The following is a 288,358-nucleotide window of genomic DNA, read 5'->3' as shown; positions in this document are numbered from 1 at the left end:
ATTGCTACCCACACACATACGCACCACTGCTCTGCTTTACACACACATACACACCTCTGATATGCAATACACACATATACGCATAATTTTGCTGCAGGCATGTTTTAGATTTTAAAAGGGACGTCTGAGTTAGGGTGCCTTCACACTTGGGATCGTGATATTGCTGTGTTGTTTAACACGAATGTCAATAGGACTTTCTAATCTTAAGAACACATCGTACAAAAACGAAAAGCACAAATTAGTGATCTTTGCGTGATGCATTTTTAACATTAGAAAGTCCTATTGACATTTGCGTTAAAAAATGCAGCGATATCACGATCACAAGTGTGAAGGCGCCCTCAAGGAAACCCCTTATCCCCCATGGCTTAAAATAATAAATCAGTGGTTACTCCCTCCATCCACTCCCCTACTCGTCCGCCGGCTCCGGCCTCTGCCGTAATGCCACTTTAGATTACTGAGGCCATCTCCAAACAAGCTGCAGCGGCCAACGACAGTCAGGCACTTGGGAATCTTCAGCGCTCTCATTGAAATGAATGGCCCTCAGAGTGCCTGCCGACCTGCGCTGCCATCATTTGGGAACTGACTGGGCTCCTGTTCGCAGGAAGTCGGACCCCCGCCGATCAGCTAGTTATCTCCTATCCTGTGGATAGCTTGTTGGAACCAGAATAACTCTGTAACCCCTTCCAGTCCAACTTCCCCGCCACTCACATCCTCCGCAGCTCCTATTTATTTTGGGAGGGAAAGCGATTACTGGTTTCCTTGGAATTACTGAACAGAAACACACAAAAGTGACCCATCATGATGATTGTAGTCACGTGAGTTAATATGTATATTACACATATATGTACAGTTATTCTATGCGTGATTACACTATGCAGGAGAAAGGTCCAACATCCTGCATACCGCAATATACATCTGCAGACGACAGGTCAGATGCTTAGGGCCCTTTTACACGTTCAGTGAAGATGCACGCACCGACTAAAGGACGAACAAAAATTCGTTATGAACGACTGTGGGTTTATTATGAACTAGGAGATACACTCATGCGTTGCATGGCAATTTTATGACCAGCAGTCCTAGAATATACAAAGTGCGCCACAAAAATTAGCCCAGCACCGCACTGTTATGAAAGCTGGTCAAAAGAAAATATGCGTTGCCCGTAGCAACCAATCACAGCGCAGCTTTCATTTTACCTCAGCAGTATAGAAAAGAGCAACCAATCACAGTGCGGCTTTTATTTTACCTCAGCTGAATAGGAAATAGCAACCAATCACATCACAGTTTTTATTTTACCTCAGCAATATAGGAAACAGCAACCAATCACAGCGCAGCTTTTATTTTACCTCCGCTGTATAGGAAATAGCAACCAATCACAGCGCAGCCTTCATTTTACCAGAGCTGTATAGGAAATAGCAACCAATCACAGTGCAACTTTCATTTTACCTCAGCTGTATAGGAAACAGCAACCAATCACAGCGCAGCTTTTACCTCAGCCATATTGGAAATAGCAGCCAATCACAGCGCAGCTTTTATTTTACCTCAGCCGTATAGGAAATAGCAACCAATCACAGTGCGGCTTTTATTTTAGCTCAGCAATATTGGAAATAGCAACCAATCACAGCACAGCTTTTATTTTTCCCTTAGCAGAGTAGGAAATAGCAACCAATCACAGCGCAGCTTTTATTTTACCTCAGCAATATAGGAAATAGCAACCAATCACAGCACAGCTTTCATTTTACCTCAGCAGTATAAGAAATAGCAACCAATCACAGCGCAGCTTTTATTTTACTTCAGCAGTAGAACAAAGAGCAACCAATCACAGCGCAGCTTTTATTTTACCTCAGCTGTATAAGAAATAGCAACCAATCACAGCGCAGCTTTCATTTTGCCTCAGCAGTATAGGAAATAGCAACCAATCACAGCTCAGCTTTCATTTTACCTCAGCAGTTAGGAAATAGCAACCAATCACAGCACAGCTTTCATTTTACCTCAGTAGAATTGGAAATAGCAACCAATCACAGCGCAGCCTTCATTTTACCTCAGCTGTATAGGAAATAGCAACCAATTACAGTGCGACTTTTATTGTACCTCAGCAGTTAGGAAATAGCAACCAATCACAGCACAGATTTTGTTTTACCTCAGCAGAGTAAGAAATAGCAACCAATCACAGCGCAACATTCATTTTACCTCAGCTGTATAGGAAATAGCAACCAATCACAGCGCAGCTTTTATTTTACCTCAGCAATATAGGAAATAGCAACCAATCACAGTGCAGCTTTTATTTTACCTAAGCAGAGTAAGAAATAGCAACCAATCACAGCACAGCTTTTATTTTACCTCAGCTGTATAGGAAAAAGCAACCAATCACAGCGCAGCTTTTATTTTACCTCAGCTGTATAGGAAAAAGCAACCAATCACATCACAGCTTTCATTTTACCTCAGCAGTTAGGAAATAGCAGCCAATCCCAGCGCAGCTTTTACCTCAGCAATATAGGAAATAGCAACCAATCACAGCACAGCTTTTATTTTACCTCAGCAGTATAGGAAATAGCAACCAATTACAGCGCAGCTTTTGTTTTACTTCAGCTGTATAAAAAAAAGCAACCAATCACAGCACAGCTTTTATTTTACCTCAGCAGAATAGGAAATAGCAACCAATCACAGCGTAGCCTTCATTTTACCTCAGCTGCATAAGAAATAGTAACCAATCACATCGCAGCTTTTGTTTTACCTCAGCAATATAGGAAATAGCAACCAATCACTGCACAGCTTTCATTTTACCTCAGCAGTAGAACAAAGAGCAACCAATCACAGTGCAGCTTTTATTTTACCTCAGCAGAGTAAGAAATAGCAACCAATCACAGCGCAGATTTTATTTTACCTCAGCAGTTAGGAAATAGCAACCAATCACAGCGCAGCTTTCATTTTACCTCAGCAGTAGAACAAAGAGCAACCAATCACAGCAGAGCTTTCATTTTACCTCAGCAGTTAGGAAATAGCAACCAATCACAGCACAGCTTTCATTTTACCTCAGCAGCAGAACAAAGAGCAACCAATCACAGCGCAGCTTTTATTTTACCTCAGCTGTATAAGAAATAGCAACCAATCACAGCACAGCTTTCATTTTACCTCAGCTGTATAAGAAATAGCAACCAATCACAGCACAGCTTTCATTTTACCTCAGCAATATAGGATATAGCAACCAATCACATCACAGCTTTTATTTTACCTCAGCTGTATAGGAAATAGCAACCAATCACAGTGCAACTTTCATTTTACCTCAACTGTATAGGAAATAGCAACCAATCACAGCGCAGCTTTCATTTTACCTCAGCTGTATAAGAAATAGCAACCAATCACAGCACAGCTGTCATTTTACCTCAGCAGTATAGGAAAGAGCAACCAATCACAGTGCGGCTTTTATTTTACCTCAGCTGTATAGGAAATAGCAACCAATCACAGCGCAGCTTTTATTTTACCTCAGCAATATAGGAAATAGCAACCAATCACAGCGCAGCTTTTATTTTACCTCAGCAATATAGGAAATAGCAGCCAATCACAGCACAGCTTTTATTTTACCTCAGCAGTTAGGAAATAGCAACCAATCACAGCACAGCTTTCATTTTACCTCAGTAGAATAGGAAATAGCAACCAATCACAGCGCAGCTTTTGTTTTACCTCAGCAGAGTAAGAAATAGCAACCAATCACAGTGCAGCTTTTATTTTACCTCAGCAGTTAGGAAACAGCAAGCAATCATAGCGCAGCTTTCATTTTACCTCAGTTGTATAAGAAATAGCAACCAATCACAGTGCAGCTTTCATTTTGCCTCAGCAGTATGGGAAATAGCAACTAATCACAGCCCAGCTTTCATTTTACCTCAGCTGTGTAGGAAATAGCAGCCAATCACAGCGCAGCTTTCATTTTACCTCAGCAGTAGAAGAAATGAAAGCTGAGCTGTGATTGGGTTCTATGGTCAACAAAAATTACAGGGGAAGTCTGTCAGTTTTCAATTTTTAATTCTGCCTGTATTCGTTGCCTGGTGAAGAACGCTCATGGAACATGTCACTGAGAGCAGACCAGAACTGTGGATGTGTGTACGGCACAAGCAGATTTAGTGTTTTACATATAAGATGGAGACGGCTGGATGGAACGATCTCCGCTCCGACTCCATTCACTGAGTGATAGTCGTTCGTGTGGAAACGCACAGGAGTGATTATCTCTGGGACTTCCCGTCTGATGCCTGCGCCCCACAGGTCATCCTGTGTAAAAGGGCCCTTAGATTTCTCTGACTCGCCCCTGCAGGCATATTAACACATTCTGACGCAGTTCTCCAGCGCGGCCGATTCACCCAATCAGCTGGCTGGAATCGGCACATGTGACTACACAGCGTGCACGCGGATTGCCTGCAGCAGCCGTGTGCACTACACAGTACAGTTAAGCAGCCGTGTACTACACACTCCACTTAAGCAGCACGGGGTTAGGTTTAGGGTTAGGTTTAGGGTTAGGGTTAACTAAACCTAACCCTAACCCCAACCCTAAACCTAACCCTAAACACTAACCCTAAACCTTAACCCTAAAGCTTAACCCTAACCCTAAACACTAACCCTAAACCTAACCGTAAACCTAACCCTAAACCTAACCCTAAACCCTAACCCCGTGCTGCTTAAGTGTAGTGTGTAGTACACGGCTGCTTAACTGTACTGTGTAGTGCACACGGCTGCTGCAGGCAATCCGCGTGCACGCTGTGTAGTCACATGTGCCGATTCCAGCCAGCTGATTGGGTGAATCGGCCGCGCTGGAGAACTGCGGCAGAATGTATTAATATGCCCCCTGCAGTGACCCAAAGCCGTCACCTCATGAACTACTTAATATAGAAAACTACTAAAATGGAGTGGGTGGTTGGAGAACCATCAAGTCTGAACCAGAGGGCTAGAGTGTAGCCTATGACTGCATTCTGAGGTTCCAGTCTAGCCCCTGAGCTTTATGATCATGGGAGGACCTAGAGTCCATATATGTTTAGACCCAGCTCTAGAGAGCGCAGTAGGAAGAGAGTCTCCAATGTTAAAAAAAGAGCACAGTAGACAGTTCAGTATGGTGAGTGCAGTGATAGTTGGTGCTGTGGTGAAGAAGAGGTGTAGCTAGAAGAGCGTATTTGCCCGTCTTATATGAAATACACAGAGAATAAAATGCATATGCACACCATAGCTCCCCGGGGAAGTCTATGGGGGGTGAGGCAGATACATACGCAATGCTCAGCTGGATGCACAATACGCTGCGCAATTCCGCAGGGAAAAGAACCCATCTGGAACTCAATAGGCTAAATAGCCATTTAAATCGGGACGTCGTTATAATAATGCCCAATCTTAGTGGCCCCAATAGTAATAGGGCCCCCTCAAATGGTCCCCTTTGACTCTCAGATGCTTATGTGACCAGCAGCGGACCTGTGTAACGCCACCCATAGGCAGGCTAGCATGGGCGGATTTGGATTGCGGATTTTGTGATTACCATCTGCGCGGGGGTGATCCATGGTAAAACACGGCATTGAAAGCCATACATTTTCACTTTTTCATTCACACTCGCATATATGTATTGTGTATTCTGTGAGTAGAAAGAAAATCACAGCAAGCTCTATTCTGCTGCTGATCTGTGTGGATGGCCTCCATTGATGTCAGTGGAGGCCACCCAACCAGCAGCCCATACGTAATTAACAGTGTGTATTGGCTGCGGGTACCCATGTCATTGCTAAACAACGGCGCGGTAAGTACAAACATACAAAAAAGCCCTGTACTGCGCATGACCGTCAGTGAGTCTCCGCTGTCATTCGCAATACATTGGAAACAGGTACACAGGTTCACCACCCGGGCTCACAGCCGCAATCCGCTGCGGGCCTCCCACATACAGAATCTGGTCCCCCCCATGTGAGCACGGCCTTAGATATGCTGAAGGATGGTCAACAAACATGGAAAAAAATTGTATTCGTTCGATGGATGCCATCCATCACCCATAGGCTTCCATGTTAAAAACTCTTTATAATTAACGTATGCCTTTTTTACTGGATGGCAGGAAATTGGATTGGATTGAAAATTTGACAAATTGTATAGCATAATGAAGTCCAACTGTATCTATGCAAAAAAAATCTGCTTCCAAAACACTGCCAGCACTTTTAGTATATTGCAGCATCAGGTAAATGCCTATTAGGGTCCTTGTATACAGAGTTCTATAGGGTACATATTACCAACTCGTAATTGGTTGTACCTATAGAAATGAATGCAAGAGAAGATATCCCAATGTAGCACCACTACCAGTACTATCAATGCCATTGTGCTAGGGCTCTACTTGGTATTTGTGATAAGTGGCTTTTGGAGATATCTTTACACCCTGAAGGACCACCGTGGTAAATATACCGTGCTTGGTCCTGGGCTGTAATCTCCGCTGACAGCAGATGTAAGGCACAGGATTAAAACCTCTGTTCCTGCAATCAAGCAGGAACAGGACGGGTGCTCAGCTGTCAGACACAGCAGAGAACCCGGAGGAGAAGGGAGAAGCAGTTTTTAACAGCTTCTGCTTTCTCCTTTTCCAGGTACATAGCGCTCAATAAGTGCTATGTACTAAAAAGTGAAAGTAGAAATATTACTTCCACTATGTGACCCGGGATCCTAGCAGACCCTCAGCAGCTCTGTTGTCACTACAGGGGGATGTTTTTCCCTTTAACTGGAACTCCTATGGATGAAATTAAAATAAAAGACAATGTGAATGACCCCCAAAATAAAAATATATACATAAAAAGGAAAATGCCCACCACTGACGCCAGGCGGAACCATCGCCGTATGCATCCTGTAATCTAAAACTATACATATTATATATTAAAACGTCCAAAACAACATTAGTAGCCCATTTAAATACTTTATTTTAGCATAAATATACTAAGTATATTTTTTAGCTTTTTACCCCCCAATAAAACAAGAAAACTGAAAAGAGTCTGTGAAAAAAGATATTAAAAAAACCCCACATGTCACAGAAAAAAATGCAGCAAAGATAATTTTGGTAGCCAAAGGAAAAACAATAGGGCAGCAAAACCAACACATGAGTAAAATCCCTAAATAGCGTTGGGTCCATTAGGATGTAAACAGCCTGGTCCTTAAGGGGTTAAAGAAAAAGAAAAGAAGGTTCTATTTTTTATTTACTCAGAACCTTACATAAAGTTTTTGCACATATATGGTGGATGGCAACAAAAGCGTTATGTCTGTTATTGAAGTCTGCTGTCTACCATATTTAACCCCTTCATGACATGGCCTATTTTGGGCTTAAGGACACAAGAATTATTGGCGGATTTTCTTCTCCATTTATCAAAAGCCATAATTTTTTTATTTTTCCATCGACGCGTCCGTATAAGGGCTTGTTTTTTGCGTGGCGAACTGTAGTTTTTATCGGCGTCATTTTTGGGTACATTTGACTATATTGTAAAACTTTTTTTTTTTATGATAGCAGGGAGAGAAAACGCATCAATTCTGCCATAGATTTTTTTTTTTTACAACGTTAATCATGCAGCATAAACAAGACAATCCATTTTTTTCTGCGTTTTTCTACATTTGTTTTAGGTTTTTCCATATTTTTAAGCCCATCCTAAAAATTCATCCCGCGCTCGCCGGCAGCCCATTGCTTTCAATGAAGCCGGCTGTATTGCCGGCTCCATTGAATTCAATGGGCAAACATCGTTCTTCTCTGCCACAGCTGTTACAGCTGTGGCAGAGAAGAATGATTTGTCTTCTATATGTTCTCAATGGGGTCGGCGCTGCTTAGAGCGCATATAGAGAAGAGAACAGGAATCGCAGATTGCAGATAGGTGCGATCTGCGATTTCTGTTCTATAATTAATCGGACGAGCGCATAAAAAGCGCTCATGTGTCCGATACCATTGCAAAGCAATGGTTTTATAAAATCGCCGGACGCATGCGCATGTGCAAATCGCGTGAAAAAACGCCCGTCTGACCGAGGCCTTAGGCGTTCAGCGTGCAGAATAAATAGTGTGATAACATTATTCTCTGATTCCGGTGATACCAAGTTTATACAGTTGTTTTATGTTTTGCTATTTTTGTACATTTAAAACCTTTTTTTTTTTTTTAAAGGCTTGCTTCTGTGTCGCCGCATTCCAAGAGCCGTACTAAGTTTATTTTTCCATTGCCAGAGCTCTAGAAGGGCTTGTTTTTTGTGGGATGAACTCTAGTCTTCATTTATCTAATTTTTGGGAACATGTAAAATTTTGATCCCTTTTTATTCCATTTTTTCTAGGGGCAAGATTAACAAAATGTGTAATTCTGGCATGTTTTTTATTTTTCACTGCATTCTTTGAGCAGAATAAATAATATATTAAAGTAATTCTACGGGCCAGCACGATTATGCCAAAACCAAATTGTAATAGTTTTTTTCTTTTTCGCTACTTTTTCATACTTAAAAATAAAAAGATTATTTTTTTTATCGCTGCATTCAAAGACCCCTAGCATTTTTTTTTTATTAACAGAGCCGTGTAAGGGTTTTTATTTTGCGGGATGAGTTGTACTTTCTATTAGTACCATTTGTTGATCTGCGCAGCATATTGATCACTTCCTATTCCGTCTTTTGTATGGTGAGGTTGGCTAAATTAGCTATTTTTGCCACGTTTTAGTTTTTTCCCCCATGCCTTGCACCCTGCAGATTAAATAATGTACTAACTTCCTTCTCTGGGTCATTATTAACGCAGGGATACCACATGTGTAATTTTGTTTTAAATTTTTTAGGGTGCATTCACACGAGCGTGTGCGTACATAGGTGTGCGCAAAACCACGCACCCATGTACGTGCACAAACACATGTGAATGCAGGTCCGTGCAACAATGCCACAGAGACCCAACAGGACCCCCCTGATCACATTGCGGGGGGTCCGATGGTGACAGAGGGAGCCCCCTTGCTCTGTCAGCCCTTTACATGCTGCAGTTGCACATTTTTGCAGTAAGCAGACAGCTCTGTACCCCCTGTTGTGGCCAGACTTGGTATTGCAGGCACTGAAATAAATTAGGAACTTTGCTGCACTTCTTTATCCTTACAGGTTCTTGTTGGGGTAGAGGGGCTATTTTGAACCCCTTTTCCCATAGAGCTCCTAAAAGTCATGAACTTGCATTTGGTCCTATGGTGAAGGAATTGGCCTCAAAATATCCTTTCTAAGGAGTTTTCCAGGACTGTAATATTGAAGTCTATCAATAGCTTATCAGTGGGGGTCTTACATATACCGCCTCTGTGGATCATATAAATAAAGAAGGCATGGCACTCTAGCAACCGCCATGTCTATATAGGCATAGCGTCCTACATTTGGTTGTGGCTGCACATGGTATTGCAAGCCATTCATTGCTTCATTCTCGTGATCAAAATCACAAAATATTTGTGCATTTAAAAAAAAAAAAAGCAAGCATTTTACATGTGGTTTTCAAACACTATATGTCAGTAGTGGTGAACCTATGGTACACGTGCCAAAGGTAGCACACAGGGCCCTCCCTGCTGGCACGCGCCACCGTTGGCCGCTCACCACGTTAGTGAATACAGGCAGGGGCCGTGGCTCCCCTGCCCATATTCACTCAGCTGCGCTGCTAGCGGCGCTGATCCTGGCGCACACTGTGATGTCAGTGTGCAGCCAGGATCCTCCTCCCCTGACGTCTCCTCTTAGGTTCCGCAATAGCAGGGGGAGGTAGCGTTCAGCAGCACACTGACGTCACAGTGTGCATCTGGAATCAGCACCAGCAGCAGCACCAAGCAGAGGAGCAGCACCTTCCATGAAGAGGAGGGGGTAAGTATATTGCTCTCAGGTGGCCAGTATGACTACTGGGGCCGCTGTGGGATGTCACTAATACTACTGTGGGGCCACTGTGGGATGTCACTATTACTACTGGGGGCCGCTGTGGGGTGTCACTATTACCGCTGTAGCCACTGTGGGGCATCACTGTTACTGCTGGGGCCACTGTGGGGTGTCACTATTACCACTAGGGCCGCTGTGGGATGTCACTATTACCGCTGGGGCCGCTGTGGGGTTCACTATTACTGCTTGGGCCGCTGTGGGGGTAGGGGGTGTCACTATTACCCTGCTGGGGCCACTGTGGGGGGGTCACTATTGCTGCTGGGGCAACTGTGGTGTGTCACTGTTACCGCTGGGGTATGTTTACGTGTGGCGAAAATGCTGCAGAATGTCTTCAGTGGAAATTTCCGTGGCAAATTCTGAAGCATTTCCACATCCAAAAACCAGTAAAAATCTGCACCCGGTCTATTTTGAAGAGGCCTTGTCCTTTTTATAATGACGGAGGTAAAAATCATATGTCGTGATAAGCCCCGCCCCCTGACATGTTGGCACCTTGCGATAAATAAGTGGGTTTTGGGTTGCAATTTGGGCACTAGGTCTCTAAAAGGTTCGCTATCACTGCTATATGTAATAGCTCTGTGTTGCTGACAGCTGTAACTCTCCTCTATTTATCTCGACCCTGATGTGATGCGCTACCATCCCATGTTACTCTTATCTACTGCCTCAATAATCAAACTCTTATTTTGATCTTAGTTGAAAATAATGTTTTCTTTCTTCAAGAAATAAAAAGAAATGACACAGACACAGAAAAGGCAATTAAATAATGGGAAGTTTATTATATGTATGTGTATATTTTCTATGTGCTTGTTACCTCCCATCACTCACAAAGAGCGAACAGCGACACGCAGGGCAGGAAAAACCCCCAGTGGAGGAAACCTGCAGGGAAACCATGGCCGCTGCATTCTCTTCCTCTGGGCATACTAAAGGAGGATAACGCTAGAATACCAATTGCAGTGTGCGTGCGTGTATGTGTATGTATGTGTGACTGTGTATAGTGATTAAAGGGGTATTCCAGTCATTTACTACTGATGACCTATTGTCAGGTTAGATCTTGAATAGTTCACCAGCAAGGGTCCAACACTTTTTTTTTTTGGATCCTCACCGATCAGCTGATCCTCTGACTCAATGTCTGTGCTTGACGTTCACATTAGTGGTCAATGTCAAAGTGTAATAGAAAGGCTTCAATCCCATTGAAATCAATAGGATTGAAGCCGTCTATTACACATTCTTACTTGACCACGGATGTGGACGTCCACCCCTCTTAACTGACAGTGAGCTGGAGGATGAGCTCATCTGTGGGCATCCTGATTGGCACACCCCTGCCGATCAACTATTGATGACCTATTCTGGAGGATAGATCATCAATAGTAAATGCCTAGAATACTCGTTTAAGTGGGTGCATTTGTATGTGTGATTATAAAAGATACATTTCAATTTTTTTCAGGTCTTCATGTATCTGTCCTCTGTTTCTTCTCCATATGATGGTTGGGTCTTCATCCATCAGGTCTTCTTGGTTGTTCTGGTCGGGCAGTGATGTTCCCCATACTGGCAGCAATACATCTAAGAATAGAAAAGATTGAAGGAAATGTTTATTGTCATCTTTACTATAGAATAGAAACATCAATGTTATCGATCTATTTTATACAGACTTTTCATTAGGCCTCCCGCAGACAGCTAGGTCGGATCCCGCTGTGAGAATTCTCGCAGCAGGATGCGAGCCGTGCCCCTGCAGAGACCACTGCGGCTCACCTGCTCCCAGCGTCTCCCCGCTCTGCTATGTGCTGGCTGCCGGTGCGTCACCAGTGACATTTCTGTGCGGGCCTCGCACAGGACATAGGATATAGGACATGCCGCGATTTGTTTACCGCGTGAGATTTCACGCGGTCAAATCGCGGCTCTCTGCATAGTATTGCATTATCTAATGCAATCCTATGGCAGCGGGCATGGGCGGAAATTCTGCGGGAAATCCCGCCGCGGAATTTCCGCCCATGTGCATTTGGCCTTAAACAGATCTTTCCATCTTGAAATGATAAAATTTGTTACTAGTATCCACCACAATAGTCTCACCCTTTTGCCACCCCAACATTACACTTATCAGAGATGTTTATGGCTCTGCTGTTCTGGGTTCTTCCTCTGTGTCTGTCTGGCTTTGGATGTTTTCGGACCCTTTCTCCTCAGCTGGTTGGAGACTGATTGTGCAGATGGGGCAGAATGAAGCGCTGCATTCTGGGCCGCTCCGGCGTAATGCCCAGCTGAGATGGAATTTGCGCTCTCTCTTCCATGCCCAATGGTCGGGGTCTTGTGCCATGATCTAGAGTTAAACAAAGAAATTATCATCATCACCACAATTACCACAGTTTATAGTGTTCGTGGTTGATGTTACTAACCAGATCACAGGTCTCCCGGTCTACCCAAGCTCTGTATCCAGTCTGGACGAACAGTTTGTTCCTCAACTTCAGTAGTCGCTTTCTTTTCATCGATGGCGTCCGACCGAAGGCCCAGGCATAGATCCCATCGCGGAAGTGGATCTCTTCTTCAAACTGGTTGGCTAGAAACCTGGAATATAGGAACATTAAACCAAATAAATGACAGAATGTGTCAGAAGAGAAGCGAGTGCAGATATCACTGATGTTACTAGTAATACAAATACTTACAGTCCTGGGAAGAAATATGTTCAGTATTCCTCAGTACGGAGTCTTCCTCTTCTGAAATATGTGAGGACCATGGCCAGGAGATACTGTAGGGATGAGAAGGAGCGTTAGAAGCTGCTAATAGATTTCTTCCATGATATTATACAGGACATATTGTACATAGTAATATCCCTCCATAGTCCCACACAATCTACTAATGACTATTAGAGGAGTCTGGAAGACTTTCTGTTCTTTCCCTCGGTATAATACTACCTTGTCGGAGATCTTATAGCAGCTGTCCCTGGCTAGACAACTCTTGCTGTATTCATCTACAAAGTAACACAAATCTGATTATTTGACTTTCATCATCACCTTCCAAATATCCAAAACTTTTACATTTACATGGTTTTATAGTTGTCTATACTATTACTGACACATTATATACTGTACTGCTGCTCAATTGTTTCTGACAAATATGACAGAATTTGCTACGGAGCGATCAATGCAGATATAAACAATTTATTTTACATATATTGGGACAAGGCGGATGGCCACACCCTTTCCCAACAAGCCATGCCCATTTTGCAGGAAAGTGGCGTGACTCGACATACCTATTAAAGAGTCACAAAACTTTTGCACAAGTAGGATTCGCACAAAACTTTGCAACTTTTTACACAAGTAAGTGGCATAAAATGTTCCAACCCCTTTGGAGCCTGGATGGGGTCTTTGAAAGGTGTATTGAGTCTTACCCAAGAGCGTGATGAATGCAGTCCACTCTTCTAGAAGCAAGACGTTGATGTCAGTCTTGATCCTCTTGGACTCTCCCTTGGTGGCAGACTGTGCACTGTGATAGCAGATATAGTTACTATGGTATGAGACATCCCACATGTGGCCATATTATGGTTCATCCAAGTTCTACAGAACCATAACATGTCATTCACAGGGCTGGTTTTAGGCACAGTGTATCCCTGGGCAAAATTAGATATAGAGACCCAAATACTGAAATATTGTACTAGCAACACACATGTGGGGAGTAGAGAATCCCCTGTCACAGCTATGGCAGAGGATAGCGATTTTTTCCTACTGCTTTCAATGGGACTGGCGTTTCTGCAGCACCATTGAAAGCAATTGGATGCCGGCAAACCCTGCAGGGATTTTCGGGGAAGGGCTTTAAATATAAGCCCTTCCCTGAAAATCATCCCTAGAATGTGTTAAAAAATAAAAAAAAATACATACTTAGCTCTCCTGAGCTGCCGGGGGTTAGGCGCGGCCAGCCTGTCTTCTCCCTGCACTGCTCTGAATCTGTTTCAGCAGCCGGAAATTTAAAATCCCTGTCTGCTGAAGGGGCTATATCTGATTGGCTGAGCACTAAGCCAATCACAGGCAGCACTCAGCCATTCATTGAACTGGCAGTAATTGGTCACAGCACTCAACCAATCACAAGCAGTGCTTGGCCATTCATTGAATTCAATTGGCTGAAAGAGATTCAGAGCAGTTCAGAGAGAATACGCGGCTGGATGCGCCTGAGCCCCGGCAGCGGCAAACAGGTGAGTATTTACATTTTTTATTTTTTACACATTCTAGGGATGATTTTTCAGGGCAGGGCTTATATTTAAAGCCCTTTCCCGAAAATCACCGCAGGGGCTGCCAGCATCTCACTGCTTTCAATTGAGCCAACTGTAGTGCTGGCTCAAATGAATTCAATGGGATAGCATTGCAGTCCTCTGCCACAGCTGTGATAGCTGTGGCAGAGGATTTCTTAATCTCCACAGGGAGTGCCATTGTCACTGAACAGTGTGACAGTGCTGTCAGAATGTTCAGTGATGAGGGGACTCCCCGCGGAGATGAAAAAATCCTTGGCCACTGTGGCAGAGGATCGCTTTTTTCCCCTGTATGTTAATAGGGCTGCCGCCCCCATTGACCACAAGATGAAACCCCTGGATGTGACAGCATCCAGGGGTTTCACATCCCAGGAATCCCCTGCTGTAGCTGTCAGTGTGCAAAATGTGCATTTTTTTCAGCGTGACTCCCACTTTGGTCATGTGAACTTTGGTGCGCATGCGTTTTGCACAAAAACATGTGCAGCAAAAAAAACGCCTGTCTGACTGAGCTCTTAGAGAGGGTTTTTAAGAGGTTTTCTTAAAAAAATTGTGCAGTGAGCAGATAAGTATGTAAAAGTAAGAAAAAGACCAATTCACCTTTTAAGTGTTCCTCCACTCTCATGCTCCTCCCGCTTTGGTCCCTTAAACTCCTCAGCAGTCTGTGTACCCCCCTGATGCGAGTTGCACCCGAGATTCTTTTGGCTGTGTGAATATGACCTAAGGCATAGTCACTGCTTTAATACCCCGCCGGTCCAATGCCATCAAAATCCAACAAACAATTCTTCCATTGCATTAATGTTTTTAATACATTCTTTATTTTGGTTTTAAGAAAACATTTTGAACATCAGAAAAATGAAAGATTAAAAAAAAATGATACACAAATCATGAGGTATTGCAAATAGTTGCTGCTTCGATATGTATCCCTTGGTTCCCCTACTTGTGGCTATGTGAACATGCAAATGGGGCCCTGATTGTGTACCTCTGGTTCAATTTAGTGTATTTTTTCCCATTGCACTCACTTCTAACTTTGTAAAAATTTTCTCAGTACATTGGTAGTTAATAGGGACGGGGGTGCAATTCACCTCTTCTGCTTAGGGCACCAAAATCCCTTGTCCCGCCCCCTGCATTTACCACTCCTCCTCATACAGAGCAGTCAGCTCTCTCTTCCTCTTCCTTGCGGCATTTCCTCCTGATGTCATCCTGGAAACTTCCTGGGAACAAAAAATGTATATAAATGACAACGTAGTCTGTAACCCCAAACCTCACCTCCACCTCTATGTGGCCATCTTCAACTTCTGGGAAGAGATGAACAGCAACGGAAACAGACGGAGGGGTACATTGCTTGGGTGGGCACTGCAGCCCCCTTGTTCGAGCAATCAGCAGGGGTCTCAGCAGCGGGACCCCCACCAATCAAACCTGTTGTCAGGTCTCTCATGTCAAAAGTTCCACAAAACTGAAGTTATTCTTTAAATTAAAATCTTGATTTTTCCAAACTTAATGACAATTATCAATTTTAATCTTAATTTTTTTTGCTTTTTTGCCTGACCACCTAGTACATATCAGTACAGTCTGTGACATCAGGGAACCGCATGCACAGCAATTCTTTATTATATCAATTATCGGAATTGTCCTTTAGGTGCAGCGTCACTCTCACTTGTAAAGATCAGGGCCCTTTTACATGGGATGAGAAATCATTTAGAGTCCTGCAATCAGGATAGGTCACATATAGTTAAAGTCCCGGAATATGCCTTTAAGGTCGGGTTTACACAAGCTTATTACGGATGCATCATGGATGGGTGTCCCAGCCCCAGGGAGTCCATGATGTTCTGAGTTTGGGTCAGTAGACTCACGGTTGGGCCGGGACACTCATCTGTACTACGGATACATAAATGTGACGGCAATACGCTCGTGTGAACACGGCATAAGAGGCTACACAGTTAGCTCCCATCCTGACCCCTTCCCTCACTATGGAATATGTCCTGGTCCTATACTGTATATACTGATCTTATACTGTAGTGTCCAGGGGCGGCTCTGCTGAAGTTCAGTATGAGGAGTTATATGACTTCTAGCAGCAGCTTGAACCTCCATGAGATCGGGCCGTCAGCGTGAATATTTTATTCGTTAATTTTAAAATATTAGATAAAATTACAGCAAGTGGAAGATCTAAACAAAAGGCACCGCGATCCAGCAGGAAATATGAAGACTTATGTTTACAAAGGACCTAAGCTGCAGATAATTCAGAATATAGTGGACACGGTCCCAACACTGTATAATGGACCATATATCAAAAGTGCTCTAAAGTCACAACATGTCCCTCCATTACTGGGTTGACAAGTACCCACAGAAAAGCAGCGAGGTTGTAAATTAATCCCAACTAATCTACCGCTGGGCAGTGGTGCCACCCTGGCACGCTTCACATCTTCCTCAGGGCTGTCTCATGCAGGTTTTACACCATCTTTAAATACACCCCAAAAGCGTCCACTCGATACCTCATAATGGTGCCACAAACACAGCGGCACGGTCCGCATCAAAGACTGAGGCCGCGCAATGATCATCCCTGCCCCCGGAGTCCGCAGCATGCGCTCACTGCTTGCCATATATCCCACCAGAATATAACACTCTGTGACCATATCCCATAACCCGCCCCCTTTATGCCGCCATCATTTATTATAGGTCAACGGGAGCAATCAGTTACAACCCAATATACAAGACATCAAAACAGGATTGTGTTACTATGGGGGACAGTAGACTGATATAATGTATAATATTTGCAGCCCGTGTGAATAGCGGTCCGGTCATTGTTTGTTAGTACAGAACCCCGCAGGAAACAGCGCCACCCTTCACTCCAGACGGACGGCAGCAGACACAAGATAATGACCTGCGCCGGTCTGTGCACTGCCGCCTGTCTTCTTCTACTCCTCCTTGTCCTGCCCTTCTGCGGTTCTTGGGCCCCCATATTAGTTCCGCCTACAGCGGTGAAGCTAGTATCAATTTTACGGTTCTTTAGGAAATCTGCATTGTACCTAATTGAAATAGCGAGTTAATCAAATTAGTTGGATTATTCCTCCAGTCCTCTTCATTAGGCTTTATTCACACGAGCGCAGATACACAGCTATTTACCCGTATTAATACGCCAGGCCAGCTGCATAAATGCATTAAATCCAATGCGTTCTTTCTGATGGTCGGCGTATTTCCGCAGGTAAATAGCTGCGTATATACGCTTGTGTGAAGGCAGCCTTAGGGAGGTAAAGGCCATCTAGTCCAGCAGACAGGCTCCCTGGGAAGTAAATTGGAGTATTCAGATGAGCTGCCCTGTCTTGTCCGTATCAAAGACCTGTCTCCTGGTAACATGCGTAAAAACGCTGTGATATCTGTGCAACAGCCGTTTTCACTCCTATAGACTTTCATGGACAATTTTGTCAATGGAAGTCTATGGGAGTGAAAACGGCTGTTTCATAGGTATCACAACGTTTTTACGCATGTTACCAAAAGACAATGACAAACAAAAGTGCCATCAGTTGGGCCTTCTTGTGTTTTTTATTCTTTTTTGTGCATATAAAAACGCAGCGAATAGAGATGCAACACGGATGTAAAAAAAGCACATACACGCCCGTATAGAAGACCATCCTAGAGGGGCAATAGCTGGGAGATGATTGTACAGAAAAAAAATTACTTTGTCTAATTTCCTCCGTATTTTTCCAGATTGCAGGTGCTTTCACACGAGGGCAATTGTAAATTTGGGATCTTTTTCCTGAGTGCGAGACATTTTGCAAAAAAAAGATGCTACACGTGTTTTTTCACTTGTGTCATATGAAAGTCGCATATTGCTCCAATAGTAAAAATGTTAAAATTGCATTGCACTTGTATGAAACACATTTATGTGTGAGTGCAACACCATTTTTATTTATCCCATGGGGAATGATGGGCAATTCTTAAACACAGTCACCCAAAAATAATACATGTAAGTGCAACGCATTTTTTTTATCACATAGCGAATAATGGGTGATTTTTTTTTTAAACAGAATCACCTAAAAGTAATATATGCAGGAAATTTTCAATCACTATTAGGGCGCCCACCCACTGGCGCGGCGTTTTTCGCGGCGTTTTTGCGGCGTTTTCGCGGCTTTTCCGTTAATTTCCATTGACATTCATGGGTGCATTAGGAGAAAAATAAGGACACATATGCAACTGACAGTTCCTATGTTAAAAACGCAAACGCAACGCAAAAAAAACGCCAGTGGACAGGAACACATGTTATCTCTATGCCTGTGCAGGAAAAACGCAAAACGCAAAACGCAGGTAAAAAAACGCCAGTGGGTGGGCGCCCTAAGGCCGCCTGCAGACGAGCGGAAATCCCGCCGCGGGATTTTCTCGCGGGATTTCCGCCGCTGAAAGTCTGCATAGGAGTGCATTACAATACGCACTCCTATGCAGACGGCCGCGGTTTGGCCGCGCGAAATCTCGCGCGGCAAACAAACTGCAGCATGTTCTAATTTTCTGCGGGGCACGCACTCACCTGGCCGCCGGCTCCGGTCTGCGCATGCGCCGGCTGCGCGGCAGCCGGCACATCAAAGAGCCGGGGCCGCCAGGCGCGGGTGAGTACGCGCTCGTCCCTGCAGGCTCTGGGGTCGGATCGCGCGGCGAGATTTCTCGCTGCCGGATCCGACCCGCTTGTCTGCAGGCGGCCTAAGTGTAAGGAAAAATCGCTCATATAAATTAACTCATTGGAATTAATGGTTTATTTTCCCACGCAAGTTTCATCCATATCGCAATCGGACAGAACGCTCACAGGATACTCGCCCACATGAAAGCACCCTTATCTGTAAAACACCCAATATTGTCATTTTTTTACCCAAATCACAGTCTGCTGAGTTTCTATGTTTCTATCCAGTCGCCCAACTAACTAAGGCCAATAACTGTCTGCTTTCTAACTCTCTGGATTCCCCAACTGAATCTCCGGCCCTGAAGGTCAGATGTTGGTATCTTACCACTAAGGGCTCGCAGTTAGCGCTCTTCCCTCAATCCGGGGGGTCGCACTCAAAAAGCTGTTGGTTTCTCTCTTCTGTGGCAGAGGATTTCTTCATCTCCACTGGGAGTCCCCTCATCACTGAACACTGTGACAATACTGTCACAGTGTTCAGTGACAGGGGAACTCCCCATGGGGATGAAGAATTCCCCTGCCACAGCTGTGGCACAGGAGCACGATGTTCTCTTATTGCTTTCAATGGGGCCGGAGCTTCTGCAGCACCAATGAAAGCAATGGGATGTTGGCAAGCCCTGCATGGATTTTCAGAGAAGGGCTTTAAATATAAGCCCTTCCCTGAAAATCATCCTTAGCTGTAGAAAAAGAAAAAAAGTTTTCTGACAATGTTCACCTTGCAGGATAAATATTGTGTTACTTTGCTAGTCGGACTTGTAAATCGTAAATGCAGCGATACCAAATAGCCCTATATTTATTTTTTTTATTATTAATATGGGAAAAGGGAGGGGGAGTAAAATTTTACTTCATTTTTGTCAGTAATTGAAAAAAATTTTTTTTTACACATTTTTTTTTAGTCCCATAGGGCACTTGAACTTGCAATCATTTGATCGCTCATACAGTATAGTAATACCACAGCATTACAGTATATGCCACATTTTGTAAGAGTCTATGAAGGATTTCCACAGGCTAGATGCTGATGGCATTTTTTAAGTTACTTGTAAAGAAATATGAAATTTTTCCACTGAATATCTTAGGATTTCTGGAACAAGCACCATGCAAGAGCACATTTTCCTTTCCTACGTATTATCCATCTAGGCCAACACATTGGCTACCAGATTAGGTCATCTTGCCAGCAAAATTCAACCTGGAGCAATTTAGCACTTATGAGTGCTGTGCCTCTTTACCCTCCCTTACCTTTATTAAAGTGATACTGCACATGCGGTGCCATCTTTTTTGCCTAATTCCATTGTCAAACTGATAGCAGGGGCACTCTCTAGCTGGCACTCTTATATGATACATTCTCTGACTGGCACTATTTAAGGAGGCACTCTCAGGCTGGCACTGTTTATAGGGGCATTCCCCAGCTTTCAATACTGAACATACAAGGGCAGCTGTAGCAATCCTAGACGTTGCATGGAGTTAATGAAAGCCTCGCCACAACTCTGGCATCTGACATATCAGAGTTACATATTAAAAGATTTGATTGGAGAGTGTGAGATGCTGATATTCTCTCTAAATGCTGAAATGACAGAGCAGAGGCACTTAGCTGAGCCCCTGTATCTGCCCATTTTCGTCAATTCTCCTAGCAAAGTCCAGCAAGGCCTTGTATGGCGCCACACATATCTATAGCTTATACACCGGATAGATAGATAGATAGGTAGATAGATAGATAGATAGATAGATAGATAGATAGATAGAGAAGTATTATAGTATTTACACTCTGTATAAAAAACAATCCCGCCCCTAGAAGAGGTTGCCGTTTTGCTGTATATCTCGGCCTGCAGTTACATCTCAGGCAGTTATACAATTGATTAGAGTTGTGGTGTGATTACATGAACGATCTTGCTCCCTGAGGCCCTAAAAGTGGTTACCCCCTTGGCCTATAAAAGGCTCTTAGAGGTTACCTCTTCTTCCGCTTGTGTAGAGCTTGTTGACCACTAGACACTTCTAAGATGTGATTGAAGAGATTTCACCCCGTTACCAAAGTCTGAGAGGGGCGAATTATTGGAATGAGAGAAGCTGGATGGTTGCATCGACGGATTGCCGCCACATGGGCCGTTCTGACCAGACTGTTAGGAGGTGTTGGGACCAGTGGATGCGTGAAGGCACGCACACAAGGTGACCAGGCTCAGGACACACTTGACAGACCACGAGTAGACATTTGATTGTCCAATTAGCACGAGCAGCTCCAACTGTTTTGCTGTCTACCATCCACAGACAGGTGTGACCATCGTTACAGGTCTCTCTGTCTGTCAGAACCATTTCCAGTCGCTTGGATAAAGGTCATTTTTTCTCATAGCACCCATTACGTGTACTGCCTTAGGCACCCACCAACCATTGCCTCCGTTTGCAGTGGTGTAATGAACAACGAAACTAGACTATAACGGAGTGGAACTTGTTTGTCTTCAGCTACGAATCCAGGTTTAGTTTGGGCACTAGTGACGACTGAGTTCTTGTCTGGAGACCTCGAAGTGAGTGCCTCAATCCTGCCTTTACTGTGGAGTGGCATACTGCTTCCCCTGCTGGTTTGATGGTCTGGGGGGCCATCACATACAGCAGTTGGTCATCCCAACCGTGTTTCCCTGAAAATTAGACACTGTCTTATATTAATTCTTGCCCCAAAAGAGGCAGTGTCTTATTTTCGTGGGGTGTCTTAATATTCACCTCGCAGACGGTGTCCCGGTCCCTTTCGGTGCTCTCCAGACGCGCCGACATTCTTCCTTGTCATCCTCATGGCTGAAACAGCATTCTCTTCCTGGTAACAAGGGTTGAATACCCCGCCTCCAGCAAGAGTTTGCTGTGATTGGCTTAGGACCGGGACACCGCCTGCAAGGGGAGAATTTTATTAATTTATTTTTTCTGTGATGTAGCTGGGGCTTATTTGCAGGGGAGGGCCTTATATTTCAAGCCCTCTGCCCCCTCCCCCCGAAAATCAGGGTAAGGCTGATTATCGGGGTAGGTCTTATTGTCAGGGAAACATGGTAGTAGTGGCCGCACACACAAGGGGCATCACAGGAATGCTTACACAATATTGTCACTCTTCCGTGGCTGCCCTGTCACCAGATTTATGGCCAATAGAACACGTAAGGGACTATCTGGGATGCCAACTTTGACAGCCTACAAGTTTGCACGATCTAGAAGCTCAGTTACAGCAAATGTGGACCGATCTGCCGCAGGATACCATATGGAACCTGCATGCCTCCATGCCTGCCCGTATCACATCTTGTATCTAAGATAGAGGCAGCCCAACAGGGTACTATAGCCTCCATGCCTGCCCATATAACATCTTGTATCAAAGCTAGAGGCGGTACAACAGGGTCCTTGAGCCTCCATGCCCACCATATCACATCTTGTATCCAAGCTAGAGGCAGTACAACAGTGTTCTCGAGCCTCCATGCCTGCCCATATCACATCTTGTGTCCAAGCTAGAGGTGATACAACAGGGTACTAGAGCTTCCCTTTAGGTTTTCAGTTTTCTGCAATAGATGATCCTTTTGCTCTGATATTGTAATCACTCACTTATATCAACGTTACAATTCCACAGAGAAAGTTTCATTTGATTCTGAAAACTCCTTCTAGGCGCTTGATGTTTTTTGACAATGAGTGTATTTTTGGATGGTCAGTGCTTTACTAGAACTTTAAAACTGATGTCTCAAGTTGCCCAGGTGTACATAAGAGCTGCCATGTCGCATTGTGAAGATGGTAGGTGATGAATGTAACATAACACGTACGAGAGATATTGGTGAAATTCTTAGATTAAATGATATGAGTGATTTAACCCTCATATCAAGCCGCAACTAGAAATAATTGCCTGGGAACTAAGTCACAGAGATTCCTACTACACGTTTGCAGTGGTCCGGGCCCGTCAGCAGCAGCAAGGCTGAGATAAACAAGTTTAATATTACAAACGTGGAGGAAGTGGACCGTCTGATGCACCATATTTCCTTCCTTTGTGCATACACAATACCCTGTGCTAATAAGATAGCTATTCTTACTTCTTATGCCCACTGCAAGAGGAATTACTTCACTGAACTATAGTTTCTAAAATAAGATGTGTGCATCCTGTATAAAGGTCTCTGAACTGAAGTCGCCTGGCTGGAATAGCATGACATTTATAGGACGTTCTTTATGTAAGTTCTCTAAGTCTGATTTAAAAGTGCGGAAAATCTTAAAGGAAATCTTTCAGAGGGTATAATTTCTCCTTAAGGAGAGCACTTAGTAGGTGTGAGGAGACCTATAAGGCTCCTCTGGGAAATATGCAAATAGGGAAGATGGAACAATACCTCTGCAGTGCCACCTATTGGAAGGCAGCATTCCTACCAGTCAATGTTAGACTTTTTAAGCAAGCCTTATAACACAGAAGGTGTGTGAGAGATGGCACTGCATAGGTATTGTTCTAACTTCCCACACATGCTTGCACCCCAAAAATTTTTTAGCAATAACTGAAAATCTTACCTTATATTTACTACACCCCATATGCAAATGTGCCACGTCTAGTTAAAGAGGCGGCGCCATCAGCCCACCTAATCAGCATATCATAGATGAAACCTGTCCTCGTCTCCTTCTCGCCGCCACTACCTATGTGAAGACATTAGCGCTCTTAGCACTGAAGCCTCACACACACTCCTTGCACCTCTCCTGCTGTCTCTTTCTTGCATATGTGACCTTAAGCGCATGCATACACTTCAACTTCACTGTGGCACATACTAGAGGCGACACATTTGCATAGGTGCAAAAAAGTAAGATTTTTAGTTATTGTAAAATTTTTCGCGCAAGCATGTGTGTGGATTGCTTTTGTGCTGGTGGCTTTAAAACGGGTTTGTGGTGACAAGTTCCCTTTAATGTTTAACCCCTTCAGTGGCACGCCCGGAAATTTTCCGGGACTAGCTCCACTGTCCATAGTGATATAGTCCGGAAGATTTCCGGGCTATGTTTCACTATGGGACAGTGCAGAACACAATGCCATAAGCTGTGGAATTGTGTTCTGCACACACACACACTGCACAGTCCCACAGAGAACCAGTGCAGGACTTAAAAAAAAGAAGCTGGAAGATATAATTGATCTGCCGGCAACTTCTCCCTTCTTTTTTTGAACTCCTGTACTGTTTACACGTTGCCACGGAGACCATCAGCTTGTCAGAAGCCAACCAATGGTCCCCGAAGCAGGGAGAGCTGGTAATCAGCCGTCAGATGATAGCCGGGCACCAGCTCTTACAGCGGAGAACAGAGAAAATCTCTGATCTCTGCTATTTAACCCTTTACATGCCACGGCCTGTAAAGGGCTGACAGAGGGAGGTATAAACTTGGTATCGCCGGAATCGTGTTGACTCAGAGAATAATGTTATCACGTTATTTATTCTGCACGCTGAACGCCTAAAAATTTAATCCAAAAACAAATTGCAGAATTTCTTTTTTTCCCCCAATCTACCTACAAATTTTTTTACAAAACTTATGCAATACATTATATATACCTGAAAATGATGCTATTAAAAGAATACAACTTGTCCTGCAAAAAACAAACCCTAATATGGCTGTGTCAATGGAAAAATGAAAAAGTTATGGAATGTGACTGGAAAATTAGTTGAAATCAAATGATTAGACCATTTAAAAAACCTGCCCTGGTAGGTCTGACAGCATGGTAAGAATCCTGCTACTGAAGGGGTTAATGCTAGTAGCTGAAATTGTAGGTCCCATAGTATAAATAGGTACTGTCTCTTGTACTATTTACGATCCTACCTTGAAGGAGACTGGTTCTCATTAAAGAGACCTACTGGGTATAAAATGTTATTGACATTGCCCCATGGGAAAAGAGTATGCAAATTAGCTCTTAAAGAACCAGGAAAACTAATTTGCTAGTGTTACCTATTGAGAACCATTAGATACTCAAAGCTACATCAAGCTAAAATGCTTCTTTGTACTGACAATAATACCCTAAAACAACTTTCTATAGATTGATGTCTGGTTTGGCTAATACCCCTAGATGTCAGAGTTTCCAACTATCCAGGAATTCTTACAGGTCCGTAAAAATACGGCACTTTTTTTTCCAGTGGCCGTGAGAAAAAATAGATGTCTGTTTTTGTTTTTTTTGAGTCTGTTGGTACAGGAGCGGGTTATTATGACTGTGATTATCATCATGTTACAGCTCACAGTAAATGCTAATGAGTTCATATCAATATCTGACCTGTAGACACATATCACCTACAATCTTTAGGATATATTAAGGTTTTCTGAGGTGTCCATAAAAATTTTTAAATAAGTTGTCCAGATAAAATGGAAAACTCTGTTTGACAACCCTGCTAGCCATGTCTTTAAAAGGCCGAATATTAACTTACTGGGTAGCTAAGTGGCACCAGTGAAACAGTTTTCTTCCTTCTAGGGGAGCTAATTTGCATACAAGTCTAGTGTAAGGACTCATGTACACAAGTATACAACATGGATTCCATGGACCCAGTCCATAATAGTTTTGGGTATCTACTAGAGATGAGCGAGCGTACTCGTCCGAGCTTGATACTCGTTCGAGTATTAGGGTGTTCGAGATGCTCGTTACTCGAGACGAGCACCACGCAGTGCTCGACTCCATTAAATTTCGTTCCCTGAGAAATTTGCGCGCTTTTCTGGCCAATAGAAACACAGGGAAGGCATTACAACTTCCTCCTGTGACATTCCAGCCCTATCCCAACCCCCTGCAGTGAGTGGCTGGGGAGATTAGATGACATCGGAGTATTTAAATCTGCCCCGCCCTTGGCTCGCCACAGATGCATGCTGAGAGAGATCAGGGAAAGTGCTGTCTTGCTGTAGCTGCTATAGGGAGAGTGTTAGGTGTTATATTCGTCTTCAACAACCCCAACGGTCTTTCTTAGGGCCACATCTGACCGTGTGCAGTGCTGTTGAGGCTGCTTTTAGCAGTGTTGCACAATTTATTTTTTTTTGTATATCGGGCGTGCAGACCATAGCGTCCTCAGTCTGCAGTCATTTTACAGAATATAGGGGCAGTACTGGTGAGGCAGGGAAAGAGGTATACTGGCTATATAGGCAGTGGGCTTTTTCCCAAAAAGTGGAAAAATATACTATATTTGGCCTGCCTGTGACTGTCTTCAGTTTACTGCGTGTCTGCTGGGGGTAGTAGTCGGTGATTAATACCCAGCCTTGCGCATAATTGTTTCCTGGTTGCACTGGGCTTTCAGTAACCACAGTCATCCTCCAACAGGGAAATCGAAATACAGTGTATATCAGAGGCAGTGAGCTTTTTCCCAAAAAGTTTAAAAATATACTATATTTGGCCTGGCAGTGACCGTCTTCAGTTTACGCCGTGTCTGCTGGGGGAGTAGTCGCTGATTAATACCCAGCCTTGCGCATAATTGTTTCCTGGCTCTGCTGTGCGTTCCGTAAGCGAAGTCAGCCTCCAACCACAGGCCAATAAGCGGCACATTTAATTACAGCGTTCTGTTACTGCTCTACTCGTAATACACCATGCTGAGGGGTAGGGGTAGGCCTAGAGGACGTGGATGGGGGCGAGGACGCGGAGGCCCAAGTCAGGGTGTGGGCACAAGCCGAGCTCCTGGTCCAGGTGTATCGCAGCCGACTGCTGTGGGATTAGGAGAGAGGCAAGTTTCTGGGGTCCCCAGATTCATCTCACAATTAATGGGTCCACGCGGTAGACCTTTATTAGAAACTGAGCAGTGTGAGCAGGTCCTGTCGTGGATGGCAGAAAGTGCATCCAGCAATCTATCGTCCACCCACAGTTCTGCGCCGTCCACTGCTGCAACTCAGAATCCTCTGGCTGCTGCTCCTCCTTCCTCCCAGCCTCCTCATTCCATTACAATGACACATTCTGAGGAGCAGGCAGACTCCCAGGAACTGTTCTCGGGCCCATGCTTTGGGTCCGCACGAACTTCACATTAGGGATTTGTACCTGCCTCTGTCTATGTATTAAAAACCCTGGTCAGACTGGGGCATGCAGTGTGGGCCGAAGCCCACCTGCATTTAATCTGACGTTACCTCAGCCGTGCTGGGCAATGCAATGGGATTTATTTATGTAACGCCGGTGGCTTCCTGGGACCCACCCATGCTGTCGGTCCACACGGAGTTGTACCTGCCTGTGTCTACTTATAAAGAACCCCGGTCTGACTGGGGCATGCAGTGTGGGCCGAAGCCCACCTGTATTTAATCTGACGTTAGCTCTACTATCCGGGGCACTGCATTGGGACAAACTACAGGATCAATACAGCGCTAATGAGACGTGCACAGCTACGCTAGCATTGGAGTCCGCTGTAAGCACGCGATTGCTGAGGGTTTGTGCAGAGGCCTATGTCCTGGGTGCAGTGAAAGTCCGCTTCCAGCCGAGGATTGCTGAATCTGTGGGCCGAGGCCTATGCCATGGGCGCGGTGCAAGTCTGCCATGTTTGGCCGCTCAGATCAATTCTTTGTTCATGTCTTGGGTTTCCTAGGACCCACCTATGCTGTTGGTGCAAACTTAGTTCCCATTGCGGTGTTTGACCTGTCTGGGACAAAGGCACTGACTGACTTGGGTAGGGGGCAGAGCGCTGACGGCTTTCCCCTTGCAATGTGGATTGAGCTATGCGACACCTTGACAGAATGAATACTGTGTGGGCACATGGATTCCCCATTGCTATGCCCACGTTTGCAGCTCCTGACGGAGGTGGCACAGGATTGGATGTCTCATTGCTTCTGTACAGCATTGTGGGCTATCGCCCCCCCTCTTTTAAAGAGGGTCGCTGCCTAGCCGTGCCAACCCTCTGCAGTGTGTGCCTGCGGTTCCTCCTCATGGCAGACGCACTTATAAATAGACATGAGGGTGGTGTGGCATGAGTGCAGCTGAAGGCTGCGCAGGGACACTTTGGTGTGCGCTGTGGACACTGGGTCGTGGGGGGGGGGGGGGGGTTGGGCAGCATGTAACCCAGGAGAAGTGGCAGCGGAGTGTCATGCAGGCAGTGATTGTGCTTTGTTGGAGGTAGTGTGGTGCTTAGCTAAGGTATGCCTTGCTAATGAGGGTTTTTCAGAAGTAAAAATTGTTGGGAGGGGGGGGCACTCTTGCCGCTATTGTGGCTTAATAGTGGGACCTGGGAACTTGAGATGCAGCCCAACATGTAGCCCCTCGCCTGCCCTATCCGTTTCTGTGTCGTTCCCATCACTTTCTTGAATTTCCCAGATTTTCACAAATGAAAACCTTAGCGAGCATCGGCGATATACAAAAATGCTCGGGTCGCCCATTGACGTCAATGGGGTTCATTACTCGAAACGAACCCTCGAGCATCGCGGAAAGTTCGACTCGAGTAACGAGCACCCGACCATTTTAGTGCTCGCTCATCTCTAGTATCTACTCTTTTTATATTCTCTTTCCGGCAGTACAAGAGCAGTAGGAATCTTACACATATAATTGCTTTTGATGCCTCTGCAGGAGTTGCAGTTTATTTCCTCGCCATTTTGGAGTACACATCAATTAGTGTTAACTTTTATTAGGGAGAAAATGCATAACAAAGTCGATTATTACAATTATTTTATCATATGGCTTGTTATTCTGTATTTTATTTGCTGTTGCTAATATAGCACCAACATATTCACAGTGCTGTAGAGACTGTCACCATTCACATCGCTTTTGTTTCCAGTGGGCCAAACAATTTAATATCTCAGACACACACAGACGTAAACTCCATAGAAAGCCAATTAATCTATTTGCATGTTTTTACAGAGTGTATGGAAACATGGCTGACCTTAGCCATGTGGGACCCGTTTGGTTGCACAGGGTGCCAGCCATCAGCTTGTATCACCAGGAAGATGTAGGCTAGGGACAATTGCTCTCTTAGGTCCAACTGGCCAGATCTTCTTCTTCTTTATAGCAGCATCTTGTGGAGCTAAGTGAATAATCATCCTTCTGGCTCAGTCCTCCCATCTGATATTCCAAGGCATTGTAATGTCCATCAGCACCCTGCAACATAATCACTTAATTCTGCTATTGTATTTATGCTATGAGCTTGGTTCTGAAGAGACATTTCTGTACTAACCTGGTTCTGGTGCTGTATTTATGTTATGGGCTTGGTTTTGGTTCCATATTTATTTTAGGAGTTTGGTTCTGGTACAGTATTCATTCACTGAGCTGTTCTGATGTGAGTAAGCTGCTATTTTGCTTATTTCTGCACAAGCAGGATACAGGCAGACTGCTTATAAATGAAATATATAGCATTTTTTTCCTCATGGGGCACGTTACAAACAAATCTGCCATCACAATGCCATCTAATCTAAGGCCGACATTTTACAGAAACTGATGTACCCTGAAGAAACCCACATAGGCATAAAGAATACATACAAACTCCGTGCCTGTGTTTCTCTTTGTCATGACCCTAGTCCTACAAGATCACTGTATTGCCCATATAGTTACACAATACCAAATGCATTTTTTCTGTTCTCTGATGTTTACTCTCTAAATTTTGTTTTTGTACGTTTATTCATACCACATACGCTCTTGACCTTGCTATGACCATAGTTTTTACTTGTGTCTTAAATAAAGCCATTGGATTTGATTTTCTGACTGTAATATTTTCTTCTACTATATCCAATAGACATTTAGTAGCTATAACTTTGTCAAGCACTTGGGCTTCATAGAAATACAACAGCCGCGCTCTATCCTCCATGTGGCTCTGTTAGGCTTTCTCTTCCTACTCCCATATACATGCATGCTCGGCTTGGTTGAGTGTCCATAGGTTCTGAATGGGGAGAAAGCTGCTGCCAGGCACCTGTAGTGGCGGCTTATCTCTCTGATAATAAAAGATTCGCGGATGTTGAAATCTAATTTTCCACTGCATTACTTCTGTCATTTTTAGCCATTTTCTAGATTGGTTGTGATGGCTTGGACAGTTTAGATAACGACTTATTAAGCAGAGTTTTCAACTCATTAAAAGCTTCCTAAATGTATAAACTTGGGAACTGTTCTATAACAAGCTCTGATGAGATAAAATAAATATTTAGCATTACTGGAATAGATGCTGTGTGATACATGAGAGCACTGTTGGGCAGTAAGTGAAGTCATTTTTTTCCCTGTTCTTTGCAAACCACAGTTACCTCATTGTCTATAGCACCTTCTGAAAGTCATAAATAACAGCAGTCAGGAGTCTGGTATGCTACAAGCCACAGTGAAGGGCGACAGGATGCATCTTATTACTCATGGGCAAACCATGCACACTATCCCTTCTTCTAGAGCAGCTTAAACCCTTAAAAGGGTTGTCCAAGTTCTAACATCGGTACTGGTGTACCTTGTCGCCACCGGAAGTGATGGGTGGGAACAGGTCGACAGCGTGTTGACAGCCAGTTCACGCCCCCGGTTACCGATTGGCTGCAGGCTGCTGGATCTTTGCACTGTAGAATCTTTCCACAGTAGCTGAATCAGTGCTGAGGAGTTAGGTGCACAGGTGCTGGGAGTCGTTATTGGTGCTCCGCTGCTGTCCGACACAGGGAGGTCTTAGGCCAGAGGTGAGCTGCTACCTGCGGGGAGACACTGCTGTCACTGTTATGTGCAGGCGGCTCACTCCCCACACCGCTGTCCTGCAGTAACAGTCCCCACACCGCTGACCTGCACTAAGGAGTCAAGAGCACCACACAGGGAAGAGCGACACTGGTAGCCACTGTCACTGTCATGTGCAGGCGACTCACTCCCCACACTGCTGACTGCTGTTCTGCAGTAACAGTCCCCACACCACTGTCCTCCACTAAGGTGTCAAGGGCCCCACACAGGGAGGGGCGACACAGGTAACTTGGAGGGCAGCGGAGAGACACCGACTGCTACAAGACGCCGCTTTCAGTGTCCTGTGCAGGTGGCTGTGTGTGTGTGGGAAGGGGGTGTCGGGGCACCAGGTGGAACACAGCGGAGAGCCATCTGCCGGCATGGAGCACACAGCCACTGGCCGGGAAGAACCACAGAGCCGGCGGGTGGGCAAGACACAGCGAACACTCCATCATAGCAGCAGCGTATGGATTGATTTGTGCCTTCCCTGCATAGTTAGGGTGAGGGGTAGTTTACCTATTAGCCTTACATTATTGCAGCCATTAATGTAAGCCTAACAGGTCAACTACCCCTCACCCTAACCTTGCAGGAAAGACAGAAATCAATCCACACGCTCTTAGGACCTTACAGCATTGAGCCAATGGGCAGCTAGGGGTGTGACAGGGGCGTTCCTACATCCCTGCCCTGTCAAACCCCTAGCTTCCTGGTGGCGTCAAGGTACATCAGTACCTCTAACATCTTGGTACAACCTCTTACCCATTAAGTTACTTAACAAGTAATAATATACTCACCTTTCTCGACTCTCGCTATGTCCCATGCCGGTGCTCAGTCCCGTCCAGTTTACCGGACGTTACAGGGGCTGCAGCCAATAACAGAGCTCAAAGATCACCATGGGGCACAGTAGGAGTGGGGAGACGTGGGTATATGACTATTTGTTGTGTTACTCAATGGGGAAGGGGTTGTAATGAGATGTTACTACCAGGACACACCTTTAATGATACAAACATAATGTGTACTGAAAAACTTTATGGAAAAAAATGCAGTACATTTTTGGGGGGGGTCTTGAATTTACGGCGCATACACTGCAGCAAAAATAAAATGATAACTATATTCTGTGGGTCAGTCTGATTGCGACAATACCAAATTTGTATAATTTTCTTGGAAAAAATGTAATAATTTTCTGCCACCATCTTTTGAGAGCGAAGTTTTTTATTTTTCCATTGATATAGTTGTGTGAGGGCTCTTTTTTGCAGGGTGTCCCATAATTTGTATTAGTACCATTTTGGAGTTCATATGACTATTTGATTTCTTTTTATTAGATTTTTTTTTAAATACAGGATGACAAAAAAAAGTTGCAATTCCGCATTTTTTTCTGCGAAATAAATATTGTGTTTCTTAAAGGGCTCGTTCACACGAGCGCTGTCCGCGCACAGTATAGCCGAAAGCAAAGCTTGCGGCTATACTGCTCTAAAGATGGCATGAACGAGCTAATTCCAGCTACTTGAAAGTAGCCCGTTCACATGATCCGAGGTGCATGCTGCGTGCTTTCCAGCTCCCATAGGAGTGTATGGAAAGCATGCAGCAAAGATAGAACAGGTCCTATCTTTGCACGCACCTCGGAGCTGACATGCAAATTTGCACTCGCATGTCCTGTCTTTGTTAGATGCGCGAATTCACGTCTAACAATCGTTCATGTGAGCGTTTCTATAGAAACCCATTAGTTCTTATTAGAGATGAGCGAACCTACTTGTTTCGAGTAATTACACGATCGAGCACCGCGATTTTCGAGTACTTCCGTACTCGGGTGAAAAGATTCGGGAGGCGCTTGGGGCAGGGGGAGGCGTGGCAGAGCGGGGGGTAGCAGCGGGGAACAGGGGGGAGCTCTCTCCCTCTACCCTCCACTCCCCGCTGCAACCCCCCACTCACCCACGCGCCCCCCGAATCTTTTCACCCAAGTACGGAAGTACTCGAAACTCGCTGCGCTCGGGCGAAAAAGGGGCATGTCCGAGTAGGTTCGCTCATCTCTAGTTCTTATAGAAGCGCATCCTGTGGGCACCTCTAATGCGGGCGGACAGCATTCGTCTGAACGAGCCCTGATAGATCAGACTTTTACAGATGCATTTGTGGTGGGAAGGGTCAGTTCTCTGACCAGGGAAAACGGTGGAGTAAAACCTGATGATTTTTCACGTTTGGCTCTACCATCTACTCCCGAAATAGCAGCCGTGCTGAATAACTTTTTTACCTGTTTGTGCCCCTTTACAGCAAGCAAACCGAATAATAAAGTCCACAGTCAAAGAACTAGTTTCAAACCGGAGGCACACGGTTTACTTTTACTTATACAATCACTTTAGATTCTTCCATGACAAAGTGTTACAACAGTCTTATGCATGACATTTTCATGCATTTTCATTCACATTAGTATTGCTCTTGACCTCAACAAGTTTGTATCCTGTAGTTACTCTTCTCATACCCAGATTTTGAACATCCGCAGTCTAAGTTATCTGACAGACAATCCCTGGGGGTGCTTGAAGGGAACACATCACATACTCCTCCATTTTCCTGATCGACCCTCATCTTCAATGTCTTGGTCTCCTCCTCTGGTTGTTTGGACTGCCCAGTTGACATCTCTGACACTGAATGATCAAACAGCTCATTAGACTGATCCATGTAGACGGCTTTAGGATACTGTTATATCTTCTTATCACCGGAAGCTAGGGGCTAACTGCCCTTTGCTGCAGTGTACGCCCCCTGTCAAACCCCTGGCTTCTGATTGAGTGATGGTGTTTATGTCCCACAGCTGTTCCGTCCCCACACATACAGCTATCGGCAGCAGAAGACAGCACTATGGGTAGTTGACATTGCTCCCCACACAGCCGAATACAGCGCGATGGGTATGTGAGCTTGCACTAGCGGCATTCTCAGTTATGTTAGTTCATTGCTCCTCAAGGCGGCATGGGTGCTCCCCTACCCCGCTGTCAGTGTTTATGCAGGACTGGCTGAAATTCCCCCCACCCCTCCCCCCAGTCACTGTCAGCGCCGCTCTCTGTGCGTTCCTGTCAGGAGGCCGTCATAGGTGACACTGACAGCGTGGGAACCACAGCGTAGCTGCTAGACCGACTTTGTTGCTGCCGTTCCTAACAGCGTAAGCCCCAACAGTGCCTTAGCCGCTGCTGCCAGCAGCAGGCTCATCTGGGCCCTGTCGGCCTCTGAGCTGTGCTGGGTCACACAGCACTGTTGCCAGGCAGGCGGTAACTTTCCCCGGTTGCCCTCCACAGTGTGCTGCCAGTTGTAAGTATGTTCCCCGGCCGAAGTATCTTCCCAGCTGGCCAGACAACAATGCAGCCAATCCGGAACTATGGGCATGATAGGGGCATTCCTCTATCTAAGGACTGTCATACCCCTAGCTTATGGTGGTGACAAGATACAACAGTACCTGGCTTCAGAGGGTGCAGGGGATTTGTCATGGGATGAAGTAGAGAGGGGATGCTCATGGCTGACTGGTGCAGACTAACTGCTGTATCCCGGCGACTGAGAGAAAGAGGAGTTGGTGGTACTTGCGGCATGGTGTGTCATCCACTCTATGACCTGTTCTATGTGCTGCATATATATCACATCTTCTATAGACTGGCAGTGGGCTTGCCTCGCCTCCTGCAGAACATGGAGCTGTTGCTTCAGTAACAACCACTTCAATTGCCTACTTGGCCCATCCTCTACCACGTTCACCACCACCACTGACATGTTCCCTACCCCTTGCCCTCTTCATGTTTCGTTTTTATTTATTTATTTTTTACATAGCCCTTTTTTGGTTACTTTTTAGTGTAGTTTTATGTAACTTATCAGCTAACTTTGTAGTTTGCAGAAAACCACTGCTAGCTGTGATGGGATGGTTTATATCTTCGTTGGGGATTCGGGGATCAGGAAAGGGGACTCTCCATAGCTGGACAGTTCTGTCCAGAGACGGTACCGAACAGCAGCGGAGAAACTCCACTGACTGTAATGAGGTCCACCCACTTTCCACCCAGCTGACCAGCTTTTGGCCCGACCTGTGACTGAACGATGTATGAGGCAGCTGGCACACACTGTGTGTATTTCCTTTTTCTTTGGCTTTCTTTTTGTTTTATTTTAACACAAAGTACCACCGCCAACTAAATAAGTTGCAATCACAAGGCAGCACGATATGTAAGGACAGAAGGCCACACAGTACAGCTTGTATATTTACGTTCTCTGCTGATATACAAGCTTTCATACCCAGCAGCAATATATCCTCTGTAGAATATCTGTCCATAACGGCAGACCATGTTTTATATGTGCTCAACTGTAAAATGCTTGCTGATTACACTGTGCCTATATTATATATGACTAAGTCATGTGATGTAGGTGTCCAATGAAACTGCTGCCCATATGCCAGATAGAGGATATATTCTGTGATGTCATCAATGCACCCTGGCTGTGGCTACAGGCTGATCTCTGTAGCAGGCATTATGGAAAATTTGAAATTGGTTCGGACATACCCGTTCCAATTTGGTGAAAATCTGGATGATTTTATTGCCCAGCTAATCAAGATGAGCCACTAGTGATGGCCACTTCCAACTTGCACTTCTTAGATGGTTCAAACGGTCACAGCAATTGCTGAAAACCATAAAATGCTTGGCAATATCACTAAGGGCTCCAGCACACTTGCGTTTTTCTTGCTCACTTTTTTCACGCGATATTGTTGCGCTTTTTTAACGCGATAGTCATAGATTTCTAATGTTAAATTTGTGATGCGTTTTTAACATTAGAAAGTCCCATTGACAATCGCGTGAAAAAATGCGCAAGAAAAATGCATGTGTGCAGGAGCCCTAACAGTTGAAGAAGTAAACAAGCCATAATATAAATAGCTTGTAAGACATTTCTTAGAGCATCCAATGAATATTTACTGGCGACATAACAGCTCATGAAATTACAACCGAGCAACGGCCACCAGTAAGCAACAATTCGGAAAATCAGAAATTATGAGATGTGCAGAGATAAGAGAATAAGGGGGACTTCACAAACAGCAGTTTTTGGAAAACGCTCTTGCAGCTTTGATACGCTTTTTTGAATCAAAGCCAGAAGTGGATTACAAAACAAAAATTAAAATACAATGGAAGGACTTCTACTTCTCCTCCCTGCTGGATCCACTTCTGGTTTTGGCTCACAAAACTGTAAATGCATTTTTCCAAAAAATATTGTCTGTGAACCCAGACTAAAGTAGGTGGCAAAAAAGTGCAAACTATAATTTTTACACACAAACTGCATAATATTGTGTCAGCTCATCACACACATCTATTGTAATTAAGACAAAAGATAAATTCACATTTCCCGCAGTACATGGGATCTTATGCATTATTGTCATATAACCATATTAACCTTAATTGAAATAAGACCTCAGACAACAATTTTGGTGATTAGAAGTCCTGCTAATTTATTAAAGGGTTCCCCGAGGGGAGTTTGCTCTTTTATGCCTAATTGTCATTCAGGCTTACAGATTCTCTTCCACTACAGTTTGGTCTTTTACACCGATGTCTCCCATATAATGATGGTCCTCCGTTCAGCGCCAGTGTTTTTTGGCTCAGGCCTTGGTGCTTTAAAAAGAGAACCTTCTTTTAGGCCTCATGTCCACGGGGAAAATCAGGCCCGCTACGGATTCTACATGGAGAATCCATAGCGGGTCCCTCCTGCCCCGCGGACATGAGCGCTGAAAATAAGAATTAATAAGAATAACTTACCCACAGCGGGCCGGGCACGTCTTCTCTTCCTCACGGCCGGATCTTCTTTCTTCGGCCGGCGGATGTACTCGGCACGCCAGCGGCGTGCTGCGCCCATGCGCCGGGCACATCCGCAGAGCCGAAGCAAGAAGATCCGGCCGTGAGGAAGAGAAGACGTGCCCGGCCCGCTGCAGGTAAGTTATTCTTATTTCAGGTCTCCTGCGGATCCGGACGGCTTCCATAGGCTTCAATAGAATGCTCTTAATCACCATCTTCACAAGAAGGGCAGGTTCTTTTTGCCCAACTTGCTCATATATTTTATGGATGCCTTTTCCATCAGCACTTAAGAGCTGCTTTACATTCTTGCACCCGATGTGGGGTAGGCAGTGTACCAGGGCAGCAACTGCAGATGCTTTAACTTGCAGGTCTTTGCAGTGTATCCTTACTAACAAGTCAGGCAGGCAGTTCTTCACATGTCTGCTGAAATAGTTGCACATGTTTGTGTCACAGCTCCGGGCAAGATCAGTAAACAGCCCAATACAGTATGCCTGGACTACCATACTTGGGCTATGGAGGTAGTCTATGCACAGACTGGCGATCTTATCAAATATGCTGCCAAGTTTGGATCTTTTCAGCAGTTGGACATACTTTGACATTGCTTTCAGGATTTGAATGGACACCTTTAGTTGCTGCTGACCGTAAAATCTCATGCAAAGGTTGTCGAATATGATGTCTTTAAGTCTTTCCACCTTCCTAGGTGCTCCCTTTGCAGCATTACCTAATGCCTCGATAGCAAGACAGGCTTCTATTTCATCTTTGTTGTGAATCTTGTCAAGCAGTATCAGGAGTAAATCCATTGTTGTGCTTTTCTCCAGGAGCTCCGGATGACATAAGAGCTTCGAGAAGAACATCATACTGATGATTCTGGTGTTCCTGGAAGGAGATTTTGTCGCTTTCAGCAGGTGACAGATGACGTCTCTCCTTGTTTCACCAGTGATTACATCATTAATATAAGCAGATATAGCGGTCTGCCATTCTTCTGTGTCCCGAAGGTCAAAAGAATCAACTAAGGAGGCATTGCCTGGATTATTGCTGTCAATTGGTGGAACTGTGAGCAAGTCCAGCAATGTCACCAAGTCTTTTAAGACTTGATCTTCCTTGTTGGAACCCATCTTCACGGAAATAACGATTGAGGAAATCTGCCAAAGATGGGATATTAGAGGAAATATAATGTAATTTCTCAATAGGAATAATAACGTTTAGTTAGCTGCTGCTCTGTTCATTATGATGGGGTGCCTAAAAATATATACACCCTACATACAGTATACAGAAAAAACAAACTGCATCTTGTACCTAGAGACAAGTCGTTCGGCCCCATACACTCTGTACCGCTAGTAGTTACTGGATTACATTACTTCATTTTTAGTGTATCCAAGTTACAGTTAAGCACAATGATTTCCTTATTGTATAGGCCGGAGTCAAACTCCTAATTATACTATGGTGGCTCCTGCGGCTTGAAATAATCATACAATAGGATGTAAAATGTCTGGTTCTAATACAGAATGGGCATATGTACTTAGACCAGCGTTTCCCAGACTGGTCTAAGTGAACCCTGCATCCATCTAAAAGTGACAAATGCATTAGGAGTAGAGTTGAGCGTACTCTGCCGAGCATGATGCTCGTTCGGATATTAGCATACTCGATGGTACACGCTACTCGAGCGAACATCACGGCGCGTTCGACCCCACCCCAGTTTTCGCCCCTCCCCACTGCTGACGTGTCAGATTTAACCACTCCCCGCTGCGACACTGCGCAAATCAACGCTAGTTCATGGCTAGCTTGGGGAGATAGAGAGAGAGAGAGAAGAAAAAAGAAAAAATAAAGCTCAGCAACCGGCGGGTCACATACAAAAATGCTCAAGCCTTCCATTAAAGTCAATGGGGTTCGAATTATACGAAAAGCTCTTGAATTTTACGAAAAGCTCGACTTGAATAACGAATAACGAGGACCCGAGCATTTTGGTGCTCGCTCATCTCTAATAAACAACACACCACAAAACTGATGCAATTTGTACCAAAAATGCACATTTGTACAGCAAAGTAAATGACCACAAGGCGCAAAAGGACGGTGCCTGTGAAATTACCCTTATTACTTTGATTTACCAGAAGTGAATCGGTTTATTGATGTGTAGTATGGCAGGTCGGCTGCCGAATGGGCAGATTTGTGATTGGTTCATCTGTAATTATGTAATGCGTTCTGCTTCGGTAATGTTGTGTACATCTTGGGGCCCCTACAATAATGAACAGAACAGTATACTGTCCGGCTGCTGCATTAGTACCCCTGTGTGTCCATCTGACAGCAGCCATTAATGTACCATCACTTATACTATACTAGTAATACTCTCAGCATTCTATATACAATTATTCCTGTGCACTGCTCCCATTTATATGACATCACGGCTTTATCTGACTGATTTCCTGCATCATCTTATTCTATCTATGAAGATTCATCCAACCACAGAATCCAGGACTCAGATCCTCGACCACTTGGTGGGGTCATTGGGTCTTCTCATAGCTGATGGAGGGCAGCGTATTCATGTGATGAATGACATCACTGAATGGCTGTGATTGGCTCATCGAGTGCCAGCTGTGATTGACTGCTGCACTCAATGAGCCAATCACAGCGCTCGCTTTGCTAGAGCAGGGTATTCAAAGCCCTGTCACCAGCAGAAGCTCTGCTGTGAGACGAGGAGGATGCAGCTCACCGCAGCGCCGCCGCCACTGCCCTTTTTCAGGAGGCATCGGGACGCCGTGGACCAGATGAGTTTAAGGACCCCCGAGAATAAGACAATGTGCCCTTTTTAGGGAAAAAAATAATCTATGACAGCGTCTTATTTTCGGGGAAACACGGTAGTATTTGGACACCTAGTGGTGAGCACCTCAATCCTGCCTATGCTGTGGAGCGGCAGCATGCCCAGTACATCCATTCCTGGTCCCCTCCATTATGTCATACATGTAATGTCTTATATTGGTGCACTGTGCAAAATTGTCTTGTCATTCTGTTATGTGTATTGCACAGCTGCAGCAAGTGAGGAGTTAAAAGTGTTTGCATGAGCCTGAGTGATGCTTGCAATGTATCAATTTGTCTTGTCACGTGGTATGAGCAAGAATATAAATAGGAGTGTCTGAGAGCCAGAAAGAGAGATTCTTCTGGGTTCCTGAGAGAGACTGCTGGCTGCATGAGGGTACCTTCAACCACCATGTAGTGAAGAATGGAGGAAGAAGAGCGGTTCCTGACTACCTGTATGACAGCAACCATGGCTGAGTGAGTTCCCACCAAAGAGAGAGAATATGAGCAAGGGAGAGGGTGAATGCGACTGGGCCTAGTGCAGAGGTATGCTGTGATTGTCTTTCCTATGTGGCCATCCTACGGTCTAGGATCACCGCGTAGAGGTATACCCATTTATTTTTCACATCCAGTCGTCTTGAAGTCTGGAATCACCAGCTGGAGCTACTCTCAAGTCCATTTCTTTTTCCTGCACTGCCCATGTTATATAAGTTGTGCTTGTATCCAGAACTTTTGCCTTAGAAAAGTTTTTGCCAGGCCCTGACCATTTCCAGGGAACTGAGGTACGTTACGTCTGTCTGTGGCTCCATTTATTTACTGCCGAGGGTCATACCAGTGGGTAATAGAATGGTGGCGTCACCTGTGACATCTGATATCCCTGTTCTGCAGTTTATTGGGCATCCATATCCTAGGGGTGTTCAGAAGAGGCCCAGCGCTGCCCTTGTTCAGGCTACAAGCGTCGCTCTGGGAGGGAGCGTGGTAAGTGCTGCCATGACAAGCCAGCATCTTGCCCTCCAGCTCCTCAACATATGCCCTGTGTCCAGGGTCACCTTATGGGATGCAGCACCCCCACTGCTGGTGTCATGATCTGGGGGGCCATCGCATATGACAGTCGGTCACCCCTAGTAGTGGTACAAGGGACAATGACAGTTTAGCGATATGTTTTGGACATCCTGCAGCCACACACAGCTTAGACACACACAGCAAGGGTGTCACAGGAATGTCTCCACAACATTGCCATACTTCTGTGGTCTTACGGATTGCCAGATTTATCACCAATAGAACATATGGGACCATCTGTGATGCCAACTTCGACAGCCTAAGAGTTTGCACAATCTAGAGGCTCATTTACAACAAATGCAGACCGATATGCCACAGGATGCCATACGGAACCTGCATGCCTCCATGCCTGCCCGTATCTTATCTTGTATCCAAGCTAGAGGAGGCCCAACAGGGTACTAGAGCATCTATGCCCGAGCGTATCACATCTTGTATTGAAGCTAGAAGAGGCCCATTAGGGTACTAGAGCCTCTTGCATCCGTGAATATGGTTACTGGACAGCATTTTGGAATTATTAGAGAATACACATAGACTAGTAGTGTGTATTTAAATCAAATTAAATTTGGGACTCTGGAATTTGCGGTCTTACCTAGTGGTTTGGGCACAGCAAACCAAGATAACATCCCAGTAGTCAAAAGTACCACTTATTTCTAAAGCCTTATGTACAATGTACATCCACCATCAATGGAGAGCAACCAGGCCAGCACCAGATGCCAAAGTGGCAATCCAGGGAATATATCAAATACAAGATAAGAAAAAAAATTATCCTGTGCTCATAAGGAATTTGTACAATGAGTATAGCTTTGGAACAATGGGTGAAGTTTGGTGGACTTACTATTGTGGGAAGTCTCTGTCATTTCATCCAGGGTCTTCAATCAAATAATTTCTTGGTCCAAAACGTCAGTACATACATATAAGATTTGTTGTTGCAACATGTTTCACAGCTGTAAAATGCCCCTTTTTTCAAGCATACTTACTGGTAGAGATAGACTCTCTTTTATAGTGGGTGATAGACTAAATAATGTATGGGAGGCGTCTCGGCATCCATCCGGGATCACCCACCTGGATGATGTTATATTGGTCGGTGCTTTTTCTTATCCCGTCTCTATGTGTTTTTCCGAGACGGCATTGATGGGTGGTGCATTTAAGAGTTTCATATGATGAGCTCCACGGGACAGGGGTGGGGACCGTCTCCCAGGGCGCATTATCTCGAAGGTTTCCATGTGTGTAATGACGTCACTCAGTATCACAGCTTGTATCTAAGCTAGAGGAGGCCCAACAGGGTACTAGAACCTCCATGACCGCCTGTATCACATCTTGCATCCAAGCTAGAGAGTGCCCAACAGGGAGCAAGAGCCCCATGTCCACCTATATCACATATTGCATCCAAGCTAAAGGTGGTTTTCTTTTCTGGAACACAGCAAAACTAAATGAAGACAGAGCTAAAACACAATATCCATTACCCTGAATATGAAGTTTTTAGAAAGTATCACCATATGTGGCCCTAATTTACAATGTGACTCAAACACAGACCTCAGAAATGAAGAAGCACCTTGTGGATTTTGGGGCCTCCATCTTATTGGGACATATGCCAGTCACCATTTCAGGGTTGCAGAGTTGCTAAGGTGACAAGAAATAAGAAACACCCTCAAAAGACACCATTTTGGAAACTACACGCATCAATGAATCATATTGGGATATAGTGAGTGTTTTAACCCCACCAATATTTTATTGGGCTTTGAAAATGAATAATTACAATTTTTAAAAACCGTAGGTTTGATCCCAAATTTTACTTTTTCCCAATGGGCAGAAGGAGAACATTTTTTCCAAAATTTGTTACCCATTATCTCCTGAGTACGGTGTAGAGGATGTTAGTAGCCATTGCCTGACAACTTTCCATTAGATCCATGCAGACTGTTTATCCCCTGTAAATGCCTCCCATCAATGGGAAACCAGAGAATTCCAATTCTGGTTCAAAGATTAGTTGTCCTCAGTTTTAAAAATACAGATCTTCAAAAAATTCTGCACTATTCTGCATCAACAGATACATGCCTTATATCTATGGTACAATCAGACAGATATGTTTCACATAAACCTAATCAGGAAAGATGATCTTCTTTCCAAATACCTGAAAGAAAAGCCATAGTTCCATCTAAGGAGTCCTCTCTTTTGAGGGATACTATGGACCATGAAGCAGAATCCAGTATGAAGAAAGCCTATGCATCTAATTCAGCTACAGCAAAGGTAGCATCAGTCCCAGTGGCCAGCACCCCCCAAGTCTGGTTGTGCCATCCAACAAGGGATTTAGACGATGGAGTACAGAGGGATGAAATCCGGCAAAAGATGTGTTTTGTGTGCTGCTGGAATCTGTAGTTCTAAGCTTCCTAGCAGCACAGCCCTCAGAGGGTTGATTGATTGAGCTGGCTGGGTGTGGTACTTCCTGCTAGCCAATCTCCGGGGTCTGTGCTCACAAATAAATCCAGCTCCTGGTCAGTCTCTATCTGGTGTTCAGGGTAAGCAGTCATGAATCCTTGTCTGTTGAAGTTTGCTGTGTGATTTGTGCCCTGTGCTGGTTCATGTCTGTTTGTTAGTTTATATTCTGTCAGTTTTGTTGCAGCTTGCTGTGTGAACTGTGTCTGGTGCTGCTGGACTCCTGGTTAGTGTAGGGACTAGCAGTATAACCAGGAGCCGTGAAGTGGCCTGCTAGCTTTCATGTTTTGTACAAAATGTCATCTAATACCTGGTATTTATATTCAGCTTATCATCTGTTACTAGTGGTTGCATTGTGGCTGCTGTATGCTGTGTATTCTGGCTGTGTCCTGTTGTTCAGTCCCTGTCATCTGGCATGTGAATGCGTCCTGTTCTGGTGCGTGGCTCCTAGGATCAGCTAGGGCCCAGATCCGAAGACCGCTGGGCTGCCCTTATTGGGGCAATGTCCCTGCTTAGGTAGGGCCTTGCCATCCTCCCGTGTAGAACAGGGTCAGTTGTCTGAAACCCGTGTGAATACAGTGTGCAACCTGTGTGCGTACCCAGTCCTCCAGTTAGTCACGATCATGTGGGCCCCGTGCTTAATTTGCCCACACGATCATAACAAGATGCCTTTATTAAAAGCAGCATCGAAATTTTTCATCTAAATGGCATCAAATTCCCTTCCAGGTTCATGGCCCTAACCAACAATGGCTAGGAGATATTCCCTACATAAACCGCTTTTGTATTCTTCTATTTCACCCAATTCTTAGTTTGGCCACCAGTTGGAGAAGATCTTATTGTCTATGAGCACAGTCTCCATAGAGAATAAAGTCTATACTTTAATCAGTGAAAGCCCTTATTTCCTACAACAGGACTCAGGTCTGAGTTGCCATGAGAGTATTGGGTCTTCTGACTTATGAGCAATCTTCTTTTTTCCTGGAAGAGATACCACAAGTACCTAGACAGTTTCACATTAATCCACCATTCTATTTGTGATGGTTACACCGTGAACATCTCCTGAGTGCGAGGTGTTTGGGTCCCGAGCCCCGGAGACTCCACACTATGGATACTTCCTCCTTGGGCTAAGGTGCCCATGTGGACTACCTTGGGGTCCAAAGAATGTGGAAGAAGAACAAGGCCTTATTCCCTAACATGAAACAATTGAGAGTGGTCAGACTAGCCCTGGCCCACTTTTAGGCTTATCTCCACAATCACCATGTTCTGGTACAGTCAGACAACTCATCCACTGTTTTTCTATCAAAAAGCAGAGATGCGCCAAAAGCCGGCAGGTGGCTAGTGAATGCAGGACACTGATTTAGAAAGATATGTATTGGGGATCTTGGCAAATCATTTCAGGAGAATCCAAAATATCAAAATGGACTATCTCAGCCATAATAGCCTGCATCCTGGAGAATGGAGCCTGAATTCATAAGTGTTTACACAAATAGCAAGGAGGATGCAGAGGCCAGTGCTGGATGCCAAAGTGGCAGAGGAGAGCACCATAGTCAAACTTCTACTCCCAGTTCCACTCTCAGTTAGCTCAGATACTAGATAGTCTGAGATGGGAGAGTTTCATCCAGATGTTGCCTCAAAGAATTAGGGTCAAACCTAAAAATTGCTTCTCTTGCACAAGTTGGTTTCAGGAACAAATATGGTTGGGGGAACCTCCGCTTTATGGTGTTCTTGATGCTTGGTGGAGCCGCAGGGGTTCTTCCACATCTATCCAACACATCTCCAGGATGAAGTCTACAGCTTGGTTCTCTTCTCTCCTTTTCACATAAACATGTTGTAATGGACTTCTGGACAGATAATTTATGATAATGTTATTATATTCGGCCTTCCCCCACGCCGCGAAGGATGAATATAATAACATTACTGTAAAAGCAGGTCTGACTTTTTTTTCTTTTAAATATTTTAATATTGGTTTTGTTTGAAATTAGATACATTATTGAAGCAACTGCATATATATGTGCTAAGTAATATCTGATGAAACAAGAAATATAAACCGAGCAGCAGAAATGGACACGAAGACTCTGTTTATCACCAATATCGTATGGGAAAGGGAGGAGAGCAAAAAACAAACTGAAATGCAGTTGTGTAAATCTTCTGGGTTGTGTTTTCTTGTACCTAATAAAAATTAAATAAAAACATCTTAAAAAATGAATAAAACTGGGATTACCAAGGACTATAACTACTGGAATGCTTTCCTCACGAGCCCCGGCCACAGAAGCGGCACCCCTGGAGTCAAAGCTCCCTGTCTTGGCAGAGAGGGCAGCAGCACATTGGGCACAGAGCGAGGAGAGCCGAAGAGGATGAAGGTTGGATTGTTGGACATTAGAAGATAATGATGGGGTTGTATTGTGGGACTTGGGATAAAGATAAAGTTACCATTATTCCATCTTCTGCCGGTTTTTGTACAATCATCTCTCCGCTGTTTCCCCTCTCAGGCCCAGTTACACAGGGATGAATGTCTGCTGGACGAGATGGACTTTCCCTCCTAAGATAATACAAGACACTGAATGCTCTTATGGTCATGTTATATATATTTTGCACTAGCTAATTTGGTACAGGTGTTTACCTGTTGTTCGCACAGGAACTTTTATGAAGTCTTGGTTACTTCACAGGAACTGAGGAACAAAATATGTATACACATAGAGAAATGTTAGATTCTCCTCAGACTGCATGTACCGATGTCTCTCTGCAGAATGTGCCCCCCACCCAGTCTCCCCACTTTTGACCTTTAAAAGTAATGACCCTTTTTATTCAAATTAACCTTCAGACTGAGGTTGCAGCCCCTTCTTAGCCTTAAAGGCATGTTTAATCCCTGCAGTCCATGGCCGATTCCTTATGTACTTTACAGCCTTTCAGCATATGCACACAGAGGCCAAGGAGATTTTCCTTAGTATAAACACACAAGGTGTTATATTCTCCTCAGTATATACACACAGAGGTCAGTAAGATTGTCCTCAGTATATACACAGAGAAAGTAGGTAGATTCTCCTCAATCTGCAAATAATTTACCTAAGCTTTATGATTTCTGAAAACAGAACTATCTTATGTATCATAGATTTTCATACAGTTTTTCATACTTAAAATTGAATATTGAAGTTGCTAAAAATTTACTTTTCCTACTTAGCACATAAGAATGGTCGTGCCAAATTTGAAATGTGTATGGCATGGGGAAGGTAGAGAATTAGACTAGGTACATTACATAGGAGGTCACTTACTCCTGCACTTAGCATTGAATAATCAAGTTGCAACCCCTTTACTTTCCCGATTTACGACCCAGGAAGGGTGATGCCAAATTTCACATTTGTGCGGTACAGATGTGTGCTATTAGTTACATTACATTGGGGGGGGAGGGGGGTCACTTACTTTTGAACTTAGAAATAAATAATCAAGTTGAGATCTCTTTACTTTTCCTATTTAGCGACTAGAGAACGGTCTTGCCAAATTTTAGGTTTGTATGACACCAGAAAGTTAGAGAATTAGATTTGGTACATTACATAGGGGGTCATTTACTTTTGCGCTTAAAATTAACTAATGAACTTGCGTCACCTTTTTGCTTTTCCTATTTCGAAATTAAAGAATAGTCGTGCCAAATTATAAGTTTATACGACACCAGGAAGTAAAAGAATTAGATTTGGTACATTTCATAGGGAGTCACAAACTTTTGCACTTAGAATTGAATAATTAAGTTGTGACCCCAATACTTTACAGATTTATGACCCAGGAATGGTCAAGCCAAATTTCACGTTTGTGCAGTACAGATTTGTGTTATTAGTTAAATAGGTTCATAGGGGGTCACTTACTTTTGCACTTAGCATTGAATAATTAAGCTGTGACTCCTTTACTTTTCCTATTTAGGACCTAAAGAATGGTCGTACCAAGTTTCAAGTTTGTACGACTCCGGGAAGTTGAAGAATTAGACTAGGTTCATTGCATAGAAGGTCACTTACTTTTTCACTTAGAATTGAATAATCATGTTGTTACCCCCTTACCTTTCCTCTTTAGGATGTAAGGAATAATTGTACCAAATTTCATGTTTGGACGACAGTGGGAAGATAGAGAATTAGATTTGGTACATTAGAAAAGGGGTTTCACTTACTTTTGCACTTAGAATTGAATAAACAAGCCGTGGCCACATAACTTTTTTTAATTTAGGACCTAAAAAATGGTTCTGCCAAATTTCCCATTTGCCCGACACCAGGAAGTTGGAGAATTAGATTAGGTACATTACATAGGGGGTCACTTACTTTTGCATTTAGCATTGAATAATCAAGCTGCAACCCCTTTACTTTTCCTATTTAGCACCTAAAGAATAGTTGCACCAAATTTCACGTTTGCACGACTCCGGGAAGTTAGAGAATTAGATTATGTACATTGCATAGGGGATCACTTACTTTTACACTTAAAATCGAAAAATCAAGTTGTGACCCCTTTACTTTTCCTATTTAGCACATAAAGAATGATCATGCCAAATTTCACGTTTGTACGACTCCGGGAAGTTGGAGAATTAAATTAGGTACATTACATAGGGGGTCACTTTACACCTGGGCCTTCGGTCGGACGCCATCGATCAAAAGAAAGCGACTACTAAAGTTGAGGAACAAACTGTTCGTCCGTACTGGATACAAAGCTTGGGTAGACTGGGAGACCTGTGATCTGGTTAGCAACATCACCCAGGGACACTACTATAAACTGTGGTAATTGTGGTGATGATGATAATTTCTATGTTTAATTCTAGATCATGGCACAAGACCCCGACCATTGGGCATGGATGAGAGAGTGCAAATTCCATCTCAGCTGGGCATTACGCCGGAGTAGCCCAGAATGCAGCGCTTCATCCTGTCCCATCTGCACCATCAGTATCCAACCAGCTGAGGAGAAAGGGGCCGAAAACATCCAAAGCCGGACAGAAACAGAGGAAGAACCCGGAACAGCAGAGCCATAAACATCTCTGGTAAGTTTAATGTTGGGGTGGCAAAAGGGTGAGACTGTTATGGCGGATACTAATAACAAATTCTATCATTTCAAGATGGGAAGATCTCTTTAACGAAAAGTCTGTATAAAATAGATCGATAACTTTGATGTTTCTATTCTATAGTAAAGATGCCAATAAACTTTTCCTTCTAACTTTTCTATTCTTACCCTAGATGTATTGCTGCCAAGATGGGGGACATCACTGCCCGACCAGAACAACCAAGACGACCTGATGGATGAAGACCCAACCATCATACGGAGAAGAAACAGAGGACAGATACATGAAGACCTGAGAAAAAAAAAAGAAAATGTATCCATTCTAATCACACATTCAAATGCACCCACTTAAAAGGGTATTCTAGGCATTTACTATTGATTAGCTATCAGAACAAGTCATCAATAGTTGATTGGTGGGGCCTCTGCTATTCAGGATCCCCACAGATCAGCTGACCCTCCAGCTCATTGTCAGTTCAGAGGGGTGGATATTCACATCAGTGGTCAGGAAATGTAATAGACAGATTTACTCCTATTGATATCAAAGGGAGTAAATCTTTTCTATTAGCCTTTGACTCTGACCACCATTGTGGACGTCCAGCCCTGCAGCACAGACAGGGAGTCAGAGTATCAGCTGATGGGTGGGGATCCAGAGTGTTGGACCCTTGCTGGTGAACTATTGAGGATCTATCCTGACAAAAGGTCATCAATAGTAAATGACTGGAATACCCCTTTAATCACTATAAACCACATACATATACGCAAACGCACGCACACACTGCAATTGGTATTCTAGCGTAATCCTCCTTTAGTATGCCCAGAGGAAGGGAATGCAGCGGCCATGGTTTCCCTGCAGGTTTCCTCCCCTGGGGTTTTTTCCTGCCCTGCGTGTCACTGTTCGCTCTTCGTGAGTGATGGGAGGTAACAAGCACATAGAAAATATACACATACATATAATAAACTTCCCATTATTTAATTGTCTTTTCTGTGTCTGTGTTATTTCTTGGAGAAAGAGAGCATTATTTCCAACTAAGGTTAAAATTGCAGCAACTTGAGGCAGTAGATAAGAGTAACATGGGAGGCTAGCGCATCACATCAGAGTCTTGTGTCACAGGAGAAGTGCCGCACTACCCTAGATAGGCTAGAGATCTATGGGAAGGGCTCTGAGACTGTAAGAGAATAAGGTACATGGAAGTGGAGGAGCGGCCAGAGACCGTGACTGGTGAGAGACCAGGACCTGAAGGGGGAGAGCCATACCTCGAGGGAAACATGCCGGTGGCTGCGGACCGCTGCCCAGAGAATCCTGGGGAAATCTAGAAAGGACATTTGTAAGTGTGATCCGAGCTCTGATGATCAACCAGCCTTCCTAAGAACGCCGATGGGGCAAACATGTGCAAGAATGTGTACTGGAACATCAGCTGACACCCCTGTGATAGAGAGACTATGAACCAAGTGGGAGCAAGAGACTGTAATAGAGGCTAGTAGTTATTGCTACGGGAGGCGGTGTCATTGTATCGATGCCCTTCACAACGGTGTTATTCTCCTGTGTAAGGTTAATAAAGTTGTAAGGTAAACTTATGTTAAATAAAGCTGTGGCCGCTCCAACGGTATCCATCTAACGGTCTTGGCTCGTTCTTTAAGGTGGTTTATAGCGACGGTAAGATTTGAGGTGAAGGTCGGCCCTCCATGCAGTCGCACTATAAGTAATCCAGCAGAGTGAAGATAATTTTTCAGCCAAGAAAAAGGATATGATTTGATGTAAATTAAATGAATAAAACACTGAGATAAGTGATGAAGTCAAAACAAAAGTAATTTAAACAATTGCAGTGGAAATCTGTAAGTGGCATTGTACAGCGCCACCCGTGCTCTCTTAGAAAAATTACATTTAGTCCAAAATGCAGTAAAGACTCTGTAATGGATAAAGGTAGCTTTACACGGGATGACTATCACGCTGGTGCTTTTACACAGGAGTGATAGTCTGTCAAAAAATAGTGGCAGAGCGTACTAGCGATCTCTTCCAGCCGCCCGCCTCTATTGACAGTAAACAGGAGTCGCCCAAAGATTGAGTGACTCCTGTTGGCACCGCGCCAGAAGCCGCTCAGTTTCAGTGAGCTGAGATGGAACAACTACTGGCTACTGAGTGACTTCTCGCTGGTGGTGGCCGTGTGTACATGGGCCGACAGTCATGTGTAATCGCTCAGGGACTATTTGCGCTTGGATTGTTGGACATTAGATGATGATGATGATGATGATGATAGGGGCTGGATTGTGGGGATATTGGATCAAGATGATGGGTGTCAGATTGTGGGACAATGGAGGGTGGATTGTGGGACACTGGAAGATGATGATGGGGGTGATGGTGTGAAGGTTAGAATATCTTTTGGTGTAAGGAAAAAGATGGGGTGTCCAGGGGGAGGGATGGGCCAGTCGACCACTAGTGGGAATATTTCATACTTTTGGCATCGTGTATACAAAGTATAGCTGTGAAATATTCAGCATTTCATACTTTGTTGTATTTTTAGCATTCTATGGCTTGTCTAAGTGTTCTGTGTAATGACCCATTTACACATTGCCTGTAACAAATATTAAAGGGGTTGTCTCGCGAAAGCAAGTGGGGTTATACACTTCTGTATGGCCATATTAATGCACTTTGTAATATACATCGTGCATTAAATATGAGCCATACAGAAGTTATTCACTTACCTGCTCCGTTGCTAGCGTCCCCGTCGCCATGGCTCCGTCTAATTTCGGTGTCTTCTTGCTTTTTTAGACGCGCTTGCGCAGATGGGTCTTCTCCCTTCGTCTCAGCTCGGAAGCAGCGGTGTTTTGGCTCTGCCCCCTTGTACGCGTCATCGCGTAGCTCCGCCCTCGTCACATGTGCCGGTTCCAGCCTCCTGATTGGCTGGAATCGGCACGTGACGGGGCGGAGCTACGCGATGACACGTACAAGGGGGCAGAGCCAAAACACCGCTGCTTCCGAGCTGAGACGAAGGGAGAAGACCCATCTGCGCAAGCGCGTCTAAAAAAGCAAGAAGATACCGAAATTAGACGGAGCCATGGCGACGGGGACGCTAGCAACGGAGCAGGTAAGTGAATAACTTCTGTATGGCTCATATTTAATGCACGATGTATATTACAAAGTGCATTAATATGGCCATACAGAAGTACTTAACCCCACTTGCTTTCGTGAGACAACCCCTTTAAGTTATTAGAAATAAAGCACAAAGTTAGTGTTTCCAATAGCATTATAATAACTTATAAAACATAAGAGTTATAGTAAGTGATAAGTAGAATTATCATGCAGGCCAATAAGGGCGCATTCACATCTGTGTATGTTCCACTCTTAGTGGATCAATTTACATTAACAGAACAGAATACACCAACACAATTTGTATGAATGGTAAATCTTCCATGTTTTTTGCATGTGGTCTTAAAACTGAAGTCATTCTTTTTCGAGAATTGACTAAACATTTGAGAACTCACAACAAGCTGGTATCCGCATGCCACCTACCAACTGGCATACTGGTGAGGTCCTGTTAATATTAGGCATAACTCACAAACCTTCACACAGACGACCAATCCAAATTTGCAAAATAAACTCCCCATATCCAAACTCCAGAGTAAAGTTATTTATTAAATCATGCACATCACAATTGTTAGTGCAAATAGTTTAATCTGTAATCTGTGCTCCAGAGATTCTATGGAACCTTTTATATCTTTACAAAATAGATTTAAAACAATTATTTACTTAAAAAAATGGAATTCTGAATTTTAGCATTTCAGAACAATATTTGCAATAACCTATATACAAGAGGTACCGAGTACCACCGGCATACGAGTGTTGTGGTGGCTTGCAGTGGTGGACAGTTAACGAGAAAGGCATGTTTTATGTGTGCGCCAGTCAATCACCCACGAGAAGGAACTGACGTCACGCAACCCCCTGGCCGTCGCTAGCCATATTATCCCATATATTCCTATGCTTTTGCTTATGAACATCCAGTAATGCAGAACACGATAGATCCAAAAGGCAACATACTATCATAGATCTAGCAAACACACGTGAACATATAAAGGCTCATCTGATACCACAACGCATATGGAAACCAGAAGCCGAAACCTCCGGCCACAAATAAGCTTTCAATAAAGTGAAAATGGCACTCCTGAAAGCCAACTGGTTGCTCTGGTTATAGCGCTACTCATTAGGTAGTACTGACTGGCAATGTCTGCCTTAATGTAGCAGGAAATAGTGACCAACCACCAATGAATGCAAGTTTCAATATACTTGAGTTTCCAAGAATGCCAAAAAAATAAGTTCATGTTTTTCATATTTCTTCAAAAAATATCCACCAATGAAGCTCTCACACCATCGGAAACCCACCTACCAGGGCATGGTAGACCAACTCATTAAAATAAAGGCCAGAACACCTTTCATCCTCATATGACGCTGATGCTATATACATAATGCACACTAGATATGCAACCATCCCAGGCATTTACACGAAACGTTGTAGTGATGTGGTATGAAAATATGTAAGAACACGTCAGGGAATTCTGTGTCACTACAAAAAGGTTGATGAAAAATAAAGACGGCAGAACATTCAAAGGTTTTCCAGAATCACTGTGAGATTACTTTACAGAAATCCTCTACAATCTGGATTTCTTGCCCTACATCCGGCGACGAGGAGGGGCTCCGAGTCTGAAGTCGTCCATCAGAAGAGTTGTAGAAACACAAAACATAGGAACACTTTGACAAAGTATTTTACATGATTGAGACACATTTAGTGACATAATAGTGGAGAACACAGCCTGTAAATATGGATACTATGTGCAGACGTGTCAAGAAGTTTTGGCCCCTGATGAATCCAGTCCGCAGCTTGGAGCAAATGATGAAATGGATTTCTATTTTTCCATAAATTGCAGAAACAATCCAGAAGATTGAAGCATTTAAGTCATCTGCTTGGCTTGTCTGGTGCGTCCAACGGATCCAATGGTCAGGAGATGTTCCCATTGCGGCCACAGAACAGGATGGCCACCAACCTAACTGTATTACAGTCAAGAACTCCGCTGGGGTCAGGGATGAGCACATTGCTGAAGTAGGACAACATTCTGTCTAGTATAGCCACTGGAGAGACGGCCTGAATTTCAGTGGTTGCCCGCATACTTTTTGAAAATTATCATCAGGTGGAGGTGCTAAAATAGCAAATCAAGCAAAATGTACCTGTCCTCAGCCTGATAATCCAGCACTGCTGCCACAACTGGTTGCTGTTGACATCAAAAAGTCAGGTGATCACTGCCTGCCACTCAGAGGCCACAGCGTCATATACCATCCTCCTCAGCATTCCGATTGGCAGGCAGTCCTCAGCTGACTGTCTACAGTCACCAAGAGAACAGCAGGGCGGCAGCTTTGGATTGCCAGGGACAAGGATTGGTAAGTAATGCTCAATTTGTTATTTTAGCACATCTGCACCGGACACTAAATTATCAAAAAGTAACCAGACAACTGCTAATTGTCCATATCGGAGGCAGTAATACAATTCAATATAATTGAGAAAAATCACCTAAAAGTTTTAAAGTGTAAGTTTACCTTAAAACAACCAATTTTATTATAAGTGCAATGCAATAAAATTATTGGAGCAACTTTGCAAAAAGACTGGAGTCAAATTATCCTACTGTTTTGTAAACAACTTCTATGCAGACCTTGTGTCTCTATGGCGACAGACTACACATAGTGTAGTCTGAGCCTTGCAGTCCTGCTTAAGGGCCCACTCACATGGGTGCTGGCCGTATTACGTCCGAATTTGTTACAGACGCAATACGGACAGCATACAACACCACTGGTTTGCACTGGTGCACTCAGACGCTTTTTTTTACATGCGTAAAAAAAAAAAAAAAAAAACAGGTAGGAATGCCTAATTTATTTTCTAATTTTTTTAAATTTTTTTAACATGCATGAAAAATGCAGTGAATACAGATGCAACCCAGACATAAAACACACGCATGCATCAGAACTGCACACACAGTGAAAGCTCTGAGCTTTTCGTGTACCTAAATTGCATATGTCTGTGTGATGAGGCCTAATGGTGTGTTCACACATCTCAGCAAGATTTCACAGCAATGTACAATATCAATCAATTAAAGCGTGGTGGTTGTGGGACATGGAAAATAGGGCATGCTGTGGATTTTAAAATCTGTAGAGTGCTTATGTGTTGGGGAAGTGTTGTGGATTTTAACTGCAGATTGTATTCTTCGAAAACCCACGACGAGGATTTTGGTGCCGATTTTCTCCATTAAGCGCAATTATACCCTTATGCAAGTTAGCAAGAAGTAGGATCAGACTACGGCCTCTTTCCCACGAGCTACAAGATCATCGCTACAAAACACATGTATGTGAAGCCCATGGTTTCCAATGGGATCTTACAGGCTACAAAGCATCTCATGTGAAAGAACCCACTGGAAGCCATGGGCTTCACATACAGGCGTTTTGTAGTGATGATCTTGTAGCCCGTGTGAAAGAGGCCTAATTAAGGGTTATGACTGCAAGATCAGACTACACAGGGTTTGTAGACGCATAGCTCTGCATAGAAGCTGAAGACAAAAACATGACTTTTTGCAAAGTTTCCATGTATATATTTTTATTTATTTATTGTATTTTAGGATGCATAGAACCATAAAAGAGTGAAGTTGCAGAAGGTGGACATGTCGCTTAATTATTACTGATCCATTTCAACCAGCAAGAACATTCTACAAAACCTAAATTTAACTGGTTTGCAATGTTATCTATGAAAAGTAGTGTATGGCAAATAATGTAAAAAAACCTGATATAGTAAATTCATAGCCAACCTTTAATAACTGTGTGAATCTTATTTTTGAAACATCAGGAATCAAACTACAGAATAAAGTACTTCTTCCAGGGCAGCGCCATTGTCCAACAGCTTTGGGACTGTAGCTTGGAATCGGTCTGCATTTCCCTTCGGCATCAGTAGACATGGATAGCCAATTGTGACTAGTAGACTCCATTTCTTCTTCTGGGACTTGCTCCCACCATCGGCACTAGACTTCTCTACCAGCAACAGACTGTGCATACCCTGGAGCCAAACAATTGATTACTTATCCCCTGGCTTTGGGACATCCACAATCTGGATAATTACAGTGTCCAGGTTATACGCTTTATAGTTATGACATCAGTGCTGCCCAACTATAAAGAATAGACCTGGGGATCAAGGGGACTATGAAATAGAATGGTTGTGCCCATTAATAACAAGTCTCATGATTGGCTCTCATTCTCCACTTCAAATATGAATTTTAAGACGTTTCTGTTCCTCTTCCTCATTTACCACACTGGAGTATAATTGCAGACATCTCCGCTTTCTGTGGCCCCTTTATAAAGCTTTGGACCCCGGGATCTCTCTGTAGATAACAGCATTAGCAAAATACATCTTTCTTAGCTATACACTAAAAATCTTTGCTGTATAAAACCAGTTAATAAATAGTCGACTTCTATCCCAAATCGGTTCCAGTGAACATTTTTTTTCCGAGACCGTCCGTCCATCCAGTTCTGATTGATTACATAGGGAAGCATCCAAGGAGAAAGAACACAATCAGGTCAGGATTTACACATCAGGGGCGACTACAATTTCCACTACTGGTGACTGGGATTTTGTTTTGTTTTCTATTGGTCTTTTTGAAAAAGTTTTTATTTTAGAAGGGGGTAAGAGAAAAAAAAGTCAGCAACGCTCCCATAGTGGTTCACATTATTCTGTTCCTCTCTAGAATATGTACGGCCCTCGGAAACTGATCATCGCAGGGTGAGAAGGTGTGCAGTGACTGATATATACGGCTAGAGAAAGGTTGATGCGTAAAAGGAGCGTGTGCCGGACAGCTCTGTGACGTGGGGGAGAAAGCAGGCAAGTTGGATGAGCTTTACCCACCGCTATACTGGATGTGTGAGTGTTTCTTATGGCAAAAAATACAGTCTTTCATTCTTTACAATAAGATTCTACAGTAAAACAGCCACAAACCCAAAAACATCATAAATAATTTGGTACCAAGAAGCCTTCTGGAGGCCATAACAGTATTTCCAATACCACCAAACTAGACTTAAAAATCACATGAACGTCGCAAGCAAAAAGTTTTGCCTACTGTAGGATAAAGTCATGTGTTTATTCCCCTGTTGGACAAATACATATATTACAGTTTAAAGCAATTGCCCTACTGCGGCTCTCTTTCAGAGATTTGTGAGTTTTTAAGAGGTAAAAAGGAAGAGTAAGGATCCATTTTTGTTCTCCAAACGTCAGCAGTGTCGGCTTCAATGGAGGACGGTACATGGCTTGAAAAGCGGTCTCATGGTGTGCCTCTGCTGAGGCCAGGGTACAGCATCACTGCGGTGACGGCAACCAACACCGCTATCCCGGTCATCCAAGGCCACTGGCTCTGTGGGAAGAGGATAGCGTTAATAAATCTTTAAGGGGAAATTAATCTTAATCATCTTTTTTATTAGGTCTGGCAGAGCAATGAATAACACTATCCACAAAACTACTTTGATAGATTGTCCCGCTCTAAAGCTTGATGACGTATCCCAGAATGGGTCAATAGCTGATTAGTAGCGGATCTGTGCTTGCAATACCACGCTGGGCCACAATGAGGTATACAGCGCCTTGTGCCTCTGGCTCCACATACTGTCACTGCAACCCAACATACAGCAGGAATTCTGGGCAGCAGATTCCCACCGGTCAGCTACTGATGAACTATCCGAAAATGGTTCAGTCTTCACAGGACATTAACTTGAACCTTTTCTGAAAAAGATTCAAAGCTTATTCTCCCCTTCTCTTTTCTTATAGAGAGTCCTTAAAAGGGTTTTCCAGAGAAATACTATTGATGACCCATCATCAGGATAGCTCATCAATAGCTAATCCTGGGTCTGCCGCTGGGGACCCCGACCGATCAGCTGAACAGGTGCATGCTGCCAGCGCCGGAACAACACAGAGGTTGGTGTAGAGGCTTGCACTCCTAGCTCTATTTAGTGACTCGTGTTTTTAACTGTAGGCATGGCTCTCATTGAAATCAATGAGAGCCGTGCCTGCAGTTACAAGCATCGGCCACTACACAGAGGTTGGCGCGAAAGCTTCCGCCCTGACCTCTTATTGTGGCATTGACAACATGCCCCTGCTCAGCTGATCAATCAGTGTCCCGAGCGGCGGCCCCCAGTCGATCAATTACTGAAGACCTATGCTACTGATAGGTCATCAATAGTGTTTCACTGGAAATCCCCTTTAAACATATCAATTTTTCATACTTGAACATATCACAGAATAGTAACTAAAAGGGGTTGCCTGGTTTCAGCCTAAAACTGACCAATGGTAGCAAACTGCATAAAGTACAAGCAATATTTACCTGTTAAACCCGACCCAGTTGTGTCATTTCTCCTTGTCAAATTTTGTTTACCCGGCTATAGCGGTAACATTAAGTTGATAACGCCAAGTTGTTCTTGGTTTCAGCAGTCACATGTTAACAGCTGCAGCCAATCCCTATCCTCGGACGTCATGTGTTGTCCACGTGACCGCTGCAGCCAATCCCTAGCCTCAGAAGTCACATTATTGACTTTAGGTCACTGCTGTAGCCAGGTAAACAAAGCCCAACAGATAGAATGGGAGATTTGGTACTGGAACAGCTAAGTATTGCGTCTTTTATACAATCGACCATCACTGTGATTTTGGGTTGAAAACCAGACAACTCGCTTTATGCTTAAACTAACATAGGGAATAATTTCTGCAGTACTGTCCAATGGCTTCTGGGCCACAGCAATGATACCGCTAATGATGGAAATGCAACAGGATGCTATGGTCATCCAATGTCTCATCACTATGGAGGAAACCTCAGCATATAAAGAAGGACATCAGGAGTGACAGATATTGAAACAGTCACAGTTTGATAGAGAAGAGAGTAAAGATATGCCGGTATACTTATACCATCAGCCATGCCCGGTATTCTTGTTGAAACTATCGGAAGCAAGAGATGGGATGGTGGTCAGCATTATCGAGTGTCTGCACCCATGTGTGCATGTGTAGTCTCCTCCGACCCATTATGGGTATTGGCTGATGGAATAAGTATATCTGCATATCATTACTCCATCCTCTATCAAAATGGTATTATTTTAATATAGCTGCCATGGGATAACGATTATTAAATCAATATGTTCAAGATTTGCTGATTTATTGAGATTTGTAAATTAGGCCTTAACATACACTGGTTATCCATCAGAGTGAGTTGAGCAAAGGAGAAACGTTGATTCATTATCTTGTCATTAAGAATTTATGTATAGGTTTTCTGGCATGTGTGACTACACTGGATCATACCGTTTATTTGGTCATATATTATCCTACAACAGTATTTTGACTAGAATTTAGATTGTTGATACCAGTTGAAAAACCTTCCCTGATGAACCTGTATCATCAACAACGGAAATGCGTTGGTTGGTTAAAGATAAGGGCTATATTATCATCATGGATTACATGCATGATTTGGATTAGACTTCTTGTTGCCATTTTGGAAAGGTGACTCTATAGCATCCTATATTATGATAATGCTTGGCTACCCCAGCGACAGGTTCGGAATCAAGGTCACCCTTATCAGGGCAAGTGCTCTGATTAGATATGAAACACTGGGGTAATTGTAGGGTTCCACTAAAATGTTCCGTTTTCAAATATATTTTTATTAAAAGTTTTATTGTATCCTATGACAAGGGTTTCTTCTGTCTTCATGCAGTCTTTATCTATGGCCCTTAAAAAAATCATCTATGTACTAGTTGGTTTTTGGGATAGATTTTCTCTGCCATGTAAGCACCATTTATAAAGTCACTTTCATATTTAGACACAAAAAATAAAATTTCTAAATTATCCAGTTTTAGGACTAAGGATGCAAAGATGAAATATAACAGAGGCAGGTTATATATCCAGGGCTGTGGAGGTTATAAGCCAAACTTCTGTCTATGTTCACCCTCTATCATTGTTTCATATACGGCTCATATAGAATTACCAATAAATTAGCCAAATGCTATCATTAGGCTTAATGTGTGTTTTTTTTGTTTTTTTTAAAGCCAGAACTGAAACATTTGTACCGCCTCCACAGCCCAAAGTTACATCCATACATTTATGAGCAAAGACTTATATAGCAACAAGTTATCCAACTCCCTCCTCCAATGTAATATATTATCTGTAAAAGAAGGATTATTGTTTCATATCAGATACATAACATGGAGTTATTCTGCAGATTCATTAGAGCCAAAGAATGAAACATAGGAATAAATTCAGAAAAAACATTGCGATTTCAAGTAAAAGAAATTCTCACGTTCAGAAAGCAGCCAAAAGTTATGAAAATAATTTCTGACCTTTTATTGTATTCAGTTGTAAGAAGAAAGTGAACCCTTTGGAATTACCTGGATTTGTGCAAGGATTACTAAGAAAATTGGGTCTGATTGTTATCCAAGTCGTAATTATAAACAATGGGGCAGATTTACTATTGAAAAGACAGGTTTCACCAAAAAACTGTCTTCCATGCTTCGCATCATATTTACTGTGGGTTTCTGGACACTTTCTGACTCTTCTGAAACAGGGCCGTGGCATAAATTGTGCTAAAAAATGTGCCAAAACTTGGGTGCGACTTTTGGCATAAATTAAGGCAACTAATATAAGCTTAGACTAGACAGCTTTACCATCCAGCATGAGTTGCTGGGATAAATTTGGCACATTAAGGCAGCCTGTCCACGGGCGTTGCGATATCCCGCGGTGCATCTCGGCCACGGGAGAACAGGATCCAGCTGACGGATCTCCGCGGTGAGCCTTACCTGACAGATAGGCTCACTGCAGCAATTCGCAGCATGCTGCCATTTGCCGGCCGCGAACTGGGAATCGCTATGATTCTCCGCTCGTGGACAGGGGGTTGTGCATTGCTATGGAAAACGTTCACTGCGTTCTCCGCGGCCGGATTATCGCTGCGGGGAACACAATGCAAAAACGCCCGTGGACAGGCAGCCTAAAAGACTATTTTAATTTGCACTGTAACTTTTAGACAATTTAGGACATGGGCCCCAGTATAACTACACAAACTATTATTTTGTTGAGCACATTGAGTAACATTCACAGTGCAGGGAGAAAAAGTAAACACCTGTGTTAATGACTTCTCCAAGAGCCAAAGGCTGTTTTAATTAAAGGGGTATTCTACCACCTCAGCTTTTTGTAACCTAGATGGAAAACCGCTGCTATAGTTACCGGCCATCTGATCAGCAACTACGAAAACAGTCGGGTGCTTCAGCCCAGTACTGTTTCTGTAGTTCCCATCTAAGTAAAAGGTAGCTTTCGTTACATCTTGCCATGAAAAGCTGAGATGAGATTGCATGTGTGGTTTCACTGCTGCTGTCTCCATTAAATAAAAGCACACAAAGCCTGGCTACTGACAAATCTGTTCTATATAAAAAAAAAAAAAAAAAAGCCTTAGGGCTCATGTCCACGGGCAAAATGACATTTAAAATCCGCAGCGGATCTCCCGCGCGCGGATCCGCACCCCATAGGGATGCATTGACCACCCGCGGGTACATAAATACCCGCGGATCGTCAATAAAAGTGATTTAAAAAAAAATGGAGCATGAAAAAATCTGGACCATGCTCCATTTTCATGCGGGTCTCCCGCGGGGACGGCTCCCGCGGGCTTCTATTGAAGCCTATGGAAGCCGTCCGGATCCGCGGGAGACCTAAAATAGGAATTTAAAGTATTTACCTATCCGGCGCGGGCGCGGAATGTCAGCTGTTCCTCACGGCCGCATCTTCCTTGCTTCGGCTCGGCGGATGTGCCCGGCGCATGCGCGCGGCACGTCGACGACGTGCCGGCGGCGTCAGGAATTCATCCGCCGGCCGAAAATGAAGATCCGGCCGTGAGGAACAGCTGACATTCCCCGCCCGCGCCGGATAGGTAAATACTTTTAAATTGCTATTTTCGGCGCTCATGTCCGCGGGGCAGGAGGGACCCGCTGCAGATTCTACATGTAGAATCTGCAGCGGATCTGATTTTCCCCGTGGACATGAGGCCTTACACCTTCAAATGTCATTGCTTAACTGAATCATGTTTTGCAAATTAAAGGGTTTTCCAGGGAACTACTACTGATGACCTATCCTTAGGATAGGTCATCAATAGTTGATTGGCTAGGATCTGCTGCTCAGGATCCGGCCGATCAGCTGATCAGGCATCTGTCCGTGCCACAACATACAAGGTACAAAGCTGAAGCTGTCACTCAGACTCGTGTAGTGAGAGCTGTGACTGCAATTACAAGCGGCGGAGAAGCAGCTTCCACTCCGTACCAGTGTGCTGTGTCGCTATCAGTGGACGCCTGATCAGCTGACTGTCCAGGGTCCCCGGTAGCCGACCCCAGCTGATCAATTACTGGATGATCCCTCCTGAGAATACAAGTCAAGAATATTTACTTGGAAAACCCATCTAACTTTTGGGAAAGTACTTAATGCAAAGGTTCATTTAGGCCGCTATTACACAGAAGTATTTTTTATCTGCCTTTACAATTGCACCAAAAACAAACTTTTAAAACCGCATATAAACATGGATCAGACCGGCAATTGTTGGGGAAACGTGAGTCCTAGCACAGCTGCTCGCAGTCACGTAAAAGCATCCTCGAGTTTCCTCTCTGCACTGCGGATGATTATTCAATGTGCTCAATAAAAGCCATGAACCATACAATTATTTGTTTGTTTTTAGATTGGGACTTCAATAACAATCAGCCCACCTTTTGTTACTAGTTAATGCAAAAATCCAGGTAATTCCAAAGGGTTCACTTACTTTTTCTTGTAACTTTAAATGTCAGTGATGCTATATTCTAGCAGCAACAACCCATCTGATGAAGATGTACCCTATATAGATGTACAAAACGACATTCTACATCTTCACTGAGTGGGATGTCAATGACTGTAGGATCCATTTTCGGTCCTTGCTGGGGAGCTCTGCAGAATGGGTGTTCTAGTCCGTGCTCCATAGACACGGAGAACTAGAATTTGCTAGCCGACTAGTCACTGGCACCTTTCTGAACGCTTCATTTCCAGGATTTGGAGACCATGATTAAGTTACTAGAGGAGAAATCAGTGTTTAGCAGACACAGGAAGAGACAAACAGATGTTAAATGATTAGTGGATCCTGGTTAGTCTGGCTGGGGACAGCGTGTCCTGCTCCCTGACCATGCACTAATGTTACACAGATGGGTCATGTAGGTGGATAGTGGAAGACAGACAAGAGCAGCGTGTACCTTTCTCTACCACAACAGGCCGTAACACCAATACAGGATAGCCACGATTACGCCGAAGAATACGGCTGGGACGGGAAGTAACGCAGAAGGCTGAAGAAGGGAAGGGATATTAAAAATCACTTAGGTGCTTCAATCAAAATAACACTAAAGAACGTGATTTCACTGGTAATAGGAAACAGATCAATCAGCTGCCACATCTATATAGATTAGTAATGCAAATTGTGAATGTTAAAATCAGTTATTTAATCAAATAATTCCAAAAAATTCAGCCTTTGTTTCCCGAACGGATCAATAATCCAGCATCTCACCAGACCGGAGGTTGGAGACCAGAGATAATCTATCCTAGTAGTATATTTTACGGCAGGATAACTGACACTGGGTGGTGTGTGTACCTGGACAATCCCCGACCTCAACAGCCAAGCTCACCAAATAGAAAGATCTTCAATTTCATTATACTAATGTGGAGGAAATCTTTGCCGCCGTCTGAGATGCTAAGTTACACAATTGGCCCAAAGAGGCTTCTAGGGACTTAATGGGACGTTGAGGGTATTGGAAACTGGCAGATTCATACTTGCAGTCCCATCATCAGCCCGACTAGGCATTTTCTACAAGACCCTTCACCTTTGACCTGCCCCGATAACTCCCTCAGCTTTACCCGGTGCAGCTAGAACAAACATGGTGGACAGATTTAGTCACATACAAGCATCAGTTATTCAGGGAGAGAAGCAATGTGTCATTCACTACTCACATCACAAACTGGTGGCGTACATGTGACAACGATTACAGAACTGCTCCGTGGGGTTTGTGGTGGATAAAATCAACAGCCGAGATCTGTCATTGTCACATTGCAAGAGCCATAACTTGTTACATGGAGAGCTTGGTCTTTGGGGAAAAGTTGAATTTTTTTCTTGGCACCACTGTGGGGTACATATATTGTACTGTATGACTTTTCCCAAATCTTTTTTGGGGGGTGAGATTGAAACCCCCCCCAGCATTTCCTCCATTGAGTCTCAACTTTCTTACCTGCATGAGTATGATTACTGCAATACCATGTTTATGTAGATTTCTTTTGTTTTTCTTTAAAGATGTGTTTTTATTGTGCAAAAGTTGTAAAAATAAAAACTGGAATTTTTTAAGGCCGGCTGCACACGGCCGTGATGGGCTCCGCCGCGGAATATTTTGCGACGAAGCCCGTCACGGCGTCCCCCAGAGACCCCATACTTACCAGTGGATCCGGCGTTCTGGGTCCTCATGACGCTTCGGCATGACGCGCCCGGCCGTGTCATATGACGCGGCGGCGGTGGGCGGAGCGATGGAACTCCGCACCGTGAGCGTTGAGCTATTAGGTTCAATAGAACCTAATAGCTGCAGGCAACGCGGCGGAAATCCGTCCGTGGGAAGGAGGCCCAAAAGCTTTAAAAAAAAAAAAAAGCAAACTTCAGTCAACTTTTTTTTTTTACACAATTTTTTTAGTCCCTTGGTGAGACTTGATAGTTCGATCGCTAGGATAATACATTGCCGTACTTCTGTAGTGTATTCTACTAAGCCTATTAGACTCTGCCGGAGGCCGTGCCTAATAGGCAGGGCTACATGACAGACAAAGGCTTTAAGCTGCCATGGGAACTTCTTGTTACCCTACAATCACACTGTGGGATGTCGAGGGGTGACAGAAAGAACCCCTTCTACCTGTCATCTGCTTAAATGCTGTAGTTGCTATTGACTGGCATGTAAAGGGTTAAATGGCCAGGATTTGAGGTTTCTATGCATCTAGCAGTTAGAGCAGGAGCCTGGCAGTCACTAGTTGGCTAAGCCATCACCTTAAAACGATGTATGTGCAGGTTAAAAGCCCATTAGTGAGGTCATTAAAAAGGTGAATGGGTCGTCACTAAGGGGATAAGACCCCATTAGTGTTCAGAGAAACATTTTTAGTTCTGAATGGCAAGTTCAGGCGCCAAACCTATGGTGCATGTCTGGTCACCTCCCACCTATAGAAATGTCATAAGGCAGCATGGGCAATAAGTGGGAGCAGATATCTTAAAATAACAACCTATGGAGGAAATGGGTTTAAAGGCGTGTTTACACGAAATCAGGAGAAATTCTGTGTCATTATGTAGCGCTACCATTATTGACACTGTTGTATGGTGTATACTATCACCAAGCACTACAGAACAAGGGGCTCCAAACACATGTCAGCCCAAGTCATACACATCTAACAGGGTACCATCTGCACAGAAGGGGACTTCTAGCTCGCCCTGCATAGCTTCTCCGTGTATACAGCACAATACATAAAGGGGAGATATTCTGATGTTCTCAATGACCCGGATCCTTTATGTAAGGAATATGAGACAATGCAAAAAAATACCTCTAGAATGACTCCGGGCCATCTTTAGACACTGCAGTAAAGTGTCAGCTGGAGTAGCTATGTTATTCATGATCTACAAACCAGACCTGACCTCATGACTTAAAAATATCCTAAATGTGATCTAGGATCTGTCCTATAACCGGAACGGATGAGATAAAGCAACAAATAAGTCCATCACTGAAAATGATGCCGCATGATATGTAAGCCGGCATTAATTGGAGCACGATGGGCAGAAGTGAAGTCATTTTCTTCCTGTGCTATGTAAACCAGTTACCTCAAGGTCTAGAGCACATAAAGCAGTCAGATGTCTGGTATGTAAACACCATAGTGTAGGGTGACCAGCGGCGTCCCATTAGTCATGGAGGAGACCACTTACATTATTCCCCTTCTCCTGCAGCAGCTTAAGGTTCTCTTTACATTGCTTCAGCTCCTCAGCAATCATTTGCTTTTCTTGTTCGGTTTTTTCGAATTTCACTTTCAGCTCTGATAATTTAGCTTGAGTGTTTTCATACTTAAAAAGGGAAAAAAAATATCAGAATTGGGTCATTAGTACAGCAAGCCAATAAAAGGTAAAACACTAAACAGACTTATTAGAATGTTTGTTGTACAGTAATTGTGTCTCCCCACATGACTTTTCTACCATCTGGTGTAATTAGCGCAAGTGACCATACATACTCCGTTAAGTAAAGCCACATTACCACGCTGTTAGATCACTGTGAGGTTGTGCCACTACATCACTATTATAGTCACACCATCACTGGGCCTAGTCAACACAATTGGTGGAGGGAGACCTGTGGCGGGGCCAGAAATATAATTGAGATGGTGTCCCTTATCTCCCTAAAAAATGTCCAGATTAGAACAACCCCTTACATTTTTAAACCAAGTTTCTGCTTAACATCTACATGTGGTGACGAGTTCTCCTTCAATGGAAGTGTTCAAACAAAGGCTGGACAATTGTCTGGGATGATTTAGTAAATCCTGCACTGAGCAGGGGACCCTGGAAGTCCCTTCTAACTCTACTGTTCTATACTCTTTAGGATGTTCTAATACTCATTACCTGGTATTTAGAGCTATACTACAAGGGTGACTTTTCTACTGCACCCTTTACCATCATTGTAGAACTTGTACTATTAGTGTGCTCATCAGCATTGTGAAGGAAGCTGCTCATTACACTTACTTCTTGCTGAACGTTGAGCACACGCTTCTCTGCCTCTTTAAGCTGAACTTTCAAGTTATCTGCCTCTCGCTGACTGTGTTCTTTTATACATCCCACCTGACTTTCAAGTTCCTTCCGGGTACTTTTCAAGACATTGAGATCACTTGACAGGTCCAGAGACTGCTTTTGAGAGCTGAAGGGGATAACAAAGAATGGAAAAAAATTTTAAAATTAAAACAGATTTTAAAATTTGTCAATAGTAAAAATCTCTTTACTTCACTGGTGATAATCCACGAGAGAGAGGAAGAGGCATGACATGACTACTGCGAGCAGAATATACACCAACACCATGAATCTCATCCTTCTCAATACACATCCTCAATTTCTATTAACACTTCTCTGTTCACAACAAAGACCTTCTACCGAACTCTATAGTCCTTGATAAATGGGCAGGATCTTGGAAAATTTATCAAGTAGCTCACCTCTATTCCTCAAGTGGTAGCCCATTATCACGATACAACTTTACACCAAGATATCTTATTTCTATAGTGGTGCCATGTTGTATCAGTATAGCGGCTGTACTGCTGACACTAATGTGCTCGCTAGAGGTAGATCAATTTAGAAGATCTAGGGCATAATTAGGATGTATTCACACTGCATTTTCAGTGTTCTTGCAAGTTCAAGTCGGGAGTATTTTCTGACAGATGTCCCCAACCTGTGTCACTGTGCAAGCGGATTTTGTCTATAGGCTCCCATGTAAAATATGTATACTGCATGCTATAAGGTTTCTGGAGAGTGGGTTGCAGTATAGTGGCTCAGTGGTTAGCATTGTTGCCTTACAGTGCTTGAGTCCTAGGTTCAAAGTTGACCAAGGATAAAATCTACATTGTGTTTGATGTAAGGTATAAGAAAGCATTGAGATGCAAGTCAGTTGCCTTAGTGCACCGTGTCCTCCTTCCTTGATTTGAAGCATGAAATAAAAAATTGCTTCAGACAAGTTTGGCGAGTGCAGCTTTTTCACAACTTTAATTGGATTAATTTGTATTTCTTTGCTATAATTGCTGAGCACTACATATTAATCCACTTGGCCGCAGTTTGAGGTAAATGGCGCCCAGAGAGCAGTGCTGCTTGCCTTCTGCAATTTTGCAGTTTTTTGCAGTATGTGTCTGTATGGGCTACTGCAGTAGACTGCAGTATGTTAAACTATTGGAAAGGACACTACTTTGAACGCCAAGTGACTGGAAATGGATACACTTTGCATATATTCTAGGAGATTTCCCAATGCATGTGTAAAGCACAGTATGAATTCAGCCTTAGAGAAGTTGCCCTATAAGATAAACTTAGATACCATCAACAGTATAGGGATTAAATGCCTTATCATTGGGGGTTCGACTGCTGGGACCCCTAAAGATCACAAGAATTTGGGTCCTGTATGTACATAGCAAGAGCCAAGTGATCATGCATGCTGCAGCTCCATTCATCTCTATGGGACTGACCAAGACTGCCAAGTGCTGTACTCTATTTCTTTCCAGCAGAGCGATGCATGGGGCAGCAGTACACATGCTTGGCCAACACTATTCATATTGATCATGATCAGTGGGGGTGCCAACAGTCGAGCACCAACAATACACTGCTCTCCTATCCCAGGTATATAGAGAAGGTGGTCAAATCTTGGGATTACACCTCAACACCAAGCTTCTACAAAGTTTACAAAGCCCTCCTCACCTTCGAAGCTCACTCCCAATTCTCTGGCACTCTCCAGTCAAAGCAGCATTCTCTTTCTGCAGAGAGGAGCATTCTGCCTCCAGAGAAGTGACATGTTTTCGGAGTTCTTCCATTTCACCTGTGAAGAGAGAGAATATGGTAAGTGGCAAAACAAATTATTAGGATTGGAGTATGAAACACTATGCTTTTATTTTAAACAAACAAATTAAAAAGGGTTGTACCAGGATCATAAGCTGTTCCCTATCCAAAGGATAGGAGATAACTCGCTGATCGCATTCCCCATGCTCCTCACTGCAGGCTTACTGCACCCTCGGCAGTGAGGAGGAGACTGAATGGAGCACTTGTCATGCAAGCACGCTGATGACGCTCCATTCACTTTCAAGGGGGACTGTGAATATTGGCAAGTGGCAAGTGCTTGGGCACTTCATTTCAGTCCGCCCCACTAAAATGAATGGAATACAAACAGTGCATGTGCAGCCAGTGCTCCATTCATTCTGACATCATTGTGGTGGGAGAAGCGACCCCGAAGTGACAGTCAACACCAGACCACTGTTCTTGAGATTGTGGGGGGTAGGGTCTCAGCAGTGAGACCCCCAAAAGATCACCAAGTGATCCCCTTATTCTGTGAATAGGGGATAACTTGTGACCCTTTTAAGTAATAAAAATTCCAGCATACTTACTGCAACTGTTCCTCACAGTCTTCAAGATCTCTGCTGGTCGTCATTTAATAAGAATCTTGGTTGTTAACTTCCAGGGATAAAACCTGTCCTGGTCATGTGATGGACACAACTTGCAATACATCTCTAATAACTCAAAGAAGTTCTGCATTTGTGTGTCCATCACAAGACCAGGACAGATTTCGTACTGGAAGAAAACAACAAGGGTGTATGATCACACTTAGCAGACGTTTTGTTGAAAATCCAAAGTATTTTGCACAAGTATAAGCATTGTGGATGAGATTTCAAGAAATCTCATCCACACACTGTGCTACAAAAAATATCTAACGTAAATTGACCTCCGATGCAGATTTTAAATTCTGCCAATTAATGTTGCGGTTTTTCACCCTTGATCTCATCTCTTCAAGTACGGGGTGAATTCTGCCATGTGTGGACATAACCTAAAGGCTCCCATTGACAGCCAACAAAGACGCTGAAACCGGTGAGGAAAAGTTACAGAAAGCATACTGGAAACTACTATAAATTAATTTTACAATAAATGCCTCTTCTTTGCTGGAATTAGAAGATATTAAGGGCACGGTTGGCAGCACACTACTGACCTTGCAGCCTTGCTGACTCGGACATCTGCAGGTCCTCACGATCCTTGCACTGTGCCTGGAAACTGGCCTGTAGATTGACAATTTCTGCCTCATACTGGCTGGCTGTTTTACGCCAATGCTCAAGCTCAAACCGCACCTCCTGCAACTCTCCCTGAAGTTCCACTATATCCCCTTCTCTTTCAGTAGCAACTTGTTCAGAGACGTGTTTGAGGATGGCGATCTCTTCCTGAGCCGTCAGCAGCTCCTCCCGAGTACTAGCAATCTCATTTTCCTTCTCTTCACGCAAGATCTCAATCTCTTCCTGTAACCTGTGCAATTGGGCTGGGGAGAAATCAAGGCAAAACAGTTTATACCAGGGCTTCAGTCTGCATGAAGTCCATGTATATAATACACTGATGTGAAGTCAGCATAGATATCTACTACTTAATCACTTATCCCACATGATATCATCTCAGAAAGGAAAAAAGTCCTTCACGTTGGTTGGGTACGAATGTATAATTCCAGGTTTCAAGAATTAATTAATCTTTATTAGAGCAACGCGTTTTGGCGTAAACACACACCTTTGTCAAGTTCATTACATGCATACAATGATCTTATTTATAGTGAGAGGGAACTTGTTGGATTCTAATCACGGTGGAAGCCAATCAATGTAATAATGACGTGGCTTCTGGGGGTGTGTAAAGAAAAACGTGTTCACGTTTGTTTTGGAAGGTGGGTTGAAGCACAATGATGCACTCCAAACGTGAACACGTTTTTCTTTACACACACCCCCAGAAGCCACGTCATCATTAGATTGATTGGCGTCCACCGTGATTAGAATCCAACAAGTGCCTTCTCACTATAAATAAGATCATTGTATGCATGTAATGAACTTGACAAAGGCGTGTGTTTACGCCGAAACGCGTTGGAGGACTTTTTTCCTTTCTGAGAAGATTTCCATAGCACGGAGTCTCCACTACAGCAGACCTTGGCGACCCCTCCAGACGTCTCTCCGGTTCACATCGGATAGCGGGAGCCCTTTTACTATGAGCTACCTCGGACTTTGGGTGCAGGCGGATCTCCTGTATAGGAGTACCCACCTAGCACCAGGTGCGTGTCCCTTCATACTAACTATACATTGTAAAGCATTTCATAGAATATCCACTCCTCTGGAGGCGCTAAGCTTACTATATAATTTATCCCACATGATAGATTCCCCAGCAAGAACAAAAATGGTTTCAAAAACTTTAACTAAAATTATTTCTAGGAATGGTCTCCCAGTAAATGTAATTCGACCCATTGTGGTCAATGTGCCATTTGCTCCCTCTAGTGGCAGCTGTGAGTCATCAAAGTTGCATAACCTTTAATCATCATAAACCACTAGTAGGTTGTATGCAATAATGTACAATGCGGGTCTGCGGCTAACACTAAGCCTGCATAGTTGGGGGTGAGTACCTTGGAGGTGCTGAATCTGTTTAGTTGACTCTTCGGCTTGTTTCCTACTGGATTTCCGCTCCTCTTCTAGAAGTGCTGGACGGAAAGTGAAATATAAAGTTCGTATCAATGCATACAGAAGAATATCTGAAAACAGACCATGTGTCGTGTAGACCGTGCAGCTCCTGACTACTAAGATACGGACTTTACTGTGGACAGAGACCAACTCTAGCATTGATCAACGCAAGCAAAATGTTCCTACAGATATCTGCAGTAACTAAATGATATTTTGAAAAGGAGGGGCACAATGACTAACGCGATTTCTAAACCCTGCCTTTTCCATTAGCCCCACAGACTTTGGACCCCATTCTAGTGATCAGCAGGGGTCTCAACTCCCGATATTTCCTTTCTGGATAAACAAAACCTTTAAGAGGGTCATCTAGTATCCTGATGAAGACTAATTGTAATAATCTGAAAAGAACAGGAACATGTAAGCAGCCATCCTGTACAAATCAGATATCTAGTCGGCTCATGATAGCCACAAATAGGATCTGCTATTGCTTTAGAGATGAAGTCCTGAAGCCATTAGCTTCTATACACTGCAGCAGTCTTTAGGCTGGATGTGCACTTACCGTGTGTGCGAGATGTGCCCGAGAGGCTCAGGTGCAACTCACATTGCTCACACATGTACACCTATCGATTTACATGGACGGATCGATAGGACTTGCCTTAGTATGTCCCCATTTCTCGTCAATGATACGGACAGAAATAAGACATGCAATGAGTTTTATCCTGTGGACCATCGGTCTGCATAGCCCCTCGGGATATAAGGGAGCCGCGTGCTGTCTGTGACACGGACACCTCACAGCCCCAAGTAAGCTAGAATGCTGCAGACCTTACTTGGAGAGTTTAATTCAGCTTAAGCCAACTTTCCTAAATAGTTCACCCAGAATATCACACCCATCGGCCTCCAGAATGCCAACTTTACCTTGTAGTTCTGTGCATTTCTGTCTACTGGATTTTGCAAGATCCTGGGCCTCTGACAATTCTTTCCGTAGCTGCTGCAGGTCCTGCTTTGAGTCATTAGAGCCGGTCTGTACATTATGTAGCTCATCTAGGAGACACCACAGGGTAGTAGGGTATTGGGTCATGTACACCATAACAGATGAGGCAGGCCAATGAGCTAAAGCTGTGTGCGGCTTTAAGCCAATGCAGTATAAACCTTATAGGTTAGTTTCATACATCCTTACAGTGGGGGAAAATAACCTAAATGCGTAATCAGCGTTTAAATAAAGTAATTCATACTCAACCTTGCATATGTCATGGGCGCTACAGTCTATTAAGGCCTCCTCCTGCAGATATGGAGGTGGTTCTGTAGCAGATTTCGCCCTTTTTGGCATAAATTAATGCTTCTTTTTCACTTTTGATGCGGATTTTGGATATTTATTTTTTGAAATGTCTTTCTGCCCAATAGCGGTTGCTGAAACAAAGCTCACCTTTTAATATAACTTTATTCAGTGGTTCATTCAGCTCTTGTTCATCCATTTGGCCGTCTGCAATCGAAAAAACAGAAGAAAAACCTTACATGATTTTTTTTTTGTAGAACAGCACAATTTTCAGTCTTACTCTACTATTCTAGATCACATGGATTTGCTGCTGACCTGTAAGCACCTTGTTTATATCTTATTCATGTTTTTAGTTTTATGAGGGGTAAAGAATTAAAAAGTTTAGTTTAGCTTATACTTTTAATTTTAAAAATAAAGGATAGGAAGGAGTTTCTCATATTGTTTTAACGTTTTGATATAACATTTATACAGTTTTGGATTACAGGGTGCATACAGCAATGATTTTGGTTGGAGTCGCGCCATATAATTGAAACATATATATTTTTTTCTTTCTGTAAATTTTTTTTTGTAACTTATTTTTGTAGCCATTTTGTTACCATCTATGTCCCCAAGATGTCATATAGGACCTCTGGGGGTCATTTACATTGTATATTTTTTTCCCTTCTTAATGTCACACTTTTCCACTGCAGCTAGGGCATTCATAGGAGCCCAAGATACAGGGCAAAACATCCCCCTGTAGTGACAATCACTAACAGAGCTGATCAGGGTCTCCTGGACCCTGAAGCTCTGCTGTGCCAGGTGGCAACTGGCGACCACGTGATTGCTGGGTCAAATAACGAAAGTACTACTTCCGCTTTCTCTCTTTTAGTACATAGGGCTCATTTAGCCTGGACAGGAAAGGGCAGAAGCGGTTAATAACCAGTTCTACCTTCTCCTCCAGGTCCTTGGCTGTGTTTAACAGCCGAGGACCCGACTTGCTCCTGCTTGTTTGCAGGAGCTTTAATCCCACATAGTCCTTCTGCTATCAGCCTGCAGAGAGACCACGTACCGTAAATTTAGTGCTCTTAGTCTTTAAATGGTTCAAGTGCATGCACTGCATGTAAGTTGAGAGAAGAAACTTGTGTTTTATGGCCCAGTGATGGAAACAGCAATACATCAGATATGTGATTATTACCTGTAGTGTCGTCACTGCTTTTCTCCTTGCTAGGACTGAGTGTGTCCGATAAATCTGAATCCTTCACTTCTGGAGGACTCCCTTGAATAGCGGGGAAAAAATATTAGAAGAATAAGCCAGATGTAACCACTGAAATTAGTGTGAAAGTATCAGAAGCATTCGGCATACATGAATAATGGCTATGAAAACACAGGAATTTTGGATAAAACGTCACCATTAATGATCCAGACCACGCAAAGTAATCCACTAGCTACAATGATGATAGCAGAAAAAGCCAGATGAGCGTCATAACCCATCAGCTGCCATGTTACACTGTCCACAAGTTTGGCACATATGGGTCTTACTTCTGCAACCAGCGTCTGCGCCCCTCAGACGTAGAAATTAATCACAATGCTCCACAGAAATCCCATTCAAGAACTATGGTCAGGGCTCGACGTGCCACCCCTTTCCCCAAACCAGGGTCCAACACGCTGCCCCGTCCCCATACACTGTACAGAGTGCAGCCTGTCACGTGGCCGCTAACGGGGGTGGGGCAGGAAAAATATAGTAAGCCATTTCTTTTTAATCACAACCAATTAGAAAGTAAATGAATTTCTAATATGATTTGTCCCTTAAAAGGGATGCCGGCTGTCCTGACATGTCTGTTTTAGTAAATATTCATACTCCATGAAAAAAAACAACAACTTTGGACCAACTTTTCATAGAACTGTATGGTGCCGTTCCTTTATGACTCCTAGAAATGTATGAATAAATTGACTGCTGGGTGTTACTACATAATCTGACACTGGCCAATCAGTGCTGACTGTAGGGACACACCCCTTTGACAAGAGGTAACACCCAGCTAATTTATTCTTAAATTTCCAGGAGAAACTGCAGAATGCAGGGTTATAAGAGAAGATGCTCCAGAACGGTTATTTTCTGGAGAATAGAAGTATTTATTAAAGCAGACATAACAGGAGTGAGCAGAGCCCCTCTAAAAGGCAATAGGCCCCCCAGCCTGCCTCATGAATTACTGCCAATCAGTTGCTTCAGGGAAAAATAGTCACATTGTAACAACCACCTCCTACTTTCGAGATCGGCAGCACGTAATCCATGAAAGAAGTGAGGTGTGGTGGGCTGCTTGGTGGGTATACAAGGTGATTGATATGTGAGCAGATAGTCTCTCATCATGGGCCAAAGGGGCAATTTATCAGAATTGCATAATGGGGATGATTATTGACTTTTAGACCAAGCGTGGTGGTATTTCTCAAACAGCGCAATTTGTCAACAGTTCACAAGCTGCTGTAGTGAACGACTATCATGAGCGGACAAATGGCCCCATTGGGAACAACTGAAGTAGAAACTGCAGAGCACCACATGCCATTGATGTGAGAGGTGAACATCTGCTGTGAAGGTGCATGAGGGCCCACCAATACCCTACAGTGGAGCAGCTCATCACAAGAATGAACTAGGGGCTACCAAACATGTGTCTACAACAGTTCAGCAAACCCTACTGTGAATGGGGCTCTGGAATAGACGGATGGTCACTGCACCTGTGCTAGCAAAAGCGCATCAGAACTGCGGAATCTGTGGCTGTACCCATCTTTCTAGGGGATTGCAAAAGTATTGGACAGATCACCTTTATCTAAAGTCTGCTGTGTTTAGTCTAATACCCCATTTACACTGGACGGCTGTCATCTAAACAATCTGCACCGGTGACGTCACCACTAGGTGTTAGCACTCATGCAAGCATTTAGACAGGCAGGTCCCCGCTCACTCGACGCAGCGAGAGGGGAGCGAACCAGTGAATATTATGCTGGTTACAAATGAGCGACCAACGCTAAGTAAATGAATAGTGCACGATGGCTTTGCATTTAGACGGAACAATGATCCCACATTTTCGTTTGTTCCAGAAAGACGGGAAAGCAAAGTTGTTGACTATACAAGATAAGAACTGAAGGTTCAGAAACAGAACTACTAACGCCAACCAGCAACAAGCCACAAACAATGCTCCTTATCAGTTCTGTGAGCAGGCCCATCCTGCCAAACCATTTATGGACAAAACAAGTGGTGCCCTAAACACTTAGGAATGAGGTGCGGAAGGAGGGGTGAGATCCAGCAAGGGGCGCCGCCATCAATGCCAACACTCACACCCCTGCACGTTTACCCTGTGAGTGCTGGCAGCATTAACAAAGTAGAGGCAATCCATCCAACACATGGAGCCTGCTTAAAATAGAGGACAGAAGTAGTAACTGGATCTGGATGTGCGGCAGCTGTAGCGTTTAGTGTCCCCGGAGCGTGAAAATGTGATAATGGTGACACTTCCACAATGATGTGTAACTGTCATTGCTTCACGCTAATTCTGCAATATACATAGCACTTATATACAAGTTTAAAAAAAAAACAACTACATCTGAAGGCACAAAATACATAGTTCTTTTTAAAGGTACCCAATATCACCGCAATACGAGGTCTGTAACTAGAACCTGTAAAGAGATCGAGCCTCAACATACAGCAATCCTTGTCGGCCGTTGCAAACCAGAGGGCTGTAAAAGCAGTAGTCCAGCTGTGGTGAAACTACAAATCCCAGCAGGCCCTTCCTGAAACTGTAGCTCCAGTACAGCTGAAGAGCTGCAAGTGCTGAGACAATGCAGCTTAAAGAATCAATAGACTAGCTACTAAAAGCCAAGTACATGTATGGGTGTATATTACACAAGCATATTACATGTAGGATATGTGGTATCTCTCCATGTTAATCCATAACTATGAAACTACCATTCCTATAGCAGAGTCATTCCATACAGTCTATTCTTACCGTACCTTTCAGATGCGGAGATTCTTGATCGGCTTTAGTCAGATGCTCCACTTCTATGAGCTTGTCTGTGGAAGAGGAGAGAAGCTGGTGAGTGGAGATGAGGGAAGCGATCTACATACACATGAAGTGGAGCACATTCCATGCCCTTATTTAAAGCCGGGACAGAGCCCACCCATTCACATGGGCTGGGGAGTAACCTGGCCAGCACTGCAACAAGCTGTCCACATTATAAATGTTCCTAAATCTTACTTAATGGCGCAAATGTCTAACTGCGGAGGTTTGTAAAGGAGACGAATACACAATGATGATGAAATAACTGTCAGGGAAGTAGATCGTGCTTTATACAGATATAGCTGCGCTTTCTTAAAAAGGAGTTAAAGTAAGATTATCTTCCAGACATGTTCCCTAACATACGCCGGCTGCTTCTTCCAACTTTGTACTGAAAAAAAGAAAAATTGGCTTCCAGTAACTTTTGGATGAAATACAGTTCCATTAATGGTCAAAAAAGGAATGGCTGCTGCAGTAATAAGAGCTATAAGGAAAAGTCTATACGACTACTAGAAAGCAGCGCCAATGATATCCAAGGCTAGACCGCAGTGCTGACTATTGTCTGTTACCCATTTGGCCTCGTTCACACTGCTGGCCACCATCATCATTGTGCTTTTCTGAAAATTAAGGTGGCGTAGGACCCATCATATGCTGGAAGCCACTCAGCACCTTAAGAGGAGACTATAATGGGGCCCGTTGGGTTTCAGTCATGGAGGCCGGCATTAAGCTATATGAAATGGCGTTGCATGCAGCACTATTGTGTCTGGGATTTATGAAGGAATCTGCAATGGAAGCTCTTAAAAAGACAGACAAAAGCCACAGCACAGATGTGAACAGAAGCTTTGGCCACGTTCATCACGGAAATAACTCTCTGCCAGATCCATCGCAACCAACAGCATCCTGCGGACCCCACTGACTCACAATGTGATCTACCAGGCAATCTTGGCTCCGAATGCCACTTTGCCACCTCTACTTGGTGTCTCCGAGCCATAAGGAAGGGAGATGGACTATTTGGGTAGACACTGGCACTACCAACTACGGCCAAATGCTACCAGATTATCCAAGTCTGACAAAAGTGTGGGAGTCTGTAACAAGTAAGGCACATAGACAAGTCTTGTATTTCTCCACCGCCATGGATGTATTTCCAGACCCATCGCAGGAACAGCAGCAGCTGTCAAACACCTACTCTGGTGTTGTGCCTGTCAAAGCAGAACCTCGCCAGGTGAACGCGTTGTGAGAGGACTTACCCATACTTGTTACCAAGCGCTCCTGCAATACGAAGAGCTGTTTTGTGACTTTTGTTATATGGCTGCCATACTAAGGACAACCCAACCCAAGTTTGGGTAAGTAGAACTACAGAAGGCTCAGACATGTCTGTGTCATGGTTGTTTTCCCATGACGGTTGCATAAAAATATACGATCCCTGAAGTAGTATAAACCCCAGTGAATAGGGATAGCACGATCAGGTTTCCAATCTAATCTTTTGCGCCTTCCCCTTGTACAAACACTGAGGTCAGTTACACAGTAATCAATACTCTTATATTACTGAAGAGGGAAGAGGAAGCCAAGCCAGTGCGGGGCCGGAGATCACCTGCTGTCTAGGGATTCCCTGACATACAATCCCCTCACCCTTCCCGGGTTCATCCCTTCTCTTTCCTATACAGCAGTTTCCAAAAGTTCGACCTTTCGTACCTTTTAAAACCCCCACTTGCGAGCTCACACCTGCTATAATTACGGCGCCATGAAGTGACATGATGGGCGTTGTGATTGCTGCGCACACAGGATAAATCTTGATGAATCATAGCACACGCATATGGAGGCCAAGAGACTTAGCTGGGACGCAAATAGACTCAAAGCTGTCACTGCTGAAGGCACGCAAGGAATGGCCAGGCCGGTACAAGACAGCGGCCCTGTACAAGTGTCTACCGGCGGCAGATAAGCATCTACAAAGCTTCATTTAAAAGGGGAAATATGGTAACAATGAAAAGTTACACTAGTCTTTGATGCATCTACTCTAAGGCCATCTGCACACGGACGGATTTGGATTGCGGAATCCACAAGTTACCCGTGTAGATGATCTGCAGCATTCCTCAACCTTAAGGCCTCATGTCCACGGGCAAATTCGGATTTTAAATCCGCAGCGTTTTCCCTGCACGCGGATCCGCGTCCCATAGGGGATGCATTAGACACCCGCAGGTAGTTAAATACCTGCGGATGTCATTTTTTCCTGCAGGCGCGGGTCCCGCGTGCAGGAAAAAATCCGGACATGCTCCATTCAGGCGCGGGTCTCCCGCAGGCTTCTACTGAAGCCTATGGAAGCCATCCGGATACACAGGAGACCCGCGCCTGAATTAAACTCACCTGCTCTGGGCGATGCAGGTCTTCCTTCCTTCGCGCCCGGAAACTTCTTTCTTCGGCCCGACGGATGTGACCGGCGCACGGACCGCAGCAGGTGAGTTTATTCTTATTTTTCAGCATCATGTCCGTGGGGCAGGAGGGACCCGCTACGGATTCTCCATGGAGAATCCGTAGCGGGCCTGATTTTCCCCGTGGACATGAGGCCTAAGAAGATTAGAACAGTCACATTTCCGCTCACATGGGCAGACAGCGATTGCAATTTCCGCTCGTGGAGAACAAAAAAATTGCGGCATGTTCTATTTTTGCACGGACGGCTTTCATTGAAGTCAATGGTAGCCGTCCGACCCATGACCCTTCCACAATTGGCAATGTGAAAAGGTCACAGGTTCTGCGCCATTGCTTGGCGAAGGCACGTGAAAAGCAGGGATTCAAAAAAAAAAAAAACGCACACAAAATGAAAAAACTTTACTGCGCTTTTCAGATGGTGAGCTGTCCGGTACATCCCCAATGAAGATTAAATAAAGGTAAGCGCGGACACAGGGTCAGATTCCACTGTAAAATCCGATCCGTTCATATGCAGTGGGCGTAACTCATTTCATGATCTTCAAGAGCTCTGTTGGCAGTCACTGAATGGGATTCATCATTATTGACTTAAAATTTGTCCTGGTCATGTGATCATGGTCATTAAAGGGATTGGAGAAATGTGAATCCAGTCCAGGTGTAATGGTGCTAAAACCCTCCATTTCCAGCCAGGTTGAGACACCAGGTCACATGGTATAGTGCTTTCACCATCCCTCAGTGACCCAACAACAGGTGACTGACTGGCGCAAATCAAAAACGAAGACAGCATGGATGATGCAGAAACAAGGGCTGAGTTGGTTACTGAAATGTGCCAGTCAGTCCCCTGCTATGACAACACCGCAAGGGGGAGGTAATCTATACTCTATGTCATGGTGTTAATGTATAGACTGCCAAGTTCAGGTCATGATGGGATATTTATTGCCTATACAATGGAGGGGCTATGCCTGTTTAACCTAGCTGGTACCTTTTCACCATTAATGGGCACTTCACATATTCTCATGTATATGTTAAGCGTACATGAAAAGACACATACAGATATGCTTAATATGCCATATGTTTGTAAGTTTTTTAAAATGTAGGCATTAACCCCTTCCCCCGGCAGTTCGTTTTGGCCTTCCTGGCAAAGCCCCATTTTTCTAAAGTAATGTAATTATAGGGGCAAGATTTCTAATTTTAATGAAATCACCAAAATCTATTTTTTAAAGTGACCAATTTAGGTCTGAAATGACATTGAGAGGCCTTTATATATTAGTAAACGCCATAAATAACCCTATTTAAAAAAAAAACAAAAAAAAACCTCAGTTTTCAAAACAGCATTGACAAATTCTGTTAACTGTTTATGCTTTTACTAAAAACTAAAGCAAAGTGGAGGATACTTTTGAAAATGTCATTGCTGCCGTATTGTGTGTTTTGGGAGCGGAGGTGTACAGAAATCCACAGCGGACTTTTTTCACATGCAGTTTGCAATGAGCTATAGGCGATATGTTATCCTTATTCTGTGTGTCATTCCGACGATACCCAAATTTATTGTCTTTTTTTAGCTCTTACTACCTTGTGGCAGTAAGAATTTTTCATGTTATTTTTTTTTCCCTTGCATTGCAGTATTCAGAGAAACCCAAGGTTATTTTTCAGTCTACGGAGCTTTATGAGGCCTCAAATTTGGCTGGACAAGTAGATCTTTTCATTGATACCATTTTGGTGCGCATACACCTTTTTATTTCATTTTTTGTGTTGCAGAATGATGAACAGCGATTTGGACATTTTTTTTTATAATGGTATTTATCGTATAGGGTGAATGACAATTTTATAGCGCCAATCGTTACAAATGCGTCAATACCAAATTTGTGGGGCTTTTTTAAATTTGCACTTTTCCAATAATGAATAGTTCTGGTAACAGACACAGATAAGGAACACTAGAAGTGGAGGGGAGGGGGGGGGGGGGGGATGACGCATGCTGCCCATTCAACTCTAGGGAGAGGAGATGGGAGGGTGGAGGAGGAGAGAGAGATTTTCAGATGCTGTGGCAGCTAACTGGTATGTACTGCTTCTGACAGCTATTAGAATTAGTCTACACTGCCCAGTACTGCTATATAATATTATTCAATGATATGTATATGTTTTGTACACAGAGATTGAGAAGAATATATTCTGCTCTTCTCTGCGCAGTGTCTGGAGATAACATTACAGCTAATCTACACCATCCGGCTTAGGGACAACTGAAAATTGGAAACAATCTGTGAAGGGAAAAACTACCAATAAACGCAGACAAGCCGTACTGTATAATGGCCAGAAATTTGTTAAGTGCGCTTCAAAAGGGGTACCTGTGAATAGAAAAACAGGTCTGCCTTTTGCTACTCCTGTCCATAAGCTTTGTTGGCATTGTTGCTCCTGCACATTCGAGTGAATGGGGCTTTACGATAACACCAGCCACAGTCCATGGACCAATCTCAGTCTTTTCCAAACCAGACCAACTTTTCAAGCTCTACAATATGGAGAAGAGCTGAAATAGTCTTTATATCTGAGAGATATGCACATGTGGACTCTTCCCATCAGCCAGGCTCATTGGAGGTTAGCTACCAATTATATCAAACTGCAGGCCTTAATTCAATTCCTTCTGTCCTCACATTTGTACACTAATATCCAATTAGGAATTCAGTATTTCATGATCATCTCATACATATCAATATATGCCCTTGATTCACAGCATTAAATGAACGAAACTGAGAAATGTCACTTTAACCGATACTAATCATTTTCATTGCACAAACCAAAATGTATCTAAGGTCTGACCTAGAGAACTGCGATAACGCCACCTGTGTGGCACTCCAGCAGGAAATGCAGTCAGCGGAGCCAAGTAATGCCAGCAGCTGCCCCATTATTGTTTCTATATTAAGCCGTGTGGTTACGGAGCCGGTGCCAGCGAGTCCTGACCTTTGCAGAAGGCACATTCTACAGGATACAGCAAGTGACACATTATTACAGCCCAGATCTGGCAGTATGGAGCGCCAAGGACAGCAAGAAGAATAAGTGCATTGTCAACTGGCAACAAGTGAAACAACAAAAAGGGTTTAACTGGAATTATTCTGCCCCTTTATATAACTAGGTAGATCTGTCAGACTTGGAGATTGCTTACCGGCTCAGCTGAAAGGTTGCAAATCTGAATGAAATCAACAGCAAAAGTAAGAAAATTATCTTTTTCATGACAAAATAGGACGTTTCCGTTCTATTAACACAATTTTTTGTGGGTGCTATACACGGGTGGCATGGATACCATAGGATTAGTGCTGCCAATGCAGGTTGAACAATGCAAAAGTGTGAAGGAGGGCAGGACCGCTTGGCCCCTCTTCACCACTGGACTCCAGGGCAGCCGCATGGTCATGGTCTGCCTTAAATTAAAAGTACCCCGCTGTCACATAACTAACTTTATTATTTTTTCCATCATCCTCCTATCTTGCAATTAAGGTATAAAAGCTACAAAACACATTCAATTGTGACTGTTAGTTTTCCCAGTAGTACAAACCATGTGCGGGGCTGAAAGAAGCAACTGTCTGGACCACAACTTATGGCTTCACGCATCCTCTACAAACTTAAAGGGATAATGCGATCCTATAAAGTGATAAAGTTATCCCTTTATAACCAGTCGGGCTTTAAAGGGGTTTTCTTGTGGCAATGACAGCATGTGCCCGCTCAGCTGCTCAGTCGAGGTCCCGAGCAACGGACCCCAGCCGATCAACTATTGATGACCTATCCTAAGGATAGGTTATCAGTAGTATTCTGCCTAGTAAGTCCCTTTAATCTCTGAGGCCCCCACTGATCCTGGAAATGAAGCTGAAGTACTGTGGCCCCCCTCACTGGTGCCACAGCAACTGTAACACTGCCCTATTTAAGTGAATGGAGTTGTGCTGCTGGTTGCCACAGAGTTGCTACAAAAGAGGAACTTTAAAAGCGAAGCATCACTACTGTAGAGCTGTGTCACCTCCTTTCTACAGATAAGTGGGGGGTTCCATAGGTCGGACACCCACCGATCATGAAGTGTTCTTGTACCTCAGGGATACGCTAGGACTTTATAAGATGAGAATATTGCAGAATGGCAAATTGTGACCGCCTTCCTCCAGCCAGTTACTTAGAAGCTGCGGTCAGCACCTACCGCAGCATTTAAGACGTTAAATGGCCATGACCACAGTTTGCTCCAACCATGGCTGTTGCCAGCAGCTGACCGCAATAGATGGCAGCCTTCAGGTATGAAGCAAGCTCAGCTCCCAAGACCGTTGCATACCTCCACTTACAACCCGTGGGATATATTTACTTTCTTCTGTGAAGTTTTCTGATTGGGAGCAAGCAGCCATAACTAATTTGGGGCATTTTTGCACAAGTCTAGAAGTCAGTATGCATTAGTTGCATCCAATTCCACTTTTGTACTACAACAACCCATGAAAATGTAGGGTTTTCTATGTTGTTATGAAATGTACATATGAAGCTTACCAAGTGGTGCGCTTCACTTTAACCCCACCTTCACCACAGTATGTGTAATGGGTAACAGTGGGTGTACAGTATTCATCTTTGTCTCTTAGTGACAGATTCTCTTGAAGTAAGAGATCCCTTGGGAGCGCACACCTCCGTGTTCTACTATTCAGCTTCTACTACAGATTAACTGCAGTGAATAAGCAGCAAGAGATCAAAATCCACCAAGCTGCAGACTGTCTGATAGCCTCTAAACCTCTGCATTAACATTCTCAGACAACCTATGGGCACATTGTATATCTTATTATAAATCTAGTGCAATCAATAATCCAAAAATATTCTTTACACAGTCATCCTCTGCAATCTGTTCTCTAATACGTGGCTTATAAATCTCCAGCACGTATGGATTTACAGCAGCAGCTGAGGGGAGGAGATGGTTTGTGCTGAGCTTCAAGTATCTCGCTCTTTATCTTTTCAGCTAAGAAGTGGGAAATCAGTATTTACCGGAATAAGGGAAAAAAAACACAAAACAATCTTCTATTCTTCAATACCTCTCGGTATATAGAAAGTAGTAATCTGGAACAATTTATGTAAGGGAACATAAGATGTGCTGGTCATACATCCTGGATATAGTACAGACCATAAATATACTTTGTCAAAAAATAAAATCGCGCCCCTAGAAGGAGCTGTCAGTTTCCTGAAAAACTCTGCATGATTGGCTGAACAGTAACAGTCCAGCCACATGAGGCCCTAAGTGAAGTGACCTCTTCCTCCGCTTGTGTAGAGCTTGATGACCACTAGACGCATCTACGACGCAGAGAAGAGATGTCACCCCGTAACCAGAGTCTGAGAGGGGCACATTATTGGAACGCGAGGAGCTGGATGGTCTTATCAACAAATTGCTGCCACCGGGGCCGAACTAACCAGACTGTTAGGAGGTGTTGGGACCAGTGGATGCGTGAGGGCATACATGCAAGGCATGCGGGCTCAGGACACCCTCGACAGACCACCAGTCGAGAGGATCGTCCGACAAGCACAAGCAGCTGTAACTGTTCCGTTGTCGGACATCCAGAGACAGGTGGCACCAAGTCAGAACCATTTTCAGGCACTTGGCTGAAGGACATTTGGTCTCACTGCCTCATTATGTGTACGGCCTCCGACACCCACTGTCGCCTCTATTTGTAGTGCTGTCGTGAACAATGAAACTGAACTGCTATGGGGTGGAACCGGGTTGTCTTCAGTGACGAGTCCAGGTTTAGTTTGGGCGTGGACAATGGCAGTGTTTATGTTTGGTGATCTAGGGGTGAGCGCCTCAATACTGCCTTTGCTGTGGGATGGCATACTGCCCCCACTGCTAGTGTGATAGTTCAGGTAGCTGGCTCAAGGTTGAGTCAGCCTTCCATCCTTCTGAGGTCAGTAAAAGGAGTACCCAGCTTGAGGTGGGGTGGGGATGTAATAAATAAGTTACCTGAAAGCCCTGCAGAATAAGTTGGCACTATACAAATAACAAGTCCCTTTCCCTTTTTACAATGAGTGTATATTCTGAAACATGGCTTCCTGGTGTAATACGCACCTACGGAGCACATTCTGATCATTTATGCAAACGCATTATAACTTGAGGCAATCTAACCGGAGGATGGAAAGGGAACTAGGGCAACGGAGCGCACAACAGGATTATATTTCTCGCAGGTTAACACCACAAGCTTGGGTTGGGATCAGTGCAGCTCTGCCAAAAATCTATACAAGGTTTAAACCATCTGCTTCTGCTGACAAATACCTGGGCCCCTAAACTTACCCACTGTGCAAGATGCCAGTGTGTGCGTGTGCCCATCTCTTCTTTACCACTTTCATGAAGGATTTGTTAATGGAATAATTCTCCCATGCACCCTATAGTCTCAAATTTACATAGGCTATTTTTGTATGTGAAGGCACTGACAATCAGCATTTTACATGGAAACATTAACCCCCTGATGTATCAAGTATGAGATGATCAACAAGACAAATAAACTACTTATTTAGGGGGCATAATGACAAAAAAAACTTTACTTCATCTGCACTGTAACATGTACACAATACATTATTAATAAAGGGGTTGGCGCGGATATAAACGTATCACCTGTCTACAGGATGCGTGTCTGATTGATGGGCTCCAACCGACCACAGAAGAGAAGCCAAGTAAAAGCGCTTGTCCTCTCCATTCGTCCCATGGCAGCATGCATACTCCGCTGCTGCTCCATTCATACCAGCACTCCCATCCTCCTTGCAGGTCTCCACTGATCAGACACTTATCTGGTGGATACGTTTATGTCGTGAGACAACCCCTTTAACTTTTAGAGTTTACAATCTGCCTATTTAGACAGAATGATTGTAGTTCAAAAAGTAAACGATAATCGTTCAGTCTAAATGCAGCCAACGACCGGAGGAATGAATCGGTCACTTTTGGTTCTTTGTACATTTTATGCAGGCATTAAAATGGTTTGATCACTTATCGTACGATTTAAAATGGCGCTTGCTTAGTAATCTTCATTTACGTACACAGCGAATATGAAAGACTAAATGATTTTTCGTTTGAACGAGCCAGCGATGTATCTGCCTGTCTAAGCTGACTGCACAAGCCAACCAGCTAATTCGGACGTCATTCACGCGTTCAAACGGTAATCGTTTGGTGTAAAAAGAGAAAAAAAACAATAAACTAAACAAGCAATTTGATAGACAATTACTTTTAAACACAATGCCGCAAATCTCCAGACCCGGCTCTATGAATGATCAGTTGACTTTAGTAATGTGACAGAAGTGAAATGATTTTGTGTTTTAACTATAATAGCAGTAAAGGTGCTAAATGTAACATTAAAAAAAGGTTAAAAACTAGAGATGAGCGAACGTACTCGTTTCGAGTACTTACGCACCCGAGTACCGCCATTTTCGAGTACTTCAGTACTTGGGTGAAAAGATTCGGGGGGCGCCGGGGGGCGGGGAGAGGCGTGGCGGTGCGGGGGGTAGCAGCGGGGAACAGGGGGGAGCCCTCTCTCTCTCCCTCTCCCCCCCACTCCCCACTGCTACCCCCCGTGCCGCCACGGCGCCCCCCGAATTTTTTCGCCCGAGTACGGAAGTACTCGGAAATCGCGGTATTCGGGTGAAAAAGGGGTGTGGCCGAGCACATTCGCTCATCTCTATTAAAAACTTTTTTTTCTATAAAAAGAAATCAAAAGTGATGAAAATAATAAAATCCCCAAAGCCGCTCTATTTCCAGTGCAGGCACACATTCATCATGCTTTCTGGATAACACATGCCCTATCAGAATGGAGGCTTCTGAAAACCACAAAAAAAAAATCCTCCCCACTCTCCAATTATGCAGTTGCAGCCTTGTTCCCATGCACTGTTATTCCTAAACAAAAGATTTTTATGTGTGTATGAAATCATGTTTGTTTTTTTAATACCTATGTCCCCAATCATGTAAGACCTCTGGGGAACATTCATCTTTTTTTTAGTTGACACTTTCCCCTGTAACTGGGGCTCCTATGGATGCACCCGCTACAGTGGGAAAGCAACCCCTGTAGTGACATTAGTCACTGGCAGAGGAGGCCAGGGTCTAGTATGACCCTCCAGCTCTGTTGTAGCGGAAAAACAGGCGGTCCCATGACCCTCCTCCCCCCCCCGTAGTGAAAGTTACACTGTACTTTCACTTTCTAGTACACAGTGCTCATTGAGTGCTGTGTACTTGGGGAAGGAAAAGGCAGGAAGGGTTAAAAATCACTAACATCTGATAACCCATCCTGCCTCTAATTGATTGCAGAGCAGGAAGCTTAAAGCGCCGCCGTAATTTTACTGTCAGCGGTGCTTTAAGCCCAGGACCAGGCGCCGTATATTTAAGGCGTCTGGTCCTTAATGGGTTAAAGAAGAACAGAAAAAGCATGAACATCCTCCGATTGATAAGAACCAGCTTTACTAGAATGGAATAAAACCAATGAGCCTAACAATTTAGAGAGGCAATGAAGTCCCAGCAGCATTCAGCTCTCAATGTATTGTATTAGAGAGGACAGTAGAACATCTGTCCATGCATTGTGCAATTGTTATCAAGTTGGTCACTTTTTCTGCTTTCCTAAATGTAGTGAACTTGAAGAACTTGGCGAAATCACAGCCAATCACAGCCTGAGCTCGATCATTCACAGTCAGTCAGTGAATGACATTACTGAATGGCTGTGACTGGTTCACTGAGCGCCGGCTGTAATTGGCTTGCCGCAGCCCATCACGAGGCATCGGGACGCCGCGGGGACCAGGTAAGTATAAATCCTCCCCTTCCCCCACCCTGAAAATAAGACACTGTGCCTCTTTTGGGGCAAAAATATAAGACAGAGCCTTATTTTTGGGGAAACACTAATAATACACTCCTTTAATTGCACATTATAACATATGAAGAAATAAAAACGTTCTTCATTCCATGGGAAGGTGTTTAAGGTCGTAATTAAGGCTAAAGGTTTCCCAAGTACGTACTGTGTGATTGTTCTCAATGAGAGAAACAAAGTAATGTTGTACATATGATACCTTTTAATGGCTAACAAAAATACATGAAGATACAAGAAGTCTGATTGGAACACCCCCTACTGGCCGCAATCCCAGTTTGATGTATTTTTGCTAGCCATTAAAGGGGTTGTCCCGCGCCGAAACGGTGTTTTTGTTTTTTTTTGCATAGGCCCCCCGTTCAGCGCAGGACAAACCCAAGGGATGTGTTGAAAGCCTGATTGGCTGGAATCGGCATACGTGACGGGGCGGAGCTACGCGATGATGCGTAGAAGGGGGCGGAGCCAGAACGCCGCTCGTGCCCAGACCGACCAGAAGGGAGAAGACCCTTCTGCGCAAGCGCGTCTAATCGGGCGATTAGACGCTGAAATTAGACGGAGCCATGGAGACGGGGACGCCAGCAACGGAGCGGGTAAGTGAATAACTTCTGTATGGCTCATATTTAATGCACGATGTATATTACAAAGTGCATTAATATGGCCATACAGAAGTGCTGAACCCCACTTGCTTTCGTTAGACAACCCCTTTAAAAAAAAGTATCATATCTACAAGATGACTTGGTTTCTCTCACTGATAACAATCACACTTTACTCTACTGGCTAACACCATACCAAACCTTTAGGCTGGGTTCACACGGGGCGGATTTGTCACGGAAATTCAGTGCGGAATTTCGCCGCGGCAAATCCGCATGCGGCCGCTAGTCCCGGGATTAGCCAGCCATGTGGACGAGATTTCTCAGAAATCTCGTCCACACGGGATGGCAAATCGGCTGCGGCTAAGCCGCTGCTGCGGCGCGGATTTGCTGAACGCAGCAGGTCTATTTTTTACTTTCCCGCTGCGGCCGCGCTCTCCTCTATGGGAGCGCCAGCCGCAGCGGAAGAGCGAGCGGCCGGGCCGCTTCAAAGCAGCCGCGGCTTTTTCTGCGGCGGTTCTCTCGGCGGAAATGTTTTGCTGCGGCCAAACCGCGACATTTCTGTCGGGAATCCGCCCTGTGTGACCGTGGCCTTGGACCTCCTTCACATGGGCGACAAAGCCGCGCAATGTTGTAGCGTTGCTACAATGCTACAAGTCACATGTATGTGAAGCCAATACTTTCCTTTGAGTTTATTCCCATATGCGATGTTTTGTAGCACACAACAACCCGACACAAAAACCTTGCGGGTCCGGCGATAGGCCCTAACACACGAGGTTTTGCAGCCCATGTTTCCCTATGGAGCCTTCCTCTTTTGCATCGCATGAAAACGCGATTTTCGTGCAGTCCGATGCAACTTTGACAGTAGGAAATCCTACTGTCAAAGCCCTATTCTAAGCCCTGGTTGCAAAAAAACCCCCCCAAAAACACATACATCACCTGTCTGGCGCGGTCAGCCCGGCCGCATCTTCTTCCCGAGTCCCCGGCAGTATTCTCGTTCATCTCTTCTGGCTGGGAATTGAAAAATCCCCGCCTCCTGCAAGCACTGGCTGTGATTGGCTGATGCTTAGCCTTAGCCAATCACAGCCAGCACTTGATGAACCAATCACAGCCATTTATCGAGAGCTGGCTGTGATTGTTTAAGTGTCAGCCAATCACAGCCAGCGCTTCCAGGAGGCGGGGATTTTTCAATTACCGGACAGTAGAGAAGACGACAAGTGCCGGCGACAGAGGTAGAAGGTGCAGCAGAGCCATAGACAGTGTTGCTAGGTGATGATGTATGCTTTTAATTTATTTTTTCTTCCTGCAGTTAGGGGATATTTTCAGGGTAGCGCTTATATTTCAACCCCCGCTTGCAAGCAGGGCTACAAAATCATGGTATTGCCTCGAGAAGATGCAGCGATATCGCTGCGATTTTCTCGCAGTGATGCCGTGTCGCCCGTGTGAAGGTAGCCTTACTGACATGCTGAAAAGTTTAGAATTATTTTTGTTTTCTGTGTTTTATTTTTCTTGTCTATAACTTCTGTTCTACTACGAGTTCTTTCATTAAACACCTTTCTTACATTCTTACATTAAACACCGTTCCACTGATTTTCTATTTTATGGCATCACTGCAAAAACGAAAAACTCGAGTTATGAACCAAACATTTTTTTTTTTTTTTTTTTTTACAAAGTTCCCACAATTGTGGCCACTAAAATAGATGTCTGAAAAGGGGAACCTGGCCTAAAACCTTAAAAGGATTGTCTGGTTAAAAATTCACTTTTTAAAATGAGATCCAAATGATTTTTAACAGTAATTACCCTCCTCAGCGCTGCATCCCCACGATTCTCCCGATCTGGGCTGACAGTAGAAGTCAGGTGACTGCTTCCTGCCAGAAGTTGTGGCGCTAAAGTAGTAAGCACTAAAGTCTGTAGAACAGACGGTGATGCTGAGGCCTCTGACTGGCAGCACAGATTGGAAGAATCGCAGGGCTGCCACGCTGGATCGTCAGGGCGAGTACGGTGTGATGTCACTAGGTTCAGGCTGCCAGAACCAGGTTAGCATGAATCCGATACAGATATGCCTATTCTGCCCATGTAGCGTTTATTTTTTAAATGCTGCTGTGTTTCAGAACAAACATACTTAGAGGTTTAACTCGGAGCTCAGCTATCAGAACTCTCAAGTTGAACGGGCTGAATGGGCATCATCTCTGCCTATATGACGTACACTTATTGCAAAGATGATGGTTCCTTTTTGATGCCATATGAAAGGCCGGAATATCCCACAAACAAAAAAATATATATATTAGTAGACTATAAAAGTAAAACTTTAGATGCATTTGCCCAAAATTCTTTAAATGACCCTTGGTCCTGGGAAGGTTAAATGGAAATTATCTCAAAGTGATGGCATATTGCTAGGGCTATGATCAATGGAGGTTCAACATCTAGAACCTTCTAGGATCCAGAAAATCAAGGGACTAAAATGCTGATTCAGTGCTGCCTCCTGCGGAGGTAAAACCAATGAATCCCATGCTGAATAGGTCTGGCTGCAGTTCACTGCACGGTTGGTGATAAAGACTGAGTGTCCTGCAGCGCTGAATAAGCACTTCTGGCGCCCATATTCTCAGGACTGGTGAAGGTGCCAGAAGTTGATCATAAAGTGATGGCACATCCAATCCAATAACTGCATAAGAATACCACTTTAATATTTACATTAAGTATATTTACAGCACAGGCGAAAGCAATCTGCTGTTGTCTCTTGTCCTCAACCCTGAAAAGATTTTCATGCACTGGCAAAAGTGAAGATCTACATTTCTTAATGACCGCAGCCAATGAGAAGACCCATGCAAATCCCATTTATCAAATGCACCAAGTGGAGGTAAGCGAGAGATGAAGTGATGGCACTATGAATACAGCCCTTATCATATAATGCAGGAATAAGGGGCTCATGAAGACTGACGCACATACCTTTATCTGCATTGCCGTTGATTTTAGGTTTGAAGTCGTCGACTTGTATGCCTGTGATCACAAAACACGGTTAATGCTATAATCAAAAGAGAAAGAAATACAAACTGCTCAGCTGATGCAAGTAGAACAAGTTCAAAGCATGTAGTACACAACAGCCCCCTCTGCTGGAATAAAGCAGTACTACATACACCACCAAACTACAGTTCCCATTATTGAATGCATTCTATAGTACATGTATAATTCCCACATATTATACAAATACTGTATATATTATAGAAACCGGTCACTTCCAAACTTCACAAGTGGCAGTACAGCAAGTTTCAGAAACTGCGTATTTCTAGGAGAAGGTAAAATGTACAGAAAGCCCTTAGAGGTCCCGGGTTTGGGTGGAGCAGCACCAGCTATTGTGAAGGCAAAATGATGTAATCAAATAAAAAAACGTCTTCCTGCTATCCTAAGCAGACAGATGCCCATATACACTGGTAATGGCAGCAGTTCAGGCGCGGTCAGGAGGGCAGCCCATTTTTTCGTGGTAAATCTACTGTTTTAGCTTCACCGTGCAGATCTAAGAGGACATTCCAAGACTGCAGACGTGTGCGGTAAAACTGCACCCCGGCGCACTTATCGTCACTGTGCCCCGAAACAGACAAGGCCCGTCTAATGGAAGTGAAGGAGCGGGCATCACCTATTTCCATCTACATGTGGGACGATAGATAGGAATAGGATTACCGGGAGGCTACATTTTCAAAGCTTTCATAGTTTATGGTTTGCTTTCATGAGTAAAAGCATGTTTTATGGGGTGTTTATCGCCAGATTCTAAGCCCACAATGTTATTTACTTTTAAATTGACCAGCAAAGCAGCTGCACGAGGATTGTGAGTTTTTTGGCAAGCAATACATTTTTTATTTATTTTAACCATTTCAGGGTGCAAATAATTTTCTTCTATTTTGTATTCTAATACCTCAACGGGTTTTTTTTTAGTTTAAAAGATTAATACAAATGGCGTGGTACCAATATATGTTTGCTTTTAACTATGCTTAGGCCTCATGTCCACAGGGAAAATCAGGCTGTGGATGCATATAATTGTCTTCTTTTCCATGCAGGAGATCAATTGGGATATGAGCTCTGAACTCCCGCACACATGATCCGCACTAAAATGGAGCATGTCGCGTTTTTTTCACGCGTGTGAAAACTGCAAATCACTTAGAATACCATCCGCAGCTACTTAATTACCTGCAGAGGGTCAATGCTTTCCTATGGGATGCAGATTTGCGTTTTTTTTCACGTGCGGATTTGCTAAATATAATTACCAGGTGGACATGTAAAATAATTTTTTTTCCTGAGGGGGTATAATGGCTCATTTTATTAGACTAAATAAAAAAAATACACAAGTGAAATTGATATTTTATTAGAAGATTAGAAGACTAGCAGCTACGATCCTCTGATCCCACACACAATGCTTTGGAATACATAGTAATCATCTTAGTGTCGTCTATACCAGTATTCCCCAACTCCAGTCCTCAGGGACCGCCAACAGGTCATGTTTTCAGGATTTCCTCAGTATTAGACGGGTGATGTATCTATTGTCGGTGCCTCAGACATTGCCACAGGTGTTCTTAGCATAGGGTATCCTGAAAACATGACCTGTTGGTGGTCCCTGAGGACTGGAGTTGGGGACCCCTGGTCTATACCTCCTGACTATAATCTAGTGTCTTATTTTTGAACTTTTAAGACAAAGTTATGTTTTTGCGTACATTGCTAGATAGGGAATAGGAAGTCCTTTTCTTGTTGGTGTCTATTTGGATCTATTAGAGAAGCCCCCCCCCCCCCCATTAAACTGAGCAGTAGGCCGGGCTCACATAACCGCAGGCTGCTAGAGATATACGCACGACATACAGCCAGTACCCAATGACACTGTGTACTGGCGGCGTGCCACCCATTGCCATGTATTATCTTGGCGTGTACATGTGATTTTTCTTGGGTGCGTTTTTCAAAATGGACATCTATGGCATATTGGTACAGCATATTACGCGCGTGGAATACGCTGTATCACCACGGTTATGTGATCCCAGCCTAATGTAGTTATTAATTCCAAATATCTGGTTTTAGTATGTATGTATAGTACTCAAAAGCATTAAATCCAGCAAAAATGGTTGCGTCCTTTGGGCCAAAATCATCCATGTCATTAAGGGGTTAAATAAAAGTGTGTCAGGAGGTGAAGACCTGTATAAGAGAAATCAAGCTATGCAAGATAACACAAAAATATCTGAGGTGGAAGAATGAAATCAGGGATGGTAAAGAGCACATTGCTGCACCAACCTAGTACACAAGTCTCCTCCCCAACTGCTGCCCCTAGCTGTACGGCACTTACCCAGCGTGCTGTCCTCCTTGCTGTTCTCCTGTAGATTCTCTAATCGTACTGCAAGCAGAATTCCAAAAATAAAAAAAAATGGCCAACCAAAAAAAAAGACGAAAGTGGCAAGCACAGCGGGAGGGCTCACCTTGTAAGGCAGTAAGACGCTCATTGGTGAAGTCGTTGTCCGCTTGCAAGGCCTCAATTTTAGCTTGTAATTCCTGTTCCTTCTCCTCCATCTCATCGATCTTCTGCTGTAACTCCTTCTTCTCGACTAGGCCCTTCTGCTGAATTTCCTCTTGCCGACTTTCAGCTGCCTGTGAAGACGGAGTAAGTAATGTGAGTAACTACATGTCCTGTGCGGGACGTTCCAGGGAAGCGGACAAGTTTTTGTTGGTGTGGCAGCCATGGATAGACCGAGTCTTCTGTGGAGTTAAAGAGCTTGTTCTCCTAGGCCTCAGGTCTACAGGCATTGAATTGGGTCTTCCGCAGTTCAGTATGCCCATAGACTATCCTTGGGCATTTGCAGGTACTTAAATGCCTGCGGATGTCATTTTTTTCCCCGTGTGTGGATCACACGTAGGGGGAAAAAACGCAGCATGCTACATCTTTCTGTGGATCCAGCAAGCACAGCTCCATTGAAGTCAATGGAAGCCATCCGGTCCATGGCATGCCTGTAGCTGACACTGTGGACGTGCCGTGGGAAAGCAGAATATTTTAAAAAAAGAAAAAAAGGCACGGCACGCTGTGATGGAGGAGACACGCGCCCCGTCTGGAGAGGAGTAAAATGTATTTTTTGCCTTATGTCCGCTGCGGGATTCTGCACTCTGACTTTGGACACTGCCCCTAGGTGGTTGGCACTTTTACTTCCACATTAACCTTCCTATTTTTCTCCCCCTCCCCATTTCTTTCCCTTCCCTACCTCTTTACTCATTTTTAATTCTAGAGAGGTGCCAATCACTTTATTTTTTTGTAAACTTTCCTTACCCCTCTCTTTAGGTCTCTTCTAGATTTTCCTCTTTTTTTCCTGCAAATGGAGGACTATATCCTCCCACTCATTGTATCCACTAGGATTGGTACTCATCCCATTCTTCAACAGGCGGATCATCGCCCGTGACACACATTCTGCCTTCATTTGTTCCTTAAACGGGGAAAGTGTCTACAGATGCTGGTCCGCAGTTACCTAATACACAAGTTATACTTTTACTTCTACTAGTAATTATTAGGAAATTATAGCACCAGTGTATCTGGTGGCACAATGTGCAACACAGCACTGCTACATGCAGATCTCACACACACAGCACTGCTACATACAGTGTTCATCCCATACAACTGGGATCAGAAGTAGCACAGCAGTGGAGATGAAGGACCTGTGATGACGTCAGTGTCATGCTCCACCCCTGATCACATGGCGGTGACGCTCATCCCGAGTGATGACTTACATGCTCCGCCCCAGATCACATGCATGTGATGTCATCTCAGGTTCTGCATCCTTGTGCAGATTATGAGTGGACTACAAACCCCCTAAGGTCTGTGATCCCTGTCATGTGATCAGGGGCGGAGCATGCAACTCCCTTACTGGGAATGAAGGCCCTTTGATGAAGTCACATCACGTAATCAGGGGGCGGAGCATATAAGTCACTAACAAACCCACTCATGCACGGAAAGACAGGTCGTCGTTAGCAGTTTGATTCCTTGATCTGGTCGTGCGAGACCTTATTAATCATGCATATTTCACATGAAAACCTCAATAGAACTGATTAACCATAGATACATATCTGCGTGTGTGTATGCGCGCATGCGGGGGGGTGGTGGTAGGATTGCTAGACCCTGCTAATATCCTGATATGTGAACACATATGCCATGGAAAGCTCCCACCATACACCTAATGTACCCAGCCAATGCTTAAAGAGGACCCTTTTGACAAATGTTGGACCAAGATACATTAGCATGTATTAAACTGTACAGTGAAGTGCAGTCTTTTTTTCGCTATATAGAAGGTTTCAAGAGGAAAAACGAATTATACCGCGCTATATGCAATTTTTTATTTTTTACAATGGAAATTAATGGCGTGAAATAACCATCTGGCAATACTCCAGGCTTATACCGCCAACAGAAGAGGGAAACCCTGAACAGAAGGGAGACCCTCCCCATAACAGACTGTAAAACATTACATTTTATACCTACTGCCATAAACATCTTACAACGAAGAGGAAGTAAATGACTTGACCCTTACGAAGGAGGCCGGGTACATGGCCTGCGGCCAATATCTCAAGATTATGTGGCTCTTCAGGTTTCAATAAGTGATCTACACTGATCGTATGACGTAAATATCTTATAACTTTCCTCCCAGGTGATTACAACTATGAACACTTGTTACATTAAGAAGCCCTGCAGAAGACTCCGGTAGGGTGCTACTTAATAAATCACGATGAAATAGCAATTTTAAAATGCATAAAAAGGCTAAAGAGCAAGACGTTATATACTCAGACAGTGAAATGTGACCCATCGACATCCCATATGGTGCCTGAGTAATACTAAACCCTTACTACACGCTCCCCCATCGTCTGTACAGCTGCTACCCACCACTTATAGACGTGATCGCACTCATGCACACAGCACCAGAGTTATGGAAACCGTAGAGCTCACTGACCACGTTCACCGTGCAGCGTAAATAATGCCTTACTATATAGATTGGACTTTTATGGACACAGCGATACAAAACTTTTTTTTTATTAATTTTTTTTCTTTTTTTAATTATGAATATGGCAAAAGGGTTTTGTTTTTTCGGTAACTTTGGTAATCGGCTTGATTTAAAAAAAAAAAAAAAGCACTATTGTTTTGTGTACACCGCTCTTATGTCTCCCTAGTTGCATACTTCAAATAAACCTAGAGTGCAATCTGCAGTCTCATGTTACTCCCCTCCATCTGCCCTGCTTCTTACTAAGAGTATATCTGCAGATGCCTCACGAGTAGAGATGAGCGAGCATACGCGGTAAGGCGATATACTCGAGAGAGAGCATCGCCTTTTTTGAGTACCTGCTGGCTCGTCCCTGAAGATTCGTGGGGACCGTTGGGACGGGGGCGGCAGCGAGGGGGAGCAGAGTGAGAGAGATCCCTCTCTCTCTCCCTCCCGATCCCCTCTGCAACCCCCCGCTCACCCTGCGGCCCCCCGCATCTCGAAAAAGGCGATGCTCTCTCGAGTATATAGCCTTACCGAGTATGCTCGCTCATCTCTACTCACGATGCTACATATACAGCCGAGCTATGGTCCTTCCACACAGATCCAATATGATGGCCGTGCGTTTCTACAGAGCTTCATACGCTGTAGAGACCAGCAGATCACCCTGGGGGTTGGGTGCTGTGAAGTATTTCATGGATATTTCTGTGACCCATAAAGCCGAACACATTTAATAACTGATTATGTTGATAGCTTAAGGAAAAGCTTTGTTAATTAAAGTCCAAATTCCCCAACAACCAGGACTGCAGTTAATTACCTTCAGCTTGTCAGTTAGATCTTTAATTTCATTCACTGCCCCATTGTACTTGTTGGCTAGCTCTCGTAATTCTTCCTGCGTCCTCTCATTCATCTCCTTCAGATGGGTACATTCATCTTCTGTGTTACTTAGACTCCTCTGTAATAGTAAAATAATAATGTGCATAACGCCTGAATCCCATTAGAAGCAATACATACAGTAAGGAGTCTGATGGCCGACATTCCTGCAACTAGAGATCTGTTCCACGTACGTGAATGCGATTGTTCCCGCAATAATGCATGCTAGGTAAATGGAACTGCTGCAGAAACGGCGGCAAAACAGAAATCTAATACCCAAATCACTGCATCCTATATGCAGAAAATATTGTGATGAAGCTGATGAAGTGCCTCTCTAGGCTACATCCACACAGGCGAGAATCTTGCTTGAGTTGTGTGCTGCGAGTCGCATGAATATGAATGTCATTCTTTTGACTGGACTTGCTGACAGGAACAATTTTTTTCCTTGCAGCGATGCTCCGAGTGGGGTAGGGGGTGGGGGGGGGGGCAATCCTCTACAGTACAGTGCGGCACTCCATGTTCTGTACTGCCAATTACCTGCGCCAGAAGGAGCCACTCCTTTGAACGTCTGTTGGCGGCTCCGTGTTAGATTTCTGGTATCCTATGTGTTCTGTACAGAACCCTGGAGAAGCTGCTGTACTCCCCATAGGAAGTAATTTACAGCTTCCAGCAACTCGCCCTGACTGTTATATACAAGGCCTTGATTTAGCAGTATTCAGCTACAATTACACGAGCAAGAATGATATCAGACCAAGAAAGCCGGCCCGATATTGTGCTTGTGAATGTGTTTTACCTGTGGGTGCGAGGAGTTTTTCATGCAAAAATGTGTTGCATCACTTCTGTGAGGCTCCGATTCTCCGACATAGATTTCGTGCGCGTCAGAGGATCGGCAAGTGTTTCCCATTGATTTCAATGGGGGACATAACATGGCACAGCGTGCAAGTGCCATGCGATGAGCTTGAAGGTCCTATTGAAAACAGTGGGAGATGTTCCACGGTAACAAAAAAAAAATTTAAATAAAAAAAAAAAAAGAAGGACCTGCAGTGATTTTTTTACACTGCAGCATCGCTGTAATGAAAGAAAAAAATTGTTCCGAGTGTAGGACTCCATTCAAAAGAACGGAGTTCATATTCGCACAAATTTTGTGCGCTTCACAACGCACAAAAGTCGCATAATATTCACATGTATGTACCGTTCGTTATCAGTTTAACTTTCTCTAATGTACTTTTTATATTACATTTGGATGGCATTTTGAAAACTTGAGAACAAATCACTGGTTTTCCATAGAGTTAGGTCTACAACATACAAGGGAACCAAACAATATAGTATGTTGAGGCAGCTCTGTATACACAAGCAGACATGATGGCCTGACCTTGCATTGCAGGGCTGCAAGTAAATTTGCTGGGAGGAAAAAAATAAAACAAATTTTCAGGCAATTTGAGAACCCAGAAACAGCAGGAGTTTGATGAATTGTATTGATGAGCTGATAACACATCGCTACAAGGTGACCATCTAGATGGATGAATTGTGATCTAGTGGCAATCGTTATTAATATGGCTTCTGCAAATACTAAGGCTGAGGTTTTAGTGGTGTTTTACTTTTTATCTCCAACTTCAAGCAAGTAACTGTAATAGCCGTGTTTATTGTATACTATGAAGAACATGCCAAACTAATCATTTCCCACACCCAGAGAAAAAAACAAAACAAGTTCCTTATTTCTTCCTGTTACCGAGTGAATATAACCGCTCAGATAGCTAGCCCAGAATGAACGCCCTCATATCTCCTGCCTCGTGTCTACCACCCTACCAGTGTTCTCCATTTTAACGATCTTAGACTAAAAGGGCCATTTACACGTAATGATTATCGCTCAAAATTAGTTCAAACGAACAATAATGCCCCCTAATCATTACATCTAAATGCATGAGCTATTAGTTTACTTTTCGCTTGCCGCTCATTTTCAGCCAGCATTGTTCGCTGCCTTCTCGCTGCGTTTAAATGCTCTCCGCTCAGCGCTCGACAGAGAGCGAGAATCTGCCTGTCTAAGCATTCTGCACGAGGGTGAACTAGTGGGGACGTCACTCGCTCATGCAGATAGTTTATCCGACAGTCGTCCCAAGTAATCAGGGTATAAGTTCTTCCATAATCCACACATCCCACTTCTCTTTCCAAGTCTTTTCCCAAGCTGCACTACCCCATTCAGGTCATTCACCAAGATGTACAGGTTTTAAAGCAACCCGTCAGGCCTATCAAGCTCCCCAGGCCCAGCAAGATTTAGTGGCGGACACACCGTTTTCAGCAGTCAGCCATTTTTACCAACCGGTTTGGTGGTTTTGCATATCATTTTTGAAACTGGCCTAGAGTCCAATGAAAGCTCATGCGGATTCATATAGGCAGATTCCCACCCACTCGCTCTCTTCCTCCTCCAGATACGGATTGGTCGGGCCCTCTGAGGTACTGTGCGACGGAGGGACCTCCCTCCCACGGCCACCAGCATTTGGATATAGCTGACACCCGTTGAGTAAGGAGCAAACTCTTCTTCCGAGCCTGCTCCATACACCCTCCACAAGCGCATGATGTATATTTAGGTTATGAAGTTGAGATGGGAATAACGCAGTGAGCCCCGACTCTTACATGCTACCTAGACCGGCCAAGGGGTATCCCTGCTACCTTCAATTTTCATTAGTCGTCTGTATTTTGTCATCAAATTTCACTTATCTATGTGCCTTAAGAATACGTATTTTCCACAACCGAAAATCCATGACAAATCAGCAGCAAAATCCACACGTCTTCAATGTTACATTAAACACCGCAGATTTTCTGCACACATCTGCAGTGTGAACAGGCCATTACTGATCCTATATAACATGTATTGTCTGTAAGATATATCCGTATTGTAATGCACTGAAATTAGGGCTCATGTCGCCATCAGCTCTTACCTCAACTTCAGACAGCTTCCGCACTACCTCGATTTTCTCTTGAAGAACTCGCCTCAGAGACTCTTTGGCCGTTGTCTCATAGTTGTGTTTGTCCTCCTGTAATGCTATTAACTCTTTACGAATCCCGTCATCTGTCTGACTCTGAACAAAGATCCAATCCAATTACTTGAGATCATATTTTCATAGCGTTTACAGTGTACAGAATGACTAACAACATCAGTATGTGACAACAGGTTTATGCGCTCACTGACCAATATGGACAATATTAAATGGGCACTTTATCTGTCAAGTAGAAGCCGATCTGCTTCAATCATCAATAACAGTCATTTATTGTAATTGTTCTCTAAGGGAAAGAAGTTCACAGTGGCCAGAAATGGTACCATAATGAATCTAAGTAGTTTATATCAGCCATAGATTAGATTAATAGACAGATTAGATGGATAGTTTAGGGGCTCATGTCCACGAGCACGATCTCACTGCATATTACGCACGCCCACGTAGTACACAGTGAATTCAGTCAATAAAAGGACATTGATTTTCGTTGATCCAGTCACATTAGTATGCATACACACTGCTAGTAACTACATGCGTGAAAAAGATTGCAGCCATGTTCTTTTTCATCACATATTACACTCATACAGCCCTATTCTTCTCTATGGGTAGCGTATGCAACGCTGTCCATAGGACGGCATTACATACGCAACGCCGCTATGAGACAGAGCAGGGAATTTGAAAAAAATCTAAACAATGCACATGACAGCATGTGTGACATATATGCTGTCATAAGCACCAATGGACGGTTCACCACCAGCTCCCACGGCAGTAAAACGCTGCGTTATCCATGTAGGGATTCACACATACCGATGGACATGAGCCCTAATAGTTTAATAGGTATAGATGAGATATGTATATTAGCAGTTTTGCACATGTGGTGGTCTAACAGCTCGTGTCTAATTTTTGGGACAAGAGACCCATAGGACAGAGCTTTCTCTTATTCCTTTAATTTTTTTTTAGTTTCTTTAGTTAAATTTGTGGTAAGGTGCCAATCATCATTCAAATTCCTTTAAAAGCGCTGGAATGTAGACGATTATCGTCCAGTGTAAAAGGGCCATAATACTACAGAATAATCCAATGGCAGTATTGGTTTTCTTGAGTGGAAATTGACAGCAGAGTCCTTATATTACAGACATCCAAACTTACTTTTGAGTAAGCCTGCAACTGGTTCCCCATGACTTCTAGTCGTGATAGAAGCCGGTCTTCATCTATTAGGGCCTGAAGTAAAGATAGGAAAAATATGTCCAATTTCATAACAAAGCAAAGTTTCATATAACGCTTTCCTTAAGTCTGAAGTGGTAAGACTGAAAATAAAAAAGTGACATGCTTAAAAAGGATATTGCCCCCCTTCCCTTCCCACCCATGCATGTATTTTGGGCTGACAATCATTTTGGCAACAGCGGATAACTAAAACTTTTGCACCATTTATCTTCTATCACTTTGCGTAGAAACGGCAGTCTAAGCCTCAATAAGAGATCCATCAGTGAGGCTGGACTGATGGCTTAGCTTCCCTCTGCTGCACTTTTTATCAGCTAATTTATGACCACAAGTTTATATTGTCGTTGTCGTAAGACATTATCTGATAAGAAGGCATAAGAGATTAAGGGCTGAAAACTAAGGGGTCTTTTATACGGAACGACTATCGGGGGGCTTTAGTGTCCAACAGTCATTCCAACGATCACTGCTCTCGTGCTTTCACACAGGAATGAATAGAGGTGAAGCGCACAGCAGAACTCTTTGGGCTGATTGACTATTGACTGTTTTTTACGCCTGCACAAACTGAATGACAAACGATAACCAAATGAATTAATTGTCCCGTCGCTGGCAATGTTTACACTGAAGTTATTGTTCAGTTTCGTACAACAATGATTAACTGAACGATAATTATTTCGTGTAAAAGGGCCCTAAGCGATCAGTCCAGCCTCTCTGATGGATTTCCTATTGAGACTCAGACTGCAGTGTCTATATAGAGTGATATGTAGACACCGCAGAGGACAAACAGTGCAAAATTGGTAATTAAACCCTATTGCCAAATGACTGACAGGTCAAAATATGGTAATGCACTTAAAGGGGTTGTCACTGTTAATTTCTATCTAGTATTCAAATGTGTAAAAATATCAGATTGCATACTCTCCTTCCAAGGATCACGATTGAACCATTGCCACAGCCGTTGGTCTACAGGACATCACAAAGCGCAGCCTATAAGAAGTACGTCACAGACTGCTGTGGTCCAGAAACACAGCGGGGAGCCGGGAGAGGATCAAGTATAGGACCTGTTATTTTTACACACAGTCTTTCTAGCTCTCACAACACCTTTAAGTAAAAAAATTACCCCAAAAATGCATCCAGAGCCTTTAAAGTTTGGCTAAGGTTAAAAAAAAAAAAAAAAAAAGAGACAGTTGAATGTACAGTATAATGGGGTTATGGAAGAATAGAAGTTCATGGCATTCAAGTTTACAGAAGAGATGGAGACAGATAATAGGAGTATGTTTTAATGGAGAGTTACTGCCCATATGTGACCACTTATATGCTTGGAAGAGAAAATAGCTGCCCCAATTCTTCTTGGAGGTGATGTAAGTGATTATCCCAGAGATTGGTTTATTAATGTGTAAAAGACAACTCTCTTAATAAATGCTTTAAGGTAACAGTAAAGTAGAAATTGGACATGACCGAGTGCTTGAAAAATATATATATTCCCATCAGGGCGTATCGGATCTATTATGATGGATAAAAGGACAAAACAGCAGAAATCCAATAGATTTATGTCCGTAACAAAACTCATGAGATGCAGAACAATGTGGAGGAGGCCGCGACACTATAGTCAAGTGTATAAGACAGAGGAGGTGAAGAGAGAAGCCTTGTGGGGTCTGATACCTGCCAACTAGTATCTGACGCTTCTTGTGTATTAGCTAGTAGCCTCTGAAGAGTGGCCAGCTTCTGTTCCAACATCTGTTCCCGATGTAAGGCCTCCTGTAGAAAGTAAGGCAGCAGTCAACATGTCAATCATCTTCTAAGGAGATGACAAGAAATTCCACTGAAAGTAGGAGCACTGCACTAAGCATTGTCAAGAACCTGCCACACTTAGGAGAGATCAACCTTCTCCATCTGCTATAACATCCATGAACTAATGACGTTCTGGTGTACTCCTGTGCGAGTTTGTTAGGGTGGCTTTACACGGGCCGGTTACTGACGAGTGTCGCCCCATGTAAAAATGTGATCCGGCAGGGCAAGAGAGCAAGAATCTCTCAACTATGGGATGGGAGTCACCTGGTTCCTAGCCCAAGCGACCATCAGCCAATGTAAACAGGCAGTCGTACATCTATGAAGGACTGCCTGTTCACAGTAAATGGAAGCAGGTGCTCAGAAGAGATCTCGGGCACCCTCCACCGCCATGAGCATTAATAGTTGGGATGGTATCGAGCGCTTAAGCATCCGACAGTCATCCCACGTAAAGCCAATCTCATGACATTTGTATCACCTTCATTCATGTAAATCTCAAGGAAACAAGTGGCTTTACCTGTAGATACTGAGAGAGTTGGAACAGTTCCTGAGAGTACATACTGGGAGTGTGAGCAGCAACCTGGAATACAAGAAAATATAAAGATGGAATAAGCCAAGTTGACACATTTTGTTTTCTTGACAATTACTTTTGTGGAAAGTGGTTGTCTAATAAAAAGGAGTCACAAATATTCTGCAGCCAGTCAGTGGCCTTGGTGGTCATGCGCTAAAATCACTAGCATCACTGTAACGACCGATTGGCAAGTCACTGCTGAGGCAGAGGACAACTGAAGCATCTGTTCCGAACCAGCAGGGGATTAAAGAGCCGAGTACTACCTTATTCTGGTTCTATCAGAACGTTGTGGTGCCTCAGTTTGTAGACAAAACAAAGGAGTGTTTTGGATGTGTTTCGGTAGCGAATGGCAAAAAAATAGTACAAAATAAAAATCTAGCCACAACAGATATTTGATAATATTCGTTCATGGATGGTACAATAGGAAATGAGGAGTAGAGACACAAAGATGAAACACTATTGACAGCGGTATCTAAGGGTTTAAACAGTCAGGTGTAATCTACTGAATCCATACCACCAAAATGCCGTGGGTTTTGAAGCTGTTCTTTTCCCGCGTTTTTTCGGTGTGGCCAAACCGCAAGATTTTTGCAGGATTTACATCGCGTGGGAACCCAGACTAAGGGACATTTAGAGTTGTTTGAGAGATCGGACTTTTACGGACGCAGCAATACAAATGACGTTTTGGGATTTTATTATACATATGGTAAAAGTTTGTTTTTTTTTAACTTTTATTACCTTTTCTAATAATAAAACTTTTAAACTAATTTTTACATTTTTTTTTAAACTGCCCATAGAGAACAAAAACTTACGATTGTTTGATGCCGTAGCATTACATCATACAGCAATCTGACAGGCAATCTATCAAGCCACGCCACAGGCATGACTTGATAGGTAATCTGCAATGACAGCCCTGGAGCTTTTCACAACGCTCCCGGCTGCCATGGCAACCCACGATTTTATCGCGGAGAGCAGTGTGGGCTCCCCGAACATCGATCAGGGCATTTAAATGCCAATGTCGGAATTGACAGCAGCATTTAAAAGATTAACAGCTCCGATCAGCGGTGCTGCTAATCGGAGCTGTTGTGGGCGAGTATCAGCTGTAACAGCCAGCACTCACATTGTATGGAGCAGGATCCGACCCCCGATCCAACTCCATACATACCCTGAACCTGCAGAACATAAATGTACATGCTGTAGCGTTAAGGGATTAAAGGAGCAGAAGGAATTTAAGGCTTTAGTCAGGGTGGAGGGAATTATGAACAGTTCCAAATATCAGTCCATTTTGGCACAAAACCTCCAGGCTTCTGCTAAAAGGCTGAAGATGAGGAAGAATTTCACCTTTCAGCATGACAACGACCCAAAGCAGACCTCTAAATCAGCAAAAGAATGGTCAAAAGAAGATCAAGGTTTTGGAATGGCCCCGCCAGAGACCAGACCTCAATCCCATAAAAATTTCTGGGTAGACCAAAAGAGGGCGCTACACAAGATGTCCTCGCAATAAGACAGATTTGCAGCACTTTTGCAAGGAGGAGTGGGCAAAGATTGCAAAGTCAAGATATGCCATGCTGATAGACACCGACCCAAAGAGCCTGAATGCTGTCAGAGTACATCAACAAAATTATTAGTTTTAGGGTGTACATATTTATGCAACCAGATTTTGAAGGTTCCACCCTTAAAAGATTTCAGTTTGTCTATCAATGGAATTGTACAGATAATGGGTCACACACTGAATGTGAATATAAATCTGAAGTTATTCATCTGTGTCTAATTTAACAACAAAAACATGGCATTTTAAGGGTGGGTCCACAGCAAAAACCGCGAGATTTCCGCCAGGAGAACCGCCGCGGCGGCTTTGAAGCGGCCCGGCCGCATGCTTTTCCGTTGCGGCCGGCGCTCCCATAGAGGAGAGCACGGCCGCGACGTACATAAACAAAAAAAAGTAAACAGACATGCTCAATCTTTTGAAACCGCGGTTTCAACCGGATTTACCGCAGCGGATTAGCCGTCCCGTGTGGACGAGATTTCTGAGAAATCTCATCCACATGGCTGGCTAATCCCGAGATAAGCGGCCGCGGGCGGATCTGCTGCGGCAAAACCGCGGCAAATCCACCCTGTGTGAACCCAGCCTTATAACAGGGGTGTGTAGATTTTATATCACTGTACACACACGCAAACAAAAAAGAAAAAAGAAAAAAATCCCTTCCCTACAACAAGTTGTCAGAATTGAATGAAACTGTGTGTAATTGTAATGTTGATATAATTAAGGCTCTGGTATCCTGTTGTATTGCCTTTAGCTTGGCTACAAGTTGTAATACAGGTGGGCATGGAGGCTCTAGTACCCTGTTGTATCGCCTCTAGCTTGGATACAAGATGTGATACAGGGGGGCATTGAGGCTTTAGTACCCTGTTGTACCCCCTTCTAGCTTGGATACAAAATGTGATAGAGGTGGGCATGGAGGCTCTAGTACCCTGTTGAACCACCTCTAGTTTGGATACAAAATTGATACGGGCAGCTATGAAGGCTCTAGTACCGTGGTGGAGTGGCACCAGCTTGGATAAAAGATGTATTACAGCGGGCATGGAGGCATTTGCTGTAACTGAGCCTCGAGATCGTACAAAGTCGTAGGCTGTTGTAGTTGCTGCCCCATACATTTTTTTAAATTGGTGATAAGTCTTGCGACCAGGCAGGACACTGTAGTGGGACAATGTTGCAGGGACATTCCTGTGACCCCCCTTGTGTGTGCGGCCGAGCATCATCCTGCTGGAAAAGGTCGCTTGGAAGCCACCATGGGAGTAACACATGTGGTTGCAGGAGGTCCGAAAATATTGAGTCATATGTGATGGCCCCCCAAACCATCACACCAGCAGGGGGCAGTGTGCCACCCCACAGCAAAGGCAGGATTGAGGCGCTCACCACTAGGTCTCCAGACATAAAACAGACATCAATGACCAAACTAAACCTGGATTCGTAGCTGAAGACAGCATGATTGCACTCCGTAGCAGTCCAGTTGCGTCGCTCATGACATCGCTTCAGATCAAGGCGATGGTGGGTGTCAAAAAGCAGTAAACATAATGGGTGCTATGAGAGCTATTGTAATTCAGCCAAGCGCCTAGAAATGGTTCCGACAAACACAGGAGCGGCAACGAAGGTCCCTGGATGGCGGACAACAAAACAGTTGGAGCTGCTTGTGCGACGTTCAGGTGATCTTGTCTACTGGTGATCTGTGGAGGGTGTCCATAGCCTCATGCATCCATTGCTCTGAACCACTCTTAACAGTCTGGTCAGAATGACCCAGGTGGTGCACAATTCGTTCTTACAACTATCCAGCTTCTCACATCCCAATAATGCGCCCCTCTCAAACTCTGGTACCGGGGTGAAATCTCTTCTCTGCGTCGTAGAGGCGTCTAGTGGTCAACAAGCTCTACACAAGCAGAAGATCCACTACACACAAGGAGCCTCTAAGAGCCTTTTATAAGACAGGGGTGGCAAGATCAGTCATCTAATCGCGCCACAACTCTAATCATTACCATATCTGCCTGAGATGTAACTGCATGTTGAGTTTTGCAGCTAAACAACAACTTCTTCTAGGGGCTGGATTTTTTTTCACAAAGTGTAAATATATGGTGCATTTACGGGTTAAAGACCATAATGTTCCACCTTTGCAACGACTTTTTTAAAACTATGTCAATGTATCTAAAACAAAAATAAAGTAACTCTGCAATAGGTTTAAAAAAATTATTAGTTTAGTTCCAGCACTCCTGCATCATATATTTTCCCAAATTTAGGCTAACATACATTCAGTAGGTTATGAAGGGGGGAATGTTGGAAATAAGACAGCAAATAACTGTCTGCAGGCTCAGAATACACTGGTTTACCTTGGAAATACATAGGTCTGGACGGGAGCTTTCGAAACAAAACAGTAGGAAAGGTTTAACCCCTTGAGCGGCACACCCGGAAATTTTCCGGTACAAGCTCCACTGCTGATAGCGATATAGCCCGGAAGATTTCCGGGCTATGTATCACTATGGGAGCTGCAGAGCACAATGCCACAAGCTGTGTCATTGTGCTCGGCCTGCACAGACCCACAGAGCAGTTCAGGATTTTGAATAAAGAAGCAGGGAGATACTGCCGGCAGTCTCCGGCTTTTAATTTCAAACTCCTGCACTAGTTTGTTTACAGGTTGCCATAGAAACCATCGGCTTGTCAGAAGCAAGGCGATTGTCTCTGTGGCAGGGAGAGCTGGTGCTTGGCTGTCAGAGGACAGCCAGGCACCAGTTCTTACAGCAGAGACCAGAGAAAACCTCCAATCTTTGCTGTGTTAACCCTTTAAATGCTGCAGTCTATGTGACTGCAGCATGTAAAAGGCTGTCAGCATTGGACCCCTGGAATGCGATCAGGGGGTCCTGATGGGTTTCTGTGAAAGTCCCCTAAAGAGACAAAAAAAACAAAAATTAAAAATAAAAGTAAAAAAAACAAAAACAAACACTTGTCTCCCTTTACTTTGTAAAAAATTAAAAATAACACGTATCCACAGAAGGAGGTTAGTATATTATTTAACCCCTTAATGACATAAGCCCTGTTTAAAAAATCATAACTCCTTTATTTATCCATCAACGTCGCTGTATGAGGGCTTGTTTTTTGCGGGATAAGTAGTGTTTTCAATGGTGCTATTTAAAGTACCATATAATGTACTGAAAAACTTTTACAAAATTTTAAGTGGAGTAAAATGAAAAAGAAAATGACATTCCGCCATCTTTCAGTGCGTTTTGTTTCTACGGCACACAAAATGCAACAAAAATGACATGATAACTTTATTCTATGGGTCAGTACGATTATTACGATACCAAAACTTGTATAGTTTTATTTTTGCAGTAGCACTTGTATTTTTTTTTCAAAGACATTTAATTTCTCTAAATCATTTTCTGCTGCATTTTCTGCGCGCAATAACTTTATTTTTCCATCGACGTACTTGAACAAGGGCTCATTTTTTGCGGGATGTCCTGTAGTTTACGTTAGTACCAATTTAGAATACATACAACTTTTTGATCGCTTTTTATTGCATTTTTTCTGGGAGACAGGGTGACCGGAAAAAAAAAAAAAAAATACCACAAATGCACTTTTTCAGACTACGTTCACCGTGCGGGGTAAATAATGCACTACGTTGATAGATCGGACACTTACGGATGCAGCGATACCAAATATGTATTTTTCTTTTATGATTTCGTTTTTATTATAGATATGGCAAAAGGATGGTGAGTTCAAATTCCCTTATTTTTTTTTTTTTTTTTTAAAGTGTGAAAAAGTCGTGAAAAAGAAAAAATATTATTGGTATAAGCATAACCGTACTGGCCTGTAGAATGACTTTAATACATTTATACTGTTCAGAGAATGCAGTGAAAAATAAAAATAAAAAAAACATGCCAGAATTACAGATTTTGTTAATCTTGCCACTAGAAAAAAATGGAATAAAAAGCGATCAAAATTTTACATGTTCCAAAAAATTAGATAAATGAAGACTGGAGTTCATCCCGCCAAAAACAAGGCCTTCTAAGGCTCTGGCAATGGGGAAAAAAAAACTTAATACGGCTCTTGAAATGTGGCGACACAAAAGCAAACCTTTAAAGGAAAAAAAATGTTTTAAATGTACAAAAATAGCAAAACATAAAAGAACTGTATAAACTTGGTATCACCGGAATCAGAGAATAATGTTATCACACTATTTATTCTGCACGCTGAACGCCGTAAAAATGAAATCCAAAAAACAAGTGGCAGAATTTCTTTTTTCCCCATTTTCCCTACTAATTTTTTTACAAAAGTAATGCAATACATTATATATACCCAAAAATCATGCCATCAAAAAGTACAACTTGTCCCTCAAAAAACAAGCCCTCACATGGCCGTGTCAATGGAAAATTCAAAACGTTATGGCGCTTGGAACGCAACTGGAAAATTAGTTGAAATTAAATGATTAGACCATTTAAAAAACCTGCCCTGGTGGGTCTGACAGGGTGGTAAGAAACCCGCCACTCAAGGGGTTAAAGGGTTTTTCTCGGACTAAAACACTAATGACCTATTCTACGTTCTCTTCTCTGGTCAGTGATGTCCATCAGTCACGTGGTCCGAGAGCAGCTCAGTTCCATTCAAGTGAATGACACTGAACAATGTTTGGGGCTGTGCCTGGTTTGCACTAAAGAAACTGCAAAACTGCAGCTCTTCAAACATCTGATTGGCAAGAGTCCCGAGTGATGCGCTCCCACCAATCAGATGTCGATCAACTATACTAAAGCATAGGTCATCATTAATAGGCTGGGTTCACACAGGGTAGATTCCCGTTGGAAATCTTGCGGTTTGGCCGCAGCAAAAAACGCGAGATTTCCGCCGGGAGAACCGCCGCGGCGGCTTTGAAGCGGCCCGGCCGCTTGCTTTTCCGTTGCGGCCGGCGCTCCCATAGAGGAGAGCGCGGCCGCAGCGGAATGGAAAAAGAATAGACATGCTGCATATTCTAAAACCGCGGCTGCGGCGGCCGCAGCCGCGGTTTCAGCCAGATTTACCGCAGCGGATTAGCCGTCCCGTGTGCACGAGGTTTCTGAGAAATCTCGTCCACATGGCTGGCTAATTCCGAGATTAGCGGCCGCGGATGGATCTGCTGCGGCAAAACCGCCTTGTGTGAACCCAGCCTTAGTGTCTTGGAAAACCCCAATGCAAAAGTGCTTAATTTTTCATTTAAAGTGAATTAGCGCAAAAAAAAATAAATTCTGAAGACGCGTACAGAGCAATAGTTATTTTAAAAAAACTTTTTGATACGTTTGAAGTTTTCATTGGTGGCAGTCGAGGTGCCGGAACCATCACTGATGGCAGAAAACTTTCTTTGAGCCCCTCTTCAGCTGCTGAGCAAACAGCCCTCTGGCAGCTTTGGTCAGCCATTGTGGGCATCTCAGCAAGTGGTACCCCACCGATCAAAACGTCCGATAAGTCTCTGACGTTTCCAACATGAGCATCGAATCAACAGCTCCCCTTTAAAAAGGTAATCCAAAAATATTAACTATCCTGCCTATATCTCCAGAACCTCAAGTTTATGCTACTTCCTAAAGCTCTGGCTGGTGTTGTCCTGTTCACCTGGGACACAAGCCATACTATATTATGTAGGAAACTTTAGAGATGGAAATGTTGAGGAATGCGATAACACGAGGACTAGCTCTGCAGAATGACCTGGGCAGGCTGTAATGGCCAGCTGTTGCCAAAGCGAGCCAATCCTCCACAGAGTCTTGGAGCAGAAACACTGGGAGGAGCTTTGGGTACCGCTTAGTTTTTTTTTTTGGGGGGGGGGGGGGTTGGGGAGAGTTTACGCAGGTTGCATGACATTTGGCAGTGCAGTTCATGACATATTGGAAAAGTTTAAGACATCTTATCCACTGCACAAAAACCCCAAAGGAAATAAACTGGAAACTTTTAAAGTCTGTATAAGTACCTGAAGCGTAGCAAGTCCAAAGTCCTTGTTATTACATACTGGTGTATGCACCATAAACGGTGTCAATCAGCTGCAGTAAGCCCTAATAAAAAGCTGCTGGCTCGTCTACAGGTACAGCTTTCATAACGCAGTGAAGTAGAATCGACCAAGAGACGAGTAGGGAATGCGCGAGATCCCCGGCAGGATAGACAGATTATATAAAAGCGGACCCATCAAGGAAAACATGAATGCCTTACCTTGTCGACAGGACTGGGTAATGGAGCTTGGATGACACTAGAAAGGAAGGAACAAGTCAGAATGTAAACAGAAAAAAGCAAAGGAGCAATAGTTCAAAAATCCTTCTGGTGAGCTCTGTAAATATTTAACTGGATTTGGTGGAAACACACGTTGGGAGCGGCAGCATGAGAAAGGAATTAACTCTGCCCTGGACTTCTCTAGATGAGCGCAGAGTCCTGGCTGCAGAGCGGGCTCCAAGCACTACTGTGCAGCCGGGAGAGAGGACGGTTAACCACTTCACACCCCGCTCTCATAAGACCCCTGGGTGTCAGCGATCCTGTGCGGGCCAGCAATGGTTAAAGGTGTGGATCTTATTTAGAGGCACTCAAATCTTTCAACAAGTCCTTTCATGCAGATCGCTAACGTTATGTAACATTTTTGGATATTCTGTGATTAAAGGAAGGCTTTACCCACACACTGAAGTGACTGACGCCTGTATACAGGCAGCAACAGAACAAGACGTCTGCGTTACGGGTGAGAAAGTGTCAAATAGACAGCTCGGTCCGCCATGGCAGTCTGTTTAAAAGGCCTCAGTCAAACTATCTTGAATGGCTCAAAGGAGAGAGAACAGGGAGCTGTGTTTCCAACTTAGTGGGTTCCCCGTTCCTGCGCTGTGTCCCCAAAATGTTGGTGCGCACACAGAAAGTGACTTCTGACTGAGCATGCTCTCCCATTCATCTATATGGAAGGTGCACAGGAAAATCATAAATACACCCTAATAGTGCCCTTACACACAGACATTATCCCATCAGGGTCAGAACATTTAGGGCAAGTCTATTTGACAAGGGGTATGGTGACACCCAGTTGTCAATTCATATATTTGCAGTAGGTGTAATAGAGGCACTGCACAACACAGAAGAAAAGGTAATTCAGAATTTTCTATGGCATACAAGTACTTATTTGAACAGACCTGTCAGGAGCAGCGATTGGTTCATTTTAGTTGCACTTATGCGTCTAGGTTTTTTTCCCCCCCTCCATAATTTAGCAACCTTGCTATGTCCATGAAGAGCAGTAATGCAGTGTGGCCCATAGGAAAGGAGAATGCAGGTTAAGTCTTATTTTTGGGAAACACTGTAGGTTTGTGTATTGTTTTTTGCACCTTCATACTTAAGGCCGCCTGCAGACGGCCGGGTTGGATCCTGCTGCGAGAATTCTCGCAGCGGGATGCGGACCAGTGCCCCTGCACTGCCCTGCGTCTTACCTGCTCCTGGCGTCTCCTCTTCTCTGTGATGTGCCGGCTGCCGCCCAGCCGGCGCATGCGCAGAGCGCACCCAACAGGTATCTACTGACATTTGTGCGGGCCTTTGTGAGACCCGCACAGAAATAGAACATGCCACGATTTGTTTTCCGCGAATGATTTCACACGGACAAATTGCGTGCATGCATGCAATCCTATGGCAGCGGGCGGAAGTTCTGTGGGAAATCCAGTCGCAGAATTTCCGCCCGTGTGCAGGGGGCCTAAGTTTTTTATTTTGGTTTATGGCTGCATTCAAAGATCCCTAACATTTTTTTTGTCAATAGTGTTGTGTGAGTAGTTTTATTTCCCGCGGGATGAACTGTACTTTTTAATGGTAGTATTTTTTGATCCATGCAACGTTTTGATCACTTTAAAATTATCTTTTTTTAAAAGGTGAGAGGCTATGTTCGCCTTTTTTTACATTGACTGTGGGTTAAATAATGAACTAACTTTTTTCTGGGTCATTACGAACGGAGCAATACCAAATGTGATTTATATAAAAAAAAAAAAAAAAGGGTGAACTGTGGGATTGTGATTTTTTAATTATTTTTTTGACCACTAGTGGACTTTATTATCAATATATTTTATCACTCTTCTAGTACACTACTATACTTCATTACAGTAGTACCTTAGAAAGCTTATGGAGGTCAGTCAGAGGCTGAACCTTGTAGGCCACCGTAGCTAACATCCAAGTTAGCCATAGCAACCTATCGAGACCCTGACCACATTAATGAGGGGGGGGGGGGGGGGGGGGGGAAGACCCTGACCACATTTATGAGGGGGGGGGGGGGGGCAATGTGAGATAGAGGGAGCCCGTTCCCCTTGGTCAGCCTTTTAGATGCCGCGGTCGCACTGACCACAGTGTGTAAGGGTTAAACACTGGAGTTCCACAGTTTTTTCAGTCTCGGATGTTAGGGCAAGTGCCTGGCTGTCAATCGGGCTTGTAACGGTGCTGCAGAATAAAGTCCCTTAACAACCGCCGTCCGAAGACGTATGGGTGGGCACTGAGGAGTTAAAATGTATTCTATAGTGGACTGGCACAGCGCCAACATTTCACTAGTCAGATGTCTGGGTTTATGTTCTATATGACGCCACCACATTTGTTTCTGACAGATGGTGAAGAACACTAGTGAATGCACAACTGCAAATGAAGCACAAGGCATGAGAAACGGGAAATGAAGATAAACTTATTGTACTAGTAAGAGAATCAGCAAAGAATTAGGGACAGAAAACAAATCTCAGTTGAAAAATCAACTTAAAAAGTTGACTAAAAACTTAAACTTCTGACATCTCATAAGGACATGTCTCGGCACCCAGACCCCACAGATTAAAGCTTCTGACATGTCAATATAATGTCAGCTTAAGTGCCCTTTAAATCCAGTTCATTTTTAATCAGCGTTCTTTGTGGCAACACTGGCAAATCTAATCTTCCATTTCTTTATTACACATACAAGGTACAACTATCAGACTAGGATTAGCTAAAGTGACCTACAGTAGAATACCAGACTAATGCCAGAAAACTCCAACATTGCTACATACAATCCACTGTTCATGTCACAGATAAAGCAGATCTCCATACAACATATAGAAAAGTACCACTCATTAAATGTTCCTTTTGCCTACTTTGTGTGTATGTGTATATACATATGTGTGTGTCAGTCTTTACTGCAGTCCCTGACTTTTTATACAATAATCCATAAGGGGAAGCATGGATTTCTTACAAGAGACAGCTCTACGTCCCTCGTGCGCGGAGTATCAGGTCATTAGACACCTAGGGCACAATCCTCAGCCTTGTTCAGTGCAACTAAGATCAGGCTAAGAGGATTTCAAATTCATTTCACTTTGGGGATCTTGGCCAGCAGTGAACTGTAGAGGATCCCGCTGCTTATCGCAGCAGTAACCACATGACAGAAATTGCTTCTTGCATCTATGGGGGGAAAAAAATTCCAAAAACCCTGCACTCACGTACAGCTGCGTAGATAAACCAGCCCTAAATATCAAAAACCTGGAAATGTGTTATCACAGAAGATGGTTTGTGGGAAACCATGTAGTTAACGCCTATTGGGGAGGGTAGTGCGGTGCGCTCCAGTGCAGGTGATCTGGTTATTAACTTCCAATTTACCAAGTAGAAAAAAGTTGCTGAAAACTTTCAATCTGTTGCAAGAGAAATCCACAAAATAAATGATAAACGTAAAGAGCGCTGGCGTGTCTCGTAAATATGGCCCTGAATGGGCAGCATATAATACTTCTCTGACATACATGCCCTTCCGCTGCCTTAGGGATAAGCCCTTTAACTCTTTCCAGTCCAATTTGTATCCTGTTTTCCTAGGGGGCTTACGCTTTTTCAGCCATTATACAACAGTGCTACATGCTGGCTAAAGCCAGTACTGCATGAGGTGAAACATTGGATAGGCTCCGACAGCAGAGAGGCTGGCAATATACAGTAAGAGAACCCCAACGGACGTCTTCCAACTTCGGAGCTATACAGCCCTATATCACAATGTCTTCAGACGTCAGACAGTGGATTGGAAAGGGTTAATAAAGGTCACCTAATAAACTGATTTCTAGAGAGTGATAGCATTCCGTTATCCCGACAGTAAGCTTTGTGCACATTACATTAATGCTATGTTCAGGGTTCCCAGCAGAACATTAACCCAAGTACTTGCTGGATTTTTAATCTGTAGATAATGCAGGTGAATGAAGTCTTGTTACCCCGGTGTAATATCCCCTTTAGATGGGGGCTGCCCAGAAAAGGGAGTATTTGGGTACGTTCACACACAGTAGAATTGCTGCGGATTTTCCATGGCAAAATTCACAGCATTCCTGTAAAAGAAAGTCAAATTCCATACCGGATTTTGACTAACGCAGATGCAAATACACGGCTGATTTTTGCAGATGCAGCGCTCCACCCTTCACCTCCCAATTCTTTGCGTTATGCATGCAGCGAACTTCTAGTCAAATTCCGCACAGATGGATTTAGCCACAGAATTTTCCGCTACGTATAAATGTAGCCTTAGGGCGCGTTCACACTGGCGATAAAAGCATGCAAGATTTGTGCGCTGCGAGACACACAAATACGAAACCCATTCTTTCGAATGGGTTCATGCATATTTGCGATGTTTTCCAGCATAGCTCCACATTGTGATGCGAAAAAGAAATCACAGCACGTTCTTTTTGGCGATATTGCCTATTGCTTTCAATGGGGCCGGTGGCAGCAGCGACGTCCCCATTGAAACCAATGGGAGCACATCACAATCCCTTTCAGCAATCTTCTCCCATTGATTTCAATGGGGCCGGCACTGCCACCGGACCCACTGAAAGCAATGGGAGAAGATCGCTATCTACTGCTGCGGCTGTAACAGCTGCAGGAGGAGATCCCTTCATCCATGCTGTGAGGCAGTTTCCCTGTGAAAACGCCTCGCATCCAGGGCTTTTAAGAAGCATTGTGAGGGCGATATCAGGTCGTGAAATCTGTTGCTGACACGCAATGGTGCAGATTTTGACTTTGTTTTGGATGCAGAAATTGCAGCGGAGTTTTCCTCTGCGGACATTCCATGAGAACATACCCTTAAAGTGTACGTAAAGTTTCACATAACTTTTCAGAATAAGCTGCCGTGTATACACAGGAACAACAGCAATATTTCTGACCCTTGCATCACTTATATCTCTTCTTCAGAGTGTACATCAGATTTTCAATCCTCCCAGGACTTGTGGGAGGAGCCTAGTTGTGCTGTGTTCTATAGACTGTACACAAATAACTGCAGATCTTGCTCTCAACGTCTCACACACACTGAGTCAAGTTGTAGGACGGTGTACAGCAAGAGTGACCATTGCAGATGTGATTTCTGTGGTTAGAACACTGAACACCATGACGTACTATTAATTTACCAGCAGCATCTGTGCGAGGCTCTCCTTCCGTCATCGCCCTCTGCTATCTATATATTTCAATAAGCACATTTAAGCCTGGTTTAGACTATTATCGCTAAAAAGATGTCTTTTGAGGGATAATTCTTGTGTGCATTTAGCAAGGTGATCGCTCAAGTTTTGAGCGATCACTTTGCGATCTCCGAACGGGGTATGCAGAAGACAAGCGGAGCCTCTTGTCTTCTATATCCAGCTGTTCTCTTCTCCAGGCGCTCAGCTGTTGTACAGCTGAGTGCTCCGAGCAGGGTTAGGAGAACACAGCTGGAGCACTGTGTTCTTCATACCACAGCTGTTTACAGAGCGCTCAGCTGGTATACAGCTGTGCGCTCCGTGTGGAGTATGAATAACACAGCTGAACTGCTGTGTTCTTCATCCCTCGCTTGTGTTCACTGAGCGGGATACAGCTGAAACAATAGTATCAGCTGTATCCCACTGAACTCCTGATAAGGCTGATCATTCGCTTTCAGAATGCTGAAAAAGAACGATCAATGATTTGTTAACAAAAACAGGACAATGTCAGTGCAGTTACATCCAACGATTCTCACTCAAAAGACAGAGCGATTTTTGAGCGAGAAGCGTCGGGTCTAAATGGGCCTTTAATCACCCCCTCTCCCTGCCCTGTTGCAACATTCTCCTGTCAATCAAGAGCAGGTAGTGAACAGCAAGCTAGGAAGATGGGAAATCCCTAGAGGCCAGAACTTTAGAGGGATTTTTCAGCACGAAAAGGTCCTTTCAGACGATGTAAATAGCAGTTACCACACTGGCTATAATAAAAGCACAGGATGTGTGAACATTTAGCGTCATTTTAAACTTGGAAAATTTACCAGCGCTAGCAATGAGACTAGAAATCAGGACAACTTTTGGGAGAACGCATGCTATGTTACTATATGCCCCTTTATTTAGAGACCTCTAGTATCGCACTGAAACTCCTTGGGCCTTCAAAAAAGCAGCAATTCATTACGGTATCGATTCCACCAGGTGCGGAAATAGTTCTGTAGGAATATTGGCCCATGCGGAAAGAAGTGCTTCGTGCAGTTGCTGCATACCAGATGAATGAACCGAGATGCTCCGAACAGCTGACAGGAAGGGTTCATCGATTCATGCGGCTTAAAACAAATTCTGACCTCCCATCAGCATGGTGCAACAGAAATCTCGATTCATCTGACCAGGCGATGTTTTTCCACTGCTCTGTAATCCAATTTTTGCCCTTTTTTGCCTGCTGGAATCTTGCCTTTGCGTTTCTCTCAGACAGCGATGCCGCTGGAAATAGGCGTCTTTTACAGCCCATCTTTGCCAAGACACGAGTTTTGTGTTCAGACACATTAGTTGGAATACCAACATTCTGACTACAATGTGCATTACTGTGCACTGCCTGTTCCTTAGAAAGATTCTTGACATTCTCCTCTGACCCCTTTCGTTGAAAAGTTGTTTGCATGCACAGTCTCCTTGCACTGGATGTTTACACCATTCTCTGTGTATAATCCATACCACAGCACAAGAAAACCTCACAAGGTCGGCAGTGTATGAACTCTTGGCCCCAGCTGGTCTAGTACTGATCAGGCTTCACAGGAAGTTCTTCGGATTGCTAGATTTTCCCATCTAATGTGGATTTACACTGAAACTGATACATGGAAAACCTGCTGCACTCCAGGGTCAAGGGTCTCATTTCCATGCAGGAAAGGGCTGATGTCTCTAAAAAAGTGGTCATTCGGTGTAGGTGAACACGCATCAGAGCTTATAAAAATATGTACTACAAGGAGAACCAAGTGCTAAACTGAAATGATAGACTTGATTGTTGGTAGATTATACTCGTGTTTTACTAAACAGAAAGGAATCTTTCATTGCTGCACTGTAATACCTTACGATGCAATACTGTATATTGCGGCACGTGGCTTCAGCTGGAATCTTCTTTATTCAGGACGCATAATGAATACTGAAAAATGAGCAACTTCTTTTGTTAGCAAACAGGAAGAGAAAGAAGTTACAGTCCACTAAGGGGCGCTAGAGAAGAGAGACAAAAGTTTATGAATGGAATTCATTACGTAAGCCATCGGGCCGCACCTACCGAGTGCTGATCTTACAGGGTCATTGCAAACTGCAGGAAGTTACCAGATGCAAGTTTACTGGAAGACAATAGACTTGTAGACACACTATAGATCTTAGGCAGCTTCACACGGGCGCATTTACATGTGCAAAATTTACGTGCGCAATACGCATAGAACAGATTTGTTAAATACTGCGTAATTCCGCTGGAAAAAAGAAACAGCTGGAACTAATTAGCCATTTCAATCGGTGAGTCTTTGTTTGCCGTGCGCAAATGAACATGCCTTGCAGGCGCAAAAAGTACAGTAAAATATGCCGACGTGCACGAAAGAAAAAAGTTCTCTTCGGCAAATTTGCAGCGCTCACGAGGGTGCAAATACACTTACTCTCATGTGAAGGGGCATTGGAGTTGAATTACTTTATTCTGGTGGTAAGCGGACATCTGGCAAGCAGTGGATCATCAAATATCCCAAATCAGATAATAGAAGAATATATAGAGTATACTTGTAAGGCCACGTTTGGAGCCTCTGGTGCAGATCTGACATGAAGTACCAAATGAATGAGCAGCATGATGCGCCAATTCACCTTTGAAAATGCCAGGCAAAGTGCTGGAAGCCGGCTCAACTGCAGTATAGTGAATGGGGGCTGCTTGGGGCAGTTTGTCAAATGTTGTGTTAGGCAGTTTCTACTTCAACTCCTAGGAGGGGGCACAAACAAGGGAACGCAGAAGCGCAGAAGTGAACGTGGAGTAAACTGTAGAATTTCTCTAGGAAGAGCAGCAAAAACTAAGATCTTGGACAGAATATTCCACTATTCCCTTGGCTCTCTCCAAGTTTGAGCCTTGTGAAGAACGTACACATTGACATACGCAGTGCTGGAATGCTCCCACTAAGGGCTTATTCACAAGACTGCGATTTTGACGCAGAATGCACATGCTATGCACGGAGTCAGTGAAAGTACATGGACTTTCATTGATCCATTCACATTAGTGTGTAGATACGTGCGTGAAAAAACGCAACATGCTCTATTTCACCGCACACCACTTTTGTATGGGTGGCGTATGCAACGCTGTCCGTACACCATACATTGCTTTTCCAAGAAAAGATATTCAAATAAATTACCAAACAATTTATATAAAGAATACCATGGTGTGTTTTGGTTCCTACGTTCCCTATGTAGGCATAGACGACTATGTACTGGTCTACAGGCTGCTAATACTGCACACTAAGGCTGGGTTCACAAAGGGCGGATTTGCCGTGGAAATTCCAAGCGGAATTCTGCTGCGGCAAATCCGTCTGTGGCTGCTAATCCCGGGGTTAGCCAGCCGTGTGTACGAGATTTGTCAAAAATCTTGTCCACACAGGACGGTAAATCCGTTGCGGCAAAGTCGGCACGGATTCCCCGGCTGCAGCATGTCCCTTCCTCTTTTTTTTTTTCCCCCCGTCGCAGCTGCGCTCTTCTCTATAGGAGCGCCGGCCGCAATGAAAAAGCTGTGGGTTTTGAAGCTGCGCTTTCCCAGTGGAAATCTTGCGGTTTTTCGCTGCGGCAAAGTAGCAAGATTTCCGCCGGGAATACGTTCCATGTAACCCCAGCCTAAAGCTGCAGCAACCTAATAGCAGATTACAGGCTAAGGCCATATTGACACCACCATATTTGCGTATGAAATTTTGAAAGTAGAGTGTAGAACCGTTGATTTCAAGCACATATTTCACCTGCACACTTCGATGGTGCACAAAAAATTAAAAATACACAGTACGCTTCATTTTCCTGCACAGAGGAGACCGTCAGTAGATTAGTGGGATCCATTTTCCAGGACACCAGTGTTCAGCTGTTTGGTGGGCCGATGCAATTGTGCAGGAAGCAGACAGCTCCATTCTCTCTGCAGTTGCCAGGATTGGAATCACAGAAGACGCTCCCATTGAAGTAAATGGCCTGTAATACCAAGCTTGGCCACTGTAGCGGGAACGGTAGTGTCTGCTTCCTGCAAAAATAAGCTCAGTGCACAAGCGTACCTGCCCAGGAAACTGTTGATCAGCAGGTGTCCCAGTTGATGGACCCCATTGATCTATTATTGATAGACTATACCAAGGATAGGCCACCAACAGCTTACAATTTGACGATATCTTAAAAGGGCCTCTCCGGTGAAACCACTTTTTTTTCCATCCCTGCCCCGCACCTGACTGCTTGGGTGTTCTAGTCACTTCCATGAAGTGTAGCACCTTGTCTGATGCTTATCAGCCACCATCTTGAGAGTGAGACTTTTTAGTTTGTTTCACATCCAATCCAAAGCATTAGCTGAGGCCATATCATTCTTCCTGCTGGGGGACAGTTTAATCATCATTACCTTCTGAATTCAACTAAATAAGTTACAGACCATAAGTATACAGTCAGGAGGATGAGCTGTGATCTCCTCTATTACATCTGTGTGACAGGAGCTGTGTGATAGAAGTGTCTGTGTCCTCTATGTAGGCAGATCCATACAAAAGCATCATGCAAAAATGAATACACAACTCCGGGTAAATCTGAGCTGGTAGGAACGAAGATCACATGACCACATCAGGATAAAGAGGCTGGGAGTTTCAGACAGAAACTGTATATATACTGGAGTGATATAATTAATGAATTTATGAATAAAAAAACCCGCACACCCCGGAATAGCCCTTTAAGTATAGGTATGTTTGTGACACCCAAAGTTTTTTTCTTACATTTCTGGAAGGTTCCCAGCAGTTTCTTCTCCCTTCTCTAGGTGTGCACCATTACAACACTACTGTACTCACAGTAAATTATAGGTCTTGCCTCTAAATAAAAACGGATAATAAAAGTACAGGTCTTGCCATGTTTTATTGCTGCTTCTGAAGCTCTGAGATCAGGAGCTTACACCGCTAGCACCCAAGGTCTCTATGGCACTTTATGTTGGTACCATGCTTACTAATGCAAGTAAAACCAGGGGTGTAACTGTAGGAGAAACTAAGGGCGAGCAAAGTGGCCCAAAGGCCTTCAAAATTAGTGGTAGCGACTACAATTAAAATGAGTTTTCTCTGGAAAAAAACTATTGTTGATGCAAATAGTTGATCCGCTGGGGTCCACCCTCTGGGACCTTATCTGATCAGCTGATTGTGCGCCCCGCTGACAGCGCTGTAAATACACAGGGGTGGGAGCGGAAGCAGACACTCCCAGCCTGTGCGGTGGCCGGCACTTGCAATTACAAGTGCCGGTCACTACACAGGGGTCAGAGCATCTGCTTCCACTTCGACCCCTGTGTATTTGCAGCGCTGTCAGTAGGCGCACAATCAGCTGATCGGTCGAGGTCCCAAGTGGCAGACCCCAGCGGATCAACTATTTGGGTCATCAATAGTATTTTCCCTCTAACTGGAAGAGCAGCTCCAGAGCTCACACTGCTGCTGTAACAAGGGAAATCCTGAGCAGTCTAAGAACAGGAACGTTGAGGAGTAAATGTTTGGTGTGTTATTAGGTGGGGATGCTATTTAAAGAGATCTGACAACGTAACAGGAAAGAGAAAACCCACAACACATTAGCAACCCAATGCAGAGCAATATACAGCTTTCAGCGATGCCCAGAAATCCAACTATACAACTAATCTGCTCTCTTCCTCAAAACAGTCATGAGGCCGACCATGTTCGATTCTTTCAATGTGCATCTGACAGATGAGTCCGCGGTAGAACTGCCAGGCTAAGCTCAGAGTTCTGCCGTGAATCCGCGTGCAGATTTATACCATCCATGCTGCAAATCCGCGTGCAGCAGCTCAACATGGTTTCAGCACAAAGAACGGAAATGTCAATTTTTTTCTAATGGAAGGTGGATTTTGACCATTGGTCCTTGTGAAGAACTGTGCATCAGAAAATCGCCTCATACATTGTAATACAGACGTGCGCAAAAAGTACAAAGTCCGAAAACACAGGCGAGTAAATAAGGCCTTATTATGAAGTGTACTGAACACACGTTCCAATTATAGGAATCATAGGGTATCTTCCAGATGCAGAAGTATTTGCCCCCTTCATGCACTCTACAGCAGCTGATAGGATTGAAGGTCACTTTCCTATAAACACAGCTATGATTGAGAGCGGAGATAAGGAAGGATCAGCTGACATAATGCCTCTGATACGGGTTTTATAGTATTCAAAGACTCTACAACTAGTAAAAGTACTTCTGCCCTGTACGTCGTGCTCTCTCGACAATTGCCGGGCTGAGCCTGCAAGCAGCAGCGCACCCGACAATTAGTGTTATTACATGACCATTGAATGAGCTTGTGTAATAGCAGCCTTAAACATCGCAGGATAACCCCAAGTCTTAGGGTGCTATTACACGAGCAGCAGATGCTAGCGTTTCCCCGACAATTGTTGGGCTGCACCAGCAAGCACATGTACAGTGTGGACATGGTCGGAAAAATGCGAGCTAGTGCTAGTGTAATAGCAGCCTTAAACGTTAGTGTTACCAACCAATACAGGAAGCAGAAGTAATTGTGAATCGATTGCACCTGCTTTCATGCAAATAAAAGTGACAACTGGTGCAATGGAGAGGCAACAGCAAGACATCCCCAAATATGGAACCGAGACAGGTCCTTTCTCCCTTGTCATTCTTGATTCTTCTCTAGTTTTGCTAGTGTCATTGTCATTACTGGTAGGATGAGGCGCTACCTGCAGCCCAATCAGGTTGCTCCTCCAGGATGGCACACCCATATGCGCCATTGCAAGAAGTATGTTGTGGTACCTGGTAAAGACTCAATAGCATGAAGCAGATACCAGGACATGGGCTGTTACACGAGGAGAGCTGGACAGGGCCAGAGAAGGGAATCAAACCAGCATTAAGACTGGAGGAAAAGGAGGAGCACTTCCAAAGCCTTACAAAATGACCTCCGATGGGCTACTGAGCAAACTGTCATACAGCGACTCCACGAGGGCCAGATATCCTGTAGTAAGACCTGTGCAGCATTCGGCAGAAAACACTGGAATTTGCAGCTCTGTCATTGGCGTACCATACTCTCAGATGGGAGGAGGTTCACACCGAGCAAGTAACAGAGGTGAAAGAGTCTGCAGACTCTGCAGTGAACATTATGCGATGTGGGGCTTAGGTGTTCCCTTAATTTTTTTGAACAGTGTATAAACTTGGCAGAGAAGAAAGTGCGTAATAGACGAGTAGAATATCCTCTCTGAAATAGAGGAGACTACAAATAACTCCTGCTAAATGATGATTTGGCACATCCTGGATCCACAGTTGAATAAGCTTGACAATTTATATGTGAATCTCTTCTATATCTATTTTACAAATACATTATTTATATTGGTCTGATGCAAAGTTACAGCCTGTGCTATATAGTCCAGAAGTGCATTCACAATTCTGATGTTTGTCAATAGACAAGCTTGTTGTCATATCCACACAAGCTGAGCTTATAGGCTCAAAGTAGCTGACACGCCAAGCCTGGGATGTAAGTTTAATAGTCCCCGTCGTTCGCCCCCTTTCCCTGGCTGACTGTTTGGATGCACGGTCAACTTTGACCACAGCATCTAAACAGTTAACTGCTGTGATCAGAACTGGATCAGAGGCAGTTGCCGACAACTGTCAGCTGTGACAAACAGCTGAGGACTCCATATGCCCGGCATGACTGCACAATGTAAATTTATGTTATACGGGCTTGAAGTGGTTAAGGTGGTTATTTGGGAATTCTCACCCCCTTCAGTCGTTGACCCCACCAATCTGTAGATAGGTACTTAGCAATGAAAGCAAGCAGGAAACTATGGGAATTCTCAACATAAGCTTGGTCCCAGTAAATGATACTAACGTGAGCCCACCCAAATGTCCCTTCCTATAAAAGGGAGAGGAAGACGCAGAAGACACAGTAACTGGAGAAAACTCATTAGTGACTGACACGCAGAAACCGCTCAATTCCTGATATATCCCAGGATGGAGTAAACGCTGAGGACTGTTCTAGAGTCCTTGAGCCTTCAGATTGCGACCTGCGGGCGACACCGCCAATGTAGAAATTCCTACCAGTAGTGTAAATCACAAGGAGGACATAAGAGGAAGCTGGGATCATTCTGAATGTAGGTGTCGAGTACCATGTGCTGTTATCTCGCTTCCAATCTGTCAAGGCTGTTGGATTTACAGTAGGACGTTTGCTATTAAACACCGAGATACGACTACCGAAAATGTGATAAGACAAACATATCAATATTCAGTTCCTGGAAAGGCTTTACACAAATTATTCCGCAGAGACATAGAAGCAAATTTATACAAGAATTTAGCATCTTGAAGGATCTTAACATTTTCTTCAAGCAACAAACCTAGCAGCACCAAACTCTTCAATTCATGGTACGCGTAGCTCAGAAGGAAGCTCATAAATCAGGTGATTTTGTATCCTAACCATCTTGCAGGACTCCTTCCGATACCAAGGAAGTGAACCGTGAGCAGCATCCAAGTCAACTTTGGCCATTTTTAAGTGAGGGTCTGCGATTGCAAATTTAATGGAGGCCACTGAAGGTGGGACTGGTCCACTGAATACAGTGCTGCCCGCAAAGTCTGCCTCTTTCAGAAATTATTAGGCACACCTCCCCACTTTCAACATGGTCAAGGTACTGGTACTAGCAAGGATGCATTTACTCAGCATTTGCAGTGTATGTTGGAGGCATATGTCCTATGGATTCCTCTGCACAAAATATTGGAGTTACACAACTCTATACTGCCAAAGACAAACAAAAAGAAATCCCAAAAATACAAAAGGGAAAATGCCAAAGAAAAAAAAAAAAAGCAGACAAAAAAGGCCAATGAATGACACAAAACCAAAGATAGACAAAAAGAAAAGTTTAAACAAAAAAAAAAAAAAAAAAAGAACAAACAAAAAGAAAAAATACAATGTATGCCAGCCTGCCGGAGCCCCATGGGAAACTGTCCTGGTCACTTTTGGGTGAATGGCTGGCCTATGCATGACATAAATGCCAGGAACTTTTCTGGCCCATAAGCCAGGCGTAGACTGTAAACGCAGTGTGAATGCACCCCTATTAGGAGAGACACGGCAGTAAATGAGACACTAAGGCAGAATTTATTGTTAGCGGAGCCATTTTATTCACAGTGGTCAGTATTCGTAGCTTTGGAACTACTTCATTAAAAATTCTTTGAGAAATGGGCTCTTGGCACAAAAAACGCTACTCTAACCAATATTCGTGATTTACCTTTTCTGTTGCAGTAACTCAGCTTTATTTTTCCTACCACCCATGTAAATTAGACTTGGAGGCATCTCAGACAGGGAGAAACCTCATTCTACTAGACAAGTGAATGGTTAAAACACTATTTATGTCAAGTTAACCCTTTTCAATCCAATTTGTATCCTGGTTTTCCTAGGAGGCTTACTCTTTTTCTGCTGTTATACAACAGCGCTATCTGCTGGCTAAAGCCAGTACTGCATGAGGTGACACGTTGGATAGGCTCCGACAGCAGAGAGGTTGGCAATACACAGTAAGAGAACCCCGAAGGACGTCTTCCAACATCGAAGCTATGCAGCCTTAAATCATAATGTCTTCAGAGGTCAGACAGTGGATTGGAAAGGGTTAAGCTAAAATTCTTTCTGCCTGGAACTTCCGAAAGAAAGAAAAAAATCTTTTGTTGCACTGTTGGCCCCTACTGACCAATATAGTTAGGAAATGTCACCATTACTATTAGAGGATCAGCACACTGCACTCTGTTCAAGGCGAAATGGTGACACACTTACTTTAAAGGAGTTATCGGGAACTTAAAAAGGATATTCCCAACCCAAAGCCAAAATGGGGAACCGCTGCTATAGTTACCTGCCATCTAGCCGGTAACAAGACATTAGCAGAGCGCTTCAACCCAGCGCCAACTCTGTAGCTCTCATTGTGAATGGGAGCTACAGAAGCAGCGTAGTATGGCGTGCTGCACCGTTTCCCTAAGTCCCACGTTAAGGAAACAGTGTAGTGTGCTGTGCTACACTCTTCTATAGCTCCCATTCACTTCAATAAAGCTACGTAAAGAGTGCTGCACTGAGGAGCTCCGTTGCTTCTAACAGGTGGCCGGAAACAGAGACACTGGGTTTCTCATCTATGCCATGAAAAGCCAAGGTGGGAATATCCCTTTAAATATTGAATACCCAACTGTTTAATAGCTCATCAACACCAATTGTTGGGGGCACCACTACTGGTACTCCATTAATTAGTTGTTTGAAGAGGCCATAGCACTCAGATTGCTACCTGTAATGTAACGTTCATTGGTCAGTCTTTCGGCAGCTCAGTCCTAGTCAAGTGAATGAGACTGAGCTGTAATACCAGACACGGCCACTCCGCAATATACAACGCTGTACCTGGTATACAATGAAATAGCCGTAGCGCTGGCCCAAGCTCCAACATCTCCAAGTCGCACCAAAACGATTTGATATTGATGAACTACCCTAAGAAAATGTCATCAATATAAAAAAAAGTCCCAGAAAACCACTTTAAAGGACCACTCCAAAGGACCACTCCAGTGAAAATACATTTTTCCATGCCTGCACCCCCTTCACCTAATAACCTATAAAACTCTGGAGGTCTGTATGTATATTGCAGCCACTTCCATGCAGTGCAGCCTCCTGTCTGATAGTTATCAGGCACCATCTCAATGCCGAGATTTCTCCCTGCTTTCACTATTCTGTGTCATTAATCCCCTGATGCATCACCACATGAGCAGCTACAGCCTTACCATCTCTGCCTGCAGGGAAGACACTCATTACCATCTATATTCTACATTCACCTAAATAAGCCACATACCATAATTATACAGTCAAGAGGATGAGCAGTTATCTCCTTTATTTTAACTGTGTTTCAGGAGCCACTAACCATAAGCAGTAACTGTGATAGGAGTGTCTGTCCCCCACTGAAGAGCTTGTGTGGTAAGGTTCACCAAGAGTTTCAGATAGAACGGAATAACTAACTAAAAGTAATACTATCCAACTTATATATACTGAATGAAGAATGAAAACTAATTCACCAAAGCTGCTCTGTAATCTAGCTACATGCCTTGCAAAGCTAATTGGCCAAGAGCCACTCAGTTTTTCTTTTCTTGTTATGGGCTGGCCCTTGTGCAAACAAGTTATTGCATATATTACAGTACTTCCAAGATACTTACTCTGATCGTCGTCGTGCCTCTAATCCATCTGGCAAAAACAGCTTTACCGTGGAGACTATACAACCATGGGTCACTATGGGAAGGAAAACACAGAAACACTTCTAAGTAACATCACTCCAACAATCTCGTATTCTACTAACGACCAGCAGGTAGACAATTATAATCTAGAAGGCTGGAATAATTATTTGAGGATCACCAATCAGCATTGTATAGCGTGCAAGTCAGCCCCTAAACAATCCATGAGAAGACATGGGGAACGTTATATACGGAGCAGGTGCAGGCAGGTCTCCGCTGATACGCTGCCAGATGCTGACCGGTGTCCATTACATCCACCGTAGTAAGGGCTCATGTTCTCCTGGAGGGGACATATGACAAGCTATCATCTCCAAGTGCAGAACACAAACCTCCAGGGACAGCGACTTAAGAAACATTGCACAAAAAGTTATACCCCCCTCAATCCGAGGAATATCCAAGCGTCACCATAGGGGATTGTAAAAGATGATGCGGGGTTAAACCGCTGCACCTCTACATTTACTGTGGACTCTCCAACCAGACCACAAGGATACAGTTTGGAAATTTTCGTTTCGTTAACCGTATCGGTGCGTTTACGAGCGGTAGATTTTGGTGCGGATCTGCATAAAAATCTGCAGCACATTTTTCACTGAGGATTTTGCAGCAGATCCACTTTTTAAATTGACCCGCAGCAAACATCTAGATTCTGCTGCGAATATTTCCACTGCAGATAATCCACCCCGCGTGAAAAACCCTTAAAGGATCATGAATATACTACACATCCAACTCTATGAGGGGCGTCACATACCTTTCCTGGTGTTTTCTGTTACATCAACCCCAAACTGAATGATGTCCCCCGATAGGATTTCACATGGTGGGCTCTCCTCGGACCCCCGACTCAACCTCTGGCTGTTTATGAAGGTACCATTACTACTCTTAGTGTCTTGAAGGTAGAACTGTAAGAAAATAAAGACATTGATAAGGAAAATGGCAAGAGCGATATATGATGTGCAAAAAAAAAAAAATGCTGCAAGAGATCCGTAACCCATCCTCCAAGTGTGAGCATACCCTCATTGTTCATCATCCGCAATCATTTGCAGGGATAGTTTATGTTACAGATTAGAATAATATAAGGCTCTTCTATACTAGCGCCCCCTCCGGAGGGAAACTGAAAGCAAACATTTATGTAGTGTATAAAAAAAATTCATTTTCATTGTGATGTTGGCAATTTGTGCAAACCACCATGTCATTCCTGCAAAAATAAAGGGCGCTTTCACACCGACACTGGGGATTCTGCATACCTGCTACGATCAGGGAGCAGGAAAGGGGAACCCCAGCAGCTGAACAGTTCCGTCTCTGGGACAGAACGGAACAGCAGTGGGCAGACCCCATTGATTATAATGGGTCCGCCCAACTGACCGGCTTCTTGACAGAAAACAAGACATCGCACGCAGCGCTTCTCCTTCCGGTATTTTCAGTCATATCTGTGATGGAACCTCTGGCCGGTTCAGACTCAAATGTGAAACCATTCTAACTGGCGCAAGAACACGATATATAATATATTGATGGCTTTGTCAGAGGAAATAGAGCGAAGCTTTACCTATAACATTGAGAAAATATATCAACAGACCAAATGACATTTGCTTACAGATCCCACGGCTCAGTACATGGTCGGATATTTCCGCGTTTGGGATGTTTAGATCTGGTTCTGTGAAGGCTACTGATTTATGTCCCCGCGATTCGGTTAACTATCTGAACTACCAAAAAAAAACTTACCGCGCCGTCCTTCACTTGTACATCCTGCCAGCAGGCGTAGGACGAAAGCTCTACAGAAACAAAGGGCTAACCAACCCTTCATTAGTCTGGGTTGCATCAGGCGGGATTACTAATTGCATGTAATTTAACGTCTCAGCGCTCTCCTCAGCCGGCCTTCCTCTTGTGCTTGATGAGCAATTCTATAGGCTCTAAAAGAAGCTACTTAAATATAGACTGAAGAGCTCAGAACTTGGAATAAAGAGGTACAACGCTAATATTAGTCAGTCTGCCAGAACACCCCCTAGGAGGAGGACAAGACGGAGCGTTACGTGCTCAAAAAGGAAATTTATCAGTCTCTTCAGTCTTGAGACTAAACAAGTTATTAAATGACCAGAAAGAGACCTGTTCTAGAAAGCAATCAATTTGTAAGAATTTAAGAAAATTTTTTTTTTATTTTTAAGCTACAATCTTTACGTAATTTTTTTTTTTTTTTTAGCAACTATTGTTCTCACGCCGACCACTAAGGGCTCGTGCCCACAGCTGGGTCGGATTCTGCCTGCGAAATATCGCAGCAGAATCAGGCCCGGCACCCTGCAGAGACCCCATACTCACCTCTCCGGATCCACAGTGTCCTGTCCGGCGTGCATGCGCTGGGCAGTGATGCAGATTCTCGCGATAATTCCGCTGTGCTCACACGCAAGTATCGTTGGACGGACGGCTTCTATTGACTGCAATGGAAGCTGCCGGTCCGTTTTTCCGCACAGAATAGAACATGCTGCGATTCTACCTGCAAGCGGAAAATTGCTGTTGATTTTCGCTCATGGGCAAGGGTAGAATCATTTAACATAGCATGCTATGGACGGACATTGATGCGGAAATTCCGCAGTGATAATCCATCCGTGGACATTAGCCTTAAAACTAAAAACAGTCTGACATTACCTGTTCTGGAGAGCAGTCATATCATCACAGGCAGGATTACAGTGAAAGTTAACAACTATATAGCGCTAACATGGGATCTGCCATTCACAATAGGCGATGGTCATAGCTCACCTCCTCCCCTCCCCTGCACAATTACCTCTGCACAGGACATAGAGCATGCCGCCAACATCCAATATGTGCATGAGCTGTAAAGTAGCTCTGTAAATTCTGTTAACTGTAGCTCAAGACGGCCACCTGCATAGTCATGTACAATGGGAAGAAAAGAAAAAAACTTTCACCATTTGGTTTTAATTAATAAAAAGGAAAATATGGGTGATACCTAAAAAAAGGAAAAAAAATTCTCCTGGACTAAGCATTGTGGAATTAAAGGGGTTATCTGAAATTGGTGGTAAATGCCACCTAAGCAGTGGTCTGGACCATGGGGATTATATTGATTTTATGTAGTTTAAGGCACAGGGAGCCCAAAACTATATAAAAATCAATAATTTGGAAAACGGCTTTAAGATTCATGTTTCGTGCGCCAGTCGTTATATGAACCTAGCTGATATTACACCAAATGTATTAAGAGGGACATGCCTCCTAAAACATCTGGCACATGCTGTGCCAAAAATGTAAATAAAAAAAATGAATGTACGCCAGCTCTGAGCTGGCATAGATTACGGTCCTAATTTAAAACAGTTTCTGGTACAAATTGTTAAATCTTTTGGGCTGGTATATTCACACCCCATCCCGCTAAGCCACAGGCACGATTCAAAAAGTTTGCAGATGTGGAGTAAAACCGCAAGAAATCTCAATTCTTTCTGTACAAAAAAAAGCAGCAGAAAATTATGACATTTGGCACAACGGAGTTAATAATTTCGCCCTACATTATTTTACCAGAATAGTAGGGTTGGCAGAGGTAGCGTTTCACCTTGTGGAGGGTGCCAAGTAGGCACAGGGAGACTTATAAGCCTTGCAATGCTTCCCTGGAAAACTTAACATGCAAATGGGAGATGGTACAATGCCCCTGCAGCACCCCCTATTGGAAGGTGGTTTCCCTAAAGGTCAATGATGAAGACAGTGACTTGTAACGAAGCTACACCTTCCAATAGGTGGCGCTGCAGAAGCATTGCTCCATCTCCAATTTGCATTGCAGAACTAGATATGCATCAACATCTATATACTGCTTTGCATAGTTTGTATTATAGTCTGTATCCACTTGTAACTCCATTTATTTTTGCAGCACTCTTTATCATACCTAATGTATTTAAGTCCATTTTGCGTTTACAGCGCTCTAGAATGGATATTTAAAATGAATTCTCAACACCACTTCAAGGCTGTACATGCCCCAGACATGGCTGCCTGAGATGGGACTTGGAAACCCTATGACTATAAAACTTAAATGTATGCCCTGTTATAAATTACTGCAAGCCTATGCAGAGGCTAGGCCATAAGTAGATCAGCGAGGTTCTGCTGCCTTGTACCAGCTGTTTGCCAGGACTTATGCACCAAGCCAATTTGTGCAGGAAGCAGACAGCTCTGTTGCAGCTGCAGTGGCCAGCCTTGGTATTACAGTTCCCATTTAAAAGGAACTTTACCTGTATTATCAAGTCTGGCCACTGCAGTGAGAATGGAGCCGTCTCCTCCCTGCAGAAAACAGCTCAGTTCAAGAATACATCGCCACAGCAAACAGTTGAGAAGTGGGGATCCCAGGCGGCAAACCGTCCAAAAAATAAGCCGTCGATAGTTTACAACTGGAAAAATCTTTTAGCCGCACCCACGTTCTGGAAAAAAAAAAAAAAGTCATGAGATTAGTGGAAAAAAAAAAAGCAGCTTTTTATCCCCCTCCCCACTCTTGTTCATCGGTTGTGACTAGTATTTCAGCTTATGGTGCAGTATCCACTTTTTGAATTTCGAAAAGCCCTTTTAACACACAGCGGGAATTCGTACGGATTTTGACATGGACCCACAGCAGATATTCCCTCTTCAATGGAAAGGATTAAATCAGCTCAAATGTTGCAAATTTGGACACAGATATTGCTCTTAAACAAAATCTGCTGCAGATTTTTGTGAGAATCAGGAGCAAAACCGGCGACATGTGAGCGCAGCAGTTCACTGCAGAGCTAAATGCCATTAATGTAGCACAGGACTATCCTTAGGCTGTTTGTCTTTTTTTTTGCTACGTTTTTGAACCATAACCAAAAACTGCATGTAGTTTTTAAAAACTACATGCAAAACAAACGAATATGAGGTTTTTGAAAAATTGCATTTTTTCTTCTCCCATAAATGTTTTTCCTTCAGTCAGTAATGAGACCATGACATTAAATTGTGGTAATGTTTTGCTCTTTGTAATCACAAAGCCAGATCCCCCCTAGATAATATGGGCATTGCATCGGTACAAAGGTTAGACAGGAGAGCGGGCACAGCAGGCTGCTGGCACCGCGCACAACATTACACCAGAACGCTGATGTAGGTCAGATGTCACTTGAGGACTTTCTACCAGGATACAAAGACAAAGCCAAAGGAGCGCAGAGCGGGGAGAACAGCAGTTACCGAGCCGACAAGCCTTCCTTCAGGAAGCAGCTGAGAGAAACTTCTAAACTTTCCCCGAACTTTATCAGTACTAACGCAGCTAAATATATTCGTAGTATCACATGTAGTATAATGCATAGTATCATGTGTAGTATAATACTACACGTGATACTACTATGTATTATACTACACATGATACTACTAATATATTATACTACACGTGATACTACTATGTATAATATATAGTAGTATAATACCAGGCCGCAGATAACAGCATTTTAGGATTGGGACAACCTCATTCAGATTGTGTGGCCCCCCCCAAGAACACCAGTGTAAACACCCGTATGTCCCAAAGAGAATCTACCGCCGCACATCATCCTGCTTACCAAATATACAATGAAGAACAGCAGCTAGAATTTGTATTGCCCCGAGGTGAATCTGTGGTTTTATTCACAAGTTGCAGTCATATGACATGTCAGAACTGCAGCAAAAACATAGCATTTTTGCCTAAATTAAAAAAAAAAAAAAAAAAAAAAAAAAAAAAACATAAAAAACCCTGTACTAAAAACTTGGTATCACCACTACACTCCTTAAAGGGCTGAAAATTGATTTGCAAGTCCATAACTACAGAGGGGGATTATAACTGCTCTTTTTGCTCCTTACCTGCTTTTAAGCTGCTCTCTATCAGGACAGTGTCTAATTCTAAAGTAGTCTAGGGTACCCACAGTCTCATCATTGGTTCAGGGAGAAACACCACCTGCCCCTGCTGCAGCCTAAACCTATGATGAGATAGGAGGTGTGTCCTAGACTACTTCAGCATAGGCACTTTACCTAAACTCTAGTCACAGCTCTGTCCAGATGGAAATGAGCGAAAGAGCAGCAAAAAGAGCAGGAACAGAGGGGGGGGGGGGGGGGGGGGGGGGAAGGTCATCCTCACCTGTAGGCACTGACCTGCATATCAATTTTGAGATCCTGACTGGATGGTCGTTTTAAAGGGGTGTTCCCATCTCGGGTATCTCTTTCCTGTGTGCTATAAACATGAAAATAAACCACGCACCGCTTACATGCCCCTTTCACAAATGTCCCATTCCCTTGGAATCCTTTATTCTTTTTAATTGTTTGCTGCATGTTGTCCGGAGAGCTAACTATATTCGTTGCAGAAGGGAGACAGCCAGCGCTTGCTCCAGTCTAAGTCCTAATGCGCTGATGCTGATGTTTTTGGATGGCCGGGTTTTCTAGGAGCGTGAAAAGTGTGTATAAGGGCAAATTTACACGTCAATATTTTTCATCACATTGTGTAAGCCAAAACCAGGAGCGGGTCCAAAATACAGAGGAAATGCAGATCTTTTCATTATACTTTCTCTCTGTACGTTCCACTCCTGGTTCTAACTTAGAAAATGCTAATGAAGAATACTGAGGTGTAAATAAGCCCTAATACACAGCCCCCATACACCCGAGTGTGCCCTTAGGCCCAATGCACACTGGCATATTTGCATTGTGGAATCCGGAGCGGGAACGGAGGAAATACTGCCCATAAACATGCTATACAAAAACCGCTGTTCCCTGTCCGCTTGCGGAAACCACTTGCGATTTTCCGCTTGCGGAGGGAAAATCGTAGCATGTTCTATTTCGGCGCAGATTCCACGCAGACAATTTCCATTGAAGTCAATGGAAGCCGTCCAATCTGCGGTCTGTCAGCAGCTATCACTGAAGGGGCTACGGAATCCGCGTCATCACCTAGCGACAGCGCAGTGTCATCTGTACTGTGCATGTGCGCCGGCACATCCGCAACACAGACCAGAAATTACCAGACAGGTCAGCAGGGGTCACTATCCTGGCACCGAGTCGGATCTTGCATGTGGAATCCGACCGGGCCGCGTGCATTCGGCCTTACACTGAGATGCACACAAAACCATTAAAAAACAAACCAAAAAGGAAAAAAAAATAAATATACAAATAAACCACCTGAGAACTTTGGATAAATAAAAGATAATCTGAACTTACACAGACCAAGAACGCCCCCCCCCCCCCCCCCGCTAATCATCAATTAGTTGCGTTATGACTCTGCTGAAAAGGCTAGATACGTGAAATAAAAATGGCTTCATACAGCCTGTGTCTCGTTCCACTATATGTACGAAAGCGCAGCCACGATGTCCGTACCATCACCTGATAAGGGCTCCAACATATTGGAACAATCTTTTGGGGTTTTTTTTCCCTTTTTCTTGGATGACTGCAAAATTGATGTGATGGAAATCCTGAACTTCTAGAAATGATAGAATTAATTAGCTGATTCAATTTCAGTTTAACAATAAGTCAAGTCAGAGTAACCATGAAAGGTCAGCTTGCTATTTATTTAGCTTTTGTGCATCAGGTAACATTTCCTCATACAACTTGCCAACAATCCGGATTAAAAGGAAATCCAGTAAGTAATAAATAAAAAAATGACACCTAGAGGAAAACCCGACACCTACAACTGTAAGCTTTAGCGAGGAAGACTCGGACACAAAACCTTTGATTTGAGGAGCCATCAGGGAGATGAAGGAAGAGTCATTTTTCATTAAAACTCCCTAAAGTAAATACATAGGCAGTGTATTCCCCTTTTAGTCCGACCCAAAAAACATTTCTAATAGTACACGGAATACATAAGGAAGAGCCATACCTGTATGTTCATAGACACAGACTTACCTTCTTGCCCCATCCATTAAAGGGAACAGGTCAGGTACTTTATGGTGGCCTCACTAACACTCAGCATGAAGTAGTGACACACACAGATTTCACGTAATGTGCAGCTTTTAATGTGCTTTTAAGAACTTACAGCTCGTTCCTGCAGCTGCCAGCAGGAGGTAAGTCCAGTTTATTCATAAAGCACTACTGACCCCGCCCACCTGCCCTGATTGGCAGTTTTCTACACTGCATACTAAGAAAACTGTCAATCACAGAGGTTGGATGGGGCTAGCAGGGCGCTGCAGGAATAAGCCGTAAGTTCTTAAAAAACACTGCACATTATCCCATAAAGTGACAGCTGAAATCTCAGTGAAAGCAGTTAAGTACTTGATGAGTTCCTTTAACGATGGCAAGCTAAACTGTTCTCTTTAGCTCAACACAAGCCCTTCTTTGGCCGAAAATGTTGTTGACCAACGCGAGTTGTTTTCGGAGTTTGTAGCAAGTGGAACGGATTGTCAAGTAGCTAAATGCGAGCTACCTCCCCACACACAGCTTTCTTGGTTTACTGCCCACTTAATTTGCATGGCAACTATATAACGTCAGGATTAAATCAGGAAAGGAAGACGTACAGATTTCAACTTTCTAAGTTCGTCCTGTCTCTTGACAACTGCCCAGACAGGCGAGGAAGGATGAGGCTTCCAGTTAAAACAAATATGTAAATATAAGGATTTAACTATTTTTACCTTATAATAAATGGAGAGAGGGGTATAAAATCACTGACCAGACACCTCTGGCAGCAGCTTATTTCCTGCCCTAACAAAAGTATTGGGCATATTAAAAACCAACATGGCCAATGCTTTTGATCCAGACATCTGCCTTTGGAGGAGTCAAGAGACGACCATAAATAGCCAGCTGATCCTGAAATCTGCAGGTATGGATGGTGAGTAAAGTCCCCCGGTGCAAGCATCGAGTCGTAACAGACTCCTAGGGCGACGTCACATCGTGACATTTTCTTGGCAGACTGTTTTTGTGGGGTGGTTTGCCATTGCCTTCCCCAAGGTATGGATGACCTCTCTCTAAATGCTATCGCCATCTTAAGACTAGCTATAATGTAAATCAGGAGTAAGGCTTCATGTCCACGGGCAAAATAAGAATTAAAATCCGCAGCGGATTTTAACTCTTCTCCCGCGCGCGGATCCGCACCCCATAGGGATGCATTGAGCACCCGCGGGGTAGATAAATACCCGCGGATGGTCAATAAAAGTGATTTTAAAAAAAAAATGGAGCATGGAAAAATCTGGACCATGCTCCATTTTCATGCGGGTCTCCCGCGGGGACGGCTCCCGCGGGCTTCTATTGAAGCCTATGGAAGCCGTCCGGATCCGCGGGAGACAAAAATCATATTTTACTCACACGCTCCGGTTCTTCTCTTCGGCGCGGCGCCATCTTCTCTCAGTCGCGGCCGGATCATTTTGCTTCGGCCCGGCGCATGCGCGGGGCACGTCACCGACGTCATCATGCACATCCGCCGAGCCGAAGAAAGAAGATCCGGCCGCGACGAGAGAAGATGACGCCGCAGCGAAGAGAAGAAACGGAGCGGATGGGAGGTGAGTTTATTCTTATTTATTGCTATTTTCAGCGCTCATGTCCGCGGGGCAGGAGGGACCCGCTGCAGATTCTCCATGGAGAATCTGCAGCGGGCCCGATTTTCCCCGTGGACATGAGGCCTTAAACTAGCCCTGGCCAACAATGAGCCCCTGGTTTGGCCCTAACTGCACAGGGCGTAGATTTTGAAAAAATTCTAGTATGCAACGTTGGTAAGCCTTTGTTCACGAGACAAAAACAAGGAGGGATTACATGATTGTGCACGAAAGTGGTGTCCAAAAAGAAGAAGTGTAACACCTGCTAAATGTGGAGGCTATTTATAGGTGTGTGTATAGAGAACGCAGAGGTCTAGGAGATAACGGTTATAGTCCATAGAGACGTCGCTTCACAACTCACATGTAAAAGATCAGCGGTATTAGATAGTGGGGGTCCCCCCATTAGCAGTTTGAATAGGACGAGCTGTAGTGAGCTAAGGTGAAACAGTCCTTTAAAAAAAAAAAAGAAGCAGGGCAACACTGATGAAAGTTGGACCCCAATCAAATACTTATGGCCTACCCCAAGGCCAAGTTATCAATCTTGAAGCTCCTACTAACGCCTTTAAAAGAATGTACGGAAAACACTAAAAAGGCGTTCACTCAGCAGAAGGCCATGTCCAACCAATCCTAAGAAAAAAATAGAGATTTTTTCAGGTAATGTAAACCAAGTCAGAGTATTTTTAAGTTCATGCTTGTCCACGAGGAAGCATCACTCAGTCCCTTACTTTATTCTGATCAAAACATGGTGGCCCATCTGCAATGTCCAGGCAAATCTTACTGGATGGGTTCCTAAGCTCTAAAGACACCTCACTTTGGGCTAAGAGCCTCCAAATGAATCAAAGTTGAATACCTGGCTATATACTTTCATCAAAACAACTGGGGGAGATGGGAGAATGAAGTGCACAATAAAGGTGAAGACAACCACTCCACCAATGCACAAGCAGAAACAAAAAAAAACAGTTTGCACGAACGCCAAACTAAATGTGCTATGGTTACAACAAATGCACTAAGGCTGGGTTCCCACAGGACAGAAATCCAGAAGCTTGGCCACACCGAAAAGCCATGTGATTTCCGTGGGAGAGCCACAGCTTTAAAATCCGTGGCACTTTGCCGTGGATTTTGGAGTGGTTCGGCCTCCAGCATTGCAGCTTTCACTCACCATAGAGAGGAGTCTGGCCGCAACAGGGGAAAAAAAAAGAAATAAGAATTAAACATGCTGCAGCTGTCAATTCCGCGCCGCATCGCCAGTTCTGCCCAGCTTGGCCGCCTTGTGTGCACGAGGTTTTTGCAAAATCTGGTCCACATGGCTGTCTAATCCCGGGCTTAGGAGCGGCAGGCGGATTTGCCGCATAAATTCCGCACAGAATTTCCGCAGCAAATCCATCATGTGTGAACCCAGCCTTACAAATCACGTCCTGGCACTTGAAGTGCTGGAGGCTTTTTGTCCTTTAGAACTGGGAATCCATCAAATAAGGTTCAACGGGACATAGTGCATGGGCCCACATGTCTTGATCCAAATAAATGCCAACTACCTTGCATTTTAATGCAGTTAGTATATACAATTGCGCAAGTTTATTCAGATACAGAATCTATACAAGTGCTAGAGCATGCATTTCTGTAATTGTCACAGCCATGTCTGATGTGCACCTTCATATTTGTTTTTTGTTGCACATGAATTTATATTGTTCCAGAAAACAAGGATCAAATCAAAATTAATCCAAAAGTATGAAATGCATAGTAAACACAACCAAATATCATGATAAACCAGGGCCAAATAAATCCTGGAAGCTAATGTGCCTTGAAATTTGCTACACGCACTGACATTTTAGGTTGTTTTCAATTGGTGTCTATGAATGATCTCATTATCAGGCCATCAAAATCGGTTCCTGGAGCGGTTAAACCTTTGAGTCAAGAAGCTTTGAACACAAGTATGACAATGGCATAAAACATGTTGTACTGCAACAAGTACAAACATAAAAAGCGAGGTCTAGCTAGTGCCGCTCCTCACAGCTCCAACATGACCTGGGAACTCATCTCCGCTGGTTATTACTGGCAGCGTGACAATGACTGAGCACATTCCTGTCCCCGACTCCATGTAGATTATAATGCACTGCGCTGGTGAATGTGTAACACGCAGGTTCTGCTCAACAAATTATAACCGGTTATACACTGAAACTGCTGGGTGTTGACATCGACCTCCCACGACTGTGAAACCGTGACTGCCAAACATTTACACGGAAGAAACCCTACAAAATCTCTTCTACTTTTGGGGAGCTCTTACTCTTGGCGTGGGCAACATACCCTGAATGCCCACTTTATTGGAGTCACCGGCCCGCTCACAGTTTGAGCTTCCCCATGGGTGATTTTATAGTGATGCGACAGTGCTACATATATGCAGAGCCTATGATTTCCTGTGGGTTCTTCCACACGAGTAATGTTTTGTAGCCTGCGGCATTAGAAAGACTACAAACTCACAGCATGCTCTTTACAGCCACAATCTGCGATATTTTGTAGCCCAAGTTTCCCTATGGAGCCTTCCTTTCTGTTGCAATATATGAAAATGCAGTTTTCACGTGATGCAACTTTTATAAAAGGAAATCCTACTGTAAAAAGGCCTAAAAAATATATCACCTAAGTGGCGCTGTCATCTGAGGCGCGCATCTGCTCTTCACCTCTGGCACTTGTCTTTAGCCTACTAGCCCTTCCTGGATTGGAGAATAAAAATCTCGGCCTCCAGGAAAGGCTGGCTGTGATTGGTTCTTGAGCGCCGTAGCTCAGCCAATCAGAGCCAGCGCTCAATTAAACAATCACAGCCATTCAATGAGTGAATTAATGGACTGGCTGTGATTGGTTCATCAAGCGCAGGTTTTGATTGGAGGAGCCAGACAGTGCCTCTTAGAAAAAATAGCAAAAAAAAAAACCACTACCTTTTTTTAGGCAGCTAGGGCTTATTTTCAGGGTAGGGCTTCTATTTCAAGCCCACTCCCACCCATCCCCACAACCCCCCCAAAAAATCCTCGCACATGGTGCTACAAAGTTGTGCGACTTTGTAGCAACACAAAATCCAGATATTGCCTTGAGAAAACACAGCGATATTGCACAGAACAGATACAATATGGCTGTGATTTTCTCACGGCAATATCGTGTCACCCTTGTGGAAGCAGCCTAATGGAAATCAATCACATGATCCCAGAATATACATAAAAACAAGAGTCTACGTTTTCCATGGATCACTTTCATTGTAAATCCACATTAGAATAGAGGATGGAGCCATCTGAGGACCTCCTAATGAGGCCTGGTCAACCTTACCGCAATCTATTGTAGCGAAGAAGAGTTAAAAACGGCAAATCTTCTGTCGTTTCCTCGTACAAAGGTGTTGAGCATACCAAAAATGGTGAGACTGAGGAAAAACATCCAATGAAAGGGGTTTCTGTTGGCGTAAACAGAATAAGCGCTGCGGAATAAGTTGGCGCTATACAAATAAAGATTATTATATTATGATTAAAGGGATCTGGGAAGGATGTCAAGCATGTTCTGATTAAGAGGTGCTGCACAGTCAAGCAACTTGCAGACAGACAACACTGGTGCTCAACTAACATGTCCAAATACACAACTCCTCGTTCGTTAGCCCAGATGAGCTATAGCAGCAGATGGCCAGTTGTGCCACTGCCTTCTAAGAAATTGAAAGCGAAGACTCTGGGAGGCAGAAGCACAAAAATTGGATGACCGAGCAGTGGAAGGCATCACCTGGTCAGATAAATCCAGATCTCTGTTGCACTGGGCCAATAGTACCTCCATCTAATTTGCAGCAACTACAGGAAGCTTCCCCTTGGCATATACCAATATTCCTGCAGGATGATTTTAGGGCCTAGAGGAATTAATCTCATGATGACCTGCTGCGGTTCTACAAGCCCAATGAAGTCTAGAGTGCTAGTAGACGGGGGTATCTAATAAAGTGTGTATTCCACAGTATCGGTTCTACCACATTATTTACCACTAGGTTGCTCGCCTCCGTGTCGCCACAGAAGTGTCACGGTTCGGGCAGAAATTACGGTAGATTGCCATCCTTTCTGAAAAGCTCGTCCTTGTCCTCCTCTGAGGGGAACCCATGATAAGGTTACAAGAACGCCAAGGTTCCAGGGAAACAGGTTTGGGAAATACACGCACACAGAACAGTTCCTAGTATTGAATTACTCGAACGCTGTCAGGTTAAAAGGAATCCCATTAACCCTGAAGCGGCTTTGGCGCCTGGTATATACTGTAGTGCCTAGCTGGCTCGGGTCGGGCTACATTAGGTCGTCACCTGGCTCCTCTGATCACTCCACGGTGTCCTGAAAAGGCTGACAAGTGAACACTTTCCACTAAATGACCTTCAGAGACTAAAAGCTCATTATTACTTTCTGTGGAATAAAAGCCATTCCTGCAACAAACAAGACTGAAATATTAGCAAAACCCCACAACAGTTTGTGGTAGAAACGGGGAGGGAATCAAGAGGACACCTAGCACATATTTGATCATTATTAATTCATGTCCCATTGTATCTGGACTGAAAGTATTCAATAACCCATCAGGAGATCATCACACAGATGACTGATGGGAACCCTCAGATAAGGCAATAAGACTCAAGTAGGATTTAAAAAAAAACAAAAAACAAAAACCTCAAAACAGGGGGTCTGCTACTGGGACAACCCCTTCCCATGTGTCCTATTAAACCCTAAGGATAGAGAGGGGTCTTCCTCCATGAGCAAGAACATACGGCCCTTAGCACTGGTGGACTTGGCTCATCCATATATTATCCATTTGCCTAAATGACCGCCATTCTAATCATTTCTTCTGCAGCGTGGGAAGTGTCCGCCTCACCGGTGGTCTCAGGAGTCACACCCATGACTCCCATATGGAAGCGGTTGTCTATGATGAGACAAGGTCTTAAAATGATAAATTATGGCTAAATTGGTTTTATTGCTACACGAAGAGCAAAATTGTGGCAAACAAACTGCGACATGACTACATAGTGGCCAACAATCCAGCATATAATGTATTGGAAGAAAGGCCTCTAGGTGGAACGAATGAAGAACCACCTGCATGCAGTATTTTATGGACAGGACTTGTTTTTACGCTGTTTATGATGCATTGAAAAGGATATCTTTATTCTGCGGGTCAGTAGGGTTACGTCAATACCGAATTTGTATACATTGTTTTATATAGTACTACTTAAAGGGGTATTCTTGGCTTTTACAACTGATGAGGTATCCTCGGCTGATCGTCAAGAGTCAACCATTCGAGATCTTCGCCGATTAGCTGATTATACAGCCTGCGGGAACAGTCATCTGCATGGATGGTCAGGGTGGAAATTAATAGACTTCCATTGAAATCAGTGGGAGCGCCGCTTCCTATTGTACTTCTGGCTCTTACCGCAATGATGTGCTGGAAGCAGCGCTCCCATTCATTTCTGTGGGCGAGAAGCAGTCTATTACACTTTAGAGATGCCCACTGATGATGGTATCTGCTCTGCTGTACTGACAGTGGGACAGGGGATCAGCTGCACCAATACTGATCAATAGGAAAAGTCCCATAATACCCCTTTAAAAAAGTTTGGGGACTTAAAAGACAGACAGGGCTTCACGTGGCACAAAGTGCTAAGGCAGCAGTATGCAGACCTGAAGGTTGCGAGTTCAGTCCCCGCATGGTTCAGGTAGGTGGCACAAGGTTGACTCAGCCTTCCATCCTTCCGAGGTCGGTATAAGTTGGAATAAGTTGGGCGCTATACAAGTCCCTTCCCTTATTCAATTCTTTTTCTTGGAGATAGGGGGAGCAAGTAAAAGCCCAATTCTAGTTTGTTTTTTCATTCTGTATCACCAATGTATTTTAATAAATTGAACTTTAAAAAAAAAAAGATTTTTTTGCAATATTTTACTTAACGACAACGTTTTTTTGTTTTGTTTTTTAAATGTACTTTTTATACTAAAGACCTTTTAGCACCAGCTGCATCAAAGCGAGCGCCCTGAGCCACCTAATGAACATGGAAGGTAAGCGAACATCAGGCAAGCAGTCCGTGAGGAGCAGATACACATTACTGAAGGACTATTGAGGTCAGACTTCCCATACGTCAAAAATAGTTTTATTGTTCCACATGTGTCCTCTGGAGTCTGCACAGACAAAGGACGGGAGAAGATCAAGTTTCTGCAAGTCTTCGGAACACTACAGCCTCCGGTGAGAGCCGGCACAATGAGCGGCACTGTGAGGAGAGACCATATACAATAAGAATGCCCGTGACAATGACGTCGCCAGAAACGGGACCGCTCGGGTTTTTGCTATTTACATTGTGCAATAAAACGGTTTCACAGACAGATTAGTTCGAGATCGTTCTGATAACCACAGTTTTGGCGATTTTTAAGTTCTTGGCTACCTGACAACATTCAAGAGCTTCTCACAATCCTGAGGGTTTGTAACAATGTATCAGCATACTAAAGAGCAGACAGTATGCCTCATTCACATGGGCGCATGCAGTTTCAGTCTGAAAAGTGCAACATTTTCACTGCGTGTTCCACGTACTTTTCATGCGGTTTTTTTTCTCGCAATGACACCTCGCCCGTGGACAGCCAACCTTACTTGTGGACAGTCCCATATTACTAGACACAAAACACATACAAACCAGTATACATCATCCGCTCCAAGCATTTGAAGGCGCATGTCATGGTCACATGACCAGCATTCTGGCATCTTGCCAGCAATACATATGGAGGACTGTGCCAGCGACACACCCGAGGTCATCCACAGCGATTTCATGGGAGTATATAGTAAAAGGCTTAAACTGGACAAGTTACAAATTACTCAGTCCTCCGATGGAAGAGTCACTTTTTTTTAACTCTTGACATACTTCAGAATGTATTGTCCTGATGAGGACAACAGTTTGCATCAGGGGCCTCCATTACATAGTATCCGGCTACCATGGCCTTTACTGCCACAATGTAGAACGTCCTATATATCCAAACCTCTACAACCCCCACTGCAATTCTCACCGTGTCCCGAAGCCTGGAGGCTATTCATGCATGCTGGGAGTTGTAGTTCTAGGATTGCTGCAGAGTCACGGATCAGGAAGAACTTCTCAACTTTGTTGAAAATGGATATAATGATCCCTGGAGTTACAATATTTCCAGCATACAATGGTTCTCCTAGCTGTTGTAACTCGATACCGTCCAGATCTGCGGCACACACAACCAGCAGGAAGATCTGACCAATCAGCATGGGGGTTTCACAGTGGCTGTTTAGTAGCATCTCTATAGTACAGTGCAGTATTACATGTCCTGTACTGCGCTGTACTGTGCCAGGAAGTGCGGCTTCTTTGGACACCTGATGAGGACGGCTCCTGCTAGATTTCTGGTACTTTGCTCTGCATCTTCTATGACTTTTGGGGCTTTCCCATAAAAAAACGCCTTCAACTTACAAAATTATCAACCTACAATGGCTGCCCCGAAACAAATTGAAGGGGTTTTTGCATGCAAATACTATTGATGGCCTATACTCAGGATAAGTCATCAATAGTCGATCAGCTGAGCAGGAGTTGGAGAGGAAGCAACTGGTTCCGATCACTGTAGTGGCCAGTGCTTGTAATTGCAGCTGCAGCTGTCACTGGCCTTACTTAGAGCTGTGCCCGCAGTTACAAGCACCATCCACTATTCAGAGGTCGGCACCAACTGCCTCTGCTCTGACCCCTGACATCAGGCGCCCGATCAATGGACCCTATATCAGATCAGGAGTTGGGGACCCCTGATCTATAGTATTTGGAAGGAAAACCCCTTAAATATGGTATGACGGGGGACCACTTGAATCGGGAGTGATCGATCCCAAAGAAGGGGGAAAAAAATTTAAAAAACAACTTACCAAAATTTTCTTCAGTGCAGATTGCAACCATAAGGTTATAATTTCAGAACATGGATGCACAAGAGACTCCGCTCTGGTCAAATACAAGATATGCTACCAAGAATCAAGTTGTAGATTCTCTGTAACCTTCACTTCAGAGAGGAAATGTTGAAATTTATCGTGCACGAATGTAGCAAGAACCTGCCTCTCATATGGAGAAACTCATACAGCACTGCAAGACACACCACGTTACATAGTTACTACCACCAAAGAGATAGGGAAACGGAGCGCCCAACGGTACAGGGACAGATACACTGTATATCTTCTCTACTATGGAACATATGAGCTCTATGGACTGTACAAACAATGGTAACAGTGGAACATTAAAAAGACCTGTGCCAAGACCACAACCCCCTGACCATACGCTCTATTAGGGCGCATGAACGTCAGAGCATGCTCCCCTGCAAGGCACACCCTCCCATGACATGGAGGAGTGGCTCCCATTCTGGCGGACAATCATCTGAATGGCCATCATTTACTTTCTTTTTTTTAGTAAAATGACCCTCTCTCATACTTATTTTGGATTAACACTACTTGAAACCGGCTCAAGTAAGAACTTTCTATCTGGACAGCTCTGATCTAGGCCAACCATGATGTGCCCCAGGAAAGACAGCTGTGTTAAATGCCTCGGCGGCTTCTATATATATATACCGTATGGAGGTATTTCATCTTACTACTCACCAGTCATTAGGTCTATAGACGTCTACAATACTACAGCTCCAGTAGTTGTAAAACATCTCCCACTATAAAGCATCCCCACCTACTGTCTACTCTGCCCTGGGGAACGCAGCAGAAGGGAAGCTTCGGATAGCTGCACATATCTAGAGTAATTGCCACTCATGCAGTAAGTGATTGTAACTGGACCGGAGGAGGGTGCTTAAAGAGGATCTGTCAGCTGGAGCATACTGTACAAACTGCAGGCATGATGCTATAGTGCACTGATATATAGCTTTATGGGGAAAGGTTCAGTAGATCTGATTCATATATATCTCTGATCATTCTACGCTGAACAGTCCAATGGGCGGAGCCATCAGTGATTGACAGTTACCCCTGTATGTAGTCATACACAGCTGTCAGCCATCTATATGACACTACTGATGGTCTAGAACTAGCACAGACCATCATTAGTAGATTAGCAGGGGTCTGCCATCGGGGACCCCTACAATATCGCAGCGTTTTACCGATGCAGAGAACTTTGTATCGCTGCGCATTGAGCTTTTTGCCTGCGCATACATAGCGTATTTTATGCACACTGTCCTGCGCTGGCTTCTAGCAAAGTGCGTAAAAAAAACCCGTATATATGTGATGCAATTGTGTATGTACTGCATTTTAATAGGGCTGTACGCACGTACTATGCGGGAAAATAGAACATGCTGTGCTTCTTTGCGCATGTAATCTACGCAATAGACACAAGTGTGAATGGAAAAATGAAAAATCAATGTACTTTCACTGAATCCATTCCCTGCATATTACGCGTGCGTAATACGCAATTCGAATACGTTCGTGTGAGCCCGGCCTCAATCCATTTCAACTGGAAAAAAAAAAATTGTTTTTTTTCCTAGAGCAAAATACATTTTTTGCAATAGACGCTATTCTACCAAAAACAGTGCAGTGTGAACTTCTGGCCCTGCAGACGTGAGCGATGACGACAGGCCGGGTAATCTACAGGGAAATTAGGAAACATAATACCGGAAACAAATAGGTGAAAGCTCTGCGCTTGGAAACCCAAACCATGTAAACAAACAAGAGGATTTTTGAGCATGTGAAGCAGAACAGGAAACGCTCCCGCAACGACTCTGATCTTATCACTTGGCTGACAGCGAGTGCTGCAGAACGCAATCACATGAAGCCGAGTGCCTGGTTACACGGAGTCTGTTCCCCAGAAGGTAGGAGGCAAATCACAGGAGGATGGAGCTGTCATCTCACGTCAACCCACAGACCTAATTGTAGACAGCTCAACACAAAAATGTCCATTTATAGGGGCAGATCGTATACGGGTCTCTCGTAGAAAAGGATAAACATAAGAGCATAAAGAACGCTCAGACGGCCCAACACATATGGTGCTACATCTGACCCCCTTATAGAGAATCTAATGGCACTAACATATGGTGCCCGCTACAAAGTCACCAAGTGTTCCTTAGGGGACCGGAAGCATCTTGTCACACACGCCCCTGCTCTGCACTACCTGTCTCAACCATTGGGCAAAGCCAAAAAGCGGGTTAAAGGATACACTTGCCTGCAAAGCAGTCATATTGACTCTACCAGGTCCCTCTAGACGTGACTGACTACTAGAATAGTGGCAGGTATTGGGCAAGGCTTCTACGGCGCTGCCTAAAAGTAGTCAGAACTTCTGAGGTTTCTCATGACAATCTCAAGGCTTATTTACACAGCGATATTTCAGCGCTAGTTCCGTCCGACTGCGATATTCTTCTGAGAGTCTTACATGAGACCAGGACACAATGTGTGGTGTTCTGCACATCCGATGGCACACGGACAGAGAATCTGGAGCGCAACTCGATATCTGTTGTGTGTATACGGCATCAAGATTTACCTACAAGCAGATTTTTCATTACCGTTGCAAAATCTTTTGTGATTACCACCCTCTTACAGCCAAACCACGGACAACATGAACTAGGACGTGCGTGCCCATTGGCCCTATGTGTGCTATTCAGAAACACTGCGACTTTTCAGAATAAAGTTTGACTAGGAACAGAGACCGTGCCGGCTTCTCCCCAACCCTAGAATGCTGATTGACAGCCCTCTCTTTATGTGTATAGGGAAAGAGCTGTCAGTCTATATGCTGTGGGCGGGGTTAAGCTGGCGCGACAGCCCACCTCTGACTGACTCCACGGTTTCAGATCACCACATACATGGGGGCAATGGGAATCTCTGTCCCAGGCAGCATGTACCCAGTGACAAGCTCCCTTTAAAAAGAGTTTTCCTGTACTTAATATGATGACAGCCTTAGGATAGGTCATCAGTATGAGATTTGTGAGGTCTGACTCCCAGAACCCCACCAATGAGCAGTTGGAAGGTGACGAGGTGCTTGAGTGATCATTGCAGTCTCTTTCTCACTGGTTTAATCAGTAAGATGGCCTTTCCGCAGGTTAATCCCATTTAAATGAATGGAATTGCACTGCAATACCAGGCATTGCAGCTACACAATATATAACACTGTGCCTGATGTAATACGAAGGCTGATGAATGTGACGTCAATGGCCGAAGATGATGCTGCGGGAGAGACCTAGCAATTTAGCAGATGAGGAAGAGCTGCCCGGTGACTGCCTGTTCCTCTGTAACATACGTCTTCTCAAACACTACAGTGCTTCAGAATAACACTTACCTCCCTGCAGTGTGGGCAACCGTGAGGCAGCATACAACTCCTGACAGGTGCCCTTTTACTTTGACATTACCATTTTGCTACAGTAAATTTATTATACATGAGTCATTTATGAAGGAGTAAAGAGTGCGGAAAAATAGAGGAGTGAGAAGCTGAAGTTTGGCTTACCGGCTCCACCGACATGTAATAGTACATCTTCCTGCAGCAGCAAAATGATCAGGTGACACAAACTGTCCCCAACAGAGAACTGCACAACTTACTGCATCCGAGAACCGAACACAATGTAATGTCTATCCGTCCCAATGACTATGCAGAGTAATAGAGACAAAGTAAGCATACAAAAAGACAACTTGGTTAAAGGGCCATGCCAGTGATTTAAAAAAATTAATTCAATATATAGTTATGACATATATAAAGATATGTAGTTATTAGTGTTATTTATAGTACCAGTGTTTCTGGTGGCACAATGCACCACTTTTAATGTAATATAGTGATTGACATCACCACATATTGATCGCTCATATGCTCATCGCTCAGTTTAAACAGTGGCTGTTCAGTAGTAAACAGCCGCTGTGTTATCTCAATGGAGAGGGGCGGGGGAGCGAGAGGAGAGAAATCTCCTGCACTGCCCAGCGCCCCTGCTGGCCGCTCAGTGAGCGAGACAGCACTCCTAGCTCCCATGCAGGAGCACGGGAGCAAGGAAACACAGGGACGAGTGTCGGGCATAGCTTGCCTGACATTCGTCCCGTGGAAACGGACCTTTAGGCAAAATATTTAAAGACCCGTGATGACGACAGTCATGTAATCATGGGCGGAGCTCAGAGCTGCAGTGATTCAGCTACTCGCTGAGGTGAAATCATGGCTGAGGGGAAGGACCTGTTATGACGTCAGCGTCATGTGATCAGGGGTGCAACATGTAACTCACTTTCTCGATAAAGGACTTTTGATGATGTCACAGTCATGTGATCAGAGGCTTAGCATGTAACTCACTCACTTTGATCAGCTAGTGTTACCTTAGTTATTTCTTTCTGTCTGAAACTCCTGGCTTCTTTTTCCTCAAATTGCCATGTGATCTCAAGTCTGGCCAGATCATATCTACTTGGGGTTATGGATTAATTTTCTAGTCACTTTCTGACCACAGATACTGAGTCGAGGACAACACAGACACTCCCATCAGTGTCACTGATAATGATCACACAGCTCCTGTCACGCAGATATAACAAAGGACATCACTGCTCATCCTCCTGACCGTATACTTAGGCTGGCTATACTTAGACCGGGTTGGATTCTGCATCCGGATTCCCGCAACAGAATTAGACCCTATGCCCAGCCAATGACCCCGCGTACCTGTCAGCTGTCTTAATTATCTGTGCCGTGTGGGCGGCTCGCTGTCAGCCATGCGCAATACAGATTTTTCCTGCGCTAGCGCTAGGTGATGACGCAGAATCCGCACCCTCACAGTCCATTATCTCTGATGCAGTAATTTGTGCAGTTCTTCGCAAGTCAGGCAATTTCCATTCAATGGAAGCCATTCGCACAGACTAAAATAGAGCATGCCGTGATTTTTCCTCCGGAATCGATTTCTGCTTGTGTGCAGCCTCAAGATAGTGCCTAATAAGCATCAGACAGGAGACATCGGCATAAAAGTGACTATAATGCATAAAGGAGAACGAGTGAGACAGATACAATTAGATAAGGAAGGGGGAAAAAAAAAAGGGTTTTCACCAGAGTTGCCCTTTAACAGTTATCCATTTGTACCACATTTTAACCAAATGTCTAAGTGGGAAGTGGATGGGAGATGCTGACTAAGGCTAGCTGCACATTGGCGGGTCGGATTCCACATGCGGGAGCTCACAGTGAAAACAGACCCTGTGGCCAGCCGGCATCTGCACGTACCCAACATTTACTGTACTGTGGATAATAGTTGGACATGCGCAGTACTTTTTTTTTTTTTTTAACTAATCCTTGCTTTTCTTTGTTGTCGCTCGGTGAAGACGCTGAATCCGTAACCTTTCCAGAATGTCATTGCAGAAGGGCCGCGGATCACACAGCTTCCATTGACTTCAATAGAAGGCGTTAACATGGAATCCACAACCTTTTCACAATGTCATTGCGCAAGGGCCACGGCTCGGACAGCCTACATCGACACCCGCTCCGGATTCCACAATGCTAATACTGCGCACAACCAGGCCATTGAAAACTGCTTTTTCCTTTACACAAGTGGAAATAAACTGCGACTTTATTTACTCGCGGAGGAAAAATTGCAGCATGCTTTATTTCTGTGCGGATTTCTCTGTGGAAAAGCCGTAAAGAAAAAAAAAACAAAAAAAACACTACTGCGCATGTCCGACCATCCGCAGTACAGAAGAAAAGAAAACAGAAAGCAGGTACTCGCGGATGCCACCACTGCCAGGGCTGGATTCCACATGCGGAATCCGACCCGGCCATGTGCAGGCGGCCTGAATATCCCTGTACGGTATAGCTAGCACCAGCGCTGTAATGGTTAAGGATTACTGACTTCACAGACTGACAGATCACATTTGTCACATAAAAGACATTCTGACAAGCCTAAAAGCATAAGGAGCCTCTTCTCTAAACACCAACTAAGCGCGTCATTCTTCTTAGAGATTACAAGTCTAACATCAGATGGTGCCCAAATCCACGTAACGCACAAGCGGCACGTCCAGCAGACTCACCAGCGGGGCAGGCCAAACCGCAGGCTCCTCCGTTCACAGACTTGATCAGGATTTTCATTACCATTATGATAAGATAATCAAAGCTATTTAGACAGAACATCTTTTGGAATACAAAACCTTCCTAAAATTGTAAACATCTGATAACTCAACAGGAACAATGAATATTTGTGCCGACTATGAATCAGTATCGCCTCCATCAGATCCTCCTTTGTAGAGTACCTCAAATCTCATCGAAATTACATATATTGGGAATTTTGAAAAAACTGCGGTAAAGACTGCAACATGTAACTAAAGCCTCATCGTCACACATTCGCAGGTATGGGCTGTGAAAAAAAGCCGCTTTTGGTGAATATTTGGTGTGAATATGGGTTTATTTTTTCTGAAATCCATGTTGTATTCACTGATTCATTAGGAGAAAAAAAAAAAAACAGAGAAGGTCCGATTGATTTTTTCCCCCCACTGGGTCCTGGTATCGCGCATACAAAATGCAATGAATGCACACGTAACAGCGCATTTGCTGCGTCTTTATGTGATCCCATACTTTAATGGGCGATTACAGTCTGCGATATAGACCAAAATAAAACACGCTACTTCGTATGCTGCCTGGACGTAATGCGGACAGAAAATACACCCGTATTCAGAACATACTGCTCAAAACTGTGGCATTTTACCATGATTTCGAGCGATCCTCTGGCGTGCCTGCCAGCTGCAGCAGTGGAGGATTGCAGAATATCTCCCATTGCCTGAACCTAGAACAATGGGCGATGCGAGGGCATGCCCAATGATAGGACATGCTGGGCATGGGGTCTATATTTGTGCATCTCGCGCGAGAATTTTGAAACCCACCGTAGGACGGCCTCACATGAGTGTAGACACAAAAATGCTTAAGTACGCTCGGTGCACTTGTGTAGTGAACAATACGTTTTTGCGTATATTACTGTACTTTTCGCGCTCGCTAGGCAATTTCACATAGGTGCTCCCCAATTTAAATGGCTATTTAGCCTTATTAGTTCCAGATATTTCCCCCTCCCCACACAAAAAAAAAATAAATTGTGCAGTGTATAGCACAATTGCGCACCTCCCATACACTTCAATGGGGCCTTTGTTGCTGAAATACGCACAAAAACGAAAGCATGCTGCGTTTTTTTCCCGCATACGCAAAAACGAGCAATGATGAACCCAATGAAATCAACGGGTTCCATTCTGCGGGAGCAAACCCGCTGGTGCGAGCCTGCTCTTACAGCGCCTCGCTAATCACATGGCCGTGCGAGCGGCTCGTCAGCAGGCTGATGAGATCATGAGCCTGCGGAGAGTCATCTAGAACGGCGGAAGAGGCTTTTACTTCTTGATTTCAGGATGATCAGTATAAATGACGGAGGGAGAAAGTACTCTGAGGACACGCTGCTCTATTCTGGCTTCTAATAGCTCAGCATATGTGGCCAACTAATCCTCAGGACACAAGTCAGCGACCAGAGGCTGCGGCACTAGGACCGAGGTGCGGACCCCGCAGCAAACAGAACTGAATGGGGAGGTTTACAATAGTGAAGGAATGATGAACGCACTGCTGATTTACTATTACCAATGATTTCACGCATTAATCCCAGTGACCAACCACAAGGCATCCGCGTGCCGCTCACGTCCGCAGCAAAAATACCGCTAAAAGTCCGATTTCTGGCGCAAATTCTTGGGAATATCCACATCCGATTTGCGACAAATGTAGTCGAAGGGCTCACTCCCGCGGGGCGCATGGTTTCAGTCTGTAAAAAATGCACAGCAAGGAAATGCAGTTTTCACTGATTTGTGTGCATGTTACAACCGCGTCATCCGTTTTTAAAGCATGAAAAACAAAACAAACAAAAAAAAAAAAACGCACACAACACCACTAAAGTGATCTCAGTTCTGTTCCAACCCACAGAAAACAGGGTGCACAAGGGGGAAAAAAAAGTAGTGAAAACAAGCGAACACGTGTTAGGGCTCATGTCCACGGGCGTTTTTCTAACTGCGTATTATACGTGGTGAATGGACTTACATTGTTCCATGCACACCTGCATCCATATGAAGAGAAATAAATCGCAGCATGCTCCATTTCTCTGCGTATGATACACAGCCCTTCTACGGGTTCCGCATGATATGGAAGCCGTACGTTATACATGGTGTACGGGCAGCATTTTGATACATTCTGAAGAGAGCGGGGAATTAGAAGAAAAAAAAAAAAAAAAGGATAACAGTGCATGTCCGTGACGCCATATTCCCGAGTATGTGCAGTGCATACTCTGTCCATACGCTGTCTCTGCCAGCAGAGCATATGGGCTGTGTATGTGTAAAACACCACGGGAGACCTGCTTTTTACGCACACGCCCAATGGACATCAGCCCTTTTGCTGCATTTTTATTATGCACATATAGACTTTAATGGGCAATTCTGGTGAATACGTACCAAAATAAGGCATGCAAGGAGGTTGATTATTTTAACATGCTACACTGTTGAAAAAAAAACAAAAACTTTTGAATACACCCATTCACTGGGTCCGTATACAGTCAGTGCAAAAATAGGGACTGAATGCGGGCAGAAAACACGCCCGTGTGAATGAGCCCACAAGCCGCATGCACATCTGCATTCAGGCTTCTGTTAGGGTTTGCGTTTCCATTATGGGAGCAGGAAAAGGTAAACCCTGCCCCAACGGATCACTCCTATGCAGAAATCTAACAGTGCTGAATGACCCCACTGACTATAATTGGGGTCTGTCCGGTTTCCATCATGTTCTCTGGTACTTTTCAGTATTAAGCAGGGCAGGCTGCGCACTATTTCATCCACGGTTTTATGCGGTAACAGCCGGAAGCTCCAATGAGAACGTGGCCTTACACCGCGCACTATTTAATGAGAAGGCATTCAAAATTGGACTCAGGGGACCATCCAGTTCACAAAACCCTTTTTAAAAATCCCATTAGGGAATCCTGAGTTAAAGGGGTTGTCCAATTGTAAACGACTGATGGCCAACCCCCAGGACAGACACCAGACCCCTGACTCTCTTGAGGATAGACCATCAATAGTTTACAACTGGACAACCCCTTCTAAGTTACTCACTATGCTAGTATAGGAGAAGGGAAAAAGGGTTTCAATTTGATGGAGGTTCAAGCAGTGGGACCTCCACTGATCACAAGAATGGGAGTCTGGTGTTCCCCTGTACGAGTGGCCAAAGCAAGCTGCTGCTCAATTCATCTCAGTGGGACTGCCGGGGTTGTGCCAAGTTCTAAAGCTTTCCCCTATCCACAGGGTAGAGGATAACTTTATGATTAGTGGGGGTCTGACCGCTGGGACCTCCCACATCTCAAGAATGGGGGTTCTGGAGATCCCCACAGGAAAGAAGCAGTCGCACATGCGCCACGCTCCATTAATTTCAATAGGAGTGCTGGAAATTGATGCCACCCTAATGAGCCCCTTAGTCAGAGGGCACAATGACAATTATCCTATGGCCTATATTAACCAAGGGCCAGATCTGGCCACTGTACGTTCCTCAACGGAATGCTGTTATTCTATTACCATCTGAAGACCCCTCCATACAAATATGTACAAGACCACTTTAAAAGCTACCCCAGACATCACCGGTGCCATTAGCCTCTCAGACTTGTTAATTGAAAAGCTGCATATTTGATGTGCGCGGGCAAGAAAGCGTAAATACTGTAACTGGAGCAGCCGGTAATGACCCCGAGACGGGGAGGAGAGGCAGGTCTCCGTGGCTGCAATCCATTATAGCTCCTCGCTGATATGTACAAACATGGGTGACAGAACAAGATCCTGCAATCTGCTGACAGCATTGTGCCTGTACCTCAGACGCGGAGCAGCGCCCACCACAAGGCACAGCCCCCCATGTAGAGCAGTGCTGCAGCTAGCTCATCAACACCACGTCACACCACAGATAACGGGCCACAAACCGGAGCATCACAACTCAATGGCGTTTTACTAAATTGACATTCTGCGGGGTTTAACCCCGTACTGACCGGCTTAATTTTTGCCTTAAGGACCAAGTGATTTTTACCATTGCATGAGCCATAGCTCGTTGATCTAGCCGAATGTGTGGGAGGGGCGAGTTGGATATTGCTATGGCATCACTCTGGAGTACGCATAACTTATTACTTTTTTTTTTTTTTCTATCAGGATCAGCAGAATTACCGCAATACCAAGTTTATGTAGATTTACTTTTTTACTACTTCTGAAAGAAAAAAAAAACAAAAAAAAAACAACACCACACCATTTGTAGTTATTATTGGTACCAGTCAGGCCGCCAGCACCCGAGCGGGTCGGATTTTGCATGCAGAATTCGGCCCTGGCGGCAGCGTCCGCGCGTACCTGCTTTCTTTTCTCTTCATCTGCACTGCGGATGGTTCACACGTCTCGCCATCAGCCATGCGCAGTACAGATATTATTTACTTTTATTTTATTAATTTTTTTTTTAAACGCCAGCTTTTCCCGCATCATCGCCTAGCAAATGTCAATTGTGGAAGGGCCGCAGACCAAAACGTTTCCATTGACTTCAATGGAAGCCATCCACGCAGAATTTGCTTAAAAAATGAAGCATGCTACGAGGTTTCCTCCGCAAGCGGAGCGTGTGCAGCAAGAGTCACTTTTCCATAGCATGCTATGGACAGTATTTGGTACGGAACCTGGAGGCAGACGCTTGCCCCAGATTCCGCAATGCAAATCGGGGGCAAAAATGGGGCTCTATACATGGTGGTAATACCCACTATACCTTGGGAGCAGATCATGGTCACTTTTAGGGTATTTAATGGGTTAATACCTCAATCAGTGAAGGATCTAGTTGATAGGCTGCATTTTCAGCTTTATACCTGCTGCTGATTGGGGTCATTTTAAGAGTGTTATATAAATGTATGTCTGTTCAGTATGACTAGAGAACTTAAAAAAGACCACTTAGGTCGGAACCTGGTTTCTTTAGCCTGTATGGAGCAAAAAAAGGTTTGGTTTTTGCATCCACAACTGCTGCTACTTTTTTATTTCTTCTGGATTAAATTATTTTATTCCACATGTGTTTATATGTCTTCTTTATATGACTTGTTTATATGTCGTTTGTGTCTTTTAGTTTATGCATTTAAAGCAGGTTTTTGTGGAGGAAATGCATATTTTTCTTCAAGTGGAATTTTTTTCTATCAAACTTTATTGAACTTTTTTTACACTATTTTTTTTCAGATCCTGACCGTAACTTGAAGATGCAATCATTCAATTGCAAGAACAACTACACTTCATTACCTATGTGCTGCATTCTACTAAACCTATGACATCAGGGAGGCGGGGCCCAAGACTGATTTAGAGGCCTTTGTCAGGCATCTGGCTGCCAATTGGCGAAAGAAAGTACCCCCTCACCCTGGGTCATCTGCTTACATGCTGAGGTTGCTATTTACTGTGGCATGTAAGAGGTTAAACTGTGGTTTCTGAGGTTTCTCTTGCCAACAGTTAGAGCAGGAGCCCAGCTGTCAGTAATCAGCCAAGCCACCGCCTTTAAAAGATGTATGTGCAGGTTTAAAGCCCATTAGTGAGGTCAGTGAAAAGGCGTATTGTGGTCACAAAGGGGATAAAAGCCAACCACATGCCCGCTTCCATGTGGATTTCATGCAGATTTTTCCTGCAGTGTGTGAATGAGATTTATGTGAATGTCATCTACTTCACAGCTACTGTTACTGCCGTTATTGGGGAAACTCTCTCTAAGAAGGGGAAGTGGTCTGATAACAGAACCTCACATGCACTAAAGGGCTCACAAACAATACTAACAAGTCAGCCATGACTGTCATGGAGTCCCGACAGTAACCCACCCTCGTCATGAGCTACACAACTCCACCTAACAGAACTTGCATATTAAGACATCTCGAATCTAAAAAGAAACTCCACGAAGGCTCCAGCAAGAAGATGCTAAGACCGTCCAAGCGGTGGGAGAACTCTCTGCTCCTCCTTAGGCTCCGCTATGTGACAACACTGAAGTACTTGTAGACAATTCATAACGTTCCTACTGAAGATAGAATTATGCTGACCTGAAGGTACAAACTACCCCAGTTCATATACAGAAGCCACAATAGAGGAAACAAGGCAACGGGTTCACTAGGCACCATGTTCCCACGTGGGAGACACGGCCCATGTTATTCCGCATCTGGAGCCGTGGGTTAAAGTGTCACCGTGCGTAGACGCTCCGTATAATGACACCACCAGATGTCTGATGCAAGACGGAAAATGCATCAACTCCAACAACAAATAAACAAATCAATATCACACAATATTACATGACAGAGATTCCAGGCCAGGGTGGTGTTACCAGAAGTCCATGGCTTGAACCTCAACACTTAACATGCTTATTATAGAAAAGTCAAAATACTGCCCCCATCAAAGCCAAGCACACATGGCAAGTGATCATAGTCAACTAGCAAAGGTTTATTCATTGAGTAATGCCATCGGAGGGCGCTGTTGAGTTAGAAACCTCTAGCCTGCTACTGACTGTTCAGAGCCAGATCTGAAGGGGGTTCATTGGGTCCAACATTATAATACCATGTGATTATCTCAAAGTTTAAGGGGTTCACTGAGACAACCATTGATGGCCTACCCAGGGGACACAACATTGACAGGGGGTATCCCAAAATAGATTTATCAACTATCCATAACTGATAAAAGTCTAAATCACCAATCCAGAGAAGGGGGTCCCTTAGTCCACCCTTTTGGTCACTGAAGGCTTGCTGCACCCACCCGCAGCAATGTGGAGATTTAATGGAGCACTGGTCCCAAATGTGCAAGTGGCACCATTCTTTTTAATGGGGGTGACAGAATTCAGTACAAATGCTCAGCTTCAAGTATGGAAGACATTTTTTCCCCTTAAATGAGTTGGCTTCTACCTGATTAGGGTTTTTAGGTCTTCTTCTGGATCAACATTGATAGGCTGATCTAGAAGTAGAACCACACATGCACACCCACTGCTCCATTCAATCTCCACCTCAATGTGGATCGTGCAATGAGCCTGTAGTGAGAAGGAAAGGGAAACACAGGAACCCGTTCTTCGTATCATAGGGGCTTATTTACAGAGACCCCCCCACAGATCTTACTTTTATTACCTATCCTATGGAAAGCCCTTCCCCCGCACATTTACGTAACAAATATTTACCCCTCCTTGTTCCATCCACCATCGGTGTTCAGTCCCCTGGTCTGATCTGTGTTTACAGCTGCGGTCCACCCGTTTTACAGGATGTCACAGAGGCTGCAGCCAATAGCAGAGCTTAGCACGGATGTGGTACACAGTGGAAACAGGGAAAGGTGAGTATATGCTTATTTGTTACGTTAGGGACAGGGTTGTACTGAGATAATACAAAATCAGACAACCCCTTTAATGGGAATTTCCACGACTAAGACACTGATCACCCATCCTCAGAATAGGCCATCAAGAGCAAATTGATGGGGGTTGGCTTGACAGTCAGGACACCCACATACATATTAGATGGTAGGCCAGTCCTGCCATAATCGGCCAATGTCCATTTGAGGTCATCACAGTAACTTACAAGAGGCAACAACTATTTAAAAGGGTTTGTCTAGTTGCAAACTATTTATGGCCTTTCCTCAGAACACATCATCAATAGTTGATTGACCAGCAGTTGGCTGGGGCGCTCCTCTTATGTGCAGCGAGACGATATGTGCAGGAAGCAGACAACTCTGTTCTTAATGCAGTGGCCAGGCTTGGTATTGCTGTCACTGAAGTGAATGGGAACTTGGCATGCAATAGCAAGCCCAGCCACTGCAATAGGAACAGAGCTGTCTGCTTCCTTCTGAAATCATCTTGATGCACGAGTGCAGCGACCCGGCGAACAAGTGATCAGTGGGGGTCCTCGGCAATGGGCCTGTTAAGCTACTATTGATGACCTGTCCTGAGGATAGCCTATAAATTGTTTACAGCCAGACAAGACTCATTAAAAGCTAACCCGTTACCAGGCTCATGCTGCTCGAACCATGAAAAAAAAAATGAACCAGAGACAGAAATGGGTGAAAATATTATAACAAATAGTACTTATCCTTCTCAGTCCAGCAATGCAGAAGAATTCCTTCAGTCTCCGTTAACAGTGGAAGTCATGTGACTGCTGCCTGCCAGTCAGAGGCCGGAGTGTAACAACCCATTCTCCTGGCATCAACAATCATATCCTGGGAGTCATGTCGTCAGGAGTTTGAAATGGTAACATTGCATCCTCTGATTGGTCAGCAGCTGTAATTTAATTTCCAGTATCAGGGAGAATTGTGGTGCTGCAGCGCTGGACTGCAAGGACTGAGGATACCAGCCAACAACCCATTTGGCTCTTACTGTAAAAGGTTCATCTGTAACCAGATAACCCCTTTAGAGTGGCCACCTTTCATTCACTGGTGCATATCAAACTAGTAACGACCACTTGTCTGTGAGTGACTGAGTTACATGCTCCGCCCCTGATCACGATGGTGATGTCATCACAAGTTATTCATTAAGTTACATTCTCCACCCCTGATCACATTTAGGTTACATCATCACAGGTCCTTCATCCCCACCATGGTTTCACCTCTGCAAGCAGCTGAATCACTGGAGCTCTGAGCTCCGCCCCTAATCACATGACGGCGACACCATCACAGGTCCTTCAATATTTTGACCAACTCCAACCGTCATCACAGGTCCCTCAGTGAGTTACATGTGAGGTTGTTCACTATATTATAAATGGCACATGTCCGGAAAGGGAATTAGATTGTGATGGCACTGGTAGCGGAGACTGATCCACACTATATACTTCAGTGTTCCTATAGGCAACTCATTTTCTTTTTGTAGACAACCATCTATACAGCCCCCGACCAGATTTCAGTATTTTGCTTTATGAGATACAGAACAATGGAATTGGAACAAATGAGAAAGTATGACGAGGAGCGAGGATCATGTCACTGGTATCCAAGGGTGGGGTTGCAGGATATATTAACTATGCGAGAACAGAAACATTTTCCACAAGGTTATATGTTTTGCATTATGGAGAGACAACTAAACTGCGGGACACTGCTGGATGGGACAGATGTGCTGCGAGAGGGATATAAACAGGACAAGGTTTATACCATGTACAGTAAATGCTCCTCCAGTCATGTACTGTATATACTACTGGTCCAGAAAGAGTGCAGGTGAGGGCGGGGGGTGCATTACATCATATGGGCCTAAGTCTAGCATTACATTGTAATCACCGGGGACACAAAAGGGAACGTCAGCGCTTTGGTCTTCTCTAACAAAAGCACAGATAAGTTTCCAGAGTAAAGTTCATCACTCACAGTTTTCCTTCGAGATGAGAGGGATTTAGACGGGCGTGTAAAATGGTCCATGAGCTCGTTAACATCAGCATTGTTCTGTTCGGGAACCTCTGCCACCTATTTCTGGTAAAAAAACTGAAATAGCACAGCATGCAGTTCTACTTCGTTCTGTCAAACCCGCCGGATGGACGCATAGAAACTGAATAGGGACCATTGTTGGCGCCATTCTGTTCAGTCATATGACAGTTCCATTCGGCCAGGGATTGCAGTTTTCCTTCTCCTCGAATGGAGCTGGATAACCCTAGTGGTGATATGAAAGAGCCTTACATACATTTTCACCCATAACGTTACCAATGCTAGAGGGAATCCTCCGTGCACCCGTAATCCCACCCTCTGACTTTCCACATGGAGGGGTACACAAGAGTACTGACAAATACTATTTAGAAGCCAAAAGTGATGCTTGGCACATCATCTGTAAGGCCTCTCACATTCTGTCTTTACATCCATCCCAGTTCCGTTTCAGGTTTCCATCTTCTATGCTTGTCTATCCTGTTAAAATGACTGACAGACGAAAACTCAGTGAAACGGAGACCAAAAAAGGTCTCCGTTTCACACACTGAATTATACGGTTCCATCCACTTTCAGTTTTCTTCACAGCAGACGGAATCCTGAGACAGAACCAGCGCTGACTGAACGCAAGGCCTTCTGAGAGGAGCCTAATGTTCATTTTCCCAAGTAGCACCACAATCGGTGTGTTCGGAAGAACTTGGGGATCCACCGCTCGTCCAATAACAAATGTTCACTTTACAAGGTCCATCATCACCACCTGCTGCAGTTCAGCACTTCCTGCGTATGGATGAGAAGTGGAGGAACCCATTCCACATTCACACGAATCAGCAACAGATTTTAGAGGGATGATCTACTGAAAATTAAGTGAAGGGTGGAATTTCCCTTTCGCAGCACAAACATCACTAACAATTGTAACACCAAAGAGGTTGTATGGTTACTGGACAACATGGCCACTTTACAGACCCATGCTAAAATATGAAGAGGAGCGGTACTTACCTGTTCCCTGCTGCGATCCAACACTGTGGCCCTGCTATCTGTAGTGACAGTTGTCACCAGAAGTCAGATGGTCAGGACGTGAGCGCTGAGGCCAGGAGAACGAGCGGTGATGCGACAGCAGTCACCTGACTGCCGGTGACATCTGTCACAATCACGGAGACCACGGTGAGACTACAAAGCTGGACCGCGGTAACAGAGCAGACAAGTACCGCTCCTCGTATTTTATCACAGGGGGCACTAAAGGGGGCATTTTGTCCAGTAACCAGACAACCCCTTTAAAAAGTAGTTGCCCAAGTTATGTAAAGGCCATTAGTGTAAAATACAGCAGCCTATTTCCTTTCCCCACTCGTTCGCCGCCGCTGGCTCCAGGTCTCCCTGTGGATGTCATCTTTAGGCTGCAGTCAGCCTGAGCCATGCCCAAACAAGCTGCAGCAGCCAGTAATAATCACGGAGTGCTGTAATTGGCTGCAGCAGCAGATTTAGGAAACGTCACAGACTGACTGCAAACTAAAGAGAACAATGGAGACTCAGAGCCGCCAGCAGGGTCTGGGAAGAGGAATGTATATGTATCAACTGCTTTGTCATTCTACACCAGAGGGACCCATGGTGATACCCTTGACAAAATTCAAATAACCCTTTTAATGATTAAAGGGGTTATCCAATTAGGTCATCAATTTTCAGAAAACTGCACTTTGCGTGCACAATTTCATAGCGAGCACAATAATGTGTAGCTGTCAATTCAAAAGGATTCAGGAGCAATACGAGGGATTTCAGCACACAGAATTATAAGAAAGGATGTTAGGGAAAGTATAAGTAGTTACTAAAGCAGTCACGTCAGGAGAGCCAATGCACCCTCTTAAAAGGGGGCCACTCCAGCGAAAAAACTTTTTTTCTATCCCTGCTCCCCTCATCTGATTGCATGAAAGTGTCTGCAATACAAAGGAGACCCCCCAGAGTGTGAAAGGCAGTGCAGCCCCTGTCTGATGCTCATCAGGCAACACTTTGGTGCTGAGATTTCTGCTTTCACTATTCTGTCCCATCATTCCCATGATGCATCAGCACAGCATTACCTAAGTAGCTAGAGACTACCATCTCTGCTGCAGGAAAAACACTGCCATTACATTCTGTATTCACCAAAATAAGCTACAGATCATGAGTATACAGTTAGGAGGGTGAGTGGTGATCTCCTCTATTATGTCTGACATGAGCTGTGATATCATCAGTAACTGACAGGATTGTCTGTGCCCTCCTCTATGCAGCTACTGAGGTGCACTCCAAGTAATAGCATTGAAGTGTTTTTAGGCTAAGAAACTCAAGTTTTAGAATAAGGGTGGTTTCATATATGCGTTAGAACCGCCAGACTGAGGTTCTGTCACAGATCTAGCAGCAAATACCATGAGAAAAAGAACTGCGTGTTGTACTTTTTCCTCTGGCTCAAAACCGGGTATTTGGGTGTAAAGCGGGCAGACTCCATAATAGTCAATGGGATCTGCCCAGCGCTGTTTGGTTCTGTCCAGAGACTAAACCGTTCGACTGCAGGGATTCCAGTTTCATGAACGGAGCAGGAGAGTGGAATCCTCGGCCCAGTATGAAGCCACCCTAACAAGGTAATACTAGCTGGTTTATATACTGGGGAGAGTTACATAATTAATAAAAAAACCTTCATGGAAATAGCCCTTAAGCTGCCATGTAACCACTCTTTGCTAAATATACCCCCTAATCGGCTCCAACCGCACACAACACATTAAATTAAAGTCTAAAACTACAAAAATGGCCATGTGAGAATGACAAACATAACGGGCAAATTGGAAACAGGCTACACAGCACTTTTTTTTCCCTTTCTGTAAATGTTCACCAACAGACAACTTTGTCTTACTTGGGAGTAGCAAAGACTTCACAGCATAAAATTAGGGGTACACGGCAATTTTAGTCGCACAAGATGAAGAGCGCTTGGTTGTCAAACTGCAGCACGAAACGTAATGCAACCGCAACACAACTGCTGCCGAAAATCCAAAGCCGCTGGATTCTTGGCTGTAAGTGGTGAGCAACAGTAACTAACTTACCTCCCATCACTGTACACTGCATCACACCAACAGGCTTTAGGCCGGGCTCACATGCAGGAGGCCTACAGCAGATTCCAGCCGTGAGCCCGACCGATGACCCTGCGTACGGTGCTAACCTGTATTGTGGATGACCGCGGTGGCTCGCAGGCTGTCACACGCAGTACAGATTTTTTTTTTGTATTTCTTGCACCATTGCTTAGCAATGATGCGGGTAGCTGCATGCCTATATGCAATGTTAATTCCGTATGGGATGCGGGTCGGACGCCTCCATGGGCAATGTTGCCCATTTGTAGCAGCAAGTGTGAAGGAAAAGTCGAAAATACACGCCTTTCAACGCTCGTGTTTTATCGTGGATTGTCCACGCGGACGCTGATCACAGAATCCGCTATTTAAATCTGCTCGTATGAGCAAGGGTTACCAGTTAGAATAGCACCCTTGCATGAGGCTTCAGTTGTTATACCGTTGCCATGGTAACAATAGCACGCAGTGTGCACAAGCTTACAAGTTACAGGCCAGTTTTAAGAAATCTTGACATGTCATGGTGACACTTGGATCAGCAAGGGGCCGCTCACACCCAAGCTGCATCCACACGCACGATTTATGATTGTTTACACAATTCAATGTTAAGTGCAAAATAAAACAAACAATGCCACAGTATGTCCTGTTGGGCCTACATTAAGCCTAGGGTCACACGGGGCGGATTGCCGTCGGAAATCTCGCGGTTTGGCCGCAGCAAAAACCGCGAGATCTCCGCCGGCAGAGCCGCGGCTTCCGCGGCGGCTTTGAAGCGGTCCGGCCGCTTGCTCTTCCGTTGCGGCCGGCGCTCCCATAGAGGAGAGCGCGGCCGCAGCGGAATGCAAAAAAGAATGAGCATGCTGCTTCTTTTGAAACCGCGGCTGCGGCCGCCGCAGCCGCGGTTTCAACCGGATTTACCGCAGCGGATTAGCCGTCCCGTGTGGACGAGATTTCTGAGAAACCTCGTCCACATGGCTGGCTAATCCTGGGCTTAGCGGCCGCGGGCGGTTTTGCCGCGGGCGGATCTGCTGCGGCAAAACCGCGGCAAATCCGCCCTGTGTGACCCCAGCCTAAGACCAAAATCACCCATTATAATCCAGGGGCGAGTAGAAAAAAAAAATTGCAGAGCACACGCATCTGTATCCGTGTTCACCGCGGGGTTTCCAACTTGGGCCTTCCTTGAAGATTTTTGTGCATGAAAAAAAAAAAATGGATGACACATGGATGCAACACGGTAAAAACATTACATGCATATACACCGCGGAAATGTGCGTTTTCTGTTTACGGACCAAAACTGCATACGCCTGTGTGAATAAGCCCCAAGGATCCAGGTGTAGAGACCCACCAAACAAAGTGTCAGCAGCTCTCAGCAGAGTGCTATGCCCATTTTACTGTGTCGGCCACCCTCAGGAGGACAGTAGGCTGTACCGGGCACAGCTGGTATGAAATATATAGCACGATGATATGCTGTTCCACTCACCCAAGCACTACAGCCACTTCAGACAGCTGATCAGCAGGGGTCCCAATCATCACTGAGGATAGGTCATAAATATCTTCATCCTCCAATACCCCTTTAAACACAATATCCAATCAAAAGAGATCTGGACGGAGCTGGCATGGCTCCACTATTACCAGAAGCTATGGGGCCAGTATGAACAGAGCCTAAGAAGTAGTTGCCTAGTTGAAACCAATCCCAGCCTTCTAATCAACCCTTTAAGGACATGCTCAGTTTTTGTTTTTTCCTCAAAACTTTCAAAAAAAAAATCCTAATGCTTATTTTCCCATCAACATAGCTGTCCGAGGCTTGTTTATTTGCAAGACAAGTCCGGTAGTATTTTCCAGTGGTGCTATTTAATGTAAATATAAAGCACTGAAAACACACAAAAAGAACCTTTGAGCCTGGGTTCAGACAGGGCGGATTTGCCGCGCGGAATTTGGCCGCGGCAAATCCGCCCACGGCCGCGCGGAATTTGGCCGCGGCAAATCCGCCCACGGCCGCTAATCTCGGGATTAGCCAGCCATGTGGACGAGATTTCTCAGAAATCTCGTCCACACGGGGCGGCCAATCCGCTGCGGTAAGTCCGGTTGAAACTGGCTGCAGCCGCGGTTTCAGAAGATGCAGCATGTCTATTTACTTTTTTTTTTTGTTTATTTTCGTCGCGGCCGCGCTCTCCTCTATGGAGCGCCAGCCGCAACAGAAAAGCGAGCGGCCGGGCCGCTTCAAAGCCACCGTGGCTTAAACCGCGGCGGTTCTCCCAGCGGAAATCTCGCGGTTTTTGCTGCGGCCAAACCGCGAGATTTCAGACGGGAATACGCCCCGTGTGAACCCAGCCCAAAGGTTTGTGCAGAGTAAAACTGAAAGAAAAAATGTTTTGCCCTTTTTGGGGGTTATATTTACAGAGCACACAATGCAGCCAAAGTGACATGACTATTTTGTGGGTTAGTACAATTATGACAGTTGCAATATTTTTTTTTTGCTGTACTATGTAGAAGAAAAATTTTTGCCATCCTCTGACTGCCATTACTTTATCTTCATCAAGAGGGTTGGGTGACAGCTTGTTATTTGTAGGCTGAAGAAAAAATACATATTTTCTATTGGTTCCATTTTGGAGTACATTTAACTTTTTGAACACTTTATAAAAAAAAATAATAATTTTTTTTTAAATCACTGATCTGGCAGTGTGTTTATTTGTCCTGACAACATTCACCTTGCGGGATAAATAATGCATATTTTGACAGATCAGACTTATGAAGAAGGCAATAGCAAATATATTTTTGTATTGATTTTTTATTAGAAATACATGAAATGGTCAGTTAAACTATTATCCTATATTTTTTTCTACAATTTTCTAAAAATTGACTTTTGTCTCCATGAGGGACTTGAACTTTAAATTGATTAATCGCTTATAACCATTTACTGCAATTCAATATTGCAGTTAATGGCATTTCTGCCATAATTCTATTAAGACAGGCCACAGGCCCATCTTAATTAGTACAAAGCCTTGGCACCCAGAAAACACCTTGCAATCTCATCGCAGGAGAGCCATTCAGAACCCCTGAACACCAAAGTAAATGAAGGGTTAACAGCCACAATCAGCATGAACACTGATGGCGGCTGTGTGTCTGGGCTGTCAAAGACAACTTAAACTGACCATGTAAGAAGTGGGCTTGGCTCCCAATTTTGCTTCATACAAACCCCAGGCACCCATGATGTACATGTGTATGATGTACATGTGTATCCTGGAGCTTTAAGGGGTTAAAAAGCAAAAAATATTCTTCTAAGTTTGTACTCCCCATATGTAAGAATAACAAAACCTCCTATATTCACCTGTCCCAGCTATCCTCTCCTCTGTGACATCACAGGCTGCTGCAGCCAATCACACACAAAAGTCTGATTGGCTGCAGCAGCCTGCAAGGTCATGGAAATAGCTTGATTACAGTCTATCTGCACAAACCTATTAGGGAGAAACCCCTTTAATGATAAAGTGTCTCCTGAAGATCACCAAATTCAGCAGCCAGTACTAAAACACCTTTAGCAAAGGTATCTCCATGCATCAGAGCCCCAAATATGAGCGGACCGCGTCACCAACTGAGTCATTTCCTGCAGGCGAGCCGAAGATGGTCGAGCCGAGACCTACAAATAGGCAAATTGTTGCGAAAAGTAAACACAACTGTAAAACCTGTCTGAACAGTCACAAACCGAGCCACATATCACGGCATTGTCAAGTCTTCATGCGGGTATTTATGGAGGCGGTATACACACATTACTCACTGCTTCTTATCACAAGGACCTCATCCACAGATATTAAATGATAATTAGTCCCGGCCCACCATTAGTCAGCGCATCACTAACCATCTATGCAAAGGAAACCTTTTGTTTTGCATTTGTGGGCATGAAAAGATAAGTATGTAGTTCTCCAGAAATGAGCCGTCATGGCAGACAGAGGCGGGAGGATCAAGAAAAACGTAAGGCTGTATACACGCGGGTGGTTTTCTCATGCAAGTTCTGTCAGATTCTGAAACAGATGGAATTCGCGCAAGAAAATATATTAATGGGTTAATTCTTGCAAGAAATTTTTCTTTTGGACCAATCATTTGCTGAGAAAAAACAAAACATTGCGATATGCATGTATGTGTGACGCACTTTCAACGCTGGTTACTATGGGAACCACACAAAAAACAGGAACTACATTGAGAAAAACGCACGATAAAAAACACTCGCCCATGCGAATACAGCCCAAGTCAAAGGAAGCTAAGATATGGTCTGTATAGTTACATTTAGCAAATACCAGCCTAGAACATAAAATGTGCAAAATGCTGATAGGAAATTAGTGAAACTCTGCCTTCATCACCTTTAAGCCCCATGGGGCTCAAAGGTGAGAGAGTGGGGAGTTAAGGGTGGGGTGTTTGATACTCACCAGGTGGCTCTTTCCAGCGCTGTGCCTCTGTAAAGTTGGTGCATGCACACAGTGAGTTTTCACCCGGATCTGTGTGCCTTGAGTGTGCGCACACAGATCCAGATACAAAGTCACCCTAATGCTGACGGGGTCCCTTTAAATTGGAGCCTCAATAGAAGCTCTTTAAATGTTTTATTCTAGTGAGTAACCACAGCCTCTAAACTGCCCCAAAGTCTCAAACAAGGGAGTTGAAAAGAAAGCACTTCCTTGTTCGGTAGAGTCACATGATTCTTTTCAGCCAGTCAGCAACTCTGAGTTGTCATGTGACAGTCCACAACTCCAGTTTCTGAGAAGTTGGAGTTTGTCACATGATACTTTCCAGGGCTACTGGCTAAGAGGAGTCATGTGATTACATACCATGTGACTCCACAGAACCAGGACTTGTCTTTTCTGCCACCTCTTCTGTGTTCTTATACCCCATCAGGGTATTTTACAGATTAAAGCAATTACTTCCATTGGCCTGTCATATAGACCGCTTCTCTGTATACATCTCCTTGACTAAGTTTATCTTTAAAAGGCTGAGATTTATCATTAATGGTTCAGAAGAAAAATTGAGCCATTACCCATAGCAACCAATCAGCATCCAGCTCTCATTTGTCAGTTTTGTTTTTTAAATAAAAGCTGCAATTTGATTGGCTGTTATGCGCAGTCTAGGAATCTGACTCAAACTATCCCGATATCTAAAAGCAAAGAGGCCGTCAACTTTAAAGGGGTTACCTGGAGAAATATTACTCGAATCCAGTCTGGCTCCAGCGTCGCAGGCATCTTCACTTTTGGCCCAGTTCAGACACGAGGTCACATGATACAGAAGCCACACTCTCCTCCCAGGATTGGTGACACCATTGTAGGGAGTTGGCTGACTGTCTCATTTCAATAACTAAACCAGTTTCCTTCTCTGTATCAGCCATGACAGAAGAGGGGGCTGGCTTAATTTTTTAAATAGCCAGTCAGCCTGCCCCCTGCAATGACACCTCCAACTAAAAGAGGGGGAACAGGCAATGGAGATCTTTACCAAGTGATCCAGTGATCGATCTGAACCGGAATCCGGTAAATTCAGGTCTCTGGATAACCCCTTTAGACGTGAGCAACACTGCCCACCAGAGAACAGCAATATGTGGCCACAGGAGTATGGAGACCTCATTGCTGGCCTACAGCTGCCTCCATCACTACGCTAAAATTTGGATAAAGGTGGGCTATTTAAAGGGGCTGTCCAGTTACCAGACAACATTCCTCCTATAGATCCAGTTACCAGACAACATTCCTCCTATAGATCCAAGCAGTACTTATCGACCTGTGCCACTGAGATCCAACGCTGCAGCCCCGTGGTGGTCCCAGCGTTTGTTGCAGCAGTCGATTTCCCCAGATGTCACCTGATGGCCAGCACCCTTTCTCCTGCCATTAGCGCTCACATTCTGGGCGCCACAATCCCATGAGTTCTGAATGGTGACTGAAGTGATCAGGTGACTTCAACGACACACAGGGCGAGGCTGCAGTACTGGATCGCGGCGGTAGAAGATGGCCAACTACAGATCTTTTGTTGATATTTTAGCACAATGAGCCCTACATGGTAACTGGGCAACCCTCTTAAAGAGGCTACCTAAATTAAAAGAAAAAAAATGTCTGCTATCTTTCAGAAACAGCACCACACCAGTCCCACAGGTTGTGTTAGGTATTACATGAAGCTAAGCTGCAATACCACATACAACCACAAAAAAAAGCGCAGATTCAAATTTCAGTCAGCCCTTTAAACAAATGCTATTTTACACGGTCGTAGCATTGGCTCACATACCCACCCCAAAAGATAGATTGAAAACCAGACAGTAGTAATAGTTCCCCTCATGTCGCATCACCAGGGCGGTCCTCATGACTCAGTGCACCACCGACGTCCAAAGAACAGGTGAAGTCATTACTGCCGGTGATCACCAACATGAAGCCATCAAATCCAGATGTGACCGACAGCCATTCATGATTCAGTGATACCTCCCGCAAGCGTCCACCCCAACATAACCCCAGATACCCATTACTGTACATACAGGCTGCGTACATGCCCCCCACTACATGGTCACTGGGAAACGGTAAAGTCATCTTAGCATTTATACATTTAGCCAACGATATATGTTACCTAAAACCCCCCAATACATAGACACCCCCAACTATTTATATTGTTGACGACAGTATCTGCCCCCATCATGTGACTGCAGGCCATGCAACAGTTTGGAGAGGAACCCAGTACTTATAATGGAGACTCAGTCAGTCCTTCTACACATCCCCACTTGTTGACCTGTAGGACAATATCGATCCATCCCCTAAAATGTAGACTCCAAGTTGGGCGGCAGTCTTGTCACCCACTATTTACTGTAGGCTGAAGGGTAGTACTGATTGGTGCCCCCAATATCTACACTCCCCGTTGAGTAACAGCTGCGACAGACGGCACACTTTACATACCAAGCCTGTGACAGTATTGCTGCAATCACCCCGTATTGATGTAACACGAGATCCCCCAACTGGCCCCATTGTTAAAACGTGCTCTCACACCCAGATAACTCACTTAACCCCTTAACTGCCGAAGCTCCTTTTGACGGCCTGTATCAGTGGTCAATGTATGAAGAGAGATCGCTCTGCGATCTTTCTTCATACATGGCAGGCGCCAGCTGTTTCTTACAGCCGACACCTGGTGGCAACAGCTCCGATCAGCGGCGTGGCTGATCGGAGCTGTAAACCCTTTAAATGCCGCAGTGAATTCTGACAGCAGCATTTAAATCTCCGAATGATTTTCAGGGGTCCCGTGCGGGTGTCATGGCAGCCAGAGACCTTCTGAAAGGCCCCAGGGCTGTCATGGCAGAAAGCCTATCAAGCTACGCCTGTGGGGTGGCTTGATAGACTGCCCGCCTGATCGCACTATGATGTAATGCTATAGCATTATATCATACTGCTGGAACGATCAAAGCATCGCAACATATTATCCCCTCCGGGGACTAAAAACGAAAGAATAAGAACAAAGTTTAACTATTTTTTTTTAAAAAGTAAACCGTTCAAAACCCCTTTTACCATATTTATAATGAAAGAATCTAAATAAAACAAAAATACATATTTAGTATTGCTGCATCTGTAAAAGTCCGATCTATCGAAGTAATGCATTATTTACCCCGCACGATTAACGTCGTCAAAATAAAAAAAATAAATAAAGAACGCCAGAATTGTGCTTTTTTTGGTCACCCAGTCTCTAAGAAAAAAAATGTCATAAAAAGCAATCAAAAAGTTACATGTATTCCAAAAAAAAAAACAAAGTACAGCCAAAAAACAACTATATAAAAGTTTGGTATCACAGTAATCGTACTGACCCATAGATTATTAAAGTTATGTCATTTTTGTTGCAGTTTGTGCGCCGTAGAAACAAGACGCAACGAAAGATGGCGGGATCTCATTCTTCCCCATTTCTCTTCACTTAGAATGCTTGCTGCAAACTTCTATTCTGCAAAAAGGACATTACACGTGATCCCATCCTGAAGATCCCCGGCGCTGAAACGGCCTTTTAACCCCCAGTATCAGTGTGATCTCCCACTTTCAGAACTCTAGGCTTTAAAACAGTAACAAGCTGTGCCCCCAATCATGTAGATGCATGCTGGGAAATATTGGGGCTTAGCCCCACACATCTAAGAACTTGGAAGAAGTTCACCGCTTGGAACCCCAGCCGATAAGCTGATGGTGCTGCCATACACAGGGCTACGGAACAGAAGCAGATGGCGCCGACACCACTGTTGTGACCAGCGCAGCTCTCGTTAAAATCACAGCAGCTGCGCTGCAATTAACAACGCCGACCACTACACAGGGGGGCAGAGCAGCAGCCTTCATTATACCAGTGTGTAGCAGCACCCCAGCCGATCAACTACTGATGACCGATCCTGAAGAAAGGGCAGCAGTAGTATCTCCCAGGAAAGCCCCTTTAACGTTCCTAGTCTGAGACAGGCTGAACTCAGACCCATTCATGTCAACATGTGTATTACCACGTGTGATCCTTCAGACCGATGGTCCGGGTACACAGAATTGCAACACGTCCTATTCTGGTACAACTCAGACCAAAACCGCCCAATCCAGTCAACGGGTACATGAAAAAATAAGGAGTGCGCTCACGTGGCACGCAAGAGCCATTATTTTTAAATACAGGTCCACTGACTTCAATGGGAGTTTTATATGACATCCATTGGGCCACAAGTGATATCTTTTGTCCCACATGTCAGAAATGGATCGCACTGTTGACATTCGCAAATTAAATGATAAACGGGCGGAAGACGAATCGCACGGATGATTTTTATGTGCGATTTCCATCCGTTTTTCACGTGTAAAAAAAGTCACAAGGTGGCCCAAATGTTACTAGGCCCAACCCAACAATGGCTGACCCGTATAAACAGGCAGCGGCTCATCTACGAACAGATGGAAGCCATCACCAGCGCGCTCCGATGACCGTCGGGCACTTAGCACCACATCATCATCCCCTAGGCCGCGGGACAGAACTGATGCCCCCCGCTATGTACCTACTGATACACGGCCCACATGCACCAGTAGAGCCATGAGCACCCCATGAGACACAAAGCTGGGGGTGACCGTCGGATTATCGAGGCTCAGAGACCAGATCCGTTCACGAACCACTGGGTAACCTGCAAGCTGGTCATCTGTACCAACATTCCCCTCTCCTTCCACTCCGGGCCTCGTTGGTGGGAGCAGCTGGGGGGGTAAGCCCATCCCATCACACACATCCCCACATCAGGCAAACACGATCCGCTCTCATTGCCGAAGGCGACTATAGAGTGGTCGTCGCTGCCCGCGCCCCTCCGTCCTGGAACGTTACGCGGATTCCGTTGTCATCATTTACCTTGCCAGTCTTGTGATCAAACCAGACCAGCGCATGGTTCCTGGACAGCACCTTGCAGTCGAAGGTGGCGTTATTCTGCGCCGGGCGGCAGCGGGCCACCGAGCGCCCGATCTTGACCGGTTCGTCCAGGTAGACATGTCGCTCCTGGAAAGGATGAGAATTTGGACGGCAGGTGAAGATCGCAAAGGCTGAAGGCATCTGGGACATCGGAGGAGTCACTCCAAAAAAAAAAAAAAGGGGGGTTAAGAAAAAAAAATCCCTAATCCAGATGACCGTCCGCCACCGCGATGAGCGAGCGAACCTCCGGAAATTCCTCTGCGGAGACAAGTGTCACCAGCTCATCAGACATGGAGGACTAGAGGGGGGCAGTCTGTAAACTATCCTTCCACTGCCGATACCCCATAATGGTCCCATAGAAAGACCCCCGAATGCCGGTCCAGCATCTAATCCATCATCAGGAATGGCAGCGAAACCAACATGTGCCAGCCGGTGCCAACATGCAGCGCCCCTCCGATGCTGCAGTCTGGGGGGACCCCAGTGCCAGGGATTGATGGGCACAGCAGAGAAGATGCCAGTCACATCCTACTCCGGCCAGGGCAATCTGACAGGTGGTAGTGGTGCAGTACCCGGCGCTCACGGCAGGGGCATCCTCACCAATGACAAAGGGGCAACAAGCTGGAGGCGCCCTGCTCCCCGGGGATAGGCCCGAGCCTCACCCGCTGCAGGGGCCCGGCGGGGAGTTACGTGAGGACGGGAAGCAAACCGCAGCGGACGGGAAGGAAAGTTCCCCCAGCCGGAAGTGTTGCAGAGAACGGCAGCGGTGGCGGCTTCCACTGCAGGTAATAAAGACTCTCCGTTCCGGTGCCAGAACCGGCAGCTCTTACTGCACAGCCCCGCCGCGCTCCCCTTCCTCCCGCGCCGCCATGTTGAATACTAGCGACCTCCCCGCAGAGCCGCACAGCAGCCGGGTACTGCGTCACCACAGCAACGGGCGGGGACTGTAAGGGGCGGGACTAGGGGGGCAAAGCAGTAGCCAATCAGCATCGCCGCCCATCCCTGCGTTCCTTCCCGCCCACTGTCAAACAGAGCCGCGGTGGGCGGGGCTTGTAGTTTCCGCCGGTAGTGACCGGTGCCCGGCCTAGGAGTGCTGGGATGGCCCGTCGGCCCGGGCGCCGGTGGGAGGGTTACTGTTAACCGCTTGTGGGCAGCGGGGAATTTCCAATACTGTTATTAAAATGAATATTCACGCTGTTGCTTTCTGTTATCAGCCCAGTTGGGGAGAGGCTTCCTGGAAACAGCTTTACGTTAATGACGTTTCTGAGGAAGTGCCGTGTGTGTAGAAGTGCACATTCACACCTTCGCAGCATCGTTGAGGAGTCGCCCTCACAGGACTCGTTACAAGCAACGGCGACTCTTGCATCAAAAGCCGTTGCAAAATGTATAAGGCCATCAGTGCAGAATAGGCATCAGACTAGGGGCTCCGTGAGAACGTGTCAGAATAGGGCCCGCTGTACGCAGTGAATGGCGTACATTGATTTTCATTCTTCCGTTCACACTTGCGTATATTTATGGCTGATATTGCAAAGAACGCAGCGTGTTCCGTATCAAACTGCGTGCGTACAGCGGTTTTTACGCATGTTGCTAGGAAACGTTAAGAAACCAGGAAGCCAGCGCAGGACAGCATGCGTAAAATCCGCTGTTCATGCGCGGGCAAAAATGCGACAATATGCAGGGTTGTCTCACAATACTGTGTGGGTAAAACACTCCGATTTGTACGCAGCGTATTACCGTACGGTCGTGTCAGCCGGCGGCGGCGGATCTGATCATGAGAGGAAATTACAATCAAGCTCTCTTAGGCCGCTGACACACGGGCGGGCGCGACATGCAGCCGAGAAACTGGGCCTGATATCGCGCTCGCCAACGTGCGTTTTCACTGCGCTGGGAGGCGGTTTTCTGTCAAAAAAAAGTGAAGTAGCGATCCTCTGGCACAGCTTTCAGGCGCTCTAGAAGATCGGCAAGTGTTTGCCATTCTTTTCAATGGGAAGCCACGCATCACCCTTGCATGCGCATCACACGGTGTGCAACGTGTTTTACGGTCCCTGGTCTGAAACTGCCGCTCAGGATCCCCAGTGATCAGCGGATTGCTCGGCCCGCTGTCACTGCAGTGATGTCAGATGTCATCATCGGGGTCAAAGACGGAAGCGTCATAGAGGGCGTCACTCACACTGAAATCAAGGAGAGCTGAAGCCTCCCGATACACTTCCGTGTCCGACCCCGATGGCAGAAGTGGAAGTGCCGGAGGCTTCAGCTCTCGCTGATTTCAACGGAAGTGACGCCCTCTATGACGCTTCCTGATGATGACATCCAACCCCGCTGACAGCTGGCCGGGCGACAAACTGATCGCCGGGGATCCCTAGCGGTAGGTCAGTGGTGATCAACTATTGATGACCCATCCTAAGGTCACTAGTAGGATTAGCCCAGAAAACCTCCTTAAGGCTGGGGTCACACGGGGCGGAATTCTTGCGGAATAGTTGCACCGAAAAACCGTGAGAATTCCGCTGGAAAAGCGCAGCTTCCAAACCCAGGGCCTTTAGCCGTGGGTTTTGTAGCGGTTTCGCCCTTGGCATTCCGCTGCGGCTTTCTCTCCCCATAGAGAGGAGAGAGGCCGCTGCGGAGAAGAGAAAAGAATTGACATGCTGCAGAATTGAATTCCGCGCTGCATGTCAGTTTTCGTGCAGCTTGGCTGCAACGGATCGGCTGTAGTGTGTGGACGAGATTTTTGCAAAATCTTGTCCACTTTGCTTGCTAATCCCGGGATTAGGAGCCACGGACGGAATGGCCGTGCAGACTTTCCGCATTAAAATTCTGCGGCGATCCCATTCCGCATGAACCCAGCCTAAAGGCTCCATATAAAGAAAATACTGTATTAGTGCAACATACCCATTAGCACCTTAAAGTACATAAGCCATAGACCTCAGCTTCACATTACAGTTTATCTTTTGAAAGCTCATCTTCTGTCCGTTTTTTAAAAATGGCGCAACCTACATATGTGTAATGGATAGTAGTGCTGACCATCTCCACCTCCTGCCTGATGTTCACGCTATACTACTTAGTTCAGTACTATCCCACTAGACTGCACACATGAGAAACCTCAGGAAAAGCTTTCTGTTAGTGCGCCGCACGTTCCCGCCAACTTCAGATCCTAGTAGAACATTCGCCATTAGAAGCTTCGCGAACTCCGACAACTATATCTACAGTGGATATAAAAACACAAAAATGCCACGTTTTTGTGCTGTTTAAAAATCTGACAAAGATGAATCATCTCAGAAAGTGGAATTTCTTTCCACTTTCAACATTTGTATAATTCCATTAAAAAACAAACTGAAATCTTTTAGGGTGGAAAAATGTAAAAAACTAAAATAATGAGGTTGCATAAATATACACACCCTAAAATTAATACTTTGTGGATGCACCCACTGACTTTATGACAGCATTCAGTCTCTTTGGGTTGGTGTCTATCAGCATGGCACATCTTGATTTGGCAATCTGCTCACCCTTCCTTGCAAAAGTGCTCCAAATCTCTCTGATTGTGGGGGCATCTCGTGTGTAGCGCCCTCTTCAGGTCAACCCACAGATCTTCAATGGGATTCAGGTCTGGGTTCTGGCTGGGCCATTCCAAAACTTTGTTCCTCTTCTGGTGAAGCCATTCTATTGTTGATTTGATGGTATGTTTTGGGTCGTTGTTGTGCTGAAAGGTGAAATTCCTCTTCAGCTTCAGTTTATTAGCAGAAGCCTGAAGGTTTTGTGTCAAAGATGGACTGATATTTGGAACTGACCATAATTCCCTCCACCTTCATTATAGCCCCAGTTTCAGCAGCAGAAAACCAGCCCCAAAACATAATGCTGCCCAACATCTTCACTGTGGGTATGGGCCGCCTCTAGCTTGGATACAAGATGTGATATGGTCAGGCATGGAGGCTCTAGTACCCTATTGGGCCACGTCTGGCTTGGATACAACATATGATACGGGGGACATGCAGGCTCTAGTACCCTGTTGGGCTGCATCTAGCTTTAATACAAGATGTGATGCAGTCATGGAGGCTCTAGTATCCTGTTGGGCCATGTCTAGCTTGGATACTAGATGTGATACAGGCAGGCATTGAGGCTCTAGTACCCTGTTGTACCGCCTCTAGCTTGGATACAAAATGTGATACGGGTGGGTATGGAGGCTCTAGTACCCTGTTGGGCCCTGTCTAGCTTGGATACAATATGTGATATGGGCGGACATCGAGGCTCTAATACCTAATACATATCAGTCCACATTTGCTCTAACTGAGCTTCTAGATCATACAAACTTATAGGCTGTCTAAGTTGGTGTCCCAGATGGCCCCATACGTGTTTTATTGGTAATAAATCTGGCAACCATGCAGGACACGGAAGTGTGACAATGTTGTGGGGACATTCCTGTGACCCCCTTGTGTGTGCGGCCGAGCATTATCCTGCTGGAAGATGCCTCATGGAAGCCACCATGAGAGGAACACATGGCTGCCGGATGTCCTGAACATATCGCTGAGCTGTCATTGTCCCTCGTACCACTACTAGGGGTGACCAACTGTCGTATGCGATGGCCCCTCAGATTATCACACCAGCAGGGGGTCAGTGTGCCATCTCACAGCAAAGGCAGAATTGAGGCGCTCACCCCGTGGTCTCCAGGCATGAACAGCCATCGTCTGCCCAAACTAAAACTGGATTCGTCACTGAAGACAACCCAGTAGAAGTCCAGTTTAGTTGTTCACGATAGCACTGCAAATGAAGGTGACGGTGGGTGTCAAAGGCCGTACATGTAATGGGCAACATGAGACCAAATGTCCTTCAGCCAAGTGTCTGAAAATGGTTCTGACAGACACAGGGGTGTAACAATAGTGCCACCTGTCTCTGGATGGTGGATAATGAAACAGTTGGAGCTGCTCGTGCTTGTTGGACAATCCTCTCTTCTGGTGGTCTGTCGAGGGTATCCTGAGTCCAGTCACACTATGTGCCCCCATGCATCCATTGGTTCCAACTAGAGATGAGCGAATGTACTCGTTTAGGGCAATTACTCAATCGAGCATCGCTTTTTTCGAGTAACTGCCTACTCAGGCGAAAAGATTCGGGGGCAGCGGGGTGGAGCAAGGGGTAGCAGTGGGGAACAGGGGGGAGCTCTCTCTCTCCCCCCCCCCCCCCCACTCCCCCCTGCAACCCCCCGTTCACCCCCGGCGCCCCCCGAATCTTTTCGCCCAATTAGGCAGTTACTCGAAAAAAGCGATGCTCGATCGAGTAATTGCCCCAAACGAATACGTTTGCTCATCTCTAGTTCCAACACCTTCTAACAGTCTGGTCAGAACGGCCCTGGTGGCGGCAATTCGTTGCTATGACCATCCAGCTTCTCACATCCCAATAATGCGCCCCTCTCACACCTTAGTAACTGGGCGAAATCTGTTCTCTGCGTCGTAGAGGTGTCTAGTGGTCAATAAGCTCCACACAAGCGGAGGAAGAGGTCACTGCATACAAGGAGCCTCTGAGAGACTTTTTGTAGGTCACGGGGGCAACCACTTTTAGGGCCTCAGGTGACAAGACCGTTCATCTAATCACAAGTCTCATCATTTGTATATCTGCCTGAGATGTAACTGCATGCTGGGTTTTATAGCAAAACCACAACGTCTTCTAGGAGTGCGATTATTTTTGACAAAGAGCATATTTTAGTAATTTTTTACTCTACTAAGTCCTTCCCTTTTTCGTGTTCACATTAACAAAGTTGAACCCATAAGATTCTTTGAAAATCAGCTATAATAACCCATATAGCTTGCAACAGAGTTGGGTGAAGAGCCCCCTGCACTGCCCCCTGCTGGGAAATGAAATGATATTATGAAAGTGGCACCACAGGGTTTCCCCCTCTGAAATCAGAGTTCTACTCCCAGCTGCCGGCATTTTTGTGTAATCCCTTCAGGAAAGCAAAGTGTCGTTCAAGGACAGTCAAGCACTTACAAGCACGTAACTTCAGTGCATGGAAATACCTGCCTGATGTCTGGGGGCATGTAGGTTGGTAAAATCACTGTTCGCACACATACATAGCTGTCCCTGTGCAAGTCGGGTAATAAGTGGACGTTGCTGGAGCCACACAATTAGGGCTTCTTCACTCGTCCGTATTTGCGCATGTAAAATATGCACACGCAATGCACAGAAAATAGAACTCATTGGTGTCAATGGATTTCTTCTCATGAGCCTGTTTTGTGCACAGAAAAAAATAGGGCCCGCGTAACTTTCTGCGCTTTGCGTAGCAAAGGCCCCCCTAGAAGTCTATGGGACGTGCATAAAGACGCAAGGGGATGCGCAAAACACTGCGCAGAATGACGGAAAAAAGAACATTCTGGACCTCATTAGGCTAAATAGCCTATTAAACCACGGAATGGGTGGGTCACGCACGTGCAAACTGGCTCTGCATGCAAAAAAAAGTACAGTACCATGCGCAGAAACATGCACAAATCTACCTCCTTAACCTCGTTTACTGCGCAAATACGATGCACTAAGGCAAGCTTATTTCAGCATACGCTCTTGTGAAGCCATTCCTGGACCAGATTCACAATTGCGTATTTGTGCACGCATTTACGCATAAATCTTTTACATGCACAATATGAGGAAAATGAATCCCAAAGACTTCAATCGATTCATTAGCAAGCACGTATTTTGCATGCGCAAATGTGTCGCATAAAAAAATGCAGCATGCTCTATTTTCGTGTGCATTTGCGCAGGAAAAAAAACACATCTGGCACTCATTAAAGAATTTCCGTGCGCAAAAAGTACAGTAAAAACCGCAGTTGCATGCGCAAATATGCAACTTTCATTTTGATTTACATAATCTTATGCAAATAGGCTTATGCTTGTGCGAAACCGACCGTAGGGCGATTTAATATGATCGCAGCGTGTGAACTGCACCTGATTCTCATCTTTCTGACCTGGCGCTGGTTTCTGCCACTTCACAAAGTACAACAATGATAGAAAATCATTAAAAATGAAGTTTTCAAGAGAACCTGTCACATTGTCAGACGGAATGACTGTATGAGGCCAGGTTCACATCTGTGCTGGAACCTCTGTTCAAAGGTTCCAGCGCAGATCTGGCACAAAATACCGGAAGAAATAGCGCTGTGTCCCTCGGCCCAAGCAACAACTTTAGGATTTCATAGATCATAGGAGAATTTTGCTTCTCTTTATCTGGACGAATAGCAGCCCATAGCCTGAAACCTAAGCTCAGTGTGCCCCTGTCTGCAGGAGCCTTTCAATGTTTAATTGGGCAATTTTATTTCATGGCAATGTTTTTGATTAACTTTACAAACAAGTTATTATTTTCTTTAAAAAAACGTGATAAATTGTGGCATGTTGTTAAATTTATTCTGTATGTTTTATTGGTTGTAGCCCAATAAAAACATTTTATATATACATACAGTATATATAGTAATAATAGGCAGTCTGCCTGTATTCTGCTTGTGCAGAAAGTAGCAAGATAGCAACATACCCACATCAGTACAGCTGATACCAGAACCAAGCTCATAACATAAATACAGCACCAGAACCAAGCTCAGTACATGAATATAGCACTAGAACTAAGCTCATATCACAATTACAGCACCAGAACTGAGCTCAGTACATAAATACAGCACTAGATCCAAATTCATAACATAAATATTGCATGAACCAACCTCAGTACATAGATACAATACCAGAACCAAGCTTATAACATAAATACAGTAGCAGAACTAGGGACGATGGATTGACCTCAGAGGGAAGGAGACATAACCAGGAGGATGATGATTCATGTAGCTCCAAAAGCAGAAGCCCTAACTATAAGTACCATCAACTAAGTTATGGTGCTTATGGGAGCTGCACCTACAATTACAAGCACCAGCCACTAAAGAGGGGTCGGAGCAGCAGCTTCTACCCCGTACACTTGTGTTGCGGCGCTGACATTGGGCGCAGCTGATCAGTTATTGATTACCTATTTCCCTGAAAAACCCCTTTAACGTTTGCTACATCTTGTATGTGTGTTATATTGATGCAAGTTTCATGGTGTAAAACCATTTTATGGTGTAAAGTCAATCTATATAGCTGCTCTTTGGGTCACAGGACCCTCATTAGCTTTCGTTAGAGCAAATCATACAAGGGGTGTCCAAAGCCTACTACCCCTTTAAAAAAACACTCTCACAATTTTTCCTCCATCTATGCATCCTATCTATAAATAGGCGAAATCAGCAAGATCAAAAAATCGTTTTATGCAAATTAGGACAGAATTGTCCTATGGGCAGTTCATTCGCTGGCACTGGTCTGGGCTTCTTCCCCATTCTTCCCAGCTGACCACATCCATTGTCAATTGATTAATATCACGTGACTTCAGCGGGCCCAATGCACACCGCAGGGCGAGTTACTGCGCATGCATCTATCCTAGAAGTGTGGCACATGCGCAGTATGTAGAACACACAGCATCTCCAGCATAAGGGCTCCTTCACACGAGCGTATGTGCCAATGCCCATGCTTCAGCACAATGCATTTACGCTATGAACGGGGTTTGTGCATGTGTTTGTGTATTGTACTGTACTTATTTGCACAGGAAGGGCTTTTCCATATGCGCCTGCAACCCCTGTCCCCTGCCCTAATTTAAAAGGCTAATGACTTCCAGATGTGTTCTTCTCCCCTGCGCTGCTTTTTGCACATAGACACTATTGCACACAAAATAGAGCCCGCTTTATTTTTTTGCACGTGCAGAATTGGTAAATGAGAACGAACCCATTGAACTCAATAGCTTCTTTTTTTTGCGTATTGCGCGCACAAATACGCTGATGTGAAGAAGCCATAAGGAAACAAGAGACCTCGATCAATGACAATGGGCATGGTTAGTGCTGAAGGAAGGGGAGGAAGCCCAAACCAATGCTAAAGAGAAAACCGTGCTATTGTATGGTTTGGTGCTAATTTGCATATGGCTCTAAGAGACAGCAAGCGGTGATTTCAAGGCCATGGAGCTGCTGATAATAAAACCAAAGGTCTAGATAGCCTGGTCTTCATTCTCCTATCTATGGATAGATGGAAGAAAAAATGGGGCAGACTGTTTGATACTGCCACAAGCCATGTTCATTAACACATCAATGGCCCAAGCAAGGTATTCATATGTTAAGGAGATTACTTGGGTGTCCAGTTCACAGGGGACATCATTTGAATAAAAATAAAGCTATAATAAGATCCACCAACAGCAGTGACTGCTCCAGCTTGGAACAGCAAGACCGTAACGAAGACACCAAAAATAGTAATGAAGACATATAACAAATATGTGATTATATCGTCAATGTGAATCGAAAACGGAGCTTCACTCTATTGTTGAGCCTGTTTTAATCCATTCATGGGGGCATGCTAGATCCTCTGGTACCGAGCTAAGTAATGTCATTCGTACCATGGGAGGCCCGGTGATGCAGAGCTTCCTAAAACAAAACTATAGTACATTGCCAAGAGCTGGCTTCCTCTCAAAACATTAGCACTGAAACTTGGCAGCCCCTACCGAGTTCAGTCATCTAGATCTCTCCAGGGGACTGCGAGGATTTTGATCATTCTAAGCCCTGAAGGAAAAACAAAGTCATACTTGAAAATTGTAGCAGTAACGGTATATATTTGCTGACCACATGCATGTTCTAAGTGAGGGTCTCCGTATTAATCTTCTTATAAGAGAAACCATAGCAGCAGTTGTTGAAGGCTAAGCCGGGGCTTTAAAATGAAGTGTTCTATACAGTAGAACACATGGTACAGTAAGGATTCATTATGTGACTTTTCATTTCCACTATGGTTATAGCGAAGTCTGTAATTTGAATCCACCCTACAAGCCTATGAATTATTTTACTATAATGCAGTTTAATTTTACAAGTTTCACTCTTGATGAACTTTCTACTTTCTTGTTGTTATATGGGCAATTGAGATCTGTTGCAGAATCATTGCTCAGTGTTCAGGGAGGGTGATTGTTCTCATGCAAAATGAAGTTTATACCTTACTGATGGTATTTTGTGATAGTTCAGAGTCTACTTGTACAACGAACGTTCCATTACTCGTAAGCAATTCGCCAAGATGTGCAGAAATGTAGTCTTAACCCTTTCTAATCCACTGTCTGATGTCTGAAGACATTTTGATTAAAGGCTGTACAGCTCCGATGTCGGAAGACGTCCAGCAGGGTATTCTTATTGTATATTACTGGCCACTCTGTTGTTGGGGGCCTCTCCATGTCCCATACCACAGTACTGGCTGTAGCCAGCAGATAGTGCCATTGTATAATGGCAGAAAGAGAAAGACCCCTAGGAAACCCTGAATCCAAAATTGGATTGCAAAGGGTTTAAACATGCAACGAACCTTCACTAGGGTTCATTATTGGCTGCTGACATGTACCTGCGCACATTCCTTCAGCTCTTATCTGGTTACAAAGGTCTTCTATCTGCCTCAACATTTCTGATTGGGACTGACTTTGCACATGCAGGATGACCACATTATGTTTTTGTCCATAATTTGGTACTGCAGCTCAGCCCCATTTACTTGAGTGGGGTCAAGTGGATCTACGAGCTGAATATTCTGCCCTATGTAAGGGTAGAATATGACATCTACTGTTCTGTAGTCTTGTTGGCCACAACGGCACAAAAATGCATTCTGTTCGACTAATAGTAGCAATAATGCAAGAATAGAGCGGACTCATAGTCTACCAAAGCCCATCAGTCACTGCAGGGAGAGGTAGGGGGAACGCTCAGCAGGCTCATAGCCATTCTCATAGCTAGTTTTTTTTTTGCTGTTTTAGTTAGTAGAAGTACAGAACTGTAGGAAAGGATATTCAGTTGACTAATCTGCTTTAAAGAGGTTGTGCCAAGCAGCTGTCCCCTGGTCATATTAGGGCATATGAACATCATAGAGCTGGGTCTTCTTCTCAGGAACCTCTCTATTAGAGGCGTAACTTGAAGCATCTGGGCTCCGATGCAAAACTTCTAACAGGGCCCCCAACTATAATGCTTAACTCATAGTACTGACTTCCCTATATGGAGAAGAAAGGCCCCTGCTCACTATCATCCAGAATGGAGGGCCTCTCTCTAAGTTCTTATATTACATGATGGCTGTTCATGTGACTGGCTATACTGTAATAGTATGTTTCCCCTGCATTGGCCACTGCAGGGGAAATATGTAGCTGGTCATAACTGTCCCCAACAAAATTAGCTGTTTTCCAGGAATACCAAGAGAGGGACCTTGGGTGATCAACTATTCGCTCCAGGCCACATATTCTGAAAGGGGGGCTACATGTTAGCAAAAACCCCTCTAATTTGCTATACCAAAAAAAAAAAAAAAAACAAACGGACAAGAGCAGCAGAATCGGATTGGCCCACCAGAGTACCAGAGGATCCTCCGAATGGCTCAGGCCTTGACACAATAATACAACCCCAAAAAATGTAAAGAAAAAAGAATGTAATGATTTGTAAATCTCATATAACTATATTTCATTCACAATAGAACAAAGAACACATATCAGAAGTGAAAGTGAGACATCTTTCCATTTCATTAAAAAAAAAAACTAATTTAGAAATTGATGGCAGCACCACATCTAAAAAAAAGTTGAGACACAATGTGTACCATTGTGTAGCATCTCCTCTTCTTTTTACATCAGTCTGTAAATGTCAGGGAAGTAAGGAGACCAATTGTTGGAGTTTTTGGAGAGGAATGTTTTCCCATCCTTGTCTCATGTAGGGTTCTAGCTGCTCAGCAGTTCGGGTCGTCTTTGCCAGATGTTTTGTTTCATAATGTGCGAAATGTTTTCTATTGGTGAAAGGTCTAGCCTGCAGGTGGTCAGTTCAGCGCCCAAACTCTTCTACGAAACCATGCTATTGTGATGGGTGCAGTAGGTGGTTTATCAGGGTCTTGCTGAAATATACAAGGGCTTCCCTGAAAGATGTTGTCTGCATGGGAGCATATGTTGTTCTAAAACCTCTATATACTGCCCAGCATTGATAGTACCTTTTAATATGGGTGAGCTGCCCATGCCATAGGAACTACTGCAACGCCATACCATTCGAGATGCAGGCTCTTGAGTTGTGTGCTGATAACATGCTGGATGGTCCGTCTGCTCTTGAGTTCTCAGGACACGGCATCTGTGGTTTCCAAAAAGAACAGCCATGCACCCAGTTCTGCTGACTTTTTCCCATTACAGATCCTCTCTGGTTCGCTGTATAAGAGGCACTGGTCCCATCGCTTGCGGCTTCATTGCATGAGCTATGACCCAGAAGAAGTAATGCGCAGTTGAACTTAGATCTGGGTTGGCCGTGAAGTGACAGGACTATACTGAAGAAGTCAATATCAAGTGGTGACAGGTACTGTGTGGCTGCAGGCAAGGAAAAGAAAGAAGAGTCTCACCGCAGAGGCCTGAGGTATATGTAGCAGTCACAATGAAGTGTCCATTTTATGTGCCACTGTAGCAGGGAGGTGTCAGTAAGGCCTCATATCCACGGGCATGCTCAATTTTTTTCTCAAGCATATGATCCGCATCGCGAGAAAAAATGACATCCGCATGTTTTTAATTGTTTTGCGGACACTAATGCATCCCTATGGGCGGCTTGATTTGCGGATCTCCTGCGCAGGTTTCGCAAGTCAAATCCACTCATGGACATTGGGCCTAACACTCATGGAGCTTAATCAAGGGAAAACCACTACTGAAACTGAAACTATGTATTTTAAAGGGATTTTCCATGATTTAAAAAAAGTTTACAGCAGTAAAAAATAAAGAAAAAAGACATACTCGCCTACTCCAATGGTTCCCCGTCCAGTGCTGAAGTTCTCGTCCTGTTTGGGACTTGGAATTAGCTAGTTGCAGCCACATGCTGTTCATCATGATTGTGACCGCTCTGCCAATCACAGGCTTCAGAGGCCATGTAAGAAACACCACTGAAGCTTGTGATTTGGTCACACGTGCAATGGATGGCATGAAACCACAGTTGGCATCTTACAGGTTCTGGGCAGGGCTTCAGCAATGGATGGGGAGCTGTTCGAGTAGGTGAGTCATTCTTTTTCTTTATTCTGCACCATTCTACTGCTGCAAAGACATTTTTAAAGTGCTAGAAAACTCCATTAGGTGTTGTGCAACTCCCTGTGTCCACTCAATAGAAGTACATGATGCCAGGTCTTGTCACCCAGAACGGAAGGGCTTGTTTTCATTACTGGTGGGTCAATATTCCAACACTTGATTTACGTTCCTCTATACACTGAAGTCCTTCATAAAATCTCACCACCCAGTAACAAAGCAGGTAGAACCAGCCAGAACTGAGAACCTCTTCAAGAGCACCAAGATGTCCACAAAAGGTGTCTGTATGGTACATACATGATTGCATCCTTGCATCACACTCCTGGCTGGACATGACCTGGTCGGAATCTGCATGCAAGGAGCCCGCAGACGTAACCGACCCTGTGCCCAGCCGGCATCCATGCATACCTGACTTTTCTTTCTTCTTTCTGTACTGTAGATGGTCCGCAAGGCAAGGCATCACACATGCGCAGTACTTTTTTTTTTTAACCCCGGCCGCGGGTTGGACGGCTTACTTTGACTTCAATGGAAGCCATCCATCCGGAATCCACACAGACATAGAGCATTTTTTTGTCCGCAAGCAGAAATTCACAGTCGATTTCTGCTCATGTAGAGGAAAAAGCGCTTTTCCATAGCATGCTGTGGGCGGTATTTGCTGCAGAATCCAGATGCAGGCGCCCACTTCGGATTTCGCAATGCAAATCCGGCCATGGGCAGCCAGCCTAAAGCTAACACTTGGTCTGCTGCTACGGGCAAAGTAAAATTTACTGAGTTGCTCAAAACTTAAAGGGGTTGTCTCGCGCCGAAACGTTTTTTTGTTTTTCCATAGGCCCCCCGTTCGGCGCAGGACAACCCCAAAGGATGTGTTAAAAAAAAAAAATTCATTACTTACCCGAATCCCCGCTCTGCGACGTCTTCCTTCTTCTTTCTTCACCAAGATGGCCGTTGGGATCTTCACCCACGATGCACCGCGGGTCTTCTCCCATGGTGCACCGTGGGCTCTGTGTGGTCCATTGCCGATTCCAGCCTCCTGATTGGCTGGAATCGGCACACGTGACGGGGCGGAGCTACGATGACGACGCGGGACCAGCTCTCCGGCACGAGCGGCCCCATTCACCAGGGAGAAGACCGGACTGCGCAAGCGCGTCTAAAAACGCCAGAAGAAAGCGAAATTAGACAGATCCATGGCGACGGGGACGCTAGCAACGGAGCAGGTAAGTGAATAACTTCTGTATGGCTCATATTTAATGCACGATGTATATTACAAAGTGCATTAATATGGCCATACAGAAGTGTATATCCCCACTTGCTGCCGCGAGACAACCCCTTTAAAGGAGTTTTCTGGGACTAAAATATTGAAGAGCTTTCTTCAGACTTAGTCATCAAGATTTGATCAGGGGAGGTCCACATGAAGTCCATATGAAAGGACTTCTTCCGTACCAAAAGTGAGAGAATTAGGAACCACCATGCAGCGCACCCTGGTTTATCAAATGTGAGTGTTGACTGGTAGAGTGTTGGAGAGAAGAGAGTGTGTTACCAGGATCAGGACCTACAGATAATGAGACTGTGGTTTCTCCTGTTCACCCATGAGTCCTCCCTGTCACAACACTTTGAATTGTTTGCACTGCTTTCCTGCTGGCGTGTATTTTGGAGTTGTCAGCAAGTTATTACTAATAAAGCGACCAATCGCCCGTCTGTTTCCGGAGGCTGTGTCTTAAAAGAACTCCGTGTGTGTGTGGATTTACTCCGACAACTAGGAATTCCCCCACGGAGGTTGTGCGAGAGTGAGTTTAGTCCGCCATCCAGGAATTCCCCCGCGGCAAAAGAAACGGTGGCGTCACCCGTGACAAAAGAGACTAAGGTAATCCAATATTGGGTTCCCCGTTTATTAACCTGCCCTTGGACGTGTCACTGGTTACCCTCTGGGTGGGAGATGGTAGAGACACCGTGACAAGGCCCAAACTCGACCCCGCTGTCTCCTAGGTTATGGCCCGCTCCTCGGATGCTGCAATTGATTTTAGCTCCTACCATAGAACATCATGGCAGAGACCCTTGGACGCATTCATGGTTGAATGACTTTTTAGTATACATGCTATCAGTGTAGAAGAGAAGGGCAGTATGTCTGTTGGATAGATTCAAGGTGGTTTACACAGGACAACTATTGCTCGAATAGACACTCGATAGAGCAAACGTAGGCAACAGTGATTCCATCAACCGGTTGACGAGCAAGAATTTGTTCACTAGTAGCTTCTTTTAAGATCAACTAAAATTAGTCACTGGTTGATTTATTATCATCTGGCGTAAACAGGTAATTCTTGTCTTTCCTTGACTGGCCAGCAACTTTGCTCTTGTTTAGTGTGCGCCTCCCACCAAACATGATTGGCTTGCACCTTTTTTGAACATTTTGCCCTCCCACTTAATGCTCATTGATTCCTGAAAATTTATGTGCGTGATCCTCGACTGAATAGGCCCTGGTGGTCTTCGAATAAACACTTGCTGCCTTCTTTAGCTTTCCGCAGATACATTCACTGAAGCCGTCTCTCTCAACAAGTCTTCACTCGAAGACCACCTGCACATATTTATGTGCGTTCAGTGACTCGGCAACCCATGAGTGTATGTTGGGGAGAAGTCAAAATTTCAAATACATGCTCCGCCAAAGCACTTCACACCCCCTAGGTAGTCGATGAAAGGTATCTTGGCCCGTGAAATTACTCACAACAATTTGTTCAGCATTTGCAAAATTGAACAACAATTGTGGAAAAGCACACAAACAGTCATTCTTTCACTTTATTGGCTATTTCAAGCCACTAATCAGATGATCGATATCTTATGCAAAGTTAGTTCTCCCTTCTTTATCAATGCAATTTGTCCACCTTCCATGAGGAAACACTATTAAGCCAACCTGAGCTGCGCCCTCCTCTGCATGGACCCTATAGTAGTTGCAGTCAGGCTATAGAGCATGTACACCCCTGATCTGGATGACCAACTAATGTACTGATCTCTATGCAGGCAATTTTCTGCGTTGGTACAAATCAGTATTCTGGGTTTGAAGATGCACTTCAATAATCTGGCAAATTAACATTTCCAGGGTGCAATTTATCATAAGCGACTTCTCACTGCACAGTCAACCAGCTTATTTATTTCACGTGGAAAGAGAAATGAATTCAGGCTGGATTTAATTAACTTTGAATGATCGGTATTGGATAGTGGAGGTGTTTTGAAAAGATGGATGAGGCTGGGCTTGAATGCTCAGAGGTCCTAATTCTATAGGTTTCAATGTATAGAATCAGCTCTGGACATTACACTTATGTTCACAAAGCTTATAGCTTGCAAAGACTACATTCGCAAGTCCTGGTATTGTGCCGGAGATAGCTGCAGAAAAGTCAAAGAGGTTGTAGACCTTTAACTTTACTTTGACCCAACACTTCTCAACCAGGTTCTGTGTTGGAGTTCCTACACACAGTAGATAGGAAATCCCACACACTGCAATCAGTGAGGGTCATAAAAGAGGGGGCTCTCAATAAGGTAGTTTGTCTAGAGATTGGAGTCTGGCCAGGCTCTTAGCACCTAGTAGCAAGGGGATAAGAGATCAACAGGGACTGGGTACCATAGTTGTCGAATTGTCAACTTGACAATCAAAGGGAACACATAAAGTTCTCGTCAGATTTCTCCCACAAGGCCGGCTTCACATGAGTTTTGAGCATTTGTGTGTGCGTGAGCATAGCATTTTTACGGAATGAACTATGTTTTTTTGCGCACGTATCAGGGTATTTTAATGTACTCTTTGCACCTGCAACACATGTTCATTTGCATGAGGCAAACAAAGACACATTGCTTGAAATGGCTAATTAGGCTCGTCTCCACAAGCTGATCGGATTCCGAATGCGGGAGCCTGCAACGGAATCCGACCCTGCCCATGGCCGAGGACACTCCTTACCCATCCGGGTCTTCTGTATTCTTCACTGTGGATGTGTACACTGCCACACATGCGAAGTCTAGTTGTCTTTTTTAGACTCCTGCTTTCCCACAGAATCCACGACCAGTCCGCAATTGAATTGCGGACGGGCGACTGATCAAATGGCTTCCAGTGACTTCAATAGAAGCCGTCCGTGCGGGAACTGCACTGAAATGGAGCATGCTGTGATTTGTTTTCCAGACCAAAAGATCCACATCAAATCCGCATACCTTAATTCAGCTGCGAACGCCCATGTTTCCCATGGGCGGCTTGAACTGCTAATTCTATGGGCATCTACGCAGATTCCACAATTCAAGTCGTGGACATTGGGCCTTAGTCTTAGTGAGTTCCAGATGTGTTCTTTTTCCAGCAGAATTATGCTTGCGCATTGTGCAAGCATTAACACCCCCCCATTGACTTCTATGGTGCACAAATTCACAGACAACTAGAGTATGCTCTAATTTGTTTTATGCAACCAAAATGTGAGCGCAAAATATGGAATTGTGAACGCAGCCATTGAAATCAATGGGTCCTACTCTCTGCGTAAATTTTATGTGCACAAATCTGCCTAATGCCCCCTTTCACACGAGTGTGTTCACATTTGTGCGTGCATGAGCGTAACATCTTGGCAGAATGAACAATTTTACTGTACTTTTACATGTTAATTTACACGCGTAAGAAAACAAAGACGCACCAATTGAAATGGCTAATTCGTTTTAATGAGTTCCAGATGTGTTCTTTTTCCAGCCGAACGACACAGTGCTTCACACATCTCCTTGCGTATTATACATGTGGGGTGTCCGAGGAGTGGGCCTACAGCCGAGGAGATAGCGGGTTAGAGAAAGACCTTGTCACGGGGCTCTACCATCTCCTCCCCTGGGGGTAGCACGGGACCCGACCACATTACCGCTGGGGGGAGTTTCACAGGGAAAACCCAATCCGCAGTTTATCTTAAAGTCCTTGTGGTCACGGGTCACGGGTGACGCCACCTTTCTGTCCTCTGCGGTGAATCCAGAAGCTGGAAATAAATGCTCCACACACACAGGGGTAACTTTCTGAGCAAAACCGTGAACGGTCGGTAGAGCTTGTTTACTTGGAGAAACTAATTACAGTCCACAAACTTTACATCACCCAGCAGGACACCGCTGTAGACAAAATAGTGGTGTGGCAGGGAAGATACACAGGATGGCAGACGAATCCACAGTCACAGTTATCTCTGGGGTTCTGCTCCCGATGACTTTCTTCACTCTCTCTCTCCAGCTCTCTACCACTACACACTCACGGTTAGGAGTCACACTCAGTGCTGCCTGGCAATTCCTCTCACACTCAGCATGTCCTAGTAATACTTTCTGGGTGAAGTGGGCCCAGGGCAGACATAAGGCCATCGCTCAGCCTCTTTCATCTTGGGGATCCTCGTAGGACGAGGCACAGTTTCTCTTACTCAGTAAAAAGCTCGCTCTTCCCAAGACTCCAATTCACTAGCTTCCTTGAACTGACTTGGGCTCTGGCAAGACAAACCTTGCGTGACTTCTTGCAAACACATTTATACAACATGATTACGTGACATACAACAAGATACATTTTCCAGACATAACCCAGACGTTAACCTGCACACTACATAGAAGACACTGACAATACAAATGCACAAGACAAACACATTCATACTTCTGGAGGGACCCTGTTAACTCTGGGCTACTACACATGCATTTGCGCACCGCCCATTGACTTCTATGGTGCCTCTGGTGCGCAAAAATGCAGAAAATTAGAGCATGTGCAATTTATTTTGCGCGACTGAAATGCGCACACAAAATATGAAAGACTTCCAGAGTGTTTTGGGACTTTCAGCTACTGATTAGATTTTATATTAGAGCTGATTGTGAATGAAAGAGGAATCCAGTCCGACAGGTACAACTAAAATATGAAGCAACAATAGCACCAGGTGTGTCCGTGAGCAGGATGTGTCATCTTTACTATTTGACTTTCACGCAGGTTATCTTTGGTTTTTAGTATAGCACCCTCTGGAGTTACTTAAAGATGATCATTTCCACCTTAAATAAAGTATAAATCATTGGTAGTTTTTCATACTGTACAGATTTGTGGCAAGTTGTCCCTATCATCAGACTGCAAAGTATCCACTTAGCGTACCAGCACACAACCACCAGCATGTCTGTCACTATGATGAAAAAAAAGGTTTGACAGTGGAGAAAATGAAAGATCTGAAGGAGATCAAGAGGGGCATCCTTAGGCCTCATGCCCACGGCCGTGGCGGACTCCGCTAGCGGAATATTGCAGTGGAGTCCGTCATGGCGCCCCCCAAAGACCCCATGCTCACCTCGCCGGATCCGCTGTGTGCGTCCCGCCTGGCGGGCCGGCGCGCATGCTCAATACAGAGCATGACATGCCGGCAGTGGGGGATGACGCAGCCGGCGGTGGGCGTGTAATCATGTGATACTTCTGTTGTGCTATAGCGGACGTATAGCGTGACGGCCGGCTTCCATCAACTGCAATGGAAGCCGGCTGTGCGTATTCCCCCGGCAAATAGAGCATGCCGCGGTTTATTTCACGCTGCGGAATTCCGCAGGAGAATTCCGCAGCTTGAACATGAAGCTATTAGGTTCAATAGAACCCGATAGCTGCGGCATAACAACCCTGATTTCCACCGTGTAAAATGCGGCAGAAATCCGTCCGTGGCCATTAGCCCTTAAACCTATATTTGTACCAACAAGAGCCGTGGGAGATTCGATGGGCAGATAATCTAGATTAAAAACCGTTTTCATGAACAAATTACAGCGACAGTAACTGCACAACTGGAAACTTTCGACATTGCATTCGAGAAATGGTTGGCGAAGCTGCAGAATCACTTTGCCCGTGGCGTGCTGCACATCCTTCTCAAACCACATTCAGTGACAAACGTCACAAGGATATCCAAATTCACGATTGTAGAGCACTGCGTTAAAATGTGTAGTCAATGATCGACACATTTTAATGTAATCGCCGCTCCTCTTGTATGTTCGTTATAACTGCAGCGGAGCCTCTTCATCATCACCAGCATGATTAGTATCCACATCCATAATTTTCAAATCATCTTACAACTCCGGACGCCCCACTGGGGCTCTAGATGTGCTCGGCTGAGGCTCCAGTACAGTGGAACTCGCCTCACTATGCTCGGCCGCCTCAAATCTGAAATGCTGCCGATAGGCCTTTAGTGATTTTAGACTTTTTGTAATTCTCACGAGCTGCTCTATCTTCTCAAATGCGTTTTCAATCATTTTGAAGCCATTTATTAGTCATATATTATGATTTTTTTTGGCAAAAGAAGTACATTTTTTTGCACATCTTCACATGACAATTTTGTCAAATGTTCACTATTTGCTTTTTTTCACATTTGCTTGTAAAACTCACTGTAAATCAAACGACACCTCACACAACGTGACAGCACACCAGAATCCAGAGGTACATTCATTTTAGCCTCACGGCATGGCGATTTTAGTACCTCAAGATGTCGCCAATGTAGCATCACCCAATAATTGTCATACCGAGGTCATACACTAATACTATTGCGGCCACAAAGGGGCACACTCTTACTATTGAGTCCCATAACAGGGACACTATTACTATTGGGGCCACTAAGGGGCACACTATTACTATTGAGTCCCATAACAGGGACACTATTACTATTGGGGCCACTAAGGGGCACACTATTACTATTGGGTCCAATAATGGGGACACTATTACTATTGGGGCCACTAAGGGGCACACTATTACTATTGGGTCCAATAATGGGGACACTATTACTATTGGGGCCACTAAGGGGCACACTATTACTATTGGGGCCACTAAGGGGCACACTATTACTATTGGGTCAAATAAAGGGGACACTATTACTGTGGCGGACACAAAGGGGCACACACTTACTATTGGGTGCAATAACGGGGACACTATTACTATTGCGGCCACTAGGGGGCACAATATTACTATTGGGTCCCATGACAGGGACACTATTACTATTGGGGCCACTAGGGGGCACACTATTACTATTGCATCCAATAACCAGGACACTATTACTATTGGGGCCACTAAGGGGTACACTATTACTATTGGGTCCCAAAACAAGGACACTATTACTATTGGGGCCACTAAGAGGCACACTATTACTATTGGGTCCAATAATGGGGACACTATTACTATTGCGGCCACAAAGGGGCACACTATTACTATTGGGTCCAATAATGGGGACACTATTAGTATTGGGGCCAATAGCGGGGACACTATTAGTATTGGGGCCACAAAGGGGCACATTCTTACTATTGGGTCCAATAATGGGGACACTATTAGTATTGGGGCCAATAGCGGGGACACTATTAGTATTGGGGCCAATAGCGGGGACACTATTAGTATTGGGGCCACTAAATGGGGTGTACTATTACCACTGAAACCACTAAGGGAATGTACTGTTACTATTGAAATAACAGAGTTGGGGTAAACCATGCCCCTTTTACATTGACCAGTATTTTTGGTGGCAAGGCTAATTCTTGAATCACATATTGTCTACTACATATATAGTGTAATACACATGCATGGAGATGTACACACGTATGTATTTATCATAAGCCAGTAATGTTTCCATGGTCAGACAGAACATACACTCTGTAGACACCCTGACAGAACGCTATGGGGTGTATTACACATCTCCACTTCTTCTGCGCATGTCCCGGTATCTCCTGGCGGAAGTTCTCTGCCCTCACAAGCTTCCCCTCCCGTGACGTCATCAGTGCGCGCCCCGCGCTGCAGGCGCTGTGTGATGATGTACTGTGTGTAGCGATTGACGGCTGGATGGAGGCTCTCCAGTACTAGACATGTCCTCGTTGGGGATGGAGGGGGCGCACCCTGTGCCCGGGGACCCGCTGGCTCTGCCCTGGGACCGCTTCTCCTCCTGGCTGCACTGTATCTGTGTGGTGGGCTTTGACCTGGAGTTGGGCCAGACTGTGGAGGTGAGAGGAGTACTTGTATAACTTCTAGTGCATTATGGGTGGGATGTGCATCGGGGGGCACCATTGTGTGACTGCAGAGGGCCCCTGAGCATTGGCTGGTAGGGGCCACAGAGGGCAATTTAGTTTCCCCCCTCCCCCATTGGGGTCTCGCTGATGGCTCTGCGGACCTCGAATAATATGGGTTTCTCCAGTGCAATAAGTCGGGCTCACACGACCGGATAGGAATTACGGATTCCGCATGCATCTGCTCCGCGGTAATACATGGATCAATTAAATGCACTGCATTACACACTTCCACTCCCATTAGCAGGTTGGAATTATGTAATCCGCTTGCGGAAAACAGAACGCAGCAGGTTCTATTTTCCCGCGGACACCAACGATATAGAGCCCATTATGCTCTACGGTCACCGATATACCCTCAGCCCATATGCAACTACATTGTGTACGGGCTGCGGATATCCGCCTCATCACTAAGCAGCGGCACGGGAAATATAAACAAACAGTGTACCGTGTGAGTACACGGTCATATGTGGCCGTATGCGGGGTCACGGCTGGGATCCATTTTGGGCCTCGTTGGGCAACTTATCACACAACGTATTCGCTGCGGCTGTATGCAGGAAATCCTCAATGGCGGGATCTGCAACTAAACGGTGCTGACTTTGTCGCAGTGCTTTTGACGGTTCTACTGGGGATTTTAACTCTTGTATTTCAAGGGTTAAAGGGGTTGTCCCGCGCCAAAACGGTTTTTTTTTTTTTTTTCAAACCCCCCCCCCCCCCCCCGTTCGGCGCGAGACAACCCCGATGCAGGGACCTAAAGAAAGCTTACCGGAGCGCTTACCTTAATCCCCGCGCTCCGGTGACTTCTATACTTACCGGTGAAGATGGCCGCCGGGATCCTCTTCCTCCGTGGACCGCAGCTCTTCTGTGCGGTCCATTGCCGATTCCAGCCTCCTGATTGGCTGGAATCGGCACGTGACGGGGCGGAGCTACACGGAGCTACACAGAGCCCCATAGAGAACAGGAGAAGACCTGGACTGCGCAAGCGCGGCTAATTTGGCCATCGGAGGGCGAAAATTAGTCGGCTCCATGGGAACGAGGACGCTAGCAACGGAGCAGGTAAGTATAAAACTTTTTATAACTTCTGTATGGCTCATAATTAATGCACAATGTACATTACAAAGTGCATTATTATGGCCATACAGAAGTGTATAGACCCACTTGCTGCCACGGGACAACCCCTTTAAATCTGCAGCATAAATAGGCGCGCCGCAGATTTCGACTCCATAGTGTTTTTCAAAAACACTGTGGATTCATCTCGGAAAATTCTGCTCTGTGTGCCGGAGATTTTAGAACCCTCCATGTTGCTTGTGCTGTAAACATAGGAAAATCTGCAGCGTTTATTCCAGGGCGCACACGAGCGGAGTTTCATTGCGTATTATGTGCCCACAATACATGATGAATGGAGTCAATGAAATTACTTTGATCTTCATTGATCCATTCACACTTGTGTAAATTCTGCATGTAAAAAAACCGCAGCATGTTCTATCTTAGCGGTTTTTCTGCGCGTACAGTCCTATTGTTTTCCATGGGTGCATTTGGTAGGCAGTGGATATGCGGTAACATTACGTATGCACAGCTTTTTTTTTTTTTACACGTTACTAGGAAATGTTTTTTTAAAAACTAGCCGGAGTATAACAGTGCATGTAAAATACGCTGTACATGCGCAGGCAAAAATAGGATATTACACAGTTCCCTATGCTGGTAAAACTCTGTGTTTTTTCTTTTGTTTGAAATCTTGTTATTTGTATGGCGCCAACTAATTCCGCAGCACTTTGAGGTAATTTATATTATATTTATTATCCCCTACCAAGCTGGGTACTCATTTTACTAACCTCAGAAAGATGGAAGGCTGAGTCATCCTGGCTAGCTGAACCAAGCGGGGATCGAACCCACAACATTCAGGTCGTGAGCGAGAGCTTAAGGCCTTAGTCAGACGGGCGATTTTTCGCGCGATTTGCGGATCGCATGACGGATGCGCATCCGCAAATCGCGTGACCTGTGCGCGCAAGTTTTTATTTTAACACATTTTAGAATGAATTGCAGGGAAGGGTTTATATATTTAACCCCTTCCCGACAATTCACCCCGCGCACGCCGGCAGCCCATTGCTTTCAATGGAGCGGCTGTATTGCCGCTCCATTGAATTCAATGGGCAAACATCGTTCTCTGCCACAGCTGTTACAGCTGTGGCAGAGAAGAATGATTTGTCTTCTATATGTTCTCAATGGGGTCGGCGCTGCCGCCAGCCCCATTGAGCGCATATGGAGAAGCGAACAGGAATTGCAGATTGCAGATAGGTGCGATCTGCCCTTTTTTTTTTTTTTTGTTCTATAATTTATCGGACGAGCGCATAAAAAGCGCTCATGTGTCCGATACCATTGCAAAGCAATGGTTTTATAAAATCGCCGGACGCATGCGCAAATCGTGTGAAAAATCGCCCGTCTGACTAAGGCCTAAGACTGCATTTCTGTTGTCTTAACACACTGCGCCACAGGAGGTTCAACTTTTGTTATGTTTCTTTTTTCATTTGTGAACCCAGCCTTACTCCGTGTATAAAGGGGCATTTATAATGCCTCTATACATACCAGGATGTTCTGCGAGACGCTGCAAAATATCATCTCATGCTGAACAATCTGCACCAACATCAGCGTGTCTAACTTGCAGACTTCAACATGGAGTTGAAAATTGGATTAATTCTGCCAGCAATTCGACATGCGGGTTTTGACAGCGGAGTATTCTGGTATGTGTGAAGGCACCCTTACAATACATGTATTAAGGAAACTGATTGGGAATTTTGTAGGTAGGTTCACGTGTACCAGAAATGCTGCCAACTTGTACAGAAAGTCTGCTGCGGATTACAACATCGTGGATGAGGTCTTATTAAGGATGACTACCCACTAGCGTTTTTTTTTTCTGCTGCGAATTCGCTGTCAATGGGACTTTCTAATGTTAAAAAAGCCACGCCACGCAACTTACGTTTTTAGTGCGTTAAGTTTTTAACATTAGAAAGTCCCATTGACAATTGGAAAAAAAACCGCAGCGCATTCGCAGCAAAAAAAAACCCGCTAGTGGGTAGTCACCCTGAGGCTGCATCCGCATGGGCTACAAAATCATCACTACAATGTGAAGCCCATGGATTTTAATGGGTTCTTTCACATGAGCGATGTTTTGTAGTTCTCGTGGATGCAGCCAAGATCTCATCCGCATGCTGGTGGAAAATTTGTGTGCAGAAATTGATCAAATTTTTAATTCTGCAGCTCGGCAATCACTGTCGTGGATTTTCATCCCTTTCAGTGTAGAGGGGTAAAAAATAGTCAAATCTGAAGCAGAACCTACATGTCAAATGTGGATTTTACTGGGGATTTGTGGGAAAATCCGGTGTTGGAATCATAATAGATTTGACCCCTTCAGTTTGAATTCAGTTGAAAGGGTGAAATCTGCTGCAAATCAGTAATGCTTATATAGCTTCCTGTTGCCTACTGGTCCCCGGGTGACCAGCTGATGCTGCTTTATGACACAATGGACTTGCCTCCACCGACATCACTTGCATGCTTAGCATTTCTAGTGATCCTTCAGCTACCATGGCCTTGGGATACAAGATTTTCAGCATAGAATGGCCCAGAAAAGACTACAGTAACTTGAGACCTACAATGTCACAGTCCGGACCGGCGCCACGTTCCCATTGGTCAGGGATCTGACCAATGGCATGGGCAGTTCCCTGCTGATACACCTGTATTATTTTATATGTAAGGGACTTGGTTTATCTATATTAGTGATCTGCTCAATTTTCTTTCATTTTATCTTGAATTACTTTTGTTGACATTTTGGAGCTCAGGACCAATTACACTGATTACAAGTTCTCCATAGGGTAATGGCCCCAGCATACATTAGTCGCCCCAGAACTCATTCATATTGTATGTTGATGGAGCTCTTTTACTGGGTATATCAGGGGTAATATTCATCCACCTACTGTTATGCTAAACTTTAAGGATGGGTTTGCCCTGTCTTGGGCACCAAGAGGTTTATCCCACCACACAGGATGTCCTGAACATATTACTGAGCTGTCACTGTCCTTAGTGGTGACCCATTGTTGTAAGCGATGGCCCCCCAGACCATCACACCAGCGGGGGGGGGGGGGGGGGGGGGGGGTTGTGTGCCGCTCCACAGCAAAGGCAGGATTTAAGCTCTCACCATGAGGTTTCCAGACTCGAACACAACCGTCATCGGCTCCCAAACAGAAGCTGGATCCTTCACTAAATACAATATGGTTTCATTCCCAACATCACTGCAAGCAAAGGCAACAGTGTTGGGGTATTAATGGCAGGACATATAATTGGCACCATGACACCAAATTTCCTTCTGCTAAGCGCTTGCAAATGGTCTGGGCAGAGACTGGGTTCTGTGATGAAGATGCCACCCGCGTCTCAATGGTGGACAATGAAACGGTTGGATCTACTCGTGCTTCTCAGCGGATCAAACCATCCTCTACAATGGTGGCCTGCACTCACATAGCCACTGCTCGCAACACCTTCTACCAGCTTGGTCAGAACAGCCTAGATGCCGGCAATGCATCAAAACAACCATCTAGCTTCTCTTATTCTAACGCTGCGCCCCTCTCAAAAGCTGTTAACTGGGCAAAATGTCTGAGTGCGTTGTAGAGGCATCTAGTGGTCAACGATCTCTCAAAGGGTAAGGCCGAGATCGGCGTCAGCAAAAAAACGTGGCCATTGAAAAGCATGTGCTTAAGCTTTTTTGCCCACACTCACAGATACAAATTGCGTATTTTGTGAGCGGAGCAAAAATCGCAGCATGCTCTATTTTGCCGTGGATTCTGCACTGATGGCCTCCATTAAAGTCATTGGAGGCTGTCTGACCTGCAGCCAATACACAATTAACATTTTGTACGGGCCGCAGGTACTTGCGTTATCGCTGAGCGGCGGTGTGGGAAATACAAACATTCAAAAAAAACTACTGCTAACTCTTTTTAGGATCAAGATTTGAACGCTTTAAGGGATCCATAACTCTGAAGTGTGGTAACTGTGTGCGAGGTGGCTGACCTACCTGTGGTGGCAGCGAGGTGTGTTGGGGTGTGCTAGGCTGTGCAGGGTGTGATTCAGACTCCATCTTGCACAAGTACAGGATTCGGGGAGCTGGATCTAAGTCGACCCTGCAGGTCTGCGCCTGGGTGTTGACATCAGAGGTTGTGGATTGTCGGACTCGTAAACCGCTGTCCAATTGGTGGCATCAGTGGGATGTTCGTCACCGGCCAAACCACAATACTAAGTAATTGGGAAAAAACGGCTTCGGTAGGAAAGTAGAGATATTATTAATGAAAGTCTAATCCAGAGCGCAAGACATCACAGACTGGGCAGAAGGTTCACCTCATAACAGGACAATGACCCTAAGCACACAGTCAACACAGAAGTGGCTTAGGGACAACTCTGTGACTGTCCTTGAGTGACCCAGCCAGAGACCTGACTTGAACCCAATCGACCATCTCTGGAAAGACCTGAAGATGGCCGTCAACAGGCAATCCCATCCAACATAACAGAGCTTAAAGGGTTTTTTCATTAAAAACAAAAAACAAAAATTATACTCTTATTCCTTCCCCGTCTGTCTCCTTATGGTATCTTCTCATTCCTGAGCTTCTGCAGTGCCCCCGGTCAGCTCGCAGCAAGCCAGCCGACTTGTTTATGAAGGCTGTATTCCTCGCATTCTCTTCCTGAAGGTCCCATCCCTGTGATGTAGCGTTCACTGGCTAAGAAGAAATGCCAATCTATTGCAGAGGCAGCAGGCATGCGCAGTCTCTGCAGTAGATAGGCATTCCCCCTACTGGCCTGTGAACTGTGACGTAGTGTATTGCCGGGAAGGAAGAAGACTGCCTGTGAATGTATGTAACCTTACAGGAAGCAGAAGAATCAGCTCGCTGGAGGTCAGGTGAACCGGGGGGGACTGCAGGAAACAGGAGAAGATAGAGGAGGTGAAGACCTGGTAAGTAGACTGACGGGGGAGGAATAGGCAAGTATAGAATTAATATTATTTTAATGACAGAATCCCTTTAAGAGGATCTACAGAGAAGAATGGCAGAAAATCCCCAAACCCATGTGTGCAAACCTTGTGGCATCATAACCAAGAAGACTGGAGGCTGGAATTACTACCAAAGGTGCTTCAACTAAGTACTGAGTACAGAGTGTGAATACGTATGTCAATGATAAATGTTAGTTTTTAACTTTTTTTTTTTTTTAATAGTTTTTTAGCATTGTGTTTTCACTTTGTCATCATGGGGTATTGACTGCAGAATGATGGGGAAAAATGTAACACTTTTTTCATTTGCACCAGTCCACAACATAACAAAATGTAAAAAAAAAAAGTGAAAGTGTCTGCAGACTTTGGCCCAATGTCCACGGGCGGATTTTAATTATAGAATCCGCTGGAGACCCGCACCTCCAGCCGCCTATAGGGATGCATCAGCATCCACAAGGCAATTTACAGCATGCTGATATGATTTATCTGCCGTGCTGAAGAAAGAATATCCGTCTGGCACAGAGGAGACCCGCGCTGGATCTGGAGAGGTAAGAAGCTGTTTTTTCATGTCCATGGCCGCGGGCACGCATGGCTTCTTCTGCGGGATTCAGCAGTGGTATCCGTGCCTACAAGTGGCCATTAGGCCTCCGTCTGGGCCATCCGAGCCGTGTGCTGCATGTCGCACAGTAGAGCTGACAGCGCTTTGTATTTGATCTTTATATTGGTCTTGTTTTTGTGACAGATGAATTTCAGATGACTCTTATTTACCATCCAGCGGCGGTGCCAAGAACTAACTGTTCTGCTTTACTACATGTTTGTGGTTTCTTGTCCCTGGCAACAGATGAATAATCACCAGTCACAATAGCAGTGATTCTGCGCCGGGAGTGAATTAGGAGCCGGTGACTCCGGCTGCCACCTGCCGAATGAGTTCCTGACCTGACTGACAGGCGCTGAATGCTTCGTTGCTATTAGAAAGTGATTAAAATCTTTTGTATAATTAAAAAAAAGTAATCAAGCCGTTTCTTAGTTGCTGCCACTTTTTGGAATGATTTATGAATCCCGGTGTATTAGTATATCTCCCCTTTACAGCGAGCGCCACATTCCCAGATGGGGTGAGCATCAGGGTGTTAAATGTGACTTAGGCTAACAGCAATTTCAGAACTAACGGGATTTTGTGTTTTTGACTTTTAACTAGTCTTACCGACTTAAACAGTGGTGGAAAATAATCATAAATATGTCACCCTCCTCGCCCCATTCACTTTTCTGGTTACGTTCAGAAGTGTCGGAAAGATCGGCGCAGGGGATCTTTTGATAATGGCATCTGTCACTTGTTGGAATATGTTAAGCAGCAAGTGATCGTTAGTACTTGAAGCTGATATTTCTGACAAATGTAAGAATCTTTGCAAATTGAACAAGAACCAAATTGTTGATGACTAGATGCCCAGGTATTTCTAAAACGGCAGTTCTTTGTGCGGTGTTCTCTGGATATAGTGTGAGAAGCTACCAAAGTGGACCAAGGAAGGCCAGTCAACTGGCAACAGGTTCATATGCACCCAAGGCTTGTTGATGCATGTGCTAAGTAAAGGTTAGCCTGTGTGGTCCTATCCCACAGAAGAGCCCCGACTGTAGTGCCCGCCTGGTCCTATCCCACAGAAGACCTGCCGTAGTGTAGGCTGCTGAAGAAGTCGCTATTAATGCTGGTTATAATAGAAAGATGTCAAGACACACCGGCCATCACAGCCTGCTGTGTAGCTGGTGATTGGCTGGAGTGCCAATGCTGATCCCTGTCCGCAGTTAAGAGCATCTCCAATGAACTGATGAGTATCAATCAGAACTGGACCATGACACAATGGAAGAAGGTGGCCTGCTCCGATTAATTGCATATTCATCATCCCCCCCCCCCCCCAAGCATGCTTGGATTGCAGAAACCATGATCTTGCCCCTGTTGATCACTTCATCAAGCATTTCTAGATCACATACTCAGGACTTTAGTCGTCATGGCCTAAGCAAGCGCTCCGAAGATTCTCAATGCAATGATGAACAGGTAGTTTGCTTCCGCTCTGTTAAGTTTCCATTTTTCGAATGGGAGAATAGCGCCGTCTGCAGTCTAGAGGGAAAAAAATGAAATCTGACGGAATGGAAGCAAACGGAAGCCGCTCAGTTTGTTTTAAAACCCCAGTGAAATCAATGAGGGAAAAAAGTGATCCTTTTTTTTTTTTTTTTTTCAGCTTCATTTCGGTTTCTTTCTTCCAAAACCTTAGCGCAGAGGCGGAAACCCTGAACTGATTCTAACACAGGTGTGAAAGGGGCTTAATTTAGATTTTGGGCCGGATTCCTGATTCTCCCCTATTGTTCATGTGGTTACCTACCCCACTTGCCCATGCCCAAAATGTTCCCCTGCTGTGTCGTTGACCCTTGATTACGCTCCTACTGGACGTTAAACGGATTTCTTGGTTGCTCACTTTACAAGTCACGCAACAGAAAGACCAGCTAGACAAATATTCGCCTCCCTCCGCAGGCTGAAGACGTGGCTCGCTGTGACTGTGTGGCGCAGTGTTGGCTGTGATCTCACCAGTATGTTAGTCCTGCTGTGTATAATGGGCAGTATTTTGATACATTTTTGATAAATTGCTACATAACATACAAGGTGGCTCAATGTTGTAACTTAGTGACCATTCAAAACCTGCGTGTAGCAGTGTGGATTAACCTTTACTTCAAGGCTTTGTATAAACCCTTTTTTGTTTGTTTTTGTAGTCAGGAATCACAAAAAATGTGATGTAATAAAATTAAAAAAATTGCATTATCTTATCTTTAACCCCTAAGCCTAGGCCTCCGGCACAGGGGCGGATTCCCATTGTAAAAAGCTGGAGTGGGATTCTGCAGCAAATCCACCCCATAGCATGCTGTGACACTAAGCAATTTCCTTTCCCTCAGCGGAAATTGATTACGATTTTTCTTGCTCGTGGGAGAGAAATTGTAGCATGCAAACTACGCACGGCCAGCTTCCATTGAAATCCATGGAAGCCATACGTCTTGCGGCCATTCTGCAATGATGATTGCAGAATGGCCGTGGGAGCCGTGTCATCGCAGTAGCGACGGCGCTGCTTCCTCTGTGTTTGTGCGTCGGCCGACACATCATCAGCAGAGGAGAAGATGGCAGAGAGGTAAGCTTTGGTCACTGGCCGGGCAGCGGGTCAAACTCCGCTGCAGGAATTCCGCATGCGGGGTCTGACCTGCCCCAGTGCAAGCAGCCTTAGGCTTCCTACACAAGGCCAAGCGCAATCTCTGGCCGTGAAACTTGTGCACTTGCGATGCACGGCAGATGCAAACGCCTCCCATCACTTTGGCGAGGTTACGATCTTCAGCTTTCAAATGAATGGGGTTCATATTCATGCAAGTTTTGTACGGCTCACAAGGCTTAAATCTCGCAAATTTTTACAGCCATGTTAAAGCTGCCTTAGTGATCGTCTAATTAAAAAATATTTATTTTTTTTCATCGTCCCATTCCAGTAAACATAACCTTATAATTGTTCCATTGTTGTAGCCATATGAGGGCCTATTTTTTCAGGACAGGTTGTATTTTTTAATGGCATCGTTTTTAGGCACATATAATGCATTGTTTTAATTTGTAGATTTTATTTTTTTTTCCTAGGAGGATTGAGGGGGAAAAATGAAGTTCTGACATTTGTTTTCTGGATCTTAATTTTTAAGGTTTTCAGCGTGCAAAATAAACAGTGAGATAACGTTATCCTCTGGGTCAGCACAATTCTGGCGATACCAAGTTTATACAAGTTTTTGTTTTTTTTTTATATTTTTGCACACAGAAAACCCTTTTTTACATTTTTTTTGATAAATGATATGCTTTTGTGTCGCCATATTCCATGAGCCATTACATTTTTATTTTTCCATTGACTGAGCTCGTTGTTTTTTGCTGGATAAACTCTAGTCTTCATTTATTCAGTTTTTGGGGACACATAACATCTTTATTGCTTTTTCCTCCATTTTTTTCTAGCGGAAGATTCACTAAATTCTGCCATGTTTTTTTTCTTCTTAATGGTGTTCACCGTGCAGTATAAATAATGGTAAATTAATTCTGCAGGCCGGTACGAGTACTGTATTTTTCGCTCTATAAGACGCCCTCCAAAGCATGGGGATAAAGTTTGCTGCACCTTTTAGAGCGAATGTGCCGAAATTCATTGTGATCGCGAGTTTAACAGGCAAACGCGATTTAGTTAGCGTGATCGCGCATTAAACACGCGATTGCACGGACAAATGTGCCATTAGTTAAACGTTTTCTCTTCTCCTCACTGGTGCCCGTACTTACCGCTGATATTTTTTCCCTATTTTCCCTCTCTAAAACGGGGTGCGTCTTATAGAATGAAAAATACGGTTTGTCAATACCAAATTTATGTTTTTGGTTTTTTTTGCAACTTTTGCACACTTAAACAAAAAATACAATATTTCTTTTAATTGCTGCCGTCAAAGACCTCTAACATATTTTTTATTTTTTTCAATGGTGCTGTGCGTGTAGTTTTTCATTTTTTGCGGTATGAGGTGTACTTTTCTAACCACTTGTTGATTGTGGTGTTTTAATAATTTTCTATTCCAAATTTGTAAGGGAAACTGGCAAAATTAGCTATTTTTTCACATGGTAAAAGGGGAAATGTGGGATTTTGTGGTTTCTCTTTTTGTCCCACTAGGAGACTTGATTATCAGCATGTCTTATCATTCTTCTAATACACTACTATACTTCAGTGCCTCGTAGGCAACTGTAGCAGGCAGACCTACAGGCTATATTCAAGCCTCTGGGTGCCGTAGTCTGTGTGAATAAGCCCTTAGCTGTGGGTTTTCACGGCACTTTTTTGTCAAAATCTGCATGGAAGAATCCAACACGGTTTCCCTATATGAGCATAGATAACACGGTCTTTGAGCGGAGGATGTCCCCGCTTGTCTTCTGCATCAAGCTATACCCAGCTCCGAGCATCCAGCTGTTCTATAGCCGAGCGCTCCGTGCCGGGTATGGAAAACACAGCTGGACCGCTCTGTTCTTCATACCCCGCCTGTCATCAGGGAGCGGGATACAGCTGAAACAATGGTATCAGCTGTATCCACCTGTGAATTCCTGATAACTGATCTTTCAGCACGCTGAAAGACAACGATGAGCGATGGCTTAACGAAAACTGCAGGATGTCAGTGCAATTAGACACAACGATTGTTGTGAGGGTGGGAGGGGATAGCATTATCAGCCCATTGGGCCCCTGGGGTGTGATCAGAGTTCCGGTTGGTGGGTTACCATGGCAGCTAGGAGCTTAACAATGGCCTACAGGCCTATCATTCCAGTCAAATCTACAGTAATAATACCCTGCAATATAGACGAATTGCAGTATATTATACAAATAATCTGAGGATTAAATGGAGTCCGCTATTAGGACTTGAGGGGAAAAAAAGAAAGAAAATCCAAGTAAAAAAATAATAATTACTGTTGTTCAAATTACTGTTTTTACTCTGTCCCCCTAAAAAAATAAATGGTATGCATTGTAAGTGCCCCAAAATGGTACCATTAAAAAAAAAATCAGTCATATGGCTGTTGATGGTGAAAAAGAAAGTTATGACTTGAAATGCGGAAAAGAGAAAAAAACAAAAATTGCTTTATCTCCAAACTAGACAGCATCCTTAAAGGGATCTTGTCCTCAATTTTCAGCCCCCCTAAACAATGTAATGGGGCTCAAAGGTGAGGGAACGGGGAGTCCAGGTAGCTGTGTTTGATACTTGCCGGGCGCAATATTTCGCAGCTATGTCCCCACCAAGTTTGCGCTCCAGTAGCTTGTTTTGTACCTCTCTATGTTAGATGCATACAGAAAGAGTCAAGTTGCTGGCGCAGGCAAACTTTGCAGGAACACAGCGTTAGATTGGGGCGCCCAGTGACCCTAAAGCACCATTTACACACAGATGTTTGCTAAAAATTAATTCAAAAGATAGGATGATTGACAGTTTAAGCAATCATTTTGCATGGGCTGCTAATGGGCACTAATGCCCATTAGTAGCTAATTAGCTTAATTTGCATGTAAATGAGACTCCATGCACTGTATGCGGATAACAGCAGGTGGTCTGTTATCCGCATAGACTTCCTTTGTTCAGCACTGCAGCTAAATACAATGTTATCAGCGCTCCCGTGAAGAACATAGCCTGCGGTCCCTGCTATCAGCTGGCTGGCCGAACCATTAAATTTATGCTCACCTAAAAATCATCGTTCGGCCAAAAAGTAAATGATAGTAACATTTACATAGAAAGTTTAGCGCTTAAAAGACATTGTTTGAGCAATAATCGTTGCGTGTAAATTGGGCCCAACTCCCCATTCCTTCACCTTTTAAGCACCATGTTGTAGTTTGAGGCTGAAACCTGATGGCAGGTTCCCTTTAAAGTGGTTATCCTAGGAACATGTGTTATTTAAAGGTTACCCAATATGTACTGTAGAAGGATACCAAGTCATGCTCTCCTCCCCCCCACCCTTTTCCCCCAATCCCCATTGATCTTCACCTCCGGGTGCAGAGCGAAGACGTCCCAACTCCAGGTCATGTGATCGCTGCAGCTAATCAATGTCTGAAGTACGCCGGTGATTGGCTGCAGCACTTGCATGGCCCTGGTGTCATTGCCGACTCGCTGCACCCAGAAGTGAAGACCTGCAAGGACTGGGACTCGGCTGATCAGAAGTTGCGAGGAGAGGAGTGCGGCTTTTGTTGCGTTCCTACAGTATATGGGGTGGTTTTTGTTTTGAGCACATTGTCCCCAGATAACCCCATCTAAGCATAGAAGACATATTTCTGCTTTATTAAACAGCTGACACCCTTGTGGTTTCAGTCATAGAAAGATGATAATCCTCCAGTTTTGCTGACGTTGGCAAAAGATGGTTTTATCGCTCCCGTAAACCGCAGATGGACTTTTTTCAATAAAGTGTTCTTTGGAAGCAGGTAAATGTTACAAAGTTCAGGATGTCCTTCCAGAGGCCTCTGTGGACTTCGTACCTGGAGTTTGTTCTGTTACCACACTGACGCTTCTCGTTTTATTTTATTTTTCTTGTGTTTTTATGGCTGGGAAAATTCCCAGAATGTCTCTGCAGACCTTTGATTCATGACTTTGCTGAGCCAGCAGACTGTGTCCTCTGTTGCCGGTTATTACATTGTACCGCTTCCTATCACACATGCTGAGAAGTTGCAGTTCGGGCTTCAGAAATTAACTTTTCCAATGTTTTTTTTTTTTTTTTAGATATTAATATAAGATTAAAAAATCATATATTTGGACCAAGATCTTGTATCCAATCCTTAGCATTCTTAGGGCCTATTCGCACCTCATCATTCCTTACATAATGGCCTTCTGCTAGGATTACCATCATGAGAACCGGGTTTTAAACGAATGTTAACTTTTTTTTTTTGCTAAAATGCGTATTCGAATGTCTCCCTCGACGGAAATCCATGCTGTAAAGGGTAATGAGATGTGCATCGGTTCTCGGCTGTCTATCGTGGTTTATGGGTTCTTGACGTCAACAATAGCATAGTCTGATGTGTAGTAACTGACATGGCGCTCTGTTTGAACATAGACTCTGTTATGTAGCAGTTACCTTACAGACTTTATTAACATATAAATATATCTTTTTTGCAGGCCCTGTATCCGCCACATGCCAAATTAACCGACAAGGAGGTAAGTGTTCAAAAATATATTCGCTGCTTAGAGTTACTCCATCAAGACAACCCATTCTCTGTCTCAGGGATGCACAACATACGGCCTGGGGGGCCACATGCGGTCCGCAATAACCACTCCATGCGGCCCCAATCATTTGGACACAGTAATACATATGCATGGTTGCTCACATGTAGTTTCCATGTCTGGGTGTAGAGGAGTGGGACATAGCAGGGTGTAGAGGAACAGACAAGTACTAAGGGTGCATGGTGTAGCCATGTTTGGGTCCCCTGTGTATTAGGAGAATAGAGTCTCTTGCCCCACGTGGCACTCCAGAAATAAGGATATGAGTTAGAGGCATCGTCTATGCAGACAGCTCTCTCCATTGTAGTTTATAGGACTTATAAGATGCCGACCGTTGCCTCCACATCCATCATCTACAATGGAGAGAGACACTGGCATTGTCTCCTCCTCTCTGGAGTGCTGATTGGAGGGGAAGGTGACCCCTATTCTCCAAATAGGTGGGAGTTCAGAAAGTAGAGCTTACTTTGATTTATTATGGCTTATATTTAGGATAAATGTCTCAGGTGGGAATACTCTTGTGGCCCTTGGAAGTGGTTCAGAATGGCAATGTGGCCCTCAGGCCAGAAAACGTTGTACACCCCTGCTCTAAGGCTAAATTTACACGTGTGAGTGCAATATTGGGCCATGAAACTACATCAAAAACGTCTCGCATCACTTCAGGGAAGTAGCGATCCTTATGTTCAATGGGAAACCTCACATCGCACCTAGCATGTGGTACAATGCTTTGCTGGGCCCCATTAAAAACAACTGGTGATACAAGAACATGCCACAATTTTTTTCGGGCATAGGAGTGCAATGCAGTAAAAGAATCGCTCATGTGTATGACTCGCATTGCACAAATCTTGCAGAATTTTCTCGGCTGTGTGAAACAAGCCTAAGCATTAGAAGACAAAGGGAAAATGCATCTGTCTGAATACCCTTAGACATTATCCAACTGTGTGTTTTTTTTGTTTTTTTTTCACAAATAACACATGGACCCGTTGTTGCCTATGAGGCTATATACACAATTGCTTTTTCACAGGGATCAGTGGGCTGTGTGGGAAAAAAAATATTACTGGGTAATCTATTTTCGTCCATGTCACGGACAAGAATAGGGCATACAGTGTGCACAATCCATGCAGATCGGACTGCACACGGATGAGTATCCATATGTATGTTGTCCAATGCAAGTTGTGCCTGAGCCTCTCAGATGCAGCTTGCAATACGTCCGTCTGAATGAGGCCTAAAGCCGCCTCTGTATGTGCCAGTTTGCATTGCAAATTCATAGCAGATTACTTGGAGTTGCAAACATGCTGTAGGTTTTCAAATCTGAAACGGGCTCATTGTGTTGTGCTTTTTCACTTTCACCCCTTCAGTTTATAGTAATGAAGTCTGCATGCAACAAATGCAGATTTTGCTGCATAAATGCAGTGGATCTGCAATGGAAAGGATCTGCTATGTGCGGGCTTACACAAAATTATATGCATAGTCTGAAAGGAAGTATACACAGAAAATCCCTTGCAGTCCATGGAGGCGTATATTGCATTTCACACTTATGTACCATGTAATGAATTTGTTTCTACTTGACAGAAAACCAGCATCTGTTACCTGTCGTTCCCGGATTCAAATTCTGGTAGGTATTTATTCTTCTATCCTTTTGCTTTCTCTAAGGAACACTAAACCTAGCCATGAAATGTGGGAAAAGGAGAGAACTTTTGTCCTGTGTTTCTTGGGGTGGGAATGGAGGTGGAGCGCTCTCGTCCAGCTGCCTGCCTCCCTTCACAGTAAACAGGCAGTCATTACTAGGTGAACACCTACCTGTTTACACAGGCAGATCGTCCTGGATGACGAATGATACAGAACAAATTATCGTTCGTCATCTAGTTGCTGGCAGCATTTACACTAAACTGTTCTTTTTGAGTTTTGCAAGATTAGCGATAGTCGTTCATTGTAAAAGGGCCCTAAGGGCTCGGTCAGATGAGCGCGTGTTTTGCGTGCTGCTGCCACCCCATTGGAAGGAATGGGATGAAGGCAACCCCCGCAGGGATTTTTGGGGAAGGGCTTAAAATATAAGCCCTTCCTTGAAAATAAGGCCTAGCTGCTTGAAAAAAAATAAAATAATACATTGCTGCTTCGGCGCTGCTCAGCTCCGGCGTGTCTTCTCCGCAGCACTATTCTAAAGCATTTTCTTCTGGCAGGGAATTTAAAAATCCCCGCCTCCTGAAAGTGCTGCCTCTGATTGGCTGAGCGCTGTGACCAATGAAAAATCAGAGTCTTGGGGGGAGACTCCTTCTACAGTGAGTTGTCTCTTTTCAGTCAGGTTGTGAGAAGGAGGAAGGGGGAGTGACACCCAATAGAAATCCCTGTATATTTTTGATTGCTGTGTGAGGCAAAATGGAATCAAAAAAGAAGAAAATATTAGTGGAGGTTTTTTGGTGGTGACATACCCAGCCGGGGTCTATTTTAGGTTACTTACTGGTCCACTTTAAACACTACAGACAGTTGAAAGTTGCTCTGTTTTCTTCCTGTTATCTTAGTTTGCCTGTAATGCCCTGTAATATGCTAAATAGAAGCCATGAAAGTCACAAGGACGTTTCTGTGGCTTCAAGACAGTGATGGTGCATTTATAAACAAAGATTGATTTTGTATTCTTCCTTGTGCTTAATGTGCGCGGCCCAGCTTCCTGTTAGTCACAGTGTTTTATCTCCTCTAATGAGAACTTGTCTCACTGGGGTAAAACTAATATATGTCATTTGTATTCTGCTTACTTCTCCAGGCTGCCTGGGGGACACACAGTTTTGCTTCAGATTCCGTCAGTCCACTGGCAGGAAGTCTTCGCTACATTGTATCCTCGATCAAATGGACAGAGATTCACCCGTTTACTTAAAGGTTTGGTTACTTCTATTACGAATGAGATTTACTTATAGAAAGGAAATACTTCAGAGCAAAAATATCTATATGTAAAAATAAATTATTAGCTGGTCCAATCAGAACCTGGTTGAAATTACAGAAGCCCATACTTGTGTATAATGCCAGACACACTTACCCTTTGGGATCATAAACAACCCCCTTAACCCAATAAAAACCAAGTGCTGTAAATATATGACGCTTCAGACTGTAATACCACGCCATAGTAAAAATATGACTTGGATTGTCCCTCAGAGGTCATATAAGACGGAGGACATAATGTTCAAAAATTCTTTAAAAATATTTAGCACCGAAACTTTAATTTTAGGCCGCCTGCACAAGGGCGGAAATCCCGCGGCGGGATTTCCGCCACTGAAAGCCTGCATAGGAGTGCATTACAATACGCACTCCTATGCAGAATGCTGTGGTTTGGCCGCGCAAAATCTCGCGCGGCAAACAAACCGCGGCATGTCCTATTTCTGTGCGGGGCTCGCAGGTCATTTTTTGATGATACTTTCCATTTAAAGCATTGTGTAATTTGGTGAATGCCTTTTTTTGTTAGAAGCACCTCCCCCCCCCCTCCTTAAAATAAGCTGATCACAGTGTCCTGCTTTCTGGGACCTGTGCTGTCAGCTGTAGTCTATCGGGTAACATTTCAGGTTTCGGTCCTGCAGCACCGCCCCAATAGTTGGTATTACACCGTGCTCACATGTACTGTATGGACGTGCAGCTCCTCCAGAGATGATCACTGTAGTTGCTCTCTACTCTGGCTGATTGATGACTGCTTCAAATGAGGATCTCCACTCTTATTAACTTAGAATGTCCTAATAGGGTATTTGGCGAAGGGTTTTCTAAACCAGATAACCCTTTTTAATGGTGACTTTTTGGCTGTCAGCTGGATGATATGTTGTCCTCGTGGCCATAAATGGGCTAATAATATCTTGAGTAAATGCAGCCATGTGTGGGAAAAGCTAACAAGGGCTTCAAAACATCAGATAGCTAAGTGACTCACATTTATTGGGAAACCCGGCAGTGAGCTCGGTCCTTCCCTCTTATCATAAAAAAACTGTTTTGTAGCCTTTCCTTGTGTAAGAAGCTTCAAAATCCTACAGTGAAAAAGGCGAAGATATAGCCATAAAGTAAAGGTGTTGGCGAAGATTTTAGAGCTGCTTTATTTACCTACAATTAAACGTACTTATGCTTTTTTTTCTGTTTTTGTGCATTACTGTGTTTTCAACAGAAAGATCCCTCCTGTTTCTATGGTTATGTCTACTTCCGCCAAGTCCGAGACAAGACTTTAAAAAGGGGCTACTTTCAAAAGGTAATTATATACATGGCAACTTCATTGTAAGTGGAGGCTCTGGGCCATTTCTTCTTGTAGGTTATAAGTTTTGTGTTTGTTTTTTGGGGGCTTTTTTTGCATTTATCTACTCGTTGAATATTTTAAATATGTTGTAACCGTTCTCCAAGCATTGTCATGTCTTGTCTGGATTCAGATATGGATGTGGTGCTGTGCGGTCCACTAATAATCCAAAAAATCTTTGGTTTCCCTCTTGGGCTAATTATTTTTCTTTATTGATGGTTGATATGAGACTTGTCATCATATATAAAGGTTTTTATACCCATTGTATATTTTGGGATTTGTTTGCACCAAGGCAAAATCAAGACGCAACTGGAGCAATTGCCATAATCCTTCATATAAATTTGTCATTTTATAATAACTTTTAAAATAATAAAATAAAAATAAATCTGTATTATTTGTATAGCACCAACTTATTCTGCAGCGCTTTGAGGGAATTTTTATTTATTATACCCCACCAAGCTGGGTTACTCATTTTACGACCCTGGGGATTGAACTTGCAACCTTCAGGTTGTGAGCGATAGCTTAGGACTGCATTCTGCTGCCTTAACACTCTGTACCACTCTGCACTCATGTAGTTTGTGGCCACCACACTAGGCGGGTCAGGGGAGCCCTATTCTGGTTATAGTGGGAGTCCGAGGGGTTGATTGTGCGTATGCAAAATGTCTATGATGGGAATGAAAGGATGGCAGTTCCAGACAGTCAGGTATGTTCACACAGTGGAATTTTGCTGTAGAAGCTGCGCTGTGTCTGCATCTTATTTGTGTCCCATTATTTTCAAACTGCATCGGATTCCGCCATGTGAACATACTCTTAAAGGGTTTTAGGCCTCCTGTCCACGTGCGATATGTCACTGCGTTATCCGCGGCGATAATCCGGTAACTATAGAAAGCGCAGCCCGACGTCCATGAGCAGAGAATCCTATTGATTCTCTGCCCGTGGAATTCAAATCAGGGCTTGCTGCGATTTGCTGCGATTCTCCATGGTGAGCCTATCAGATAGGCTTACTGCGGAGACCTGTCAGTACTTCCCCGCGGCGATATTCCGCTTCGCCCATGGACAGGCAGCCGTAGACAAGTAGTTTACTTTACCACTTCCACCCTCATAACCAAATGTTTGCTGCACGGTTAACCTAGTGTATATTCTTTGCAGTTAGGGCTCTTACCCACTGGAGATAGACTTTCCTGTGATGCGAGAGTGAGTGAAAATGCGTGATTATGAAACCAATGATTTTCAATGCTTTTATTCTCCTTTGCGATGTCTTCACTCAAGCCTCACAGCGATAAGAAAAATCTGCGATATCGCCCATTGTTTTCAATGGGGCCAGCGGCATCAGCGCTGCTCCCGTTGAAATCAATAGGAGAAGATCGTGAAGCAGGCTAGGAATCCCCATAGAGAGGGGGGGGGGGGAGAGCAACAGGGATCTCTTACATATCTCCCCATATTAGAATAGATGGGGGGTGGGGCTAGAGGGCTTCCCTGAGGGGGCGGTGCTAAAGGGCTTGTCATAGTGATCCCTCTCTAGCAATGTGAGAGGGTGGGGCAGGTGGATGGATCCCCCTAGCCTTGCCCCCTCATTTGGCTAGAGAGTGATCACTATGATGCCCCCTCTCAAGCTGTAGGTCTATCACCCTTGTGTGTAGCTACAGAAAATATCTATGCTTCTCTACATGAATATAGGGTTTACGTGTATCGTCAGGCGACCAAGTAGTTTGTTTGGACGCAATGCAATGAGTGCAGTGCATTTATATTTGTATAGAGTTAGGCTAATATTTTTTGTTATATGGACAATGCTAATCTGTAGAAGATTTGGGTGGACTGCATTGTCACCTGATGATATAGTTATACGAAGTATTAACAACTGTTATTTGTTTCTTCAGTCCTTAGTTTTGATCAGTAAATTGCCGTACATCAATTTCTTTCACACGGTGGTGAAGCAGATCGCCCCGGAGTACTTTGAGAGGAGTGATCCATGCTTGGAAGCAGGTATGTCGTATATATGTGTATACAGTATATTTTAGAATCTACCATTTGACATTGAATTTGGAAGGCCTTTACATTAAAGGAACACTAAACATAGGAAATGCATTATAAAAACTGAAGAATCTCCTCCCTTCTTTTTGATCATATTTTGTGTTCTATTGTAATTTAAGGCTTATTTAGACACAACGATTATCACTCAAAATTCGCTCAAAAGCCGTCTTTTGAGCAATAATCATTGCATCTAAACGCACAGCCATCGTGCATTATTTGTTCATCGCTGACTTTAAGCAAGCTAAAAGTCAGCTATGACTCTAATCAGTGCCGCCCACTGAGTTCTCCGCAGGATACCGCTGATAGTATTCTTTCAGCTGGTATCCCGCTCAGAGTTCTCAGCGGGATACCGGCTAATGGCTCGGAGAACAAAGCAGCTATCAGTGCTCCTGCTGTTCTCGGAGCAATCAGCCATATCCTGCTCTGCCTTCATTTACACGCTAATAACATCTTAAGTAGCTAATTAGCTACTTAAGAGGTTATGCAAAGTGATCACTCAAAACTGTCACTCAAACTGCCATTTAAGCGAATTTGAGCGATCATCGTTCCGTGTAAATAGGCCCTTAAGATTTCAAACTATTTAAATGAAAATTTTCCTTGTGGGTCTCTAGAACGCAGCCATGCCCCCCCCCCATTTACATGCAAATGAAGATGATAAAACTAAGACTAAACACACACCATTCTTCTGTAAAGATAGTTTATTACATATATGGACCTCTTACGAGGTCCACACTACGCACACTACATTTCGTTAGAACTAATAGCTGCATAGGACTAATTGGCCCCCTGCACAACAAGAACATAGACTAACTTTAAAGGAGGAGGTCAGTTTACATTGCCCTGTTTCTTCAGTATGGGGTGGAACTACAGGCCCCACCATAGTTATTGTACCCAGTGGTCTAGACAAGCACATGGAGGAGGAGTGCATTTAGTAAAGTGACTTAGTATATCCAAGTGTGTGTATTATCAGCTTGAAAGGTTTGGCACCTTTTTCCAGCAGGTTCCCCTTCCCACTAGGAGGCTTTGTAGGAGAAAAAAAAACACCCAAACTACTTCTTTTTCCCCATTTATCACATTTAGCTCAGAACATCAGCTATTCTATATCTTTGGCACACTATGCTCCTTCGACTTGACACATATTGATTTCTGGTCAAACTTCAGCAGATGTTTAGTACCTGACCTCACATGCTATAAATGAACAGGCACTTTACTTACCATATAAATAAGTAATCAGATCTTTTGTCTTGCTGAATCCTAAATACCAATCTGTTATTTTTAATTGATTTGTGCAATAAATCTTTGACCAGAGAATCTTATGTGAATCTCTTTATCATGCTGGTTGACTCGGACTTATTTCAGTTAAAGTGAACCTGCACTTTCAGATGACTTGAGAATACCCTGCAGTGTGCGTACTTGAGGAGTAGCACTCTTTCTGGCCATTATATCACTTGTGTATAGACAACTTCTTCACTAGTTTTCCTCTATGCAGCCTGCTTTTCTAATTAACTGCTATGTCTTGTATATACGGCACACATAGGAGAATAGGAATTTCTTCTCTCTTTCTCTGTAGCACAGCCTCATAAGTAACAGCATCATGAAGGACATTATACAGCAGCGCTAAGTAGTGTAGATGTCATTCCAGTTGCTGTAAGACAGTAAACGCTTACTGTTAGCTGCAGCAGCATGTGAGTCTGCTTCGACTTCTGTCTGCAGCAGCTTCCTCCTCCCTCAACTCAACTGTTAGGGGTAGCAAGAGACAGCACCCACCTCCACTTGCAGTTATCCGTTTTGGGGTCTGTCATTAGAAAAGAGCATCACTTGATAACAGACAACGAAATGCAAATTAGAAGGAAATGAGACCCCTAGTGGGCAGCACAAAAATGTTTTTAGGTAAAGAACTAGCTATCAGTGCAACTCACTATCAGAATATCAGTTTGGTAAAATGCAGTTCCTATTTGCAGAGACTTTGCGTCTCTATATAACTAGTTATTGGATGGAATCGGCAGGAGCTCTGCATGAACAGTATACATTGATTTTCGCATCATTTGTTCATTCAGCCGTGCTAGAAGCACACACTGCTAGGTGTGGGAAGTGCGGTACTAACAGCCAGCATACTATATTAAAAGATCCACATAAAATAAGCACATCACCTGGAATTAGAAGCCCCTGACTTCTGCGCTCTGAAGTTTTTAAAGCCACTATGGCCACCAGTACTTTCCCAGAAAGATACATCTACCTGGTTTGCAGTTATTAATCCTGTGTTCCATATTACTGCTTTAACCAGTTTGCTTTCAGGAGAGCTTGAATTGTGAAACTCCCACATAGCATTTTAACAAATTACATTTTGGGGAAAAAAAAAAAAAAATTATATATATATATTAGTGTGTGTTTATATGTTAAAAGCAGAGCTAAAGGATGTAGATCTAAAATAGTAAAATAAAATGTCAAGAATGCACAGTAAGGGTATGTTCACATGGTGGATGCTGATAGGGAATTTTACTTGCACAGATCATTCTGAAATTTGTGGTGGAAATTCTGTATGTGGATTTTGCCCATTGACGAGGGCTAAATCCACGGCCAGATCTATGGTATGGAGTGTTTAATCCACAGCAGAAATACACACATTTCTGCCAGTTTTAGAGGAGGAACCCCTACAGAAATGAATCCATGAATCCTAAGTGAATTCCACCCGGTTAACAAACCTTAAGTCATAAAGTTAACAGATGATCTGATTACACTCAGCAGATGATTAGATGTGCAACTTGTTATATTGTCTCTCTCTTAGGGCTCCTTCACAGCAAAATCACATCTTTGTTCCCACGATTTTCTAACGTTAGCAATGCTTTTCTTTTGAGAATAATCTCACATCACATCGCTGCTGCCCACGATTTTATCGTGCAGTTTTTTAGCGTGACAGGAAGCAGGAGTTTCTATAGTTAAAAATGCATCTCACGAAAATCACAAGTTGATGCAATAAAAAGAGGGCTCTATAGAAAAACGTGGGAGATTAAAAAAAAAAATAATTTTTAATTATTAATTTTTTTTTCTTTGTTTGCAACATCACATGAGTGAAAACATTGCAAATGGGAATGAAACGATTGAAAATTCTGCATTCTCACTCGCATCACGGGAAAATTGCGCGATTTTATTGCAAGTGTGAAGGCACTCTTAGTGAAAAGAAAACCATGAACAGCAGTTGATGCAGCAGCAGGTAGGGTTACCTGATGGACATTAGGGTGTTTTACATGGGCTGGAACTCGCCTGCAGGACGCACCTAAATGCGCAGCTGTGAAATTCCACACCAAAATCTGCAGGTTTAAGGCCTTCCTCACAGGCGTTTGCAGAAACGCAGTGGTTTTTTTTAATGCTGTGTTTACTGCAGATTCAGCCTGGTTTCAGCAGCGCTGCCATGCCTTATGCCAGCAGCTAAGGATGCTGGAAAAAAAAGCAATACTCACCTAGCAGGTGCCGTCAGGGTCCCGCCTGCTGATCTTAGGCGCTACCCCAAGCTGATAGATCGTCTATTGCTGTAAGCGAGGTTTGAGAACACCGCCTCCAGCAATAGATTGCTGTGATTGGCTGAATCGACTGAGTGACAGCCCTCTCAACCAATCGCTGCCAGCACTAGATGCACCAATCACAGTCATTCAATAAATGGCATAGAATGTCTGTGATTGGTGCATCCAATCTCTTGCTGGGAGACAGGAAATTCAATCCCCGTTACTAGCAATAGATGCTTCGCCAGCTTGACAAGTGACCGGCAGCTGGCCTGAAGCTCTGAAAACACAGACAGAGACCCCGACAGCACCTGTAAGGTGAGTATAGGTTTATTTGTTTTTCCTCTCTCAGGTAGTGTAGCTAGGGCATTTTAGTGATTTCAAAAACGTGCTGAAACTGCTGCCCATTCATTTCAATTGGCGACGCAGGGCCGAAAACAGCTGCATTGGAAACGCTGTGCTTTGTTGCTTGTGTGAACAGCCCCATGAATGGGAGTGTTGTACCGCGTATAGCGCAGCGCTGAAAAGACAGAGCTAAACGCTGTACAAAAATGCCTGTGTGAGGGAGGCCTAACTGTGGATTTTGATGGGGATTTGCAGGCAAGTTTTAAGCCATTGTCAATTCCATATCAAAATTCACAGGTAGCCTGCAGATTTTGGTGTGGAATTTACCGTGGCTTGTAGTGTGTCCTGTAGGGTAATTCCGCCCCTGTGAAAGCACCCTTGGAGCGATTGTCTAACTTAGAAAAATTGTACATACCCTTATATGAAAAGCCATTTTCATACACCATTTTAATGAATTCTGAGTCAGTAGAGAGGGATTCTCTGTTTAGGGCCTTGATCTTTTTAATAGAGTGAAAGTGATACCAGAGCAAGAGACACTTTGTAGCATGCATCCTGCCTTGCATTATACAAGCAACCCACTGCTGTGAATGGACACTGTGTAATGCATAATTTCACCTGTGGAGGAGCTGCAGGGTAATTGAACATTTACTGCCAGTTTTGGCCACAGATTAGAGCTGATCGCTGGGGGTCCCACCAGGAGAACATGTTGCCTCCAGTTTATGATGAAGTAGCACTTCTTCTGACAAATAAAGGTGTTCTCCACTTTAGGAAATTCTTAAGTTGAATGCAAGTCCGCATATTATATGGATGGCCAGAGTAAGCCTTTGCTTGTTAAGGAGGACCTAATCTATGAGCTCTGTATTCCCTCATCGCTCCTATGGACAGGGTCTTGACAACCTTATTAGCTAGGACTGTTTGCCTTTTGGGAGTCTAAAAAGGTCCAGAAACATTTCCAGCTATGATGGCAGCCACTTCCTCTGTAACGTCACATATCACTAAGAAACTAATAAATGGCATTCCTAACAACTTGTTTCCTTTCTTTGGAACTTTCTGTAGGTCACAATCTAATAAACAGATTTGAAGAAGTAGTCCTTTATTCCCAACATATTCTTAGATTAAACCGCCTGCTGGATAAATGCTGCAGAGTCATTTTGTAGGCCAATTACTCTTAAATGCAACCTATCAATTCACCCAGAGCGATGGCCTCATAAATATTTATCACGGAGGAGTGTAGATGCCAGTGAGGTTATTGATGAAATGCCTGTGACTATCAGCTTACATCACAAACTGTCTGGAATAATCTGCCAAGCGCTCCTCCTTTACATGCTGATGTAGACCTAACTGGAATAAATGACTTGTTTATACCACATTTTGACCACTAGGGGCGTACACTGCAGTTTAACCTGTATTTTCGCTTTCCTCCCTGTAGCTTGCAGCGATATAGACCGATGGCCTCCACCAGTGCCAGGGAAGACTCTGCATCTGCCAATTATGGGGCTTGTAATAAAGGTACATTCCATTTAGAATTCATAAGTTATCCTTTATACTAGATTTTTTAACTCTATAAAGACCAGCAATTTCCCAAGTTTTCCTTTTCGGTTTTCAGTCCCACTTTTCTGGATCTGTAATTATATGTTGACGAAGCCGTATGAGGGCTCGCTTTTGCAAGACTAGATATATTTTTCAATAGTGCTATATTGAAAAACTGGTACTTGTGGGTTATCTGTCACCACTTTTTAAATTAATTTCACAAATGTTTTACAAGACAATTGCGTGAAAAAATCAAAAACAATATTTATTTCTTAATCTGTTTTTAGTTCTCCAAAACATAAATACTTATATTTAGGGTGCATTCACACAACCGTATATCGGCTGGGTTTTCACACCCAGCCGATATACGGCGTCTCTCTCTGCAGGGGGAGGAGGCTGAAAGAGACGGGAGCAGTGCTCTGTTTCCCCCCCCCCCTCTGCCTCCTCTCCACCCCCTCTCCGCCCCTCTGCACTATTTGCAATAAGGAGGCGGAACGGGGGCAGGGCTAAGTTCCCGGGAATTAGCTCTGCCCCCATCCCGCCTCTCCTCATTGAAAATAGTGCAGGGGGGTGGAGAGGAGGCAGAGAGGGGGCGGGACTCAGAGCACTGCTCCCGGCTCTTCCAGCCTCCTCCCCCTGCAGAGAGAGACGCCGTATATCGGCTGGGCATGAAAACCGAGCCAATATACGGTCGTGTGAATGCACCCTTAGGTGGTATAAGCGCGGCAATGGCCTGCAAGATGGCATCGATAATAGAACCTTAACCCCTTCATGACATGGCCTATTTTGAGCTTAAGGACGCAACAATTTTTGGCGGATTTTCTTCTCTGTTTATCAAAAGTCATAACTTTTTTATTTTTCCGTCGACGCGGCCGTATGAGGGCTTGTTTTTTGCGTGGCGAACTGTAGTTTTTATCGGTGCCACTTTTCGGTACATAGACTATATTGTAAACCTTTTTTTTTTTTTTAATGATAGCAGGGAGAGAAAGCGCATCAATTCTGCCATAGATTTTTTTTATTATTTTTTTTACAGCGTTAATCATGCAGCATAAATGAGACATTCCATTTTTTCTGCGGGTCGGTACGGTTACAACGATACCAAAATTCTTACATTTTTTTTAGGTTTTCCCACTTTTCTGCAATAAAAACCCTTTTTCTTGGAAATCTTATTTTTTTTCTAAATCGCTGCATTCAAAGTCCTGTAACTTTTTTATTTTTTGATGTACGGCACTCTATGAGGGCTTATTTTTTGCGAGACAAGCTGTAGATTTTATTGGTACCATTTTGGGGTACATATGGCTTTTTTGATCACTTTTATTGCGTTTTTAGTGAGGCAAAATGCTAAGAATTAGCATTTTGCCTCAGTTTTTTAGTGTTTTTTTTTTAGCGTTTTTTTCCGTGCACAGTCAAAAGCATGTGCAACTTATTGTACGCGTCGTTACGGACGCGACAATAACAAATATGTGGGATTTTATTTTATTTTTTTAACCTTTTTTTATGCTAATCTGAGAAAAAGCATTAAAAGTTTTTTTTTTTACATTTTTTTTTATTCATTTTTTTAATCTTTGTTTTTTTTTACACTGTTTGTGTCCCTCTGAGGGACTTTAATCACTGCCCTGATGATCGCTGTTATAAGGCATGGCAGAGCTACTGCTCTCCCATGCCTTATCGCTCATACAGCGATCCTAGGCATAGGCAATACAGGACGCCAGTGTCTGGCGTCCTGTTGCCATGGTGACAGGCCGGGCTCTCGCGATGACATCGTGAGTTCCGGCCGGAGACACAGAGGGAGCCGCGCTCCCTCTGTGAACTCTTTTCCTGCCGTGATCTACTTAGATCGCGGCAGGGAAGGGGTTAACAGCGGGGGCGCAATTCCGATGCCCCCCCGCTGTAGCAGCGGGACGCCGGCTGTGACTGACAGCCGGCTCCGGCTGCGGAATAGCACAAGATCATATGTGATCCCGTGCTATCTCCAGGACGTAAGTTTACGCCCTGTTGCGGGAAGTACCAGGCTGCCAGGACGTAAACTTACGCCCTGCAGCGGGAAGGGGTTAAAGAAGTGGTGATCGAAAAACATTTAAAAATCAATTATGGTGAAATGGCAAAAGAGAAAAAAATATGCTAGGTTGTCTTTTTGCATTTTGTTGTTATCCAGAAAAAATGACACGTTAACCTTATTCTTTGGGGTTAGTACAAATGTGGCAATACAAAATTTGTACAGTATTTTTTTTTTTTTTTTCAAAAGACTTTCATTTTTCTTTTAAAAAAATTGCTTTCTTTTGCCGTATTCAGAGACCCCCTTAACTTTTTTTTTTGTATCGGTCACTCTATGTGGAGTGACTTTTTTAATTTTAATTTTTTACCATTCTTACCATTTTTGAGTAATTGTGACTTTTTGACTGCTTCATATTTAGTTTTTTTTGTATTTTTTATGTTAAGGACGAATGTTGCCTTTAATACTCTCTGCAGTTTTTGTATTGCGTATATTTATTTATTTATTTTTTAGGTCTTCCATTATGTTGGAGAAATAATGAAATAAACATAAAATAATAAATCTATTTTAATAGTTTGGACTTACTCATGCTACAATGCCAATTATAGTTTATTTTTCTGCATAATGGGTTCTTGTTTTCTTGTTTTGTTTTTTTGAAACTTAGAATTTTTTAAAAGCTGAAAAATAACTATTAAACTTATTTTCCCTTTTTTAAATTTTTCTCCATGTCCCCTTCAATTTACTTGATCGCTTCTACAATATAATGCAATACTTCTGTATAGCAGTATATTTTGCATTTCAATGTTGGTCTATAAAGCCTTACCACAAGCACAGCTTAGTAAACTGTAATACATTGCAGCTTTGAGAGCCTTCACTATGCTCTGGGCTGCTATATGAACCTATGAGCACCCAACAGTTATGTCGCAGAGGGGACCAATGGGCCATCAAAGCGAGTTCCTCCTCCAACTGACTACTTAGGCATGCTGTCAGTGCAGTGATATTTAGCTTCAGTGGTAAAACGCAGTAGTATTTAGGTTCTATTCACATGGGCATAAATCATGTCTATGTATTCCACGGACAGCACATGGACCCGTAATAGCCAATGAAAGAAATCTCTCCTGATCTCTTCCCAGGTGCGGATTCCGACCCGTCATGACAAACCAGGGACAACACAGATGGTGGACATGACACAACAGGTAGTGCACGTCTCATGTTGGTAACTTTGCTTCCTCTAAAGTGGGGGGGTCTCCAACCCGTGGCTGTCCAGCTATTGCCATACTATCTAGCCTGCCAGCTGCCCTGTGCTGATCACCCGTGTGCTAGGAGTTGTACGGAGCATTTGAACGAGCGAATGACATTATTGTTTGCTCATGCTCTCTGTTCATACAAGCGGATATATCGTTGGCTTGTTCAAATGAGAAATCATTCCACATTGTTCAGTCATTCAGATTTGCTGTAGAAGTGAAGGACAACAAGCGCTTTTTAAACCGAACGATAAGGGAATGTTGCAATGATGGTTTTTATGCTACATTAAAATGAGCGACGAGCTGAAAACTATCTATTATCGTCTGGTCGTTGGCTTTTGCTTAGACAGAACAATTCTCTCACTTTCTCTTGTTTGAACTAATCGTTCCGTCTTACAGCACCCTTAGTTTGCTTTACAGCATTTGTTTGCAAGCGTTACAATGTGTCACTCTACAGTAGTTATGTTATTGTAGTCACACGTTGCCTTATCTTTCTGTTCCCTTTCAGAGTGATGCACAGATTTCTGTCTCATTACCGACCATCCATGAAGTTGATCTGTTCAGGTAACACGAAAATTGTTCAACACTGATTATACAGCAACATCGGTGGTTCTGGGTTTTATTAAAATAGTATACTGTAAAGTCAAAAACCTAATAGTAATACACAGTGCATTACTCATGGAGCACTAATTGCCTATGCCTTCATCACAAGAAAGGTGAAAACTAGCTGAAGCGGCTCATGGACTAGAAATAAAACTCCGGCACTTCCGTGAATTCAAGGATAAAAACGGTGTGAGGGAGTTTTGTTTCTATTGCTGTTTATGGTGTGCCTGCACCTGTCCATGCACTCGGCGGAAAGTGTGTCCATGCAGTGAGCTGAAGTTCATAGACACTATAATACATGAAAGTACCTCCAATCTTGTTGTCCGAGATTAGAAAAAATGGTCTAGGTTTTTTTTGTTTTTTTTTTTTAACATAAGCAAGCGCCACTGTAATGCATGGGCGGTGCCCGGTATTGCAGCTCAGCCCCATTCTTGGACAGTTGTAATACGGATGCTTATATTTTGCAGGTGCTTTTCACCGGTTTTCTTTCATATTCAGCTGCTTTGGGAACTTGTGTTATTAGGGGAACCACTTGTGGTCATGGCTCCATCTCCATCGCAGTCCTCAGAGACTGTACTGGCTCTTGTTGGGTAAGTGTCCATTGAGTTCTTTATGAGCTGTAGTTTGTTGATAATGTATGTGGGATTTGGTACATGGGTGTGTTCACACATGGCAGATCCGCAGCATTTAGTGCAGATATTGACACGGATCTTCAGCTGACTTCACCCCTTCAATCCAAGGTGTAAAATCCATATTAATGGTGGAAAATCTGCCCTAAATGCACTATGTGTGAATGCACCTTCAGTGGAGAGTCTGTCCCAGAGGTCGAGAAGCTGTGGATCTTCATCAAAATCTGTACCATTTGTGCAAATTTTCCCACTGTGTAAAGTCTGTCCAAAATCTGCAGTGTGTTGGCGCACCCTAAGAGGATGTTCTATCCTACAGGTTAAGTGTGTATGGGTTCAGAGGCTGTGATTGAGCACAACTAGTCTGCAGTTCTTAGAATGAGCCTGAGGGGTTATTCTCACAACCCAGAAACTTGGGCGATGGGCACAAATATGAAATCCACTTTTTTGAATGGATGTATTCACACAAGTCTGTTCTAAATTTCGGCGTTTCCTTGGAACGTATTGCTCATTGTGTTTTATTGGACCTTAAAAGAAATCGCATGACACTTCCGTGCATGCAATTGATTTTTTTTTTTTTTCCCCCGTTGAAGTCAATGGCTCGCACCTCCAAACACATGCATATTCTGCTCCACCAAGCATGTATGTGCTGTGCATGTAAGGGGGGAGGAGGCCGCTGCCAGACACTTGTGTCCACTAGAATAGAAGGATCAAATACTTGAAATCTGATTGCCTGATCCCTTCCGCCATTATAGAAGAGCCCTGTGACACCTATACACATTAGATCGGATGATGCTGCCGAAAACGGTGGGTTTGGCTGATTTGCATTTAATGTGTGTCTCACTGTCCAGCCTCAACCCCTTAATGTCACAGTTGCGCCCTGTGCTTTCGGGATTTGTATTAGAGGGGAATCTCGAGTTGATCCCACTCAATACAATGCGGGTGATGGTAGTTTCTTACAGCTGACACACGCCAACAACAGCTGCAATCAGCACTCCTGCTGATCGTGGCTGTTAACCCTTTAAATGCTGCTGGCAATTCTGATAGCGGCATTTAAATGCCCCGATCGGAGATAGGAGGTCTCATACGGCCCCCCATGACCATAAAGAAAAAAAAGTGAAAATCAGTTTTAAAAAGTTTCATTATTATTAATTCTAATAAGTTTAACCCCACCCTCTTCCTGCCATATTTATAATAGCCCCCCACACCCCCAAAAAAATCTGTAAAAAAAAAAAAAAAAAAATTATAATTTTTTGAATCATTGCATCCCTAATAGAGATGAGCGAACACCAAAATGTTCGGGTGTTCGTTATTCGGAACGAACTTCCCGGGATGCTCGAGGGTTCGTTTCGAACAACGAACCCCATTGAAGTCAATGGGCGACCAGAGCATTTTTGTATTTCGCCGATGCTCGCTAAGGTTTTCATGTGTGAAAATCTGGGCAATTCAACAAAGTGATGGGAATGACACAGAAACGGATAGGGCAGGCGAGGGGCTACATGTTGGGCTGCATCTCAAGTTCCCAGGTCCCACTATTAAGCCACAATACCGGCAAGAGTGGGCCCCCCCCCCCCTCCCAACAACTTTTACTTCTGAAAAGCCCTCATTAGCATGGCATACCTTTGCTAAGCACCACACTACCTCCAACAAAGCACAATCACTGCCTGCATGACACTCCACTGACACTTCTCCTGGGTTACATGCTGCCCAACCGCCCCCCCTCCCCCCCCACAGCGCACACCAAAGTGTCCCTGGGCAGCCTTCAGCTGCCCTCATGCCACACCACCCTCATGTCTATTTAGAATTGCGTCTGCCATGACGAGGGACCGCAGGCACACACTGCAGAGGTTGGCACGGCTAGGCAGCGACCCTCTTTAAAAGTGGCGGAGCGATAGCCCACAATGCTGTACAGAAGCAATGAGAAATAGAATCCTGTGCCACCGCCATCAGGAGCTGCACACGTGGGCATAGCAATGGGGAACCTATGTGCCACACACTATTCATTCTGTCAAGGTGTCTGCATGCCCCAGTCAGACCGGGCTTTTTAATTCATAGACACAGGCAGGTACAACTCCCTATTGTGAAGTCCCTGTCGACCCACAGCATGGGTGGCTCCCTGGAACCCACCGGCGGTACACAGAAATATCCCATTGCATTGCCCAACGCAGCTGAGGTAGTTATGTCGTGCTTAATGCAGGTGGGCTTCGGCCCACACTGCATGCCCCAGTCTGACTGGGGTTCTTTATAAGTGTACAGATGTAGTAAAAACTCCGTGTGCACCTACAGCATGGGTGGGTGCCAGGAAGCCACCGGCGGTACATAGAAATATCCCATTGCATTGCCCAACACAGCTGAGGTAGTAATGTTGTGCTTAACCCTTTCCAATCCAATTTGTATATGGTTTTCCTAGGGGGCTTACTCTTTTTCTGCTGTTATACAACGGCGCTATATGCTGGCTAAAGCCAGTACTGCATGAGCTGACACGTAGGATAGGCTCCGACAGCAGAGAGGCTGGCAATATACAGTAAGAGAACCCCGACGGACGTCTACCAACAACGGAGCTGTACAGCCTTAAACCCTAATGTCTTCACAGGTCACACAGTGGACTGGAAAGGGTTAATGCAGGTGGGTTTCGGCCCACACTGCATGCCCCAGTCAGACTGGGGTTCTTTACAAGTGGACACATGTAGGTTAAACTCCCTGTGGACCCACTGCCTGGGTGGGTGCCAGGAAGCCACCGGCGGTACATAGAAATATCCCATTGCATTGCCCAACACAGCTGAGGTAGTAATGTCGTGCGTAATACAGGTGGGCTTCGGCCCACACTGCATGCCCCAGTCAGACGGGTTCTTTAGAAGTGTACAGATGTATTAAAAACTCAGTGTGCACCTACAGCATGGGTGGCTCCCTGGAACCCACCGGCGGTACATAAAAATATCCCATTGCATTGCCCAACACAGCTGAGGTAACGTCAGCTGTAATGCAGGTGGGCTAAAAATTAATTTGATTACACTGTAGGCGAGGGCCCACAAAAATTGCTGTATCAACAGTACTAATGTACATCCCAAAAATTGGCCATGGCCAGCCAAGAGGGCAGGTGAAACCCATTAATCGCTTTGGTTAATGTGGCTTAAGTGGTAACTAGGCCTGGAGGCAGCCCAGTGTAACGAAAAATTGGTTCAAGTTAAAGTTCCAATGCTTTTAAGCGCATTGAAACTTATAAAAATTGTTCTGAAAAATTATTTGAGTGAGCCTTGTGGCCCTAAGAAAAATTGCCCGTTCAGCGTGATTACGTGAGGTTTCAGGAGGAGGAGCAGGAGGAGGAGGAGGAGGAATATTAGACACAGATTGATGAAGCAGAAATGTCCCCGTTTTGGATGGTGAGAGAGAACGTAGCTTCCATCCGCGGGTGCAGCCTACGTATTGCTTACGTATCGCTGCTGTCCGCTGGTGGAGAACAGAAGTCTGGGGAAATCCAGCCTTTGTTCATCTTGATGAGTGTTAGCCTGTCGGCACTGTCGGTTGACAAGCGGCTACGCTTATCTGTGATGATTCCCCCAGCCGCACTAAACACCCTCTCCGACAAGACGCTAGCCGCAGGACAAGCAAGCACCTCCAGGGCATACAGCGCTAGTTCAGGCCACATGTCCAGCTTCGACACCCAGTAGTTGTAGGGGGCAGAGGCGTCACCAAGGATGGTCGTGCGATCCGCTACGTACTCCCTCACCATCCTTTTACATTGCTCCCGCCGACTCAGCCTTGACTGGGGAGCGGTGACACAGTCTTGGTGGGGAGCCATAAAGCTGGCCAGGCCCTTAAAGACTGTTGCACTGCCTGGGATGTACATGCTGCTCGATCTACGCACATCCCCTGCTACCTTGCCCTCGGTACTGCGCCTTCTGCCACTAGCGCTGTCGGCTGGGAATTTTACCATCAGCTTGTCCGCAAGGGTCCTGTGGTATAGCAACACTCTCGAACCCCTTTCCTCTTCGGGAATCAGAGTGGGCAGGTTCTCCTTATACCGTGGATCGAGCAGTGTGTACACCCAGTAATCCGTCGTGGCCAGAATGCGTGCAACGCGAGGGTCACGAGAAAGGCATCCTAACATGAAGTCAGCCATGTGTGCCAGGGTACCTGTACGCAACACATGGCTGTCTTCACTAGGAAGATCACTATCAGGATCCTCCTCCTCCTCCTCCTCAGGCCATACACGCTGAAAGGATGACAGGCAATCAGCCGGTGTACCGTCAGCAGCGGGCCAAGCTGTCTCTTCCCCCTCCTCCTCATCCTCCTCATGCTCCTCCTCCTCCTCCTGTACGCGCTGAGAAATAGACAGGAGGGTGCCCTGACTATCCAGCGGCATACTGTCTTCCCCCGCCCCCGTTTCCGAGCGCAAAGCAGCTGCCTTTATGGTTTGCCGGGAATTTCTCAAGATGCATAGCAGAGGAATGGTGACGCTAATGATTGTAGCATCGCCGCTCACCACCTGGGTAGACTCCTCAAAATTACCAAGGACATGGCAGATGTCTGCCAACCAGGCCCACTCTTCTGAAAGGAATTGAGGAGGCTGACTCCCACTGCGCCGCCCATGTTGGAGTTGGTATTCGACTATAGCTCTACGTTGTTCATAGAGCCTGGCCAACATGTGGAGCGTAGAGTTCCACCGTGTGGGCACGTCGCACAGCAGTCGGTGCACTGGCAGCTTAAAGTGATGTTGCAGGGTGGCAGCGTCCGTGTGGGACTTGCGGAAATGTGCGCATAGCCGGCGCGCCTTTACGAGCAGGTCTGACAAGCGTGGGTAGCTTTTCAGAAACCGCTGAACCACCAAATTAAAGACGTGGGCCAGGCATGGCACGTGCGTGAGGCTGCCGAGCTGCAGAGCCGCCACCAGGTTACGCCCGTTGTCACACACGACCATGCCCGGTTGGAGGCTCAGCGGCGCAAGCCAGCGGTCGGTCTGCTCTGTCAGACCCTGCAGCAGTTCGTGGGCCGTGTGCCTCTTATCGCCTAAGCTGAGTAGTTTCAGCACGGCCTGCTGACGCTTGCCCACCGCTGTGCTGCCACACCGCGCGACACCGACTGCTGGCGACATGCTGCTGCTAACACATCTTGATTGCGAGACAGAGGAGGAGGAGGAGGAGGAGGGTGCTTTAGTGGAGAAAGCATACACCTCCGCAGATACCAGCACCGAGCTGGGGCCCGCAATTCTGGGGGTGGGTAGGACGTGAGCGGTCCCAGGCTCTGACTCTGTCCCAGCCTCCACTAAATTCACCCAATGTGCCGTCAGGGAGATGAAGTGGCCCTGCCCGCCTGTGCTTGTCCACGTGTCCGTAGTTAAGTGGACCGTGGCAGTAACCGCGTTGGTGAGGGCGCGCACAATGTTGCGGGAGACGTGGTCGTGCAGGGCTGGGACGGCACATCGGGAAAAGTAGTGGCGACTGGGAACTGAGTAGCGCGGGGCCGCCGCCTCCATGATACTTTTGAAGGACTCCGTTTCCACAACCCTATACGGCAGCATCTCAAGGCTGATGAATTTTGCTATGCGGACGGTTAACGTTTGAGCGTGCGGGTGTGTGGCGGCGTACTTGCGCTCGAACACTTGCGCAAGCGACGGCTGAACGGTGCGCTGAACTACACTGCTGGATGGGGCCGAGGACAGCGGAGATGAGGGTGTGGGTGCAGGCCATGAGGCGGTAGTGCCTGTGTCCTGAGAGGGGGGTTGCATCTCAGTGGCAGGTTGGGGCACAGGGGGAGAGGCAGGGGTGCAAACCGGAGGCGGTGAACGGCCTTCGTCCCACCTTGTGGGGTGCTTGGCCATCATATGTCTGCGCATGGTGGTGGTGGTGAGGCTGTTGGTGTTGGCTCCCCGGCTGAGCTTTGCGCAACAAAGGTTGCACACCACTGTTCGTCGGTCGTCAGGCGTCTCTGTGAAAAACTGCCAGACCTTAGAGCACCTCGGCCTCTGCAGGGTGGCATGGCGCGAGGGGGCGCTTTGGGAAACACTTGGTGGATTATTCGGTCTGGCCCTGCCTCTACCCCTGGCCACCGCACTGCCTCTTGCAACCTGCCCTGCTGATGCCCTTGACTCCCCCTCTGAAAACCTGTCCTCCTGAGTAAGCGTTGCACACCAGGTGGGGTCAGTCACCTCATCGTCCTGCTGCTCTTCCTCCGAATCCTCTGTGCGCTGCTCCCTCGGACTTACTGCCCTTACTACTACCTCACTGCAAGACAACTGTGTCTGATCGTCATCGTCCTCCTCACCCACAGAAAGTTGTTGAGACAGTTGGCGGAAGTCCCCAGCCTCTTCCCCCGGACCCCGGGAACTTTCGAATGGTTGGGCATCAGTGACGATAAACTCCTCTGGTGGGAGAGGAACCGCTGCTGCCCAATCTAAGCAGGGGCCCGAGAACAGTTCCTGGGAGTGTTCCCTCTCCTGAGCAGGTGTTATTGTAGTGGAGTGAGGAGGCTGGGAGGAAGGAGGAGCAGCAGACAGAGGATTCGGATTGGCAGCAGTGGGCGGCGCAGAACTGCGGGTAGACGATAGGTTGCTCGAAGCACTTTCTGCCATCCAGGACAGGACCTGCTCACACTGCTCATTTTCTAATAACCGTCTCCCGCGTGGACCCATTAATTGGGCGATGAATGTGGGGACGCCAGAAACGTGCCTCTCTCCTAATCGCGCAGCAGTCGGCTGCGACACACCGGGATCAGGAGCTCGGGCTGTGCCCACACCCTGACTTGGCCCTCCGCGTCCTCGGCCGCGTCCACGTCCTCTAGGCCTACCCCTACCCCTCAGCATGCTGTATTACCAGTGATTTGATTTCACAGGCAGGAAATAAATTGGCGCAAGACTGCAGGCCAAATATAATTTTTGCCCTTTTTGGAAAAAGAAAGGCCCCACTGCCTCTAGTGAATGAATTATCTAAGTTTAATAACTGTGCTGTGTCCCTGCTAATGTGTCACAGAACGTGAAGGTAGCAGAGTTATTATAACTCTTGGAGAGCAGGTATTTTTTTCCCAATTAAGGAAAGCAAATGGCGAAGCCAGCAGTAAAGCGTAGCTGGGTGCGTCTGATTTAGCAATGTTGTTCACGCAGCTCACACGTGTCCACCGCCCTTAGGACGGACAGAGGCTGGACAAATAGATTTGTTTTCAGTTTTTTTCCACCAAAAGGCAGCACTGCGTATATTCAATGAACATGAGAAGTTTAATAACTGTGCTGTGTCCCTGCTTATGTGTCACAGAACGTGAAAGTAGCAGAGTTATTATAACTCTTGGAGAGCAGGTATTTTTTTCCCAATTAAGGAAAGCAAATGGCGAAGCCAGCAGTAAAGCGTAGCTGGGTGCGTCTGATTTAGCAATGTTGTTCACGCAGCTCACACGTGTCCACAGCCCTTAGGACGGACAGAGGCTGGACAAATAGATTTGTTTTCAGTTTTTTGGCACCAAAAGGCAGCACTGCGTATATTCAATGAATAACAACTGTGTTGTCGCCCTGCCTATACAATTCTTTCCCTGCAGTATCAATGGAGGGTGCAATGGTCTGCAGAGGCGATTTTGAGAAGCAAAAAAAAATGCAGCACAGCTAACAGCAGCCTGGACAGTACTGCACACGGATAAATATGGCCCTAGAAAGGACCGTTGAGGTTCTTGAAGGCTACACTCACTCCTAACACTCTCCCTGCCTATGCAGCACTTCTGTCCCTAATGCCAGGTGCAACGGTCTGCAGAGGCGATTTTGAGAAAAAAAAATTTGCCACTGCTAACAGCAGCCAACACACAGCTATCAGTGGCCCTAATAAGGACCTTTGGGGGGTCTTGAAGCCTACACTAACTACCAATTCTTTCCCTACAGCAGCTCCGGTACAAACAGCACTGTCCCTCATCTAACTCACACCGCATCTGAGGCGAACCGCGGGAGGGGCCGACTTTTATGTTCGGGTGACACCTGATCTCCCCAGCCACTCACAGCAGGGGGGTGGTATAGGGCTTGAACGTCACAGGGGGAAGTTGTAATGCCTTCCCTGTCTTTCAATTGGCCAGAAAAGCGCGCTAACGTCTCAGGTAAGGAAGTGAAAGTAACCCGAACACCGCATGGTGTTCGTTACGAATAACGAACATCCCGAACACCCTAATATTCGCACGAATATCAAGCTCGGACGAACGCGTTCGCTCATCTCTAATCCCTAACAGTCCAATCTATTAAAGTGATGCATTGTTTTCCCCACATGGTAAACATTTTTTTTTTTTTTGCAATTTTTGTTTTTGATCACGCAGTCTTCAATATTGTGAAAAATATTATGAAAATTGATTAATAAGTCATATGTAGAAAAGGGTACCAATAGAAACTACAGGACGTCCCGCAAAAAAAGCAAGCTCTGGTACAACAATGTAAACAAGAAAAAGTTATGGCTGCCAGAAGATGGCAGCAGAAAATTAAATTTTTTTCCAAATATATTTTATTTTTACTAGTACAGCAAAAAAAAAAAAAATCCATAAATTTGGTGTCGTAATCATACTGACCCATAGAATAAAGTGGTCATGTCATGCTTGCTGCAGTGTGTAATACTGTACAAGGACCCACACACACCCGAAAGATGGCGAAATTGCCCTTTTTTTTTCTTTCTATTTCACTTCAAGGTTTTTCAGCACATTATCTGGTTCGTTAAATAGTTCCGTTGAAAAACAAATATGAGTGAAAACATCACGTATGAGAATGAAGCCATTGACATTATGAGTTTTATAATCATGCGTTTTCACTCATTCTCGCATCATGAGAAAATCGCGCGATCTTCTCGCCAGCGTGAAGGGACCCTGACTTGGATTGGGTACACCGAAGCCAAGGCTCACAATTAGGAAATCTCATATAAACCCTTATTTTGGACCCGTAGTGAATTGCGCTCCAGTAACGCAGCAGTTTGTCTAATGGCTCGTATGCAGTCACCAGTCTGTACTCTATGCTTCATATTCTCTGATTATATTGCTATTTTATAACCACTGCTGAAACTGTTCTGGTAGAAGCGGAAACAAGAATGTATTATTCTGCGTACGTAATTATAGCCGCTCCTAACAATCTGCCGCCACCTTCTGATTTTCTTTATAACCACATTGAAAGAAAATTGCGTCGCTGCGATGTATTGTTGTGCTGCTGGATAAAGGAAATATTATTCCACTTCTCAGAATTGGAAGAAACAATTAGTTGAGTGGTCGGACTTTCAATGCCGCAATTGTTTGTATGCTAGTCATTTTCTGGCTGTCAACTAAACTTAAAGGGGTGGTACCAAAATATTAAGTTCTCGCTGGCGTTGAAGTGAATGGCGTGGCATGTGTTTGTGACTGCTGCATCATTCATGCAAGAACTGTCAGGACCTCTGTTCTGGGGATCAGTCAGAGTCCCAGCAGTCAGGCCTCCCCCACTGATCATCTTGTGTATAGGGGATAACTTTATATTTTGGTGCAACCCCCTTTATAATCATGTACTTCCATCAATTTGATAAGTGGATCTACTCTTTAATATGCTCACTGACTCCCATCAGTTAAGGGGTATTCTGCTTAGAGGATGTTGCTTTAAGTTTTCACCCATCCACAACACTTTATTGGAAAACCCAGCCAATCAGAATGGGGATTTCGCTAGTAATACATCTGTATGACTGAAACATACTCGCTGTCTAATAGCGCCCCTGTACAGTATACTGCGATCCTTCATGTTCTTGTGCACTGTATGTTCTGTACAAGACCCTGATGAAGCTGCTGTCCCCACCATAGAAAGTGATTTACATCTTCCAGCAGATTTCTCTGACTTTTATATGTTGAACTTTCTCTATCTGGATTAGTAATCTGATTAATTTTTCGTATTTCGTAGTACTTCTGGTGACATTTTGGGGGCTTTGGAACCATACATACATATTCTCAACATAGAATGGTTGCCCAGGAGCCAATGTTTTGAGGGAGAACTGTACTTAACTTGTAAAACTACAGAAGTTATTTGTGCTAGAGCTATGGGGCTTCAGAATATCTGGTTAGACCTATCTGAAGCAGAAGGTGATGTGACTTGTATCAACTGCTGCAGCATTTACTTGTTTTCATCCGTTTGTGTCTGCAGGTGCATTTCTCCACTGAAATACTGCAGTGATTTCAGGCCGTACTTCACCATCCATGATGCAGAATTCAAGGAGTACACAACCCGCACACAGGCACCGTATGTATTCTCAACGCAATCCATGACGAACATCTGATGCACTGCCACAGTAATCCTGTTTAAAAAGACTTTGCAGTTGTTAGTACTTGCAAAACTCCATATTGTTGGATTCACCAACATGTGTTAGAATACAGATCCTGCATAGTTGTCATAGCTTGATTATAAACAGAAGTCCTAATTCTAGTGTAAAAGAGCCTTACTGAGCAATGAAATGTGAATTAGTAATTAACATGTCAATTTGGTCCCCAAGGTGCGCTCAAGATGGTGTCATGTCTAACATTTGCATGTCCATGTAGCACTCTACCTTATTTTTCTGACTATAATATGCCGTTTTCAGCAAGATAAAATCTTGCTGAAAAGCTTCTGTGCTTTATCATTCAGAGAAAGGGGGGTCTGATAGATCCAGAAACCCCTGACCGCTGCCTTAATAATCTGGCAGTGCATTGATACAGCACTCTGCCTGATCATCGGGAGAACTCTGCAACCGCACTTACTGCGGCTGCACAGTGAGGAGCAGTTATGTGTAAAATGAGAAAAGCAATGTTGTATTCTCCATGTCGATGCTACATTATCACTCACTGTTTTGTGTTCCTCTTCTTAGACCTTCTGTAATCTTCGGTGTTACCAATCCATTCTTTGCTAAAACTCTGCAGCACTGGCCACACATAATCCGCATTGGGGATGTTAAACTGGCAGGTAAAAACATACCGCTTCGTAAAGGGTTAATTGTTGTATTTATTTATTTTTGTAAATGTGGCTAAAGACGTTGGTGTTGGCTTATTTGTCAGCTGATTGCCCTCACCCTCAGAGTGCAGTGATTGGGTGAACAAGGGTTTGGACGACTAGTTGTCTCTAATTATGGGCCCATGCAAAATGGATATAACACAGGAGCAGCAGCAGTTCTATGATGCATCACAAATGTTTTTGATGGTTACTTCTCCCTCTTGGCCCATTCTCTAAATGTCCCCAGTGCTTTCTTTCTGTACGTCCCCACATACCGTGTAGATCAGACAATACAGAACCCATGAGGGCATGATGGGATTATTGGTATATGGTACAGTTTAACCCTTTCCAATCCAATTTCCCTGCCAACCGGCACACTCCACCGTCTCCTAATTATTTTGGGTGGGAAAATCGGGTTCTAGATTCCTTGGAATTACTTAATGCAATCACACAGAAATGATCTGTTGTAATGATTTTATTACCAAGTTTTTGAAAATTAACAATTTCCAATCCAGTGTCTGCCCTCATCTGACATAAAGATTTTCCTGCATAGTTCCGATGTCTGATGCTCTTCCGAGACGTGTCTAACTACATAGCTCCGATGTCGGACCAGGTCAGATTTTAATGTCTTACAAGGACCGACACTGGAATGGAAGGAGTTGAGGGGTTTCAATATTGATGATCTGTCTGCTGGGTAGCTCATCAGCAGTTGATAGGTGGAAGTCTCTTGTCCTGGATCCCTGCCAATCATTTGTTTGCTGCATCTTCTGTTTGTGCAGACAGCTCTGTCTATGTTGCAGTGGCCCAGGTTGGTATTGCAGGGACAACTCCCATTGACATCAGTGGCAGCTGTGCCTGCAATACTAACCCAAGTTTCTGCAGTGTGGATAGCGCTATCTGCTTCCATCACTGTCCACAGTGACAGAAGACCCAGAAAACAGCTGATCAGTAGGGATCCCAAACAACAAACCTTAGTTGATCAACTGTTGATGACCTATGCTGAGGGTAGGTCATTAGTAGTAAAGCCCTGCAAAACCCCTTTCAAGCCTTGTAGTATACTTAAGCTATATAATAGTTAAAGGAGTTGTACGTTTCCACATGCTTAACGTATACTTTTTTTTTTTTGTGATCAAATGCCTTATAGCAGTGTTCCCCAACTCCAGTCCTCAGGGACCGCCAACAGGTCATGTTTTCTGGATTTCCTCAGTGTTGCACAGGTGATGTAATTATTGTCGGTGCCTCAGACATTGCCACAGGTGTTCTTACCATAGGATATCCTGAAAACATGACCTGTTGGTGGTCCCTGAGGACTGGAGTTGGGGACCCCTGCCTTAAAGGGAAAAAAAAGTGTTGAACTACAAAACTTTACTAAGAAAAAGAGTTTACAGTTAAAGTATACGTTTTTCATATAGAAAAGTACCGCTCTTTTTGTTATTTTAACACCGTTGATGATCTAGAGATAATGTTGTCCTGTAACCAAACAACTCCTTTAAGCACTGCACTAGTTATGGGGTATCTACTATACTGTGGGTGCTTCCTGTGACCATATAAAATATGACCAAAGAGGACACACTTACGGTGTTATATACAGTATGTTCATAATACAAGGTGCACATGCGGTGTATGAAGTGAAGGGCATGGAGTTTGTATGTTCTCCCTGTGATTCTGTGGGTTTCCTTCAACAATCCAAAAATCTCATGACCAGTTATTATGAAATCGGCCCTGGATATTTGGAGTAGGGAAATTAGATTGTGAGTTCAATTAGAGAAGGGAACGGGTGTGAATGTTGATGATATGTTGGTGCTTTATAAGCAATAGGAAATAAAATGTACATTTTCTAGATTTTGTATGGCAGCAGTGATTTATACCGCCTTGTGAACATTACATTGCAGGAGACGTACCCAAACAGGTTAAAGTGAAGAAACTGAAAACACTAAAGACCTTGGATTCCAAGCCTGGTGAGTGCTTGGATCACTGTACTTACCCTATCATCAGAGACTATTACGTGTCATTATAATGTTGTTTTCTCTGCAGGGGTGTATAGCTCTTATAAGCCATATCTGAACAAAGATGAGGAAATAATCAAGCAGTTACAGAAGGTAATTATGTAGCGCATCACCTGCTCTTAAATAGGCTATAAAAAAAACAGCAGGTAGGTTCCAGCATGATAAGTGATAGGAGATTTACATGGTTGCTTGAACTCTCCTACCAGCCCGTAGGCCACTCTCACACAGGAATTTGTAAAAATGCTGCGTTTTAGAGCGGGGCCTTACGGCGTTTTAGAGCGGCACCTTACAGCGATTTAAACGCACCCCATCATTGCAGTTGGGTGATGTGGTGCGTTAAAACGCGCTGCAATGCACTAAAACAGAACAGGCAGCAATCCATTTAGCGCGCGTTAGAAACACCGCACTAAAATGCTAGTCTGAGAAGCCCCATTGAAATCAATGGAGGCTCAGTACAGCGTTTTTAGAGGGCGTTTCAAACGTCCGCTAAATGCTGTAAAAAAGTGCCTGAGTGAGAGTGGCCTTAGTTTTAAACCTGCCTCCATGGGAATGGGTGGACAGCAGGTTGTTACATTCTCTGCATTGTTGGCTGGTAACAGAAACATTTATTTCACTCACTTTTAGGGTATGTTCACACGTTGTGGAATTGACTGCAGAAAATCCGTGACATTTTACAATATCACAAGTATGGATAAAATTTTGAGAAATCCTGAACACTCACTGCAGAATATTTCTTTAGTGTATATTGACCTGTTGCGCCAATATTTAAATTTGCAGCATATCCATTTACACTGCAGATTTCACCTGTTCAAATAAAGGGGTAAAATCTGTGTGAAAGCCGCAGCAAAATCCACTTGCAGATCTCTACTAAAGTCCACAGCGGATCTCTTGCTACTGAAACTCCGTAACATGTGGACGTACACTTAAAGGGGTTTTACCAGAATTGCAAGTTATTCCCTGACCACAAGACAGGTTATAATTTGCTAATCAGTGAGGGTCTCCCCTCCTGAGACCCAGGCTGATCTAGAAAATGGAGGACCTGTGTCCCCCTCTATTGGTCTATGCAGGGTCGCTTCATCGCTTGCAGTGACGTCTGAATGAAAGGAGCGCAGGCTGAGCATGAATGGTCGGCACTGCGCTTATTTCAATGGGGCTGACGGAAATACCCAATCGCTTGCCGCTTGGCTATCTCTGGCATTCTCATTGAAAATAAATGGAGAACTTGCGTAACCAGCGCTACTAGTGTCCTCCGCCCGTCTCTGTTTATATGCGGCCAGCAGTGACATTTCCTATTACTGATGACTGCAGCCTTTACTGTCATACTCCTGGCATCATGGCTTCCATCACAGAGCAGTGATGGCAGTAGTAAGGCCATATGATCATTGTCACTGATTGGCCGCAGTGGTCACATGGAGTCCGCATATAAACAAAGAACAATCGGACCACAGGATCTTATAGCGCTATTGTGAGTACAGAGTAGACATATTGGGCTATATATATATTTTTTTAACCACATTTGTAGCTTTTATCACATTTGTAACTCGTTAAGTCCATGCATCACCTTTTTAATTTTGTAAGGCTGGGTTCACACGGGGCGTATTCCCGCTGGAAATCCCGCAGCTTGGACGCAGCAAAAAACGCGAGATTTCCGCCGGGAGAACCGCCGCGGAAAAACCCGCGGCGGCTTTGAAGTGGCCCGGCCGCTTGCTTTTCTGTTGCGGCCGGCGCTCCCATAGAGGAGAGCGCAGCCGCGGCGGAAAGAAAAGATAAACAGACATGCTGCATACGCCGCGGTTCCAGCCTGACTTACCGCAGCGGATTGGCCGTCCCGTGTGGACGAGATTTCTGAGAAATCTCGTCCACATGGCTGGCTAATCCCGAGATTAGCGGCCGCGGGCGGATTTGCCGTGGCAAATCCGCCCTGTGTGAACTCAGCGTGCGCCTAGTTCTCCCGGAGGCAGTCGCTCTTTTTGCAGCAGCTCCCTGTTCTGGCTAATAGACTTCCAGTAAGTATTGTTCATAGAGACACTTCTACAGTATTTGTGCAGTGAAGAGTCCTCACATCTCTCTAGATACAATCAGTCATTGTTTGCTGTAACAGAATAACCGTCGCTTATAAAGCCAAGAAGCAGAGGAAGGATCTTACTTAATCACAGCTTCGCTGCTAATATGAGCGATCTTCCCCTCTCATGCACAGTCCTAACAGAAGTAAAAGTGACTGGTTGTGCAATGAAGCAGAAGGGCGCTGTCACATCCTGAATGGGAGACTGGCACCAGTGATCACTGACTGTCATGATTCTGCCAGGCGTCTTACATGTTTGTTTAGGGCAGAGAATACAGTCTGCAGGAGCATTGTGTAGAGCGCTGTGTAATGGATGGAGCAGACACAGCGCATACGGCACGCCATTGTCCCCGGGGTAATTGCATCTGTAGCTATTCCTTTTATAGAGTATTTCCACCTTAAAGTCACATGCAAAGGACACAGTCTGTAGTCTATTGATATCACTTTGATCACGGTACTCCTGTTATAGATGGGAAGTGCTGGTGATAGGTTCCCAATGCAGAATTATTTCTGGATCAAAACTTCTGTACACTCCAAATGCAATTTTTTTTTCTTTTTACTGCATGGTCCCTTTGACAAGGAAAAGAACCCCCCGTGGCCCTCCCTGCCTTCATATTGGCAGCAAAGCCAGCGATACTCGCTCCTGTGTAACAGCGCAAGCGCGAGAATCACTGGGAGGAGCTGCTGGCCATCATAAGCCCGACGGCTCGTCCCGTGTAAAGGGACCATAAGGAGTAGTGCTAACTCTGGGCAATCAGAGGGTCATGTGACTTAAAAAGTTCACCACCTCTCATATTTGAGTTAGAGCTTATAACAATAAAATAAACTTAAAGGGGTTTGCCACGACTTTTACTATTGATGACCTATCCTCAGGATAGTTCATTAATAGTTGATCCACGGAGGTCCACCGTTTAGAATCTCTGTGCACCAGACCAGCTGTCAGTGCAGATAGCGCTGTTTGTATTGCAGTGGCCAAGATCGGTACTACAGGCACATCTCCCATTCAATTCAGTGGAGCTACGCATGAGTACAAATCCAGGCTGATGCAATGTTGATAGTGCTATCTTCCTCCAGTGCTGTCCACACGGACAGTGGGTTAACGAACAGCTACTCGGTGGTGATCCTGAGCAGGGGACCTCTGCTTATCAACAATTAATTACCTATCCTAAGGCTAGGTCATAAGTAGTAAGCGTCCCGGACAACCCCTTTTAATGCGTATTCCTTTCTCAACCACAAATGGCTGAGATGGGAATGTCAGCGTCTTCCCTGCAGCCAGAAGTGGCAGGGACTATGGAAATGGCTGAACTTGCAGTTCTACTCAGTTTCTGGAACTTCCACTCACTTTTGTGGAAGCCAGTTTTGCTGTTTCTGTAATGTAGGCCACCAGCAGTCACTATAGTGAGTAGGGATGGAGTCAGGGGACCCAGGTTCTGGCATCAGATGTCTGTCCTGGAGGTGAGATCTGCATCGGTCAGACACTTATTGCATATCCTGCGGATGTGCTAGAAATGTCTTAGATGGGAATATCGCTTTAACCCATATTGGAGTTTGTGGCTGTGTTCTACCTATGGCACAGCAGCTGAGATAACAGCGGAAAATTAGTTTTTCTTTCTGTTGCCTTGCTTTGTCACTAGAAACACACACCTTAATACATTGGGGTAATTCATTAATACTGGATCGTTTGAAAAACTGCACATATGCAACTTTCTTTGATGCACCAGATTGTCCAACAGGGTGTACACCTTGTGGATGAATCTGGGATGGGTGAAAAATGGTACCAAGGCACACAATACCCTGACGCCCTCGCATGTCTCCTGACACTTTTTTATTGTATGTGTTAGAAAAGCTATGGTGCAGGGGGTTTATAAATAGGACCCCCAAGTGTCTCTGATGTATCAAAAGGATATAGCAAAACAACTCTTCACTACCCCTATTATTTGCAAACAGCTCTGGTGTACAAGTGCAATCCGTATGCACTGAGTGCTGCCAATTGTATGGTGGAAATTGCTCCATCTTGATTAATTTTGCACAAATTGCACCATAATCCACAACTCGCACCCCCATAAAGTGCCTTTACAACACTCAGTCTCCCTGCACAGCACAAAAGCAGCAGAGGACGACATCTAGTACTGTCTGTCTAATTGCGTTTGGTCGTCAGCTTGGTCATGAGGTTTCTAGTTAACTAATCAGTGTTTTTATATGGTGATATACTTGATATTATATATTACATTATGTATATTACATTTCATAGATTCTGATCATCTTGTTTTGACTCCTTGTTTTAGGGAATTCAACAGAAACGACCCTCAGAAGCACAGAACGCTATTCTCAGACGTCACTTCTTAGAGCTGACTCAGAGCTTCATTATTCCTCTGGTATGTGCCGGAGATTCCGGACTATCTGGCCTCTCATGACTTTGGGTTCTCTTTTTACTTTAAAGGGGTTTTCCAGGCATAAATACTATTGATGACCTATCATCAGGTTAGGTCATCAATAGTTGATCAGCTGGGATCTGCCACTCGGGACCCCGACCGATCAGCTGTACGGGCACATGCTGTCAGCGCCGCAATAACAGAGGCCGGAGTAGAAGCCTCCGTGCGGACCTCTGTGCGGACCTCTGTGTAGTGGCTGGCACTTTTAAGTGCAGGCACAGCTCTGATTGAAATCAATGGGAGCCATGCCTACACTTACAAGTGTTGGCCCCTACAGGGGAGGTTGGTGCAGAGACTTCCGCTCCAAATGCACAGAGGTCTGAGTGGAAACCTCCGCGCCGACCTCCCATGTAGTGGCCAGCGCTTGTAACTGCAAGCATGGCTCCCATCTATTATAATGAGAGGTATGCCTGCACTTACAATAGCTGACCACTACACAACAGATCCGCGTGGAGGCTTCTGCTCCGACCTCTGTGTTATTGCGGCGCTGACAGCATGCACCCACACAGCTGATTGGTCGGGGTCCCGAGCGACGTCCGCCGCCTGATCAACTATTGATAGGTGAATCATTAGTATTTATGCCTGGAAAACCCCTTTAATGTTGTACTTTTTCTGCTTATTGTATTACATCTCTTAAGTGTTTACCACTGACTAATGGGCCGTATTCATCTCGTAATATATAACGACAAAACATTGCCACCAACCCTATGATGTCAGACGAAGGGGATATGTCAATTGGATGTGTGAGCATTCGGTATAAAGGAGAGCGTCACACAGGCATATCCGAGTACTGAAACCATCAGAATGCCAGTAGGTGTAGAGTCGACAGACTTCCAATGGGGAATAGTGGTGGGATGTCATCTTATCAACCAATCAGTATAGGACATCGCTGCACTTTTGAATCTCCAAAGTTCACTGTTGGCAATGTTATTTGGAAATAGGAACCATCTGGTGTGTGTGCAGTTCTGTTGTAAACGGATAGAACTTGGACAACAAAGCCTTGTACGAGCTATAAAGGCGTCATGCACATCATCTGCCCTCACTCAGGAGGTCTCACATTAGTACCAGAACCATCCGTAGGGAACCGCAAATGAAGGGTTACCATGGCCGAACAGCTGCACAGAGGCGCCTGCAGTGGTGCTTGGATTGTAAATGGCTGGAAACAAGTGTTGTGGTCAACTGAATCAAGGTACACCATCTTCCGATCTGATGGCTGCACTTGGGTTTGGCAGTTGGCTGGAGAGCAATTTAGCATTACCTACCCTGTGGCTAAACTTTGGTACAGCTCTGTATTTCTACCAACATGTCCGAGCACCATATCCTACAGCACACATTGTTGAGGCTTGGTTTGAGGAGCAAAACGTGTGCAAACTTCATTGGCCAGCCCAAAGTCCGGATCTCAATCCTATCAAGCAGCCTTGGGACAAACTAGAATGCCGTATTTGTGCCCAACATACCCGTCATCCCCCACATCACTATCTGAAGCTCTCCACGAGGAACAGAGGCAAATCCCTCCACAAATCAGAATTTGGTGGAAAGAGGCCTAGGCAGTCATCGAGGCCAAAGGCGGCCAAACACTGTATTGAGAAATAAAATTTCATCACCTACCAGTGTGTCCCAATACTTTTGTCAGCATTGTGTACTGTAATTGAGTTGCGTGAGATATTCATCTTAATCCCCGCTGAAAGTTGTGTAGCTGGTAATAATAGTCTTTTGTCCCCAGGCTCAGTTCAGTGAAGAGTATTCCCCCCCCCCCCTCCCTCCTCTTCACTTTCGGCATGCTATGCCAGATTTCACTTGGCCCTCCTCCCCTCTGGGTCACATTGGTCGTTACATGACAAAAGTCCTGAGTGGATAAATACAAATATAACTGCTTATGTGACTCGGAAAAGAGCTCAGTGAGATTTGGCGTAGCGCTCTTGAAGGAAGGGGGTGAATCATTCTCACTGCATGGAGCCTGTGAATGGAAGGCTGGTAACGGCTACACAACTTCCAGCAACGGTTAAAAAGCTATTGTCAAAATTAAATTTATCACTTGTCCTTAGGATAGGTGATAAAAGTCTAATTAGTGGGGATCTTACTGCTGAGACCTCCACCGATCATAACGTGGGAGTAGGGGAGGGACGGGGGTGTCAAGTCATCCACTCCTTCTCACAGGCTTAATGGACACCCACTTCAACCCCCCAGCAGTGAAAAGGACATTGAATAATGGAGTTGTGGCTGGGTATGCATAGTGTCACTCCATTCATCTTCTATGGGTCTGCTGGAGATGGCCAAGTGCTTGTACTCAACTATTTCCTTCATCCCTAGTGAAATTAAAAGAGAGTCACTACTCATTCTTAGCCACAACTCCATTCCAGGGGCTGCAGTGAGGAGAAGAGGGCGACATGTGACCCCAGTTCTCAGGACCGGTGGGGATCTCAGCACTGATACGCCCACAGATCAGACTTCTATCATGCATTCTGTGGCAATGAAAGTCTATTTTGGGAATACCGCTTAAGATAAAAATCTCCTAGAAGAAGTCAATAATTACAGCACCCATCTATGTTAGTAAATGCGTTCCACTGAACATATACATCCAGCAATGAACAATTCTATGTGCCCCTTTTAACCTTTGTTATCTGTCTATAGGAGCGGTATGTAGCCAGCCTGATGCCGCTGCTGAAGAGCATCTCTGCATGGAAGGTTAGTATGCCATCTGTTAGAATGCCTATGGAGTTCTTTGGCTGGATGTTTCACCGTTGGCTCCATGAATTCTCTCGGTAGAGTCCTCCACAGCTTAAACCTTTCAGTCAGGAGGAGTTCATGAAGACGTTGGAGAAGACAGGACCTCAGCTTACCTCTCGGTTAAAAGGAGACTGGATAGGCCTGTACAGGTGGTCATTGTTGTCCTTTTGTATGCCAAAATTTGGGGGAAATTGATGTTTATTTCCATCATTGGTAGCCCCAGTATTCCCGTTACACACTTGATAATGATTCATCTTCAGCACCATCTCTCTGAATGGCAGCTCCCATACCCTCGGGCATAGTCTTGCCAGTGCAGAGTACGTAGCGATGACACGTGCCCCATGTCGATTAACCTGGCCATCTGTTGCCCTTTATTAGATAAGTGACACTCGTACATAAAGCAGATATTCAATCGCTCTTCCTTTCAGCAAGTTATTTGCGCTCACAAGTCAGCAGATTGCTTTATACATGGAGTGATCCCACGGGAATGGCGGAGCACTGACCTATTCATGATGCCATCTGTCAAACCACAGAGCAGAGATTTTTTGTTTTTGTGTCAGAAATCTGATCCATATTTAAAGCGAACCTGTCACATTTATCCCGTATGTAAGATACATCATTGTACATTGAGCATCTTAAAGGGCTCATTAGCACCCACTAAGTGGTTAACTAAAGTGGCTGCAACATGGCTCATCACATAATCCCCACTTTTGTCCTTGACTTTCATATAGGCCAAGAGACAGTCATGTATTAATACATTAACCCTTTCAGGACCAAGCACTGTAAATTTTCCTGCACTTGGTCCTGGGCTTTAACCCCTTCCCGCTCCATGACGTACCTGTACGTCATGGAGCGAAGGGGCATGTATGAAGAGAGGTTGCGTGGCAACCTCTCTTCATGCAGTGCGGGTGTCAGCTGTTTATAACAGCTGACACCCGCGTGCAATAGCCGCTATCGGCCGTTCGACCGATCACGGCTATTAACCATTTAAATGCCGCTGTCAATTCTGACAGCAGCATTTAAATCTCCCGAACATCGTTCGGGGGTCCCGCACGGCCCCCTCGCGGTGAGATCGGGGGAGCCGTGCAGGTGTCATGGCAGCCAGGGGCCTAATGAAAGGCCCCAGGGCTGCCTTACCAGACTGCCTATCAAGCCATCCCTGTGGGGTGGCTTGATAGACTGCCTGTTAAATTGCAGTATGACGTAATGCTTTAGCATTACGTCATACTGCAGGAGCAATCAAAGCATCGCATGTTAAAGTCCCCCAGGGGGACTTCAAAGTAAAGTAATAAAAAAAATCAATAGTTTTTTTTGTAATTGTAAAAAAAAAAAAAGAAAAAGTTATAAAAGTTTAAATCACCCCCCTTTTGCCATATCTACTATTAAAAAATCTAAATTATAAAATAAAAATATGTATTTGGTATCACCACGTCCGTTAAAGTCCGAACTATCAAGGTAGCACATTATTTTTCCCACACGGTGAACGTCGTCCAAAAAAAATAAATAAATGAAGCCAGAAATGCACTTTTTTAGTTACCCTGTCTCCCAGAAAAAACGCAATAAAAAGCAATCAAAAAGTCGTGTGTACTCCAAATTGATACTATCGGAAACTACAGAAGATCCCGCAAAAAATGAGCCCTTGCTCAACTACGTAGACGGAAAAATAAAAAAGTTATTGCTCGCAGAAGACAACGGCAGAAAATAATTGAAAAAAATTAAATGATTTTGAAAAAAAAAAGTAGTATAGTAAGAAAATACCTATACAAGTTTGGTATCGTAGTAATCGTACCGACCCATAGAATAAAGTTATCATGTCGCTTTTGCTGCCGTTTGTGTGCCGTAGAAGCAAGACGCACTAAAAGATGGCGAAATGTCGTTTTTGTTTTTTTTTCATTTTACTCCACTTAGACTTTTTAAAAAGTTTTTCAGTACATTATATGGTACTTTAAATAGCACCATTGAAAAATACAACTCATCCCGCAAAAAACAAGCCCTCATACAGCGACGTCGATGGATAAATAAAGGAGTTACGATTTTTTTTGAAGGGGTGAGGAAAAAACGAAAGTGGAAAAAGAAAAAGGGGCTGCGTCATTAAGGGGTTAATCCCGGCCAATAGTAAAAGTATGGCATGGGATTAAAGCTTCTGCAATCAAGCAGGAGCAGGTCAGGTCCTCAGCTGTCAGACCTTGCTGAGGACCTGGAGGAGAAGCAGTTTTTAACAACTTCTGCCGCCTTCTTTCCAGGCAACATAGTGCTCAATGAGTGCTATGTACTAAAGAGTGGAAGTATTACTTCAGCTATTTGACCCGGAGATACTATGGATGCACCCGCTACAATGGAAAAGTGTGAAATAAGAAAAAATAAGACAATATGAATGACCCCCAGAGGTCTTATATAACATCATACTGGACATAATTGTAAAGAGAAAAAGTTACAAAAATAAAAATTACAGAATAAAATGCAAATATATTAAAAAGAAAATGACCCACCTCTGACACCCACCAAAACCATCACCGTATGTGCCCTATAATCCAAAACTACACAAATTATATATCAAAACGTCCAAAACAAAAGTCCCATTTATATGGGCCTACTGTCAGACAAATGATGCCTGACACTCATCCCCGCATGTACTCACTCTTGTGATGTTGCACAGGAGCGAGTATCATTGGCTCACAGGGGGGCGGCTGGAGGAGATTTCTCTCCTCTCTCTCCCCCGCCCCTCTCTACTCACTTTAGCAGTGGCCATTCAGTACTGAACGGCTGCTGTTTACACTGAACAATCATTGTTCAGGATTTTAAGCTGCATAAAATCCTGAATGATGATCGTTCAGTGTAAACAGCAGCCGTTCAGTACTGAATGGCTACTCTTAATGTGAATGGAGATGGGTGGGGGAGAGTGAGGAGCGAGATCTCCAGCTGCCCTGGCCTCCTGCTTGCCGCTCTGTGAGTGAGCCAGTGATACTCGCTCCTGTACAGCAGCACGGGAGCGAGTACACACAGGGACGAGTGTCGGGCATTGTTTGCCCGATAATCGTCCCATGTAAATGTGGCTAAACTGTCCCAGGTTGCCAGTTGTTGGTTCGTCTTTGAAAGACAACAATTACCTATTTACACCAGACAATAATTAATCAACCAGCGACTATTTTTAGATAAGCTGAAACAAAGAAACTAGTGAACGAATTCTTGCTCGGTCACCTGGTTGGTGGCTGGGTTTACATTTGTTTGCATTCGCATTATCAAGCAACTTTTCTCAGAGTAGTTGTCTTCTGCAAAGCCACCCCAAGTAATCTTCAAATCAACATCAGAACTTCCCTTCCAGCTATAATGCCAACCGTTTACATAGCAGCTTTAGTACAGGTTGTTGGGGTCTTCATCTGGATGAAGCTGCACTCTCACTCCAATAGTCTGTAGTTCCTGAGTATTAACACCTTGTAGCTTTACATCAGAGTGCTACTGACCTGCTTTAACAATCCATGAGAAAAGTGCCTGACATGAGAATTCTTGTATCTGTTTCTCTCTTTTTTTTTTTTTTCATCTCATCATGAAGAAATTTTTTGAGATCACCCAACTTTGATGGATGGTTCCGAGCGCGCAGAAAAGAAATGATGCAGAAACTCGAGGCTCTTCAACTAGAAGCACTTTGTAATGAGGTAATTTCATCTGACTCCCTTAAAGAGGTCTTTAAACATAGGTGTAAGTGGTTTACATATAGTAAGATTAACTCATTAATGTAGTGTTTGTAGCTGGAATGTCTCGGTAAGCAAGCCTTACATATACTTTACAGTCTTAAAGGGGCTGTCCCGCGAAACAAAGTTGGGGTATACACTTCTGTATGGCCATATTAATGCACTTTGTAATGTACATTGTGCATTAATTATGAGCCATACAGAAGTTATTCACTTACCTGTTCCGTTGCTAGCGTCCTCGTCTCCATGGTGCCGTCTAATTTTCAGCGTCTAATCGCCCGATTAGACGCGCTTGCGCAGTCCAGTCTTCTCCGTGTTGAATGGGGCTGCTCGTGCTGGAGAGCTGCTCCTCGTAGCTCCGCCCCGTCACGTGTGCCGATTCCAGCCAATCAGGAGGCTGGAATCGGCAATGGACCGCACAGAAGACCTGCGGTCCACCGAGGGTGACGATCCCGGCGGCCATCTTCGCAAGGTAAGTAAGAAGTCACCGGAGCGCGGGGATTCGGGTAAGTACTATCCGTTTTTGTTTTTTTTTCAACACATGCATCGGGTTTGTCTCGCGCCGAACGGGGGGGGCTATTGGAAAAAAAAAATCAGTTTCGGCGCGAGACAACCCCTTTAAGACCGTGCTCCTGGTGTTTATCTCCTGCTTGTGTAACCTCCAGAACTCTGAACTCATAGAGACAGATTTACTAGTCAAAATACGACCGCTTTCTGTCAGTAAACTGTCCTATGTGCTTTGAACCGTATTTATTATGTGTTTTTAGACACTTTTGGCTTACCTGAAAAAAGGTGTGGCCTAAGCTGCACCAAAAATTGTCTTAAATTTTGGAAAATTACATAAAATCTTGATGGAATTTTTGGTCTAAACTAAGCCAACTAATATGTGGTCTAAACGTAGACTAGACAGCCTTAACATTTGGTAGATTTATCATTCAGCAAATTTAGGCCTCGTGTCCAGTAAAAACTGCAGGTGTCCCCACAGTGTTTTACCGGCGTTTGTGATGCCGGCAGAGATTGCGTGTTGGCAGCAAGTGTACTGTGCATGCCCCGTGTATCCCACCATGGATCCCTGATAAGGCCCATCGTTGTCTTTTAGCATGCTGAAAGACAACGATGAGCGATGGCTTAACGAACAGTGCACGATGTGTGTGCAGTTACACACAATGATTATCGTTTAAAAGATGGCTTTGAGCGATATTCGTTGTCTAAATGGGCCTTAACAAGCCTATCATTAGCTAGATTATGCATTATGAGGTCTCTTCTATTGGTGGCTTTATGAGGGTTATTGGAATTCTGGGTCTAAATTGAATTCTATGAATAATTTGCGTTGCTGATGGGGGTTAAGTCGTCATTGCTTTGTGTCTTTACTTTTTAGGACTTGCTTATCTGGGTTCAGAAACACACTGAAGTGGAGTCTGTAGATTTGGTGTTAAAGCTTAAAAATAAACTGGTGAGTATTTGTCACTGCACTGTGTTAGCTTGAGATCTTTTAGTTTTCTTCTTTTTACAGGGACAACTAAATGAGCAGCACAAGGTATCAGTGAATCCATCAGATAATTCTTTACCCTGTGAGTGCAATACTTAAAACGCATCAGATTGGTAGTACAAAATTCACTGAAAAGCACCCAAAAATTGATGAATTTATTTATAGTGTTATTAAAATATAACTTTTATTACAAATTTTCATTTAAAATAAAGTGTGACACACTACCTATAACTCGGCACACACCGGGGACTAGACAGACACTAAAAAAACAAAGAACAGAAAAAAGGGGACAGACAAGGAAACTAAAGGGATAAAGTGTGTTTCAGACACTATGTCAAGAGATCATAAGTTTTTTTTCTTTCCTCATGCAAAAGCAAGAGTGTGTTTTTTCTCCCCTGTGTGTTTTTACAAGACAAGGGTTTTGTACAGAGCACACAGGGTACCAGAATCATAGAATGGAAGAGTTGGAAGGGACCTCCAGGATCATCGGGTCCAACCCCTCCTGCTCAGTGCAGGATTCACTAACTCATCCCAGATATTTGTCCAGCCTTTGTTTGAAGACTTCCATTGAAGGAGAACTCATCACCTCCTGTGGTAACCTGTTCCACTCACTGATCACCCTCACTGTCAGAAAGTTGTTGTTTTTTTTTCTCTAATATCTAATCTGTGTCTCCTCCCTTTCAGTTTCATCCCATTGCTTCTAGTCTTTCCTTGTGCAAATGAGAATAGGGCTGATCCCTCTGCACTTTGACAGCCCTTCAGATATTTGTAGACCGCTATTAAATATCCTCCCAGCCTTCTTTTTTGCAAGTTAAACATTCCCAAATCCTTTAACCGTTCCTCATAGGACATGATTTGCAGACCGCTCACTATCTTGGTAACTCTTCTCTGAACTTGCTTCAGTTTGTCTGTCTTTTTTTTTTTTTTTTTAAAGTGGGGTGCCCAGAACTGGACACAGTATTCCAGATGAGGTCTGACGAAGGAAGAGTAGAGGGGGGAGTGTAAGCTCACGTGATCTAGACTCTTTGCTTCTCTTAATACATCCCAGAATTGTGTTTGCCTTTTTGGCTGCTGCATCACATTGTTGACTCATGTTCAGTCTATGATCTATTAGTATACCCAAGTCTTTTTGACATGTGCTGCTGCTTAGCCCAATTTCTCACATTCTGTATGTTTTTTTTTTTTCATTCTTCTTCCCCAGATGTGGTTGCCCAGATCATGTAAAAAAAAAATGTTGAATAGCACTAGGCCTAGGACAGAGCCTTGTGGTACCCCACTTGATACATATTTCCACTTGGATGTGCAGAAATATAATTTGAAGCTGCTCTCACCTAGCATCCAAAGGAGTGGCTCATCTTGGCACAGCTAAAGAGCAGTAGAGAACATAAAATAATTCCTCCGTTTTCTTAGAACTCTGCATGGTGCTGTACCTCTGTTAATCTTCCTGGAAATCTTTGAATACATTGGCAACTAACTGCCAACTATTGCCTTTTAAATGAATTGTCCCAGTACGGCCTAATCGGTGTGTGTTGTGTAGGGACACGCACTATTCATAAAGGGAGTGGTAATGTCCAGTTGTCAGTTTATGCAAAATTTTCCAGGATGAATAATGGGGGAATGCTGAATTTTAAGAAAAGACTATCTGGAATTGTATATTAAGGAATGCAAGTGTTTACTAAAACAGGACAGCTGACAAGATGATATGTGTTATGGGATAGCTTTTAATTTCTTCCGGTCTTGTATTGGGAGATCTTAGGGGTTCTTCTGACCTTCTTACTCCATAACATGACTGCTGAGGTACGATACACCCAGTAACCTGTATAAAGAAATATTCCCACCTTCCGCCTCTGTGATATCCAGCCCTGGGACCATGGGGATGGCTGAGTGTGAATCACTGCATCACAGCCCTGGTATCTAACTCTGGAGAAACTAGGGCAGGAAAAAAAGCGATTTCTGCATTGCAGGGCCGGCAGTACATAATAGTGTAGAAGTTGATCTTAAATGTACTTTAGGGATCATTTACCTTGTAAACCTGGAGCTAATGGGTTTTGCTGTTGACAGGCTCTGGCACAAAGAGAACACCTTCCTGTAAGTGCAGACACCTTACAGAAGCTACAAGGACAGGTGGACACCATCATTCAGGAACTTCCCGAAGACTTGCAAGAGATCTTGGTGAAAACCAGCAGCTCATGAGCCATGTGGGGTCAAGGCAGTAAGACGCTAACAGCAATGTACGCACGCACATACTTTACTTCTGTCACCTCCATAGGTCAGTGCTGTGCAGAGCCTGCAGGGGTGAAGCTGGAGGACTACCTACCTAGAATCCATATCTGGTCTCTTTTTAGAATGTGCTACACACTTATGGACATAGAGGAAAGCGTAACCATGTTGGATATTTGGAGCATTAATGAAATATGGATCATGAAACCATTGAAATCCTCCTTTTTCCAAGGAGGAAAACCAGAGCTTTGTTATCAGTCTTATGCAATTAATTATTCTGACCCTCAGGAGGATCTGATATCTGTATGTGGCAGACAAAATCCATGTACGCTTTTATTTTAGGTTTTTTGTTTTTTTTTCACCTATCCATTACTGAATTTCCTGATCTTGGGGTAAAAACGTCTATTTTTACATGTAAATTAAGCTAAAATCTAATCCTGATAGTCGGTTCTATCATAAGTAGTGCCTTTAGTCACATAGAAGAGCATGGGCACATACTATGCATTATGACTAGACGCCCAAAAAATACTGGCCTCCATTAAAGAAGACTTGTCCGCTCTCCTGACATGTCTGTTCTAATGATTATTTGCATTCCCTATTGAAATAATTCTAGAGCAACTTTTCTGAGAACTCTGCGTAGTGCTGCTCCTCCTATTATTCCTCCGGGAAATATACAGTATATAAATAAATTGACAACTTTCCTTTTATCAGTGGAGTGTGTTCTTGTATAGTTTGACACATCAGCACTGATTTAACCGTATTGGACATTGATAAAAGGGAAATGTTGAAACTCAGTTGTCCATTTATATACGAGGATTAACAGAGGAACAACCGGTTATTGTTCTAAAAAAAATGGTGCTCCAGCATTGTTATTTCATGGGGAAGGTGAGTGCTGTTAGGTCCTCTTTAAGACAGTTGGATTAAAAGGGTTGCCTGCAACTTTTACTATTGATGACCTGTCCTTAGAATAGGTCATCAATAGTTGATCAGGTGGTTTACCGCTCAGGATGCCTAATGATCAGCTGACCGCTAGACCTGCTTGCCAGTACAGACAGCGCTGAAAGCAGATAGTGCTGTCAACATTACAGAGGCCTAGTATGGTACTACAGGCCATACTACAGACAGTTCAATTCATTGGGAGCTGTGCATGCAGTACCAATCTGGACCATTGCAATACAGATAGCGCTATCTGCTTCCAGCACTGTCCTGTACTAACAGCAGGCCCAATGATCAGTTGATCGCAAGGCATCTCAAGCTACGGACCTCCAGCAACTGATTGGGAGACCTGTCCTTAGGATAGGTCTCCCACAGTACAGTCCTGGAGAATCCCTAGACGTTTGTTTTGTATACAGGTAAGATCTGCCACAAACCATAGAGAAATGATTTGCAGAATGCTGACTGTTACAATTTGTAATTATGCTAATTAACGTTTTCTGCAGGTAGCACTGATTTAGAATCGTCTTAACTCTTAACATTCTGTTAGGATTTGACTGGGAAGTACCTGCAGGTAACATGTAATTTATGGTGTTTTAGGAGCACATTTTACCGTACAGTGAGACCCCTGCCCATAGCGGGATGTAGGGTCTTACTGCAATAAGTTAGTGGTTTTTTTTTTTATCCACCTAGGTTTACAAACTTGTGGCAAGTATCAGAGGGATGCAATTCCATCTGAAATATGACTTTTTAAAACCTAATCATTGCAGCACTACACAAAACACGCAGCTTTACCTAAAAGTCCGGTTACATTGGCTCAGTGTAACAAACGGCAATCAACACGCATGTCAATCGGCGCTCGTTTCATTGTCCCTCACAGGGGCCAAGAAGCATAACTACTATTTATGGTCCCCATAGGCCGTCTGTACATCGCCCTGTTCACATGTACAGCCGATCAGCAAGTGCTTCTATGTTTGCTGAATCTGAATGATCTGCCAACGAACGAGCTTGGATCATTAGTCCCTTTACATGCCCTGTTTGTTGGGCGAACAAGCTCTCTGCCCGCGTAGAAGGACTTTTATACTAATCCATATGATCAGGGCAATGTATAAAACAATGAAGATGAACATTTTCTTTGTTTTGGATCTTTAGTGCGCCAGATGTAATACAGGGATATGCAATATACATAGGGAATACACTGCTAGAATTAGGATACAGTAGTTACCTGTTCTCATAGAGCAGTGCATTGTGGGGGCTTAGATGATGATGATTATTAAAGGAGTTTTCCTGGACTGTAATATGGATGCCTTATCCTTCAGATAGGTACATTACCTCATCCTTGAGGGTTCTCTGCTTGGGATCACTTATACCAATTAGCTGAGAAAAGAGGCAACGACTCCTGGGGAAAGCACTGCAGCCTCTTCTCACACCTGTGAATGTTCTGAGCTGTTATACCAGGCACAGCCACAATACAACTTACAGTGCTGTGTTCGGTATACATTGAAGTGACATCAGCACTCCCAGGACTGGCACTTCAAACAGCTGATCGACAGGTGTCTGCCATTGGAGGATAGGTCATCAATATATTAGTCTAGGAAAGCCCCCTTAATCTTGGCTTTACATGGCACAGTGAAGCCCCAACTCAACAGGCATTAGAATTTTTTTGTCTTTGGGATACTCATTAGGAAGAGTGCATACACAGCCATTTCTTCTAAGTTTCCTGTTTTTTTCCATTTGTATAGTAGGAAATATTCTTGCATTACTCCACGTGTGAGCTAAACCTATATAAATGGGATTTCTCATGACATTGATCGCCTGTCCTCATCGATGTCTGAGCGCTGTTAGCCCTAGGATCACTAAAACGGGCATGCAAAATTTGGCGCATTTCTGATATATAATCCAATCACGTTTTAGACCTGTTTTTAATAAGGAATCGATAAAGCCTACAATAAAGTCTATTTGGATGCTGGACTGAATATTATTTTCCCCCCGCATCCAATGGGCACACAGTGGGCTGGTCAGCTAAATATTTCTCTAAGCCAACCAATAGGATGTCAAAAAATGAGACAAAACTGTTTAAAGATGTGCCGCCAAACTTCTCATCCACCATTAGGCACTGTGATAACTGCAGCACATATTTTGGACCACCTGGTCTAAATTTACACCAACAAGTAGACAGGATTAGTACATCTGCCCCAGCATGTAACCCCCCGTATAGCTGAGGAGAATACCCACAAAGCTCTTGAGATTTCAAGTCAATTTCAACTGTAAAATATTCAAAAAGTTGGGTTGGTGGGGGGGGTGGGGGAGGGGTATTTTTTATAAAGCTTCCCTGCACATACAATAAATGGGACACCGCCAGCATTGTGCAGGGGTAACTGATTAAATGCCTATGGCATTACAGCAAATATGTCCTTGAAACGCTGTATTGCATGTTTGCAGACCACATCTGCTATAATGTGATAGGCAGAACTACGCACAGCACATGGATTATACTGGATGGGTAATCCCAGCATATCGTAAGTGTTAACTTTCTGAATTTATACAATATATGAGGGATCTTTGCACAAATTTTGTACAGTTTCCTTGTGACAAGCAATCACTATGATGGTGCTTTATCGGCCTGAATAAGGGAAGACTCTAGTGACTACCACTCGTCAACCATGTATTCAGAAGAGGTGTAGTTGTTAAAGGGAACCCATCACATCGTATGAGCGACATAAACTAAGTGTATGGGCTCACAGGACAGGGGGCGCTGAGTCCGGGGTTGTGCTTTTGATACTCTCCTACCTCCCTGTTCCCTCCATTGTCTGCCTGGAAGCCACCGCTTGGCCCTTGCATCAGACTCCTCTCTGCATTCAGTGCACTTGCGTGCGCACTCCGTTCTCTAAGTGTGTGTGTGTGCGTGCACTGCATGCAGAGATGAGCCTGAGGCATGGGCCTGGCGGCTGCTTTCTGAGTGGACAGAAAGGGAATAGGGAGGCAAGCGAGTATAAAAAGCGGCCCCTGTCCTGTGAGCTTATTGTTCTCAGACCAATTCTCTTCAAAGGGACGTTCACACACAGCAGAAATGTTGTGGATTTTCCTTGGCATAAATCTGCAGCATTTACGTATCAAAATTCGTACCATTGGTGTGAATTTTGACTCTAATTTAACTGCGGATTCTGCACAAGCTCCTCTTACCCCCACTGAGCACACCATCATGTGCCAGTCCCTACTGAGCGCCGTTGCTAGTCAGGTAATGCTATTTACGTATCACCTGACCAGCATCGGTGCTCAGTAGTGGTTACTGGGTGCGCTGCGCTCTTATTGCTGACAGTATTTGGAGGTGAGAGGAGCTTCTGCAGGATCGACAGCTGAATTCGGGACAAAATCCATACCATTAGTGCAGATTTTGACAAGTTTTTTGATGCAGATTTTGACGCGGATTTTCCACTTTGTGTGCCCTAGAGGGGTATTCTGGATTATAACATTTGTCATTTGTCCATTGTTATAGGTGGTTAGGTCGGCAAGGGTCTAACTGCTGAGACCCCCAATAATTGTAAGAAAAGAGTATCCAATCACACTGTTAACTGAGGCTCTGTACAACTCTATAGGAGATATGGAGAAAGCCACCATATATGTGCTAGCTGGGGGGGAAAAGGGTTTGGGATCACCCCCAAAAAATCTAACCACCTACCATATTGGTGATGAATGTTACTGGCTGGAATACTCCTTTTAATCCTAAATAATTCATATTGATACAGATTATGGGACTTTATCGTTTACTCAGCACATATCAAGTGATTGACCTTTTTTTATATGAATTTCTAAATTTTACTCCAATTTCTGTGGTCTTTTTAATCTGAAAATCCCTCCCAGCAGATGGGTTTTATGTATATTACTAATAAACGTCTTCTCGAGTGATTTGTTCATTTTTCTTTTAATTTTGTAGATTATTTCTGCAGATACATTAAAGGCACAGAACAATATTTATAGAATCGTTATGAACAAATCTAGAACCGTTCTGCCAGTTTTTGTAGTACCACTTCATAACCTATAGGCGTCACTGTTTTATGCTTACTTTGCGTAGTTGAAGTAATGTAACATCAAAGTTTTTGTATATTTAGGCTTAAAAGAAATGTAAAACGCAACATAAACATTAGATACCTGGATGTTCTGCTGCTCACTGTAGTCATAGGATCATCCGTGGGGAAAATTCCATGTGTAAGGCTAGTTTAAAGGGGTTGTATGAAGTTTTACACTTATCCTCTATCCTGGAAATCAGAGTTATTGGTCTGATCACGTGGGGTACTCGCCAGTTGCGAGAACTAGGGTGTCCTTTTGTTTGAACATAGTAGCGGTCCCACATGTCCGCTGCAACTCCATTCAACTCTATGGGACTGCCAGAAATGGCCCAGTACAGCTCTGAGGATAGGAGATAAGGGAAGTAAGTGACAAACCCCCCTATAAGGCCAAAGACGCATGGCTGTAATTTTGGGTGATGTGCTGTCCGTATATTCCACGGACAGCACACGGCCCCATTATAGCCTATGAGGCTATTCACATGCAGACAAATGGAGCATAAGAATCATAGCATGTCCTATTCTTGTCCGTTTTCATGTACAAGTATAGGACATGCAGTATGCAAGGAGTGTATACATGGGCTTTCTGATGTCCATTGCGCCTGAGTTTCTGGGATGTATCTCGCATTACGGCCGCGTGCCTTTGGCCTTAGAGTAATAAAAATTCAGTATGGCCAGCTGGCAGCAAAGATTGTGGGAATGTGTGGCCAGCCCCATAATCATTGGGCTCCTTAACACCAGTATATGGCTATGGGAGCCATAGACACTTGGTATGGAACCATTTTATGAGCGATATTCTCTTCTAGAAGCATAGCTTCCGTGATCTGAAGCGTCATCATTCATGTGATTATATTATACCGCAATACCAAAATTATACCTTGTTGTTGGATTCCATACACGATCGACAGAAAAAGTCTCTGTGAAATCTGAGGCATACTGGGGTGTATTATGGCAACATAGACTTGAGTGCTGTTTTACGGTTCCGTACAACTTGATGGGGCTATAATACAGCGCAGTATATGAGTATGAGGACGTAGGCTAACTATATACATTAGATTTCTATTGGTAGAACTTGCCAAATTTGGTGGGTCTACGGTAGCCAATCAATCATCTAATGTGTATGGTGGCCTCCTGATGGCAGATTTTGGGGGAGATAACCATCAGGAAGTTGGACAGTCTGATCCTTTTTAATCTTGAGGAGATAAGCTGCTCTGGCATCAGTTTTCACCCCACTCTGCATTCAGGGCAGATGCATCCTTGGCCATGTGTGCACAAGTATGACAGTGTTGCGCTAGACAGCTGTCGACTGAATGAGTCGACAGCTATCATACGTGTATGAGCAGTCTACGATTCGCTGAAACCAAATGTCTATGGCATCTCTGAACAAATTCTATGAGTTGGAGCTTGTAAATGTGTCTGACAAGGCTGTGATCATCATAGGATCGCAGTGTTTGTTATTTAAAGAGGACCTTTCATGTCCTCGTGTGAGGGGGCTGGCTGCGTAGATTCCACTCCCGACTGTGTCAAGTGGGCGGTCCCCACCACTCAAGTCAGTCTAGTCTGATATCACCCACTGACAGCAAGTGGTGGCGACCACTCACTTGACAAATGTACAGCACTGTGACCCAAATAGAAGAGCTGGAATGGGATTTAGAGGCCTTGCTGCAGCTAGTAGAGCCGCAGCAGCCAGGCCCTTTTTCGGCTGTATTTACACGGGAAAGTGCGATTTTAGGTCGGAGAAACTCTATCCTATATTGCACCTGTGATTTTCAGGCTTCTGGGTAAAAAACATGCGATTCACATGGCAGCATAATGTGATTTCCATGCATATTGCTCCAATCGCTGAAATGGAGAAAATTGCATCGCATACCAATCGTATGGCATGGGAGTTCGATGCAATTTTTTTTGCATTGCTATAGGCAACAATGCGTAATTCTTGAAGCAGAATCACCCAAAAATAGGGCATGCTGCAATTTTATGATCACCCACTATCGGTGCGAGCGAAAAATCGCTCATGTAAATTAAGCCATTGAAAATATTTGCATAGAACTTGCGTGTTACCGGTATCTCCCGTGTAAATACACCCTTAAAGAGGCACCCCTCAAATGGTACACATTCTGAAAATTATATTGGTGTGAAAAAAAATTCTCTCTTAGCTGTTTTGGATTGAATGAATTATAATTTGGCCCACTAGACCCCTGATGTGGAGTGTTTTTAGCTTTTTTTTGTGTGTGTATTTTTATCACATTTTTAAAATTGCTGGTAACCTCTTATCACATTGCTTATTTCCAGTTCTTTTTTATCTTGATGAGAACAAGGTCTTCTCCTTTCAGTTGCTCTCAGTGATGCCTTAGCACAGTTCTGAGTTGTTACATTTTCTATTGTAATTACTATTTTGTATTCCGACAATTTGTATGCAATATGCTGCTTTCAGCAACTCTTTCCTAACAAATGTCTATTTTATTGAACGTATCACTAAACCTGAATGTTTTTCATTCCTAGTGCATTATAAATACATGGATGAAATAGGGGGGTGATGTATTGGCTGTCTCGGGGTGTAACCTGTTTCGGAAATATTTTTTAACAGATTGTCTGCTATAACACTGTATGGTAAACTAGAAAAGCATGTTACATGCACTGAAGCTAACCTGGCCACTGCATTTAAGAATGTGTATTTTTCTAAAAACTAAATAAAAACATCCCTTTTATATTTGATTTGTGAGTTGACTTTTTATAATGAGTTAGATTTATGGTTGTTTTTTATGTACGGCTGTGTACACTATTGCCACTTCTAGCAAGGTGTATTCTCATCTATGAATGTTATGACTAGGAAATGCCATAACATTATGATCAGTGGGTTCTGACCTCTTGGACTCCCACCAATCGTGCTAACTTTGGGACTGGGGTGCATTGGGTTTATTTCCTCCTAATTTTGTGTTTTTGGACGTTCACTGTCTGGGATCTACCACACAGCCCTATTCAAGTGATCTACATGTGGTCAATACACATTAGATGAATGTTGGTCAAAGCCAACGGTAGAGAATGCGGACTAACGAATGGTGGTGTTTCGACTTGCCCCTCATGGCAGATGTCAGGGGAAGGAAGGATCAGATCAATGGATTTCAAGATACTAGATCCTCTGCTCTTAAGAGGTAACCAGAGGTGTCTGGCAACAGCTAATGAAACTATGATTCTCGTTTGCCCAAGCAAACAAGCTGGTAATGTCATCCCCAGCTCATTCGCGCTCGGGCAGCCTCTTTAGATGGGCAAATCATCATTGAGAATTGTGAACTTCGCAATGAAAAGGCAATGAGCCGATGATTTTTATGCCAGCTCAAACTGAACAACTAATTGGAACGCGTGATTCTCGTTCGTTGTCCAATCATTGGCTTGTGTTTAAGCTGAAACATTATTCACTTTTGTTCATTCGAACAATTTTTAGAATGATAATCGTTCAGTCTAAACGCACGTTTACTCCGCTGTTGCTGTTGACAACAAATGCACACTTGGAAAAGACAAGTGTACATGTGTATGGAGAAGTCGGGAGTGTGATTGTTCTTAGTAAGAGAAACCAAGCAATCTTGTAGATATGATAGCTTTTAATGGCTAACAAAAATACATGATGTTACAGCGAGCTTTTGGGGATATCTCGCCCCATTTGTCGGGCTTATGAATGAAACTAGTTTGGATGGCACATAATTATAACCTACAGATGCAGAGATCCTCTTGATCTAAATAAATGTTCTCACAGAAATTTGAGACTTAAAAAAACCCAAGACAGTCTGAGCAGAGAGACAAATGCCAAATCAGTCCATGGAGCTGAGGAATGCCACAGTTTTATGATGTCTCTTATCACTGATTCACACATATAAAGATAGAAATACTACCTCAACAGCACCACCTATTGGATGGAAACATTCTTACAATCAATTTCTGATTTTTTTTTTTTTTTTTATTGGAAAAACAAAAAATGATTGGAAGGGGGACACCTGTCTTGAGCTCCTTCATGTTCCCCACTTATGCAAGAATCCCGGGCTGAGGTTCATTCCATTCTTGAGGATATCAAAAATTTCTATAAACTTTTACTCCCAAATTCTTCTGTGACGCTGTGATTTGAAGTTGCCCTTCAGTATGATAACCCTCATCAGCTCTATGCTGTGTCCGTGATCGCAAAAATGTTTTGCCACAGGTAATTCAGTCTTTCCATCTCAAATTGAGTGGTGATGAGATCTCATCCTGGCTCTCAGTTTTTGTCCTGTTTCCCCGACCTAAAGCCCCCCAACAGGACACTTACCGCACATGATCAGGTACACAACATTGGACGTGGAACATGTGAATGTCCCGGGGATCTTATAGTCCTGCTGTGTGTTGGAGATCCCTATCCTGTCTGCGGTCAGTATATGTGAGCAAGTCTTGCAGTTCTTCACATTACAGGGATAAGAGAAGTTGGGAGACATGGCTGTTAATCTGACAGCCGTCTAAAGTGTATGTCCAACTATTGTCACAAAGCCAGTACAGCATTCCGTATTCGAGGCATTACATCGACGACCAGTAAGTATTATTGTATCATCGCAGGCTGAATAATATCATCTATCTGCTATTTTTCATTCTCCCATTTTCAAATACCCTGGTAAGGAATTCTGAGTTAGTAGAGCAGATTCCCATTTCAGAACCCTCGTCTGTTGGCCAGAATGATGAACATGTACAAAGAGCGCCTTTGACTTTAACCCTTTCCAATCCACTGTCTGACCTCTGAAGACATTATGATTTAAGGCTGTACAGCTCTGATGTTGGAAGACATCTGTCAGGGTTCTCTTACTGTATATTGCCAGCCTCTCTGCTGTCGGAGCCTATCCAACGTGTCACCTCATGCAGCACTGGCTTTAGCCAGCATACAGCGCTGTTGTATAATGGCGGAAAGAGTAAGCCCCCTAGAAAAACCAGGATACAAATTGAATTGGAAAGGGTTAAAAGATTCAGCACATCCATATGTTACATGAACAGCACATTGACTTCAATTGGAACCATATAACATGACATTCCATCTGCAGGGGTGCTGTGGAGGAACTGAAGGCTTCCTCATGGATTACAGCTGAATGTTGGAAGTTGCAAAACCTCCTTTATGCTTTTGGTAAATTCCCTTGTACGGATCTGTTATCGGAGCCAAAAAACAAAACTACTAGTAATGCTGAACCCAAACTGTGCCATACACACCCCATTGACTGTAATGGAATGTGTGGCTTCATGCATACTGCCTGAAAACATCCTGGAACAAATCGTGCAGCATGCGCTGTTTTATCCAGAATTTTGTGTCCGATCCGCCTCTGAGCTTGTAATATATATGAACATGACTCATACTGACTAGAGATGAGCGAGCATACTCGTCCGAGCTTGATGCTCGTTCGAGTATTAGGGTGCTCGAGATGCTCGTTACTCGAGACGAGCACCACGCGGCACTCGTTTCGATTAAACGAGCACTGACCATTGAATTCAATGGAGCCGGCAATACAGCCGGCTCCATTGAAAGCAATGGGCTGCCGGCTAGCGCGGGATGAATTTTCTGGAAGGGCTTAAAAATATAAGCCCTTACCTGAAAATCATTCTAAAATGTGTAAAAAAAAAAAAATATATACTCACCTTGTCCTGGCAGAACGATGTTAGCCCATTGAATTCAATGGAGCCGGCAATACAGCCGGCTCCATTGAAAGCAATGGGCTGCCCGCGATCGCACAATGAATTTTCGGGAAGGGCTTAAATATATAAGCCCTTCCCTGCAATTCATCCAGAAATGTGTAAAAATAAAAAAAATATATATACTCACCTGGTCCCGGCAGACGGAGTTCAGCTGCGGCCAGCTGGCAGTTCTCCTGAACTGCTCTCTGTAGTATTCAGCAGCCTGACCAATCAGAGGCAGATCTCACTCACACCCATTCATGAATTCATGAATGGGTGAGTGAGTGCTGCCTCTGATTGGCTCAGAGCAGCTCTCAGCTGAATGACAGCAGTTCAGCACCACAGTGCAGGGGACAGCAGGAGAAGACGCAGCTGTGCCCCGGCAGCTGAAGGGAGGTGAGTATCTATTTTTTTTGTTTTTTAAATCACTTTTAATTCATTTCCAGGGAAGGGATTATGTGTAAAGCCCTTCCCTGAAAAAGAATTCAGGTGTGCCAGCGGACCATTATCTTCAATGGAGTCGCCGGCGGCAGCAGCAGCGGCTCCATTGAAGAGAATGCCTGCATTTTTATTCTTTTTTTACACTAAAATCTTTCTTTTTCAGGTAAGGGCTTATATTTTTAAGCCCTTCCCGAAAATTCATCCCGCGCTCGCCGGCAGCCCATTGCTTTCAATGGAGCCGGCTGTATTGCCGGCTCCATTGAATTCAATTGGCTAACATCTTGCTTCTCTGCCACAGCTGTTACAGCTGTGGCAGAGGAGAACGATCGTTATGCTGACAGTGTGTGTGTGTGTGGGGGGGGGGGGGTCTCACTCTTGACACTATTGTGGCTTAATAGTGAGACCTCGGAGCCCGAAATGCAGCCCTGCATGTTGCTCCTCGCCTGCCCTATCCATTTCTGTGTTTTTTACATAACTTTGGTGATTTGCTAAGATTTTCACAAATGAAAACCTTAGCGGAGCACCAGTCATATACAAAAATGCTCGAGTCGCCCATTGACTTCAATGGGGTTCATTACTCAAAACGAACTCTCGAGCATCACTGAAAGCTCGACTCGAGTAACGAGCACTCGAGCATTTTGGTGCTCGCTCATCTCTAATACTGACACAATGGTGACTTTGTTCTTTTGACATAACTTTACACTCCTAGAAATAGTCCTTGAACCAACCATTGTTTGATTACTCTAAGCTTACCGTTTACCATAATTAAAAATCTTCCATTGGAATTGGCAAGGAAGGTCATGACTAGGGATGAGCGAGCGTACTCGGAAAAGCGCTACTCATTCGAGTAATTTGCTTTATCCGAGTATCGCTGTGCTCGTCCCTGAAGATTCGGGGGCCGGCACGGAGCGGGGAGCTGCAGGGGAGAGCGGGGAGGAACGGAGGGGAGATCTTTCTCTCCCTCTCTCCCGCCCGCTCTCCCCTGCTCCCCGCTGCGACTCACCTGTCAGCCGCAGCGGCACTCGAATCTTCAAGGACGAGCACAGCGATACTCGGATACAGCAAATTACTCGAGCGAGTAGTGCTTTTCCGAGTATGCTCGCTCATCTCTAGTCATGACCATACAAAGAAATAATTCAGAAATTGCCGGATGGTAGGTGCAGTTGCTATTTTGTGTGTTGCCCATATTTAAGTGGTTTTCCATTTTTGGCAATCCCTACTTGTTAATAAGGTGCCTTGAAAATAAGTTAATCACAAGGTGCCGCCTGTTGGGACCCGCAGCGATCAGCTGTGATGTATGGGGAAACCTGACAGTAAGGGCCCTTTTACGCTGAACGCCAGAAATCTAAGCTATAATCGTTCAGTGTAAATGCCAGCAGTGACTGAACAACAAACGAAAATTCATCTGAATTTTTAAAGCATGCAGAAACTAAATGACAAATGACGATCAGCCTGTGTAAACGGGCCGTTGTTCATTCATGAACAACCATGTGTTTACAGCGAATGGAGGCGGGGGACTGAAGGAGATTTCCAGCCCTCCACCAGAAGTTTTTAATTTCTCTGTAGTGCCTCCACAGGAATAATAAAGCATTACACAGTGGCCACTATCTGAGTATTGCAAAACAGGACAGATACCCCAGAGCGATACACACATTACAATTGCCCTTCACAAGAACAAAGAGATGGTCCTGAACAACCCCTTCTAACCCCTTAGTGACTGCCCCTATGTGTTTTTACATCCTGGGTTTCTGGGCTTTAATCCCCAGGGCAGTAAAAAGATGCTCGCCCTGCAGACTAAAGCCCCGGGGTCTGTGTATGTGACAGCTGCCTGCTATCGGCTGCCAGAGATAGCCAACAGTCTGGAGCTGTCGTGAGGGGCCGCGATATGCAACTCCTGGTATCCAATGGATAATGGCGATCGCATAAATGTAAATAAAGTTTCAGCTCATGGATCTGATCCATGAGGGGAGTTGAAACTACTTGCCTCAATCCTCCGCAATGTCATGTGGTGTTCTGGTCCTGCCAGGAACTGTCGCCACCTTCTGCGCAGACATAACAATGTCAGGTGCATGCACAGAAAGCCTGGGAAATTTAAAATCTCCCTGCACCCGGTTGTCAAACATTGCCAAGAGCAGGGAGATGACATCGGGGATCGCGATGAGAATAAAGGTAAAAAAAACAAAACGAAACAAAAGTTAAAGTTTCATCTGCGCTCACGGATCAGATCCATGAAGTGAGATTAAACTACTCACCTCTGTCCTCTATGATGTTCTGTGCCAATGGGGCAAATTAAAAATCTCCCTACTCTGGGATGTCAAAGATAGCAGAGTGCAGGGAGATATCACCGGGGGCCAATGGAAAACGGCAGTCATGTAAAGTTTAAAAAAAAAAAAAAAAAGTTAAGTTTCATCTCCCATTAGGGATCATATCTGTGAGGGGAGATGAAATTACATACCTATGGTACCCGGATTTGTCCCTCGATGGGATCTTTATCCGCTGTCCGTTCCCAACATCTGCGTATGTACAAAAGTCAAGGATTGCCCACGAAATTTAAAATCTTCCTGCTCCTGGCTACCAAAAGTAGCTGGGAGCCTGAAGATGTCAGGGGAGGCAGCGGCATGCAGTTCCTGGTCACGGTCATGTGATCGCTGTTATTTAATAGATAATGGCAATCATGTAAAAGTTTTAAAAAAAATAAGTTTCATCTCCCCTCTCAAATGCAAATGGTGAGGGGAGATGAAACTTCTTACCAGAGGCCTCCACATTTGAGCCCCGATGCAATCATCCTCCATTAACCTTCCCCGGCTTCTATGCATGCGGCTGCCGGCAAAATAACAGACGGAATTAGGTAATCCATTTACAGAAAACAGTGCAGCATGTTTTACTTTTCTATGGATATCTGCAACATAGAGCCTATTGTGCACCATGGTCACAGATATACCCGCAGCTGATACGCAACTACATTATGTACAGGCTGCAGATACCCGCATGATCGTATAGCGACGGCACGGGAAAAACAAACAAACTGTGTACTGCGCATGACCACCTGTGTGAGTACGCAGTACATTACGCGGCCGTACGCAGTGCCACGGCTGGGCTCACAACTGGGATCCGCTGTGGGTCTCCTCAAGCGGATTCCACATATTGCCGTGTGGCCCTGGCGTTATTTAGACTGCTACTTGTAATGCCTACGTAATTTACAAGAAGTCTCCAGGAACGCTCACTTTCCGGCATTTCCTGGAGTAGCTTGCTGGGCGCCTTCTGTATGAGACTCCCATACCTCAGCAAGCTTACGAATCTTAGGAGGTGTGAAGATTCACAGCGCCATTTTTTTTACACCCCTTTTCTGCCACTGATGTAAAGAACCCCCTCCCACACACACATCACCCCCACCCCAAAAAAAAACACTGAGGAGGAGGGATACCCAGTTTTATTGACCCATGTGCCCAAACAAACCAAGCCTCCATGATTACCCCTGTTTTGAGATATACCACACAGTTTACATGATTACTTTTATCTACCACTTAGGGAATGCCTTAAGGATGGGGTGTGTAATTATTTTTAGGAAATTGATTTTTTTTATGCACAAGTGAACAATGGGCACTGTCATTGACTCAGTTGTGCCCTGAAATCTAATATGTGTTCCCTCTATGGCCTAGCCACGTGTCCTATAAGTAGATTGGGGCTACAATGGGGGTATTGCTGAACACAGAAGAACTAGTACTATAAAATTCGGGTGGGTCTCCCCAGTTTTCCCTGCTTGAAACAAAGCAAACTGTCATGAAAGTGACATATTTAGGAAAATGTATTTATTTTTCACATGCTTTATAATAATGTTTACAAAATACTGTGGCGTCAGAATACTTAGTACACACCTAGATATATGGGCTAAGGGGTGTAGATTTCAAAATGGGGTCCCTTGTGGGGGGCGTGTTCTATTGTTTTGGCACCTTGATGGCTCTACAAGTGAGCAATGGGGCCTGGAATTTATTCAGTTGTGCTCTGAAACCCGAAGGGTGTTCCCTCCATTATAGGCCTAGCCATGTGTTTTATAAGTAGACTGTGGCTACATTGGGTATGTTTCTGAACACAGAACAAACAGAGGTATCCATTTTCTGGTGAAAGTCTTCATTCATATGAGTTCTGTACAAAAAAAACCCCTGTTTTTAAAATGACAGAATTGACAAAAAATGAAAATCATAATTTTTCCTTCTGCTTTGCTAAAATTCATTCAAAAACTGTGGGGTCAAAATACGCAGTACACCCCTAGATGAATTCATTAAAGGGACTAGTTTGCAAAATGGGGTCAGTTGTGGAGGTTATCTATTAATTAAGCTCAAGGACTCTACTAATGTCCAATGGGGCCTAAATCACCTTCAACCAAAATGTCTGTTCTGAAAGCCACCGGCTGCTCCTTTCGGTTTGGGCCCCGTTGTGCATACAGACATAACATGAGGGCCACATTGGGTATGTTTCTGAACACGGGGCAAACAGGGATATCCATTATGGGGTATAAATCCCTATTTTTATGTGCACTATAGGAAAAAACTGTTCTTAAAATAACATCTTTGCAAAAATATGAAATGTTATTTTTTTTCTCCTCTAAATTGCATTAATTTCTGAAAAGAAAGTTGGGTCAAAATACTCCTGACCCCCGTCAGTGAATACATTCAAATGTGTATATTTGTGGGGGAATCATTCTGACACCTATGAGCCTTTGCAATCTTGTCTTGGTGTAGGAAATCAAAATGTTACTAATTAATGTTACATTTGTCTCCTAAATGATTAAAAAAACACTAAAGTTTCTCAAATGTGCTTTCAGAATAAAGTAAACAAATGGAAAAATATATCTTTCAAAACTTTGTACAGTATATTTGCACATATTTGAAAGATTGCAGTTGAAAACGTGAAAAAATGACAATTAAAAAAAAAAAATTCCCAATTTTGGTGCTTTTAATGTACACAAATTCTAAATGAAGTAAAATATGGGGCGAAAAGAGAATGTCAGAATCACTTGGACATGCAAAACCTTTACGGAGTTATTCTATGTTAAAGTGACATGTCAGATTTCCAAATTTTGGCTTGGTCATTAAGGTGCAAACAGGCTTGGTCACTAAGGGGTTAATGAATCATGTTTATTTGGGTTACCATGAATGATTCAGTGCATCATCCCCATGTTTGGTTTTGCAAAATGCTTTAAATAATGCAGTTTGATACAATTACAAAAGTGTTTCCTCACACTTCCGCTACAGTTTCCCTCTTCATGTAGCATTGCTCATCAGTCTCGGTAGGAGGAAGTGATTGTGGCTATTACAACATTATCTATTCAAGAGGCAGTTTACAGTCCATCCTGTCTTTCTAGTCAATGGAAACTTATTATATACTGTAGATCACTGAGCTCTATGCCATTCACTCTATTATTCTGTAATGAACTGATGGTGGATGTGCTTTCAAGGGAGTTGTCCTATTGCAAACTCTTGATGGCATATCCTTAGCATAAGCTATCAATAGTCGATTAGTGGCGTCTGCCACCTAGGATCCCCACCAATCAGCTGTTCACCAGATCAATATGTTTCTGCATTGAGCTGATTTCTGTAGGAAGCAAACCACTCCATTCGCACTGCAGTGGCCAGACTTGGTATTACAGGCAAAGTTTTGATTCATCAGCTGTGTCCCTATACTGGTTAGTGGCCAGAGATACGTAAAGTAATTAGAGGGAGACTAGCGAATGAGAGAGCAGAGATAACAAGGTGCGAAAGATAGAGTGCAGCATGTGAGAGTTCCAGCAAAGACATGTACTTTTGGGCTAAAAGTCCAGGTTTCAGAGACTAGAGGTTGGGGGTTAGGTCCACTTGTGTTTAACTGTAAATATCTGAGACTGTAGGGACTGTTTGGCAATGTGTTAGACACCTATAGTACCGTGAGTACTGGTAGCAAGAGGTCAACTCCTGTTCAAAGTTTCAGTTACAAGTGTAACATGGAACTAAGGGTAACTGAAATTTGGAACAGTGTATTGTCCAAGTTTTTAAAGAGTCCCTGAAGAACACTGATATCCGTGATTTGGAAGCAGAATCTAACTTAGCCAAATTCACTAACTTCATGCAACAGTGTTACCATGTGCCTATGTGTAGAAAAATACTTACTAGCGCTATATGGGGCCATCTTCAGCTGCTGGGAGGAGACGCAAATGGCCGACGGAGCATGAGTGCTCCAGCGTCAAACTGCAGGTACTTTTCAATTAAATGTAATATTTAAGGGACTGCTCAGCTCAACATGAGGCCGGGCTCACAAGAAGGGGTCAGATTCTGCATGTGGGAGGCCCGCAGCAGTCTCCGGCTGTGAACCCGGCCGCTGACCCTGCGTATTGCACTAACCTGTGTTGCGGATGACTGCGGAGGTTGACAGGCAGTCATGTGCAGTACAGCTTTTTTTAAATTTGTATTTCCCGTGCTGTCGTTTAGTAATGACGCGGGTACCTGCAGCCCATCCACAATGTTAATTGCATATGGGCTGCAGGTTGGAGGCCTCTATTGTCAGCAATGGAGGCCGTCCATGTGGAATCAGTTATAAAATAGAGCATGCTGTGATTTTTCTTCCACTCATGGAATACACAATTTTTATCTTCGACTGTGAAGGAAAATTCGAAAATACATGCCTTTTAACCCTTTCCAATCCAATTTTGGATTCAAGGGTTCCTAAAAAGGCTTTCTCTTTTTGCTGTTATACAACGGTGCCATCTGCTGGCTAAAGCCAGTGTGTGTGCGCCAGAGAGGCTCCAACAGCGAAGTGGCTGGCAATAGATGGTAAGAACACCCTGTCGTTCATCTTCTGATATTGGAGCTTTACAAGCTTCAATCAGAATGTAGGAAGACATCAGACAGTGGATTTGAAAGTGTTAATGCTCACGTTTTACCGCAGAATGTCTGCGCCCATGCTGATCGTGGAAGCCGCAATTCAAATCCTGCATGAGCAGAGAAATAAATGAATAAAATACATGTTCACACCTGTGTTTTTCTTTCCGTTTGTCTCTTCCATCAAAATTGTCTGCTGAACCCAAAACAACATTCAAGTAAGAACAAAAGAAGTCAATTATGTTGGTAAACTGGAGATTGCATAGAATCACCTCTGTTAAATCCCCCCAAGCTGCAGCAGCTCCCCACCAACTGCAGGGTGCATCTGAGACCAACCACACAGTCTGAGAAGCACTGCTTTAGACTGATATATTGCAGTAAACTGCAGCTGGCCCTTACTGGGTTTTATCCTCTAAATGCAATGTTTCCATTCACTGACTGCAAGCGGAGATCTTAGAACATCATCCAAAGCTGATCGCGTTTGCAGCAAGTCAGAACAGCAAAACGTGCTCTGCTAAGTACTCAACCACCTACATCTTGCAAGTGGAGAGCAGACTATCAGGACCATTTTAATACCCGAGTGAGTCCAGTGCAGAGGTACTGAAACAGGCTGCCCCCCTCCATCACCAGAAAACAACTGATACCTAATGCGGTAGGCTGCATTCCTCTGTGCAGCTTTCACACAGTCTCCATTCACATGCCTGTCTCTGGCATCAGTGGGTATGGAGACTGCGGATTGGCTGCAACAATCAGAGAGCCACTAAACCCCGAGGTGAGCAGATATTATGGGGAGGGGGGGCGCTGAAGAGCATAACTTGTTTCATTATTTTTTATGTTCTTTAAGGGAGTTCTCCGGTTACAAACTAGTAATGGTAATCCGCAGGATAGGCCATAAATAGTAGATTGTGGGGTCTGCTGTTTGTGCCAAGCGCGATCTTCAGCAGCGAACACCATGGGAACCGGGGAGCAGGTGAGCATAAAAATGACATCCCTCGGCTCGCTTGTCACCTCCTCTAACAGCACCATAACTAAGCATTTAACCACTTGTTTACTGTGCTAGGCTGGCTGCACAAAACCGGGTCAGATTCCGCATTCGGGAGCCTGCAGCAGAATCCGACCCTGTGCCCAGCCGGCATGCACGTGTAACTGCTTTTCTTCTTGGCTGGCTGTACTGCGGATGGTCCACACAGCGAGCCGTTTTTTTTTTTTTAATTCCAGCTTTTCCTGCATTAACGCAGGTAGCTGTGACCTTTCCTCAGTGTCATTGCGGAAGGGCCGCGGGTCGGACGGTTTCCATTGACTTCAATGAAAGCTCTCCATGCAGAATCTGTACAGAAATAGAGCATGCTGCAATTTTTCCTCTGCTAACAGAAAATCGCAATTGATTTCCGCTCGTGTGCAGGAAAAATTGCTTTTCTATTGCATGCTATGGGCAGATGCCCGCTCTGGATTCCGCAATGCAAATCTGCCTGTGTGCCTAACAAGGGTATATTTTCCTGTGTAAAAATCAGTGTTCTTATATTCAGGGTGCTGAATCCAAATAACGCAACCAAGATTGTCTGTCAGGCAAGATAATGAAGTTCTAGACATAGTAAGAAAGTAGGATATTCAATATTGTACTATTTTGTTACAGTGCATTGGCCATTAAAATCCATAGGCCTCAAAACTGTCTAACGGCTTATTCACACAAACGCATTTGTGTTGTGTATTATATGTGCAACGTTTGCGCGCACAATATGCAGTGAATAGAAAGCTTTGATTTTAATGGGTTCGGACACGTGCATTCTTTTCCATAAGCATTTCAGTCGTGCAAAAAAACAACTTCACAATGTCTTATTTTGGAGCATATTATGCACCAATTAACATATATAAAACTTAATTGGCCATTGAAATCAAAGGGAACATGCTTGCATGCAAAAATTACAGTATAATACACACAGACTTGCTCAAAAACACAATGCCCATTGCGCAAATAAGCAGTGCAAGGGCATGCATAAATACAATTACACCTGTGTGAAGCCGGCCTGATAGGAAAGATACAGCGACTTATCAGATGAGCGCGGTGAAAGATTTCACCAGGACATACGCGCAATTGAAAACCAGTATGAAGGAAAGTGGACGCCTGCGATGCTGGCTGATTAATACTGGAGCATTCCAGGGAGAACAGTAGCGGACAGACAATAAATAAGTGACTTCTGCAAAGATTACATCTTACTTCTCGTGTCTTGGGGTCTCCCACATGCTTCTAGACTACAACCCAATTGCTCTCTGGACCTTTTTATATGGTCTGACCATACCCTAGTTTATGCGGAGTTTGTTGGTCTGGGCGAGGACGAGCGGCCCAAGTCCTGGAGACTTAATGATAATCTCCTAAGTGATCCCCTATGCGTTAAAGATGTTAAGAGGGCTATAGAAAATTTTGTGGAGGTACATCAAAATGACAAAACCAGAACCCTGTTAAAGTGGGAGGCCCTGAAGTGCGTCCTGGGAGGCACCCTGATCTCCCATGGGGCTAGACTTAAAAAGGGGCGCTCTAACAAACTTAGAACCTTACTGGCGGCCCTCCACACACAGGAGCTAAAGAACAAAAAGTGCCCGAGTGATATTCTACGGGCTGAAATATCAGCTACATGCCAACGAATATTAATGATTCTTGACCAGAGACTGCTGGCGTATAGAGACAGGGTCCCCAGGGAGGCTTATGAGACGGGAGACAAATGCGGTCGCTGGCTGGCCAGAATCTTACATCCTAGAACACCCCAAACACACGTCCCCAACATCTGCAAAGTGCAGGGTGGACCTGCTCACTCCACCTGGGACATACTGTAGGAATTCCACCTCTACTATGATAGACTGTACAATATTAAGGGGGGGGGGCCTGGGGTTGGAGGGGGAGATGGTGTCTTATATTGAGGAGTTTGGCCTGGGCCTGTTGCGGCTGGAGGAGTCTGGGGCCTTGGAGGGGGACTTTGAGCAGGGGGAGGTCCTTGAAATTATAAAAGATCTAAAGACGGTCAAGAGTCCCAGACCTGATGGGTTTTTGCGCGATTCTACAAATTATTCAGGGAGGAACTCTCCCCACTGCAATTGCAGCTGTTCAACGAGGTCTCTCAGGGGAGTTCCTTCCCGCCCCAGGCCCTTCAGGTGCACATTGTAGTGATCCCGAAACTGGAGAAGGACTCCTCCTCTTGTGCGAACTATAGACCAATTTCACTGATTGACATCGATGTTAAGATGTTCGCCAAACTCCTTGCCAACAGGTTGAGCCGGCATATCCCGGGTCTGATTCACAGAGAGCAGGTGGGGTTTGTCCCTGGGAGGGAGGCCAGGGATAACACCATTAGGTCCATCTCCTTGATTTTCAGGCCAGAGAGAGAAATCGACTTCTATGCTTGCTTGCAGTCGATGCCGAAAAGGCTTTGATAGGGTCATGCAGAATCAAACAGGTGGGAACTTGAAGTGCTGTGAATAAAAACTCCTTTTATTGTAATCCGTGCATATAAAAATCACAGGTCCAGAGGACTAGTTTCAGCTCCTCATGAGCCTTGAGGTGATCAAGGCTCATGAGGAGCTGAAACTAGTCCTCTGGACCTGTGATTTTTATATGCACGGATTACAATAAAAGGAGTTTTTATTCATGGCACTTCAAGTTCCCACCTGTTTGATTCTGCATTACGTATAAATACCACCGGATCGAGTGGTTAATGAACTATGTGAGTATACTCCTATATGTGAAATATATGCTGCTTTACAAATGTTTGATAGGGTCAGGTGGAGTTTTCTAGAAGGGACCCTACAGAAAATAGGGCTGGGACAGAAGATGAGAGAGAGGATTATGGCCCTATATAACAGCCCCACGGCCAGGATCAGAATCAATGGGTCCTTGTCGGATCCCATATGAATCTACAATGGTACTCGGCAGGGGTGCCCCCTCTCACCTATGCTATATGCCTTGTCAATGGAGTCCTTGGCCAATGCCATAAGAAAGAACAAGTCGGTGAGAAGCTACGAGGCTGTGTGCATGTTGTCGTCCTCAGTCGAGCATGGGATCTCAGTGATATATAAAATGCTGCTAGCCGCTGCGACGGGGAACATGCCTCCTGGTTATACAGAGGCCTGGGAGAAGGAGATGAGAAAAAGTTTCCCTGGAACCGAGTGGCGAAAAGCCTTCCTCCTGTTCCACAAGAGTACTATGTTTAGTAGACTTCAGGAGCAGAATTTTAAGATCCTTTCTCGCTGGTACAGGACACCGTTGAGGCTGCACTTAATGGATTCTTGAGTCTCCCCCTTGTGCTGGAGATGTCAGAGTAGTCCAGAAACAATGCTACATACATGGTCGAAGTGCCCCCCAGTTAGAGATTTATGGCACAATGTGGAATAATTATATAACATTATGACCAGCGAAGCAGTGTCCATAACAGCTGAGATGGCCCTTTTCTTGATGCTACCCGGATCCATTACCAGGATAAAGTCAGAGCTATTGCAGCTATGCATTTTAGCAACGAGACAGGATTTACAATATTTGGAGACCGTGGATCTCCATGAGGGTATGAGATCCTTTTAAGAGATGGTTGGAGACATGCCTGAATGGCCCTTCGACTGGATCGGGTAGCCTGGGGGTCATGGGGGCCACAGCTCCTGGACAAATCGGGGCGGATATGAAGAAGGGAGACATATGCTTACTGAGCAGGATCACAGAAAGGGTGGGGCCCTTACTCAAACCTTCTCCACCCCCTTTTTTTCTTTTTTCTTTCCCTTCCCCCAACCCCTCCAATCCCTTATATTTGGGATGCCTCAGTGGTAGGCTCCCTGAAGTTTGTTTGTTTTAATATTGTTAATTACTATCCGCAACACCCAGCTACGGAGTTTTGCTCTTGAATTTTTGGTGTCTTCAGGTCTCAACTGGGACTCAAGCATTTTTATTATTTGTTGTGAAGATATAAAAGTTTAATAAGAAGTGATTGAACCTAACTTCTCATGTCTTCATGCCACTCCTGGAAGTTCTCTGCTGTTATCCATCTGCTACCTGGTGATCTCAGGTCATGTTATAAATGTATGTCACCCCATTAAGGAGTTAGTTGCAATTATATCTACACTTCTTTATTCTACTGTTAAGGTTATTATTTGTAACCTGTTCCTGACCGTCTAAATCCAAACTCAGATTGGGGATCAGCACCCAAAACTCTGTAAGAAACAAAGATTTTGTCCAGAAAAAATAAAAAATACACTTTTTGTAACAAAATTGACTGTTTGAGATTAGCTGATCTCAGCCCCCACATAAATCGCAGTGGATTGGGTGTTGATAGCTCCGTCTGTATTGGCATTAGAGCAGAAGTGTAGCTTCCATTAATTTTAATGGGAGAAAAGAATTCTATTACACTTCAAGCTCCGACCCTGGGGTGTATATCTTCTATTACATTTATGGCTCCGACGTCTATTCCTTCTGGCGCACTTCAAGCTCCGACCCCAAGGTCTGTACCTTCTATTGCACTTCAAGCTCTGACCCCGGGGTCTATACCTTCTATTGCACTTCAAGCTCTGACCCTGAGGTCTATACCTTCTATTGCATTTCAAGCTCTGACCCCGGGGTCTATACCTTCTATTGCACTTCAAAATCTGACCCCGGGGTCTATACCTTCTATGGCACTTTCTGCTCCAACGTCTATACCCCCTCTTGCATTTATGGCTCCGATCCCCGGGGTCTATACCTTGTATTACACTTACGGCTCTGATGTCTATAACTTTTGGCTCTGATGCCCGGGGTCTATACCTTCTATTATGCTTACGGCTCCGACCATGGGGTCTATACCTTGTTACACTTACGGCTCCGATGTCTATACCCTCTGCCTCTGATCCCCTGGGTCTATACCTTGTATTACACTTACGGCTCCGATGTCTATAACTTTTGGCTATGATGCCCGGGGTCTATACCTTCTATTATGCTTACGGCTCCGACCCTGGGGTCTATACCTTGTTACAATTACGGCTCCGATGTCTATACCCTCTGCCTCTGATCCCCTGGGTCAATACCTTGTATTACCCTTGTGAGTCTGGGGTCTATACTTTCTTTTACACTTACAGCTAACTCTGGGGTCTATACCTTCTATTACACTTTCTGCTCCGAAGTCTATACCTTCTGTTGCGCTTCCAGCTCTGATCTCCAGGGTCTATACCGTGTATTACCCTTCTACGTCTGACTCTGGGGGTCTATACCTTCTATTACACTTCTATTATACTTACGGCTCCGACCCTGGGGTCTATACCTTGTGTTACACTTACGGCTCTGGTGTCTATACCCTCTGACTCTGATCCCCTGGGTCTATACCTTGTATTACCCTTGTGAGTCCGACACCGGGATCTATACTTTCTTTTGCACTTACAGCTGACTCTGGGATCTATACCTTCTATTACACTTTCTGCTCCGAACTCTATACCTTCTGTTGCCCTTCCAGCTCCGATCCCCAGGGTCTATACCGTGTATTACCCTTCTAGGTCTGACTCTGGGGTCTATACCTTCTGTTGCCCTTCCAGCTCCGATCTACAGGGCCTATACATTTTGTTGCACCCCTGGCTCCGACCCCAATAAGGACCTCTGGTCAGATGCAGTGAATGTGGAGACTGTGATCAACTGTGGGCCCTAAGCCATGAACCCCGACCACTGAACTATAGGCCAGCAATACTCCAAGGAGTTAAACACCCCTTAACAAATAAGTAGCCTTTATTTTTTTTTCTACCATACCCAGACAATTTTATTTTCAGTCCTGTAACCCGCTTTCAAATATCACTGTGGGCCATACATGAGCTTAACCCATGATGTACCACATCATCATGCCATTTATTGGCGTCCACGTCTATCACGCAAGCTCAGATGACACTACCACAAATCATTGCAGGTGCTTACATAACGCATGCGCAGCAGAGAACAGGAGGATTCTGCCGGGTTGGAACCTGTCTCGCTGGAAGGGGCGTGGTCGGAATGTCCCTCACCCCGCCCTTACGTCACGCAGGCTCCTCCCGCCACTTCTTTCATACGTCTCCTGGTGACCGCGCCCTGAGCTAACGCCCGCCCACCTCCACTGTCCGCGTCATGTGACTCAGGCCGCGCCCCTCCCTTCCCCCACTTCCGGTGCAGTTCGGGATGTGGCGTTCGTGACGTCATTTGGACCGCGTTGGAAGCGCTGCCGGGCTGAGCGTGACGTGGCAGAGAGACGAGTATCCGCCGGGCACAGAGCAGCACAGCGGCCGCCGAGCACCGACCATGGGCCTCACCATCTCCTCGCTCTTCTCCCGGCTCTTCGGCAAGAAGCAGATGCGGATCCTGATGGGTGAGTGGGCCCGGCCTGTGCCATGGCCATCCGAGAGGGGCACGCCGCTTAAGGGGCGCCGGTGCCAGCTCCAACTCGGGCGTACACCCCTCACCCTGGTATGGAGGGCACAGCCTTGTCCCCCGGTTGTCAGCTGCTGCAGTCAGAGGGATCCTTGGGTCTATGGAGCTTCCTACAACTTGTGCCCAGTGTGTGCCACTAGATGAGTGGCACTACCAGGGTAAGAGGTGGTGCTCTAGAGGGGCCTTGGTATTTATATCTCCCTGGCAGTATTAAAGGGTTACTCTGAGCACTTAATATTGATGACCAGCCCTCCGGGTGGCCACCAGTAGGTGATCGCTGGGGGTCCGCCACTTGGGACCCCTGGAGATCAGCTGTACATTGCAGCCCCCTGAACTGCTGGCAGTGGGGGCTCAGTGTAATGGGGGTTATATCTAAGGCGCCTCTGACCCCACTATACGGTAAGTTCGGGTTCTGAGACCAGCTGATCACCAGGGTGCCAGAGTGTCGGACCCCCGTTGATCACCTACTAGATACTGCAAGGGGATGCATGCTTGGTAGACCCATCTAAGGGCATCCCCTCGGTCCCACAGCCCTATAAACTAAGTTATTGCGCTGTTTTGGTTATTTTTCATACCCTGCGCCGTCACCTGGAGAAGCCGGTGCGTCGCAGGAAGGCCGGACCGTGTGCCCGCTCTCCAATAGAGACTGCCTGGGACTTGGAAAATCTGGTTTTCCTGCGCCGCTCCATCTTTACCAAGCAACAGTACAGGGTGGCAATGGCGGGCGAGGCTTTAACATAACAAACTACCTCGGCTGCCTGTCACGCCCCCTAGTGGCACCCGAGCTTACTTCTATGGTGTTGTGGGACAGGTTTGTTGGCCCGTCGCCTCCAGTAAGCGCAGTAAGCCCTGCTGCTGACGGGACGGGCCCGTGGAGTCTGCGATCGTGTAGGCTGCATAACTTAGTTTCTGGCTCTTGTAGGGGGGGGGGGGGGGCGGCTTCCCGGTAAACTCACTTAGGCCTCATGTCCATGGGGAAAATCAGATCCGCTGCAGATTCTCCATGGAGAATCTGCAGCGGGTCCCTCCTGCCCCGCGGACATGAGCGCCGAAAATAGCAATTTAAAAGAATTTACCTATCCGGCGCGGGCGACGAAGGTCAGCTGTTCCTCACGGCCGGATCTTCATTTTCGGCCGGCGGATGAATTCCTGACGCCGGCGGCACGTCGCCGGCACGTCGTCGACGTGCCGCGCGCATGCGCCGGGCACATCCGCCGAGCCGAAGCAAGGGAGATGCGGCGGTGAGGAAGAGAAGAGCTTCGCGGTCCGCTGCGGGTGAGTAAATGCTTTAAATTCCTATTTTAGGTCTCCCGCGGATCCGGACGGCTTCCATAGGCTTCAATAGAAGCCCGCGGGAGACCCGCATGAAAATGGAGCATGGTCCAGATTTTTTCATGCTCCATTTTTTTTAAAATCACTTTTATTGACGATCCGCGGGTATTTATCTACCCGCGGGTGGTCAATGCATCCCTATGGGGTGCGGATCCGCGCGCGGGAGATCCGCTGCGGATCCTAAATCCTATTTTCCCCGTGGACATGAGCCCTTAGGCCTCATGTCCACGGGGAAAATCAGATCCGCTGCAGATTCTCCATGTAGAATCTGCAGCGGGTCCCTCCTGCCCCGCGGACATGAGCGCCGAAAATAGCAATTTAAAGCATTTACCTTTCCGGCGTGGACGGCGAAGATCAGCTGTTCCTCACGGCCGGATCTTCATTTTCGGCCGGCGGATGAATTCCTGACGCCGGCGGCACGTCGTCGACGTGCCGCGCGCATGCGCCGGGCACATCCGCCGAGCCGAAGCAAGGGAGATGCGGCCGTGAGGAAGAGAAGAGCTTCGCGGTCCGCTGCGGGTGAGTAAATGCTTTAAATTCCTATTTTAGGTCTCCCGCGGATCCGGACGGCTTCCATAGGCTTCAATAGAAGCCTGCGGGAGCCGTCCCCGCGGGAGACCCGCATGAAAATGGAGCATGGTCCAGATTTTTTCATGCTCCATTTTTTTTTAAATCACTTTTATTGACAATCCGCGGGTATTTATGTACCCGCGGGTGGTCAATGCATCCCTATGGGATGCGGATCCGCATGCAGGAAATCCGCTGCGGATCCTAAATCCTATTTTCCCCGTGGACATGAGCCCTTAGTCTTTACATTCCAACCCTGTCAGCTGGAAGTGTTCCAAGCATCTCCTGCTCCTTCCTGGTGGGGGCGCTGCATGGGACTGCGTGGGCCTTTAATAACTGATCTTAAATGGGTTGGCCAACTTGGAACAGCTGACTTGTGCTCAGGAGGAATGAGGGCTAGTTGGGGGTCTGCTGCTCAGTACCCACGCCCATCATATCCTGGGCTGCTGTCGCAGTGTACAGGGGTGGTATGCCAGGTGCCGTTCCTATCTATTGCTATACCACCATCATGCTACCGTGTATTGTATGCAGCTCCCATTGTCTGTACACAGACAGCAGCCATTGAACGCATGATCGGTGTGGGTCCTGAGCGGGCGGCCCCCGCCTGCCTACTGATGACCTACACTGCGGGGGAGCAGGTCCGTCCGTCCCCTGACGCTCCTGTAGGGCAGCACAGGTGATGTCACTGTCAGACACTCAGGCACTGCACAGGTGTTCTCTCTATGGGGTGCCCCCGGATCGGCACCTGGGGGTGATTATCGGTCTTTCTGGATAACCCACTTTGTCCCACAATGGGAGTTCGTATAAATTTACGGGGTTCCAGGACTCCCTACACTGATCGGTGGGGTCTGGAGCAGCGGACTGTAGTGAGGGTCCCAGCCACCCCCTTTAAGTTAGGAGTAATACTGGGAACGGCACATTCTGTTTTTGGAGCATAAAAACTGAATTGAAATGGAATTAAGTTTTTAGTTTCATTTCAGTGAGTTTAAAAAAAATAAAAATAAAAAAAAAAAAAATATATATATATATATATATATATATATATATATATATATATATATATATATATATATATATATATATATATATATATATATATATATATAAATAAATATAAAAAATACGGTGCTTCCAGACGGACTCGGTTCTGTTAGCGGTCCGTGTTTTTAGCAGTACAAATAGCGCAGACTGCAGCACTAGGTTGTCACTTTTAATGAAATTGAATCAAACTATAACTTTCCCTTTAAAAAAAAATAAAACTAACCGCGAATTACTGATTTGTGTCCTGTGTGCGCCCGGCCCCCCCGTAGATTGCTTCCCAGATACCCTATGGAGGTTGGCCACTTCTTGAAACCTTTAAGGGACAGTCATGATCTTAGCGCCCCGTCAGTCAGCGCTCACTCGCATAAGTGAAATGAGCCAACTCCCGCTTATATAAAATATCTGCAATCTAGCGGTACAATTACATGGGACGACCGTGTAAAGGATCTGCGCGAGCGGGTGAGGTCACCGCTAGTTGTTAGCGCGCAGGTAGATCACTCGCTGGCTTTACGTTTAGACGTAACGATTATTGCGCATTTTCATTAATTTGAATGAATTTTACGCTGCAATTGTTGCGTGTAAATGGCCCTTAAGCCTCTCCATCAATAATGGCGATAACGAGGATGGAGCTGATTGTTATCATAATGGTGATGGGAAGCCGGATGTCACCATTGTAAACGCACCACTTCCAGCCGAGTCCTATATGAAGGCGTATTGGGCGTATGGTCTCATGCTCGCCGGGCGCCATGTCTCCATGAAGCTCGTGCGCGGCTGCAGCTTGACTTGCTGCGCAGACCTCCCATAGAGATGAATGGGGAGATGTGCACAGGAGTTAGCTGCAGCCGCGCACAAGCTTCATGGGGGACACGGCGCTGGATCGGGCGCCTGATGAGGATGGGAGATGCCTTCCCCTTCTATCACCTCCGAGCTCTAGAACTTAGTGTATGAGGTGCCGGCGGTTCCCTGTCAGTGGCCTCTAAAATTACATCAAAATGCCTTACACTGGGAGGCGCTGTCTATCCCCAACTATCACTGGAGTCTCTACAAGCTGTAACCCCGTTCATAGGAGTGAGGGGTCCCACAGCCCTTGTCACCTTGTGGCATGTCCTGTAGAAGATGGGACCCCTGCGGCGCCACCGCAGGACAAGTGACGTATTACACAAAGTGGGTTGTGAATACAGTGCTTGACTCTGCAGCGAGAGATGCTGCTGATAGCCCCCCGTTCTGATGTATACTGTGGGGGGTACAAAAATAGTCAAAGCAAGAATTTCAATTTTTTTTCACTGATTTCAGTGCTAACGGAGCGTCTGACTTCCGGTTTTATTGGGTCAAACGTGAGCAGCTACAATACATCCCCTAACTGGGTGGGTATTATGTGACCGGGGCACACAGGGTAAATGTAGTCCTGGGTCTGCTGACCCCCTGCTTGTCACTGATGGGTCCGCAGCACTCCCTCCAGGCAGCGGATTCCCGTCCTCTCGCTAAAGTGCATTTACACGCAACAATATCCTTTAGAAAATTTAAAAAAATCGTCACATCCTTCAAATCTGAAGGATAATTGTTCAGTGTGAACGCGGCCAACGGGAACGATCTGCTTGTTCATCCCATAGAAATCCTTCAACGATTCTGTTAAACTGCTTGCCGGCGTGAACTGCGACAATGTTTGCTCAGGCACACCATTATCGTGACGTGTAGAAGTACTTGCAGTCAGGAATGTAACACTTAAGACGTCGCTGTGCAGAGTCTGTAGTCCCGGCCAAGACAGCAGCGTTACGCAATCCTCTTATCTTCCTGTTCCGGGACTCGGTGGTGGTGTGGGGCTCCACAGTTCTGTGTTCGGATTACTTTCCTTTTGGTGGTGGTAGTAAAAAGATTTCAGTCTGATGATTACTGCTTTTAATGTTTTCTGTTTAACCCTTGAAGGTCGCGTCACTTTTTTAATACATCTTTCACTTTTTAACAATCGTCATACCTTTATTTATCCAGCGCTGTAGCTGTAGGAGGGCTTGTTAATTATTTTTTTTTAAATTTTTTTTTCTTTGCGGGATGAGTTGTTTTTCAAGGGTACCATTGAAACGTTAAAAAAAATTCTGAAATGAAGAAAAAATTCAATTCTGCCATTTTTTGGGGGTGTTTCTGCAGTCACACTGACTTTATTCTGTGGGTCAGTACAATTGCACGAATACCCTATTTATATAATTTTGTTTGCTGTACAGATTTTTTTTTAAATAAAATCTGCTGCCGCCAAAACTTTATTTTTTTTGTCAACATAGCTGTGTGAGGACTTGTTTTTTGCGGGCCGCCCTGTAGTTTCTATTGGTACCGTTTTGGAGTACATACAACTTTTTGATCACTTTATTACTTTTTTTTTTTTAGGTCAGGGTGACCAAAAAGCGCAATTCTGTCAGGGTAAATGTGTGTGTTTGGCTTTTTATGGATGCAACAATACCAAATGGTATTTGGTGTCTTTTTCTTTTTTTTATTATAAACTTGAGAGGTTTTAAAACTTAGATTACATTTAAAAAAAAAAAAGTATATCTTGTTGTTTGTATAGCGCCAACTTATGCCGCAGCGCGTTCAGGTAACTTAGTTCTAGTACTCTTTAGGCCTCGCTCAGGCGTCTGCAGAAACACTGCGTTTACTGCGGTTTCAGCAGCGCTGGCATGCTTTTTGGCTGCGTCTTCAGCATATCGCAGCTTGACAAGTACCCGGAGCTCCGGAGAGTTACAGGCGGCACCAGCTAGATGAGTATTACTATAAAAAAAAATAAAATGTAGGTAGTGTAGCTAGGGCGTTTAGCGCTGTCAGAAACGTAGTACCAAGTTGTGCCCCATTTTCGGCAGCACTGAAGCCGCTGCCCATTCATTTCAATGGTCTACACGGGGCTGAAAACGGCCAAAGATAGAACATGCATCGCTCACAAAGCGCAGCGTTGAAGTTGCTTGCGTGAGCGACCCTTTTGAAATGAATGGGAGTGTTGTACAGCGTTTAGCGCAGCGCTGAAAAGACAGCACTAAACTCTGTACAAAAACGTCTGTGTGAGGGAGGCCTTAGAGTTGGTCCTACACCTCAGATATAGTTGTCAACAGCTTATCTCTCAAAGGGCATATTGGATTACAACATGTCCCATTCTTCTTTGCCCCCCCCCCCCTCCCCCCCACACTGTTCCTTTGCAGGTAGGTTGTCCCGCTGCCATACTCTTTGTGGTCTTCTGGCAACGGGTTTGGATGGCTTTCATCTGTGTACACAATCCTGCCACAAGTAATTCGACAACTGAGCAAGAGTCAAAAGTGGTATTTCTATGTGACTACCTAGTAACCCCAATAACATCAGATACTCTGTGACATACTAATGCCTGATACACTTCAGCTGGTATTTCCCTCCATTCATGCTGCAAATATCTGTCCAGTTCTCTCAAGGATGATGGACGCTGTTAATATTTTGTCACCAGACGTTCCAGATCATCCCAAAGATGTCTAGTAGGGCTCCTTCAGGACTCTGTGCAGCCAGTCCAGACGTGGGACATCCATATCTTCAAACCAATGTAAAACGGCGTTGGATCTGTGACAAGGCGTGTTGTCTTGTTGGCAGTATGGCCGACCCTTCCCAGAGTATTGCCACATCGTCTGCAGCACATTATTGTCCATAATGTCAGGGCACACCTCCATGCTTGTATTAATGTGCAGTATTTTCTACAGCCACCTCGTGTCTGCGGGCACATTCTGCATGTGGGAGCCCGCAACAGAATCCAACCCTGCCCGCGGCCGAAGACACTGCGGGTGCTCTACTTACCCATCCGGGTCTTCTCTTTTTTCTTCACTGCAGATGTGTGCAGAAGTGCCAGCCAGTGCGCCACCGTACATGTGCAGTGGAGTTATTTTTCAAACTCTTGCTTTTTCGCAGAATCCGCCACTCGTCCGCATTCAATTGCAGACGGGGCGCGGATCGGATGGCTTCCATTGACTTCAGCGGAAGCCGCCCGTACAGGATCTGTACTGAAAAGGAGCGTGCTGCGATTATTTTAATTTTTTATTTTTTTCTTCCTGGACCAAAAGGTCTGCGAATCTAATCCGCTTGCTTTATTTCACCCGCGAACGCCCACGTGTACCTGTGGGGAGCCTGATGCGAGGATTCCGCAAATCGGAGCTGCCCGTGGACACTCGGCTTTGCTTGTGGCATCAGTCAGTCACACTGGGGGTAGGCAGGGATTGGCACTATGTGGCACTTGTTGCTTAATGAGGACTACTTGGCACTTGTGTGTGCATACCCTTTTCTGAAGTACGGCAGCGGGGGCTAGTGATATAGATGCTTTCTAACTTGGGGTTGGGACCCTTATAATCGCTGAAATGCACTAAACTAGAACAAACAGTGTTCGATTAGCGCAGGTTTAGAAACTCTACACTACTGTAATTAAGGGTGTAACACTTGGTGACTGCGTCTTTAATAGTCCATTGATGTCTGAAACTCACAGTAGCCAAGATATCTCAAACGCCTTACCCTGCCGGTCCCCATGTGGTTACATGGCAGGATTGCAGTGCGTATGACTGTAGGTGTTGGACGTGCATGTTAGTTGTATCTGTGGAGGGGATTAGCTAACTTGTCCGTCTGGTGTCTCTCATTCGCACCCGGTATGGAGTAGCTGATCTTCTGCTCCACAAGGCCTGGTGTTAACTCCTAAACAAGTTGTAATAAAGTAACTTTTACATCCATAGAACTCCATGGGGAGGCTTTATCAGTGCAATAAGGCTGGGTTCACACAGGGAGGGTTTGCCGCGGAAATTCCGTCTGGGATTAGCCAGCTATGTGGACGAGATGTGTCAAAAATCTCGTCCACACGGGATCGCCAATCCGTCGCAGCAAAGCAGCGCTGCAGCGCGGATTCCCCAGCCACAGCATGTCAATCACCCCTCTCTCCGGGAGCACCGGAAAAGCGTGCGGCCGAGCAGCGGCAAGACACGAGATTTCCGGCGTGATTTCGTGGTGTGAGAACCCAGCCTTAAAAGGATTGTCCTCAACTTTAAACATTTTTCCCATTAATGGCTATCCTCAGGATAGATCCTCAATAGATGATTGGTTGGGGGTCCATATGAGATCCCTGCTGATTAGCTAATTCTTAGTGCTGCAGTCAGGGCTGGAAGTACATAGTGCTGACATTGCAGCAGCCTCATTCGCTTCTGCAGACACACCTCACATTAAGCTCAATGGAAACTGTGCCTACAGTACCAACCCCAACCACTGCACTACAGACGGCGCATCCTGGACTGGGAATCAGCTGAGTGGCAGGGATCCCCATCGGCAGACCCCAGCGATCATCTATTGATGACCTATCCTCAGTATAGCTCATTAATAGTAGAAACGCCCAAAGTGACGGACATCCTATAAGTGTCTAATGTACTTGCCTCCTTTCCCAGCTTCTTGTACAGTTGTAGTGGTTTCAGGGAAGAGGGTGGCTGTGACCATTGAAATCTCCTCTGATCAGATGGATTTAATACCGTAAATTATTTCCAAGCTCATGTCAAAACACTGGTGCCGCCTGAGATGGGTTTCTGCCCACCCATTGCTGCAGGCAGCGGACCCCCTGTCTGATTGGTCACTGGTACCTGAGGGCGAGTGTCCCGCTGAAAATCCACAGCATTGATAACGGCAGCAACGGGAGTCAGTTTGTTGAGTTGGAGCCACCTACCTGTAAGGTGTCCGTAAGCTCTGATGGGGTATATGGACATATATTGTCTTTAATTAGGCTGCCTGTCCACGGGCATTTTTGCATTGCGTTTCCCGCAGCGATAATCCGACCGCAGGTAACGCAGTAAACGCTTTACGTAGTGTTGCCATGGAAAGCAGCCCCCCCCCCCCCAGTCCATGAGCAGAGAACCATAGTGATTCTCCACTCGCGGGCGGCAAATCGTAGCATGCTGCGAATTGCCCCAATTCTCAACGGTGAGCCCATCTGTCAGGCTCACCGCGGAGATCCGTCAGCTGGCTCCTCAGCGGTGGAGATCTGCGACGGGATATTGCAACCCCCGTGGAAAGGCAGCCTTATTGCAATACCGCTGACATGTTGGTCTACTAGCCGTATCTGGACACTACTGCGATCACTGGATTGTGTCATTGGTAGGTCAGTGAGTGATCAGACATGACCACCCATGGTCTAGTGTGTCCTCCATTACGGCCGCTGGTGGATTCTGTTGTCTCCCGGCTGCACGCTCTTGATGTCGTCCTTGGCGTCAGCCGTGGCAGAGTGGATTGTTCTGTTAAACAGGAATGAGAAACCCTGTACGGCTGATATTTACTCTGTCGCCATCCGTCTTGTCATGTGTTTGCTCAGACAACCCCGACAGGAGCGTTCAATCTATCCTGAGCTGCACATCCCGGTTAGAATTGCAAACAATCCCGTATTTTCACCCTGTCGGTGAGAAATGAGAAGTCATAACTATGTGCCCCCTCCTTCATATATTCACTGGGATTCAATAGTTTAAAATGCAGCTCGATATAACGTCTTCAGGCAGAACCGGTTTTGTGAGTTATGGCTTTATGTACCAAGTGCAGAAAATATTACGACACTTGGTCCTGGGCTTTAATCCCAGCAATCAAGCAGGAGCTGGTCAGGTCCCTGTCTGTCAGACACAGCTGAGGACTTCTATGGGACTTGGTGATCACATGACCGCCAGCTGCCCTGTTACAGCAGAGCTGTAGGGTCCTAGCAGACTCTGACCAGCTCTGACGGTGACTGACACTAGGGGGATATTTTCCCCTGTAACTAGGGCTCCTATGGATCGCTACAGTGGAAAAGTGTAATGTTTAAACGATTGTCATGAAGGGCATAGATGGTCAAAAAAAATTGCAAAAATAAGTAAAAAAATAAATTATTTAAAGAATAAAATTAAAAGTATATGTACAAATGACCTAAAACCGTCACCATATGGGTCCTGTAATCCTAGACTACAAATTATATATTGTCGTTCCCATGCTTTATTTTAGCATAAATATACAAATTTTAAAAATCAACTATAAAATTAAAAGCTCATTTTATTTATTTTATATAGTTTTACTCCCAATAAAGCGAAAAGGAGCGAAAACAAATTCAGTGAAAGGAGATATATATAAAAAAAAAAAAAAAAAAGCCCTATAGGGCACGGGGGAAAAAAACCCCATAAAAAATAGTTTTGGTAGCTGAAGAAAAAAAAAATGAAACCACTCTCGCATGAGGTTGTAAAATCAGTGTTTTTAAACTTGTTCAATAGCATTAATGCACCCAATCATTGCAATGGGTGATGTGTTTTAAAAAGCGCTGAAATGCACTAAAATAGAACAAACGGCGATTAGCGCAGGATTACAAACTGCACTAGAGCGCTCGTCTGAGAAGCCCCATTGAAATCAATAGAGGCTCAGTATAGCGTTTCAAACGCCCGCTAAAACGCTGTATTAAAAAAAAACACACCTAAAAGGTTAAAAAGCTACAAAAACCACCCTGAAGGAAAGGGTTTTTGGAGATTTACAGCCATCTTCCCAGCTGAAATTGCTTTTGCTAGTGGTGTCTCCCAAAAATAAGCTACAATAGTCTGTTTGCCATCCTTTCCCCCAGGCTGTTGAAGAACCTGTTGGCAAATATTCAGTTCTTCTACAAAGCTCCTGCAGTATAAACTCATTAATGCCCTTTAACCCGGACCATGAATTATCTGGCGACGGGTTGTAAGAATGCTTGTCTGCTTCCCCATCATTTGTTGGGTGACACGCTGGCAACAATGGTTGTCGGCAGCACATCTCCCCATGTCAACGGGGAATGCTTAGATTGTTTCAGACTGTGTGAAGGCCCTTTAAACCAGCACCAATTAATTAGTTGTAACAGTGATCAGCTCAGGCCTGGAAGAAGTCCCTGTAAAAGGACCCTTGCAGTGGGTTGTCTGACCTGCTGGGTCCTTAATGGCAAGAGACTGTAGCTGTTCTGAGGATGGGGGTCCTGACTAGGGAAACCTGGCCTATTTATTCAGAAATCCCTCCTAGATTCATTTGAGTTGATATCTCTTGCGGCATTTGCTTGGGGTGTCTTCACACGGGGCAGAATGTCCACGGGAAACGCTGCAGTCATTCCGCAGCACTTTGCCCTGAGTTATCGTACCCTCAAGGTACTTTAACTTGAGCTAAGACCAAGTGACAGATTTCTGTTGGTGCTGTGTACAAGGGCCGACTATTGCCCCAAATTGCGGTTTCCAGCCATTTATTTGGGAAGGAATACCTTTCAGTCCTAAGATCCATCCTCTTCTTGCTGTATTGAAATCTTAGATCCGGACCACAGTGGCCTCATCCGTGGACCAGCCTCATCATGTATGACCTGCCTTGGATCGGGATAAATAACTCAAGTACATGTAGAATGATCCTAGTCTGCAGTGTCCACTCAGTTGGTGGTATAGATAAAATTGGACGTTCTATTCCCCATCTATCTCTTGTCTCTCAGTAACTTGTACTAAATTTAAAGGCCCATTCACACTGAAAGATGATCCCTCAAACAGCAGTTTGTTACAGTGTTGCGTGATCATCTTTGCATAAACTTTTAAGTAGCTAATTAGCTACTTAAGAGTTAAATGCAGGTGGAGCGGGACACCTCTGACAGCTCTGAGAACAGCAGCTGCTTTGTATATGCAAACGGTGCTTTGTTCTTTGAGCTGTCAGCTGGTATCCCGCTGAAAACTTTGCGCACGGCGCTAAGTCATCGCTGAACGAACAGTGCACGATGGCCGTCTGTTTAGACACAATGATTATCGTTCAAAAGGCTTTTGAGCGATAATTGTGGTCTAAATGGGCCTTTAGATTGAAGTGCAAACACAACGGTCACTGTTAATGTGCATAGACTAGTTGAATCCCTCACCTTGGACTGAACCTGTCCATCCTGTCGTTGATGCCTACTGCTCTGGGTTATTAAATGGGTGCATGCTTTATTATCCAGCGCCTGTCTAGTAAGTGGC

At 44.6% G+C, this 288,358-nt stretch overlaps 3 protein-coding genes across 7 annotated transcripts in view; 2 read left to right on the top strand and 1 right to left on the bottom strand.

Moving 5' to 3' along the window:
- Nucleotides 1–54,232: 54,232 nt before the first annotated feature.
- On the bottom strand, nt 54,233–172,507 carry SLMAP (sarcolemma associated protein). Of its 5 annotated transcripts, XM_066596570.1 has the most exons (23): nt 171,549–172,506; nt 127,137–127,284; nt 126,317–126,389; nt 109,947–109,983; nt 102,188–102,250; nt 101,545–101,640; nt 99,817–99,888; nt 98,617–98,757; nt 95,625–95,762; nt 92,276–92,444; nt 92,146–92,193; nt 89,775–89,825; nt 74,956–75,015; nt 72,157–72,237; nt 71,133–71,189; nt 70,625–70,750; nt 69,658–69,732; nt 68,224–68,544; nt 66,948–67,065; nt 65,244–65,415; nt 64,443–64,577; nt 61,705–61,794; nt 54,233–55,838 (listed from the first exon to the last, which is right to left on the bottom strand). In XM_066596570.1, exons 1-22 carry the CDS (start codon nt 171,753–171,755, stop codon nt 61,711–61,713), a joined length of 2,472 nt encoding a protein of 823 aa, XP_066452667.1. In that variant the 5' UTR covers nt 171,756–172,506; the 3' UTR covers nt 54,233–55,838; nt 61,705–61,710. The 5 variants fall into 5 exon arrangements, with proteins under 5 accessions (XP_066452667.1, XP_066452666.1, XP_066452670.1 ...); XM_066596569.1 differs by lacking the exon at nt 61,705–61,794 and having other exon boundaries at nt 171,549–172,507; XM_066596573.1 differs by lacking the exon at nt 92,146–92,193.
- A 20,897-nt stretch (nt 172,508–193,404) lies between these two features.
- On the top strand, nt 193,405–258,821 carry DENND6A (DENN domain containing 6A). The gene is made up of 20 exons (XM_066596568.1): nt 193,405–193,605; nt 207,344–207,382; nt 209,015–209,057; nt 210,201–210,313; nt 211,572–211,652; nt 213,572–213,677; nt 218,997–219,076; nt 222,224–222,286; nt 222,843–222,898; nt 223,405–223,527; nt 233,666–233,761; nt 234,363–234,457; nt 236,377–236,442; nt 236,519–236,583; nt 240,838–240,927; nt 243,616–243,669; nt 243,751–243,860; nt 247,262–247,364; nt 248,779–248,853; nt 250,951–258,821. The coding sequence occupies exons 1-20, from the start codon at nt 193,471–193,473 to the stop codon at nt 251,080–251,082; spliced, it is 1,725 nt and encodes a 574-aa protein (XP_066452665.1). The 5' UTR covers nt 193,405–193,470; the 3' UTR covers nt 251,083–258,821.
- A 17,377-nt stretch (nt 258,822–276,198) lies between these two features.
- The window catches only part of ARF4 (ADP ribosylation factor 4), a 22,816-nt gene continuing 10,656 nt past the window's right edge, over nt 276,199–288,358 (top strand). Inside the window, exon 1 of the mRNA XM_066596567.1 lies at nt 276,199–276,396. Coding sequence (XP_066452664.1) covers nt 276,330–276,396 — 67 coding nt within the window. The 5' untranslated portion in view covers nt 276,199–276,329. The remainder of the gene's footprint in view (nt 276,397–288,358) is intronic.

This window comes from Eleutherodactylus coqui, chromosome 3, assembly GCF_035609145.1.
Source record: "Eleutherodactylus coqui strain aEleCoq1 chromosome 3, aEleCoq1.hap1, whole genome shotgun sequence".
Lineage (NCBI taxonomy): Eukaryota > Metazoa > Chordata > Amphibia > Anura > Eleutherodactylidae > Eleutherodactylus > Eleutherodactylus coqui.
The sequence above is the reverse complement of the archived record's forward strand: the minus strand, read 5'-3'. Positions and strand labels throughout refer to the sequence as shown.

Coding starts and splice junctions, on each gene's coding strand:
- DENND6A (XM_066596568.1), top strand. CDS start 193,471: ATGTCCTCGTTGGGGATGGAGGGGGCGCACCCTGTGCCCGGGGACCCG. Junction 219,077..222,223: donor TTATGGGGCTTGTAATAAAG/GTACATTCCATT, acceptor ATCTCTTCCCAG/GTGCGGATTCCGACCCGTCA. Junction 223,528..233,665: donor ACTGTACTGGCTCTTGTTGG/GTAAGTGTCCAT, acceptor TTGTGTCTGCAG/GTGCATTTCTCCACTGAAAT.
- SLMAP (XM_066596569.1), bottom strand. CDS start 171,755: ATGTCCCAGATGCCTTCAGCCTTTGCGATCTTCACCTGCCGTCCAAAT. Junction 102,251..109,946: donor TACCCAGTCCTGTCGACAAG/GTAAGGCATTCA, acceptor CTTGTATTCCAG/GTTGCTGCTCACACTCCCAG. Junction 69,733..70,624: donor GAAATGCACAGAACTACAAG/GTAAAGTTGGCA, acceptor CTTTCCGTCCAG/CACTTCTAGAAGAGGAGCGG.